We start from the raw sequence: 259,332 nt of genomic DNA on the forward strand, positions 1-259,332 counted from the left end.
AAATAACACACTACATTTTCATATTCTCAAACCAAATATGGTATTCAGTAAATGGTTACAGAGGATTGATATCTATGTTTTGACCCGCCTCCTTTGAGAAACATTACATGTAGTAAGAAACATTTTTCTTTTATAGAAAATTTGTCTCCAACGTGCTGTTGGGCCATAAGTTGTCTCTTTATTACATCCCAGAGGGAGGAAGTTGAGTGGAAAAGATTCTGCAGTTTAACTATGAGAGGACATTATACATGTCAGTGAAAGGAGAAAAATTCATCAAAAGCTAACTAGATATATTAAGGATTCCATAATAAGTCTAGGGATATAAGCTGTGCATTTGTTTGTTTTTTTAATTGCATTCAAGCTACTAAATCTGTATAGCAAGCTGAGGCAAGATTCATGCTTCAACCCAGTTTTACCCTTTCCATCTGAAGTCAGTGGTTTTAGTACAGCTCATCTTTTGAAGGCCTGAAAATGAGACAGAGCTGTCACAGACAGACAGAGGAGAGAAAACCCAGGTACAGTGACAGGCAGCTGCACTCCCCAAGAAAGTCTCGGGATACACAGTGTGGGAAGGCACTGAAGTCCTAAACAAGAAAACAAAGCAACCAAACAAAAACCCAGCATGGGGAAAAAAATGAAATGTCCTGGCCAGGTAGCTCAGTTGGTTAGATTGTCGTCCTGATACACCAAGGTGGCAGGCTCAATCTCCAGTCAGGGCATATACAAAAGTCAACCAATGAATGCAGAAACAGCAAATTGAGGTCTTTCTCTCTCCCCCTTCTCTCTAAAATGAATAAATTTTTTTTAAAAAAAGAAAAGGAAAAACAAAGTGCCACACTGAACACAGAGTATATACTGAGGCGTTTTTTATGTGGTGAGTGGTAGAGTTTTGTGGCTTGAACACATGGACAATTACATAGAATTTAGTAATAAAAAAGCCACTATTTATTGAGTGCTTCTTTATGCACCAGGGACCGTGCTAAATACTTTACAGAGATTGTTTTATTCAATCCTCACACCGTTAATATAACTGTTGGTTTGGGTCCCATTTTACAGATGAGGAAATTGAAGGTTAAAAAAATTAAGCATTTGCCCTGTAAATAGACTAGGAGTCTGACTCCAGAGTCTAGAACTCTCTCTGCCACCTTGTAGTACCAACGTATTGGCGATGGCTCTTGCTTGCAAGCAACAAAAACAAATGCTAAAGAAAAAATATATATTGGAGGAAGGGAGGCTCATAGATTCCAAAAGACTGAGAGAACAGTCATGGGACACAGACAGGAACCCAGGGCCTCAGGAGGCCAGGCCACACAAAGTTTCTAACCAAAATGCTACCATCTCTGCTTCTACTGTGCTACTCCTTCTAGAAACTACCACTGGATATCATACTGGCCCCACGATCTGCCCGAAATGCTCTTCCTTCATCTCAGGATGCACAGACCTGGGTGGGAGGGTTCGCTGCCAGGTGTTGGGCCCCTACTCCATCTTCCAAGGTGTGGGGAGAATGAAAATCAAACTGGTTTCCACAGTGGAAGGCAAGCTCTTATATTCCAAGATCACACTCAATAAAGAATTCCCCCCAATACAAGGACAGATGCAAGGATTTTGATAGGCAAAGGAACTTTACAGTGTCCTCCCAGACTACCCATGATAGCCACTTTGCAGCAAATTATTTCATGAGGAAAATAAATATAGGTCTTTTAAAACAATTTTGAAAGGTCAGGCAAGGTGGAATTGTGCAAACATTAAATTATTGCAAATCAGAACCTGACTGACCTAGAAATTCATCCTAATGATGGTATTTGCAATCTCTAAATGTAAACTTTGAAAAGACAAATTTGGTAACCCCCATATGCTAAACACCAATTAATTACAATGTTTAGGGAATAGAATGTTCTTGTTAACTTAAATTTTTAACTAAATGTGATTAAGCCTTTAAAAAGAACCACAGACCTTTATATTTCAGATCTTGTCACTAGAATTCTTAATAAGATATTTGGGTTGTGAAGGTTTTACAATGCCTCAGAATTATTAATGCCACCATTTGTCGTTATAAAGTACTAGGGGCCCGGTGCACGAAATTCGTGCACTGGGGGAGGCGGGGTATCCCTCAGCCCAACCTGCCCCCTCTCACAGACTGGGAGCCCTCAGGGGATGTCCTAGTGACAGCTTAGCCCTGCTCCCTGCTCCCCTTGGGGATAGGCCTAAGCCGCAGTCTGGCCTCCCTTTGTGGGAGGTGACCGGGCTGATCAGGGGAAGGCACCAGCCCCATCACCCTGCTGTTGCAACCACTGCCAGTCACTGCAGCCAGCAAGGTTTTTTCATCAACACGGACTCTAGTACCTTCACCATGAAAAAATGACAACTTTTTTTTTAATTAATTTTTATTTCTTGAAGTATTACAAAGAGTATTACATATGTCTCCATTTCCCCCCCTCCTTGACATTCCCCCGGCCCCTACCCCCTAGTGTCTTGTGTCCATTGGTTATTCTTATATGCATGCATATAAGTCCTTCGGTTGATCTCTTAGCCCCCCCCCAACCCCCCCCCCCCTCAGGCTTCCCACTGTAGTTTGATAGTCTGTTCAATGCTGCTCTGCCTCTGCATCTACCCCTGTTCATCAGTCTATACTGGTCCCCATTATCTGTCCCAACCTCACTGGAGCCATCCCAACCTCACCAGGGCTGTTTCAACCTCACCGGGGCTGTCTCGGCCTCACTGGGGCTGTTTCAACCTCACCGGGGCCGTCTCGACCTCCCCAGGGCCATTCCGAGTCCACCAGGGCCGTTTCGGCCTCACCGGGGCTGTCCCAGCCTCCTCACAGAGGCCGTTTCAACCTCACCGGGGCCATCTCGACCTCCCCAGGGCCATTCCGACTCCACCGGGGCCGTTTCAGCCTCACCAGGGCCGTCCCAGCCTCACCGGGGCTGTCCCAGCCTCACTAGGGCCGTCCCGACCTCACCGGGGCCATCCCAACCTCACCGGGGCCGTCCCGACCTCACAGGGGCCGTCCCAACCTCACCAGGGCCGTCCCGACCTCACCAGAGCTGTCCCGACCTCACCGGGGCCGTCACAACCTCACCGGGGCCATTCCAACCTCACCTGGGCCGTTTCGGCCTCACTGGGGCCGTCACAACCCCACGGGGGCCGTCCCAACCTCACTGGGGCCGTCCTGACCTCACCGGGGCCGTTCTGACCTCACCGGGGCAGTCTTGACCTCACCGGGGCCGTCTCGATCTTTCTGGGGGCATCCCGACCTCACCGGGGCCATCCCGGCCTCACTGGGGCCCTTTCGGCCTCACTGGGGCCGTCCTGACCTCACTAGGGCCGTCCTGATCTCACCGGGGCTGTATCAGCCTCACCAGGGCCGTCCCGACCTCACCAGGGCCATCCCAGCCTCACCAGGGAAACACGAAGTTTGGCACTCTGTCCCCTGCTGGGCGGCTCCCCACCAGACAAAATCTCCAGGCGTTCCTGGTGGCTGACCATCCAGCATGCCTGCTCTGACTTCGTCCTCCACCAAGTGCACAGACTGCCCGTCTGCCGTCCCCCAGAGTCCCACGCGAGACTAGAACCGGTGGGCGTGCTTGTGCACCTGCTGGTACAGCGGTTCCACATCGCCAGCCCAGCCGGGCCCAGCCCCGGCCTGCCCCGAACCGGACTCCGCCCCCCAAGTGCCTCCCTCCCGGATGCGAGGAGCCAAAATCTGCAGCCTGCTGGGTTAGGCTCTGTACTTGGTGCCTCTGCACATCCTACTCAGTCTCAATGCTCTTCTTTCTATGCGAGGAGTTGAAATCTGCAGTTTGTTGGGTTGGGCTCTGTACTTGGTGTCTCTGCACATCCTACTCAGTCTCATTGCTCTTCTTTCTTTCCTTCCAGTTGTAGAGCTTCCACTGGGCCAGCTTTCCCATGGTTCGGTACGATAGCTGTTTGTCCTATAGTTGGTAGTTTCGATGTTGTTGTGGGAGGCAGCATGCACAGGTCTCTTCCTTACGCTGCCATTTTGGTTCTCCTGGGTCTGCTTCTTGAGTGTGTCTCCCATGGCTGCGAGCAGTTGAAGTCTGCAATTTGTTGGGTTAGGCTGCAAAAGCTCAGGTGGGTCTTTTTGTGCACCTGGCACAGCTTGGATGGGGATGTAAATTGATTAGGGCTGGGTCTCAGGGAGTCACCATGATGGAGCAAATAGCAATGGCGGCGTCTCCGCGGCCCCTCGCCTCTTCGGGACACCGAGGCTTCGCGTCCCCCAGTGCCAGTGAGCAGCCGCATGTCAGAGCTTCCCTCGCTTTCCAACCGCTGCAAGGCCGTGCCGCCTCTCCCCGTGGGATCTGGGGCCTCAGAGACCTGCCCCGAGCAAGCCCAGAAGATTTGAGGGTTCATAACCGCTTCAGATTGAAAAAAAACCACACATCCAGTTGCAGCCCGCCTGTTGCGGGACTGTGTACCTCTGTTTTTGGCACCTCCTAGCTCCCACTCAGTCTCACTGCACTTCTTTCTTTCCTTCCAGTTGTAGATCTCCCACTGGGCCAACTTCCCTGTGGTTCTGAGTGGTGGTTGTTTGTCTTATAGTTGGTAGTTTCAATGATGTTGTGGGAGGCAGCACGCACAAGTCTACACCCTATGCCACCATCTTGGTTCCTCCAAGATGTGTCTTTCATATAATAATAATTTCTTTATTAATTTTTTTATCCTCACCTGAGGATATGTTTCCATTGATTTTTAGAGAATGTGTAAGAGAAAGGGAAAGACAGAGAGAAACATCAAAGTGAGAGGAACACTTTGATTGGTTGCCTCCTGCATGAGCCCTGAACTGGGCCCCGGCCAGAGGAGCCTGCAACCTAGGTATATGCCCTTGGTCAGAATTGAACTCAGACCCTGCCATCGGCAGGTCAAGGCATTATCCACTGAGCCAAACCGGCTAGGGCAGGATATGACATTTCTTAGCCCTCCAGCAGCAGACCTTCATTTTTTTCGCCAGGAGTGTGGTGAAAAACCCTAGATCACCTTTTTGGATTCTTATTACCCAAGTTACTAAGAATATTACCAGTGGCATACAGGGAGCTTAATCAATGAGCGGTCAGAAAAGGTGTTTCCTTTGTAGATCACACCAATCGCTGGCTTGGCCCCCACCCCCCGCCCCAGGCGTGACGCCTCTGGCCCAAGCTTCAGGCCTGGGCAGAGGACCCCCATCTCCCCCTGATCACCGGCTCCACCGTTGCCCAAGCCTGACACCTTGGCCAGAGGCGTCGACCCCCATCACCCTCCGATTGCCAGATCGGGCCCTTGCCCAGGCCTGACGCCTCCGCCAGAGGTGTCAGGCCTAGGCAGGGGATCCCCATCTCCCTCCCATCGCCAGATTGGCCCCTCACCCAGGCCTGATGCCTTGGCCAGAGGCGTCAACCCCCATCACCCTCCAATCGCAGGATCGGCCCCTTGCCCAGGCCTGACACCCTGCCTACAGTATGCAAATTAGCCGCCATCTTTGTTGGCAGTTAATTTGCATATCGTGCTGATTAGCCAATGGGAGGCGTAGCAAAGGTGCAGTCAATTACCATGTTTGTCTATTATTAGATAGGATAGTGGGTGTAGACTGTGTTAAATGTGTATAGATTTCTAAGGTATATGTTCCTTGTACATTTCATTAACCAAACTTCTGAGATGGGTTTGCCTTTTGTTTTCTCCATTGCATAAAAATTGGGTAAAGAGAAGGGAATAAATTCTGTGTGAATGTTTTATTTGGACCCCACTAAGGGCAAGCACACTACTAGGCACTGTGAACATAAACATAAATAAGAAAGGTGTTTTAAAAGTGAGACAGAGTTAAGAAAAGGGATGACTAATTCTGAGTGAGGGATAGAGGTGGCCATCATCTGAATTGGCCCTTAATGATGATGAGCAGGATATTGTCAGGTGAGGGCGAAAGAAAGAGGAGCATTCTGGACACAAATGGCAATAGAAGCAGAAAGTACAAGTAGAATGAAGGGAGGGGTGAATGAGTCAGTGTGCCTGGGATGAATGTGTTAAAGGGGCTATGAGGTTACTCTAAAAGTAGCATGGGACTGATTGTCAATGACCTCAAATACCACCCTAAAGGAGAGTGGACTTTCTCTGAGAGTTCTAGGAGGCCACTGAGGTGTGTGGGTTTTTTTTGTTATGGAGGTGATAAGATCATAAACGTGGGATAGGAATATTACTTTGACAGCAGGTGAAAAGCAGAAGAAGAGACCAGAGGTAACAAGTTACATGAGGTGTTTGCAATAGTCTAAGAGATAATAAATGATGGCTTAGACTAGTGCAGTATTCATTGGGAGGAATGTTTTCTCTCCATGAGTTAGTTACCTTAGAGACCGAATCCATAGCAATTAGTATTGATTGAATGTGGTGGTGGTTGGGGGGGGGGGGGGGGGGGGATTGCATGAAAAAATGACTGCTTGGATAATACAGCCCACTGCATAGTAACTATCTCTTTTTAAAGAAACAACAACATAACAATTACCTTCTAATTAATGCATTGAACAATTAGAGCAGTGGATTGTAGTTCTGAATGGTCACCTCCCCATCCTAACCTATTAAAGTAGATTGTCTGTAAGTGAAGACCAGCAGATTATAATTTTTAAGCTCTCTAAAGATTCTGGTAGCCAGTCAATTTGAAAAGCACTACAGTTGAAAATGTGAAAAGGAGTGACGCCTGGTAACATTGGATTTAGCAATATCTTATCAAGTCCTGTCTACTCTACCTCTGAAAGATTTCCTGAATCTCACCACTTCTCTCTAATTCCACCTCACCTATCTTAATCTTAGGCTCATTTATCAATTGCCAAAACTAAGTAATTGCCAGCTACTCAGGCTCCCTGATTCCAGTCTTGCCCTCATGCAAGTCATTCTCCACAAAGTAACCAAACCAATTCTTTAAAAATGTAAGACAGATCTTGCACTCTTGCTTCAAATGTTCCAGTGACTTCCTATCATACTCTTATGGTCTTACAATATGTCCATAAATTCTTTGATGCTTCTCCCTTGAAAAAACAAAGCCTGTTTTCTCTTCACTTGATTATGAGCTCTATATATACTTAGTGACTTGCATCTAAGAAATAGAATGTGCCCAAAGTGATGGTGTGTGATGTTCAAGATTTTTGAATATAAAAGGCATTGTGGTTTCTTCTTGCATAAATATATATATGTATATATATTTCCTTTGGAGAAAGCCTACTACTATGTCATGACAACTTTCAAGCAGCCCTATGGAGAGGTCTATATATGGCAAGGAATTGAAGCCCCCTGCCAATAACTGAGGCTTTTTTCCAATAGCCTTGTGAATGAGCCATCATGTAAGAAGATCCTCCAACCTCAGTTAAGTCTTCAGATGACTGTAACCCTCGTCAATGTCTCAACTCCAGTTACCTGAGAGACTGTAAGCCAGAACCACCCAGCTATGTGGCTCCCAAATTCTGACTCACAGAAACTGTGAGGTAATAAATGTTAGTTATAAGAATCTACATTTCAGGGAAAATCTATAAAGCAACAAATAGTTAATACACATGCTTACAGCATCATCCAAACTCCTTGTCATGGCCAGCAAGGCCCTACATACATAGGGTACTGCCTATATTACTAGCTTGATCTACCGCTCACTTTGTAAAAAGACTATTAGTTGTCCCCTCATAATGATTTGTCTCCTCTTTGTTTAGAAATAGAGTCACCGAAGTTTATCCAGTTACATAAATTCACGCTAATGACCACATTTCCTAGCCTCCCTCACAGCTAGAAATGGTCAGGTGGCAAATTCTGGCCAATGGGATGAGCGCAGAGTGATGTATGCAATCTCCAAGTTGTCCTTTAAATGAAAGAGATATGAGTCTGTTTCCCTTTCCCTCATTCTTGCTGACTGGAATACCAGTATGATGGTTAAAGGGTGAAAGCTGTACTGGCATTTTAAGCCACAGGATGGAAGTCGGAGAGTAAACATGGTAAAACAACAAGATGAAAAGGGCCTAGGTCCCCAATACCATCAAACCAGGGCTGTCTGTCTGGTTTTTTACATAAGCAAGACATAAATCTTTATCTTGTATTTAAGTTGTATTTTTGGTCTCTTTATTACAACAGCCCAACCGAAACCTTAACTGATACTCAGCAACTTGTTTACCACATCCTTTCCACATTGGTACTCTTTCTTCTCTTCTGCTACCCTGAGTTTGCACTTGCTATTCCCTCCCTCTGAAATGCTTCTCCCCAGGTCTCTCCATGGCTAACTCCTGCTATCATCTGTTCCATCTAAAATATCCGTCCCTCTGTTCTCCATTATATAATTATGTGTTCTTTTTTTAAAAATATATTTTATTGATTTTTTACAGAGAGGAAGGGAGAAAGATAGAGAGTCAGAAACATCGATGAGAGAGAAACATCGATCAGCTGCCTCCTGCACATCCCCCACCGGGGATGTGACCGCAACCCAGGTACATGCCCTTGACCAGAATCGAACCTGGGACCTTTTAGTCCGCAGGCCGACACTCTATCCACTGAGCCAAACCGGTTTCGGCTATAATTATGTGTTCTGTTCTTCATGGGACTCATCAGCATCTGAAATTTTCTCATCTATGTTTTACTATCTGTCATTCTCCACTGAAATACAATCTCCATCAAATCAAGAACCTTGTCTGCCTTATTTCCTGCTGAATCTCCAGTGCCAAGAAAGTGCTTGTATATGGTAGGTGCTCTATAAGTATCTCTTATGTGAATAAATAAACAAATGAATTAATAATAAGTGATTACAAGAACCTGGTCCTTTGGTCACTTTTCAAAGTTCAGCCTGCTTTACCCACTGAAATTAGGATAAGTTAGGTAACAATAATGACTTATGTCAGAATTAACAAAAGAATGCCACCTGTGGGAGGGGAGATTGGCTCCAGGTTGTGTGTGTGTTGGGTTCCATCTGCTCCATTTGACTCTCCTTATTCTGGGAAGAACAGCTACCTGGTACATGTTCTTCTCATGGTGAGGGTAGGAGTGCAGAAGGGCAAGTGAAAACACGTGATGCCAAGCTTGCAACTGGCTCAGTCACTTCAACCCACCTTCCATGACCAAGACCAACACAGATAGGGAGGAAAAATATTCTACCCCAAGGGAGATGGGACTGAATATTAACTTAACTATAATAAAATATATACTAAGGTATATAGGTATTTTACACCCATTTTACAGATGAATAAGACCAGATGAACAAAACACAGAAAGGTTAAGTGATTAGCCCAAAGACATACAGCAAAGACATATGAAGCCAATATTTGAATCCAGCCTATCTGATTTCAGAGCCTAGGATCTGAACTAATGCTCTATATGATTTTAGCACCAGACTCCAGATGGCATTACAAAAAAAAATGCAGAAGCAATGGTAATTTTACAGTAATAAATGGGACCTGAGGAAAAGAAGGAAGAAAGTAAAAGACTTTGACTATTTTGAGATCCTAATCAATCGAGAGGATTTCTCATTAGCTTTTATAGTTGCAGGAGGCCATATTGCAAGAATCCATAGAAGGATGTGGGTTTATTTATTTTTAGATTCCCCTCACACCATACAAATATGTTAACATTTTATCTTTAAGTACTACGTTTGTTACTCATTTCCTACCCACCTACTTTGAAAGGGAAATCTCATTTATTCTGATAATTATGAGTAACCTATAAAGGAAATTATGAGTAACACTATAAAGCATCTCCTTATAAATACACTTGAGAGCTTCAGTGGTAGTCATATTAAGTCTACATTAAGAACAATGAAGTCTAATAAAAACATTACATTCAAGCCTTAAGAGACATGAAAATAGTCCTGTAGAAAAAGAAAAAAAAAACTTTTGGTGCTGGAGTCCAACCCCAGCGGGTCCAGGGGTCCCCAAAGGTGTGGACGGAGTCAGCGAAGAAGGAATGACACGAAGACAGCCTTCAGTTGATCAGCAGCCTAGTCAGGACCTCTAGCCAGGATCTCCAGCCAAAGTTCTGGTCAGAGTTCTGGTTAGGAACTGATGAGGATCTGATGTTTATTGTCTTGTTACATCTGTATTTATACCAGTCAATTTTAATCCTGTCAATTTCTATTGCAAAGGTTAGGGCGTTTCTTATCTCCATTCCAGGGAGTAAAGATTATGTAGCTTAAGCGTGATTGTTTGTAGCTAAAGTGATTAACTACCCGCCTGGCACTTAGTTAAGGGGTTGTATCCCCTCCCTAACCTCAGGGAAAAATCCCCACCTGGGGAAACAACGTTTCTCGGAGAGGTGACCTTGGTTAAAACACATGGCGCTAAGGAGAGCAAACATATTAAGAACAATATGCTATATATGCCAGGTCCCTTGAAACATATGCTGTGCAGATGTTTCTTTCCTGCAGCGACTGTGTCAAGCAGCAAGGATGGACTGGCTTCTGGCATTTTGGGTTGTGGGCACACAGTGCAATATACAGATATTGTAGCATAGAAATCCACACCTGAAACCTATATGATCATATTAACCAATGTCACCCCAATAAATTGAATGAAGTGTGCAATTCAAAAATAAAATAAAATAAAAAATAAACCCTGAAACACGGCTGTAAATAGAAGAACCAAGTTTTAAATGTCACAAACAAATCCTTTGAAAATATTTTTGAGGAAGAGAAGAGAGGATCTGAGATAGACAAGAAGCAGGAGGGAGTTTTACACCCATGGGACTTCAGACAGAGACTTAGCTCATGCTGCTTCAGTGTCCTGGAATGGCCACAGAGGGGCTGTTTTTGAACTCCATATACTTCCTATAGCCTACGTACTTCAGAAAAATTATTTTTCTTCCTTCTACTGTAGCAAAAGAATCTAATGTCATGAAATAGACCCCTGGATCAGTATTACAAGTAAAGTCCAAACCTCCTGTGAGACTCCCATTTCTCACTCCAGCCTTCTCTCCTCTGTTATTATGAAGATTCCATTTTAGATCACAACCGTGAATATTCATTTCCCTTTAGAATAAGTATAAAGCTGAAACACCTTCCAAAATATAAAACCAAATAGTTACCATTTAAATTACCCGTTTCACCTTGTTTGGATCTTGATTTAAACAAATCAACTGAGTAAAGACATTTGGAAACAATTTGAATATTAGGCATGTTGGTAATTTTGTTAGGTGCAATTGTATTGTGGTTACTTTTTCAAAAACTAAGTATTTATTTCCTATAAATAAATTCTGAAATATTTACATGCAAAGTATTATGATAGGTGGAATTTGCTTCAAAATACTTTAGCATTGTTGGGAAGGGGAGTGCAAAATGTTGATAATTAATTGCCTAAACTGGATAATAACATCATGGTTCATTATCCTACTTTTTTTTTTTTTTACTTTTGTAAAAACTACAATAAAAAGGAAAACATTGGGGAAAAAAACACTGTAAGAGAAATCAAAAGATGTCTTGACCAGTGAATAGATTTCTCTCTAAAATAAAATAAGTCCTAAGCCATATAACTTGCAATATCCTTAAAACAACATCACCATCATATTCACAAGCAACACAGCATTTCAATTGCCTTTTGCGTGTGTGTGTGTGTGTGTGTGTGTGTGTACACACACACATTATGTGGATAAATTGTATGATTTGTCCTGGAATTAAAAATAGCTGTTCTGCCCTACCTGGTTTGGCTCAGTGGATAGAGCATTGGCCTGCAGACTGAAGGGTCCCTGGTTTGATTCTGGTCAAGGGCACATGCCTGGGTGGCGGGCTTGATCCCCACTAGGGGGCATTCAGGAGGCAGCCAATCAATGATTCTCTCTCATCATTGATGTTTCTATCTCTCTCTCTTCCTTCCTCTCTGAAATCAAAAAAAAGTATATATATATATATTTTAAAAACAGCTGTTCTCCTAAAAATGTAAGAAGCAAACACACTTTCTATCTATATTTTTTTTATTGATTTGAAATTAGGAAGAGCTAGGGTTGAATAGTGAAGAATGAAGGGGGGTTTGTATCGTAAGTTTACTATGTGCCAGGTACTGATCTAAGTACTTTATGTTTACGAACTCATGCTAATATTCAAAATTACCCAATGATATAAATATTGTTGTCCGTCCCATATTACAACAAAAAAAATCACAGTGCTGAGAATAAATGACATAATTTTCCCAATATTGCACTCTTGGTTCATTAATAGTAAAGCTGTATTCGAATGCAGGGCATCTGGCTTGTGTCTGACCCCTTAATCACCATGGAAAGAGTGTTTTGTAGAGTTGTTCTTTGTTTAGACCTTGGGGATCCTGTCTTTTTTATTCTTAGAAAAATAAAGCCACTCTTTGACATCAGAATATTTCTTTTATTTTGTCACGCACTTCAAAATTATTTCTCCAGACATAGTCATACGAGCCCTATAATGTTCAAACATATTTATTACAGATGTTTGTTTATAACATGATTTCAAAGAACAGAAACATCACAGTGAATTCTACTGATTGATTTAAACCAGCATAATTTTGAGAAATAGCTCTGACACTATAGTTGACAGTGACATCTCTCTTACGTGTGTCAGCTTCTGGGAAGTGACCTTACATGATTTTCCTTACCACCTGATGTTCTCAGATGGTCTTTTGCAAATTCTTTTCAGCAGCTATCACTGCTTCCATATTGCCAAAGTTAATAATCAAATCTCTTTCTCAAAAAAAAATCTCTCTCATTTTAGATACATTGTCTTTATGTGGGGGCAGGGTGCGGGTGTTGTTAAAGGTCTCCTAATCTATGGGCCACATCATAATAAAATTTGAATATAGTGATTTTAATTTGGGAGCCTTTTAATAGGTATTTTCATAAATGAACTAGTATGAGTCTACACAGGACTTCAAATTGACTAGTTTAATTGAATTGGTCCTTAAACTTATTAAAAGAATGGTTTGACTGAGGTTTTCTTTTCAGAGAATTTATAAAAAGTGACTTTTTAGAATTAACTAACCATATTGATTTGATTGTTCACCATAGATACATCCATTCCTGAATGAAACATTTTCTAATTTTAGAAGAAAACTGCACTTTAGTACAGAAAAAGTATTTTCACATAATTTAGGGGTTACATTTATTACTATAGTGCAGCAGTTACTGACAAGATGCCTGACATTCTATAATTTGAAGTGTCAAATAGCAATCTTTATACATATAATAAATACAGTATATCTTGACTCCCTTATAATTGATATTAGCTGTAGATACCTTCTATACAACAAAAGAAGTGTTTTCTGTATATAGAATTCTACCAGAATTATTCTAGAACCCTAGGGAATGGAGTTTGACCTAAATATTTATTTTTAAAAAATAAAAAAGAAACAAAGAAACGAATGAAAGAAGGGAAGAAGAAAGGGAGAGAGAGAACCAGCTAGAAATAACAAAAAAAAGACTAGATTATAATTTTTCTACCATAGTGATTCTCAACCCTGGCTTCCTATGATTGTGGTGACTTTTTTGTCATTGTGAGAAATGTTTAAATAACAATGGAGAACTAGCTAAGCTTGTAATGATGGACAAAATTCTCTACTTTGGGCTTTCTGATCTTATCATAAATAAAATACAATTCAAATGACTTTGAGTGGGATGGTGGAGTGAAAATGAGAATGGAGAATAAATACCTACTTCATTCATTCATTATTCAACTGACCAATATTTATAGGGTATCTATTTTTCAGTAGACACGTATTAAGAGTAGGGATGCAACAGCAAACAAAACAATAAAAAAACACACAATAGGGTCTGCTCTGAAATCTTCCTTGGGGCCTTCAAGTTTGAATCTATGTCAATGCCAACATCAATTAGTTTGGTTGGGTAAGAGACAAGAGAATCAAATGATCACAAAGACCAGGTTAGTCTACCAGTTAATTTCACTCATGGAATAAAAACATTTTGATATTTAACTGGACCCGAGAGATCATCTACTTTTGTTTTATAGATGAGTAATTTTAAACTCAGAAACATTAATGTCTAGCCTATGATCATACAGGACAGACCTGCATAACCCAGATTGCTGACCATTTTATAATGCTGTCTGTGTTCAAGTAAAAACCTTCCCAGCAGATTCTTTTTCCTGCATTCCAAGTTGCTGAAGGAAAATTGTCTCCTGGAAAGAGCCTTTGTAAAAGAAAAGGACCAACTTTTAATTGAGCTAATCCTGGTGTGAAATTAACTAGCAGCATTGCTAGTCAACTCCACTTTGCTGCCCTGTAGGGTGAGAAACTAGGAAAAAAGGAGTGTCCGTCTTGGTCCATTTCCTCCCTAACTACAGTTGTTTTAGGTCAAACACTGAGAACATTAGGAGATGGCAAGAAAGTAGTATTGTGAACGTGGGGAGTAAGGATATAAGAAGGGACGACCTAAAAATTAAACCCAAAAGAAAATTACAATGAAGAATTTTAGTCATATATGCTTTCTCACATCATCTTTGAAGACTGATCTGCAAAATGGGAAAGACATTTAGCAATCTTCCCAGTGATGAGAGAAATGCAGATCTATACTGTAATGAAATTCCATTTTACACCCATTTGCTGGAAATTTTAAGAAGTCTGACAATATCAAATGTTGAGAGGGTTTGGCCAACAAAATCTCTTGTAAATGGCTGGTGTAAGTGTAAAGCCACATTAGAAAGCTGTTTGGTATTATCCAATCAAGTTGAATATTCATATACCAGTAATCCCAGTGCTAGATATAAACTCTTGAGGTGAACTTGGGGGCATTTGTAAATGTGTTCATGGAAACATTGCTGCAATAGAAAAAAATCCGGAAGCAATCTAAATGTTCATTGACAGGAGAATGGATAAAGTGTGGTGTAGTCACCCAATGGATGTGATACAGCAGTCAAAACAAACAAGCTGCCATGATACACATCAATATGGGTGAATCTCAGCAAAATAACGCTGAGCAAGTAAAAAAGTAAAGAAAATTACAAGCAGCATGGATCCTCCTTTTAAGTTAAAAATAACAAACTAAATGATATACCTTTTAGAAATACATCTATTATTATTTTTCATGTTTTTGAAAAATCATGGCCAATGGTAAATATAAGAATCAGGATAAAGATAACTTTGGGTTAAGAAAATAAGAAGAATGGGATGAAGGAAGGCCACACAGAAGTAAGCTATTGTCAGTATTCTAGTTCTTGTGTTGTTGGTAGGTTTGCTGTATGTTTTATTTTATATAAAGATTAATAGATAATTGTATTAGTTATTTATTTCAGTATAACAAATCATCCTATAGCTTAGCAACTTAAAACTGTAATTATCTCAAAAAGTGTTTAGGGTCAGGAATCTGGGTGCATCTTAGCTGGGTGGCTTTTGCTCAGAGTCTCTTATGAAGTTACAGTCAAGCTGTGAGTCAGGGCTGCAGTCTCTAATGGAGCTGGAGGATGTGCTTTCAAGGTGGATCATTCACATGGTTGTTGGCGTGAGGCTCAGTTCTCGTCACATGGGCCTCTCCATAGGACTGCTCATGGCATGGCTTCTCTCAGATCAAATAATGAGAGAGAAAGAGAGAGAGAGAGAGAGAGAGAGAGAGAGAAATTAAAATTTAAAATTGAAGCTTCAGCATCTTTTATAAAACTAATATCTGAAAGTGACACACTTTAGTCTGCACTATTGATGGCACAGACCAACCTTGAGACAATGTGGAACCACACAGGGTGTGACTACCAGAAGGCAGGGGTCATTGGGTACCATGTTGGAGACTGCCTACAACCATAATAAGACAAAAAAGAACAATGCATGGACCAATTATGAAAGTGTGCCAGAAGCACTTATGTATGCCTGAGGCTGGAAAATAAGGCATTCAGTTCTGAAGACAATAAGATACAGGGGAAGGACTGAGATGAGTCTCAGCTTTAATTCTAGTACCACTTTCCAGGTTTATGACTTTGGGCAAGCCATTTGCAAAAAAATGGGGAGGGGATGAGGATATTTACTTCTTTAAAATGTTTTATTATGAAAATATTCAAACATATACAAAATAGTATAGTATAATAAATACCATATACTCATAATCCAGAATCAACAACTTTCTAGATTTTAGCACACTCGCTTCATTTAAGTTTTCCCTCCTAAGGTGTCTTAAAGCAACTCCCTGACATTGTATTATTTTATTCCTATATACTTTAGTCTGTAGTGCTTAAAAAATATGAATATTTTATAGACTTGCACACAAAATTAATGATTCCTTTGCAATATCTTATATATCAAAACTATAATTCAAATTTATTTATTTGTTTCAGAATTTACTTTTTACAGTTCAGTTTGTTAGAATCAGGATACAAACAAGATCCACATATTACACTTGGTCTGTTATGCCTCTCAAAACTTTTCAATCGTGAGAAGTTCTTCTACTCACTCCAATCTTATTCCCTTTTCTTGTTGAAGAAATCCAGTGAGTTGGCCTGTAGAATATCTAATATGCTGGACTGGCCTGTTTGCTTCTTTGTAAAGCTATTTCACTTGTTCTGTGCCCTCCAATGTCTCTCTAAAATTGGCTTTGGACAAGCCATTTGCTTCCATTTGTAAAAAAAAATGGGGAGCGGGAAAAAATGATGAGATTTAGATTCAGCTATTTTGGCAAAAAAAAAAAACACATGTCATTGGTGGTTCTGTGTACTTCGTAATGCACATCAGGAGGCACAACTGTGTGGGCTCCCCACTCCTAGTGATGCTGAGATTGGTTAGTGGCTGCAGGTGGTAAAGGCCAAAGGCCTCCCTTGCAGAGCTCCCCATCAGCCTCACCTATTGATCTTTGTTGCCTGAATCAACATAAGGAATTACAATATGGTGACTTCCTAATCTTATCTTTTTCCTCTCTTTGATTAAATGGCAGTTTATAAAGAAGAACTTTCCCTCATCAGCCTGGGATGTCTGGTTACTCCATCAGAAGAGACTCGTTTCCTATTTCACATCCTCTCAGCTGCCTCTTACCATGGCCATTGCTGAAGCAGCCTGCTTTCTGCAGGTGTAACCTAACAGCACCTCTTCTCACATGCACTGCACACACCTCACATTTTGCCCCTGAGTTCCTCTGACTCCATGGGGGTGGGATATCTACATGATAGCTTGGAAGTCTGAGGGGACTAAGGCCCCAAGTGGGAAATTTGGACCAATGGGAGCTGGGAGCTAATAAATAACTGTTTCTCTCTTGTATCAAGCTGGCAATTCTGAAGTATATTCTACAGGGCAAGTCAAAGAGTCCCAGAAGACTCCAGGTTTTATTGCCCACAGTGATGGCTAACTTGAGAACACCCTTGTATTAACTTACCCTGTTTCACTCTTGTCATTCACTGCTGTTTCCTGAAATGGCTGTCCAAAATAAACTACCTAAAAGTAAGCCCTTGTCTCAGGTTCAGCTTTCAAGGGTGTAAGCCAGGCTAAAACACCACTAAATATAATTTCTGCAGGAAAGGCAGGATAAATGCTCAATTCTTTCATTATATTACAAATACTCAGAGTTTTGCTCTAGTTACATCTAATACTAAACTGGAGTATTTATATGTCATCAGTGAATTTCAACCAGTTGTAGTTCTTATCCTTTTTTCATGTTCAGATTGACCCCCTTTCAGCTAGTGGAAACTTCCTTTTTAAAAAAAAAAATACTTTTATTGATTTCAGAGAGGAAGGGAGAGGGGGAAAGAGATAGAAACATCAATGATGAGAGAGAACCATTGATTGGCTGCCTCCTGCACACTCCACACTGGGGATTGAGCCTGCAACCCCAGCACGTGCTGCCCGACTGGGAATCGAACTGTGACCTCCTGGTTCCTAGGCTGACACTCAACCATTGAGCCATGCTGCTTGGGGAGTGCTTAACCTCTTGTTTGAATCATGGCCTTCTTGGATAATCCAAAGACAACTTAAGGGTAGACCCCTTCTCCAAGAAATAGAGATACACACGGAACTTTACAGATCATTTCATGGGTTCAGGTACTTTCTGAATTGAAATTTATTCATGGGCCTTTTGAATCCAGGTTTAGAGCCCTAAGTAAGGGTTATTGGACATGGGAGAATTCAGCTCCCCATCTACTCTTCTAAAAACGAGAGTCCTTCCCTTAAACTGGAGATGAAAGAGGGAAGGTTTTTGGCCTATGCAGCCTGGAATGGAGGTTCAGAAGAGGTAGAGGTGAGCTGTAAACCTGTCCCCAGGAGGGGCAATGAAAGCAGACAAGGGGTGATTATTCCACATAATTTTAAAGAGACGGCCCTCATTCTTTTTCAGAGTTGCACAGTGTGTTTCATCGTATGGCTCTACCCTAGTTATTTCAACTAGTTCCCTACTTGTGGTTATTTAGTTTGTTTCCAACCTTTTGCTATTACAAACAACACTTTGATGAATAACCTTGTGCATAAGTCATTTTGTATTTGGGGATTTTTAGGTCAAAGGGTAAATATACATGTAATTTTTTTAGGGATTATCAAATTCCTTTCCATAGGTGCTGTGTACCATTTTACATTCTCCTTGGCAATATGTGTTCTTCCTGTTCTCTACAGTCTGCCAACCCAGTAGGTGGTCAAACTTTTGGATTTTTGCTAATCTGATTACTTGCCTCCTTTTATCATTGGGCCTCAAGATATACCACAATGCTTTCATCTGCTTTTGGAAGAACTCGCTTGCATAAACAATAGGTGACTGTGTTAAGAGTGCTAGAAGGAGGATAGCTGCAGAGTCCCTATCTATTTCCACTCCCCTAATCTTGTAAATGCCAAAGCCCAAAGCATACACCATCCTTGTTAAGACCTTGTATTTCCAAAGGCTGGTTCAGGTTTCCAGCCAAAAAATAAAGGGGGGGGGGGGGGCACCAGGTCTGACCTTCCTTCTTCCTAAGGTCAGCAGAATGTAGAGAGAACAGTAGGTAAAGTCCACTGGTCCTCTACCAGCTTCAGGGTCCTGAGAAAGGTGTTAGCTTGCTGTCTCCACAGCAACTCAGTGCCCAGCAGAAGATGTCCCTGTGCATGGCTGTGGGTTTCTTTAATCCGCAGGGCTGCCCACACCCAGGACCTTTTCTTTGCTGCTTTGTAAAAGTCAATGCCATGGGTGGAAATTATTTTTTTCTTTAGCTTCTCCCATTTTCCTGTAGCCTCATGGGCAATTCTGCCCCCAAGGGATATTCTGGCAATGTCTTGAAACAAATCTAGTTGTCCTAAGTTGGACAGGGATACTGCTCGAAGTCAGTGAGTAAGAGGCCAGGATGTCACTAATCATCCTACCATGCACAGGATAGCCCAGTGGTCCGCAAACTGCGGCTCGGCAAACTGCGGCTCGGCAAACTGCGGCTCGAGAGCCATATGCGGCTCTTTGCTCCCTTGAGTGTGGCTCTTCCACAAAATACCGACTTCTGCGCATGGGCCACAAAGTTTCAATAGCACTATACGTGTGCGCCCGAAATTGGTATTTTGTGGAAGAGCCACACTCAAGGGGCCAAAGAGCCACATGTGGCTCGAGGGCCACGGTTTGCCGACCACTGGGATAGCCCTCCCCGCCACAACAAAGAATGATCTGGTCCCAAATGTCAATAAAGCCAAGGCTGAGAAACCCTGCTGTACTCTTTCTTTATGCACACACTCACAGACATCTTTGAAGTGACTGTAGGCAGTGTTAGTTCAGGAAAGGCAGAATCACAGACACTCCTCCCCGCTCCTCCGAAAGTCACCTGCAATTCAGAAATCTCTTTAGTCAAAGAGACTCTAAGGAGTTATATATTTATCTGGAAGATTAAAGAACAAATACCATTTTAACCTTCTAAAAACTGATTATCATTAGGTATAACGCAACCTTTTAACTGTAAGCATGAAGGAAAGTGCTGATTATTTAAAATAAATGGGACCAAGAGTCCCATGAATAATAAAAAACTTGGTTAATAGAGTATGACCAGAGAATAATGCACTTGGCTTCTGTGGAGAAATTAAAGTACATGTTGTGAATTGGTATTAAGCAAATTGCAGGAAAAGTTAGCCTTAAAGTACCGTGATCCTGAAGAAACAGCCTCAGGGGCACAATATATCACATTCAGCCTTTATCTGTCCTGTTTTGTTCATGACTTCTTTCACCTTGGATAACCCAGCTCAGGCCTTGGAACTTTTTGGAATGGTAAGGTATCGCACTCTCCACATTTACTTTCATCTAGAACAGACCTGAATTTTATTGCCAGGAGTTTATCTCTTGCAAATGAATTATTTTTGAACTTTTAGTTTGCCTTACTTATTTTGGGGGCACAGACTGTGTTTAATACTTCTGAGCATAACTCACTTTATCTAAAATGTATCCCTGAAGAGTTATGCCTAGACTGAATGTTTGGCAATAAAATCCAATTTTTAAATCATGAGGGAAATTTGCCATTCAAAGGGAGTCTGGGGCTAAACGTTTTTGCAAAGTGAATAATTATTCCTTAATTTTCCCCTTGTTAAGTCCGATTTTTAAACGGAGCCCAAGTCTAGTCCAGTGGTATGCATGATGCTAATTTAAAATATATCAATCATGAATTTGAAAGGATTTTGAAAGTTGAAGAGAGCTTTGCAAGCTATTTTTAAGAGTGTAAAACTGCACAATACATCCTTTTTTATTAATAAGGGTTTTAACACTTGTTTGGGATGACAAGAGAGGATGCTAGATATACTTGAAAAAAAGAATAGGTTGCATTATAGAAATGATAACCACACTGACGGCAATAAGGAAAAAAGAATGGTTGGTAACGTGTCATTTTGAGAGTCTCTAACGGAGTTAAGAGCGTGGATTTAGAAACCAGATTGCTTGGGTTCCCATCCCTGCTCAGCGTGGCCTTAGGCAATTTGCAGGACTTGGCTGTGCCTCAGTTTCTTCATATAAAACGTGGAGAATACTACCTACCTAATGGGGTTGCTTTGAGGATTCTGCGATCATACACGAGCCATACTAAAGTACTGGGTGGGGCCAGCGGTCCAGTTCTGAATCCTGGAAGGGGAGCTCTTCCAAAGAGATGACTCTCCGCACCCTTGAGGGAGGTACGGCTGCTTCTGCCCACGGGGGTTAAACCAGCCTCAGCGAGGAGGCCAGTGACTTGGATCAAGACAGAGGACATTCTTTGGGGAAAAAGAACCCTTTGGGCCGGGCCACGCCACTTTTCGTTTGGTTGGGAGCTGAGGGCACGAGATCAGACCCACGCGTGCGCTTTGCATCCCCACCACCCCCGAGCCACAGCTCCGCAGAGCCCGCAGCCGCAGAGGTCGCCACCACGCGGGCCCAGGACCACGGCCGGGGCGGACGATGAGAGCTACCAGCCCGGAGCTTTCCAGGGAGGGTGGCCGACGCCCTCCTTTCCGGGCGGGCTGGAGGCCGCAAAAAAAGACCCTCATTCATGACACAAATACTTGTGTGTGCCCACGCTGTGCTGGGCGCTGGGGATGCTCAGATGATCACACTCGGCTTAGACTCCAGACTCCAGCACTGAGCATCTGCCCCGCCATTCCCGCCACCCTCGGCCCCCACAAGCCAGAGCCAGGAGGTGGGAGGAGCTGAGGCCTCCACCTCCAGAGCCACGCCCCCTCTGGGCTTTCACGGCTGTGCCGTAAAGCAGGGAGCAGTCTTAGCTCCAGAATAGCCCGCCTCCGTCTTTACGACAGGCCGCATTCCCCGCCTCTAAAGATGGCGTCCCCCATTTAGGTATCCCCCGTGGTTTCTACCCCAGCTGGCCGGGGGCAGTGCTGAGCTAGGGCAATTATCCATCTAGGCTGGGCTGCAGACAGCTGCCCTTCGAGATCGCTTCTGGTTACAGCTTCTGGAACCCACGCACCTCTAAGGGTCAAGAGTCGCCGATTCCTTCTAATCCCTGCTAAGTCCCTCCTCTGCCCCTGGTTAGTTTCCCCGCGCCACCTCCGGGCACCCCGAAGCCCCCGACACTCCCAGACTCAAACTATGAGCCTTCCGCCACTGCTGTTTCGCTCGCCCCGCCATCTCCGGGCGCCGGGAAGCCCGCGCCGCCTGTGGTGGTCCCCGACCCTCGGCCCCGTCTCGGTGGGCTCCTGGCGGGGCCGGTCCTCCAAGGCCCCGGCCTACTGGAATCAGGTGGTGTCGGAGGCGGAGAAGATCGTGGGCTACCCCACGTCCTTCATGAGCCTCCGCTGCCTCCTGAGCGACGAGCTCAGCAACATCGCTATGCAGGTGCGGAAGCTGGTGGGGACTCAGCACCCGCTGCTCACCACCGCCAGGTGAGCTCCTCTCCCGCCGGCGCGCTCGCACCCCCTCGCGAGTCCTTCTTAATGGCTGGCACCCCGTTCGTGCTTCACTAAGACTGGCTGGCTCCCCGCCTCTCTCTCTTTACCTCCTCCTTTCCTCAGCCCTCCTAGACGTGGATGTTGTCTCTTCTCTAGTCCACTCACCTTGACATTCTTCCTCTCTTTGCTCAGTTGAGCGGATAAGAGGTTTTCTTTTGAGGAATACGTGTACACTTTTTGCGTTTTTCCTTAATGATTGAGAGTGAAGATGCCTCAGTGATTAGTGGAGGAACTGAGTGAGGGGTGTGAGTTTGAGTCACTTGCTAGAAATGGTCTTTTAAAAATGGGATGGATTCACTTTCGATTCTGCACTATTCAAGAGGTCACCTCTGGAAAGAATGGAAAGGGGAGATAGGCTGAAGGCAGACAGTTCTTTCCAAGAATGCCCCAGGCTTGACGTAGGGATTTATCCAGTCAGTAGTCATTATCCAGTCGGGATTTTTATCACTTATGCTGGAGTACCGTGAAACCTGCCATTAGGATTTTAAGGACCACAACTTTTGCTTCCACTTTAAAAAACACACACCAACTTTTTATTTGTAAATAATTTCAAAAATATTGAAAAGTTGCAAGAATAAAATAGTACAGTGAGCACACTTGTATATCCTTTAATCAGATTCATGTATGATATATCTATCTATACTAATAATAGACAAATATGTAAATTGGCCATCCCTCTGTGAGGCCCACAGCCAATCAGGAGAGAGTATGCAAATTAACCTGACAAAGATGGTGGGCCTGTGGGCAGCGTGCATGCGCCCAGCGTGCATGGACCCTCTTTAAATACAGTTCCTCATGTTGTGACCCAACCATAAAATTATTTTCGTTGCTACTTCATAACTGTAATGTTGCTACTGTTATGAATCGTAATGTAAATATCTGATATGCAGGATGGTTTTAGGCGACCCCTGTGAAAGGGTCCTTCGACTGCCAAAGGGGTCGTGACCCACAGGTTCAGAACCGCTGCACTAGAGCAAAGTGAGCCTGGAGCAAGTTACTCTTGCGGGTGGGGGATGGAGGGAAAGCAAAGGTGAGAGACTTAAATAAAGTCAGAGTGTCGAGGAAAAATTAAAAGGAAGATATCCTGCAACTTCTAGGAAATCTCCACCAATGGAGCAAAGAAAAAAAAGACCTATTATTCTGTGAGCACCAAACCAAACTGGGTTGGGGGCATCTCAGACAATTCGCTCATATGATGGCAAAAATAGACAGAAACTCCTGGATTGGAGAGGGCTCCCCTGAGGGCTCCCAGATTGGAGAGGGTGCAGGTCGGACTGAGGGATCCACCCCCACTCCTGTGCACGAATTTCATGCACCAGGCCTCTAGTATACAAATATTATTCACATGTATATATAAAATATATATACACACACAGATACACATATATATTTTTTTCTGAATCATTTGATGGTAGATTATATACATCACTAGAAGCCCAATGCACGAATTCGTGCATGGGTGGGATCCAGCCAGAGGGAGGGGCTGCAGGCAGTTGGCCGGCCAGCCCCGCCCCACCCTCAAACTCCCTGTGGAGGGGACAATTTGCATATTAGGCTTTTATTATATAGGATGGTCCTTTACTCCTAAATACTAAATTGTGCATTTCCTAAGTATAGGAATATTATTGACATAATTACATCACAGTAATCAATTTAGGCACATTTAATGTTGATACAATGCTTTTATTTAATTTATCATTGGTATTCCAGTTTTGTTAACTAACCTAATAATATCCTTCATAAAAGCATTCTTTCCTCTTCTAGTACAGGATCCAGTGTAAGATCAGATATTGCATTTAGTTGCCATGTCTCTTTAGTCTCCTTCAATCTTGAGGAACATTTCCACAGCTCTTCTTTGTTTTTATGACTAGAGCAGTGATTCTCTAATGCAGTGGTTCTCAACCTGTGGGTTGCGACCAAAGGGTCACCTAAGACCATTGGAAAACACATATATAATTACATATTGTTTTTGTGATTAATCACTATGCTTTAATTATGTTTAATTTGTAACAATGAAATTGGGGGTCAGCACAACATGAGGAACTGTATTAAAGGGTCGCGGCATTAGGAAGGTTGGGAACCACTGCTCTAATGGGACAGTTTTGCCCCCCTGGGGAACTTTTGGCAGTGTATGGAAATCTTGTCACAACTGGGATATGCTAGTGGCATTAATGGATGGAGGCCAGGGATGCTGTTAAACACCCGACAATGCCCAGGCCAGTCCCTAATAATGAAGAATTATGTGCCCCACAATGTCAGTAGTACCAAGGTGGAGAAACCCTGGATGAAAATGATCTCTTTTTATGTTTTCTTTTTTTAAATTAATCTTTTATTTTGAGATAATTGTAGATTCACTTGCAGTTGGAAGAAATAATACAGAGAGATCCAATGTATTGTTTAGCCAGATTTTCCCAGTGGTAACATCTTGCACAACTACAGTAAAATATCATAAGTGTAATACTGTTGTTGATACAGTCAAGATGCAGAACATTTCCATCACTATAAGGATCCCTCACTTGCTCTTTTATAGTCACCCCCACTTCCCTTGCCCACCCCCTTGCTTTAATTTTTTGAGACACCTGTAATTTCTTTGTTGCTACAAAAGTTACCAAATATCAATAGTGGAGTGATTTTATTTCTTGGCATCATTCCCAGTTACCAAGAATGTCATCTTATGAGTGGGCTAAACTTGTCCTATAGCTGGAATGTTAGTTCTCCAGAGATTCTATATGATAGACACTCAACACACAGACACACACATATTATAAAGCTTAATAATGGAACTAAAGAGTTTATCACTCAATCTAAGAACTATAACTTTACCAATCCTGTTGATGGTGAGTTACTCCCCTGTCCATCTGCCTGACCTTATGTATACTGGATTTTGTGTTTATTTTTCCTTTTTAAAATTGCATGAATGTTTCCATAACTAATAACATGTTTAATTTTTCTTCTTTTTGAAATTTATTAACATGGTAGTTTATTGAATATAATCTGTTATGACTTGCTCTTTTAATGCATCATTGTTTCTAAGATTCATCCAGGTTGTGTTTAACTGTACTTCATTAGTTTTTCACTGGTATTTAAAATCCTATTGTGTGAATATGCCACAGTATTTTTTTCAGTCAGCTTTTGGGTTGTTTGCATTTTTTGGTCGTATGAAAGTACTGCTGTGAATATTCTTGCACAAATCTCTTGGTGTACTTGTCAAGAGAACAGATACAGGAGTATATGCACATGTTCAGCTATAGTAGGTAATACCAAATTGTTTTCCAGAGTGGTTGTACCAGTTTACACTCTCATGAGCAATGTCTGAACTCAGGTTATTCCATGTTCTCACAACACTAGAACTATGAGGTTTCTTAATTTTTGCTAATCAAGTCGTGGGTTTCTGTGTGTGTGCGTGTGTGTGATGGGAGTGGTAGTGTTAGCGTTGGAAGTTGTAATCGTATATTACATTGTGCATATTGTAGTCTCTGTAATAAAGCATTGAAGTGAAAACAGTAGAGCTAAAAAGAGCCTTATTAATTTGTATATTCTGAGAGTTCCAGTTCATCTAGTTAATTGCCAGACTATCATATGGGGTCTTGGAGATGATCCCTTCTGAGGCCACCAGAAACACACTAGATGAAAGCCTATAAGATTGATGGCTTTGAAACTTTCCAGATTGTAGCCTACCCTGCATACCTAGTTACATTGTGCATATTGTAAAATAATTGGAGGGGGATAAAATAAATAAATTTCAGCAAAGTTGTTGGAGTAACATCTATGAATTGCTTTATTTTGTAAGAAAAGAAAGCTAATCTGCATGTAGTTTTATTACATTTACTTTGACAGTGTGTTGCAAATTATTTAAAGTCTACTCACTGGTAGCTGATGAGCAAAACACTTGTCAGAAGGTATATATACATGGTGGGGCAAAAATAGGTTTACAGTTGTTCCTGTGGAAAATAATACAGTAATTAATAAGTAGCAATACAGGAATAAATTGTGTTTTGTGTATTCACAACTGTAACCCTACTTTTCCCCATCCTGTATATCTGTTTTAGCGAAGGAGCAGGCATTTATTTGATCCATAGGGTAGGCAGATTGTGGTTTTGTAAATTATAGTTAAAAACATGGACAAGGCAGCTATGTTATTTCACATGTTATGCTCTTTGTTGAGATTTTGTCAGCAAAGCATTGATAATTAAGAAGATGCTCTCAGCATATTAGCAAAAGGTCACAAAAGACCCCTTGTATTGATATAGTTAGGAGCATAGGAAACCAGATTTGGTAATTCTTTTACAGTCCCATTTTATATTTGGAGTCTCCATTATTTACTTAAATCAATATTCTAACCCATCTGGTCATTTTACTTTTTGGATAAATCTACATAGTATGTTAGGGATGAATCAGGTCTGTTAGTCCTAAAATTTAGATGAACGGTGACATTTTTGGCAAACAGCAGGAGAAAAAAAGGAAACCACCATAATCTGTTATTTACTACCTTCTCTTTCTTTACCTAAGCCATCTCATCAAGAAAAGGGAAATATGGATGAATCTTGAGGACATTATGCTAAGTGAAATAAGCCAATCACGAAAGACAAATACTGTATCATTCTACTTATATGAGTTATTTAGAGTAGTCACATTCAGAGAAAGTAAAATGGTGGTTGCCAGGGGCTGGAAGGAAGGGGAAATGAGGAGTGTTGTATAATAAGTGTAGAGTTTCATTTTTACAAGATGAAAAAGTTCTGGAGATTGGCTGCGCAACATTGTGAATATACTTAAAAATGTACATTTAAAAATGATTAAGATGGTAAATTTTATGTGTATTTTACCACAATTAAAGAAAATGTCAATCTCAAAAGTTTGTATGCTGTATGATTCCATTTATACAGCATTCTCAAAATGTCAAAACTATAGAGATGGAGAACAAATGAGTGGTTGCCAGAGTCAGGGGCAGTGTGGGGGAGCAGGAGGGATTGTAAATACAAAGAGGTGATGGAACAGTTTGGTACCTTGATTGAGATGGCGGTTACATAAATCTGTACATGGGATAAAGTTGCATAGAATTGTATACACCTTCACATACAAATAAATGCAGTTTAACAAAATAGTGAAAATGGAATAAGCTTTGTAGTTTTGTTACCACTAATATACCTATGTTAATTTTTTGGTTTTAATATTGTACTACAGTATATACTGGTAGAAGCTGGATGATGGACACATAGGACTTTTTTATACTATTTTTGCAACTTTCTGTGAGCCTATAATTATTTCATTATTCTGGAAAGCTAAAAAAAATCACTTTGAATTGAAAAAGAAAACAATGAATGAACGAACGAACGAACGAACGAACAAGTAGTAAGTAAGCCTGGGAGACTGGAAACATGTATGTTTTAATTTCATCTCTGTCAGTAGGGAACAGTGTGACCCTAGGAAGTTATTCCATCTCACTGGAACTTAGTTCCTAAGTAAAAAAAAATAAGGAGATTGACTAAATGATTGCCAATTCTAGACTAGTGTAGAAGTTAGTGTCATAACTGAATATGGCAAGTAAGGAAGCCATTATCACTTCTCAAGGAGGAAGTGAGCAGACTGAATGCAATATGGTTATACAACTCTAGAGTCCTTTTCCTACTATTTAAAACTCCTAAAAGCTCAGAAGACAATGTTTTTTTCAGACTCATAAACCTGATCCAAACTGATGAAATTATTTATAGCCTTTCTTTATTCCACTTAATGTGGATATTCTTGCATTTTGCTGCAGAAATATTAATGTATTTGATTACAGGATACTGCCCCATATCCTGCTAGACTGCTGGGTTTAAATGCACCTTCCTAAAATAAAAAATGTTTAGCCTGGCCAGTGTGGGTCCGTGGTTGAGCGTCAACCCATGAACCAGGAGATCACGGTTTGAGTCCCGGTCAGGCACATGCTGGGGTTGTGGGCTTGATTCCCAGCAGGGGGTGTGCAGGAGGCAGCCTATCCATGATTCTCTTTCATCATTGATGTTTCTATCTCTCTCTTCCTCTCCCTCTCCTTCTCTCTGAAATAAATACAAATATATTTAATTCATTTTTTAAAATTTGGAAAGACATTTTTGTTTCAGGAACTTTGGGTGAGGGATTGTTGGCCTGTCCAGGTGGGACAGTGATATGTAGGATGCAGTAGAAGCCCAGCTATGTGATGTAAATTGATAGTGTGGGAGAAGCTAAAGAGAGTGACAGTGCATCAACCCCTGCTTCTTCCCAGTACAACTTACACCCTGTGGTTCATTACTCTCTTGCTAATTAAATGTACTTGTGCAAAATATTTTTTTTTATTCCTAATCACATAAATTTCTGTATAAATTTAGTTTTAAGTACTTTTAGCTTTTATAAATTCACTTCATATACTATCTACTGTTCAAGAACTTAATGCTTGCCTTGCCCAGTGTGGCTCAGTGGTTAGAGAGTTGGCCTGTGGACTGAAGGGTCGCTGGTTCAATTCCCAGTCAAGGGCACATACCTGGGTGCAGGTTAGATCCCCAGCTCCAGTCAGGGCATGTGTGGGAGGCAACCAATCGATGTGTCTCTCTCACATCAATGTTTCTCTCTTTTCTTCTCTCCCCTTCCCTTCCACACACTCTCTAAATATCAATAGAAAAAAATATCCCCAGGTGAGGATTTAAAAAAAAGAACTTACTGCTCTTAATAATTATATGGAGGCACTTAATTATTTTAAAGTTGATGACTAATACTTTTTATATAGAATTGGTTAAATATTTGTTGCTTCAACAGCTGATTTTATTGAACAGTATGGCTTTAATTGATTACTCTTGATAGAGTTGGCCCTTAGGATTAAATTTTTGTTTAAATACCGTCTTTTTACTTTTGCCTTCAAAACACTGATCTCTATTTCAGATTTAGATAGATGGGATTAATTTAGTATACATTTACTGGGGACAGATTATGACATTTAGTCTCTCTCTTAGAAGATATTGGTAAAGACTTCTTATTCCTGACTGAGTTTACTACATTTACTTGACTACCTAAAAAACCTTATTTGTCTTTTCTGCATGGTAAAATTCTTCAGAGCTCTTTGAATTTCTTATTAGAAATTTAATTTTAGCCTCCCATGTTTATGAAAGACCCTTTCTAGATTCAGTTCTGTAATTACTGATGGAAAACCTACGTTACTTATGAAGAACTTTTTCTTGGATGACCAAGAGAAAGTTATAAATTTTAATTCATTCCACAAATATTTGAGGTGCTCTGGGCACGGGGTGTACAAACAAGAATAAGACATAGTTGCTGCCTTTCAGGAATTCATGAAAGACAGTATAGTGAGCATGACTTCTGGAATAAGACTGTTTATATTCATATCCTGGTTGTACCACTACCAAGCTCTGATCTCTGGCAACTTACTTAATCTCTCTGTGTCTTAGTTTCCTCATTTATAAAATGAGGATAATGATAGTGAAGGGTTTTGTGAGGATTAAATGGGCAAATATAAGTAAGGTGCTTAGATAGTACCTGACATGTAGAACGTATCCAACTGTTATCAAACATCATTATAATTAGAAATTATTTTAGTGGGGAGGCATACAAATAGAATACGTTGAGTATGCATGCTGTGGTATGCATGAACAATATGCTGTAGAGACAGAGAGGAAGAGAGAAATCTCTCTTTAGAGAAAATTGAAGACTTTCAAAGATGAGGTGACATAAGAGTTGTGCCATGTTGGATGAGAAGGAAATGGCCCCGGCAGGAAAAGAATGTAAGATGTAAGGAATTGCTTAGTGCAGTATAGGAAAGTAGTCATTTTGTATGTGCTGAACATGGGATGGGATGGGATGGGATGGGTTAAAAAGTTAGGCTGGAAATGTCTGCTTATGCCAAGATACAGTATCTAATGCTATACTTGCCTTCCATTGTAAACAAATAGAAAACTGGATAAAATACATGATCTATATTCTTGGAGTACAGATAGCTTGAAATACAGGCAGCAAGTCTCAATGAAATGACTTCAGCTGAATATTGAACATTGAGTAGATGTTCTTGGCATAGGCAGTGGTGATGGAGATAAAGTGGAAATAAAGGATTCAAAGTACACTTTCAAAGAGTTGACAGGAGTTGGTAATTTTGAGACTAAGATAAGATAACATTTAAAATACACTGAGTATATATGGAGTACTATAATGAGATACTGTTAACTGATAGAGGGCATACAGGAAGAGAAGCATGTTTGGGTCCTGAGAGTAAGGGAAAATGTTGTAGATTTGTTGAACTTGAAGTGTTTGTAGCATATGGAGATGTCCAAAGAGCAGTTAGGAATGGGTCAAGTGCTCTAAGGGAGATAGACACCAGAGCTAGGGTTGGAAGATGAGAATTAAAGCCATAGGGGTTGATGATCTCTTTGGGATGGGGAATAGAATTATATCAGGGCTATTTGGTGGAAAACAAAGAAATCGACTTTGGATTACTTAAGCAAAAATAGGAAATTTATTGGAAGGTCACAGTAGATCACAGTTTCAAAGGGGGAATTAAAAAACTCAGGCTTTAAGAAGAATGGGAACTGGGGATGCTAACAGATACTAGTAGCAGGAATTTACAGACAATTCCACTACCATATAACACCATTGTCAGGAAATTTTGGCCTGAACCACCTTTCATTCTTATATGGCTCCTCCAGGCTCAAATTCCTGCTAGAGAGAATCTATTTGGCCTTTCTTTTGTCTTGTACCTAATGTAAATCAGTTCCTAGACTGGCAAATTGTGTGGTATGATTGGTTCTGCCTGAGTCATTGGCCACAAACACTTTCCTTGGGCACAAACACTCATTTTGCCATTGGGGAGTTCAATATAGACAGGGATTTCTGCCTATCACAACAAAGTCTGAGATGACCTAATACCCTCATACCATATCACCTTGCTGCCAGTTAGAATCACCATGGCCACTTTGCTTCTGGCAGTTAGCTGCTACCACCTGGACCTAGCCTCCCTGAGGCTTCTCCCATCACTTTCTGAGTTCGGAGAATCCATTTCATTTGTAGTCCCTTCCACCAGAATTCTGGTGGAAGAGCCAGGAAACAAGAGCCACTAACTAATATGATTAATAATAATTGTGGCATGCCCCTTACCGATCTATTTCTTGTGTCAAAAGTGAGGGGAGAATCTTCTGGGACCAGTCAGAAGACATGCTAATAGCAGTATGTTATGTGAATAAAAGTTTTATATAGTTTGTATAGAGGAAAGTGGAGTGAGAATAGCATCTTCACCATAGACTTCCCTTATTCCAAAGAATGTACCCAGACTGCCAGAACCACTTTCATTTTGGGAATTGAAATTTAGTTTCAGTCAAGTACCATCATCTATCATAGGAAATTAATGCCAATTTGAGTAACTTTTATATTCAGATTTTGTTTATTTTAGTTGTATGAGAACTCAAACCATTTTGCGTTTATAATTTTATATTTATACATATTTAAATACAATTTTAATAAAAATCATTTAAGGATGACTGAATTCTTACCCTTTAAAAATGTTCCATATATTACTCATGGTTGTGGAATACTGACTAATCTTAATTCTGGGCTCAGTTGTAAGGATAAATTGATCATAGATTTTTAAGAGCTAATTCTTTGTGATAGAGTCTAACAAATTAGGATTCAGATATCCACTTCTCTTCATATTGCTCATTACTATCATATTTCCAACTGCTTTTCATTGATACTGTATTCTATAATTGCCCTTTACTTCTTCTATAGGATTCAGAATTTGCACACGTGCGAGCGTGTGTGTGTGTGTGTGTGTGTGTGTGTGTGTGTGTGTTTTAAACACCTTATAGGCCTTTTATTTTACAAAAAATATTTATCTATGCTTCTGGTTTAAAGAGTTTAGTGGATGTTTTTTCAAAAATAGTTACCGCAAAGTAGGTTTTAAAAATGGGTACTAGATGTTAACCATTCAGATAGCTGTTTCTGGTTTAATACTTATTCAAAGTTCTAGATACACGTTTTCAGATTATAGAGTGCAGCTGGATTTGCTTTTCTCCCTATGACTTACCAAAGGATTCTCAAAGCCTTTCAGTTTTTCTGTTTTCATGTACTGAAACTTCACTTTAACAAATATCTAAAAATAGCCCTAAAAATTACCATTCTCTCAGAATCTTTTTGGAAGGTTATTTTATTTGCTCCAATGATATTTTTTAACAGACCAAATTGGTTTTATTTTCAGAATTGTGAGGCTAGAGATATGTACCAAAGGTAAAAATTTAGTTTTACTATTTTCCCACATGATCTAAGTAATGACTAAGGCAAAGGTAGGAAAGGGCAAGATCCTTTGGTTAGGAAAGGTTTTACTCCAATTCAATTCTGGGAGTACTTATTAAAGGCTTTCTGTATGTCAAGTATATGCTCAGCAATGAGAATATAAAGACAAAAATCATCTCTTTCAAAAAGTTTATAGTCTTAGAAATACTTATACCTAAGTCAGAGGTCCACCAAAGTGATTCTGTTTTTCTCAAGATTATGTTAAGGAAGATATTCTTGTCATTGTACTCTCTTACCCTTTTCTCCTGTTTGTCTTTCTCCTTACTATATTTATTGTAGAGTATACTCGTCAGTATGTTTTAATAAATTTTCTATTTTAAAAATATCTAAATATATACTTATTGCTCTTTATAATCTATATATATAAAAGGCTAATCCACCTGTCCGACCAGTTGCTATGACTCGAACTGACCACCAAGGGACAGACACTCAATGCAGGAACTGCTGAGCTGCAGTGACTTGGCAGCAGCGGTTCTCAGGTGACGCAACCAGAGAGAAGGGAGCCTGATTCTTCGCAGCGTGCGGTTCCACCTTTGGCCATGGGTTATGTTGTTGCTGGGACACTGTCGGCCCCAAATCTGGTTTACTGCACACTTGCGTTTGCATTCCACACCCTATACTACAGCAACTTTGCAGAGTGCCCTCTCGCACCCCTTGGGGGATGTTGGAAAGCCGGTTTTGGCCCTATCCCTGCAGGCCAGGCCGAGAGACCCCACCTGCCTGAGGGACCTCACTCACTCTGCAGACACCAGGGAGGGGCCACGGGAGGTTGGTTTCAGGGCGTGTCCAGCCCATCTTGCCCTGTTCTGCCCCACCAGCCACCTTTTAATTAATTTTCTTTCAATGTGCACGAATGCGTGCACTGGTTCACTGGTTAGATATAAATAGAGATGTAGAGATTATAAGCTTCATGATGAATGGGCACACACAGCCCTTGGCTTGCATGGATTGTTTTAAAGCAAATCTGGTTGAGTTCTGTTTGTTTTTAGACTAGAAATGAATGACATCTTTTCAGGAACCTGGAGGAAACACAGAGAAAAAGCAAATGTTGCTGTATCAGGCAGGGTAGTTTTATTTTTCCTGGGAAACTAAAAAAGCAAGTAGGGTTTTTATCACTATAATTTATAAAAATCTCTAATTGATAAGAGCCTTCTTTAATATATGTTATTTGATTTTTATTTGTTTGTTACTCCTTACTGGAGGATATTTTTTCCATTGATTTTTAGAGAAAAGTGGGAGGGAGGGGGGAGAGAGAAACATTGATGTGAGAGAGACATCAATTGGTTGCCTCCCAAACTCGCCCAAACCTGCAACCCAGGTATGTCCCCTTGACTGGAAATTGAACCCAAGACCCTTTGGTCTGTGGGCCAACTCTCTAAACACTGAGCAACTGGCTAGGGCTATAGCATAGTTTTAAGTCAAGGTTCATTATTTTTGGCCTATGGATATTCAGTTCTTTCAGCATAGTCTGTTAAAAAACACTCTCTTTCCTCCATTGAACTGATTTTGTACCGTTGTCAAAACTTAATTGGTGTATTTGTATTGATCCATTTCTGGGTTCTTGTTCCATTGATGTATATTTCTGTTCTGCCAGTACCACACTGTCTTGATTATGATGGCTAAATAGTAAGACCTAATGTCAGATAAAGTGATTCCTCCTACTTTTGCTGAATTGTTTTAGAATAACCTTGTCTGTGTCTGTCATACTTCTGGTAATGGTAACAGCAAGACCTGGCCTCTCTCCTGCTAGCTCTGACTGAGCCCAGGAGAAGATGGCATATTCTCTTTGGGTGAGCTTTTGAAAGTCAAACTGAGCACAGAGTAGAAGGGAGAATTTTTTAGGGAATAAGATGTTGGTCCTAATGTTAAACAGAGATAAGATATCATTTAAAATTATATTTGTAGAAAATATTCCTTTAGTGCAGTGGTTCTCAACCTTCTGGCCCTTTAAATACAGTTCCTCATGTTGTGGCCCAACCATAAAATTATTTTCGTTGCTACTTCATAACTGTAATGTTGCTACTGTTATGAATCGTAATGTAAATATCTGATATGCAGGATGGTCTTAGGCGACCCCTGTGAAAGGGTCGTTCGACCGCCAAAGGGGTCGTGACCCACAGGTTGAGAACCGCTGCTTTAGAGGTATCAATACAAAACTATTTATTACACAGTATTTAGAATGGCATTGTCCTGCTTGAAAGCAAAGGAATAGATGGCTAAGTAGTCAAGGACTCTTCTGTTGTTTTCATTTTATTCACTGTTGTGAGGGACTTGGGGTTAGATTTCTACAGCAACCACAGTCTGGACTACATAATACCAACACGTTGTGTGCATGTGGTATTAACTCTTATGCCTTATACACTATATGTGGCTGGCAGGGTTATGGTTGCTATGGAAATCAATCTTTGGATACACTTGGTTGATAATGATGTTTCTCATATGTGGATTTTGCTGCTGAAAGAATGTGAGGTGATGCTATGAGTTGACCAAGAGATGCATAAGACTTTGTCAGTAATTGCCCTAGCTGAGAATTTCACATTTGAAAACTTTAAGTTATACATTAACTCACAAACATACTAACATCTGTGTGTGTTTTGTTTTTAATGTATGAGCTTGATACCTGGAATATATGACTTTAAAGAATGAGTATCAGAGGACTTTGACAGAGGCCTTCTCTTGGCTAGTCTACACATTTCTAAAACATCCCGTAACAATTCAAAGACTAAAGATCTTGCATAGTTTTAGTAGTCTTATAATAAAGTCAGTTGTCAGCAGAAAAGTGAAGGAAGTGTACACGGTTCTTCTTGTGAATTATTCTAATTTAAATACAAGGACTTGGGGTAGCAGCTAATCAGAACCTTTTTCTTGGAGTACTGTACTGAGGAGTCCTTTGAACTTCACAGATGAGAAACACAGATGAAGTAGAGAAAGGGATTTTTTTTTTTTCTTTGACACTGTCAGTTAAATTAGGACACAGCTCCCAGTCCTAAAGTTAAGCTAAGACAAACCATTGCTGAGTATGTTTATTTGCAGAATTCTTGAAAGAAATGTATTTTTTAGGTTGACAGATATTCCTGCTTTGGGTTAGGGAGTCTTGTCAGTTATGAGTTGACATACTAGAGTAGTGATTCTCAACCTTGGCTGCACATTAGCATGTAGGGCCTTTAAAAAGTACTGATGCTTGAGCCTAGCATATTAAACCAGAATCTTTGGGAATGGGGAGAAAGCGTGGTATTGGTATTCTTTCTTTTTCTTAAAGCTGATTACTTGGTACTAATATGCAATCAGGGTTGAGAACCACTGCAGCAGAGTATGTTTTCATCTCGAAAATTAAATTTTAGCTAAATTTGTATATTAGAATGTATCATTAGAAGTAATACAAACATTACAGAAAGTTTAGAAAGGGCAGTCTTACCATTTATATTAGTTTCCTATTGCTGTTGTAACAAATTACTCAAACTTAGTGGCTTCAAACAGCACAAGTTTATCATCTTGCTTTTCTTGAGGTCAGAGTCTAAAATGGGGATAAAATTTAGGTGTTGGCAGAGCCGACTTCCTTCTGGAAGCTCTAGGGAGAATCTGTTCCTTGCCTTTTCCAACTTCCGAGGCTGCCACATCACTCCAGTCTCTGCTTCTGTTGTCACATCTCCTTTTCTGACCCTGACTCTTCTGACTTCCTTTTTAAAGGGGCCTTGTGATTATATTAGGCCCATCCGGGTAATGCAGGATAATCTCTCCATCTCAAGACCCTGAACTTACTGACATCTGCAGAGTTCCTTTTGCCAAGTAAAGTAATATCCACAGGTTCCAGGGAGATCTGGACATCTCTGGGAGGCAGCGGGGGACGGGGTACAATTGTATAGCCTACCATACCTGTTTAAAATAATTATCACTTTGCTATTTGCCTTCCTAATCTTCTATTTGTATATTTTTATTTTAATATGATCATCTTGCATACACAGTTTTCTTTCCTTTTCTACTTAGTTTTCATAACCATCATTTTAAATAGCCACATAATATTCCACTCATTATCATGCCATATTTCATGTTGTATTTACCCTATTGTCAGATTTTATGTTATTTCAGATTCTTATTGATAGATCAAGCTGTTACTAATATTTTTATTTATTAGATGGAGTCCATGAGTAAGAGTACTGAGCTAAACACTATGAACATTTTATAGTGTTTAATTAAAATTGCCAAACTGTATTTTTGGAACATTCTAATCAGTTTATTATAAGACAATCAGCAATGTATGAAAGTACTAGTATCACTATGTCTTTGCCAATATTGGTTGTTGTCATTTTAAAAAAGAATTTTTTACTAATTTTGTGAAAAAATGTTACTCTGATTTTAATTTAATTTACTTGAGAAAATTTGTATGTTTCTATTTATTAGTTTCTCTTTGTGTATTTGTTTATTTCTCATGATCTGAGTTCTTTGTTAATCCTTATGATATCTTTATATAATGAAGTTGAATTATATTCTACAGATGTTTTCTTTAAAACATGTGTTTTAAAATTTAAAATGTTTATATCTTTTTCCTGTGTGATTCTTCTATTTTCACTATGCTTAAGGTTTTCCACTTTACAGAGGTTTGCAGTAAATATTCAGTTCTGTTTTCTTTTATGATTTAGTCACTGCCCTTAGCAAATTGCTGACAAGCTGTTTGGGGTACAGACTTACTGTATGACTTACTGTACTGAAGCAAGTACTAAATTAATTTGGTTCTGTTTACATACTTTATCAAAATTGGAAACATTTCAAAAAGGACTAGAGAAGAAATCTAGCAATTTCAGTGCCTTCCTAAGATGTTTATTGCCCTTTGCTGGAAGGTTTCTTCACTGTGCTGTCATGCTGTGTGTTCGTCCAGATAATTGAGGATGATGGTCAGCTATCTTAGTCCATGATAAACAGACAGAATGCACTTTAATTGCATTCTAATTTATTGTCTGGTGAAAGTACCGTGCTAACAAATCAACCCGGATATGACTTATTGGATAGCCTTTGCACTTAGAGGAATAATCAGTTTGTAATCCTAAACAACATGAACCGTTCATCTTCTAGATTGCTCTCATATTTATTACCCTCAAATGCCTGTGCCGGGCTTCTTTCCTGTTTATTTCCCATTTCATGGCTCCTATGCCTCCACCCCGCCTGCTATAAGTTGGTGGAGTCCTATTCTTACTAATTCTATAAAAAATAAAAATTTTGCCCCCTAGAATATCCACTACATCCTTTAATGTCCTTTTACTTCCCACTGGTTCCCAAAAGGAGATATGCGAATTAAACTGAAACAACAGTCAGCCCCTGTTGCCTTTTTTTTTTTTTTTTTTTTTTTTTAACAACTTTGTGCAGAGAATTGCTTTCAGGGAGTAACTTTTGCCAACTAATGCAGTTCTCTGATGCAATACCTCCTTATAATTCTACCACTTAAGGCAATTTCAGTGTGAACAACCTATGGCACTAGTTCCACAGAATAATTTAGCATTACATTTCCTCAGTTGACCCCAATCTTTCTGAATATCACTATTTAAAGTGTGAGGGGTACCAAACAGGGTAGCATAACCTAAAGAAGTTTATACTACTTGATATAGTTATCATAAAGAGGTGATAACTGGCTCCTCTATTTCAGATACCTATCCTGCAACCAAAGAGGATAAGAATCCTTATCTGAGACTATCTTTTTTTATGAACAAGAATCTTACACCTAGAAGAAACCTCACTAGTGCTTTGGTATAATGCTGTCACAATGAATGTGCCTATATAATCATGGTATGATTTTTTATTTTCTTTCTTGATCTAAATTTGTGTTAAAATAGAAGAAAGATATTGGTCTGTGTATATTTCCTACATTGGAAATTGGTTTTGGCATGCAGATCAGCTTAGGTGAATTTAAAAGACTCACCTAATTTCTGTTCTGAAGAATTCAGCCCCAGTTTAGATATGCTCAAGGCATTGTTACATTTTATTGACTCATCCATTTTCAGACCCCTCGAAGCTAGATCCTGTACGATATCCTGTCTGAATGTTAGGAAAGAATTAGGAATAATTTAAGCCTTACTTTCCAACTAGGGAAGTCTGTATGCTTCTGTTGGCACTAACCTAAAAGAGAAACCACAATTAGGATTTTGGGATCAGGTTGAGGGAGGGAGAGAGTGGTTTCTTTGACAAGATGCAGATGGAAGTATTTCTGAGCAGCCAGGGCTTGTCTTGTGCATCCTATTTAGGCAGCCACCTATTTTATCTGGATCTCCGGCTGTGCTTGAGAATGTTGTTAGCAGGGGCTAACTCCAAGCCAAATCCTACTGTGAAGCTATAGCTTAGTTTGCTTTGGAGAAAATCTACTTCATGTTTGCCATCCCCTTTGCTCTATAGGTGTTATTTCCTACTTTGTTTCCTGATATTTCCTCCTATTGGCAGTATTTTCTGGATCTGTGCATTCTTTGCATGAATTATTCAAGAACTCCCTTCTAGGACTGTTTGAATTCCATTTTAGGAATAATAACTATACATTTGTAGTCTGAATTTAGTGGCATTTTTTACCTTCAGGGAGAGCCTTTTAGGATCAAATTAGAGCAAAATAGTTATAGTTGGCGATACTAGAATGTAAATCCTACCTTGGCTTCCAGCCTTATAATTCTCCCCCAAAATAGATCTAAAATTTCTAATGACTTCTGTATCACTGAATCTAATGGATTTATTTTAGTCTTTGTTCTAATTGTATTACTGACAGTTTCCTTTTTGTTGAAAAACACTGTTTACTTGATTTTCTCCTGACTTTATAGCCATTCTTCTTTGCTTCTGTGGCAGGCTTATCCAGGTGCTTGGTTATTGCTATGCCCTCTTACCACTCTACTCCCTCTCCAACTTATCCCTTTCAAATCTTTCAAATCCTTCAGTTACCAGAAACAATCTGCATGAGTCTAACCTTACCCACCTGGCCTCTTAGTCTACTTTCTATACTCTTAAGGAACATATTGAAAAACATACCATGATCTTGACTAGAAGTCTTAGCATCATAAAATGTCGATTCTCCCCTACTTAATATACAAATTGAAGTGATCCCAATTAAAATACTAGAAAATTTAATTATAAAGTGCACATTCAACCCTGAGTAACCTTAAAAAAGAAGAGCAATAGGGGGCAGGAATTGCCCTCCAGATATTAAAACATACCATAAAGCTTCAATTAAACAGTGTTACTAATATGAATTGATAGAGCAGAATTGAAAACTCAGAAATAGAATAGAAAATATAGCAGCTTAGGATATGGTAGAAGCATTACCTCATATCAGTGGGAGTAAGGATGGATCTAATAAATGGTATTGGTATGACTGTGTAGCCATCTGGAAAGAGAATGTTAGGACATACTTGACATTGTATACTTGGATAAACACCAGATTGGCCAGAGATTTAAATGTAAACCATGAAACCATGGTAGATTTTAATTATAACCGTAGAGTTATAAAGCCTTTCTAAAATTATGATTCAAAATTTTGAACTCAAAAAGATTGGTTAATTTGCCTCTTAAAAAAATCTGTGACCAAAACTCACTGTAAGCAAAGTCAGAAGAGAAATATAAGATTCATTATAACCCCTTTCAAAATTCCAGCGGCAGTTTTCACAGAAATAGAACAAAAATCTTAAAATTTATATGGAACCACAAGACCTCAAATGGCTAAGTAATCTTGAGAAAGAAAAACAAAGCTAGAAGTACTGCACTTTCTTATTTTAAACTATATTACTAAACTATAGTATCAAAATCATATGGTATTGACCTAAAAACAAACACATCTATTATTAGTACAGAATAGACAGCTTCGAAATAAACCCATGCATACATGGTCAATTAATTTATAAAAAGGAGCCAAGAATATACAGTGGTAAAGGACAGTCTCTTAAGTAAATAGTGATGTAAAAAAAATCGACAGTGACATGCAAAAGAATGAAACTGGACCATTATCTTATACCATACACAAAACTCAACTTAAAATGGATTAAAGGTTTGTACATAAAACCTGAAACCATAAAACTTCTAGAAGAAAATATAGAGGAAAAGCTCCTTGGCATAGATCTTGGCAGTGATTTTTTTGGGTTTGACATCAAAAGCAAAGGTAGCAAAGCAAAAATAAACAAGTAGGACTACATCACACTGAAAAGCTGTACAGCAAAGGAAACCATCAACAAAATGAAAAGGCAACCGTTTATTGAATGGGAGAAAATATTTGCAAATCATTTCTTATATAAAAGGCCCATGGCCGTAACGCTGTAACGACCAAATGTGCAGCGGCTCTTGGGGAGGGTAGGGTGGGGTGCGAGCTACTAGCAGTGGAGAGCTGCGAGTGGCGGAGGGCGGGGCAGCTAGCTATGAGCAGCAATGGGCAGGGTGGCCAGCTGAGGCAAGTGGAAGCGAGCTACTCCTGCACGATTTTGTGTGCGCTGGGCCTCTAGTGTATCTGATAAGAGGTTAATATGTAAAATATATAAAGAACTCATACAATTCGATAGGGGAAAAATAAATTAAAATTGGGCAGAGGATCTGATAGATATTTTCCCAAAGAAGACATACAAGTGGCGAACAGGTACATGAAAGGGTGCTCGGCATCACTAATCATCAGGGAAAAGGAAATAAAGACCACAATGAAATATTATTTCACACCTATAGGAAATAAGTGTTGACCAGGATGTGGAGAAAAGGGAACCCTTGTGTGCTGTGTGGGAATGTAAATTGGTGCATCCACTATAGAAAATAGTATATAGAGTACTCAAAAAAATTAGAAATAGAACTATAATATGATTCAGCAATCCCACTTCTGAGCATTTATCCAAAGGAAACAAAATCACTATCTGAAAAGATAACTGCACCCCGTGTTCACTGCAGCATTATTCACAATAACCAAGACATGGAAACAACCTATTTTCATTGATGGATGAATGGATAAAGAAAACATGGCATGCGCGCGCACACACACACACACACACACACACACAGACTGGGAAATTATTCAGCCATAAAAAAAGAAGGAAATCCTGTCATTTGTAACAACGTGGATACACCTTGAGAGCATTATGCTAAGTGAAATAAGTCAGTGAGAAACAAATGCCATGTGATATCACTTACATGTGGAATCTTAAAGCAAACAAAAAAAACAGAACAGATTGGTAGTTGTGGGGGGTGGGGAGGGTAATGGGAGAAGGTAGTCAAAAAGTACAAACTTCCAGTTATAAAATAAGTCCTGGGGATATAATGTATAGAGTGATGAGTATAGTTAACAATACTGTACTGTATATTTGAAAGTTGCTAAGAGAGTGGATCTTAAAAATTCTCATAGCAAGAAAAAACATTGATAAGTATGTGTGGTAATGGATGTTAACCAAACTTATTGTGATAATCGTTTTTACGATATAGAATCATTATGTTGTATACCTAAAAGTAATACATTGTTATATGTCAGTTATGTCTCAATTAAAATTTTTAATTTAAGAAAGAAATATAAATTGAGGGAAAGATTTTGCCACTAATCTTGCAGACAAGTATATATATTAAGAGCTCATAGGAACACAATAGAAAATTGGGCCCTAGCTGGTTTGGCTCAGTGGATAGAGCATCGGCCTGTGGACTGAAGAGTCCCAGGTTAGATTCCGATCAAGGGCAGGTACCTTGGTTGCAGGCTCCTCCCCAGCCTGGGCCCTGGTAGGGGGTGGGGGAGTGTGTGTGCAGGAGTCAACCAATCGATGTGTTTCTCTCACATCGATATTTCTCTCTGTCTTTCCCTCTCTCTTCGACTCTCTCTAAAACTCAATGGAAAAATATCCTCGGGTGAGGATTTAAAAAAAAGAAGAAGAAAGAAAAGAAAATTGAGCAAAGGACATGAATAGATAGTTGCAGAAAAGGAAGTATAGATGGCTCAACCTTACCTATAAAAGAGAAATAAGATATGTTTCTCACCTATTACATTGGTAAAAATCCAAATGTTGTGTAACTTGTCAGTTGTCCAAGAACTTTCATACATTGTTGGTAGAACTGCACAATGTAGCAGTATGTCAAAAATACAAATGCCTTTACCCTGTGACCCAGCAATCCTACTTGCAATATTGACTATAATAGCAAAATCCAATAGCATTTGCTGGCCTTTTTCTTCTTATCCACGGGGACTGTTTAAATAAACCACAGTACAGCCAAACAAAGGAATTCCATGAGTTTCAAAAAAAGAAAGAAAGAAAAAAGATAAGTAAAAAAAGTAACGTACAGAACAGTATGTTAGCGCATTATTTTTTGTGTAAGAAAAGAGAGAAGAGTATGTTTGTGTGTGTGTACTAATATCAGGATGTACTCAGTACCATACATAAGAAAGACTAAAACTGATTGCCTTATAGGGGTGGGGGAAATCAGGCAAATAGTGACAGGTTGGGAGTGTGACAGTATACCTTTTTATTTTATATTGTTTTGATTTAAAAATGCATAAAAACACCCACACATCCGTTAATCTTCTCTACCCCTTCTCCAAACTTTAGCAGGTTCTGTTGCTCTGAAGTTGGAGACTTCTAATGTGACTAGCAAGGCCCTGGATAGCCTGTTTCTTCAGCCTTACTGCACAGCATGCCTCCTCGTTCTCTCTGCTGTGGCCCCACTGACCTTTTTTCTCTCCTCATTGTGTTTCCTTCCATCATAGGGCCTTTACTCATGCTGTTCCCCCTACCTGGAGACTTTGCCTAGTTAAAATATGCTAATTTTTTTCTCTTAATAGCATGTTACTTCCACAGAGAAGACTCCTCTTATAAGATCCGATTTTCCTTTTCCATTGGTAATGCCCCTTCATCTCCTTTCTCAGGTCATATATGCAGTTGTACATTTTTTGTTGGGATTGTTTAATGCCTGTCACTCCCACTAGAAAGTAAGCCTCATGAATGCAGGGACCACGTCTGTTTTATTTAGAGATAAAAGTACCTATTTCAGAAAATAGTAAAGATTAAATGAGATGATAAATGTTATATACTTAGCATGGTGCCTAGCACATAAGCACGCAATGCCAATTAGATCCTGCTGTATTTTGTTTTGTTTTTACTTGAAGGAAATGATGTTGTTTGTGATTAAATTAACCAGGTTTAAAGAAGAATTCTGACTCTCCTTGACCAGAGAAAGGAGTACCTTTGGAGAGGAGTAGCTAGTCTTTTTGTAGAAAGAGAAAATAGCTTTTAATCCTCCAATAGTCTTGGCTCCTGTGTCTGAGTCAAACAACTAGAAAGATTTTTTTGACGAAATATATTTTTTCCCCTTTTCCAGATGCACTTCTTTTCTTTTCTTTTTTTAGTTCAATAGCAGGCTGTCCAAAAAGAAACACAAAGTAAAATTTTTCATTTGGAAATTGCAGAGCTATATTTATCATCGCAACTAAAGTGGTAAAAATGAAGTAGAGCCGAAACTGGTTTGGCTCAGTGGATAGGGCGTCAGCCTGCAGACTGAAAGGTCCCAGGTTCGATTCCGATCAAGGGCATGTACCTGGGTTGCGGGCACATCCCCAGTGGGAGATGTGCAGGAGGCTGATCGATGTTTCTCTCTCATCGATGTTTCTAACTCTCTATCTCTCTCCCTTCCTCTCTCTAAAAAATCAATAAAATATATTTTTAAAAAAAATGAAGTAGAATTCAAGGCAATGGGATCCAAAATAATACTATAGGTATTTCTTGTTCTGACACAGGGAACAGGTTTGTTGTGAATCACTGGGGTCATATTCCCTACAGTGGGGCCTTGACTTACGAGTTTAATTCGTTCTGAGACCGAGCTCGTTAAGGAGCTCGTTAACTCAAATTGCTCTATCAACTCAATGCAAAAAATCGGCCGAGAGACAGCTGGTATCTCAAAAAACTCGTTTGTCGGGACACTCGTAAGTCAAGGCCCCACTGTAGTTGATAGGACAAGTGTCCATATAGTTTTTTTGCACCAACATAAGTTTTCAGTTCACTTGGGTAAATACTCAGGAGCATGACTGTTAGGTTGTATGATGAATTTATGTCTAACTTTGTAAGAAACTGACAAACTGTCCTCTGAAGTGGTGGTTAACATTTTGCATTTCCATAAGCAATGAGAGTCCCTGTTGATCTGCATCCCCGCCTCATATAATTTTTAAGAGTATCCCCTTTTACTTTCAAGAGTATCCTGGCTTGGCTGAAGAACTGTGCTGTATTAAGTAAATCTATTGACATATTCTATCTATTCTATCTTCTCTTATGTCTTACTCTATTGATGAGGAAATTTAGTCCAGGTTTTTTGTTTGCTTGCTTGCTTGTTTGTTTTTTTGAGAGGTAAGAGTTTCCTCATTAGAAGCACAATTTTAGATTATCTGATTTTAATAATGGTGGATTAAGGGAATAAATCAGTCAAAGGAATCAGAGTAAAAGAATTAAATTGATTAAATTGGATTGATATCATGTGATGAGTGCCAAATTCTTTGTGAGCTTACTCATTTTTATACCACTCTTCTAGTTGTCTATTCACTTTCTCAGTGGCACCACAAGTAATTTTATACATTTTTTTTTACATTTAGTCTAGTACTCAACTGTAATTTGGATGTTTTTTAATACCTCAAGAGATAGAGAAAATGAAATCATTGCAACTTCTAATGTAGTTCTCTGTCAGACTTATAACTGACCCCTCTAGGAATGGTCAGTATGGCCAGAAAGCCATCTTTGTGGGACGACTCCTGTGAAATCACTGTGGGTACCTGTTATACTTCAGATCTTTATGTCTCCACTAGAAGCCTGTTGCACGAAGATTCGCAATAGGCCTTCCTTCCCCTACCTGTTGGCACCGGTTTTCCTCTGGCACCGGGGACCCAGGCCTTTCATTCGGCTACAGCAGAGAAGCCAAGCCTCTTCAGTCTTCAGTCTTCAGTCTTCACTCCGGCTGGAGCCTTCAGTCTTCGCCCCTGTGTATGCAAATTAGCCGCCATCTTTGTTGGGTTAATTTGCATAGTCACTCTGATTGGCTGGTGGGCGTAGTGCAGTGACACCAGTTTCCATGTTTCTCTTTTATTAGTGTAGATATTGCTTTAACTTTCCTGGTTAGACTTTGGATTCTGGGGTTAGCTCTCAGTTATATCTTTGGCATACTGCACATTAGCCTTGGGCAAGTGCCCTTTTTACTTCATCTTGAAGCTAGATAGAGCAAATAATGTTTTATTTCTTTAAAAATTTTCTTTCCTCCTATCTTTGTAATGACTTTTCCTTATTCATACAAAAATAATGGTGTCAGCAAAAATGAGAGTTAAAGGTTTGCTGACAAAATTTTTGAGCAGCTCATTCATGTTATCTACCCAGGGTCTCTAGAGACAGTTCATACATGAAAACTGCTGCTATTTCTAGAAATCCAGGCTGCTGCTTTACTCAGTCATGCAAGTAAGAACTCTGCTCACAGGTCAGAGGCCACAGGTGCATTGGCAAGCCTGTCATCTCACCTTCAGGAACAGCCAAGCAGTCTTTCTGGTCTTTTTTCACAGGTGGTGGGGAGAAGCTGGGGACAGTGCAGTTTCCAGATGTCAAGGTCTAAGTAGGTCCAGTCAGATCAAGTTCACATGGTCACAATACTCAAGTAGCGTGCAGTGGTTGGCAGAAAATTGACAAACCCATCATATTTATTTGAGGAGATGGTAGCTTGTGGATTAAATTGCTCTACCAGTGATTTTCTTTTCCTTACCTCGAATTCAGATGTACGGTTCTTGTACCTCTGCTATTATAGAAGAAGGCAGCCAGGGAGAACCCTAACTTTGGACTTCCCTGGTTTATTTTTTAAATTTTCATTGCTTTAGATCTTAGGGAAATATTTTAAAGATTTCCTTTATTACCAAAAAGGATTGCTAGTTAAGTTTCATGTGCTCTTTTATACTCAGAAAATTCACTTTATGATGAAAGAATAAAATTGATTAAGCCTTTGAAAAATATTTCTTCATGGTTTATATGATTCAGTTAGCCTTGATGTTAGAATATTACAGCTAGCACTATACTGTGCACTCATCTTGAGATCATGAGGCATTTTGGACAAATCTGTTAACTTCCTTTGACCCTGGTTGGTTCTTTTGTAAAATGAGCAGATTTGGACTAGTGAGCTCTTGGATACCTTCCAAGTCTGTGGTTTGATGACATGAATGGCCATGTTAGAGTTTAACCAAAAATGAATAATTACTAAATAATGTACATGATTGAAATGTAAGGGTAGTCCTGCCGTGAGCCTTCGTAGAACACAGAAGAGTGTTTACCGTGTTCAAAATGACATTTTAATAGAGGATCAGCTTGTCAGTTTTTATTTTAATTTTTAAAAAAATCTACATCTCCAATATAGTTATAACCTTTCTGCATGTATCTAATATGCATGAAGTTACTTTTTAATATCAGTAAGTCTTAAGTCTACTTAATATCAATTTTTAAGTCTACTATTCTTCATTGTACAAATAGCCTTTTGTAAATTGTTTTGATTCCTGTATATGGGAACCCAGAAAAGTGCATCACTGTTATATTAGTTACATTATTTGCTTTTTAATAAAAGGTTCTTTGGTATTTCTACATGGATAACCATGTCTTACAAATAGAAACATCTTTTTCCCCCCAGTCTGAATGTCTTCTTATCTCTTTTTCTTGTCTTATAGTATTTGCTAGAATATCTAGTGGACATTCATACTTGTTCCAAATTTTAGAGGAAATTTTTACTTTTTTACTATTAAATATGTTTGTTGAAGGGTTTTTGTAGATATTCTTTATGAGGCCGAGGAAGTTTCCTTCTTCCTTTTTACATATTGCTGGGTTTGATTAGTTAATATTTTTAAGGGTTATTGGATCTAATCTCATGAAGGATCTTTTTTTATAATTTTCTTATAATGTCCTTAGGAGTGTTTGGTGTGTTGTTGTTGTTGTTGTTATTACTATTATTATTATTGATTTTAGAATCAGAGGAAGGGAGAAGGAGAGAGAGAAAGAGAAACATTGATGTGAGAGAGAAACATCGATCAGTTGCCTTCTGTATGCTCCCTGACCAGGGATCAAATCCATAACCTGAGTATGCACCCTGAGTAGAATCAAACCCTCCACCTCTTGGAGTACCAGATGGCGTTCCAACCAACTGAGGCACACCAGCCAGGGCGTAATGTCTTTGGTTTTAATATCAAAGTTCTCTTTGTCTAATTTTAGTATCAGGGTAATGCTGACGCCATAAAATGAGTTGGGAAGTGTACCCTCCTATTCTGTTTTCTGAAAGAGCTGGTCCTTAATTGTTTAGTAGGGAGACATTGGGCCCAGAGTATTCCAGTTTTTTTATTTCTTTTGCATGAGCTCATAGTTTGTGCTTTTAAAAAGATTTGTTCACTTAACCTAATTTGTTGAATTTAACATTTTTTGTAATACTTCCTTATGTTCCTGAAATATGTGAGGTCTCTTTCATTATTGATATTTGTAATTTGTGTCTTCTCTAGTTCTTAGTCATTTTGGCTACAAATTTATCAATTTTATTTATCCTTTCAAGGAATTTGTTTCTGTTTTATTGATTTTACTCTTTTTCTATTATCTATTTCATTAATTTATGCAAGGGATGGAAACTTCCAGCCCATAGGCCTATAAGGAGAAATCATTTGGTCTGGCCCTGCCCAGGCATTAGGGGTAAGTTAATTAAATGTTTGCCCAAATATAGTAGGCTAATTTTTAAGTTGATAATTTTGTATGGCTTGCAAATGATGTCATAAATACCCAAATGTCCTTTGGCAGAAAAAAGAATCTCCACCCCTGGTTTATACTTTTATCATTTCCTTTGCTTGTTGTTTTGGGTTTATTTTGCTCTTCTCTTTCTGATTTCTTAACATGAAAAATGAGAGCATTGATTTGAGAACTTTCTTCTTTTCTAATAAGTATTTAGCACTATAAATTTCTAACTGCATTCCTGAAATTTGTTAATATATTTATATTGATTTCAGAGAGGAAGGAAGAGGGAAAGAGAGATAGAACCATCAATGATGAGAGAGAATCATTGGTTGGCTGCCTCCTGCATTCACTCTACTGGGGATAAAGCCCGCAACCCGGGCATGTGCTCTTGACTGGAATCCAACTCAGGACCCTTCAGACCGCAGGCCAAAGCTCTGCCCACTGAGCCAAACCAACTAGGGCCATTTCTGAATTTTTGATGTTATATTTTTATATTAATTCAACTCAAAATATTTTCTAATTTCCCTTGTGATAACTTCCTTGTCCTATAAATTACATGGAAATTTATTTTTAATTTTAAAATATTCAGTGATATTCCAGATATCTTTCTATTACTGATCTCTAGTTTAATTCTCCTATAGTTCTCTTATAGTCAGAGAACATTCTTTGTATGATTTCAGCTTGTTTAAATTTGCAGAGATTTGACTACGGCCTAGAATGTGGTCTATCTTGGAGAATGTTCATGTGCTCTTGAAAAGAATGTAAGTTCTGTTGTCAGGTGAATGTCCCTTACATTGAGTTTGTTGATGGTGTTGTTCACATCTTCAATATCCTTACTCATTTTTTATCTGCTTCCTCTGTTGATTACTGAGACAAGAGTGTTGAAATTCCTAACTGTAATTTTGGATTTGATATTTCTTCTTTCAGGTCTGTCATTCTTGCTTCATATATTTGAAGCAAATTAAGATTTAAAGTACATTTATGATTGTTATATTTTCTTGATTAGTTGACTTGTATTATTTAAAAGACATTTTAAAACACCCCTTTTCACTGATAACAATCCATAGGTGAAGTCTACTTTGATATTCATATAGCTGCTTTACCTTTCTTTTGATTAGTCTTTATATGCTTCCATTCTTTAATTTTAATCTGTCTATATATTCAAAGATAATTTTTTTTATAGACAACATTTGGTTGAGTCTTGCTTTTATATTTGCTCTGACAACTTTAGTCTCTTAGTTGTTATCTTTAGATAATTTACATTTAAAGTAATTATTGGCATAGCTGAATTCAAATCTACTATCTTGCTAGTAGTTTTTTATTTAATCAATCATAGTCTACCTTCAAATAAGTTTAAACTACTTTGCATATAGTGTAAGAAACAGACAACTGTATACTTCCAATCCTTTAGTCCATTGTTTGTAATACTGTTGTTATACATTTTACTTTAATGTATGTTACAAATATTGTTACCATTTTTTAGATTCATTTTACTCTTAGAACAGTTATAAATAAGAAAAAGGTGAACTTACCTTCATATTTAACATTTCCAGCAGTTTGAATTGGAGGTAGCCAAAGAAACTTATTTTTAGCTAGATAGATATAGATATATAAATATATTTGCACATATCTATTTCCTTCCTCTTTTTGCAGAGAGGACTTAGAAAGATGATACCCCAGTGGTAAAGTGTACATTTCACTACAAAGAATCAGGGCTTCCTGTGAGGCAGGAGGACTCTGGAACATCTTTTTGTTGTTGAAAGTAGGAAGTGCTGAAAAAAATGATGAGGACATGTCCAAAAGACACAGGAGCCAGATTGAATGAACTCCCAAAGACCAAATTTCAATGTGACCATAAACGAGTGAAAATAATGAATTCTTTGAACCAAAAAGAATGCATGAATTCATACAATTAAAAACAGATAAGAGAGAAGATAAATTTCTGTGTGAAAATATAATGCCAACTATAAAAGTAGAAGGAATAGCCCAGCCGGCATGGCTCAGTGGTTGAGTATCAACCTAGGAAACAGTAAGTCATGGTTCGATTCCTGGTCAGGGCATATGCCCAGGTTGGGGGTCCATCTCCAGTGTGGGGTGTGCAGGAAGCAGCCAATCAATGATTCTCTCTCATCACTGATGTTTCTATCTCTTCTTCTCTGAAATCAATAAAAAGATATTTTAAAAATAAAGTAGAAGGAATAATAGGAATAAAAAGTCACTATTTGGTATCTCTCATAGTAATAACTGTTTTAGGAAAAAATCACCAATAGTTATTAAAATTGGTGGGTGCAAGTTTGGTTAGTAACAGAATATTTTTATAGTTTCCAAGTATCCACCCATAATATTCTTATTAATTACAGAGGGAAAAATAGAAACTGGAGAAAACTAGCAGACACTACTTTAGCAAAGTTGCAAACCCAGCATCACCAATATTGAGACAAATTAATGTTTTGTGCTTCCTGGTATGACATACTGAAAAGAACATAACCTCGCTACCGTGGTATTCCTCCCCAAAATGCTTAACCTGAAATCTAATCATGAGGAAATTAAGAAAAGATCAAAATGGGGAGGGAGGACTTTCTACAAAATAACTAGCCTATACTCTTCAACAATTTTACTAGCAAAAAAAAAAAAAAAAAAAAAAAAAAGACTGAAGTACTGTTTCACATTAAAGGAAACTAAAGAGACATGACAACTGGCTGCAGTGTGTGATCTGGGATTTTCTTTTGTTGTGAGAGACATTATTGGGATAAAATGAGGTCTGTTGATTAGATAATAATATTGTATTACTGCTAATTTCCTGATATTTATATTTGTACTGTAGTTATGTAAGAGACTGTCCTTGTTTTTAGGAAATACATTATTTAGAAAGTAAATTATTTAGGGGTAAAAGGGCATTCATGTCAGCAAAAGTGAGTATATTGACAAAATAATAAAATTGTAAGCTGTTAGCATTTAGGGAATCTGGTAAAAGAGCACATGGAGATTCCTTATACTGGTCCTATACCTTTTCTGTAAGCCTAAAATTATGTGCAAATAAAAAGTTACAGTTTTCAATAAAAGAGGAGTTTTACTCTTAAGCACTTGGGAAATTATTAATATCTGTCCTCCCTGGATGACTTTATAAATCTCTCTTTTCCTTTATTGGGGAAGGGAAGGACAAGCGTTAAAATAAAAAGCAACACTCCTAGGTTATCATCTGATAAGCATACAGAGCTGCTTCTTTCTCCTTTCAGCTTTATATAAAAGTTATTGATGGTATTTTGAAGAAAAAAATAGATTAGGTCCAGCTTGAGAATTCCTGGTTATTCATGCGAGAATATAAGAACTGTGGAGAACAGATTAAGACTACAGGCTCTCTAAATTCAAAACAAATCCTAAAATGTGAATTGCTTCCTATTTATAGGTAATATTAATCATATAGTGTAAAATATTACAATAAATGAAGTAAAATTATTTCTTTGAGTTAAACTCATTTTCTTAAGTTTTAGTTCTTTAAACTTTTAACGGCCTATTATTTTCACTCTGCCTCATAGACTAAGAAATTACTCAACACTACTCAATATACTTATCAAATGGATTATTAGACTTATTAAGTGAAAAAGATAAAGTGCATAGGTTTAGTTTTGCAACCCTTTTACGGTTGCCTGTATATACTGGAAAACATGAAAAAGCAAGGCCTAGAATTTTAAGATAGTCACTTAAATTCTGCTTTAAACTTATTACTCATTTGATTGGAACTGAATAATTCAAATTTTTTCACTTGCAAATATAGAAGGATTATGGTTTGGCATGAATTATATGATATTGATGAAATATACTTTTGATCAAGGATGTAATTTTTGCCCCCTTTATACCCTGCTCCCATAACTAAATCCAATTGACATGAATTTTCCCTAAAATCAGCCTACCTAAAATTCTTAGAATAGTTATACTACCATTCTTTGTGACTCTACTCATTCTTATTGAAACCATGGTCTTTTAAAACACTAGTGTACAACAGAGAGAGGGAAACCAAGAGCCAGGATGAAAAAACAAAGCTTTGCCTGAGCATCTTGCCTTGACCACCTTCCCCACTGCCCAGTAGAATATAGGAAAGTCTATATCAGCAGGATATATTAATGGTTATTACTTTCTTTATAACTGAATCTTTTAAAAGAATAGAATCTTTCATAATTTTGCCCTTGTCCCACTGTAAGCAAGTTACTCAATTTATCTGAGTATCTGGTTCCTTCTGTATAGATCAGAAGAAAAAAAAAATGCCTGTCTGTCAGGGTTCTTATGACGATTACATGAGGTAATGCATATTTCTAGCATGTGCTTGCATCAGAATAGGAGCTCAACAGATAACAAATCCCTTCCCTTCTTGTTAGACTCTGACAAACTGTTTAACTTATAAATAATTCCTTAAGGAACTGGCATGTGTAGTATCATAGACCCTAACACACTTTAAGACCCAGCTGAATTTTTTGGTCCAGGAGTTGTCTGACTTTCTTCATGCTTACTAGTAGATATTACCATATTTATGTTCCACAGGAGTATTTTTACCCCAAAACAACCTAAATCAATTTGCCAGGGAGTGTTTTACATTTACTTTGAGAAAAGAGCTAGAATAATTCCTTAGTAGATTATACGAGAAACTGTCAGTTGAGTTAAATGAGAATATGAGAACATATAACCTGTAGATAATTTCTTTGCCACTTCCAACTGTCCTTGAGTTTGGCCATATTTGGTTTAATCTTAGATTGTTTGTTCCCCTTAATATGGGAATTAGAAAGAAATTCTAGATTTCTGGGAGAATCGAAGATGGCGGCATAGGTAAAACACCAGAGACTGCCACCGTGGACAACCACTTCAAAAATACAACTAAAAGTCGGAGCGGACATCAACCAGAACCACGGGAAGGCTGGCTGAGGAGAGTCTCTTCAACTAGAAGCAAGAACAACAGCATTCCGACGCTCAGCGGAGGCGCAGTGTGGAAAATTTAAAGGTACGGCGGTGCGGTGGTGAGGGTGCGCGCGCAAAGCGGGCTGGCGGCTGAGGGCGCGATTGTCGTTTTCAATCAGGAGCGAATCTCAGACTCTGGGCTACAGATCCGGGCGAGTCTCTAGGGACCCAGACTCAAACGGGAGAAGCGGGACTGTCTGGCTACGGCCCCTCCGAGGTTTGCAGCGATTGCTGGGACAGAGAGGCAGAGCCCCTGGGGACGGACTGAGAGCGGCCATAGCTGCTCCCTCCCCCCCGCCCTGTTGAGCCCGCCCCGCCCAAACCCTGCGCACAACCATTTGCCGACCGCCTCAGGCAAGGGCTGGACTAGCACCTCCCCTGAGGACTGAAGTTTTCCCACAGCTGATTTCCACCGCCAGTCGGCCTGATGGTCAAATCCCTCTAGTGTTAACTACAACAATTAAGGCTTCGCTAGAACAAGACTGCGCACAGAGACCACAAGGGGGTGCACCAAGAAAGCATAAAAGATGCGGAGACAAAAAAACATGACAGAAATGGAGGATATGGAGCTAAGAATCGCAATTTTGAGGGCTTGCCATAAATTTGTGCAGAGCCTCACGAAAACTAATGAGACCCTCGATGCTACGATAAAGAAATTAGAAAGTAAGCATACACGGACTGAAATAAAGAATATTATACCCAATAGCAGACCAGAGGAGTGCAAGAATCAAACCAAAGATTCGACAAAAAACACCCAATTGGAAAAGCATAATGAAAAAAGAATCCAAAAGTGTGAAGACAGCGTAAGGAGCCTCTGGGACAGCTTTAAGCGGACTAATATCAGAGTCATTGGAGTCCCAGAAGATGAGAGACAGCAAGATATTGAAAACCTATTTCAAGAAATAATGGCAGAAAACTTCCCCCACCTAGTGAAAGAAATGGACTTACAGGTCCAAGAAGCACAGAGAACCCCAAACAAAAGGAATCCAAAGAGGACCACACCAAGACACATCATCATTAAAATGCCAAGAGCAAAAGACAAAGAGAAAATCTTAAAAGCAGCAAGAGAAAGAGGCTCAATTACCTACAAGGGAATACCCATACGACTGTCAGCTGATTTCTCAACAGAAACTTTGCAGGCCAGAAGGGAATGGCAAGAAATATTCAAAGTGCTGAATACCAAGAACCTACAACCAAGATTACTTTATCCAGCAAAGCTATCATTCAGAATTGAAGGTCAGATAAAGAGCTTCACAGATAAGGAAAAGCTAAAGGAGTTCATCACCGCCAAACCAGTATTATATGAAATGCTGAAAGGTATCCTTTAAGAAGAGGAAGAAGAAAAAGGTAAAGATACAAATTATGAACAACAAATATGCATCTATCAACAAATGAATCTAAGAATCAAGTGAATAAATAACCTGATGTACAGAATGAACTGGTGACTATAATGAATCAGGGACATAGAAAGGGAATGGACTGACTATTCTTGGGGGGGAAAGGGGAATGGGAGATTCGGGAAGAGACTGGACAAAAATCATGCACCTATGGATGAACTCAGTGGGTGGGGAGTGAGGGTGGAGGGTGGGGTGGGAGCTGGAAGGAGGGGAGTTATGGGGGGAAAAAAGAGGAACAAATGTAATAATCTGAACAATAAAGATTTAAAAAAAAAAAAAGAAATTCTAAAATATTCTATTTCGTTTTCTATTATACCTGAATTTTGGGTATTCCAATCCTTTGGTAAAAAATAATTTGGTCCATTTATTCCAAGTTGAATAACTGTGCTAACTAATAAGTAGACCTTTCTTAATGATGTTTACAAGGAAACCTCATATTCAGTTTGCTTTTCTGTGGCTTCTGGTAGTTGACATTTTCTTAAAACATTCATTGCATCTGTATTTAAGAGGTAAAAGGAGTATTGCTTTGATTGTGACCTGGAAACTGGACGCTCAGAGGTGCCCAGATTTTCTTAGCATCATAAAGATCTTGCCTCTGCCTCTTGAGAAGAGGCGATAAAATACATTATCTGTCAGTCTAGAATTGATGTTCCTTAAATGAGAAAGAACAAACTTTATACTTGAATACCCTGCATTGTAACTGGAGGAGAAATTAAAATTTCATTATTTTTAAATATGCACTTCCTTATCTTTGAAATACACTCCAGCCATGCTTAGATGGCAGACTTAAAATTCAACACTGTAAACCACACCGTGCTATCTTTGGAGATTGGTTAATTTTGCAGATGTTATTGAGTACAAAGTTCCCAATGGAAAGTGCAGATCAGGAAGCTTTGTTTTGATGAAATTCTCAGTGGTAGTGTATTCGGATTTTTACATGGTCTTGTTTTGATCAAATTGAGGTCACTTTTAAAGGTGATTTTGTGCAAAGGTCCAGTGAAGAGTTGCTAATGCTTTCACTGAAACACATCCCACTAATCACTGGTTAATATTCTTTCAGTGACTCAAGACCTTATCAGCAATTTGTACTAAAAATACCTGGACCTCAGGATGATAATTCTGTAAGTTTTAGCAAAACCTGCTACAACTCTAGCATAATCCAGAGCTAACTATAATCACAGGATGTGAGGTGATTATTTCAAAGGTCTCTCTTGCTCTTTCATCACTCCACCTTTTCAGTGGTTCCACAACTCAGAAGTTCAAAGCTGTGGTTTATTTTTCAGAGATTATTTCTCATTGTTGAAGGTCTGTGGGGATTCTTTCTGTACTTTAAAATTGCTTATTAGTGACACTGAGTTCCTTAAATCACTTAATAAGATTTAAGTAATAAATTTTGTAGAAATATGTATATTGCCTCTTTTGTAATGGTTGCTTTTTTCAACAGCTAAAAATATCTACAAAAAATATTGTCAGCTTTATCATGGGTCAAAAATGGTTATGTGTTTTAGTTCTGTATTCTATTAATACCATATATTGCATTACTCGATTTTTGGATGGTAAACTTTGCATTCCTGAAATGAATCCTACTTGGTCATCATTATGAGCCTTTTTATATATTGCTGGATTTATTTGTTAATATTTTGTTGAAGAATTTTGTATTTGTATTCATGAGGGATATTGATCTATAGTTTATTGAATACAAGTTTACCAAAAACTTGTGATGTCTGTCTGGCTTTGTTGTTAGGGTGGTACTAGCTCTATAGAATGAGTTAGGAAGTTTCTCTCCTCTGTTTTTTTTGTGTGAGATGTTGTTTAGGATTGATATTTATTTTTTAAATATTTGATAGATTTTGCCAACAAAGCCATCTTGGCCTGGGATTCTCTTTGTGGGAAGGTTTTTAATTAAAGTTTCTTTACTTGTTATAGGCCTATTTGGAAATATTTCTCTCTTTTCCGTGTCCAGTGTGGCTAGAGAGCAGTCCAGTTCCTGAGTAGGGGTTTCTGAGGATTGAGAAAATGAAAGAAAAAGACAGTCACAGAGATAGAAGGAAAAAGCTGGGGCTGGGTGGGACAGCTGTCCTCTGATGGAGAGACAGTGACCCAGAGCCAATACAGAGCATTTATTTTTTACAGCAAAAACCAGGAAATTTTACTAAAGGTCAAGACAAAGGAGATTATGTGCACTCTTGGGTGGGCCCAAGTCGTATTCATTCCTGGTGCTTCGCTGGATTTAGATAATGAAACCCACCCCCTGGCACCTGGGCTGAAGGTCAGTCTTATAACACTCCTGCCTCTGGCAAGGTGTGTTTTCAGGACGTGGCTCTGCCAACGCCACTGGATTCAGCTGACAATAATTAAAGAAATGCCCATGTGTCTTCCCAGGCGCTCTCTACACCTATTTATTTTCTCCTTCTTGAGTCAGTTTGGAAATGTGTTTCTAAGAATTTGTCCATTTGTTCCAAGTTGTGTAACTTGTTGGTATAAACTTGTTCATAATATTTCCTGATGGTCCTTTTCATTTCTGTAGAGTCAGTGGTGAGGTCTCTTCCTTTATTCTGAATTAGATAATTAAGTGATTTGTTACCCAAGTGAAATAATACTTTGGAGAAGAGACATTTGTGTTATGCCCAGATTTCAGGATCCCCAAAAAACCACATCAGGGAGCCAGCCATGTCCGATGCAAAAGCATAAGAGTCTTTATTCGAGCTAGCTCGGCTCCCCCACCTTGCCGACACAGCAGCAGGAAGCAGAGAGAGATAACTCTGTGTGGAGATGGGTTATATAGGGGGAGTTGGAGTAAGGGGAGGAGAAAGGACTGTGCACTGCCGATTAGCCAGGCACAAGTTGGTGTCTTGTTCCTGGGTGTGGCTAGCAGAGGCTTAGACTTCTGGGAAGAAGCTCCTTGCCAAGCACGTGGCCAAGGTAAGATGGAGCCCTTACCCTGGGGCAAGGTGGAGGGCCTAGCCCTTACCCTTTCAATTTGTAGGATCAAGTAGAAAATGTCAAACCTAAAATTTTTCCTTAAAACACAAATTTTTAAGTGAAATGGGTCAGAGAACATTAATTATTTCAGAGCGCTTTCTACTTAATTTGTGGCAGCATGTTGCCTGTTATAACTAAAGAATCCTTTGTTAAATTAATCCTGTACCTGTGTAGAATGTCCACAATATGTACTTAAAATGCAGGTGCTCATTTATTTATTTTATCAATTTAGAAGTTTATTAGCATACTATTTTTGATGTTTACCTTTAATATTTAGAATTATTCAAAAAACAATTCTAAAGGAATCTGAAGTTATTAGTAATAGGAATCTGAAGTTATTAGCAATAAGATTCATATCATTTGTCAAATTGGTATGTTTACTTTTTCAATGAAAACATTCTTTAAAATTTGAAGCACCATTTTGTTAAAATTCTAATTTTTTTCACAAGTAAGGTTTTCCAAATAGGATTTGGGTATTTATCATATATCATGAATATTGTAATATATGTAAATTATAGCATTAAATGCAAAATAGTTTGGCATTGAAATTTTTTTGCAACTAAAAATAAGTTGTCTTTTATCTAACTCAGATTTCTCTGTATCTCTAACATTTGAAATTAAATTATCATGTACTATAAACTGCTACTTTCCAATTAGACTTTGTTAAGGGAAATACTGCCCAGTATGTAAATTCAGATTTAGCAAATTATATCCAAATTTCTAATGTTGAAGATATCACTATATACATAGAATCAAAACAAAACAGTATTAACAGAACTTTTCAGCCTGTAGGCATCACATTGCAAAAACACAGACCACTCTCTTCTTTCACAATGTTGAAGAAACAAGTTTGTTGAGTATGAGAAAGGGAGACCACTTGGTAACTTTTCAAGTGAAGGCAAAACCAAAATGAGCAACACTGTCCTCTTGATGATTATGATTCTCAAATTCATTCATTGTTCATACTTTTTAAAAAATGTATGTTCCTGTAGGTTCCTAGAAGCAGAGCGGACACTAATAGCAGGCCCATGCCTTAATTGGGCCTAATACTTTTAAAATCCGATCCTGAGCCAACTCCTGTTTGGTTGCTGATTCTAAAACATTCATATATATATATTTGATTTCAGAGAGGAAGAGAGAAGGAAACATCCATGCTGAAAGAGAATCATTGATTGGTTGCCTCAAGCCCACAACCCAGGCATGTGCCCTGACCAGGAATTGAACGAACCATGGCCTCGTGGTTCATAGGTCAATGCTCAATCACTGAGCCACGCCAGTTGGGCTGTTCCTCTCCATCTTTCTCTCTTAGTGGTCTTCTTGTAGAATACTTTCGTATGCCTTATGCCTCGGATTTTTAACACAGTGCCACCATTAGCAAGCAGTTGTTCAGAGTTTCACACTTCAGCAGGTGTGAAGGCTAGAGCAGAGAGCAAGAAGATGCATGAGGTAGAGATCAGTTCATTACTTTCATGTATTACAAAGACCTGACATTTGCCTACCACCTCAATTATTTGATTCTTTTTTGTTTTCTTTAACATTTTTATTGATTTCAGAGAGGAAGGGAGAGGGAGAGAGAGATAGAAACATCAATGATGTTATTTGATTCTTGATCTGACTTTTTAGAAATCTGCAGTATAATAAACCTTCAGTATTTTTGAGATCTTTGGAAAATGTGAAATTTGAGAATGGCTTTATAATGATTTTTCCCTGCAAAATTAATATACAGAGAACAAAACCACATTGTTTTAATGCTCATAGGTCATTAGATAGGTTATACATTAACTAAATGGCTTGCCCCTGAACACCAGCCTGGAATGGTACTTGATTGAAATTTGTGCCTTAGCAGAATGGCAGGTTATTATATTTTGGAAGAGTAGGAAACAAAGTGCTAAGGATTTCTTGGTGGGGGATGGTGGAGCTATTTATAATTTGAGACCTTAATATAATGAATAATAACCTCTCCTTCATTGGAAACATGAAACTATTCATATTTCTTTGGACTTTTTGGGCAGTTAGTATAAAAAAAACAATTAAGTCAAAACCCAAGCCACACCCTGATATTGAATTTGTGATTTTATTCTTCTACTCAATACCCTAATGCTTTATACCTCAGAGCCGAAACTATCTTTAAAAGAATACTATGCCCTGGATGGTTTTGCTCAGTAGTTACAACATCAGCCCACAAATCGAAGGGTCTGGGTTTGATTCCCAGTCAAGGGCATGTACCTAGGGTGCAGGTCTGATACTGGCCTGGGTTGGGGTGTGTGCAGGAGGCACTTTATCGGATGTGTCTCTCTCACATGGATGTTTCTCCTCCCCCCCTCCCCCCCCCCCCGCCCACTGTCTCTAAAAATCAATAGGGATAAAAATATCCTAAGATGGAGATTAACAACAACAACAAAATACTAAAGCTCTCTATTTGCTTTGCCTCTAGGTGATACTTGGTATGTACCATTAGCTTGAAAAGCAACTGTAAGATAGATATTTGTCTTATCCAGTGTTTCTCAACTAGGGATGACTTTGCTCCTAGGGACATTTGGCAGTGACATTTTGGTTATAACAGCTGGGGGATACTACTGGCATCTAGTGTAGAGGTTATGGATGCTACTAAAGAGCCTGCAATGCACAAACCCTTACAACAAATAATTATCCAGTTCAGAAATGTCAGTATTGCTGACGTTGGGAGTTATTAAAGTGTTTCCATTTAAATTATCATCATATTTTTAAGAATTATGATTCTATCCTTGGCTTGCTCATCAGTCTCTCAGATTTTTCACCATTTCATTTCTGCAGTGGCTTTTTATAGATACATGTGAATGTGGATCGTGCTATACCATCTTTATTCTCTATAGTGTGTGGCACAAAAAACTTAATACTTCTGGAATAAGTGGAAATAATACCAATATCAGAATATACATAAGTGAATAAACCAAATGATTTTTTTTGGAAACTAGATGCAAGTAAATGTAGCTGTTTGAAATAACCTCAAAACAATAATTAGCACATTGGATTTTCACATCTTTGGATGATATGTAAAACCAGTATAATAGTATTTTGAAAATTTATATGGTAAAATATTGCTATTATGTTTACCTTAGGCAAATTACTTAGCCTCACTCTACCTTTTGTTCTTATTCTGTAAAAAAAGGGTTTTGAAATAGAATATCCCTGCTGCAGTTCCAACTAACATTCTAAATATTTTAGTAAGATATACAGATGACTTTTCATAAATGTTCAAAATATTTAATTTATTATTCAGTAATTATAGATGTGACAGTAAAAATTATCAGAGGATAATCATTGCCACTCGTTTTTAAAATAAGTAGTATGAATTGTGGTGAAATGCACCGGAGGTAGGGCAGGAGGCTGGTGTGTGTGATTTCCCCCCCCCCCCCCCAGTCTTTAGAAGATGGATGTGCATATTTGTTGCATTGTGTTTAAGTTGAGTAAAAATTTAGTCCTTAGGAAACAAAACTTGTTTGGTCTTGTTAGGTGAAGACAAAAGGCCATTCTTCATTTTTTTTTACATCCAAATGAGGTTTAATATGAAGGTCTTTATTTTGGGACTTAGGAGATATTGTATATGAACTCCAGTATCCTCCGTGGTCCATAGAAACATACCTTTGTATTAAATCAGACTTTGGAAAGCTAGGCATTGCTTTCACATGCTAATAGATGAAATTTCAATTTGTATTTATTTTTAATCAGTTGCCTAGTACTAAAATAAATTTGGGTACCAGCAGCTCATAATAGTTAATAGCCCGTATAAATGGATCCCAAGACACCTGTTCCTTTATTGTTAATGAAGCCCTATTTTATGTGCAGGAAGACTAGAGTTCCTGTTGAGTCTCTGTCCTAGCACATCTCCCTGTCTCCTGTGTGCATATTTAAATAACATTAAGAAATGTTTCCTCTTGTTTTCTGTCATCTCTAGAATTCTGCCAGACACACTTACTCTCTTTAATAGGTTGTTTCTTCCCAAATGCATTAGGGTGATTTTTTTTCCTGTTTTTTGTGTGTTTTGAAATTTTTTAGAATTGAACCTCAATTATGTTATATTATGAGGATTTGATGTAAAATTATGATGAGTTAATAGCACCAGATACACAAATAGTCAAATAAAGTTTCACAGGGAAAGAATAAATGACTTGTGGAAATTTTAGTAGTCTGTGGAAATGTAAGAAAACAAACAAACAAAAATATATAAATCAATTCTAAGGCCCTGTGTTCTCATGGTTTATCCTTTAAAATTATTTAATTGTTCCTTCTTCTCCCTAATCTCTATTGCTGACAATTTAGAGAGTTTATAATTATTTATTTCTATTTGCTATTTAATATCAAGCAAAAAGTCCTTGGTCTTCATGTAAATAATTTGAAAGGAGAAAGCCATAAGAACTATTATCACAATCTACCAGATATTTGCATTTTTCTACATGGTGGAATTTTGCTATGGATAGATATGTGGCTCGAGATAACATTGTAATCTATGGCATTTATTTCTACTCTCTTTGGGGACAGTATATTGGCAGGTTTTTAAAAATTGTTTTTATATATGTGTTACAGAGGATGGATTGTGTCCTTTTTATCCTGCAGCTTTTCCTTCTTTAAATGCCCGAATTTTCACTACTGTTGGTGATAATTTAAGGGGCGTTCTAGAAAAGGAGACTATGGTATCTGGGAAGTAATAAGTGAGAATTATACTGCCGATCATTTAAGTCAGTTTTTCAGAATATCTGTTAAGTTTATTGGAAACTCAGAAAACATTTATTTTGGTAACCAACTCAAACACTAAGTACATACGAAGAGGATGAAAATAAGTTCACTATTCACAAATCTTCCTGATAGCAATAGTCTTTGTAAGAGACGAACATTACTATCTGGAATAGTTCACTAGGAAAGCTTTTTCACACCTCAGTCTTTTATTTTGTTGAACTCCTCTATAATAATTTTATTAACCAATGTCACCCCAGTAAATTCCATAACATTTTTTAAAGTTTAAAAATCTATATATATAAACCCTAATATGCAAATAGACCGAAAGGCGGAACAGTCAAACAACCAAACAACCAGTCTCTATGACATGTGCTGACCACCAGGGGGTGTGCACGGAACGTGGTGGGCATCAGCAGCAGGCAGCAGAGCGCTGAACATGGCAGGTGTCAGCCCCAGCGGGATGGTGGAGCAGGTGAGCGGGGGTGCCAGACCAAGGCGGGACGCCAGTCGCTGTCATTGGGGCAAGTCTCTGGTGGTTACTGAAAATTCTTTGCTCCTGGGCACTGAGGTCCCACCTGGCACTTGCACCTGCTGCCAGTGCCAGCCCTGCTCACACCTGCTGCTGGTGCCTGGCGCCAGCCCTGATCGCTGAGGGGCCATTGGGGCCAGCAGCCACCTCTCGCACCCGCTGCTAGCGACAGCCCCCTCACACCCGCTGCTGGTGCCGAAGCCGCTGCTCACACCCACTGCTGGCGCCAGCCCTGATTGCACCCACAGCCGGCACCAGAGCCGCCGCTCGCACCTGCTGCCAGCTCCCAGTGCCGGTCCCAATCATTTGGCACCGTCAGCAGGTGCAAGCAGTGGCTGCCAGCCCTGATCGCCCCTATGGGCTTCTCCACCTCCCCCTGCTCCTGAAGGGCAATCGGGGCAGCAGCCGCCATTCACACCCACTGGTGGCACTGGCCCCACTTGCACCAGCTGCTGGCGCCAGCCCCAGTTGCTCCACACCATCAGCGGGTGCGAGCAGTGCTGCTGGCAGAGAGGGGACGGGGGGCCACGGCAGGAGGGAACGGGGGGCCACGGAGGATGGGCTGAGACCTGCCCCTGTGCCCACTGCAGCCTCGAGGCCCACAGTTCCTTTCAAGGTGCACGAATTCGTGCACTGGGCCCCTAGTATAAAAATAAAACAATGCCTTTTCTTCAGTCATGTGCCTCTCTGTAATGAAAAGGAAACCTAACACTGAATAGTGTATCCTGAAAAGATGATGGTGATTTGAGACCTCTTTCTCACTGGGGATAAAGAAAACATGAATCACAGTCTTTCTTGTGGGTTTTTCTTTTTTTTAACACTGGCTATACATTAAAATTATACCTGAGGAGTATTTTTTAAATACTTGTGCCTAGACCCCAACCCTTGTGATTCTGCCTAAGTTGGCATATGCTAGGATGTGAGTATTGTTATATTTAAAGTCCTTCATGTGATTCTGTTGTCACCAGAGTTGAGAACCACTCTTAGAAGTTAAGCTAAATTAGGGGCTCTCATTGTTAGTTTCCTACACTACAAGTACTATAGAAGGCATACTGAAACCCTCCAAAAAGGGCTTCTGAGGGATCACTTGGTATTTTATAGCAGACTCTCCAGCCCCATATGAGTAAGGAGGCTCTTTCCTAGGTTCTCCTGGTTTAAATAATTCCCAAAAACTGTATTATGGCAAGAGTTTTTGGTAGACTGTGGAGTTCACTGTAGCTCATCCAAGATACATAATTTAAAAATTTTTCCCAGTTTTGAGTCAAATATAAATCTAGGACAGTCTCTACTAGTTTAAAAATGTTTTAACTGAAAATTTTTAAATTAAACATGATATACTTTACATCACCCAAATTCACTTCTTTCATAAATATGCATACCCCTTTTCTATATATCCCACCATGGATTGTTTTACACAATGAAATAACTCACTTCCAGTGAACTTACTTTGATATGGGAAGCATAGAAAGAATTTATAAAAGATAAAAATCAGCAAATTTAGGGCTAGATGCATGAGAGGGAGAATGTAGGACAGGAAACATTTACCAAATGTAGTCAAAATGGCATTTGTATAATTAAAAATAGTAAGTACTGTCTCAAGGTGTTTTTTTAAGGTAAACATTCCTCATCCAGCTTGGGAAATATGTCAAGGCCTCTACGATGGGCCTATTAAGAAGGATCGCCAATGCCCCTGCAGAGTCAACAGGCTCATAGACAGCCCCTTCTGACTGACTGCCTCCAGATACAGGGTCCTGCCTCAGATGTGTTGATCATACATGCAGGAATTGGCTGTTCAAACTTTTACTGCCACACTAATGGCATTTATAGTTTGTTGGCTTAATTTAGTTTCTTAGCAAATAGTACCTAGCAAGCTACCACAGTTAAACCAGGGGAATTCAGAGCACCTGCATTACTGAAAGCCACTATGAACATGGGATGGAATCTGACTTTTAAACAATAATTTGGCCATTTGCTTATAACCTATTGTTTATTGTAAAGAAACTCTTTGTGCTTCTTAATTTCTCCTTTGTTCTTTAAGAAAAGGTGGCCATGGAATATATATACAAATATGGTTCCACTTTATTTTAATCCATTATATTCTCCTTGTCAGAATCATATTTGTGGTGATATGCCCTGCATGGCAAGTGCTGAGAAAACATTTGTACAAAGTGTTGCCAAGGAAGACTGTTGACTCTATGGAGTATAGTGACTTCACTGTTCAAGATCTTCATGTGTTTATTAAAAAGAAAAAAAACCCATCCAGATACTAGTTAATTATATTTGTCTGTGTAAATTACCAAATTTTGTGGTTAGCATGTAAATTTATTAAATACTTCAAGTGTACTCAATACAGTGTTATAGCAGTTTTATTGATATACTGGCAAAGAAACAAACATGACCACTCTTTACCATCTGTTTATAATGCTATATAAAGAAGACCATGTTGGTTGCCATGGAAACTACATTTCCAAAACCACTGAGTGTTTGCTTAAATTCTCCAGCCTTTTAAAGTCATAAGCTTTTTCCCTGAGTAAAAGAATAAAAAATACATTTAAAATTTTCCAAAAGTCATTTTTCTGTAAAATTCCTTTAATGTATCTAGTTTGATATTTTTGCCTCCGGATTTTATGCATTCAATTGAGGGACTCTTAATTTGAGAATTTTGGCATTTTCAAGAACTGGGGAGAAAATGTTAACACTATCCTATTGAATGGTGCCACCTTATCTTTTTATAAGTAAAGGCTTTACTTCTTTAGAAACACTTTTTATTGGTATAAGAATAAAAAAGGAATCTGAAAAGATAACAAATATAATAATATGTTATCTGGGGAGGAAAGGCAGTTATAATATAACTAGAGGCTCAGTACACAAAATTCGTGCACAGGTAGTGTCCCTAGCAGCTGCCGGCTGCCGGCCAGGGCCTTCCTTTGTTCCATGCCACCCTCTGGTGGTCAGCACACGTCATAGTGAGTGATTGAACTCCCAAGGGGACACTTTGCATATTAGGCTTTTATATATATAGATTACAATATCTAACCATGTTTAGTTATTGCTGTCACATTAGCTAATGTCAGAAAAATTATAGCAGGGAAGTACTTGGCTGTAAATCGAATGGTTCTGACTTTAAAAGTTGTGGGTACTAAAAAAATATTTTGTTGTAATAACTGGAAAAAAATATTCAATTGATATTCCTGGGAATCCTGCTTAGGGAAGAAAGAATAAAAATACAGGGTGGGGCAAAAGTAGATTTACAGTTGTGAGTACATGAAACAGAGTTTAATCTTGTATTATTAATTATTTTCAATACAGACAACTATAAACCTACCTTTGTCCCATCCTGTATATATTTTACTGTTGTTCTTACTGTAAATAAAAATCTCAAAGTAATTTTTCTTAATCCCAAATGATAGTGTACATCCACATTTTGTTTATACAAACCTGATGTCTACATAAACACTCAAACTTTTTTGCTATATTCTTCAAAAACAGTCTTTCTTTCAATGTCTTAAAAGTTATTAATATTTGTACACTGGGGCCAGTAAAATAGGATTGCATCTGTTCCAGCTTTCCTTAAAGCCAAAATCATTGACTGTAGACAACAGTAGAAATACTGATAATAGTAATAACTAATGCATATTGAGCACATAGTATGTGTCAGGGTACTGTGTACATTGCTTTCCATGGTAAATGTTTATATTTAGGTTTCATAATAATCCTATGAGGTAAGTGTTATAAGTACACAGTACAGGCTCTAAATTAGGGCTTCTCAACCTTGCTACTACTGACATGTGGGGCTGATAGTTCTTTGTTGTGGGAGACTATCAGATATATATTGTAGGATGTTCAGCAGCAACCCTGGCCTCTACACTCTAAATGCCAATAGCATCGTCCCAAGTTGTGACAACCAATATCTCTAGATACTGCCAAAGTCTGCTGGGGGGTTACAATCACCCCAAATAGATGAATCAGTAGTTTAATTTTTTCTGGTAGAAATAGTTTGTAGAATGCATAAAATCCAGAGGCAAAATATCAAACTAGATATGATAAATGAATTTTACGGAAAAATTACTCCTTGCCCTTCCCATGCTATCCCCCCTTTCCCATGTCATTTCTAATACCAGCTATTCTCCAGTTTGGTTCAATTATCCTATATAATAAAACCTAATATGCTAAGTGTCCAGTCATTCGTACACCAATCAAAGCATAATATGCTAATGATATGCTAAGGCTGCTCAACCACTCACTATGACGTGCATTGACCACCAGGGGGCAGACAATTGACCAGTTGACCAGTTGCTATGATGTTCACTGACCACCAGGGGGCAGACGCTCTGACCTGTGGATTAGCTTGCTGCTGGGGTCCGGCCGATCAGGACTGAGCAAGACAGGTTGGGCATGCCCTGGAGCCCTCCCATGGTCCCTCCCCAGCTGGCCAACCTCTCGCATCCCTCCCTGGCCCCAGTCGTGCACCAGTGGGGTCCCTCAGCCTGGACTGTGCCCTCTCACAATCCAGGACCCCTAGGGGGATGTCGGAGAGCCGGTTTCAGCCTGATCCCGCAGGCCAGGCTGAGGGATCCCACTGGTGCACGAATTCGTGCACCGGGCCTCTAGTTGATCTGATAACTTAAGTGGAACCCAGGTATTATGATATCCCTCTTTACCCAGAATTTTGAAAACTTTTGTAGCATAATGAAACAAATGGGGTATTTAATGTAAGCTGCACTAAAATTACATATTCATAAAAGACTTTTTAATAATAGAATTTTGGAATCTTCTACTGAATTTTATATATTAAAAATGGGAGTAAATCCTTATTTCCATGTATTCAACTATAAATACCAAACTGAGTTTTTTTCTTTTTCTTTATTTTTCTTATTGTTGACTTGTATGGAATATTTAGTATAGTTAAGTTTGTGCGAATCTTTTTGGTGATACTGAAAAATAGAAGATGATCAATCGTGGCCCATTTATACAAAGTAAATAAGTCTTTTTGAGATAAACTCTTTAATACCAATACTAACTTGATAGAGCTATCAGCCCAACATATCAGTAGTAGCAAGGTTTTGGTTAACTTTCTGATCTTTTATAAACACACTAGAGGCCTGGTGCATTGGGGGGGGGGGGGGGGGGCGGACGTGTCCCTCAACCCAGCCTGCACCCTCTCAAATCTGGGACGCCTTGGGGGATGTCCGACTCACAATCCGGGACTGCTAGCTCCTAACCGCTTGCCTGCCTGATTGCCCCTAACCGCTTCTGCCTGCCAGCCTGATTGCCCCCTAACCACTCCCTTGCTGGCCTGTTCGCCCCCAACTGCCCTCCCCTGCTGGCCTGATGGCCCACAACTGCCCTCCCCTGCCAGCCTGTTCGCCCCCAACTGCCCTCCCCTGCCGGCCATCTTGTGGTGGACATCTTGTGACGATGTGAGGGCGGCCATCTCATGGTGGCCGTCTTGTGATGAGGTTGTGTGTGATGCCACCTAGGCTTTTATTATATAGGATAGGATGTTCCTAGAAATAAAAATAGAAAATGTATATAAATTATTTCTTTTAACTAAGTAGCCCTTTAATCAGCTGTTTTCGTGGAGAAATTCACATTCTGTCCAATTTCAAGGAAAGGACCCAAGGTTTTCAGTAAAGAATGATGAAAAATGTGATCTCTTTCTTCCATAAAAGTTACAATTTTGTGGACTAGAGGATCAACTATCACAGACTACCATAAGGGCACAGGGACATATGCCACAAGCTGGGCCTTAGAAGATCTCATTTCACTGTAGGACTCCTTGGCTGTTGTGTAGACCCTGGCTACTCCTGCAGTCTGAAGGTTTTTGTTGTTATTTTTTAGTTGTGGTTTTTAACCTGGACAGCACTTTCACTGCAGTGCAGACTTTTCTAAGCTTCTGTGTGAATGGGCTATTCAAGACTTCCCATGGCCCTGTGTTTAATGAACCGCAAATCCTCTGGCTCTGTGCTGCCTGTGAGGCTTGTTGAACTTGCCCATTAGGAGAAGGCTGCACCCAACTTCTTGTCCAGCTCTCAATATACCAGACCTATAATCAAGAGAAGTTTCAAGGTGCTTAGGAGAAATGAACTTTAAAACCTTTCACACTTCTTATCTGAAAGGTACTTTGTAAGCCTTAATTCTAAGCCATCATTCATTTTTACTCTGTGTTTTAATGCTGCTGTGATCATTCTCTCTCCAGGTTGGGTGAATACGGGCTCTGGAGGCAGACATCCGAATTAAACCCCAGGTCTCTCATTTATTGGCTATATAATTTTGGGCAGGTTACCTGGTTAATTCATTCAACAAATATTTATTTAATACCTATGTGTGCCAGACACTATTTAAGCACTGGAGATAACAACTGTTGACATGTAAATACAATATAACATGCTTACATTCTAGTCCAGGAAGAGAAATATAATAACCAAAATAAATGAATGGAAATATGTACTACCACTCAGAATGATTGTCAGGTTAGATGAGCTGGCACCGTGAAAGCTTGGGGGTATACTAGGGTAGATGAGACAGTTTGCCTCCAGGTGGCTTGCTGCAATTGGTAAATGAGGGATTTTTTTTCCCAGACCCTTTTGACCTGTTAGAGTGGAGAAGTGTTATTGTTTTCTGAGGATTAAATTGACTAGAATAACCTGTATGTAATTTATTGCAAGTGTCTCTCTCTTCACTCAGTTGATGCCATTCTATTAATACCAGATAAATGAAACTTCAAAAAAATAAAATGTTTTTCTGTGGCACACAATACTTGAGAGATGCCACTATTATGGAAATATTTTCCCTTTACTACCTTTGTTGGTGGCTACTTTAAATAACTATAAGGTCTTAATGTTGTATGGGAGGCAATATTTGTGATTTTGAAAGCTAGTAGGTTTGAACTTAGGCAGCCAATCATAGGATCTTTTCTCTGGTGGAAATATATTCTGTGGAAGATGAACATAAGTAGTTTGTGTCCTGCCACCTGTCACTTCTAATTATCCTCTGCTTTGGTCTCCTGCACCTTGATTTCAGTGTTGATTTTGGAAAAATAAATGAGATTTCCCTAAAAGTTTTACACTTGATTTCATCATGTTGCAATAATATAGCTTCAGGGTTTGATTGTTTTTCCATTCATTTTTCAAAAACTCATTTCTCCTTAAATCATGATGTATTTAACTTTGCTTCTCCCCAGCCCCACCCCAATTTGACCTTGAAGTACTATTGTTTCTCTATAAAGTGTTTCCAATTTGCTTGTTTTTACTGGCTTCCCTCATCTGCTATTGTATCTTTTATATTTGGCTTTAGTCTCTTGATAATATGTTATGTAAAAGCCAGATTTTCTTCTCCAACTTTTTCTAATGCAAATATTCTAATTTTTGCATAATCGAACCACCTTCATTAGATAATGGGGCTGATGCGTGAAAAACTAAATAAATATTTATTACTTATTGAGACATTCTTTTTGATAAAAACATGCTTTATGCTAGATGAATAAAACCATAGAAAATTATAGCAGATTAATCTGAGAGTAGTTCTCTAGTGTCTGAGTGGCTGTCTATTGAAATCAGAACTGCCAGTTGAGAAAAGCACTGAGCATTAAGGGAGCACTCGTTCACATTTGGATGATTTATTCCTGCGCAGACAGACTGTGGTAGTGGGCGGTGTAGTTTACAGTTCTTTAGCTCTTAGCCAGTGTCCCTTCTTGAGTGGTGGTGTGAGCCTCATGTGTCTGTGCAGTATAATGATGCCTGTATTCCAGCACTCCATTTTTCTGCTCCTTTGCTTCAACACTAAATTAATTTTTTAAATGTGAACAAAAGGGGTCTGTATGTAAAAATTATTATATGAGATTATTTTAACAGAGTTTTCAGTGTGACCAAAACATTATTTTTTAAATGGCCCTATTTTACTACATTAATATTTTAAAATAAATCTTCAGATACCATTTGAGCAGGGAAATCTTTGTGGATTTTTTTGTTTTTGTTTTTCTGATGGTATGTTTAATTCTAAGGTGGCCAGCCTACATCTTGCTGCAAATTTGCTCAGTTATGGCATTTTTTAATATGTTTAAAATTTCAATCATATTTCATTAAACTACTGGTGTTTGGTCGCCATTTCTGGAAAGCTCCTGCTTGATTTCCCCCTGCTCAACAATCCCTCTGCCCTGCTCCCATTCTACTTTCTCTTCTGTTACTTACTTTTTTTTCCAGCGCCTGCTTGTCTTCGGCCACATGCCCATCAAACCTAATTGCAGCTTTGGGAGGGCTCTGGTGAGGCAGCTCCTTGGCCCAGCTGTTCCTCAGGGATTTAATTCGGGTGAGCTGTACATGTGGCCCTCAAGCCATGTCAGTGCTGCCACAGCTCCCTGATTCTAAAGGCTGGTCACCTCAGGCCCTAACGTTGTTTCAAGTCTAGGGCAGTTTAGTCTCAGGATAGGTATGGCAGGAATAATACAATTTGGGTCATTTTGTCAATGGAAATTAACCTCGAGTTCTTCTGCTAATTTTATATAAAAACCTGTGACATGCTAACTATTTTTAGTCTCACTAAAATTACAGTGCTTTAAAAAACAACTTCCCTGAATATTATTTTTTTCTATTACAACTGAGTAATATCACTGTTTTTGATACGATTTTAACTTTCTATCAAACTAGAGGTTTATAAACTTTGAACTTGTGTCTAAATCTTAGAGAATTAAAGGTAAAATATGAGAACTCAAGAAGCACTCAACATAGTACTCTGGGGTTAAATTTTTTCTTTAAATGAGAAACTCAAGTATAATGTAGTAAGTCATTTGCCTTCTTAAAATTCTGTTATTTTAAAAATATGGTATTTTTTTTCTCCAGACTTACAAAGAAATCTGTGTTTCTGTACAATTTAGAAAATAAATCACTCTTAATCTAAAAACCCATTAACACTTGTTACCATGTGGGAGTATTTTCTTCATATCTTGTTTCTTTTCATTTTTTAAACAAAATATTTTAAATACATGGAAAAATACAAGGACATCTTGTATGTTGAACACCTATATAATGATACCAGATTTAAAATGTTAATGTTTTGCCATATTTTTTCTAGTTTTTGTCCTTGGCCTTGTTTATATTCATATATGTATGCATATATTGAAACATAATTGAGATCGTATTATATATACAGTTTATATTCTTTAGTCTTGTTTCAGTTAACATTTTAAATATTTCCTTATGTCATTAAAGAACTTGGATGCTTTGTTGCAACACTAAATTTGTCCTAATGTATGGACAGAGTTTCTGTTTTTAAGTAGTGATGATTCTATTTCTACATAATTAATTTGACTTAATTTATCACATGACTTTAAAATACCATTTTTCAAAAACTGCAAGTTGCAACCAATTAGTGGATCACAAAATCAATTTAGCAGGTTGCAGTCAGTGTTTTAAAAACGGTCAGAATATTTCTATTGTTCTTTGGAAAAAATTTCACACCGTAATCAATTCTTTGGTTCCAGTTATCTGAATTTAAATTTTAAACATTTTTAACTGGAGATTATAGTCACAAGTATTATTAGAATCTTAGCAATCAGCCCACTTCATGTATGTTAGACTTGACATCCATTTTTTTATGCTTACATTTTATAGATTGATTTATTGGAATTGGATATGTAAAAGTGGGGTAATAAAATAGTAAAACAAAACTCCATACCTCTTACAAGAGTTAGCAATGAGGGGAGTTCCTCCCCTCATGGGAGTCTGGCCAGTGCTGATTCTTTCCCATTCACTTATACTTTGAGGTGCTTTGAGCTGACTCAAAGGCGATGGTCTCTTGAAGGCAGTAAATTGTTTTCTTAATATTTGATTCACATTTACCAAAAGATGGTGGTTTGGATCACCAGCACAGATTAGAACTCTTGAGCATAAATCTCAAAAGTGTTCTCTCATGCCCCATTTCCGCCATCCTTCCTCAACTCCAGCTAGAACTACCCCTATTATCTGTTCAAAATGAGGGCGGCCCTCTCTCACAGGCACTGAATTCAGTCAGTTCTCCTAAACAAAGAAACAAAACACATAAACACTCCAGTTTTATATAGAGTTCTCTCTGTTTAAAGCTTAAGGAATAGGTCCTTTAATCTAGCATAATTCTTACATACAGTAACCTTTTGATATAGCATTAAAATAAATCTCAGTGTGCTTTTTAGAATGTATTGGGGCTTTTCTCCTGTCTGGCTGTCCCTTTTAAAGAATCCGCTGTGGCATATGGATAACAGGAGAGGTGAGGAAAGTGGAAATAGTGCATAGCAGGTCTGTTTGTGTGAGATATACAACATGGAGAGTCTGCTGCTCTACCTCTATTTATTCTCTTATTTGCATTTTTTGGAGACGTATTCTGGGTCAGTTACTCTGCTGGGTGCAGGACACCCAGAGATGACGAAGCCTGAGGGCCCTCAAGATTCTCACAGACTTGGGAGGGAGTACCTGTGAACAAATAATTAAATAGCACAGCTGAACATATAGTGAGTCTGGGCTTTGGAGTCCAGATTATGTCTAGATCTTGACATTTCCATTACTAGTTGACTTGTGTGACTAGTAATTACGTACCTCTTCTAAGCCTTCTCGCTAATTTTCCTCATTTGTAAAGAGATTTACCAGTTACCTTGTATGGTTTCTGAACATATGCATGTAAAACAGCACATGCCTGCCTGGCCTTATAGTATGTTGTTGTTGTTGTCTATATCACTGTTGTTATCATTTTTATTATTCATTGTTTTAAGTGCCAAATTAGATGTTTATAATGCGGACCATAAAAGCCCATGGAAGGCCCTAGCTGATTTGATTCAGTGGATAGAGCATCGGCCCTCGGACTGAAGGGTCCCAGGTTCGATTCTGGTCAAGAGCATGTACCTTGATTGCAGGCTCAGTCACCAAGTGTGGGAGGCAACCAGTTGATGTGTCTTTCTCACATCAATGTTTCTCATTCCTCCTCCTCCTCTCTTCCACTCTCTCTAAAAATGTCCTTGGGTGAGGATGAACACAAACAAAAAAAACTTATGGAAGGGTCAACTAACTACTGATGCTAGTTTCTGTTCACTGCACTGTTACAGTTCTCTGCCTCCATTGTGCGTGTATGTTCACACTTCTTTCTGGGTGTCTTTAAATGAGACAGCTCCTTGGCCCAGCTGTCCCTCAAGGATTTACTGGCATACTGTGTTCCTTCATCTTGATTACTCATCCTTCCTAAGTACAGGGATTCTCTTCCCTTCTTTTCTCTTTTTTTCTCTCTCCTCAAAAACTCATCTATCAATTCCTGCTGCTTCAGCCATCACCTCTGTGAAGATGCTTCCCAAATCTATACCCACAGCATTTCCAGCTGCCTGCTGGGCATCTCCATCTGGAAGTCCTTCTTGCATTCAAATGTAACATGTCCAAAACTGAACTCATTAATTCCCCATTACCTTTCCTTTTTTCCCAATCTCTGCTTATGCTAGCATCTTCACCTCCAGAATACATGTTTGAATCTTAAATTCAGCCCTTGCCTTTCCTTTGCTTCTTGATCCCTTCCCAGTGTCTCCCACATGCAGTCAGTTGATCAGACTGTCCAATTCCTCCTCCATTCTGTTGCCATTATTCAGCTTTTCTTTTCCCTCCCTGCTGCCACTACCCTAATTGAGGCCCTCATTATCTCTCACCAGGACTGTTGGAAGAAGCTACTCCTAACTAATCTTTTCTCTCCTTTTCACTGCACTCAACACACCACTGTCAGAATAACTGTTTTAGTCGTTAACTCTAATCACGCTACTCCTTTGCTGACAAACCATCCATGCCTTCAGATTGCCCACAGAATAAAGTCCCAACTCTAAACTTGCCTTTTAAGGTCCTTCACTCTTTACGCTTTTTCTGGGCTTGTTCACCTACACACATTGCCCAAATGGGTAGCCCTGCTTCCCATTCTTCCACCTTCTTGTCACTGTGTAACCAGTTTATTTCTCCAAAGATACCTTTCTTTCCATTCCAATAACCCCATCTTACTCCTACGTACTTCCATCCTCTGCTCAGGGAAATTTGGCCGTCTTTTAAGGCTCGGTCTGAATTCTACATCTACCGAGAGAGGCACCTCTAGCAAGAACACCAACTTTACCAATCTAGCTAGCATCCATTTTTTTTGTTTTTTTCAGCCATGCATGATTTTATCATCTTCTGGATTTGCTCTGGCTTATCACTGTCCCTCCTTAAAGAGGCACTGAGAATAAATCAGTGTTCCAGGTGAAGTGTGACCTGGACTACATGAAACATAGTACCTCTGTAGATTTAGATCCTTGTGGTAGGGGTTGGGAGGCAGGGTATCCTCAGGAGCAAATTTTCTTAATCTTTTGGTTCTCTGTGTGTGTTTTTTAAGGGTGTTAATGAAGTGAAATCAAAGAAGAGGTGTTTTGGAAACAATTATTAATTTACTCAAGCTGTTAATCTATTCTTCAGCTTGTTACCTACTGTCTTACATGAAAATCAGTGGTTAGAAGGTGTGCTTTTCTGACTGCTCTTTTGATTTCTGTTAACCAGTTCACCAGTTTCTTTTCCTGGCCTTTTCAGTAATGCATCTCAAAGTGGCAGGTGTTCTAATGATATATGATGTTTGGAATGAGGATAGGAAGAATTGCTTAACTTTTACTGTTCTGGGAGGTAGAAAGTGAAACAGTATTTATAGGAGTTATGTATGCTAGTACAGTGGGGAGGACTTTGAGAGATAGAAGGAGAAACAGAGTAGAAGAAAGAGAAAATATAAGTTGAGAAAAAAATAGATGGCAAAACAGTAATAAGGAAAGAGAATGTAATTTTGTGATCACTAGATCATCTGCCATGTTCTTCCATAGTGTTATATACATTACTCATGCTGTCTCTTCCATACATGACTATGGAAAGTAGACATCATTAACCTCATTTTATAGAAAAGGTCACTATCTCAGTCGCATAGCTACTGAATAGCAGGATTTTTTAAACCTGGTTCTAAAGAAGCACTGTTCTCATTTGACTTAGCTACAAGTTTTGTCCCTGAGATGAAGCAGATGGAGAGTCACTATAGAGCCAAGAGCCAGTTGGCATGGGTTCAAATCCTGGCTCCATCTACTAGGCTGTACCGCCTACAGGCTCAGGTACCCAGGCATGTTGCTTGATCTCTGTCTCCCTCATTTTCCTCATCTGTAAAATCATGATAAACAGGGTACCTTCCCTTAGGGTTGTTGTAAATTAGTTTTAGTTAATATATAGTAAAATGCTTAGAACAGTTCTGGCATATATAGAGTTTTTACTGTGTCATCATATCCTTCATCCCTAACTAGGCTTAATCCCCAAAATACACACACACACACACACACACAGCCTCACCTTCCTCTTTTCCCTTCTCTTTAATATTACACAGAAATGGAAGAATAAAGATTAACCTTAGGTAATAAATAAGTAAGGATAAGTAATATAAGTTAAAATTTGTAGTTTAAAGCAAAAACTTTTGAAATGGCTCCTATTCACTTTTCTTTTTCTAAAATAGGATGTTTCCTAGCCTCCCTGTGGTTCAGGTCTATAGGATTTAAGCAAATTGTTACAGGATAATAAAGAGCTTTGGACATTTCTGATGATTATTTCTATTGTGTTATAGCTTAATCACTTAATTAACTTTCTTTCCTAGGAAATTAGAACTTATTTTCTGTATTTTTATTTTTTAAATATGTTTTATTCATTTTAGAGAGAGGAAGGGAGAGGGAGAGAGAGATAGCAACATCAATGATGAGAGAGAATCATTGATCAGCTGCCTCCTGCACATCCCCTACTGGGGATCAAGCCCACAATCCTGGCATGTGCCCTGACCGGGAATGAAACAGGGAATTGAACCGTGACTTCCTGTTTCATGGGTAGATGTTCAACCACTGAGCAATGCCGGCTGGGTCCAATCCTATTTATTTTCAACACGTTCCTTTGTCTAATTTTGGAATTATGAGCATATTTGCAGCAATTTGCTAACATGATCTGACTGATCTTATGAAAGTATATTAATCTTATTCTTTTATTTATGTGTTGCAGGGGGCTTGTACAAGATAGCCGGAATAACCTCCAATTGAGGGGCTTGGTGGTGCTACTTATTTCTAAAGCAGCTGGGCCCAGCAGCATGAATGCTTCATGTCAGAACTATGACATGGTCAGTGGGATCTATTCATGGTAAGAAATTAGTCTTTTGACATTGCTCTCTAAATTATGTTTTCTTTTACTGAACAGTGGTAGTAGAAATGGCTATTTAGTTCTTTGTCATTCTGATTCAAAGATAAATTAAATTAACCCTTTTCGGTCATATTAAATTTGGATATGGGTGTCGTACTGGTCGGAATTAATTTCCATTGAAAGAGCAGTGATACATAACATGCAAGATTATGAAGGATAAACAAGATTTATTAATTCTTTTTTGGAACTACGTCACTACTAGTAGAATCACTACAAACGTTATCACTTTCTACATCAGAGTCAATATTCAAGGTGCCAAAATAAAACTCTTCATCGTTACTTTCAGATTCGCAGTACACTTCTTTCGGTAACTTTCTTTTTGCCATTTTGGAGTATTATTTTGAAATATCTTAACAAGCGAGAATGCCTAATTACAGTTAAACGTAATTTGTAAAGCTTTATTTGAAATTCTGCGAAGTATCTCCGAAGCTTGTCGATTTCTTCACTCTCAAAAGGCGACTGACTCGCCACGGTGTTTTGCATGGCGAGTGTGGAACGACCGTGTTTGTTTATATTGAGTTTCAATATCTCCGATTTGTCGGAGCAGTGTTTTGGTTCGTGACAAGGTCGCTTAGACACTTAAGAGCTTTCAGAGAAATTATGAACTGATACATGAATGAATAGAGTTAATATTCGTACGGTTCCTTGCTGTGGTGGCTGAGAGCAGACATACGACCGGAACGGTAAAAAAGCTTTTGTGGCTGAGAGTAGACAAACGACCGCAAAGGGTTAAAATATTTGTATGGTTTAAAATATGTATTTTTATTGTTAACAGATCTGATAGTCTTGGCTGCTCCATGCATAACTCTGGTAAATTTACCCATACATATGTGTCAAATACAGTGGGGCCTTGACTTACGAGTGTCCCAACTAACCAGTTTTTTGAGATACCAGCTGTCTCTCGGCCGATTTTTTGCATTGAGTTGATAGAGTAATTTGAGTTAACGAGGTCCTTAACGAGCTCCTTAACGAGCTCAGTCTCGGAATGAATTAAACTCGTAAGTTAAGGCCCCACTGTACTTGCTTTACTACCCTGAGCATTTAAAATTTTCTGTTCATGACTACCCATCCTCCCCATCATTGTATCATTATGTCTCTGTAGAGACCTCTTTGTCCCTTAGTCTAGGATTTTTTATTTTTTCAACCTACTCAAACTGATATGTAGTTGTAAAATATTGATGCAAGTACCATTTTAGCAGAAATAGTCTACTTCAGTGCTATATCATTTATTTTATTTTGCTTATTTTTATGGCGAAGCAATATTTACTAAAGTTACTGAAATTATAGATTTTTATATCTCACACATTTAGATTAAAAATTAATTACTAGCATGTATTAATCACATTGGTTGCATATAAAACAAACTTTAAATTTTTTGTTTTAAAAAAAATACTGCATTTTTTAGTAAGATATCAGCAATAACTTTATTTAATTTTAATAGAGTGCTTGGCACTGTGTTAAAAGCCTTTCTCTATAGAAGTAACAATCTGTAGGTGGACTTTGGCACGTGAAATTAAAACTACCCTAAAAACATGGGGAACAAGGAAATTTTTCTCCCAGAAAGAAGCATTTCTAGAAACTTTGACTTATGGCTGATATATCTTATTGACTTAATTTAAAAATCAATCCACATCTTAGATTTTTTTTATTTCTAGTGGTCTTATCCATAAATGTTTTATTCTTCTATAATATTTAGAAATGACTGTTGCTTGCCAGCTATGAAGTACAGTGATCCTTCATCATTAACAAGCAAGCAAAATTTATTACTGTTATTGCTACAAATGACCCCTCTTCAGCCAGGAAAATTTTTGCAGATCTTTTACTATTTATGCATATAAGTATCTTCACTAAAAGAGATACCTTGGGATCATTTTTAGTTTCTACTCACTCTGATATAATTTATATTTTTTAGTGCTTTGTAGGTTACTAATCATTTTTATGACAGTTATCCTTTTTTATTTTAATCCTCATCTGAGGATATTTTTTCCATTTATTCTTCTTAGTGTGGAGGGTGGGGAGTGGAGGGGAGATTGAGCCTGCAACCAAGGTATGTGCCCTTGCCTGGGAATCAAACCTGCAACCTTTCCTAAGGGCCGACACTCTAACCACTGAGAAAACCAGCCACGGCGACAGTTATCTGGTTTGTCCTTACAATAATTCTGTAGGTAAGAGTTGTCATGTTACTTTTTTAGGGTGGTGCAACTTCAATTGAGGAAAGTTGAGTCTCTAACTATAGTTTCCTTCTAAACCTCATGTATGTTTTTCTTGATTCCATTCTGATTTTCTAGTCTGATTCAAATAATTTATTTCACTTGCAGATTAGACTAACCATTAAATTATTATACCAAAAAGGTCTTCTTGTATTTCTTTGAAAAACTCCTGAATTGAAAGCAACTTGGCAAATCTTTAATACATCTATGTTCCTCCCCCAAACTTTTGAATTAGAGGTCAAAACTTTATCTTACAAAATGTGTAGAAAGCTCTTGACTGAGTTTAGTTGAAATAACTGGAGAAAACACATAAGGATCCATAATGAATACCAATAACCTGATAATCCCTGGAAAGCAAATAGACTTCACATCACCTTGTATCCCATGTATGTCTAGCTCCGGTTGGGAATTCCTTTGGGTTTTAGTCTGCTGATTTTGATCCTGTCTTATTAATAGTCTGCTCTTTCAATTGGGTAACCATACATACCTCCAGTGAACACCAGCCAAGTTTTGTTACCTCTGATTCTAAAATAATCAATGTAAAGTACTATTTGACACATAATAGGTGTTCAGTATATATTTGTTGCATTAGTGAATCATCCCCGTTTTACAGAAAAAGAAGTTAATACTGAGACTAAGATTTGTCTAAAATCCTTTAAGTAGTAAGTGATAGAGTTGGGAATTAAATCCTGGTTTTACTCTAAAGTATGTTACCTTTTCTATGCAGGTGCTCTTATCTATATGCACACAGTGCACTGTAATGTGAACATGTGTTTACCTAGTCTCTAAGAAACACCTACAATCTCCTTCTGAGCCTTCAAGGAACATATGCATTTGGTAGACGGTCATTGTAACACAGCAGTTGTAAAAGAACTTTGCAGAAGAGTAGGTGTGCATTATGAATATAAAAATTTTCCAAATAATATGAATGAATTTCATACCCAAGTATATAGAATCCATAATTACATTTAGGGAATAATCCTGGTTCTGGGCTATTTTCTGTAATTAAGCTTGATCCAGCATGTCAGTGGTGATGCTTGGGTGGTTGATACACTTGTTAATGTGAAAATGTAATTTGGCATAGTACTATGAGAAACCATTAATTTATTTCTCCATCCCTGAATTCATTTGTTTTGCTCCTGCTTTTCTTAATTGTTCAAGTGTAACGTTTGCTGGAGGCTTGTATCTATACTGCCACAGTGAATTATTTAACATCTGAGGAAAAGTACTGACTTGGGAGCTTTTTAAATTCACCTCCCAACTACTGGGGTTTGCATTGTTGGTGTTTTTTCTCTCATAAACTTGACTTTGATGTCAGATAGTGGGACCTGAGTAAATTACCTAAGGGACCAAAGTAAGTTAGGTGACCTCTTTTATTTAGCCTAAGGACATAACTGATGGATATAATTTGTGGATCTATTTAGTGAATTTATCATATGGCCAAGAGAGGCAGAATGTAGGTTAAAATGTAATAACTACATTTTGAAAAACAGGTAAGAGAGCCACATTGATAAAAATGCACTATAAGTATCTACCATAGCCTTTTGCCAAGAAGACTGTGGGGTTTACACTTATTCTACCAATCCTGAGTTTACATGACAGAGGGAGTATGGGGGCACTGGATGAAAGAAGGTGAAGAGATTAGTCAAAGAACAAAAATGCATAGCCCATGGACACAGACAATAGTTGGAGAAGGTGGAGGTGAGGGGGGTTGAGTGGGGGTGGGAAAAGGGGATGGGAATGGGGGACATCTGTTATAGTGTCAACAATATAAATACATACATTTATACATATTGGTTACAAAGGTAATCAGTCGAAAAAAATACTAAATTTAATGTAAAAGTATCTCTAGCCACTCGTGAGAAAATAAGTGTATAACTTCCTGTTCTATTAATAATAGGATACTCTTGTATACAAAAAAATAGATCATTACAATATATAAAACATAACATTTCAAAGTATAGATTTCTCTAATGTAGCATGATTACTAAGTTTAAAAATTTTTTATGAGTTTTTTAACTAATGGTTCACCTTTCTCAGTTGTTTTAGCAATAATTTACTCAGTTTTTTTTTCATCTAACTAGCAGTTATAATAGACCACATATTTTCACCTTACCTTCATTGCCTGCAATTTCCCAAAACCTCTTGTTAACTCTAGTAGAAGAGATTGAAACATGTTTGCCAAACACATTTTCTTTTCCTTCTCAGTATCCAGCTGGATTATATCTGCCAGCTTTGTACAACTGTGTATCTCGTCAGTGCCTTGGACATAGTATTCATTTAAATCTTTACATGTTACCGTAGTGTTCTAGACCAAAATAAACATTTGAATCACACATGTATAGTATGTGCCTTTTAAAGTAGTGTAACTGGACCACGTCTTCCTGTGACTGGGGCGTACTTTATTATGACCTTTGCAACCACTAATTCAGGATGTAAGCTGTAGCCCTGGCTGATTTGGCTCAGGGGATAGAGCGTCAGTCCACAGACTGAAGGGTGTGAGCTGTAATCAGACTCTAAGGCACTCTTCATGGGACAGTGTTAATTTTTTAACTTCGTTATTATGTAAAGCATAATGATGTTTAAAGAAAGAAAAGTATTAGTGGAATGTCACACAAAAAACATAATAAATAACTTAACAACAAAAATTGCAGAATAATTAGTATGTTTTTTAAATCCCAAGTTTTTTTCTTTCTTTTTTTTTTTAAATTAAATCTTTATTGTTCAGATTATTACAGTTGTTCCTCTTTTTCCCCCCCCCCGTAGCTCCCCTCCACCCGGTTCCCACCCCACCCTCTGCCCTTAACCCCGCCCCCCGCACTGTCCTCATCCATAGGTGTATGATTTTTGTCCAGTCTCTTCCCGAACCCCCACACCCTTTTCCCCTGAGAATTGTCAGTCCACTCCCTTTCTATGCCCCTGATTCTATTATATTCACCAGTTTATTCTGTTCATCAGATTTTTTATTCACTTGATTTTTAGATTCACTTGTTGATAGTTATGTATTTGTTGTCACTTTGTTGTTCATAATTTTTATCTTTACCTTTTTCTTCTTCTTCCTCTTCTTAAAGGATACCTTTCAGCATTTCATATAATACTGGTTTGGTGGTGATGAACTCCTTTAGCTTTTCCTTATCTGTGAAGCTCTTTATCTGACCTTCAATTCTAAATGATAGCTTTGCTGGGTAGAATAATTTTGGTTGTAGGTTCTTGCTGTTCATCACTTTGAATATTTCTTGCCACTCCCTTCTGGCCTGCATAGTTTCTGTTGAGAAATCAGCTGACAGTCATATGGGTACTCCCTTATAGGTAACTAACTGTTTTTCTCTTGCTGCTTTTAAGATTCTCTCTTTGTCTTTTGCCCTTGGCATTTTAATTATGATGTGTCTTGGTGTGGTCCTCTTTGGATTCCTTTTGTTTGGGGTTCTCTGTGCATCCTGGACTTGTGAGTCTATTTCTTTCACCAGGTAGGGGAAGTTTTCTGTCATTATTTCTTCAAATAGGTTTTCAATATCTTGCTCTCTCTCTTCTTCTGGCACCCCCATAATTTGGAAGTTGGTGCGCTTGAAGTTGTCCCAGAGGCTCCTTACACTGTCTTCATATTTTTGGATTCTTTTTGCTTTTTGCTTTTCCAGTTGGGTGTTTTTTGCTTCTTTTATTTCAAATCTTTGACTTTATTCTTGGGATCTTCTAATTTGCTATTGGATATCTGTATAATATTCTTTATTTCAGTCAGTGTATGCTTAATTTCTAGTTGGTCCTTTTTCATATCCTTGAGGGTCTCACTAAATTTACTGGTGGTTTCTAGAAGATTCTTGAGTAACCTTATAACCATGGTTTTGAACTCTATATCCAGTAGTAGTTTTCTTTCCTCCATTTCTGTCATCTGTGACTTGCTTCTTTGTCTCTGCATTTTGGCTGCTTCGCTGTGTTGATAGAGTGGCTTTGTGTGCTAGGTGTCCTATAGGGCCCAGTGGCTCAGCCTCCCCAATTACCTGAGGTGGACACTCTTGGTGCACCCCTTTGTGTGCTGTGTGCACAGTCTTGTTGTAGTTAAGCCTTGAATGCTATTGGTATCACTGGGTGGAATTGACCTCCAGGCCAATTGGCGGTGAGGACCAGCTGTGTCTACAATGGGAGAACTGCTGTGCTGGAAACACCCTTATGGGGCAGGGCTTGCTTCAGTTGGGCTTTGGTGCTCACTGAGTCTGCCCCCTGAGTGTGTCTCTTATGGATCTGAAGAGTTGTAATCTGGCATGGTGTCACTCTAACCACTGGGTAAACTGGCTCTTGGATCTCCAAGGAGCTGCAAAGTCAGCCACTGCCTGAGGCCACCCAGCAGGAGCTACAGAGAGATCTGCAGATTCCTCCTCTTTGTTTAGGGTTTGGAGGTGCCCAGATGAGGCGCAGCTAATGATGAGTCTTAGGCCTTCTTTTGGAAGCTCTGGGGTTCTTTGACCCAGCTGCCGTTTGTTAGGTTTTAGATTGCAAAAGGCCAGGCCATTCATATGCAAAAGCCTCTGCACACAGCTTGGGTGGGGTTGTAAATTGGGTGTGGCATGGTCTCAGGGAATCACGGGGCAGTGCAAACAGTAATGATTGCTTGTCAGCCCTGCCCCGGATAGGTCTCTGGGTCTCTGTGTCCCATGGCCCCATGCAGGAACAATGAACGCTGGGAGCACCTCTGAGAGAAAGCTCCCCTCATGTTCCGGCCCGTTGCCAGACAGTCTAGTTTCTCCCCATAGGAGTCTGGGTCCCCAGAGTCTCGCCCGGAACTGGAGTTCAGAGCAGTCGGGAGTTTGTATCTCCCTCCCGATTGAAAAAGACCACAGCGTACCCAGTTGCCAGCCTGTTTCACGCACCTCTGTACCTCTGCTTTTCCGCACCTCTGTACCTCCTACCAGTCTAGATGTGCTTTTCTCTTTCCCTGTAGTTGTTGAACTTCCACTCAGCCAGCCTTCCCAGGGTTCTGGATGATATCCATTTTGTCCTTTAGTTGTAGTTTTGATGTTGTTATGTGAGGCAGCAAGTTCAGTTGTTTACCTATGCTGCTACCTTGGTTCCCCAGACCCCAAGTTTTTTTTCTTTATGTTTTGACCCATTCCTTCTTTTTTTTTTTTAAGAGAAGGTGTGTGTGTGTGTGTGTGTGTGTGTGTGTGTGTGTGTTTTAATATATTTTTATTGATTTCAGAGAGGAAGGGAGAGGGAGAGAGAGGTAGAAACATCAGTGATGAGAGAGAATCATTGATCGGCCACCTCCTGCACGCCCCCTACTGGGAATTGAGCCCGCAACCCAGGCATGTACCCTTGACCGGAATCGAACCTGGGACCCTTCAGTCCAAAGGCTGACATCCTATCCACTGAGCCAAACCGGCTAGGGCCCATTCCTTCTTATAATACACTAGAGTCCTGATGCACAAAATTCATGCACTGGGAGGAGGGGTTCATCAGCCCAGCTTGTGTCCTCTCGCAGTCCGGGACCCCTCAGGGGATGTCTGCCTGCCGGCAGTCAGACATCCCTCTCGCAGTCTGGGACGCCTCTCTCCTTACTGCCCACCCGCAGTGGAGGCAGGAGAGGCTCCCACCACCGCACTATGCTTGCCAGACGTGAGCCCAGCTTCTGGCTGAGCGGTGCTTCCTCTGTGGGAGTGCACTGACCACCAGGGGGCAGCTCCTGCGTTGAGCTTCTGTCCTCTGGTGGTCAGTGCACATCATAGCGACTGGTCGTTCTGCCATTTGGACAATTTGCATATTAGGGTTTTATTATATAGGATTTTATTTATGTACCTCTATTATCTGCAGCTTCCATTCTATGGCTTGAAGTTTTACTGGCAGGTTTTAGACTTTTCTGAGTTTGGGTTGCCCTCTTCTCCATTTCCAGAAGGAGGAAAATGAGCTGCTGCTGGGAGACGAGTACAGTGACATTGTTCTTCTAGGTGATGAAAGACTAAAACCATGGACTAATCATTTCCATATTTATTTCTAAATATGAAGAAGACTGGTATGAGAAGACTGTATGCTCTGTGTGCTGTTAAAGTTCAGATTATCTATTTTCTCCATATCACCTCAGCATTTAGCATGTTCCTACCACATAGATGGCAGCCAGTGACTACTTGATCATGGCTGAAAAAAGAGTTATTTAGTTAGTTAGTTAGTTAGTTAGTTATTATTTAATCTTAAAGCAAGGAAGACTTTGCTAAAAGGTTCCAGAACTGATCCTGTAAAGAAAAAGATTAACACATTTGACTGCATAAAGGATAATTCTTCAGCCCGACTGGCATGGCTTGGTGGTTGAGTATCAACCTATAAACGAAGAGGTCATGGTTTGATTCCCGGTCAGGAACATGCCTGGGTTGCGGGCTCGATCCCCAGTGTGGAGGCGTGCAGGAGGCAGCCAATTGATACTCTCTCATCATTGATGTTTCTCTCTCTCTCTCTCTCTCTCTCTCTCTCTCTCTCTCTGTCTCTCTCTCTCTCTCTCTCCCTCCCTCCCTCCCTCTCCCTCCTTCCCTCTCTGAAATCAATAAAAATATATATTTTTTAAAATGATAATTCTTCAGTGGAATGAAATTCCCACAAAGTCAAAGATAATTGCCAAATTTACAAAAATATTTGCAGCATACCTACCGAAGGACCAATTTTAATAAACAAATCAGTTGAGGATCTTATAAATCAAGGAGAAGATAACGCAACACAATATGGACAAAAGATAGGAATAGGCTGTTCGGTGAAGAAGTATAGATGGCTAGTAAGCAGAGGGGAAAAAAGGCTGGACTTCATCCCAAGGAGCAATTAAAACAAAATCACAGCTTCTCCCTGTCATTGGCAAAGATTAAAAAGTTTGATACCCAGTGTTTGTATGTGAGGAAGTAGGCATTTGAATGCTTTGTTAGTAGGGACATTAATTGATACAGTTACTTAGAGAGCAATTTAGTAAAGTCTATAAATTTTATTTCAATCTAACTACCCTTTGATTTAGCAAAATTATATGCTGATGTATGAATGTATGTATAAGAATGTTCTTTGCCCTCCCTGCCCTCCAAAAAGGAAATAACCAGATGTCTACCAATAGGACACATGTTACTTTGATGCAAAGGAATATCAAGTGTTTGTCTAAAAGAACTAAGGAGATCTGTATGTGCAGATCTAGAAAGATTTCAAAGAATCATGTGAAAAAAGCAAGGTACAGAAACATATTATAGTTTGACCCCCTTGGGGTGGGCAGTGGATTTTTACATGCATGAGAAATGTTTCAAAGGAGAAACAAAGAGATGTTTATAGTGGTCACCTCTGGGGAGAGGCAGCTGGTTGGAGGAAATGGGATGAGAGACTTTAACTGTTCATTTTATGTCTTCTTTAGTCCACTCTATTCTTTTTAACCATATACATGTTTTATTAATTTACTAGTACACTCCTTAAAAACTGGTAAAAAAGAAACTTGCTGAACTGAGATAGTTAGCCTAGTCCTGTCATTAGAATGAAGGCTTCACAGTCCCTGAGCTGATCTGAACTTTTTAATCTTTTGCCCTCTTTGACAAGATCAAGTATCTTACGAACATGGATAAATTATAGGTTTTTTTTTTAAAATAAAAAAAGCACGAGTAAAGCAAAATGATGTCTTTAGATTAGCTCTCGTAAGTTTACCATCCATGTTAAAATGGATACCATCAGTTTCTTGGTAACTATGCCAATTCTTTTGCAACTCAGTGTATTTATTCAATTGATTAAGGTTAAATTAATGATATATATGCTAAGATAAGTGTTGAACTTCAAGAACTAATCACAAAAAAAGCATTATAAACATAACTGTACGTTAAATCTAGAAAACATCTTATATTTACTGATCTTAGCATTAGTTTCTCCTTTAAGGGAAAATTGGTCAAGCCTGGTGTGCTGTTACAGAAAAGTGGTAGAATCTGGAGATCTATATGAAATCTTAATTTAAGAATAGAAGTGGAGAATATAAAAAGCTGTGAATGAAGCAAGTTTGGGGATCTTAAAATAAGTCTTTAAATTTAGGGAATTGGTCCTGGTCTCAGCTCCAGATATTGTAGTTCATAATTTATCACTCTAATATGGTACTAATTAGCTCCTGATGACTTCTAATTATACTAACAATAGGCTGTGACTATCAGTTCTCACCTTCACACGTTAGGATTTTTCTGGCACTTAAAAGTGCCAAACAATTAACAAATTGCATTTCCCCTGGGATCTACCAAATCAAAAAACACCTTAAAATATGAGGCTTACGTAGGAACATGTTGATCATATTATTTATTTAGTACTCAATTATATTAATGTAAAATAATTAACATTGAAATATATAGCATTAAAAGAAAGTGTTTTGGGGGGTGTTGTTTTTTTTATGATGATGATGATGATGTGTAAATGTTAGAAAAGAATAGAAGAAACCTCATCTACCTAATAATAACAGTGATTGGAGGACATGGGGAAGAGGGATGTTTGGGAACAGGTAGGTATAGGGAAACAGTCAAAGAGAACTCTATTGGTAATATTTCGGGGTTTTAAATAAAGAGAATCTATTCACATTATTTTGTATAATTAAAATTAACGTCAAAATTAAAAGAAAGTTATGTTTCATGCTTAGAAAGCAATGAAAGTCTATTTTTAAAATGTATCTTTTTGTACTACAAGAACCTGGAACATGGGAAGTGTTTATTTAAACCGATTATGCTGAAGATTGGATTTAGAGTATGCTTTTGAAGGTAAAGATAGCTTAGATCCCACATACAAATCTAACAATATTACTAGTTCATTACAACTAGTACTTATTTTCTTCATTAACTTTTTATTGTTACTTTCAACTTACACAGCATGCACAAATGCAGCAATTATATGTTGAACAAGAAAGGGGAAGGTTCTTTATGTTCAACATACTGTACATCAGAAGTCATTACTTCCCAGAGCTGTTAGAAAAACATTAAATAAGAACAGCCTCTCACAAAACAAGCATAATTAACCACAAAAGTAGGTGGGCTTGGCTATTAATTCACCCAGCTGAGAGTTTAATGTATGTAAAATATCTTGCTATAGATTACCCTGCCTGACTACATCATAGCAAAAGAAAAGCTGTATTAATTGTTGTGTTAATGGTGAAGAAGTAAAAATATTTTTCTTAAAGAAGGCCTGTATGTTGACACAATCAAAGGCAAAGCCCAGTGTCTAATTCTGCATTTTAAACAGTTTAATCCTTGACATTCATCTTAGTAAAATGTTAGTTCTATGAAGAAGATGTGTAGTTACTTAAAATGATTAATGGCAATGTTTGCTTAATAGTTTCATGACTTAATGCTGATCCTTTGAACCCAAACTCAAGGCACCCCCAGTGGTAAACAGGGTGGTGTAATGGAGACATGGGTTAATGGCCAAAGACCTGGCTTCTTGTCTCATATCTGTAACTGATTAGTTATTTGACTTTACGCAAGCTGCTTAATCACTCTGTGTGATTACTCTTGTATAAAACAGGGATAATAATGGATTTCAAATCAAGGCCGAACAGAGCAAATATCCATCTAGGTTTGAGTAACATGTGGTCCAATATAGCACATTCTAACCAGTTCCTCTCTGCAAGGCACAGGGTTGAGAATTGAGTGAAATACAAATACTAATAAGAAGTAGTCTTTAATCTCAAGTGATAAGGTAAGAAAACAATTTATGCATCTAGCAGCTTTCTGACACTATTGATGCAATTTTTTTTCTAGAACTCTGTTTTTGGAACTTAACTTCTAGAACTATAATCATATTCACTATCGGGCTATTAATCCACCCATGTGCACTGGCAGCCCTTTGTTTAACTAAAGACAATAGTCCTTAATACCACTCACATAAGATGCTAGGAGAGAACTGGCATCTACAAGTGGCTTACTGCCTAAGGAACTCATTCCTCACTATGCCCTTGGACTTTTCTTCTCACTCTTGGACTGTGTAACTGGGTGGTGGTGATAACAGAGGCAAAGAGAGCAGATTCTCAGGTTGGTTATCTCTAACCATGGCATCCTTCCTCTCTCGTTACTGGCATCTTGAGTCACCATTTCTATTAAGATTCTCTCCTCTGTCTCTGCTGTTTGGACTTTGCACCACTTAGAACCAAAGGTCATTTGCTGTTCTGGGTTAGTGTAAAATACGATTCTAAGACTAATGTCCCAGTCCCTCCTTTTGGGGGTACTCATTTATTTACTTTAGAGATTATTTTTGTTTCTGTTTTGAAATGGGATAAGGTCTCTTCTTATATGCAAGATTTCATGTTGTTACAATCTACTCAGAAAAACAATTATGGGAAATAAACCTTCTAAACGCCCCCAAGTTTTTCTCCTAGAAGGGCCTGCGCTGCAAAAGTGCCCTTGGGCAGGGGCCACTCCCACTTTGTAAAGAAAAAAAATGAAGTCCTTGGTAACTTAAAACTTTGGAGTCCTGCTGGTTTAACTAGTAGAAATTATTCAATATCTAGGTATTTTGAAATAATGAATACTGAAATAGTCATTAATCTGAGTTTGCCTACTTTTGACCTTTTATTACAGAAAAGCTAGAAAATACACCTGAAACTGTTAGTGAATGTTTCTATTAGAATTATATCTCTCAAATGTGTAAATGTATTTGCCAATCTAAAGAATGCTAACTGCTTACTTTTTAGTGATCACCTAAAAATTAAGGTTTCTAAAAGTTAAGAATTCTAACCAATTGGAAAGTTTTGGTAATAGAAGGCATGAGGCATGGAGATGCATCTTGAAGGAAAAAAAGAAAGTGAGTTATAAAGCTTGTTATTTCTGAATGGGTAAGAAGGTTTGTGAAAGTTGGAGAAAGGTTTGTGGGAGTTATGGAAGGATTGTGAAGAGAAATCTTAAAAGGAAATTATAGGTAATCTGAATAATAAATTTAATTAGATAAATGAATTTAAAGTAAACTAATGCAGAATTTGTTTAGTCTTTTCTAGTCTGTTAAGAGGGAAAAAAGTCTTTTCTGTTTTTGCCCAGGAAGCAAAACTTCTATAAATTATTGAAATGGTTATATATTATATTATATTAATCAGGTACTTCATTACTTAAAAGGGCCACCTTCTTAATTGTGGGAACTGAAGTGTTGCTAGCCTATATTTGTATTTAATACCCTTTTGTCACTTTGAATGAATAATCTAATACTGTTTCATAATAATAATGATGATATATAATCTTTTGGTTAAATAAACTTGACAACCTTTCCAGGGTTTGAATTTTAAGAAACTTTTCTTAACCTAGATTTGACTTTAAGTCAGTCCAACCTAGATTTGACTTTAAGTCAGTCCAATCAGTCCTGAAATGCCTCAAGGATTTGTTTTCTCTCTTCATGAAGGAAAATTTTTTGCTTAAGATACATGGGAAGCTTTGTCAAATAAAGAAATAACTAATATATATATATATATGTGTGTGTGTGTGTGTGTGTGTGTGTGTGTGTGTATATATATATATACACACATATATATATATATATATATATATATATATATATATTATAAAAATACATGTAAAAATCTCCAGGAGTAATAGAGTTTATAGATTTATAGAAGTACTGGCAGGAAAAATCAGGAGATACAAAAATTGATTATGAGATTGAATGAACTGAAAATAATTACATAGTTTTTGTACCTTTCATTGAAGGTTTAATTTTTAATTTTTGTTTTTCAGATATAAGGAAAGTTGTTTCTTTTCTTAAAGCAATTTGGTAAATTGTCTATTTTTCTCCCTACCTGATCCCTCCAGAATTTGGCAGTTCTTAATAAGTGAGTCATAGCAATACATTTCTTTGCATTAATTCAGTAAGACCAGTTTCCAATTGTGGTTATATTAACCAAGACATTGATTGGAATGTCATGTCTGAGAGAAACATGCCTGGACTCTGGATGCCACCAGAAAGCTTTAAGGAATGAAAACTGACTTTGAAGCCAATGTGAGTGCCTTGGAGAAATAGCTTGGTACCTTGCTTGGTTACTTGGTTCATGGCAGTCTTTCCAAGTAAGGAACGAAGGTTGCTTTCCTGAGAGATGGCAAGGAAAGAACCCCACGACATTTTGGAAACCTCAAGAATGTGAGGAATTCACCCAAGTCTACAAGTATTGCAGAAGAACCTAATGGCAACTAAATGGCTCAGCTTCTTTGCCCTGAGAGGCTAATTAAAGCTCAATCATGAAATTATAGCAAAGCAGATTCAAAAAAGAACAAAAAACCGATATGATCAATTGCTGTTCTTGTGTTCATGCAAACGATCAGGTCAAATTGAAACTAGACTTAATACAGTAAATTAATTGGTCTTAAATTGACTCCTTAATAAAAACGAGGGTGATTTTAGGGGGGGAAATTGTGTTTCAGTAGACTCTGTAACACAAAGTTGTGAGTATTGGACTCAAAGCTTTATTTTTCACCTGTGAATTGACCTGGATTCTGAATTTATCTCTAGCTTTTACCCCAGTAATACAAAATTTTATAACACAATTTGTCTCTACCAGGTTACAAGCCATACTCATACTCAGGGAATACCACCTCTCGACACCATTGCCACCTCCTTCCATGCCCAGGCCTCATCATCCCTCTGACAGAGAGCAAGGATCTCTTGGCCCTGAAAATACTTTGTCCCTCCTTATCATGAAGCAGTTACAGAAGAAGACAGAACCTTAACCCCTTTTCTCTGAAAGAATTCAGAGCCAAGATCCTTGAGGGGCAAATGTGGTAGGCAGTTAGACAGACATGAGCAGAGCAAGGATGATGGGCCAACCAGAGGAGAAATGGACAGGACCCTGAGACGTGCTTCTTACCACTCCAACTGCTCTGAAACTGGCACTTGAGGAGCCCATGTAGAGTGAACCTTTACATCTGCCTAGTAGGAGTTGGGACACCTATTGCTAATATATAGCAATCATTTCCATTCATTTTGGAAAGTAAGTCACATATTGGGACCTTATATTTTGGGACCCACTGTTTGGGAAAAGGATGCAGAATGTTTTCTCTAAATGTTACTGCAGTAGTTACCTGTGGTGAATGTCTGGCTTTTACTAGGTGTGCTGTTGTCTTTCAGTATAAATTGTTCTGATAATTTCACCCTCCCTTATAATAATGGACATACTAAGCTGCTGGCTGGGTGGTTTCTGATATGTGGGGTAACTCTTTATTCATATATCCCTGCCAATAGCACCAGAGGGCCTTGTTCCTTAGGACAATTGACCATTTTTATGCTCCAGAAACATCACTGGGTCCGAAACAAAAGACACTTTCTCACAGCCATGGCACCAACTACAATGATGATCTCCACATGTGCAGCCCTACAGACCATATTGCTTTAACCATTTTTTTATGCTGGTAATGGTAGGCTCCCTTAATGTAGAAGTGACCCAGCTGGCTTGTAGCATGCTAAAAGCCCTGAATGCCACTTCCAGGGTGATGCAGGGGATAAATCAAGAGCTGAGTCAGGTCAGGGGGGCAGTTCTAGAGAATCGGGCAGCAATAGATTATTTGTTGATGCGGCATAGCCATGGTTGTGAGGAATTTAAAGGAATGTGCTGTTTTAATCTTTCTGACAATTCTCAATTGATAGAAAACAACATTCAACAAATTAGGAAAACCATCTCCTAAGATCCTGCATTCACTGTGTTCCATCCCTGGGAACTGCTTTCAAGGCAGAAGCAAATGCAGTCCAGCAGGATGAGATTTCCATGTAAAACTAATCTCATAGATATGAGATGATAGAAAAAGCAGTGGGGAATGTTAGGGGCAGAAATAGAATATTGAGGACCAGCTATAATTATAAGAAATATTAATCATACTCAGTTAACCATGATGGTTCTGTTCTGACTAGAGAAAGCACATTCTAACCTGGCTGGGAGTTGTACGCCCTAGGACATGGGAGCTAACATTGGGATGCAGTCCATCCTCCTGTCCCGAGAACTGCCTATCATTATGAAAAGATTTACAACCTCGTGGCTGAAACAATCTAGTCGGAGAGGTACCTGCTCTTTACAATCCCCAGCCCTATTGCCTGTAATCTGGCCCTGGAGTGCCCGGAGGTGCCCACCCTCTGCACGCCCCAGCCCGAATGACTTGTAACCTGTAATGGTTATACCGTGCCTACTTTCCCATGCCTGTAATTCTTTCTTTCCCACAAAACCTTTGTCCTTCTACCCAATATAAGCAGCTGGCTTATGGGGAGAGGCAGAGTGGATTTCTGTGGATGACCTGCTGCTCTCCCATACTGCCAGTGTTATTGGAATAAATGATCATATATGATTCAACCCTGTCTCTGCCTTATTGGCTGAAGTAATGACAGGCAGCCCAGACCCCTTGATTGTCAGGTTATACTATTCCGTGTGCTTTTTATATATTAGCTCCTTTAATCCTTACAACATTGATTAACAAAAAATTCACTTTTCTTGGGAAACAGGCTTAGAGGAATTTAATAACTTGATCAAATTTATGTGTAGGTAAATGGCAGAGTTGGAATTCAAACTCCATTTGACCATAAAATGTATGATCTCTCCATTACTGTAGACAGTCTATGGATTGGGGTGCCCTAAATATACTTTCTTACTCATCTTGACATCCTCATCAGAGAACACAAATATTTATGTTTGGTGGTATTGAATTGTGAAGAGGATAGAAATCAGGTTATAGAATTTTTCTTTGGCCTCCAAAACCCTAGCACTATGGTGGGCATATAAGTGTCTCCATGAATGTTTATTTATTGAGAAAATTTCCTTTTGTTTTATGATAATGCTCTATATAATTTTTTAAAAACTTTTATGTTTTCAGGCTACATATCTTTTACTGCCTGAAATATATAGGGATAGCGATACCAATATATTTTCTTTGATAAAGGAACCATTAAAAAAAAAAAAAAAGACTTGTACCCGAAGCAGATGTCTGTCTAATGGGCTTCCCCTATAGAAAAAAAACAATGTGTGTTTCATTTTTCATTAGTCCTGAAATGCTGGGTGCTACAAGTTTTGGTATTGAAAGACCATTACATTCATACTCATTGGAGACAGTTTCAAGGAAATACCTGGATAATTATGCACCTATAAGATTTGCTGCTGTCCATGGCTAATTTACATCCTGCAGTAATATGGAACTTCTATCACTCTATTATAATATTCATTGCAAATATTGATGTAATGAATTTCTAGAGACTGTACAAAAGAGAAACAACAAACTGAGGCACAAAACAGGTTTCTACTCCTTATTTCCAAAGCTGTAATTACTCACTTAAACGCTGTCCAATATAGTAGAAAGCTGGCAGACTTTCCTTTGCAGCAGGCTATGTAAAAGTGTTTATACTTTACAGCTTATTATGCCTTACCAGTGACTGTGTTCTCAGTAAATAAGAGTGAGAAAATATGGCGGTGAAGTTACTTAACTCCCCTTTGTTAGTTGTTTTCTGGCAACAGTGAAGGATACTTTGCACTTACAATGCATTTCTGTGTTTAACTTTATATCATTCAATTCAGAACTTTAAAAAGTAGGAATTTACTTTTTATCTCTCTTTGTAAATAGGCTAGAGCAGTGGTCGGCAAACTCATTAGTCAACAGAGTCAAATATCAACAGTACAACGATTGAAATTTCTTTTGAGAGCCAAATTTTTTAAACTTAAACTATATAGGTAGGTACATTGTTATTAACTTAATTAGGGTACTCCTAAGCTGGCCTTTGCTAAAAACATCCTCAATCTGATTGAGGTACGTTCGCTGTGGTCGACCCCTTCCAACTCTCCCATCCACACTCGTCTTGTATACTTGTTTTGTCTATCTCCTTTCGTTCATCCTCTCTATATGTCCAAACCATCTCAACATACCTTTCTCAATCCTCCACACTACATCTTCTTTCACTCCACAACGTTCCCTAAAATTAACTTAATAAACTTTACTTAAAGTTTTAAGTCAACTTTGCACTGTATGTGCGCGCCCGCACGTGGTATTTTGTGGAAGAGCCACACTCAAGGGGCCAAAGAGCCGCATGTGGCTTGCGAGCCGCAGTTTGCCGACCACTGGGCTAGAGCAATTTTAATTTAACAAAAACAAGCTGAAAACCAGAATTGTCAAGGAATTTAAATGGATTGTACTGAATTATTAGGGTTTAATTCCATTTATGGCTTCAATTTTGCAAAACCTGTTTTTCTTTTTGACATATCTGCAGTGCTTAACAGGCAACTCGTTATTTTCAAATGTACCTTATGCAAATTTTGTTTTAGCACTTTGGCTGCAAGTTAATCTTCGTCAGGAACAATTAGTGGTGTAGGCAAGGTTATTTGGACCTCTCCGTAATCTGTTGAATATATCCATCCATATAGGTCTTTCCTTAGCATTTTCTAATTTTATTGGTTCCCCTCTTAGATTCATAAAGCCCCTAAAGTCAGGTACCACATAATATTTTGGGGGTTACATTCTCTCTGTGCCTGATACACTACTTCAAGTTTATACTCAATAAATATGCCCCAGGCCATGGCCTTCGTTTTGGTGGGAAAGTAGCTCCTCTGTGAAGGACTAGCTAAGTCTGGCTTTTAGGTGCTGCACGTTATAGGTGGGCCTTCATCGAGGGAATTTCCTAAGATAACTAAGTAAAAACACAGGAACTGGTATTTAAAAGTCTACAGCATTTTTCCTTCTCATTTTTCAGCTCTGAATGGGAGCTGGCAATATGGGAGAGTGGGGGTAGGGGGGTGAGGGTAATGGTTGCTTTCTATTGAGTTTATACTTCCCTGAAGCTAAAATGAGAAATTTTTTGTGTTTAAACATTTAAAACATGTTTAATTTTTCTATTTTACTATTTGTTTTATAATTAATTTAGAAGGTGGGGTTTTTTAAATACTCAATCAATTTTTATTTATCATATACTGTGGTTTTTCCATAAATAGAAGTAATCAGATATTTAGTATGCTTAAATGGGAAGTATTCCTGTAATTCATGTTTTTTGAGAAATTATGGATAATTAGAGAAAATAGGATTGTATATCAATATCAAGGCATTATTATTTTTATTCTCACTGTCCTCTTCGGGGAACTTTTGCTGTAAAAACTTGTATTTTATAAACACACTGGATAATTTCTTTGTTTTCCACTATAAACCTTTTTTTTAAGGTAAACATTACAACAGCCTTAAAGCCATCCCTAATTGTTTTTAAAAATGAGTATAAAGATTTACTCTGTTTTCTTGGCTTCTTCCTTTTGGGTAGAGATTGAGATATGCAGGAGCCCAGCCCCTCTGGGTAGGACAGGGTGCCTGAAACTGCTCTCCACTGACCTCTTCTGGCCTCCTGTTAGATGTGTTGTTGAAGGGGATGACTGCTCTTGTGGAATGCCTCTGAATGAAAGGGGGAAAGTGGAGGGAAATTAGCCAGTGCAGACTTTGTCATGATAATCACCCAGCCTCTTTACTACCTGGGACTCCTTTTGCTAATCTCTTACCCTCCTGTAAAAAAGAGTCTGTTTACCAAACACACTTTACATGAGAAATAGTGATCACTTGATCTTCTATTTTTTTATTAGCTACTAAAGGCCCAGTGCATGGATTTGTGCACCGGTGGGGTCCCTCAGCGTGGCCTGCAGGAATTGGGCCAAAACCGGCAGTCCAATGCCGCCTGCTGCTCCTGCCTGCCACTCCCGCTCATCCTGGCCCTGCTGCACCTGCTGTGGGCTCACGCCCAGTCAGTCCCTATCGGGAGAGGCTCGTGCCACCATAGTGGCACTCACCAGCCATGAGCCCTGCATCTGGCATCCGTCGGTCAGCTGAGCGAGGCTCCTGCTATGGGAGAGCACTGACCATCAGGGGGCAACTCCTGCATTGAGCATCTGCCCCTTGGTGGGCAGTGCATGTCATAGCAACTGGTCAACTGATCATTCGGTGGTTTGGTCACTTAGGCTTTTAATATATAGATACTTGTAACTGACAATCTCAGCATCTGATGACCAGGAGATAACTGCTACTATCACATCTTATTCATGAGTACCAAACTAAAGAAAATTGACATTTTTATTAACAGGTGTACCTTTATCCGGGGATGAATGAATGGCTTTCCTTAGACAATTTGGAAGGGAGGAAATAACTAACTTCAGTGAAGAATTCTTTATTTACTGTGAAGAATCCAGACAGGGAATCACCGATTTAAGCAGTATCATCAAGCAATAAATGATTAAATTTTTTTGCTATAGAAATGGCGACCATTATTAATTCAGTGCCATTTTCAAACAGTAAAAAACTACCCCCTCTGTTATTGTTATAAATGATGATTATTATATCGGAAACTTCTACCCATGGAATAGGATTTGGAGATGTAACCCAAAGCCCTGATGGTCTCCAAGACAGAGTTTCCCTTCTTTCCTAAAACTTGAAGGTCAGGCAAGGTTTTATAACTTTGGAAAATGCATAATCATCAAACCTAAAACTCAGTTTTACATTTTAGGACAAAATAGCAGTTTCATCACACAGAGAAAAAGGCTGTATTTCCAGGTGCTCCATGAAAGTCTGTAATTCAGACTGTTAGCCAATGGCTCTTTGTTCCCCCCTCCCTTCCATTTTGTGCCTTTCTTTCTCAATTTACTATACTTTATCTCTTGTCCCATGTTTTCCCCACATCTACTGGTTGTGCTTGTTGTCTTTAATCGAACACCATCTAGGAATACCTACACCATCTTAAATTCTCTAGAATAAGGCAGAGGTGAGAGAAGATGAGTAAATCCATCCTAGAGTGGCGGGAAGAAAAGACACCCAGACAAAATAGTCTTCAGCAGTCTCATTCTTGTTCTGGTCCTCGAAATTCTTAATTACTCATGGTAATGAAATGAATTTACAGCGATAAATGACCAGTATGAAGCTCCATTGCTTTTTTCTTTTCTGCAGTTCAACTGTAGGACTTCTTGTGTTATGATTATTATCTCATGATATGATTATTATCTCATGATGCTCTGCACCTTTAGTGACTTCTGATGTTCTTTAGCTGGCACTTTTCCTGGAAGAAAAAAAAATTGAACCCAGCAAAATTCAAAGTCAGGAATGATGCTGCAACCATTTACATAAAGCTTTACTATAGTATTGCATAATATGTACATAGCTGTAGATGGAGTTTTTTAAATCTTTGGAATCTATAGTTATTTATTTAATAAATGAAAATTGTAGAAGGTCAAATACTGCTGAATTAAAACACTGTTGAGGAAAGGGAAATGGGGGTCATATAAAAAACTAAATCAGTGTAGATATGTAGGACCTAGTTTAGAAATATCACAATATCCACAAAGACAGGAAATCTGTTGTACTCTGAAAGAAATTCAGTTTTACTATCATAATGCCACAGTCCACTCAAGAATCTACTCTATCGCCAAAACCGGTTTGGCTCAGTGGATAGAGCATCGGCCTGCGGACTGAAGGGTCCCAGGTTCGATTCCAGTCAAGGGCATGTACCTGGGTTGCGGGCACATCCCCAGTGGGGAGTGTGCAGGAGGCAGCTGATCGATGTTTCTCTCTCATCGATGTTTCTAACTATCTCTCTCCCTTCCTCTCTGTAAAAAATCAATAAAACATTAAAAAAAAAAAAAAAAAGAATCTACTCTATCATAAACTATAGCTGTAGTTAGAGTCCCAGTGCACGAATTCATGTACCAGTGGGCTCCCTCAGCCTGGCCTGTGGGATTGCTCCAAAACCAGCTCTCCAACATCCCCCGAGGGGTCCCAGATTGCAGAGGGTACAGGCCAGGCCGAGGGACCCCACCGGTGCATGGTTGAGGCCAGGGGGGAATGCAGGAGGTTGGCCAGCTGGGGAGGAACCATGGGAGGGCTCCAGCCTGTCTCACTCAGTCCTGATCAGCCAGATCCCAGCAGCAAGCTAACCTACTGGTCGGAGTGTCTGCCCCCTGGTAGTCAGTGCACATCATAGCGAGTGGCTGAGCGGCCTTAGCATATCATTAGCATACTAAAGGCCCGGTGCACAAAAATTTGTGCACTCGGGGAGGGGGGGCCCCTCAGCCTGGCCTGTGCCCTCTCGCAGTCTGGGACCCCTCAGGGGATGACCACCTGTTGGCTTAGGCCCACTCCCCAGGGGATTGGGCCTAAGATGGCAATCAGACATCCCTCTGGCAGCCCGGCAGCCCTAGGGGGATGTCCACTTGCCAGCGGGGAGCAGGCCTAAACTGCAGTCGGACATCCTTAGCACTGCTGAGGAGGCAGGAGAGGCTCCCACCACCACCGCTGTACTGGCAGCCATCAGCCTGGCTTGTGGCTGAGCAGAGCTCCGCCCATGTGAGAGCGCCCTGACCACCAGAGGGCAGCTCCTGCATTGAACGTCTGCCCACTGGTGGTCAGTATGTGTCATAGTGACCAGTCATTCCCAGTCCTTGTGCTGTTAGGGTCAGTTTGCATATTACCCTTTTACTATATAGGATAGAGGCCTGGTGCACAGGTGGGGGCTGGCTGGTTTGCCCTAAAGGGTGTCCCGGATCAGGGTGGGGGTCCCACTTGGGTGCCTGGCCAGCCTGGATGAGGGGATGATGGCTGTTTGCAACAGGTCACACCCCCTTCAGGGTGGGGGTCCCCACTGGGGTGCCTGGCCAGTCTGGGTGAGGGGCTGAGGGTCATTTTCAGGCTGGCGGGTGACTGAAGCTCCCAACTCCTTTTTTTCTTTTCTTTTTTTATTCTGGGATTTATTTACCTTCTATGGCTGTAACTGGAGCTGAGAGCCGGCTTTAGCTCTGAGGCTCGGCTCCAGCTCTGAGACCTCGGCTGCTGAAAGCAGGTATCTGGGTTTGTTTGGCTTCTATAATTGAAACACTGTTGCAGCTCCAGCTCTGAGGCCTGGCTGGCTAAAAGCAGGTTTCTGGGGTTTGCTTAGCTTCTATAATTGCAACATTGTTTCTTAGAGTGCAGCTCAGAGGCCGGCAGCGGCAGGCGGGGAACCTTGGCTTCCTCCATCACTGGAGCAAGCAAGCCTCCTGTTCGCTTCAGCTGCCTGGCTGTCGGCCACCATCTTGGTTGACAGTTAATTTGCATATTGCCCTGATTAGCCAATGGGAAGCATAGCGGAGGTACGGTTAATTACCATGTTTGTCTATTATTAGATAGGATTACGCTTTGATTGGTTGAATGGATGACCAGATACTTAGCATATTAGGCTTTTATTATATAGAATATAGATCTGTAATAGGACATAATGACATTTTTAGAAAATATTTTTATTTTTGAGAGAAGAATGGGGAGAGCGAGAAAGAGAGAAACATTCATGTGAGAGAGAAACTTCAATTGGTTGCCTCCCATATGCACCTGATGGGGGACATGAACACACAATCTGGGCATGTGCCCTGACTGGGAAATCGAACCAGCAACTCTTTGGTGCACAGGATGATGCCCAACCAACTGAACCACACCAGCCAAAGCCATAATAACATTTTCATTTTTTTAAAAAAAAGGTTTTGTGTAGGTAAAATTAATCTATTTTCAGTCCTTTCAAAGTTTATCTATTACATCTGTTTTGAGAGTAGACACACATATGTTAGATATATAACATGTTAGATATATCACACTTTCATCATGTTTAAGGGGAAAGAGACAAGGATAATTATCATATTTGCAAGGATAAAGATCAAGTAGAATAGCCAATGAAATTCAAAATTTGACCATGACATGTTATTCAGTCAGAATTACAGTAAATATTAAATGGACAATAAATTTATCTACTCAGAAATTTGATCATAAAGTCCATCATTCCAACTTCAGGATATTTTCTCCCAGCTTGGGATCAGATATTAAAAGATATGCCCTTGCCCGGCTGGTGTGGCTCAATTTGTTGAGCATCGTCCCATGCACCAAGAGGTCACTGGTTCAATTCCCAGTCAGGAAATATGCCCAGGTTGTGGGCATGCAGGAGGCAGCCAATTGATGTTTCTATCTCTCCTTCTCCCTTCCTCTCTCTCTAAAATCAATAAAAACATATTTTAAAAGATATGTCTTAAAATTGTATATTCTGATTATCTGAAGTAAATGATTCCACTTCAGCCCACTGGCTCCTCACATCTCCTCCACATTCTCAGTGTATTTCTTCCCACAGTCCTCTACTAGGTAGAATTATCCTCTCGGTCCCCCTTTAGGTGTTACTTCCTTTGGGAATCCTCCTATTCCATCAAGATTTGGCTTAGGTCCCCTTCCTCTGGGCTCCCTTGGCTCCCTGTGTTTACTTCTGTGATAGCAATTATTACCAGGATTGAAAAGGTTTGGTTTCCTGCCTAGATCCCTCACTGATCTGGCCCTGAGCTTCTCAAGGGCAGAGCCATGCTTTTCTTCCCTTTTTTTGATGCATTCTCAGGGGCTACCACAGGGTTCAGACATGTGGCAGCCTCTCAATAAATGTTCATTAAATGAAAGCAGGGATCTTTGAATATTCACTATAATTGCAGTCTGTTAATAATAAAATATGGGGAAAGCATATTTGAAATATTATCTCCTTTGAATTTTAACATTATGTTAACAACCGGTCAGGACTTTACAAATCTCTTCAAAACATCTCTTTGCTACAACTGTTTACCCTGTCAGTAATTCAGATGCTATTAATCAGTTATCTGATGCTTTGACAGAATCCATTAAGCAGCTGTTATTTAGCAGTATCTATTTAATTCTTGTTACTTACTGTAAAGTCTGCCTTCCTGACCAGATTTTCTAGTTATAATAGTGATATCCAAAATTTCAATTTATTAAATATCAATAAATGTGGGCTTGCCGCAAAGATGAGAAACTAGCTTATCTTTTTACGAAAATAAGTATTTATAGCAATAAGTAAATTTATAATCGTATTGGGCGAAAATAAGTTGATGTAAACCAGGCATTTCAAAGTATAAGTTGATGCTTCATCAACCTTAATTTTTTTACTTTTGTCAGTTGATGTCACAACCTTAGTGTTATTTTAAAGTAGTTTTTTAGGGGTATTTAATTAAATAATGTGGTGCTTGCTTATTTCAAACAGTCTGTCTTTGTTCCTGTCAAAACCATGCTGGCAGGGCATTGCTTTTCTTTTCCCTTTTGTTAATATTCTGTGTTAGGTAATGGTTTTGCAAATAATAGATTCCAAGGACCTTTGATCCACCATTACTGTAAAATAAAATGCAACTTAATTTTTTTCTGGACATAATGGTTTTAACCTTGTGTACTAATCTGACTATGCTTGTGGGGGCAGATCCTTAAATGAGACGCAAATGAAGGAAAAATTGCTAATGCTGCCACTGTATATCTAATGAGCACTGTGTAATAAACCATAACCTCTTTGACATTTCTCTGGAAAGCAGCATGATTATTTTGGATGGCTAGCCCTTTGTGGATGGCTCATTACCATCTGGCATAATATGTATTGATAGAGACTGTAATTGTCAACTTCTATTTGACATGCTGCCTCTAATAAATATGACTTGCAGCACTGGAACCAAAAATGGTTATACGAGAAACTGTAATTAAAGAAAAAATATATTTTTAGGTTTAAAAAATAGTATGTATGTATATAAAATGTCTCTATAGAGGATTGGCTGCTTCCTTTTGCAGCTTCTTAGAGTATTTGAAACTTCCCCTGATGATTGCTGCTCTTTTATCAGTATAGGGCCAACATATGACAAGACGTGTGTGTATATGTATATAAGAGAGAAAGAGACAGAGAGACAGAGATATTTTCCTCCATACAGTAAAAGACCATCGCTGTTGGCAAAGAAGTGACAACATGAAAAACTCCTTCTTTGTATGTATAAGATCATAAAACTTATCCTCGTTGGTTTGGCTCAGTGAATAGAGCAATAGCCTGCAGATTCAAGGGTCCCGAGTTCAATTCTGGTCAAGGGCACATGCCCAGGGTTGCGGGCTCAATCCTGTTTCTATCTCTCCTCCCTTCCTCTCTATCTAAAATCAATAAAAACATATTTTAAAAGATATGCCTTAAAATTGTATATTCTGATTACCTGAAGTAAATGATTCTACTTCAGCCCACTGGCTCTTCATATCTCCACATTCTCAGTGTATTTCTTCCCACAGTCCTCTACTAGGTAGAATTATCCTCTCAGTCCCCCTTTAGGTGTTACTTCCTTTGGGAATCCTCCTATTCCGTCAAGATTTGGGTTAGGTCCCCTTCCTCTGGGCTCCCTTGAAAGCATAGAATTGGAGTTCTAAAAGAATAATACTTTTGTTCCCCTTGGTTTAATTGGGGTGTGTGCAGGAGGCAGCCGATCAATGATTCTCATCATTGATGTTTCTATCTCTCTCTACCACTCCCTTCCTCTCTGAAATCAATAAAAAATATACTTTTAAAAAATACAGCTATCTTAAAAAAAAAAAGATCCATAAGACTGTAGTTTATATTTCTGGTTTCAAACCAATTGAAACCAAATACATGGACAGCATGGCTCAGTGGTTGAGTGTTGACCTATGAACCAGGAGGTCACGGTTTGATTCCCAGTCAGGGCACATGCCCGGGTTGTGGGCTCGATCCCCAGTGTAGGATGTACAGGAAGCAACTGGTCAATTATTCTCTCTCATCATTGATGTTTCTCTCTCTTTCCCTCTCCTTTCCTCTCTGAAATCAATAAAAATATATTTTAAAATAAAAATGGGCAAAGGACCTGAATAGACAGTTCTCCAAAGAGGACATACAGATAGCCAATAGACATATGAAAAGATGTTCAGTGTCACTAATTATCAGAGAAATGTAAATTAAAACCACAATGAGATGTCACTTCACACCTATCAGAATTGCTGTCATCAATAAATCAACAAACAAATGTTGGTAACAATGTGGAGAAAGGGAACCCTCTTGCACTGTTGGTGTGAATGCAGACTGGCGCAGTTACTGTGGAAAGCAGTATGGAGTTTCTTCAAAATATTAAAAATGTAACTGCCTCATGACCCAGTGATTCTACTTTTGGAATATATCCAAAGAAACCGGAGACACTGATTCAAAAGAACGTATGCAATCCTGTTTTCATTGCAGCATTGTTTACAATAGCCAAAATCTGGAAGCAGCCCAAGTGTCCATCAGCAGACGAGTGGATAAAAAAGCTATGGTACATTTACACAATAGAATACTACTGGGTTGTAAAAAAGAAGGAAATCTTACCTTTTGTGACAGCGTGATGGACCTGCAGAATATTATGCTAAGTGAAATAAGCCAGTCAGAGAAAGACAAATACATGCCTGGGTTGAACAAAATAAACTAACAAACAAAATTTTAAAAAATTAATGTTTTAATAGGATAAAAGGATATCTAAGAAGCCAGATTGCTATGAAATATGAATCTTATGGACATTAAAGATCCATGGAATATCTTACACAGTATATAGGCTTGAAAAAATGTAAATTAGAGATTAGAACTGGGCTTATCTTGTGTTGTAAAACAAATGTAAGCATAGTCCATTTATGTCTGAAAGCATAGAATTGGAGTTCTAAAAGAATAATACTTTTGTTCCCCCTGGTTTAATTGTAATATGCTCTGAATTTCTGGGCTGTACTCTTGGCTTATATACTCTAGTTCATTATTTTTATGAAATGGAATCCTCAGCTAGCATATGAAATCTGAACTTGAACAATTATGTATATTTCCTGAAGTAAGCCTAGGCTATCATGTGAAAAATTAGGCAGCTCTCTGTTTTTTTCTAGCAATGTGAAGTGTGATATCATAATTTTTAAGCTAGGAAAAATGGAGGTCCGTTTTCACATTATGGTGAGAAGTAGCTGTTGGGGGAGCATGGCTCTGTATTCATCACCCTGGTTTTGAATTGTGGTTCTGTACACTTGACTAGGCAAATTTCCTGACCTTTTAGAGCCCCAATGTACTCATGAGTAAAAATAGAGCCAACACCACTTATCTAGCACAGCTGTTAAAAGGATCATTTGAAAAAATGTACGAAATAGTTAAGCAGTACTTTTGGCACCTGGTAGGTACTCAGTAAATAATATACCTTTTTTTTTTCTCTTTCCATTCTGCCTTCTGCCCTCCATAGATGACCATGTTTTTAATCGAGTGCATGCTCTGCTTCCTCAAGGATGTCCTGTCCATAAAACACAAAAATTTTAATTTTGTTAGATTATAATTGCTAATACTTATTAGCAACCAGACCCTGTTCTAATTTTCTTACATGCATCAACTCACTGAATCCTCACAACAACCCTAAGAGACTTATCATCATCCCCATTTAACAGCTGGAAAAACTGAAGCATACAGAGGTGAAACAAAGTGCCACAGTGACAGAGCCATGATCTGGATGCAGGCAGGCTGCTAGAGAGCCCGAACTCTTCACCACTGCGCCCCACTGCCTCTGCTAAGACAAAGGGAAAGAGCAGGTTCAGGGAGGGTTCTAGGGAGGCCTGGTCTACCTTCCTTTGTAGGCCTGAATTATCCTTAAAGGACAAGCAACTCAGCTGTCACGCATGGGGCGGGTATCTTTGGGAAGCCTGGATGGTAAAGCTTGTGGAGGGAGAAGCAGCCATGTTGTTGAATCCCAGGGAAAGAGGGAACTGAGCGATAACTGTTCTTGCACTAGACCTGCTACAAATACTGCACTGCAAATACTTGTGCCCTGCATGCACTGCTGTTTCCTCAGCTTGGAACACATGCCAACCTTTCTTCCTCTACCTAATCCTTACCCATTTCTTTTCTTTTTTTTATCTTTATTGTTCAGATTATTACAGTTGTTCCTTTTTTTTTCCCCCATAGCTCCCCTTCATCCGGTTCCCGCCCCCCGCACTGTCCTCATCCATAGGTGTATGATTTTTGTCCAGTCTCTTCCACACCCCCACACCCCTTTCCCCCTGAGAATTGTCAGTCCACTCCCTTTCTATGCCCCTGATTCTATTATATTCACCAGTTTATTCTGTTCATCAGATTTTTTTATTCACTTAATTTTTAGATTCACTTGATAGATATGTATTTGTTGTTCATAATTTTTATCTTTACCTTTTTCTTCTTCTTCCTCTTCTTAAAGGATACCTTTCAGCATTTCATATAATACTGGTTTGGTGGTGATGAACTCCTTTAGCTTTTCCTTATCTGCGAAGCTCTTTATCTGACCTTCAATTCTGAATGATAGCTTTGCTGGATAAAGTAATCTTGGTTGTAGGTTCTTGCTGTTCATCACTTTGAATATTTCTTGCCACTCCCTTCTGGCCTGCATAGTTTCTGTTGAGAAATCAGCTGACAATCGTATGGGTACAACCTTGTAGGTAACTAACTGTTTTTCTCTTGCTGCTTTTAAGATTCTCTCTTTGTCTTTTGCTCTTGGCATTTTAATTATGATGTGTCTTGGTGTGGTCCTCTTTGGATTCCTTTTGTTTGGGGTTCTCTGTGCTTCCTGCACTTGTAAGTCTATTTCTTTCACCAGGTAGGGGAAGTTTTCTGTCATTATTTCTTCAAATAGGTTTTCAATATCTTGCTCTCTCTCTTCTTCTGCCCCCCCCCCGTAATTCGGATGTTGGTGCACTTGGAGTTGTCCCAGAGGCTCCTTACACTATCTTCATATTTTTGGATTCTTTTTGCTTTTTGCTTTTCCGGTTGGGTATTTTTTATTTCTTCGTATTTCAAAACTTTGACTTGATTCTTGTGATCCTCTAGTCTGCTGTTGGATCTGTATAATATTCTTTATTTCAGTCAGTGTATGCTTAATTTCTAGTTGGTCCTTTTTCATGTCCTCGAGGGTCTCACTAGATTTATAGAGGGTCTCACTAAATTTATCGGTGGTTTCTAGAAAATTCTTGAGTAACCTTATAACCGTGGTTTTGAACTCTATATCCAGTAGTTTGCTTTCCTCCATTTCTGTCATTTGTGACCTGTTTCTTTGTCTCTGCATTTTGGCTGCTTCCCTGTGTTGATAGAGTGGCTTTCTATGCTAGGTGTCCTACAGGGCCCAGTGGCTCAGCCTCCCCAATTACCTGAGGTGGACACTCTTGGTGCACCCCTTTGTGTGCTGTGTGCACAGTCTTGTTGTAGTTAAGCCTTGATTGTAGTTGGTATCACTGGGAGGAATTGACCTCCAGGCCAATTGGCTGTAAGAATCAGCTGTGTCTATGGTGGGAGAACTTCTGTGCTGGAGACACCCTTATAGGGTAAGACTTGCTTCAGTGGGGCTTTAGTGCTCACTGAGTCTGCCCCCTGAGTGTGTCCCTTATGGATCTGCGGAGTTATAATCTAGATGGTCCTACTCTGTTCACTGGTTACACTGGCACTTGGATCTCTAAGGAGGTGCTAATTTAGCCTCTGCCTGAGGCTACCCAGCAGGAGGTACGGAGAGATCTGCAGATTCCTCTTCTTTGTTTGGGATTTGGAGGTGCCCAGATGAGGCCCAGCTGTGAAGCAGTGCAAGCTGCTGTGGGACCTTGGGCCTTCTTTTGGATGTTCTGGGTCTCTCTGACCCAACTGCAGTTTGTGAGGTAATTTTAGATTGCAAAGGGCCAGCCATTCATATGCAAAAGCCTCTGCGCACAGCTTGGGTGGGGTGGGGTCTCAGGGAATCAACAGGGCGGAGCAAACAGCTATGGCTGATCCTCAGTCCTGCCCTAAGAGACCCCGGGTCTCAGTGTCCCAAGGTAATCGCTGCAAGCACCTCAGAGAAAGCCGCCCTCGAGTTCCGCCCACTGCCAGACAGTCCAGTTTCTCCCCATATGAGTCTGGGTCCCCAGAGACTTGCCCGGAACTGGAGTTCAGAGCTATTGGGAGCTTGTGTCTCCTTCCCGATTGAAAAAGACAACCGCATCCTCAGTTGCCAGCCCTTTCCACGTGCGCCTCCGTACCTCTGCACTTTACTTCCGTACCTCCTCTGAGTCTCAGTGTGCTTTTCTCTTTCCTTCTAGTTGTAGAATTTCCACTCAGCCAGCCTTCCTGTGGTTCTAGATGATGTCCGTTTTGTCTTTTAGTTGTATTTTTGAAGTGGTTGTGAGAGGCAGCAATTTCAGGTGTTTACCTATGCCGCCATCTTGGTTTTTCTCCCCCTTACCCATTTCTTAAGGCACAGCTCAGCTCTCGGCTCTAGAAGACCTTCCCTGGCCCTCAGGCTGAGCCAATTACCCCTTTTCTAGGCTCCCACCGCACACTGTACATAAGTATATGCAAACATTAGTGGTGATGGCAGTAATAGCTACCATGTATTGAGCACAGACTATGTTCCGGGTGTTGTATTGAAAACTCTGCACAAGTTATCTCATTCATGGCTCACAACAATCCGGAAGAGTCAGTAGTGATATACTCTTTATGTAGATGAGGACAGTAAAGCTTGAAGGTGTTATATAATTGACCCAAGATCACATAGCCAGGAAGTGGCAGGTCTAGGATTTAAACCAGATCTTTCTTACTCCAAACTCATATTCTTAATAGCTGTAGTATATTTACCATGCATTGTTGACGTTATCTGCTTTTGTTTTTCTCCTAATCAGATTACAAACCCTCAAGAACTGTACTGTCTTGTTTTCTTCCTCCAGATCCTATCAAAATGGTGCTTTAGAGAAGAAAGAAACAAAATATAAAAACATGCTTATTTTTGTTAAATGTATTTGAATGTTAAATGTGTTTTGTTATGAGCAGGGCTTATTGTAATTTTTTTTTTTTACTTAATATATTATAAAACTGTAAAAACCATATACAGGTACTGCTGGGTAGGTTATTCTAGGTCTTTATGCTTTAGGATTTAAATCAAATATTATGTGAAGAAATGTTTGTAATTGGTAACTTAACATGATAAATATCAACAAATATCCATATGGTAATTTGAGACATGCCATTAATAATATCATTAGAATAATTAGAATGTTCTTAAAGACATACAGAGAAGTCAAACTGCTGGTGTTAGGCTTTCAGAATGACAGCCACCTACCTTTAGCTGCTCCCAGAGGAACAACCCAGCATCCCTCCCTTTCCCCAGTGCAGGCACAAGGTTTCACCAGCAATCCCTCCTCTCGGGACTCTGGCTCGGTTTTTTTTATAGAGGAAGTCTTATGGTAGGGTAAGACCTTACAGTGGTAGGCAGTTCACTGAGGAACTATTTAAATTATTACCTAAACTTAAGGCCTAGGGAGGCTGAACTGTGGGTACATTTTTATCTTTTAGGAGGGTTTGCTAAAAGAGCAAGCCAGGATGATCTCTGTGTCACCTCCCCTGATAGAAGTCTTCACTGCATTCTTTTCTTTAGAATTCAAATGAAGACAAAGGGCTAAATTAGCTTATTCGTTGTCCTGCTCTTTTCAGACTGAGCTAACTGCATCGCACCACTCTGATTAATATGTAGGCCTGTTTCAGATCCCAAGCAGGGCACTTGTGTCTAGATGAAAGTATGCTGGTAAAATTAGGTAGTATAATGATTTGACAGTCTGATCATTAGCTGGCAGTGAATATTTTACTATGTAGTATCTAAGATCCACATTTCTTTGGTTTAGGTAACCTTACTTAAATAAAATGTTATTTAATATTGTTTGTCTTGTGTAAAAATGACACTTTGGCGCCCTAGCTGGTTTGGCTCAGTGGATAGAGTGTCAGCTTGCGGACTGAAGGGTCCCAGGTTCAATTCCAGTCAGGGCACATGCCAGAGTTGCGGGCTTGATCCTCAGTAGGGGACCTGCAGGAGGCAGCCAATCAGTGATTCTCTCTCATCATTGATGTTTCTATCTCTCTTTCCCTCTCCCTTCCTCTCTGAAATCAATAAAGATATATTTTTAAGAAAGAAAAGAAAAGAAAAGGAAAGGAAAGAAAGAAAGAAAATGACTTTTTGGCAAATAGTAGCAATTCAGTCATTTTTGTTCTCCTTAGTTTATCCAAGTCATTTGGGACCCTGGCCAGAAGATGAAGGATGTCGGTGGACTTTTCTCCTCCTTTCTTGTATTGTTCTCCTCTCTTTTCTTTTCAGGCCCTGTCTAAGAGGAGACACCCAAGCCTTTGCCTTAAACCTGTGCTCCGCCCATAATCCTGTTTCTGTCTGCTGGCTGCAGCCATTCTCAACCATTCCAGGCCACTGTCTGGCAGGGCCGTGATTCCTGTTGGGACCAGCAGCAGCAAGCTGACTGGAGAGCCTCTCCCATTCCCACCCCTCAGCACTGCTGTGGCAGCCACACATGGGCCGGTGGTGGCCAGCAGCACCTTGCTCTCATTGGTGTAAGTGCTCCTCCCAAGGAAAACCCAGCACCCTGTTTCCTCTTCTCATTATTTCCCCCAAATCCTCAGTGATCATAACAGCAGTTACAGATTGTGGCATTCATTTTACACTTAATATATGCTGTATGGTTTTCTTGTTAAATCTTTTTTTTTAATTCTTTATTATTGAAAGTATTACACATGTATGCTTTAGTTGTTAAATCTTTTTATATCCTTGTACTGTTTCCCCAACTGAACTATAAGCCCTCAGGGCACAGACCATCTTACACTACTTTAAAGGAAAGAATACATAAACACTCACACTTGGATACGTACTCATAGAGAGAACAAAAACACTTCTTTTATACTTTCTATTTTTAGGATCTGACACATAGTAATATTCTGTTAATAATTTTATTGCTGATAATTAAACTTGGATTCTAGGTTAACAGTTGTTTTGATTTTCACCTGTTCTGAGTTACAAATAATCAAAATGTGTAATTTTGAAAGTGTCTCCCCCCCCCCCTCCCATAATTTAACTTAGGAGTGTGGTTGTGAAATATATATTAAAGTGAACATAGTTTACCTTGTTGTGATGAGACTATTTGTAATACAAACCTAGTGAGTGTTTATTAAATGACTCTTTTCTTATTACATTTCTGCTGATCTTTGACGTCCAAACTTGCTTATAAACCATTTGGTATCATCAACTATCAGAAAGGTTTGTATGTGTTTTTATTGTCAATATTAAGATGTCCCCCATTTTCCCTCTTTTTGCCCCCCTCCATCCAATCCCTGCCCCAGCCCAGGCCTTCCCCACCCTGTTGTCTGTATCCATGGGCTATGCATATATGTATATACGATTTATGGTTTATCTCTTCTTGGAAAAAAATTTTTAATAGAGGGATTTGGTGGCTTATACTCAGATATTTCAGCTTTATCTTATTTCTTACCAGACTTCTTACTTTTAAAGCTTATTTATAAATACATTCATTTGTAAAGAGAAGAGCCATCAATATTTTTAAAATAATTACTATAGGCTTTAAGTGATTGGACTTGATTAGAATAATGTCTAAGAATGTAGAGTGATGAAAGGAAGCCATAATGTGAACATAGAATTAACTGGATTCGTGCATAGGAAAGACAGTAATGGTAGCAAAGTGCCGAGATGATCAAATGTGGAAAGACATTGTTCAGTTTGGTCAGAAGAAGTTAGGCAGCTACATTCTCCAATGCCTGTTTACAAAAAAAAGTCTTATGGAGTACAAGTGTCGTTCTGTGAGTTGAAAGTATATTCAGTGAGCTTCAAGGATTTAATTCTTTAAATCCAGATTTTTTAAAGATGCTTCTTGGTATTTCAGCTGAAAGCATGAGTGAAATGTTTACTGACTTGAATGTGTAGTTTTATTCCTTTGCAAAGTAGAAGTATTTTCTGAGCTGAACAGGGGCATTTTCAGATGTCTGTTTCTGTGCATTGTTGTTTTTTTTGTTCTTGTGGGGCTTTAAGCTCCTTGAGAGCAGGACTCTGATTTGCTTACGTGTAAAAGCGGCAGCAAGCCTAGTACCCGGCAGGAGCTCACAAAGTACAGGATATGACAGAACCATGTGTACAGTTGGCCATCACTTTAAAGTACATTTTATTAGTTATTTGTTAAAAATGTATGTTCTTAATATGTATACATATTTTAATAAGCCATATTACCAGAAAGAGAGATGGGCACTGTGGATCCAGAAGTAGGGATGGAAGTCATGGTTAGATACAGAAAAAGAGAAAGACAACTGGGAGCAGGAGAAGGTGCAACCAAAAGTAATGTGTCAACTGGCTGGTGTGGCTCAGTAGTTGAACTTTGACTCAGGAACCAGGAGATGGCTGGTTTGATTCCCAGTCAGGGCACATGACTGGGTTTCAGGCTCAATCCCCAGTAGGGAGCATGCAGGGGGCAGCCGATCAGTGAGGTTCCTCTCTCATCGATATTCCTATCTCTCTCTCCCTCTCCCTTTCTCTCTCTCTAAAAATCAATTTTTAAAAATATACAAAAATAATGTGGTCTTGGAGGTCTCTGTAAATAAATAAGGTCTTTATGCTTATAACTGTTTGGGGCTTGCAGCCAAAATATGCAAACTTAGCATATTTTTTTATAAATTAACACATTTTCTGAGGTGAACAGAGGCCATTTTCAGATATCTCTATATTTGTTATGAAGAAAGAGACAGATTTCACAAATTGAATTACAAAATTCATCTCTATGATTATCTTTGATTATTTTAGTACCTTGTAATCAATGTGAATTGATTTGTAAGATTGCTTGTCAAATACTAGTTCAATTTTTTTTTAAGTTCTGTATAATGAGACTGACAAATCTCAAGAGGGGAAGGGGGTAGGAAGAGATTAACCAAAGAATTTATATGTATATATGCATAACCCATGGACACAGGCAATAGTGCAGTGAAGGCCTGGGGAGAGGAGGCAGGAGTGGGATGGAAAAGGTCAATGGGGAGAAAAATAAGGATATCTGCAATACTTTCAATAACAAAGATAACCTTTTTTTTTAAAGTTCTGTATAATGAAATATCTGCATGTCATATGCTTATCTAAAGGACCTCTAATAAATTATAATTTCTGAAAGATACGCATTCCAGCATTAAAAAAAAAGGATGACTATTCTCTCCCTGATGTGTGTGTGTGTGTGTGTGTGTGTGTGTGTGTGTGTGTGTTTTAATTCTTCATTGTTTAAAGTATTACATATGTTTCCTTTGTCCCCCATTGACCTCTCCCAGGCCATTCCCACCCGCCAGCACATGCCCTTATCCCCCTACTGTGTGTGTCCATTGGTTATGCTTATTTGCATGCATACAAGTCCCTGGTTTTATTTTGTCATTTTTTGAGAAGCTTCCATTTAGAAAATTTACACTAAACTATTTTGTCTGCTTCTTGGGGCAGCATAATATGTAGAAAAGATTAGGAGATGAAGATTATGATGGGGCAGAAATAGAATATTGGGGACCAACTATAATTGTAAGAAATATTAATCATGCTCTGTTAACCATGTTTAAAGAAGGCACAATCTAACCTGGCTGGGAGTTACGCATAGGACCTGAGAGCTCACCTGGAAATGTGGCCCGTCCTCCCCATCTGGGAGCCGCCTATTATCATGGGAAGATGAACAACCTTGTTGCAGAAACCATAGCCACTAGCCCTTTGCACATTGCCAGCCCTTTGAAGACCCCCAGCCTTTGCATACCCACAGGCCTTTGCATATCTCCAGCCTGCATTACCTGTAAACTGTCTGTTGGCATACCCTTTTGCCTACTTCCCATGTCATCTTTATCCTTCTACCCAATATAAGCAGCTGGCTTATGGTAGGGTGTAGAGCAGATTATTGTGGATGACTTGCTGCTCTCCTGTACTGCCGAACTATTGGAATAAACACTCATATATAATTCAACCCTGTCTCTGCTGAATTGACTCAAGTAGTGACTGGCAGCACAGACCCATTGATTGTCCAGTTACAATTATACTTCTAGCTATCTATATAGATAACTACCTGTATGGCCTTGAATAAAGTACTTACAATGTCTGAACTTTGATTTCTACATCTGTAACTGGAAGAGCAGGATTGCATGATGGGCATCCAAGGTCCTCGTTATTTTTCTGCTCTGAAAAAAAGAGTCCTAAATTTGGTGTCTAGCTTAGGAAGATCTAAGAATAACGTCAAACCTCTTCCCCACTACAAGTTGCTGGGGCCATGTTTTCATCTACTCTGCATTCCCAGTGCCCTGAGTAGTACCTGCCATGTAACAGGTACTTAATAGAGGATTCTTGAATGAATAAACAAAGCTAGATCTGCTTGGTAAAAAACAAGCAAAAGAAGACATTTGTTATCTATCTGCCTCTCTAAGCAATTGGTGTAATTGGGGAAAGGCCTTGTCTGCTCCCTAGCAAATAGTTGGTATTCCATAAATCTTTATTGCTTGCTCAATAAAATTTATTTCCTCCTTACAAAAAATCTGTGAAATACCTGTTAATTACCCCATTTTCAGTAGAGAGGAAACCAAAACAATTCGGGGGTGGGGGTAGCTTTTTAAGGTTCTGCAGATCTTAGGAAATGAAGCACGAATTAAAACCAGAGCATTCTCATAACAAAACTCACTGTTTAGATAAACTGAACTTTCCCTAAAGCATAAGTGACTCATGATTATCCCCAAAGATTCTGATGTGGGGAGGCAAGATACCTGAGGTGGATGATCAAGTGCTGTGAGGAGATAGGGAGTCAGAAATTAAACTTACCGCCTTCCTAGAATTATACCTGGTTGAACCATTGAGATTACTTGAAACATTTAGCAGTTTTCTTTTCAATAAGTTAAGGTATCAATATGAAAAACATTGTTTTTCTTAGCTCCTATAACACATTTACTGCCTGTAGAAGAAAAAGCACTGGATGGGAGTTAGGGCACCTGGATTTCAGTTCTAATATCTACAGCCCATGGGCTCTTAAGTAATTCAGTAGACATTTTGGTTCTGCTGGTTCCTCATCTGTACCATAGATGTATTTGTCTAGATCAGTTGATTTTTCACAGATTCATACAAGAACTTCAAGGGCTGATCAGGGATAGGGGGTGAGGATGGGACTAGAGGGGCAGAAAAGGATTGCCCATCACCAAGGGAGGTATCTGGAAGCCCACAGGACTCTGCTCTACACCAAGCCCAGGCAGCCCCCTGAAGAATGCCCGTGTAATGGGTAACTCCGTTTCCACAGGTTCAGGTCTTGCTGTTCTGTGGGTGACTCACTTCTGACGTGTCCTAACCAGATAGTTGGGATGTAAAGTTTTATTTAAGTAGAAAGGTGAATTGATTTAAAAGCAGTAATAGTTAACATTTATTGAGCACTTACTGTGTGGAGTTATATATACCCCATGAACTATATATTTTATGAACTGTTTATAAAGTCATTTAACCCCCCCCCCCCCAACAATGATGTATGTGCTGTTTATCTCCATTTCACAGATGAAAACACTGGGTACTGACAGTGGTTGAGTAAATTGTTCAAGACCACACAGCTAATAAGTGGCAGAGCTGGAATGTGAATCTAGGCAATCTGGCTCCAGAATCCATACTCTTAACTCTTTGCTATATAGTGTCTCTAGAAAAAAATCCTAAAAGAGGATTTAAAGATAATATCTAAAGAAAAACCTTAACTACATAAGAGTACATATGGTATGTACATAAGAGTACATATGGTATGCAGGTGACCCCCAAAAATGTATACACACTTTAAGTAATTATCTATTCCAATGGGTTAAATCAGGTATCTTGCCTCCCCACATCAGAATCTTTGGGGATACGTACTAAGTGAATAACTGAAGTTCATAAATGCTGCTTTGAAGCATTGCCTTGAGTAACTCCCAAATTACCCTGAGTTTCCGATTCCCTGGAAAAGGAGTCTGAGCACCCTAGATTAGGCCAGGTGCTCAGCTCTGGGTCACTCAGCCAGCGTAGGGGATGTCAAGGGCCACATAGAACAGATATAGCAGCTGCCACCCACATTACCATCTCAGTGGGGTTAGGGAAGCAGCATTTCCAGGGAAAAGGAAATCGATATCAGGGCAATCACCTTGAGGGTGCCCACCACAGTCATCAATTAGCTAAGACTAGGCTGACTTCAGGGCATAGGTTAGAATTCTTTTTTTTTCACTAAGAAATCCTTGATATGAAGTGTATGTTCTTATATCAGACTCATGGAGAAATTATAGACGGTCACAAACCAGATCATTTATCTTCTTGTTTTGAAAGTAGAGTAGCCCATTTAGCAATATCTAACACAGTTTTAAGTGACTTGTTCTTCAACCCTGTAATTTCGCTTCTAGGGGTTTATTCTACAGAAATACTCCCACATATGCACATAGATATATGTTCATTGCAGCATTGTGTATAATAATAGAAAATAGGAAGTGACCTAAATCTTTATTAATGGGGATGTAGAACATTATGGTACATCCATACTATGGATAAACATCCATCATTAAAAATAATTAGGTAGTCCCATATGTAGTGACAAGAAAATTCTTCAAACTACATTAAGTGACTAAATTAATATTGTGTAATATTTATAGTATGAACTTAAGTTACAGTGCAGTATATATAGTATGAACTCATTTTTATGGAAAAAATGCATAGTATTTGCTCTGTATTTATAAATGCATTGAATTTGTTATATTTTTATAAACTTGTTAAAAACATATAATTCTGAAAGAAAATATGCTAAAATGTAAAAGAGAGACATCTAGGGAAGAAGGTAGGATGGAGAGATGATAAACCTGGTGGGTCCCCATAGTAATATAATTTTAATTTGCTAAAAATGTAAAAGGAAACCAGCAAGTGAAATTAATGTTAATATATTTTATTTGAATTAATATATCTAAAATGCAGGTGACCCCCAAAAATGTATACACACTTTAAGTAATTATCTATTCCAATGGGTTAAATCTGAAAATAAAGAAATATCAATTGAGCTGTTAAAGCATGTATACATTTTTGGGGGACACCCTGTATCATCATTTCAGTGTCACTAGTATAAAGCACTTATTATTGAGATATTTAAAAAAATTTTATACTAAGTCTTTAACTCTTATAGCACATCTGATTTCAGACCAGCAACAGTTCAAGTGCTTAATAGCTACATGTGGTTAATGTCCACCATCTGAGTGGCTTAGCTGTGTATACTTATATATTGTTTTGATTTTTTTACAGTAAGTGTATGCTCTCATCTGACTCACATGACTTGTTTTTCTAAGTAGACCTTTTAAGAGTTGTGATGCTTTCTTAAAGGTGACTTTTAATCTCACCTTTTCATCTTCCTGTGCCGCTTTGCTATGAAAAAGAAAGTTGGATGGCACACTCGTTTCACTTGAAATCAGCAGTCATGGATTTTCATCTCAGTGAACACACATTAAGTCCATATTGGAATTAAATAAAGTGATGCAATTTGAAAGAATGAATGAAGATAGCTTTTAATAGAATTTAAACTGTGATTCACAGACTTTTTCATTACTCTGATGTATGTATAACTCCTTTTCTCCCAAGGCTGTGGCAGCCTTTTGAACATTTCTGTTGTTTCTGTAGTTGTAAACAAAAAACATACTAAAGAAATGTGAAACTTAACAGTTGCCTGGGGTATAAGGTGTGATTATAAAGTAACAAGGTTTATTTTTTTGGTGAATAAATAAATTATATATTTGCCTTTCAGAGTGATTTGCTTGAATGTTATATATAGATCTGCATCTGTCCTTTGAGATACTTTACAGTCAGTTTTTTTTAAAAACAAGCATTACTTCCAGACACCTACTCTGTCATTTATATTTGGCTTTCAAGAACATATATATTATGTGGACATTTTACTGTTTGCCACAGATTGTAATTTTTTTTCAGTAAAAGTATGTTAGCATTTCTATTTTATATTGCTACTGTTTATAGTAATTTTATTAAAAATTCCAAATACTTGAAGATTAAAATGAAAATCAAGACAGCCTAAATAAGGAAGGACTCTAAATGAACATAAGGTTTACTTTCTAGGGAGATGTTCTAAAATTAGATTGCACTGATAGTTGCACAACTCTACAAATATTAAAAATCATTGAGATGTACACTTAAAATGGCTGAATTTTATGATATGTAAATTATATCTCAATAAAGCTTTTTTTTAAAATAGCTTTCAGGGGTGCTATTAAGAATTTTTATAACCATGTCTGTAGTTTGAAATAATTTCATGCATAGTAACAAATGTATTTTGTAGATTCTGATTGTTTACAGAGGTATTTGGAAATGTCGCTTGATTTTAGATCTTCCTTCCATTTAATGTTCAGATTATTGTCTTACTTTCTGGATAATATTTCCTGAAAAGGCTCCCTAACATTATCCCCTGTGGAAATCCATTGCATCACCTATAAAACAGGGTTAATAACTAAATGTGATAAAGATTAAATGAGATATTATATTTTTTTAAAATTGTAATATCTGGATGTAGCGCCTGAATTGTACATTAACCTGTACATTGAGTACCTACTCATGGCTTTTATAGTCTACTAGAGGCCCGGCGCACAAAATTCGTGCATGGGTATGGTCCCTAGGCCTGGCCTGTGATCAGGGCCATCTTCCCAGCTGCCTGCAACCAGCCCCCGCCCCCCCCACCACCACCCACCCCTGGTTCCCTGTTTGCCATCGGGTGATTGGTGCCTGAGGGCTGGAGAAGGGACCAAGAGGTCAGCTGTTCCCACCTGCTCTCCAGCCCCGCCCCCACTGCAGATGGCCATCAGGCAATCTGAGCCTGCCAGCTGGGGAAAGGGACAAAGAGGTGGTCATTGCGCATCATAGTGACTGGTCCAGCGGTCGTTCCGCCATTAGGGTCAATTTGCATATTACTCTTTTATTATATAGGATAGGGGCCTCGTGCACGGGTGGGGGCTGGCTGGCCTGCCCTAAAGGGGACTGGCCAGGGTGAGGGGCCGCAGGTTTGCAGGCAGGCTCTGCCCCCAATCAGGGTGGGGGTCCCTGCTGGGGGCGGGGCCAGCCTGGGCAAGGGGCCACGGGCGGTTTGCAGGCCAGCCATGCTTCTGGCTTTGTCAGGAAGGACGTCCGGAATGACGTCCGGAAGACATCCAGTTTAATTAGCATATTACCCTTTTATTAGTATAGATGATTTAAACATGGTGGGGAACCACTCTGCTTTTACACATAAAAAGACCTGGTGAAATACTTGGAGGAACATTTAGGATTTGTTCTCATGTTTCTAGTTACGTAGGTTTACTAGATAGCAGTATAAGCAATCCTCTATAATAAAAGCATAATATGCAAATCGACTGAACAGCGGAACAACCAGTTGGCGGGGGGCGGGGGGGCGGACAGGTGACGCCAGGCCAGCCAAGGCACTTATCAGCAGGCAGAGGGAGGGGAAGGTGATGGGGGGGGGGGGGGGGAGTGGCAGCGACCAGCAGTGATGGGAGGCCAATGGCAGGGGGGGGAAGGGAGGGTGGGACAGGGACGGCCACTGGCTGGCCAACACTGTCCCCTGATCAGCCCGCCTGGTTGCAGAGGGAGGCCACGGGTGGTGGCAGCAGGGGGCGGGGCCAGCCAGCGCTGTTCCCCTGATTGGCCTGTCCAGTCGCCTCCCGCAGAGGGAGGCCAGACTGCGGCTGAGGCCCGCTCCCTGCCAGTCGGACATCCCCTGAGGGCTCCTGGACTGCAAGAGGGTGCAGGCCGGGCTGAGGGGCCTCTAGTCTCATATAAAACATATCACTGTATAGCTTATGCCCTGGCACTTTTTTCCTTAGGAGACATCTTTTCCCTGTTATGCTTCCCTTCCCTTCCCAGCCTTAAACATGGTCTAAATGAAGCCTGCCAAGGTTCTCTTTTCAGTGCATTGATGCCTCCTGGGATTAGTTGGAGAGGTCTTTGCAGAATTACATTTCTCTCCTGCAGTGCTTCCTGTGCCCTATTTAACATACAGCCTTCAGTTTTCTCCTAACCCCTACTTGCTTTCTCAAGGAGAGAAAACTCAGATCTTATGAAGCAATTCAGAACTTACAGAGCCTGGCAATAGGCATAGGCCCGGCACTCAGCTTCAGGAATGTTTCAGATTGCTCTCATTTTAAGCCACCTTCAAGATTCACAGGTACAAATCTGCTTGTCTTCTTCATTTGCCATCATGCATCCTTCCTTTTATCCCTCCTAAAACCAAAGTATGCATGCCAACTCCAATTCACCAAACATTTTTAGCTTTCTCATATTCTAATGTAGCTCAGAAGCATTTTCTAGTGGACTCTCTGGGTTGTCACTGGGCTGTCGTTTCTCCCAGTCTGGTTGTGCCTGGAGCAGTTTTCATAGCTAAATGATGAACCTTCAAAGAAAAAGGTACGTAATGAAAATGGAAACACCAGCATGCTCTTTGTAACCATTTCTTTAATTCTCCACCTGCCATAACGTGGAGATGGCTCCTAATTATCAGAGGGAAGAGCTGAACTCCTGTACTGCAGCAGAAAGAATGAGCACTATGGGAGGGCGAGTGACAGACTACTCTCCAGTGGGGAGGGGGACAGATATTTTGGGAAACTTTGACATGGAATCGGATGTATTTGTATAACCTTTTCATGTGGAACTGTGTTGCAGTCAGAGAGGGGGTTTTGGTTTTCTTCATTAAAAGCTTATTAAATAAAGAAATAGGACAGTCGTTTTGCTTCGGTAGATGGGGGTCAGAGAGGAGGGTCTGATCTCCTCAGGATATTAATGTCTGCCTTCAGCGGGGGAAATGAGCCATCACTTGAGTTAGAGGCAGCTTTATGTGCTCATTGCTAGGGATTCCCATATGTCCAGGGAGCAGCAACAGTAAAAAATGGCAGACCTCGGTGGTGGAGTGCAGAGGGCTCTCATTGGAATTCATGTCAGGAAGCTCAGCTCAGTCTGCCCAGAGCAAGTCTGTTTAATGTTGATCAGCTGTCCATCTGATAAACCGAATTGATACGGGCATTCCCTCCAAGGGCTGCCCTGACAGTGACAGCCGCAGCACCCAGATGTCTTGTTAGGCTTTTGGGTAGTCTCAAGTATTTTTAACCCCTTTTGTGATACCCAAACCAAAAAGTAATTTTAGAGACCTAGATAACAATGCCAGCTGGGCTTTCCCTTTGCTTCTCTGGCAGAAAACAGACCAGCTTAAACTGTTTCCAGAAACCAGATGCTACTAATTAGTTATCCCTCTCCCTCATCATAACCAGGACCTAGTTAACCTGCAGGATAATTGTGTGCTGACATCATCAAGTTTGTCTAGTTATTCAAAATAATGTTTCTGAAATATTTTTACTACAGTAAGTTACCTGGCTTGGTAATGCTTTATTAGTTTCATGGGTATATTAGTTGATCACTAAGCAGAACTTTATGCTCATGTGTAAAAAGAATATGAATTACAAATTTTATTTGGTTGGCTAATTTCTGATAATAACTATGGTGACTTCTTGCTGAGTCCAAACATCCTCTGCTTTCTCAAGGATGACTACCATCATGAGGGTAGCTCACCTCTTTGTCAGCAGGTATGGAGGAAACTAATTACAGAATATATCAATACTGAGCTTTCTTTAATAAAAACAAAAAACACACAACAATAGTAACTATGTGAGGAGATGGATATGGTAATTATCTTGACTATAGTAATCATTTCACTATGCGTTCATCAAAACTGCATTTTATATACCTTAAATATATAATTTTATTTTAAAAGTATAAAAAATACTGAGCTTTAATTTTTGGAAATAAATCAAGAGAGATAAGTCTTTGTATTAAGTTATTTTAAAATTCTATTTCTACAAAACTACCAGTAGTTCCAAATTACAGTACTAAATATGGGAGAAATTTTTATTTTTATTTTTTTTTTTTTTTAGTTTTTTACTGAATCACTTCTTAAGAATTTTTGAATTTTTTTCCCTTCACTTCCAGATCTTGTGTTTTCATAGCATGGCAAAACTCTAACATAGAGTAAAGTATCTGATCTCTTTGAACTTAGAATTTCAGATCACCTTTCCTAAAAAAAGACACAGAGCCCTCAGCACTTTCTATGATTGCCTAGTGTGGTGGTCGGCAAACTGCGACTCGCGAGCCACATGCGGCTCTTTGGCCCCTTGAGTGTGGCTCTTCCACAAAATACCAACTTCTGCGCATGGGCCACAAAGTTTCAATCGCACTGTTCATGCACACCCGCACGTGGTATTTTGTGGAAGAGCCACACTCAAGGGGCCAAAGAGCTGCATGTGGCTCGAGAGCTACAGTTTGCCAACCACTGGCCTAGTGCATATGATCAGAGCTGGAAGTAAGGCCTGGTCATTCTTTTCAGCCCCTGGACCTGTGACTCCATCTCTGTTTGGAGGTCACCATTACTACAGCCTACAGTTTTGGCATTTTGCTTTTAATGGTTGAGATTTTTGGTTTCAGTCACCTGTTTTTAAAATCAGAATTCTCATTTCCAAATACAGGAATGAAACAAGATTAGTTTTGAATGCTGTGATCATGGCAAACCCCAAATTCAAAGTTCCATTTTCACTTCGGTTATCAACATGAATAAATGGCAAAACAGGAAAATTGTTATGTTTCTGTAGTTATTGTAATGAACTGAATGAATTTCTTAGAATGTTGGATCTGGCCTACTTATAAAAACTTAATATTTAACACATAATTAGTTAAAGTTTATCACCATATAAGATTCTTTTACCTGGCATTAAGAGCATATTCTTTTCCTTTTTATTCTTATTCATATGCCTTGATATTTTTTAATGTTGGTATTTTTGAAGTATATCCTAATAACTCTTTTGCTCTTATCTGTTTCTTCCCCTCCCCCTCATTCTTTGTCCTTGTGGAGCTTTCTTCTATGGGGTTGTGAAGAGAGAAATAAAACACAAAACAGCTAGTGTGTCAGATGGCAATAAGTACTATGTATGGAAAAAGCAGGAAGCGGGGACTGGGAGTGCTGGCATGGATGGGAGGGTTGCAGTTGTAAATGGAGTAGTCAGAGAAGGGCTCACTGAGAAAGTGAACTTTGTAGGGATCTGAAGGAAGCAAGGACTAAGCCTTGCAGGTATGTAAGGGAAGATGAGGCCAGATAGGGGAAAGGGCACGGGCTCTGAGGCAAGAACAGGCTTGGCATGTTCCTTAGCTACCACAGAAGCTAATGTAGCTAGAGAAGAGTGATCCGAGAGGGAAGAGAGTAGCAAATGAAGTCAGAGAGGTAAGGGGGTAGAGGAGCTGGTCAGATTGCACTTGACCTTGGAGTCCATTGTAGAGACTTTGGCTTTTACCTTGAGTGAGATGGGGAGCCACTGGAGGGTTTTCATCAGGGAGCTAAGTGATGGGTTTAATGGTTTCTTCAACTTCCTGCTTACTTCATTTCTGATCTTTTCCATTTTTGTAAAGCTAATGGGCTAAAAATATTATCTCATTATTATTATTATTATACTATTTTTCCAAATTATTTGTGAGGTTGAGCATCATTTTATGTGGGTTTTATCCATTTATTTCTAGAATTACCTCTTCATATTCTTTCCCATTTTGCTCTTGGGCTGTTTATCTTTTTCTTATCAATTTCTTGTCCAATTTGGACAAGCTCCACACATTTTTAATATAATCTTCTGCTTATTGTATGTGTTTCAAATACTTTTCAAGTCTGTATTTGCTTTGGTCTTTTTTATAGTTTATATAAACATTTTTTGTATATTGTAACTACTCGAATTTATTCTTTTTATATAGCTTCCTGACTTTCTATTTTATTTTGCAAGGCTTTCTCACCCCAAGGTCATAAGAGTGTTTTCCTAAATTTTTTAAAAATAATGGTATTTTATATTCATCAAGATGAGCCACAGAGCTGTCGTTTCAAATAGGGTTTTAGTATTATATTGCCTTGTTTTCTTTTTTACCTTTTGACTTAAATTTGAACTTTTGTTTTTTCACATTTAGATCTTTATTCCAAAAAATACTTTTTCTATGGAGTAAGGTAAGGGTCTAATTTTATTATTATTTTCCTTAATTGATAGCCAGTTGCCCAACATCTTTTGTAAGAATAATCTGTCTTTTCCTTAACAATTTGAAATGTTACCTTTACCATAAGTAATTTATTTTCCATATATATTTGGATCTCTTTCTGGATTTTATTCCACTAATCTATTAGTTTGTTCTTGTGATAGTACAATAGTTTTTAAAATTGCAGTAGCTTCATAATAAGTTTTAAAATCTAGAATGTTAGTCCTTTTATTTTCCAGAATTTTCCTTGTAATTTTCAAATTTATCCTTTCTACATGAACATAAAAATCAGTTTTACAATTTTAAAAACCTTTTAAGATTCAAATAAAATTGTTTTTAAAAAATGACTCTTGCCTAGCTGGTGTGGCTCAGTGGTTGAGTATCAACCTATGAACCAGGAGATCATGGTTCAATTTCCTGTCAGGGCACATGCCTGGGTTGCGGGCTCGATCCCCAGTGTGGGGCATGCAGGAGGCAGCCGATGAATGATTCTCTCTCATCGTTGATGTTTCTATCTCTCTCCCTCTCCCTTCTCTCTGTAATCAATAAAAATATATATTTTTTAAAAATAACTCTTACCACCCTGGCCCATGTGATTCAGTTGTTGAGTGTCGTCCCATGCACCAAAGTGTTGTAGGTTCAATTCGCAGGGCACCTGCCCAGGTTGCAGCTTGATCCCTGGAAGTGGGTGTGCAGGAGGCAGCTGATTGATGTTTCCCTCTCACATTGGTGTTTCTCTCTCTCTCTCTCTCTCTCTCTCTCTCTCTCTCTCTCCCTCTCTCCCCCCTCCCCCTTCCTTTCTCTCTCTAAAAAATCATTTAAAAAATCTTTTTTTTTTAAATGACTCTTATCTACCTTTTAATGCTTTCAGAGACACCCTGAATTTTGTGCATTTTGTGTTTGGGATTCTTATTAGTTTTCTGTTGGTATGCAAAGAGCCTGGGCTTTAAAAATGGAGATCTCTGGGCTTGAATCCAGCTTTGCAGCTTACTAGCTATGTGAACTTGAGCAAGTTAGTTGGCCAGCCCACCTCCCTCTGTGCAGTAGAGATAATAATGCTTACCTCAGACAGCTGTTGTGAGTTTTACATTATTTTTTTTATTAATCAGTTGATTGAGTTGTTAAGCTTGCAAAATTATTTCGTATAAAATGTTCAGAATACAGTAATTCATTGGCTCAAAGTAATTAATTTAGATAGTGAAAGCCATAAACCAGTTAGGCATTTTAAAAGATTGGATATCTGAAATATTTGCTGATGAAATAGCATGATATCTGGCATTTGCTTCAAAATAATCTGGAAGGATAGTGAAAGGTGTAGCTGAAACAAGATTATGATCCACAGAGGTATTTTATGCTATATTTTCACTTTGGAATGTTTTAAATACCCAAATTATAAAGGGTTTTTTAAAGAATACATCTTTAAAAACTGTTTAAAATGACAAAGTATAAACATTTATTTGTAAGTGGAATATTATGTTTTATTATGTTATTCTCTGTACTTTTTTGTATTTTGTTAAACCTCTAAAAAGAAGGAAAACAAGGAGGAATGGAGGAAGAAAAGAAAAAAAGCTGAATAAAAAGAATAAAAAAGACAACTCCATTTTATTTAATCTTCCTTGCCTGTATATTGAAACACAGTTGACACTCCTACTAGTTTAACATCAACTTAAAGACATGAAACATTTAAAGAGATTTCAAGTTAATATAAGGAACAATTTCTAATAATTAAAACTATTCATCTGCAGACCTGGTTCCTATATAGTTTATCACTCATCCTGGAAGGAGTTAATTGAGGTTAATTGACTTCTGGGGTCACTTCCATCTCTGATTCTATAAATCTGACTTTTTAGTTTATCTCACTCTTTGTGAAACTAAGAATGATAACAATCCCTTATACCTTATACTATCGAGTGCCAACCTTTTTTATCTCATGGCACACATAAACTAATTACTAGAATTCTGTGGCACACCAAAATAATATATTTTTGCCCATCTGACCAAAAAATAGGTACAATAGTAGCCATCATTTACATCAGATGGCTACTATTGTGTTGGCTGTTGTCATTTTTTTATTTGACAATCTAAGGGAAAAGAGGTCAGTGCCCCTGACTAAATAGTCAGGTATTGCATGTTTTAAAATTCTTGTGACACACTAGTGTGCTGTGGCACATCAGTTGAAAATCACTTCTTTACACAACAAATATTATAGGCAGCCAAGAAGTAGGATAGTATAATTTAGAGTGTAGTAAGGGAGAGAAGTGGCAGGAAGATAGATGGGAAAGAAGTAATTACAATATAGTACAATAAATGAGCTATGTTCAGAGGCTTTCAAGCACAGAAGGAGTTAATCTGGGGAAGAGAGGGAAGACTTCACAGAAGTGACACATGGGCTGATTCTTAAAAATACTGTAAACAAATATAGGTTTATCATTCACCCTATAGCAGCAAAAGTTGCACAGCACATCCACACAATGAACCTCTGTAGAGATGGATGTTAAATAGAACAAGAAGATTCTCTATTTGTAAACAATGTGGAACTTCTCTATTTGTAAATACTATGTGGAACTATCTCCAAGAGATTATATTGGGTGAATAAAACCAGAGTACAGCAATACAAACATAAAACGTCTTCACCATTTTTGTGATATTTTAATGACTATCAAGAATTTACTTGGCTGCCCATAACAGGACTCGAAGTAGCTTAAAGGAATGCAATGTCTACTTAACTCAGATAACAAAATGTCTAGAGACGGGCACACCCAAGCTGACTTGAAGCCATCAAGGGCCCATGCTTCTCCTTTCCTCTTGCTCACTATTCTTCACTGGGAGCCCTCTCTAGGATCCTTAGGTCTTTGCTGTGCCTCCAGGCAGTTGGGCCCTATTCCCGACAGGAGGGGGTGAGCCCAAAATGCCAAAGGTGCACATCAACTGAATCCTGATACCAGGAACTCAGCAGATTTCTCAGAAACTTTACCTAGTGAACTTCTACCTACATTCACTGGCCAGACTGTGCTACATGATCACTTCTACCCTCAGGGGATCTTGGGGACACGAGTACATTTTTAAGTGAGTACATTGTCACTCCAAATATATTAAAAGGTGTGTTAGTAGTGAGGAAGGAACGAGTGAGTGGGTAACTAGCAGTGTCTGCCATCATTCTTTCTAAAGCTTAGAATGCTAAAGAACTTTGGAGAAATGTTGGAAGAAAATGGATCAAAACAGATGAAGTTGTTTAACATACAATGGAAAGAAAGTAATTTGGTGAAAATTCTTGTGAAAACATGAATTAATCCTCTGGGTTATGTGCAATGTGGTAATTACTTCCTTACTTACTCTGATTACTTAGCCTAAGTGGTATTCATTTGTGACTCTTTTCCAATCAAGAGTTAGCATAAAAATACCCAAGAGTGATAAAATATACGTGCATAAAATGGCATGAAGACCTTTATATAAGATAAATTTTTAAATCTAGTACATTGCAAGTTTATTAGATTGCTTTGGTGGCTAAAATAGGAATAAGATAATGAGAAGAAAATACTCCCAGCTTTCATACTGCTTCTCTGCTGCACACAAAATTAGACTCTTGCACAATGTGATCTGAGTTGTTTATTGGATGCCAAAATCCTAGAAGTTAAGAGCACAGTACTAGATAGTAATTACAGGACAGATTTCAAGATAACCAATCATTTTATTTCTATTTCCTATAGACCAATAATAGCAATAATTTGGTCTTTTTTTAAACTATTAACTGCCAGCCCAGGTAATATTTTAATCCCTCAAATCTTCTAATTTTAGAACTAAATATTAAATTTTAGACCTGAAATCCCTGAATCTTAGAACTGGCAGGGACTGTTTCTTTTTTTTCTTTTTTTTTTTAAATATTTTATTGATTTTTTACAGAGAGGAAGGGAGAGAGATAGAGAGTTAGAAACATCGATGAGAGAGAAACATCGATCAGCTGCCTCCTGCACATCTCCTACTGGGGATGTGCCCGCAACCCAGGTACATGCCCTTGACCGGAATCGAACCTGGGACTCTTCAGTCCGCAGGCCGATGCTCTATCCACTGAGCCAAACCGGTTTCGGCGGGACTGTTTCTTCAGTTCCCCTCTTTTCAGTGGTGAGACTATAGATCTGAGGGTTTAAGGAATTTCCCCACAGTCTAGTGTTGTAGGCAGAGTTAGAACTGTTATCTATAATCCTGATTAACCTAAATCCCTTCATTTGGTTCTGACCAAATGATTTGGAAACAATTTGATTACTTTCCCAGTTATTATAAACAAAATAGTCAAATCTGCTCATACTGTACTTTCTCCTAGCAAAATAGTCTTCTGTAGTGCTTGGAACTTAAGGATAAAAATTGGACATATTTGTGGTGGGCATATACTAGTGTTGGTAAAATGGTAACTTTGTCCCCCCCCCCCCCCCCCCATTTACTATTTCTCAGGCAAATACATATTTAAAATTACCATTGGTCACTATGACATGGTGACTCTGAGTTCCAGCCTTGTCCTTTATAAACAGAATGTTCTCGACCAATTATTTAACCTCTCCAGAACTGCTGTCATTAGAATCACAAGTAGATAATATAAATGAAAGTTATTTGTAATGATGGATACTGTACAAATGATGGGTTTTTCACTTTCATTACCACCATTGTTTTTGACCATGTGGCATTTAAAGATTGCTATTTAATGAATGCTGTTTTATGATTACAGATGTCTTTATTAAAAGCTCACAATAATTGATTTCCATCCTTAGGGTAATTCAAAACAACTGCAATTTCTTGCTTGCCTGGTTATTTTATAAACTGAACTATGTGAAAGATTTATCCAGTGCTTAACCTTTTTTGAGTTTTATACTTGCCCATAACCTCATTCAATTTTTGTGAAATGTAGTAATATGGATTTTTATTATGAATGGGTTTGCAAACTAGAAAACATTTGCAGGGTACTAATAAAATAAATTTTTATTCCTTTCTTTTAGTTGTTTTTTAAAGGATAATTTTAAATGTTAGTTCCTTTTTTAAAAATATTTTTGTTAATTCTCAGTAGTCCTATAAATCTCCATCTTGGTGATTTGGGGGGGGGGGGGGCATGTAATGAGATTTAAACCTAAACCATTAATTTATTCTTCTTTTGTACTTAGGATTAAATAAGATAATACATAAAAGTGCTTGGCCTAATGTCTGGCACAGATTACATTCCCACTTATATTGGCGTTCTGTTAGATACTGGTAAGGATTCTTAGAAGTCCTAAAATTGCAGATATGGGAAAGTTAGAGAACAAAGTAAACAACTGTGAAGGGTCACCCTCCACTGGCCAGCTTCTCTGGGAACCCTGTGACTCGTGGGATCTTGGGAACTAGTTGGGTAAAGAGTAGGGAATATTACAGAGAAGGTAGGTATCAAGATCTGCTTATATATAGATCCTAAACTACTCAATGGAAGAGCCTTCATGAAAGTCTTTTGCAAGGGTACTTACTCAGAGTTGCACCAAACCAGCAGCTATAGGTGCCACACTTCTGTCTTTAGCTTTACAGTGTTTCCCTCAGCCAAAAACGAACCGAGTTGGCTCTGAGTTCAAAGCATTCAGCAAACAACAGCAAAGCACAGCCACCAGAAATTCGTACCTGATTTCCATGGTATATAGCAGTGGTTCTCAACCTTCTGGCCCTTTAAATACAGTTCCTCATGTTGTGACCCAACCATAAAATTATTTTCGTTGCTACTTCATAACTGTAATGTTGCTACTGTTATGAATCGTAATGTAAATATCTGATATGCAGGATGGTCTTAGGCAACCCCTGTGAAAGGGTCGTTCGACTGCCAAAGGGGTCGTGACCCACAGGTTGAGAACCACTGGTATATAGGGTAATGCTGTATTAGCTAGTGGAGCCACTATATGGACATACACAGCAATACAGATTGGAATACAATGGAACCAGCCCCCTGTGGGCAGAGTTACCCCAAAGGAATGAAGAGATCAGTAATCATCCCAGCTGGTATAATGTGGTTTCAAAACCACTTCATAATTGATGTCACGTAAAAGCACTGTGTACCCATTAAAATATGGCATGATTGAAGAAATAGAGTGCATTTGAAACCTTCAAAACAAAAAAGCAACAAACTTCAAAATGCTAAGTGAAATAAGTCATACAGAGAAAGATAAATACTGTATATTCTCACTTATATTTGGAATCTAAAATCAAAACAACAGCCCGGCTGGTGTTGCTCAGTGGTTGAGTGATGACCTATGAGCCAGGTGATCCCAGCTCTATTCCTATTCGGGGCACATGACTGGGTTGTGGTCTCAATCCCCAGTAGGAGGTGTGCAGGAGGCAGCCAATCAATGATTCTCTCTCATCATTGATGTTTCTATCTCTCTCCCTTCCTCTCTGAAATCAATAAAAATATATTTAAGTAAATAAATGAATGAAACAAAAAACCTGAACTCATAGATACAGAGAACAGATTTGTGGTTATCAAAAGCAGAAGAAGAGGTAGGTAAAATGGGTGTAGGTGGTCAAAAGGTACAAACTCCCGGTTATAAAATAAATAAGTCATGGGAATAAATAATGTACTATATAGCATGGTGACTATCGTTAATAATGCTTCATTATATATTTAAAAGTTGCTAAGAGAGTAGATTTTAAAAGTTCTCCTTATACAAGAAAAATGTAAGTATGGATGTTAGCTAGACTTATTGGGGTGATTATTTTACAGTATATATAAATGTTGAATCATTATGCTGTACACCTGAAACTAATGTGTTATATGTCATTTATATCTCAATTTAAAACTTCATTAAAAAGAAACAACCTAAAAAAAAACCTAATCTGTAAATATTTTATTGTTGAAAACTGAAGTCTGGCATTGGTGATAAGAGTGTTCTTGACACTCAGACAAGTCTTACCTTTATGTTTTAGTCAAAGAAGTTTGGCAGAGATCACAGAACTTATCCATACTGCTCTCCTTGTACATCGTGGAATAGTAAATTTAAGTGAATTGCAATCTTCTGATGGGCCACTGAAAGACATGCATTTTGGAAATAAAATTGCTATCTTGAGTGGAGACTTTCTTCTAGCAAATGCCTGCAATGGACTAGCTCTGCTACAGAACACCAAGGTAAAACTGGGCAGGGTTTGCTTGTGTCTGAATGGCCTTTAGGTGGCTCTTGGTTGACTGCAGAAGCCACAGAGGTCTGTGCACCCTGCCGCCCCAGCTCCCCATATGTAGATACTCAGTAAAGTTGTGATGATGATGGTGGTGGTGGTGGCAGTGTCAACACCAGATAAAACTGGTAAATGCTAGGAAATTAATTTCTATTTTTTTCTGATTACAAATAAAATTATTTGTTAATTATATGATAGTGTTAAAAATTTCAATTCAGCCCTAGCTGGTTTGGCTCAGTGGATAGAGTGTCAGCCTACAGACTGAAGGGTCCCAGGTTCAATTGCAGTCAAGGGCACATGCCTGGGTTGCTGGCTCGATCCCCAGTAGGGGGCGTCAGGAGGCAGCTGATCAATGGTTCCCTCACATTGTTGATGTTTCTATCTATCTCTCCCTCTCCCTTCCTCTTTGAAATCAATAAAAATATATTTAATTTTTTTTTCAATTTAAAGAAGTTATAAATTACCTATAATCTCACTATACAGAGATAATCATTGTTAGTTAATATTTTGGTGTATCTTCTGTCATTTTTGTTTATTCATACTTTTATATATGTGGGCTTTTTAGTAATATAGATGAAAATGTGCATGTATTAGGGTTTTTTTAATCCTGCCTATTTTTCCCCCACTTCATATTATGATGTAGGCATTTTCACTTATTAACTTTTTCATAAACTTTTTAATGTTTTCAGTTATTTACTAGTAGATGTAATATTTATTTATCAGATTCCTCATTTTTGGACATTTAAACTGCTTCTAATTTTTTACTATCATAAATAGATCTTAAGTAAACATCTTTCCACATCAACTTTTCTCATTCCAGATTATTTCTTTAAGATAAATACCTAGAGCCGAAACCGGTTTGGCTCAGTGGATAGAGCGTCGACCTGCGGACTGAAAGGTCCAGGGTTCGATTCCGGTCAAGGGCATATACATTGGTTGCGGGCACACCCCCAGTAGGAGATGTGCAGGAGGCAGCTGGGCGATGTTTCTCTCTCATCGATGTTTCTAACTCTCTATCTCTCTCCCTTCCTCTCTGTAAAAATCAATAAAATATATTTAAAAAAAAAAAAAAGATAAATACCTAGAAGTAATTCAAAGGGTTTAAACATTTTTAGTATTCTTTTTGTTGTTGTTGTTGTTAATCCTCACCCGAGGCTATTTTTCCATAGATTTTCAGAGAGAGTGGAAGGGAGGGGGAGAGACTGAGAGAAACATCAATCGATGTGTGAGAGACACATCGATTGGTTGCCTCGTACATGACCAGGGCTGCGGATTGAGCCTGCAACTGAAGTATGTGCCCTTGACCGGAATCGAACCTGGGACTCTTCAGTCCTCAGACCAATGCTCTATCCACTGAGCCAAACCAGCTATAGCTTAGTATTCTTGATACACATTACCAAGCTGCTTTCTAGAAAAATGTACAGGTATTTCTTCTATATCAGTTAGGATTAGATGGGACTATAAAATAACAGTGGCTAAAACAAGATAGATTATCTGTTCTCATGTTAAAGCATCCATGAGTAGGTAGTCCAGGGTTGGCATCATGCTCTACAAAATCAGGAACTGAGGCTTCTTCTTACTGCTCTGCCATCCTTATCTTACTACTTAATGTTTCAAGATAATTGCCATTGTGTCCTCACTCCAGTTAGTAGGAAGGAGGAGAAGGAAGGGTAAATCTCCTTCCCTTGAAGGTCATGTAAGTATACACCCTGGTTTTACTAAGGTCAGTCTCAGTGTAAGTCTGCTGTCCTAGAATCCCATCTGACTTAGTATTTGTCCTGGATTTTTTATTTTTTAACAGAGAGTAATTGCTTATAGTTATATTAGAATAAGCCAGCATGGGTTTTATAGATCTCCGCCTTATACTTCCAACCTCTGCCTCAGTTTTTGTCTAGTGTAGGCTAAAGAGTATTGATAACCAGAACAGTGAGCAGATTATTTGCTTAAATCTCCCTCTCCCTCTCCCTCGCCCTCGCCCTCGAAGATTTAAGCAAAAGTGGGAAAAATTTATTACCAGCAGATTCAGACTCCCCGCAAGGGGAGGGGGGCCCAATAATGGGCTGCCCAGTGAAGCCTTGTACTCTAGGGGTATTTATTTGCTACAAGCCTGCTCTGTATCTACCTGTGTCACCACCTGATTGATTCCCTCATTGTTCTTGCCCAGCAACAGACCTGAACTTTCCCTGTTTCTATGTGTGCTTTCTCTGCTCCTATGCTGAACTTTCTCTGTTTCTCTGCATTAGTACACCTTGTTACAGGCCCTGCCTTGTTTTCCCATGCCTCCCACTTTGAGTCCAGAAAAATTTTATTATTTCTGCTTGGTTGGTTTCTGTGGTTAGGCTGCTCAAACTGCCATGTCTGCCCCTGCCTATGTTCCACCTGCCTTTTTCCCACTGGACCCCTGCCCTGTCTGCCTGCGTTTCAAGCTAAGTTCTCTCAATATATGAAACGCATGTACCCCAGATAGTTATGTTAAGGTATAATATTAAGTCTGAAAGGTAACAACAATAACTCATCTCTTTTCCAACCCTTTCAGACACCTCCAGTCAAGGACAGAATGCAAGGCAATTATTGATAGTAAATATATAGGGACAGTTAAATCCTTTGTCTCGGGCAGTAGAAATATTTGACACTGCTGCCCCACTGGCCACTTGGTGTATCATCCAATGTACTGTGGCCCATGCATGGTCTTCAGGAGTCACAAAGCCATCAGGTACCAGTCCAAAAACTCAATAGGAAACAAAGTAAGATAGAGGTTTGCTACCTATGAAATATGTATAGGAAATCAAGGCTGTATAGAGTGAGTAGAGAGTAGATTGAGCATGCTTGCTTGTATAATATAAAGCTATAATTGTTTTATTGTTTGGCAACACTTCGTTTTTACAGTAAACCTTTGGCAGCAATAAGCTCAAAAAATAAAAGTATGTGGGTTTTTTTAAAACCACTGGATTTTTGTTTCTCGAGAAAGTTGATAAGGAATGTGTAGCTTGCACAGAATGTTGACATTTACTACCACTGTGGTGGCCATAGCGGTATCACTGAACACATGAAAACAAGAGTCAAATCTTCTGAAAAAGTGTCAGGATCTACTTCCAAAATTAGTGGTTACTTTAAGGAGAATTCTGAAAATGATGATTAATACATGCAGCTGTAGAAGATATATATGCATACTACTCTGTGAAGCCTAACTTTGATAACTGTCTATTCTTCTAAATTAATTTCATTTCAACTCTAAGGTATTTTTTATGCACATAGGTAAAGGTATGCAATAGCTTCATTTTTTTTAAGCTTCATTGGCAGAAGAACTTTGCAAATAGTTAAATAATTCTTGTTTTAATTGAGTGTCATCAGGTACTTCAAGTAATTATATTATTTTAATTAGTTCTAAAAATATGTGGGGTTTTTTCATCCATTCATGAAATCAAGGTAAAGCTTTTGGAAGTGTATTCTATCAGAAGTAAGGCCATTTTGAGTAAAAATGGAAATTCAGTTTAAAACTTCAACATGGAAGATGAACATATTAGTTTTATGAAAGTACAAATTTTGTTGAAGTGCACACAGTGTTGTGGTAAAAACAATGTTCTTACTACATTCAGAAACCTATGCAGTACTTGAAACTGGTTGTGGAATACCCATAATTCATAATGGCACCCAAACAAGTGTTAGCATTCTCCAAATTGAAATGAAAGCTATTGTTATACAAATTTGCAAACATCCTTATAGTCAGAGTCTCTGGACTATAAGATTTGTGGGATGTCACTGATGTTGAGTACAAAAATATGCTCCCCACAGCAGCATGCATCTTCTCTCTTTGTTGGTCATCATCAGTCAGATTTCAGAAATCTTTATATCCAACAATGGTATTGAATTTTATTATAAACTAGAGGCCCGGTGCATGAATTCGTGCATGGGTGGGGTCCAGCTGGCCTGCCCCGGTGGGGGCCAATCGGGCGAGGAGGTCGGCCGGCCCCAACCCTGATCCGGAGAGGGGGGTTGCTGATTGTAAGCCAGGCCAGCCAGGGAGAGGAGCCACGGGAGGTTGTGGGAGGCCGATTGGGGTCCCAATCAGGCCAGTTGGCTGCCGCAGTGCGTGACATAGTGACCGGTCATTCCATCATTCTGGTCACTTGGCTTTTATATATACAGATGAGTTGTTAAGATTTTGGTGACATTTTATTCAAAATAAATTGGAAATATTCTTTTGAGTTCAAGGAATGGAACACCAAATTAGTGAATTACAATTAATGAAAAAGCTTCCATTGGGATTTTTCCCTACAAAAGCAAGAAAGGAACTGAACAAAATAAATAGTAAGAACTCAAATGCTACACAAGATTAAACTATGCAGTTCTATAATTGTGATTTGGAGTATCTTATGTTGCAGGAAAAATCTTTTGGTGAAGCTTCTATTTTGAATAAATTATACCTTACACAGGAATGAAATTAAATTGATACAGCCCTGAGTTTGCAGCATCTAATTTTGGCAAAACATTTAAATGAACCATGAGAGACTATTTGACAGGTTTTGTCTTATGAAAATATTTGTCAAAGAAAGGTACCGTTAAAGAAGCAAAAAGATAGTAGCTTGAAAATATTTGAGCTGGAATAGTTACACTTTTCAATATGAAAAGAAATTAGAATTAAGTATCTCCTCCATTTACAAATTAGCTCTGAGCTTACCAGGTAACTCAGAACCTATAGAAGAGCATTTTCTCAATTAAAAATATTGTGGTCTATCAATCAGAATCAATTGAAGGTATCAATTTCAAATTAATTAATCATAAAATGCAGCTATGAAGAATATTGCTGGAAGTTTTCTTTTAAAATACCACATTGTAAAAAATACATTTTTTTCAGAAAAATGCCAGTGACACAATAATAGAGAAAGATATGACTAAGAAATGAATAAAGTATGTGAATGTGTACCAAGAATAATTATTTTAATGGCTATTTTTTTACATTCAGATCATCAATACCAAGTTCTTTTTTATTTTGTTTTTATGTATATGAATATATTTACTTCTTTTGAAATTTTATTTTTGCAAGTAGTGTTTGAACGAAACTAGTTAACAGGTTCAATATAATAAGATTAATTATTAGTTAATAAATATACATTTCAAAAACTATAAAATTTTAATTATTTACCACACTCTTGAAATAGAAGCTATTGTTGTAAAAATGTCCTAGTTTGAATGCTAAATTATATAATGTCACCAACTTTAAAGACATTTCTGAAAAGATATTCGAGATCCTTCTGCTTACATCTTATTGGCCAGAATTTAATGATATGGCCACACCTAGTTCTGTGGGAGCCTAGGAAATGTAAACTTCAGTGTGAGTAGCCATTTGTCCAGCCAAAAATCTGCAAGGTAAAGAGAAAATAGATAATGGGAACAGAAAGTAGCTTTCTGTTCTACCTTCCCATCACATTTTTGGCTAGCACATATTTTTTCACCAGACAGACCTGCTGTGTTTTAGGGAGAAAATACAACAGTACCTATAATACATAGTTTATATTTACATGAAAAGGCAATTAACATAAGAAATTAATCACCATATAAATGGAATAATAGATCATCTCAAATCTCCCTCCAGAGGTTTATTACCACTTTGGCATTCCTTTTCTTTTTATTCACTCTCAAATTGCTCTATTTTCTATGTGTATAGTCTACTTTGATTGTTCTCACTATATTCTCTCCCTTACTGAAATTTACGTGTTAGCAGAAGGTTGAGTGAATTGTTGTCCCTAGTCTGCACTGTCCATCTTCCCTCTTTACCATCCATACCTGCTGTGGTGAAGTTTGAGTCTTGGAGAAGGAGGAGGTCCCAGAAAGTGCAGGTCTGGTATAGTTTCTGGGTGCCTTGAACTGCACTTGAATAGCTCAAGCCACAAACACTGGCCACTCATAAATTAGACCCACATACCTGAGAGGAAGAGATGTTCTGAACAGAGTAAGTAGGTTCACATTTTAGTAATTAGTCTTCAGCCTGGCCCCTGCCTTAAAGAAATCAAGGCTTACTTTAAGCTATGCTGACAAAATATTATATAAGGTTAAGATGGTGGTATTAAGTATAAATATAGTCATGCTATAGTGACACATACAAGTATTCACTTGCTTTAACCACTTCACTTTATGGGAATAACATTTAATGTATTCTTTTTCCTTAGCTGGCTTGTATCATTCACACATCATTCTTTCAGCGTGATTCAAGTTCAGAGAAAATGGAGACTTTACTCCCATCAAAATCAAATCAGATTCACAGCCTGTGAAATCCACTCTTGGTGTTTTGCATTCAGATGCATTGCTATAAAATGTTCCAGAATCTAAGACCTCCACCATCTGCTCCATTAGGCACTGGATTTCAGTAGCACTACTTGATTTACAAAAAAACACAACAACAAAAAACAAAAACTTATATATGCAAGTAACAGTTCAGCCTGAAGCTTCTCATTGAAATAAAAAGACCAGGCATTTCCTTTCCCTTCAGTGAGCTCTATATCTTCATGGTCTCTGCACAGGTTTACACTTTTAGATTTACATTTTATCAACCTTTGTCTGGTGAGGAATTTTTTTCCTTTTTAGGCCATGGTATTTTTTAAATTTGATAGTTGTGTGTTGACTTGAAGTTTTTATTCTATGCAACTCTCCTGTTCATCTAAACCATGGATCTTTTGCACCATTTTCTCCAAAAGGACATTGAAGGCTCTGTAAGGTCAATTTCAAAAGAAGCTTCCCTGGCTCATTTTTTTGTGAAAGACCTTGCATACCACGTCCCAGGAGAAGTACAGAGGTCTGTAATTGATCTTCTACAACTCTAGGCTTTTAGTAGCCTTCTTTTCATCATGATTTCCAAATCATTTGATCAGTATTTTAAATTGAGGATATTGTAAGGGGTAACTAAAATGCTTAGAAGTCAAGATTTTTCTTTGATTAAGCAAATCTCCCATATTCAAAACCAGTTCCTTTGATTTAAATACTTGGCAGTATCCCCATCAGAATATTTTTTTAAGAAAAGTGAAGTTATATCTCAAACGAGGACTGATTTTATTAAATGAGTTCCCAGAAGCTTAGTTGATTGACTATAATACTAATCATTAATAGGGTTTTTGGACGGGAAGGGAGTAGGTAGCTATAAATATTTCTTTGGAGCAATATTAAGTTTGCTTAAGTTCTCTACATATGGTTAATGTCTTGGTAAAGTTAGATTTCTATTTAATGATATTTTAATTTTCTTTTATAAGGAAGAATAATTCTCAGCAATAGCAATGTGAATAGAGAGCACAGCAATGAGTGAGCAGGCAGAACTTAATATAAAATTTCTGTATTTATAGAATGTCACTGTTTCTTTCGCAGTGACAGCCTGCTTTTTTTTTTTTTAAAGGATATCTATTTAACTTAGTAATTAAAGTTTTCATAGTTATAGCAACTTTAATTTTTTATGACTTCTACCAATTTTCCATTGGATTCTTGTCTGAATGCCTATATTATGTGTTTATCTCTGTACTTCTGGGATAGACCAGTAGATGAAGGGTTCTACAGTCATAAGAAATTCAGAGCTTTTTTATAATTGCCAAGGGTAAAATTAGCAAAGTCAATTATTCTTCCTATGGCTATTCCCTGAAGATATTAGGGGTCTTCAAGATAATTGCCTTAGGTAACAGATTTTTAAACATCTCTAAGTATAGAAATTGGTATATTAATCCTCTCGTAATTGTCTTCTTGCTATTATAACTGTAGTCACGTAAGTGTGAATTAACAAGATTTGGGATTCAAGAGTGAGTTTAAAAATTAATGCTTGGTTTTTCATTCATTTTCAATTATGGAACCTAAGGGCAACTTTCTATTTTAGTACTTCACTATATAAAGACCTTGGACTGAGAGACCTCAGAATGCCTCTTTTAAAGCCCTAAATTCCCTGATCATTGAAATAAGTTGCTCTATATTATGTGCCTGTAGAATATCACTGAACGCTGAAAGGATGGGGGCATGCCAGAATCTAAAATTTAATTGTTTGAGCGTCAAGCTATCAGTGAGACATGCTGAATAATTGGTGGGAAATCATGAAATGGAAAAGCACTATAATTTAGAAATCTGGCTGACCATTACTGGTTTTCCCTGGTCCCTGTGTTTATTTGTAGACTGGATTTGTATTTGAGGATTAAGCCACAGTGCAAATATGATTGTGGATTACTACTTGTCAGCTTTTTATTTTAAACACAATGTTTTATTTTATGTATCCTATCTAATAAAGCGGGAATATGCTTTTTGACCCTCACGCCGTCGCAAAGATGGCAGTGCCCACAGCCAGTAAGGAGGGAATATGCTAATTGACTGCCATGCCCTCAAAGGTGGCAGCGCCCACAGCCACAAGATGGCGGCACCCAGTCCCTTTAGCCCCCCAGCCACCCGGGGCCGGTCCAAGGCGCAGGCAAGCCTCAGATGGCAGCTTCCCAGCTGCCCAGGGCCACCCGAGGCTCAGGTAACCAGGGCCGGCCGAGGCTTACGCTGCCAGCAGTGGCAGCAGTAGAGGTGTGATGAGGCGTTGCCTTCCCCTGATTGCCGGGTCGCCTCCCGCCCCTGAGGGCTCCCGGATTGTGAGAGGGTGCAGGCCAGGCTGAGGGTTCTCCCCCCCTCCCCACTCCAGTGCATGAATTTTTATGCACCGGGCCTCTAGTATAGTGATAGCCCTAGTATTTAAATAATTGAATTCACAATGTTATTTTTCTTATATTTGTAGTCATCTTCATTTAATGGACCTATCATTATACATCAGATGAGGGACTGTGAGTGAGCCTGAATCTTGTCTAAACACCTAGAATGTTATCATGTCACTCCTGAGGGCTATTGTACTAAGCATTAGTGATTTATATTTCAAAGTAACCAGTGGCACAGATGTACTTCATATATAGCTGATGTATTTCCATATGTTAACTTTATTTTCCTAAAGGCATAAATATGTTATTTACAAGGAAGAATTTTGTTTGTATAAATATGCTCAATTTATACATATAAATCACCTCATTTTATACCATCTATATATTTTAATAAATAGCCTGCTATTGGTTATTTAATGTTGGTCTTATCTGTTATACTAATTTTATTTTTAAATTCATATTGAAAAGTGAAACCTAAAAACATGCTATGTCATATGAAATTTAAGTTTTTCTCTATCGTAGTCGTTTAAAATAGGCATTATTGTGATCTTGTGTGTTTATAATCTTGTTGGCACTATTTTACTTGTGGAAATTATTGAATTAATATCTTTCAGCTATCCTAGTTTCACACCCATGATTAATGTTCTTTTCTACATATAACCCACTCAAATGTAGGTTTTCATGACAAGAGTAAATGTGGTACAGAGGTTAAGTGGGTGTCATATATTGTAACAATAAAGGAAACCATCTTCATATAAATTAAATAGAAAAGTCAAAATGCATCATAAAGTTACAATTTCAAAATCCCCAAATTAATTTTCCCACAGTTCTTTCTTATCAATTGCTTATGTAACCACATATTAAACTGACACTATGTGTTCTGAGCTTGCTTCCTTGATCTTTAAAGTAAAAGTGATAAGCGATTAATGTTTGAGACGTATAAGAAGACAAAATATCATCTTTTAAAATTTATCTCATTAAAACCTTAAACTTTGCCCTTTTGGTGCCATAAAACAACGAAACAAAGTACCTTTTGGCATAGGCAGGTCAAATGCCGTCATGTAAATGGATATGGATACTTCTCTGAGTGTCTGTGTCAAACATAGATAACAAGGAAGAAGAGCAAGAAAAGCATTTCTTCCATGTGCCTGACATTCATAGAAGCTCTTTAAAAAAAAAAGTCTGTGTTCAACAAAAATAATTCCTCTGAAGATATTGGTGGAGTTGAACCCCACCCCACAGTTGGCCATGAGAGATAGAAATATATTGATTATAGCAATTTTATAGTACACTTAGCAACCTCAATTTTTCTAAATCCCTTTTTCTAGTTTCCAGAAACAAAATTAATTAAACCATTTTCCCCCCTTCATTTTCCTGACATAAATTCTATGTTTCCAAAGCCAAAAGTCTGTTTTCCAGCTTGAGTTATTTAGTACTCTTCTTTTGACTTTCTAATGATTTTACTCAAGGAATTTCCTGAGTTAGGAGTTTACAAAAGTACGGGGCAGATGAACAGCTCGTTCCTTCCTTTGCATCCTCAGCAACCTTACCTCATGTCTTCTACACCCATCCTTTCTTCACCCAGTAGACTTATACACAGTGCCCTTTCTTTGTCTCTTACAGTTCACAACTCAGTTGATTTCGGTTCTTTTCCTCCAGTTTTTCATTCCTTCTGTTACCTTTTTTTCAGAAAAATCACCATCCATCTTTTGCCTTCTCCTTTCAAGAGGAAAAATAAGCCAAGAAACTTCATGTGGAGTTTTAAAACATCAGAGTAAAGCTTGTTATACTCTTGTGTTCAGAAAAAGGAAAACCATACAATTAGAAATGCAATAGGCATAAGATAGAACCAGTTTCTCTACCTTGATCCTCTTATTAAACCAAATTTACCTGTAACTTATCAATATTTATTTTACAACAGTTCCTGTTTGGTTTTGGTTTTTTATTTTGCTTAACTGCAGGTATTAGATAATTATGGTTTTCTATTCTATTTTTAATTGCAAGTATATAGTATTCCTTATGTACAGACTAACCAAGCTTTTGTGGGCTGTCCTGGGAACATAACCACCATTTATAACCTCGTATATTGGAGAAATGTGGTATGAGCACCAAACATCGTAAGCAAAATAAAATTTAAGGGCATCCAAAAGGATCCATGTGACAACTTTTCATTAGTAGCCACATACTAGTATAGCTGAGTTGTATTGATATAATCCTGATTTTAGCATTTCCATCATTTTCTCAAATCCTCAGAGTTGTAAATCCTCAACAAAAACAAAAAAAAATCACTCTAAGCTAAAGTTGGCTTATGAGGCCTTAACCCAGGAGCAAATTTTATTTATTTAGCAATAGTGATTGGGGAAGAGCCCTTTTCTGGCAGCTAATGACCTACTGGAGGACTTATGTGCCCAAGGCAAAGCTGAAGGCCATTAGCCCAACAGGTCATTAACCGACAAATGCCTGACCCTGAGGTCATTTCTGATATTGTAAACTGTGAAAACATTAAAGTGAGTTTGTTGGAAAGTATAGCTCTGCCAAAGAAGTTTCATTTTAAGCCGTTTGGAAAATGCATTAAATTGTTTGTTATTATTCATGTGGCTTAATTGTCTTTAGTCAGTCAGACATCGGTAAACACCAAACCTATACTGTATGTCCAGCCTTTAGTTTTTTAAAGGACAATTTCCCTCTTTAGAATATCAGATTACCTATTTCACTACTAAGCAGCTTCAGCTACACTCTTGTGGATCACTTACGTTTTCTAATGTGTTGAGCTATATAGGCACTTACCTATTTTATACTCCTCAGAGATGCCATATAAAGCTACTAAGAGAAGTGGGAAGAGCCCTGAGGTAGAAGTCTGTGGACTTAATTCCTATCTCTGGCTTTTTTTTTTTTTAATTAGCCATTTAACATTGGTTACTCATTTTACCTCTCAGAATTCCAGGTTCAGATCTTTTTTCTTCCCAGTCTGTTTAATGTCTTAATTACCCCACTTATAAATGAAATTAGGAACCTCGTGATGTAGAATATTTAATATTAGAATTACTACTAAACATTTAAACATAATATTAACATATTTTTGAGTACTTATATAGTAGGCAGTGTTGTAATTGCTTTATATGTATAAATACATTTAATCCCTTCTGAAGTACAGGAAAGGGTTAAGTAATTTCTTCGCAGTGTTGCTGCTACTAAATGGTAGCACTGCTGTCTAAATCCAGGCCATTTGGCTCCAAAACCCTCATGCTTAACCAAAGTAGAAAAGTAACAAGCCAACAGCTTTTTGTCAGCAATGTTACAGTTCCTGATCCTGGAATTTATATTTTAAACAACTAGTAGTTTTTAGATATTGGAATATTTCAATACAAGCATCAGTAGGGTCTTTGGAAACATTTTAGAGAAATAATTATTAAGCAAAGGCAACTTATTTTCTTAGTTTTCTCATCTGTAAAATAAGGCAGCATTATCTTCATCCCCCTATGTTCTTGCTCCAATATTCTGTAATTCTGAGTATTGTAGGAAAGGGTCTAAATTTACAACATACTACCAGATCCTGAAAACAGCATGAAATATGAAGGATTAAAAGAATCAAGAAAAAATTGTTTATAAAATCAGAGATATAATAGAGAACCCAAAGTCTTTTATAAATGCCAGAGGTCTGCATATGTAGATGCATAATTCAGCAATCTAAAGCAATACCCTAAATTAAGAAACTCAGCTTGACGGCACATTTGTGATGAGGAACTTATACAGCTTCATTTGTTCAAGACTTTAAAAGCTATAAGGTGATATGCAAATGTAAATTTCTGAAAATAGTGATAAAACGAAATGATAACTGCAAATTTGTCTTTAAATAGTTCTGATTGATATAACTAATTTACATGTTAGAACAGTATTGGTAATTCAATAAAAATTTTTGTGTGCATTGTGCTAAGTAAGCATTGGAGGTACCAGTTTAAAAAGCTAATTGTGTATCTTTATAAACTGGGGAATTTCTAACCCAAGGGTATGCAATATCTGATTCCAGGGTACAGTGCAACCAGTCTCAAGTTTCTACTGCCTGAATTTTTGAAGGAAGGAAGAAAAGATTACCTGAATTTTTAGAATGTAGTACCAGTAGGGCCAAGTTATTTTTAGAATTCCATTGAAACACATTTTAGAGATCTGTGGAGGTGTTTGGAAGAAATACAATTACAATCTTAAACAAGATGCATGGGTTTTAATGCATATGATTCACGTTTTTATTTCTGTAGCTGCCTTTGAAACAAACCTTGGGATGTCTCTAAATTACAAACATCTGCCTTTTAGTGTGGCCAATTTAAAGGGAACTGGTCAAGCTGAAAAGAGACTTGTGTTACCCAAAACATTTTATATCCTTGGAATTTTCAAGACATATGTGTGAATCCCATAAAAATCCTGAAATTTTTAACTCTTTGTCCAAATGTAGTTTAAGCCGATTGTTTTTATAAATCTTGTAGGATCGAAGCTAAAAGTCTACATCAATGATATAAACCAACAAGATTGATATGATAATGTCAGAATTATTTTGTTTCATGACTAAGCATTCAGTTCTCAGCTATTTACACTTTTTGTAGTAATGCTACTTAGCCTAACCAACTTTTAACCTAGAAATCATCTTCTCCTTTATTTCTTATGAGAAGTTAATCTTTATTTAAGCATTTTAAATTATCTGCTACCTTTTCAGGGAACTAATCATTGTTTAAGTAAATAAATGATTATTTGTTATTGCTCAGTACAAACAGAAGGCCAGAAACCATGCACCTTCGTTCAAAAGGTGAACAAATTGTTGGACTAACATCCACATTTTTGGCTAATTAACTATTCCTCACAATCATTATGAATAAAAAAATGCATATACCTGCACATTTAATTATTTCTGATTATGAGTCTTACTGTTGATAAAGCAGACACCTCTTACCTAGACCAGCAAACTGAGGCCCATAGAATTCATTTGACTTGGCCAGAGGACATGCAGCTTACCTATGTATTAACCTTTTAAGTGATCAAACACAAATTAATGGGCTATATAAGGCTATAACTGCTTTCATTAGTATGGTACCAGGCACATAGTAGGCTATCAGCAAATGTTTCTTAAATGAGTACACTAGTGGTATTACATTTTAACACTTCAGATTCAAGCTGTTTTTCTGAACTTGTGGCCCATTTCTTGTAAGCTTTATCAGTTATGATTTTATACTTTTCTTTAGTTCACTAAATTTTCCTGAATGCTTTTTGACAAATGTTACTAGTAGTTAGAGTTTATAAACCAGTGTATCAGCTGTTCTAAATTAAAAATTAAGATTATCAATTTGCTTAGTTTTTGCTGCACCTGTCCCACTGGTAGTGCCATTTCTCTCTCTGCTCTTCCCCCTTAGCCAGAAAGAACTTCCAGCTCACTAGAACAGATTGCCATCCCTCCCACAAATAAGCCCGGCCTTACGCATTTGGCAGCATTGAAAAGGCTCCCTTCAAAAAGCCAAGTTAGAAGCTTCCTCCAGAACTCCTGTGAGTTAGTGGTATGTTTATTGCAACAGACCTTTCATCATTGTCTTCATTAAATCTAGTCTTTGTCTGATAGGAAGAAGTGGAGAAGCCATTCTTTCATAGACTTCATCAGTGGCTGTATTAAAGCCCCTCATTTATATTAATCAGCACTGCAGATTAGGGCTCATCTGGGTAGTGTGTGCCCAGGTGGTGGGTGAGTAGATTCACCCCTTATTTGGCCACTGCTCCTGCTCCCCGTGTTCTTTCAAGGTTGCTTCTCCATTGAGCCTGCCAGCGTGGTAGCTCTGGCTGCGCACTGAAGACTGAATCCATGTGGCTGAAAGTAGTTTGCTTAAACCCAATTTATAAATGATAAAGTGCTTTACAAATGTTAGAGGTTATTATTGGTCTCTTTATGGGTGAGCACTATTCCTTCGCCATTCCTTGTCTACCTTACCTTGGTAGTGTTGTCTTTCCCTCTTTAAATGCATCTCTCAAATACTTTGTGCCTCATTTGTATGAAGAGGAACTAAAGAGTGTTGCTAACTGCTCTGGTTACCATTAGCAGGCTATTCAGCATCCTTTATCTATAAATGTATTTTTCTGTAAGACTTCTTTAGTGACAATATAGGTTTTGTGTATTAAAAAAAAAAAAAAAAAAAACCTTAGCAATATTCCTTCAAGTGCCAAAGCTCTTTGAAAAGGACATGTTTACATTAAATTCCTCTTTTGTTCCTCCCAGGATGTATATGAGAAATAATTCTTCCCCAAGGGCACTTTCCTTTGCTACTGCTTTATGCACTATTTGTTCTGGGGGGGGGTGGGGAGTGCAATAAATTTGCGTGTAATTAATGCCATCAGCACTGCAGATGCGTGCACACACGACTGTTTCCTTTACTAGCAGCTGTAAAGAGTAGTAAAGGCTGAGGGCCATGTGTTCATTTGCCTCCTAAATAGAGTGATGGATCACATGTTGTCTTGTCATTCCACACTGGAGTAAAAACCATCATTAAAATTACCTTTCCAGCACAAGTTTTTGAAAGAAGATTATAAATCTGTAATAGCCTCCACAGTTTTTATATACCTACCAAGCATATTGCATATGTAGCAACCTTTTTTAAGTGAAGTAAAATACAATTCTACTGCCTTATTATATCAGCTCAGTTAGCTTATGCTGGCTAGCTTTGATTGGGCCACATTAGTTTATAGTTAACATTTTTTCTAAAAATTTAGCTGCATTTTACTTTTAACTTAGGATAGGTGTTCTGCTCAAACCAAAGTGTTCCAGTTTCCTAGTTACACATCTACAACTCTGGTGAGTTTATTCCATCTGTCAAATACTAACTGACATTATTCCCATTTATTGGGAAAGGAATAACTTGTCTACACAGAATGCTTACCAGCTTGCGGATCCTGTTCTTGCTAATCCAGGGACTGTTGATTGATATATTCCATAAATGAATTTGAACACAGCACAGCATGAAGCTTCTCTGAGACCAAAAGCAGGGTATTCTTCCCCATGTTCTCCCCTCCATGGAAGTAGGTTTATTGTTTTATCTGATTATTAAAGCAGTATAATAAAGAGGGAGGAAATGTAATGTTGTAAATTTAAGCAATTCAGAAAAGTTGAAGAAAAAAATTTTAATTAAAAGTCATCCTGAACTGCCGAAACCGGTTTGGCTCAGTGGATAGAGCGTCGGCCTGCGGACTGAAGGGTCCCAGGTTTGATTCCGGTCAAGGGCATGTACCTGGGTTGCGGGCACATCCCCAGTGGGAGATGTGCAGGACGCAGCTAATCGATGTTTCTCTCTCATCGATGTTTCTAACTTTCTATCTCTCTCCCTTCCTCTCTGTAAAAAATCAATAAAATATATTTAAAAAAAAAAAAAGTCATCCTGAATAGCCCTGGCTGTTGTGGCTCAGTTGGTTGAGCATTGCCCCATGTACCAAAAGGTCACCGGTTCAATTCCAGTCAGGGAACATGCCCAGGTTGCAGACTCAATCCCCAGTATGGGGAGTGCAAGAGGCAGCCAATCAATGCTTCTCTCTTTCTCCCTCTCCCTTCCTCTCTCTGTAAAGTCAGTATAAACATATTTTTAAAAAATCATCCAGAATCTTACCATTTACACATTGTCAATATTATTATCTTTCCTTTTACACTTTTTTCTCGACATGTTTAAACACATAAATTGGCCTCATTTTTGTTTTTAAAATACATATCATGCTATTCTTTTGTGTAACCAGCTTTTTACCCACCTTAAGAATATGTTACAGACAACTTTGCATGGCAGTATAAGTGAGGATATTTTTTGGTCACTGTTGTGTTCTTACTACTTCTCTCAATTTCTATTTTTTATAAAGAGAATTTTATTATAATTCAGGGCATAATCATCACAACACCTTTTATAAGGGTAGACATCACTTTAGTTTTTTGGTTAAAAAAATCATTGAATTGTAGTTACCCTTTTGCCAAAAGATATATTATATATTCCCCTAAAATTGGTGAAATTTGTCCTGTAAAATAACTGTTTATGAAATTTATTTCAAAGGTCAATTGTATCAGATATGTGTGCTAAGGTTTAGGTGCATATGAATATTACCTATTCCTTTCTTTTGGTGAGAGGGTAGGGAGTGAAATGAGAAAGATCGACAGTTGCTTAAGAATACCAGTTGGAAGGAAGAACACTGTTCACTTACTTTTCTGCATGACCTTCCTGGATGCCAAAAAATGAGGTGACAGGAGAAGCCAGCTCATAACAATGCCATTGTGAATGGTTACCACTTCTGGCTCACTGAAATCCAAGGTGTTAGAAGATTGGGGATAATGTGCAGCATTGCTATAGAGTCATATTTAAACATATGGCACAAATTGGAGAGAAAAGCATTTTTGCATTTGAATGTACAGGTAAGCAATTCTATTTTTACAACCTCCAGAAATGCACAAATGAAGAAAATAATATCCTTTTTGTTTACTCTCTATACTGCTAAAGTAATTTTATAACATTGATAGTGACCATCATATAATCTGAAATTATTTCAGGATGCAACAAATCAATATTACAGAGATCTCTGATTTGGTTAAAATAATCTTTTTGTGTGCTCTGTTGTTGAATTAAAACCCACTTTCTTCTAAAACTAGAGGCCCGGTGCACAAAAATTTGTGCACTGGGGGGGGGGGGGGTCCCTCAGTCTGGCCTGTGCCCTCTTGCAGTCTGGGACCCCTTGGGGGATGACCACCTGCTGGTTTAGGCCCGCTCCCTGGGGAATTGGGCCTAAGCTGGCAGTCAGACATCACTCTGGCAGCCCAGGAGCCCTCGGGGGATGTCCACTTGCCAGCAGGGAGCAGGCCTAAGCTGTAGTCGGACATCCTTAGCGCTGCTGAGGAGGCGGGAGAGGCTCCCACCACCACCGCTGTACTGGCAGCCATCAGCCTGGCTTGTGGCTGAGCAGAGCTCCCCCTGTGGGAGTGCACTGACCACCAGGGGGCAGCTCCTGCATTGAGTGTCTGCCCCCTGGTGGTCAGTGTGTGTCATAGTGACCAGCGATTCCCAGTCGCTCTGCTGTTAGGGTCAGTTTACATATTACCCTTTTATTATATAGGATAGAGGCCTGGTACATGGTTGGGGGCCGGCTGGTTTGCCCTGAAGGGTGTCCCAGATCAGGGTGGGGGTCCCGCTGAGATGCCTGGCCAGCCTGGGTGAGGGGCTGATGGGTGTTTGCAGGCTGGCCACACTCCCTTCAGGGTGGGGGTCCCCACTGGGATACCTGGCCAGCCTGGGTGAGGGGCTGATAGCTGTTTGCAGCTGGTCACACCCCCTTCAGGATGGGGGTCCCCACTGGGGTGCCTGGCCAGCCTGGGTGAGGGGCTGAGGGCCGTTTTCAGGCTGGCCAAGCCCTCCCCCACCCCCCCCACCCTGGCGACAGAAGCTCCCAGCCTCTCCTTTTTTTCTTTTTTCTTTTTTATTCTGGGATTTATTTACCTTCTATAATTGAAACTTTGTTGCCTTCAGTGGAGCTCAGAGCTGGCCGGGAAGCTTGGCTTCTTCCATCACTGGAGCAACCAAGCCTCCTGCTCGCTTCAGCTCCGTGGCTGCCGGCCGCCATCTTGGTTGGGTTAATTTGCATATAGTCGCTCTGATTGGCTGGTGGGCGTGGCTTAAAGCATAGTGAAGGTACGTCAATTTGCATGTTTGTCTTTTATTAGATTAGCTGTTTGGGCACATGACGTAAAAGACACTATAACAGCCGTGGGCAAACTATGGCCCGTTTGAAATGAATAAAACTAAAAAAAAAAAAAAGACCGTACCCTTTTATGTAATGATGTTTACTTTGAATTTATATTAGTTCACACAAACACTCCATCCATGCTTTTGTTCCAGCCCTCTGGTCCAGTTTAAGAACCCATTGTGGCCCTCGAGTCAAAAAGTTTGCCCACCCCTGCACTATAATCTTGGTTTCTAATCTGTGCCTTTCATCTATCCACGATTTATATTGAATATAGAGTAATAATATGGAAGTATAGGAGATTAATAAGTTAACACTCAATGAGATTTATTATGTTCAGATGCTTTTCTAAGTGCTCTAATATTTACTCACTAGAGAAGGAAATGAAGTGCACAACTAGTGCCATTGTTTGTTTGATGCAGTTTTACACTCAACCCTGATGTCATCTGAATCCAATAAGTGAGAATTACTCCCAAGCCTTAGAGCCCGCCAAAACCCAGATCTCAGCAATTGACTTAAGTAGGGCTTTTTTACTGCTGATGGGATGGGCTACCAGTCAGAATCGTTTTTAAAAAATGGAAATTGTTTCCTTTTGATTCTAGGTATTGGAGCCAAGATGGATTGGGTACAAAAAGTTTCACAAATGATCACTAGAGTTCAGACAGAAGAAAAGGTCTGTGAGAAAACGAAAGATTATCATAAAAGTAGTTTTTACATTTACATGTCTAATTATAAATACTAAGATTTACATTTCTAGAAGCTCAGAACCTTAGAACTGGAAGGGACTTTAAGGAATTATATTCTGCAACATTCCTTGTTTTATAGTTGAGGAAAGCCAAAGCTTAGAGAAATTCATTGATTTGCCCCAAATCTCACAATGAAATAAGTAGTAAGGACTGAAGCCTCTGGCTCCTCACCTGCTCTGTGTCATTCCAGTCTAATCTGTTGGGCTTCTGAGAGTGGCTAACATTCAGGCTCTTTCAGACTATCTTCTTTAGAAAGTGTTTGCTTGGCCCCTTGGACTTGAGAAACAAAAGTCCTTCAGTGTTTCTCAGGGTTGCTCTTATCTAAAGCACAAGAAGTCTGGGCCTTGGACTCAGCCTCAGGAGGTCCAGCATTTAGGCTTCTGGATTATCCTCTGGCTGCCATTGTCCTGGCTACCATTTTGGGTTGCTTGAACAGATTATTCCTCAAGAGTCTGAAGAAATATTATTATTAAGCAACTGCTTCCTTATGTTTTAGTATAATAGGTGTCTAAACAGGTGAATGCCGGAGGTGGTAAGCCATCTATAATAATAAAAGTGTAATATGCAAATCAGCCAAATAGCAGATCAACCATCCGGATGATGGATGACCATCTGGAAGACCACACTATGACACCCACTGGTGCCAGACCAGCCAAGGCAGGTGCAATGCGATTGGTTAGGGGCCTGGCCATTGCCCCATGATTGCCCTGCAGAGGGAGGCCCAGGCCATCGGCCTGCGAGGCAATCAATCGAGGGGCTTCACAATTGCCCCAAAGAAGGAGGCCCAGGCTACCGCGCAGTGGTGCTGCGCGGGTGGGCGGGGCCTCCCTCTGTGGCGGCGATCCATTGCGGAGCCCTAGCCAGGTGGGCAGGGCCTACTTCTTGGGGATGATGGATGGCGGAGCCCCATGATCGATTGCCCCAAAGAGGGAGGCCCACGCTACCCAGTGGGAGCACTGCAGTGGGTGGGCAGGGCCTCTCTCTGCTGGGGTGATCCATCACGGAGCCCCGACAGGGTAGGGGCTCCCTGAGGGTGAGAGGGCACAGGCCGGGCTGAGGGACACCTCCCTCCAGTGCATTAATTTTGTGCACCGGGCCTCTAGTATAATAAAGAAAATATTAGTTTTGTTAAAGTAGTGTAGCTGGTAGCCCTGCGGTCTTCCTGCAAATATTTGCAATTTTAAGGAGGATGATACTTAAACACATCTCTCTTTGGTGTAACTTTAAAAGTAAACATTTCAGCCCTAGCTGATTTGGCTCAGTGAATAGAGCCTTGGCCTGCAGACTGAAGAGTCCTGGGTTCAATGTTGGTCAAGGGCGCATGTCCAGGTTGCGGGCTTGATCCCCAGGGGGTCATGCAGGAGGCAGCTGATCAATGGGTCTCTCTCATCATTGATGTTTCTATCTCCCTCTCACTTTCTCTCTGAAATCAATAAAAATATATTTTTTAAAAAGTAAACTTTTTAGGCAATGGAAAGAGATTTATGTGTGCACTGAGTAAGTCACCTTGCCTGGGACACATTCAACTCCCGTAGGCTATTCCTGCTTTTCATAATTTCTTATCTTCCCGGACTTGTTAACCCACAATAGTCCAGTTTGTTCCATGATGAATGTCATTGGCTATGAAGGTATATTCTGTCCAAGTACATATGACCATTTGGAAGAATAGGTCATTTACAGATTATGAACTTGTAAATACAGGTCTGCCTGTATATGCTGATTGCATTAAGAGAAGACAAATCAGAGAATAAACTGTTTTTCTTGCTTCTGCCTGGTCTGGAATTTTATGAAAGTAAAGGAATACAGATCCATATTCTTTATTAAAAGTTCATACCGTCATTTTGACGTTTAGTGTCAGACTTTATCTTTGTAAATCCCTCTTCGCTTTACCAGTGCTGGTCTCAGAGCTCAAACTGTTTCAAAACCATAACATTTCTTAGTAAGTGATTGACCTGTATTATGTGTCCAGCCATCAGGAGGATCTTGGGATGTTGCTTGTATAAACTGTAATCCAATCTGATGCTGTGCATTTAGTTACAGTCTTTCATAGACCTATTGGCGATACTCAGTCCTCCTGGATTTGGGACTAGGGCTTATCTGATACCTTCAGGGGGGGAAGTCCATTCATTTTTCTCTTTTCCCCACTTAAATAACTCAACACATCTGGTAACACTGTAGGATCATTGTCCTTCCAGTTCCTCTGCAGCTCATATTGCTACAATATTTCTTAAGCATTTGGTTACCTAAAGGGCAATGCGATTAAAAAAAAAAAAAAGATTTTGTATAGGTCTTACAAATTAACCTATTTGAGGAGCTAGAAAAAGACATGCCTTTAATCAGCAAAATTTCCATATCAGCTGCCTTGTGTGTGTTATACAGTATATATGTAAATATAAATTTGGAGATAAGTGCTCATGTGTTAAAATTGTAAAGCAAACCTTTCTACAAATTAATATAATTTGCCTCTAAGAAAATGTCTATTAAATCCAGGGTACCTGAAATTGAAATATCTTGATGTTTGGGTCTGTATCCTTTGGCTTAATAACGTCTTCAATTACAAGAATGATAAAAGCTGAAACAAAATCCTTTAATTCAATCAAAACTGAGCTAAATTTTAGGAAACAAAGAGTGAGAATCAGATACAGAACTGCATAATATTGGAAGCTAAATATACAAGATAGTAAGACTTCATAAGAAGTGGATAGAGTTCCCTTGAGGAATTTTTGTTTGAAATGGCTGCTGTGATCATTATAATAAATAGCACTATTTTATCCTTTTGAATTAAGATGGTTAATGCAAACAACTCTAAATTGTACAGTAGTTCCAAAGAGACGATTTACTGTTTTCTGCTTGTTTTACATTCTGGAACAAGTTCAAAGCTTTTGATTTTGCTTGATTGTGTGTGTGGTTTTTTAAAATAGCCTGGACCTTGAAATTAATAAGTTTTAATGAATACGATTTCAATATAATGTTTCTGTAAAAATCTTCAGATTTGAAAATAAGGTATGTTTGACCCAGAGTCCCTACATTGAATATATCAATAGTGCATTTTAAATACAACAAAATGAACACATTGGAAAGGTTAACTACTAGTATTCTTTTGCATTTGCTTTTCTTTCTATATTAAGTATGAATATTAGCATTGTAATGGCTCCCAAAATGGGGATATTGAAAAAGTACCCACCTGACAGAAATAAACATACAGAAAATAAATTGGGTTAAAATTTCATTAGTTACATGAAATTTAATTTTATGTTCAAAATGGCTATTACTGGATTTTCATGTATATTAGTTAAATGCTGTGCTTACAAGATTTTTTTGCTTAACTTATGACTGAAAAAATTGGATCACAGCTCTTACTATCCAGGTGGGCAGTGCCACTTGCCAGAATCTTTGCACATAACCCTGTTTTTTTCTCTATCAAACACAAATACTGCCTTGCTCCTAAGCCTTCAGAGGCCTTCTGAGGTAAAAATGCAGATACATTTTTTAAATTGTTTCTTTTAATTTTTTATCTTGTTTTTAGGTTGTGGAACTTTTAGCAAGTGCCCTTAGGGACTTGGTACAAGGAGTATACCATGAAAATTCTATTTCAGCAAAGGTAAGGATTTGGTAGTCATTGTAAAATGTTAGTTTAAAAACCCTTGTGGCAAAACTAGAATTGATGAGTGAAAATGTCGTTTTTGTTTTCTGTTTTAATTGCACATGACATTTTTTTTAGATTAGTGTTTTGGCTACAAATTCATGGCCATACGCTTAGTACATCACAGATTTAGCCAATTAAAACAACCTCTTATCCTCTAGCTGGATTCACAGTCTGTTCAATCTGCAGCAGCCCAGTAGACACCAGGATGCTGCTGGCAGGTAGCACTGTCACAGATAGGCAGGCTGGAGGGACAGCTCGTGCTAAGGTGACTTGGGCCCAGCCTTGCCCCAGAGGAGGGGCCTTCCCAGTCCCAGAGGAGTAGGCATGATTTCAAGAAGATGACTGTTGAGGGCATGAAGGAGGAATGTCTTTTATATCCAAGATCCAGAATTTACTGCACTATTAATTATCAGTGATAAGAATCTCAATGGTTTCACAGTTGGGTTATTTTGATAAATTTTATAGATCTAGAATTAAGGTTTTTACTCACTTAGCAGGACATCTCAAGAAGAGGTAGGTTCTCTCTCTTTTTTTTTAATGTAGTTAATACATTTCACTAGGATATTGAATGTGAAGCAATTGCTTCATTGACCACCATCATCATTTAACATGGTATATACTATTATAAGGAGTTCCTATCATAGTGTTTCACTGTTATAGCTTCTGTATTAGCAGGATTTCACTCACTGCAAATGAGAAAAAGTATGCATGTATGCACATCTTAAGCTTTTTGACATTTCCATTTGAAAAAAGATAAATTTTATTGGAAGTGAAACATAGAGCATGAGCAATGTGGATAAGAAATTGGAAAGTATAACCCAGGGAGTCTGTATGGTTCAGAAAGTGGTTAGTGAAATGTGAAGAATTATACTTTTGGACGTCTGCTAATATTCAGGGCAGGGAACTACAGTTCCCAGTAAGCATATACAAGGTCACCCAAGCAGCATAGTGGCATGTGATGACCTGGTAGGATATATGACCACAGTGGTCCCCCTTTGCTGTGTTTGTCAAAAAGATACCATAATACACCATGGCTAAAGGTTAATAGCAGATTGTAAAATGGAGGACTCCTGGTTTAGTTCCACTCATAGTAAGTCATCCTGTAGATAGCCTGATGAAGATCGATAGCTAACCAGGCATCACTATGGTAAGTATTCACCTATGTTTTTACACTTAATCTTCACAGAAATCGTACTAGTCTATGCTACTGCATTTCTCTTTTAATGTATGTGAAAACTGAGATTTAGAAAAGATTAAGCAATTTGCCTACAGTCATACAACTTGTTAGTTGAGATTTAAACCCCTGAGCTCAGGCTCTTAACCTCTCATTCTACTGCCTCTATAACTAAATGAAACCTGCTTTGCTAGTATCTATCTACCATACCTGGGATTCACCTGTATATGATGAATACAGTGACCTCTTCTGGCAGTCAAGGCATTGTTTTCCCCTGGGATATTTTTAAGGTGTTCAACTTAGTTTTATGTAAAATATTAAATATCCATTAAGTTTGAAGTAAAAGTGTTATTGGTTTAAAGGTTCATGATTTAGCCACTATTGCCATTTGCCCACTATAATTAGCCCAGTTCATTAATAAGTTTGTGAAGGTTTGTTGAGTACTTTCTATATGTCAGGAAGATGTAGTAGAAACAGCAATAATAAATGCTTAGATAGCACTTTACAGTTTGCTTATACTTTTTTCTACACAATCACCTATGAAAAGGGGACATTTGTTGGTATACCCACTTCATAGAGGTAAAGCCTAAAATTCAGAAGTGACAAATGGCAGGAAAATATAGTGCCTGGAAATTGTTAATGCATATTTTGACAGGGACTGAACCCAGGTTTTTTTACTCCAAGTCACATATTATCTGTTTCTTCCTGGGAAGAAGAAAACATGAAGCAGCAAAAAAGTCTTTGAAGGACTGTTGATCATATATGACCTACCATGTAGCAAGCAGCAGTTGCTGACTTTGATTAGTGAGTAGGTTTTACTCAAAAGAAACTATAGTAATACTTTGTTCATCTGCCCTCTTTCCCCACCACCTCCCCAAACACAGTCCTTTAATGCACTAGAGACCTTTTTTAAGCAGTTACATTTCTGAATATAGCCAAACTATTTAAAATGCTTTTTAAAAATATATAATGGAGGACAACCAAGATGGCAGCATAGGTAAGCACCTGTACTTGCTGCCTCTCACAACCACATCAAAACTCCTACTAAAAGACAAAACAAATATCATCCAGAACCAGAACAGGAAAGCTGATTGAGTGGAAGTTATACAACTAGAAGGAAAGAAAAAAGCGCATTGAAGCTGGTAGGAGGTGTGAAAGTGCGGAGGTACGGAGGCGCGCGAAACGGGCTGGAAACTGGGTGCTCTGTGGAAGGAGATACAAGCTCCTGATTGCTCTGAACTCCAGTTCTGGGCAAGACTCGGGGGACCCAGACTCATACAGGGAGAAACTAGACTGTCTGGCATCTGGCTGGAATGCAAGGGCGGCTTTCTCTCAGAGGTGCTCGCAACGATCATCGTTCCTGCATGGGGCCACGGGACACAGAGACCCAGGGACATCTCCAGAGAAGGGTTGACTAGCAGCCATTGCTGTTTGCTCTACCCTGATAATTCCCTGAACCCGCCCCACCCAATTTACAACCCCACCCAAGCTGTGCGCAGCAACTTTTGCATATGAATGGCCTGTCATTTTGCAACCTTAAACCTAACAATCTGCAGCTGGATCAGAGAACTCCAAAGCTTCCAAAAGGCCTAAGACCCTGCAACAGCAGCTTGCATTGCTTCACAGCTGGGCCTCAAACCCCAAACAAAGAGGAGGAATCTGAAGATCTCTCTGTAGCTCCTGGTGGGTGGTCTCAGGCAGTGGCTGACTTTGCACCTCCTTGGGGATCCAAGAGACAGTGTACCCAGAGGTCAGTGTGAGATCATATAGACTACAGCTCTTCACATCCATAAGCGACACACTCAAGGGGCAGACTCAGTGAGCACCAAAGCCCCACTGAGACATCCAGCACAGCAGTTCTCCCATTGTAGACACAGCTGGCCCTCACAGCCAATTGGCCTGGAGGTCAGTTCCTCCCAGTGTTACCAACAGCAATCAAGGCTTAACTACAAGACTGTGCACACAGCACACAAAGGGGTGCACCAAGAGTGTCCACCTCAGGTAATTGGGGAGACTGAGCCACTGGGCCCTATAGGACACCTACCACACAAGGACACTCTCTCAACACAGGGAAGCAGCCAAAATGCGGAGACAAAGAAACATGTCACAAGAAAGAAATGGAGGAAATCAAACTACTACTGGATATAGAGTTCAAAACCACAGTTATAAGGTTACTCAAGAATCTTCTAGAAACCTCTGAGAAATTTAGTGAGACCCTCAAAGATATGAAAAAGGACCAATTAGAAATTAAGCATATACTGACTGAAATAAAGAATAATATACAGAAATCCAACAGCAGACTAGAGGATCCCAAGAATAAAGTCAAAAATTTGAAATACAAAGAAGCAAAAAACACGCAACCGGAAAAGCAAAAGGAAAAATGAATACAAAAATATGAAGATAGTGTAAGGAGCCTCTGGGACAACTTCAAGCGTACCAACATCCAAATTATGGGGGTGCCAGAAGAAGAGAGAGAGCAAGATATTGAAAACCTATTTGAAGAAATAATGACAGAAAACTTCCCCTACCTGGTCAAAGAAATAGACTTACAAGTCCTGGAAGCACAGAGAACCCCAAACAAGAGGAATCCAAAGAGGACCACACCAGGACACATCATAATTAAAATGCCAAGGGCAAAAAACAGAGAGAATATTAAAAGCAGCAAGGGAAAAACAGTTACGTACAAGGGAGTACCCATACAACTGTCAGTTGATTTCTCAACAGAAACTATGCAGGCCAGAAGGGAGTGGCAATAAATATTCAAAGTGATGAATAGCAAGAACCTACAACCAAGATTACTCTACCCAGCAAAGCATCATTTAGAATTGAAGGTCAGATAAAGAGCTTCACAGATAAGAACAAGCTAAAGGAGTTCATCACCACCAAACCAGTATTATATGAAATGCTGAAGGGTATTCTTTAAGAAGAGGAAGAAGAAGAAAAAGGTAAAGATAAAAATTATGAACAACAAAGTGACAACAAATACATACCTATCAACAAGTGAATCTAAAAATCAAGTGAATAAAAAATCTGATGAACAGAATAAACTGGTGAATATAATAGAATCAGGGGCATAGAAAAGGCGTGGACTGACAATTCTCGGGTGGAAAGGGGGGTGCGGGAAGAGACTGGACAAAAATCGAACACCTATGGACGAGGACCATGGAGGGTGCGGTAAGGGCATGGGGTGCAGTGGGAACTGGGTGGAGGGGAGCTATGGGGAGAAAAAAGGAACAACTGTAAATCTGAACAATAAAGATTTATTTTATATATATATATATATATATACATATATATATATATATATATATATATTAGAGGCCTGTTGCACGAAGAGGTTCGTGCAATAGGCCTTCCCTTCCCTTGGCTGCCGGCACTGGTTCTCCTCTGGCACCTGGGACCCAGGCCTTCACTCTGGCCGGAGCCTTCAGTCTTCGCGGCTCTGGCTGCTTCGCGCCTATGTATGCAAATTAACCGCCATCTTTGTTGGGTTGATTTGCATACTCTCCTGATTGGCTGGTGAGCGTAGTGGAGGGACAGTCAATTTACATGTTTTTCTATTATTAGGTAAGATATATATGGAGCAAAAAAATTGCATAGCTGAACTGAGGCAGTAGGTGTGGGGTTTTTGTTGTGTGTGTGTGTGGTTTTTTTAATAATATATTTTTTATTGATTTCAGAGATGAAGGGAGAGGGATAGAGAGAAACATCAATGATGAGAGAGAATCATTGATTGGCTGCCTCCTGCACACTTGCCCCACACTGGGGATCAAGCCTGCAACCTGGGCATGTTCCCGGACTTAGAATCGAACCCAGACCTCCTGGTTCACAGGTGAACGCTCAACCACTGTTTAGCGTGTCTTTTTGATCCTCCATTTGTGCCCCATGTTCAGTTTACGTTAACCACATTTCTCTACCTAACCGGAAAAGTTCTGGTCCCTGAACCCACCCCTTCTCTAAGTGTACTTGCCATTGAAATGACTTTTCAGAATTCGGTTTTTCTGACTTGGCCCAGGAGCCAATTCAGAGGCAAACAGAGCACTGCCCCACATAGAGTTCTTCAAGGTTTTCCTGTTCTGCCAGGACCTGGGAGCCACCACAAGTGGAGGTCACGTGGGAAGTGAGTTGCACAACCTCCCTAGCCTTGGGCCAATTCAGTCACAAAAGAATTGCTTTGTGATTTAAAATAAGCTGCAAGCCACTTCATCTGTCTAGGGAGAAGTGGATAAATAGTGGTCTGTTTTCTGTACAGCTGCTACTTGATGCGGTGCTGGAGAATCTATCTGGCAATACAAAAATAGCTTTCTGTGGAGCAGTGTCTGTGTAATGAGGGAGATGGGTTAAAGCACATGGAGGGGAATTGGAACTGAATACGTTTGAAATCACCTTCTCCAGAAGTTTGTAGTGTAATTATCTAACCCTTCTTAAAACTTCGAAAATGTGTGTGACTTATTTTAGTAATACAGATTGCAGATAAATTGTGATCATGTAAACATTCAAAGTAATTCAGGAAATTCATCCTTTGTTCTAGTTTTCAAAAAAAGCATTTTTATTTTTAGATTTGCTAGTTTGTGAACCATTTCTTCCTTAGAATAAAAATTAGTTAATGTACTTTCTTTAATGTTTATAAAATCTCCCCTCTCTACTGTTTTTTCAATGTTAGCTAATTGAAGAAAGAAGCATATTAAATAGAAAAAGTGCATTTTATTTTTTTTAAATATATTTTATTGATTTTTTACAAAGAGGAAGGGAGAGGGATAGAGAGTTAGAAACATCGATGAGAGAGAAACATCGATCAGCTGCCTCCTGCACACCCCTCACTGGGGATGTGCCCGCAACCAAGGTGCATGCCCTTGACCTTCCGGAATCGAACCTGGGACCCTTCCATTCCACAGGCCAATGCTCTATCCACTCAGCCAAACCGGTTAGGGCGAAAAAGTGCATTTTAAATGGTCGTTTGCCATTCTGAGAATCAAGCAGCTGTATACATTGTACTCATGTTACTCACTGTACACACTAAGTATTTAACACTTTAGCAAAAATCTTTGCTTTAAATCCACAGACCTTTATATCTAAAATCTTTTAAAACATAATTATCTTATTATTATAACTTATTTCCTAGTTAGAAAAGAATACATGTTCATTAAATAAAAATTGAAAGCATAGAAAAAGGTTAAGAAGGAAATAAAAATTATTTTCTATAAACCATCCTCCAGAAATGAGTCATGATTATATTCTAATGTATTTCCTTCTGGATTCATTCTGCATTTCTCCCATTTTGGAATATATAGATATAGATATATACTGATTTACTCCCTAGAATAATCATTTTTGTTCCTCAGAAATATAATTTTGCCTGGCCAGTGTGGCTCAGTGGTTCAGTGTCAACCTATGAACCAGGAGTTCACGGTTCAGTTCCTGGTCAGGGCATATGCCTGGGTTGAGGGCTAATCCCAGGTGCAGGGCATGCAGGAGGCAGCCAATCAGTGATTCTCTCCCATCATTGATGGTTCTATCTCTTTCTCCCAATCCCTTCCTCTCTGAAATCAATAAAAACATCTTTTAAAAAGAAATACAATTTTAATGGCTACTTAATTGCTTTATACTACTATATTATAATTTACTAAGCCATTGCACAATTTTTGCATACTTGTTTGCCTTTTTTTTTACTGATAGAAACAAAATCGTTATGAACATCCTGTATATAAAAAATTCTGAGCCCTAACCGGTTTGGCTTAGTGGAGAGAGCATCGGCCTGCGGACTCAAGGGTCCCAGGTTTGATTCTGGTCAAGGGCATGTACCTTGGTTGCGGGCACATCCCCAGTAGGGAGTGTGCAGGAGGCAGCTGATCGATGTTTCTAACTCTCTATCCCTCTCCCTTCCTCTCTGTAAAAAATCAATAAAATATATATTTTTTAAAAAATTCTGAAAGTGAGATTTTTTAATTAAAAAATAAGAATTTTTGCATGTGAAAATTTGCAACATATTCATATTGCACATCCTTGTGCAGAAAAGGATTTTACTATCCTTAGAAAAGCCTATTTGTAAGGTTGACCCTTGACTGGCATCTGGGAACCTAAATTTTAGGAGTGTTTTCACCATTCTCAGCAGTGTTTCTACACACAGTGTGGTTTATGCTCAACATCTACTTTACTTCTGGGAGACTGAGATTTTGGCACCTGCTAGGTAGAGGATACTTGCATGACCAACCCCAACAAAAAATCCTGAGCACTGAGTCTCCGATGAATTTCCCTGGCAGGTAACACATTTCATATGTGTTATCACATGTGTTCATTCACATGTGTTAATTCTGGGAGAAATTAAGCACATCCTGTGTGACTTCACTGGTAGAGGAAAGACTCTTAGAAACTTGCACCTGGTTTCCTCCAGACTTCATCTCATGTACCTTTTTCCTTGGCTAGTTTTGCTTTGTATCCTTTTGCTGTGATAAGCCATAGCTGTGAGTCCAACTATATCCTGAGTCCTGTGAATCCTCCTAATAAATCATCAAAGCTGAGGGTGGTCTTGGGGACCTCAACACACTCTTTTTCTGACTATTATTTATTTCCCACCCATTCCTGTTTCCTTTCTAGGAGTCTAATCAAGGTCCTCTGCAAGGGAAGTGTCTTCAACTCATTTTGGTGTTGAGATGGGGAACAGCACACCTCTTCCCTGTCTTCAAAAGTTCTGCTCATTAGGTTGGCCCCAGTCTTGGGAAAATGAGGTTTTAAAGAAAATCCAGTTCTCTTGGAAAAGAACTGGTTTTAACAGAATCACTAAAATTGTAAACATCCATTCTATTTTTTTTTCCAAGCACAGATTATGTTTTCAGTCAACTATGCTCTTATGAGGAATATTATTATGTTTTTGTGGGACAAAATAATTTCTGTCCATTTATTTGTTTTATCTTTATGCTTATCATCCTTTGGCTCTCAGGCAGCTTTCAAGTCCAATATAAAAGTAAAGAAATAGTGAAAAGAATGGAAAGGTAGATTCTATCACATGCATGAAGACTGTAATGCCAGATTGTAGCACTAACATCATATAGTAATTGAGATAAGAGAGGGATTGAAGACTTTTAGACACAGGAATAATATGATCAGATTAACCTTTGGGAAAGTTAATTCAGCAGTCATTTACAAGAGATTGAAGGGAAATGAGAACAGTCAGGCAACCAAAATAATGAATGCCAGAGGTGTTCTCCGTCTTCAACATGGTTGGCCCCTTCTTGATATTTTATCTCTACTTCAGTACTATCCTCCCAGAGAGAACACCCCACGCATCTGAAGTAGCCACCCTACTTAATTCTCTTTTTCTTAATCAAAGTTGTCATCATTTAGTGTTTTATTTATTCTTTTTAGTCTCCTCCTATAAGAATATAAGCTCTATAGGAAGAGGGATTTTATTTACCATTGTATTCCCAACCAGTGTCTAACACATTAGTAGTAGCCCAAAAATATTGGTTAAATTAATGGTATAGAAAGGTCTAGAATGCTTAGAATGGAAGATTTTTCTCTTTTTTGGGCGGGGCGGGGGGGACACCTTTATTGATGTGCAACAATCTGCAAATATTTAAAGTGCACAGTCTGGTGTGGTTTGATATATATGTGCACCAATGCAACTATCATCACAATCAAGATAATAAACATATCTATCACTCCCAAAGAGTAGGCTTGCTTACTAGCTTGCTAGAAAAGCAGTGGTTCCCCAAAACACAGTATTCTTTAGCTATAACACAAATCCACTGAAGGCATAGTATCCATCTGAGCCCTTTTCATTGCCCCTGCAGGACTTGGGGCCAAGAGTAACCAACACAAATATGTTGATATATATGCTTCTTGCTGTGCCACGAATAATAAAGTCCTTTGTGTATGACCCAGGAGACTTGTGTCTTCTGTTGGCATCTGCAAAACAGTAACAGGCTAACTCATTATTTTATATGGCACGGTAAAACCAAATCTCAAACCCAACAACTATACCCTCCAATACGATGTTGAAGTGGTGAGAATGAACATCCTTGCCTTGTTCCTGATGCTAGAAGGAAAACATTCAGTATTTTATCATTAAGTGAGATACACGTTTTTGTTTTTGTAGAGGTTCTTGATTAGTAAAGAAGCTCCGTTATATTTCTAATTTCCTGAGAGTTTTTATCAGGAATTAATGTTGGATTCTAACAGTTTTTTTCTGTTTTTACTGATCATAATTTTATTTTTTAGCCTTTTTCTTTTTTAGATTCTTTTCTAGTGTGTTAATATGGTGAATTAATGGGTTGATTTTCAAATGTTAAACCAACCTTGCATTTCTGAAATAAACCTCACTTGATTATGATGCAATTTTTTATATATACTAGAGGCCTGATGCACGAGATTTGTGCACTGGGGTCAGGGGGGTGGGGTCCCTCAGCCTGGCCTGTGCCCTCTTGCAGTCTGGGAGCCCTTAAGGGATGTTTGACAGCCGGCTTAGGCCCTCTCTCCACAGGCAGCAGTCGCCTAAGCCAGCAGTCGGACATCCTTAGCGCAGCCGCAGAGGTGGGAGAGGCTCCCGCCACCACCACTGCACTCTCCAGCCATGAACCCAGCTCAGGGCTTCTGGCGAGTGGCGCTGCCCCCTGTGGGAGCGCAGTGACCATCAGGGGGCAGCTCCTGCCTTGAGCGTCTGCCCCCTGGTGGTCACTGCGCATCATAGCGACCGGTCGTTCCTCCATTCAGTCGATTTGCATATTAACCTTTTATTATATAGGATTGTAGGATTTGATATGCTAAAATTGTGTTTATTTTTAAAAATTGTGTTTATTTCTGCATCTATATTCATGAGGAATATTGGCCTGTCATTTTTTAATTCTTTGTAATGTCTTTGATGTGAGTACCACAATAATGCCAGCCTCAAAATGAATTGGGAAGTATTTTCCTCTTTTTAATTTTTTAGAAGAGTTTGTGTAGAATTAGTGCTATTTCTTCCTTAAATGTTTAATAATGTTCACTAGTGAAGCCATCTGAACCTTTCTTTGTGGGGACTTTTTTTTTTACTACCAATTCAATTGCTTTAAAAACGATCAGGCTATTTAGGTTATTTATTTCTTCTTATCAATACCTGTAAGTGCCCTCAGATATTCTGAATGGTACATTAGTAGAGACCTAGGAAAGCATCACCAATGGCATTAACAATAGGCATCAGGGTAAGCTTGTCCTTCAGGGCCTCATGTCTCTCAGCCTGATGTTCTTCTGTCAAAATAAACGTCTTGCTCAGCAGTTTTTTCCAATAAATTTTAGTTTTGTCACAGCTAAAAACTTGCTTATACGAATAACTGTCTTCTGTAATTATTTTCTTAAGTTCTTCGGGAACTTCTCTGCAACTTCAGTAACAGCTGAACACTCTTTCCAGTAACCTTAGCTATGAAACTGCCCTCACTTCAGAAAACAATCAAACCACCCAGAACTACCTGTAAATTCCACTTTTACAACACTTTCATCATCATCCAGTGCTTTCTGTTTCAGCTTATAAAAAAGACTGACCAATTTCTCCTTAAGTATAAATAACTTACCAGAATACAATACTTTGTACAACCATCAGTTCACTCAGGCAGTAGACTTTCTCTTTTATCTATTACTGGATACTGACTAAAAGAGACCCTTTGCTACTGGCATAACCAGTAGTAACTTTGGTTGCATGCAAGAATCTCTCTGCATGTAAATAGAGCGAATGGTAGACACGGGCATGTTCAACTCATGCACAATGTCTTTATCGCATCTACCATCATTGAAATGCTTAATTACATCCAGTTTTGCACAAAATGTACATCCTTACAAGCTCTCTTAGGCTTTCTGATACTTCAGAGCACACATCTTGCTAATGGACAAACAGAATCAATTGAGATGAGGCTCAAATGCTCACAGACACAGTTCAAAGCTATGACGACTTGATGCTGAGATGCTGAGTGTAGTTCCCAGGGAAATAGCTTGGTGATGTCACACTTGCTGCTCGGGGTATGCACTACCTCTATAATGGCTCACTGAAAAACAAACACTAAACACTCTTTACACTTTTTGCCTTCTTCTGTAAAAGCAAAAATTCTCTTCGGATTTCTGTCAGTTAGCAAAAATAGGTACTAATGTAGGTCTTTCGCTGATACTTTTACTCATAACCTGTCCCTCACACTGTACCCAAGACATGTACTCACAAGCTAGTAAAATATGCCATGTCATGTTTATTGTTTGCTGGGCATCTATTCAAACTTATATCACTCACATATTCAAGACTTCGATAATAAATACCTATAATTTTACTAACAACTATTTTTTTCATAGTTGGCACAGTCTTAAGTCATTCATTACAAATAAAAATGTTGAATTTATTCAGGTTTAAAGGCAATTGAATGTGATTTAATTGTTTTAAAATGTATCAAACATAAATAAATATATGTACATATATATATATAGCTTAATAATAAAATAAAACATCTAGTGCCCACCACATTTAAGAAATAATACTGTATACATTTTTTAATTTAAAAATGTTTTTATTTAAAGGAAAAGCAGCAAATGTATTGTGAAGGGAACATATTAGAAATCAAATATAGGAGTATTAAGTTAGATATGCAAAAGTGGTAAAGTGAGGATAAATATAGATATGAGAAGGCAGAGAAACTATGGATGACTAAGCTTAGTACTTATAATGGCCCTTTTGATTAAGTAGACCCTCAAGTTTAGAGTGGGTCTGGTTGGTGAATGTTTTTATTTGTTAAATGCTAAATTGAATTTATATACCATTTAGAGGTACTCAAGGTCACTCATTGACTGCTATCACAGTAAAACATCTTAAAAGGCAGTTTATTTGCCAGAGAGATGAAACATCACTATTAAGCATGTAAATTGTTTAATAGAATGCCATTCTGATCCCCGGACAAGAATAGACAATTCAGAAAATGAAGCACAAGACTTCAATTACTGTCTGTGTATGCCAGTGAATCCCAATGTATATCTCCATCCGAGATTACTGAGATGTAGAGCCAAATATTTTGCTGCTTACTCAATATTTCCACTCAAGGGTATCACAAGCATCTCAGATTCAGTACATATTAAGACCAGATATATGCTCTTTCCCTTCAAACCCATTCCATTGTTCTCTGTCTTCTCAATGAGTACCATCATTCATCCAGGTTCTCAGGTAGGCAACCTAGAAGTCACCCTTAATAACTGCCCCTCTCCAGCCTTACCCCTGTAGTTGCCTTATTCCATCCACCTCCTATGTCGCCACCTTAGCCAGAGCATAATTGGGAAGGAGCAGAGAAAGTTGTCTCCTGAGTATTCTCTTCAAAAGTAGAGTGTGGTGATTTAAAAATAAGTCACTAATTTTTTAACTCTCCTCTCATCACCTCCCATCAAGTGAGGATTATGTCCCTTTTCCTTGAATCTCAGTGTGATATTGTGCATGCCTCAACCAACAAAGTGTGGTAGGAGTGATATTACCTGACTTCCCTGGCTGGGCCATAAAAGGGTGTCTTGGAGCACTCATTGTCATTAAACACTCCCTCTATCTGCTCTCTCTGAGAACTTAACCACTATGAGAAGCCAAGTGGGGAGGCCACGGGAAGGCGCGCCAATCATCAGTCCCAGGTGGATCTGATTGATGTGTGGGTGAATAAGCCATCTTATTGGAAGTGGATCTCTGGTAACTCAGTTGAGCAAGCTCCAGCCCTTTGAATCATTACCAACTTTTCAGGTCTCCCCAAATGAGGACCCAGCTACCACAAAACAGAGACAAGCCATTTTTTTCTGTTCCCTTTCTGAATTCCTGACCCACAGAATCTGTGAGCAGAATAACATGGTTGTTGTAATTATGCCACTAAAGTCTTGAGGTGGTTTGTTATCTAGAGATAGATAACCAGAACAAATTTTAAGGCAATATGTTAATATGATGGTTGTTAAGACCATGGCAAAAAGATGTTGCAAAGAAAATATAAATATACTTGCACAACATCATTCATTGAATCCTAAGATTTATAAGAAGGTAGTTATATTAGCCAGCTCAGGCTGCCATAACAAAACACCATAGTCTGTGTGGCTTAAACAACAGAAATTGATTTGTCATAGTTCTGGAGGCTGGAAATCCAAGATGAAGCTTCTGGTTAATTTAGTTTCTGGTGAGAGTGCTCTTCCTAGCTTGCAGATGGCCACCTTCTCACTATGTGCTGAAATGGTGGAGAGAGAGCAGAGCCAACTCTCTGGTGTTTCTTCTTAAAAGGACACTAATCCCATTGGATCAGAACCCCACCCTTATCACTTCATTTAACCTTAATCACACCCTTACTCTAAATATAGACACACTGGCAGTTCGGGCTTCAGCATATGAACTTTGCAGGGACATATCCTTTCAATGTATAGAAGTGATCAAGAGCAGTACCTTGTTTATGCCATCACTCCCCCACCATCAGGGGCATAAACTGCAGCCTGGTTTTACCCATGCCTACCCTTTTGCATGGTTCAAGATTCTGTCATCTCTTGGCTGAGCTACTCCAATAACTTCCTCCTTCGCCTCCCTTTATACAATCCTCCCATATTTTAGTCTTTTCTTCACACTACCAGGGATCTCAAAATGCTAATCTGATGCTGTTGTGCTACCACTTCAACCCCCAGAGACATCTCATACCTCTTGGGATAAAGACCAAAATCCTGGAAGTGACCCAAAAAACCCTCCATAGTCTGATGCCAGTCTGTCCCTCCAGACTTGTCTTGTATCATTCTCATCCTCACTGGCTGCATTATCAGCCCCAATAGCCTTCTCCGGTTCCTCAGATATGCCCTTCTCCTTAAAGCCTAGAACATACTTCTCCATCTTTATGACAAATCTCTTATTTAGCTCGAGTGTCCCTTCCTCAGGGAAACCATCCCCAAAAACCCGAGCCTCACTCAGGTTCATTTCCCCCATCGGAAGTATCTCAGTTTGTAGGTGTGTATCTGTTTGTGAGGGTATCTGATTGTCTGGTTTCCCTACCTAGACTGTAAGAACTATGAGTGTGAGGACTCTGGTTTTGCTCACTGGCATACACACCTAGAACAATGTCTTGTACATAGAAGATACTCAGTAATCTTTAACAAATGGAGGAAATACAAATGGCTAGTAAATGAAATGACTTCCCATATTTAAGTGAAATGCCACTTTTTACCTGTTAAATTCACAAGTAAAACAATAGTTCTGTTTAGTGGCAAGACAGTCTCTTGTGTATATCAGAAGAACCTTTCTATAAAACTACTTGCAGAATGTTTTAAGAGACTAAACTGTTCGGATCTATAGACTCAGTGCACTAATCTGTAGTAGCCAGCATCCAAAATGGCCCTCAATGAGCCCCACTGCCTAGTATTCCTTGTGTGGTCCCTTCCCACATTGTGCAGGCCAGTCTGTGTGATCAATAGCATACAGCAGAAATGATGGTGTGTCATTTCCAAGATCAGTTTATAAAAGCTTGTGAAGCCTCCTTTTGGAATATGCTTTCACTCTATTGGATCACTTGCCAGCTATCATGTCATGTGAGCAGCCCCAAAGTCATCCCCTACCTTATATTTCTGGCTAATTTCAGTTTATTATTCAGCTACCCACCCCATTCCCAGCCTTCTTAAACCTTTCCTTGGTAGAACTATTCACTCCCTTCTCTGTGCTGTAAGCAAAGCTCTTCTTTCACATACCAAACTACTTTCTAACTTTATTGTTTCTCCCCTTCTGAACTTCTATTAAAGGTCATGGAGTAATACCTAATTAATGCCTAATTATAAGATGTAATTAGGCATTGCTTCTAGACATATCCACAGTGCCTGTCATGTAGTATGCATACACACACACACACACACACACACGCACACACACGCACACGCACACAAAATCTATTGAACTGCATCTACTTTTACATAGTATGTCAAGCACCAGCATACACAGCATTTCAAAGCAAGCCAAGTTCCTTCTTGGTGCTGTTCAGTTTGTTCATCTCAAAGAATTAGTGTTCCCTCCTACTTCTGTGCAACCCATCTGAAGACTGTCTGCTGCCCTCTAGCTGTTAGAAGCTTCCCCCATCCCACGGATACCACTGCTGAAGGATTTATGCTGTAAAATAGTCTTCCATTCATCATGACCACTCTTCAGCATGGTTATTGCCACACATCTCAGCAAGAACTGCTGAGTGGGTAGGGCAGGAAGGGCGTGGCTGGCACTAGACCAAAGAATTCCTGATTTTTTTTATTTTTAAATATATTTTATTGATTTTTTACAGAGAGGAAGGGAGAGGGATAAAGAGTTAGAAGCATTGATGAGAGAGAAACATCAATTCAGCTGCCTCCTGCACACTCCCCACTGGGGATGTGCCCACAACCAAGGTACATGCCCTTGACCGGAATCGAACCTGGGACCCTTCAGTCTGCAGGCCGACACTTTATCCACTGAGCCAAACCGATTAGGGTGAAAATTTATTATATTTGACTTTCTTTTCTATTTCCTTTGCCATTGTTCTATTTATTTTTTATTGCTTAAAGTATTACAAAGAGTATTGCATATTTCTCCCTTTTTTTTCCCCGCCCTTGACAATCCCCTGGCCTCCCCTACCCCCCAGTGTCTTATGTCCATTGGTTATGCTTATATGCATGCATACAAGTCCTTCGGTTGATCTCTTACCACCCCCACTCCTGCCCCCCAACCCTCCCCGGTCTTCCCGCTGTAGTTTGACAGTCTTGTTCGAGAGAATTCCTGATTTTTAAATTCCTTGTAAACCCTTCTCTCTAATTTGTGAACAAACTTTTAGTAGCTGTATTTATTGTATAGAAACACTTTTAAAAACAGAACTTAGTTATGTAAATTTATCAAATCTTATCAGTTTCTTGCCCCTGATTTACATGGATGTGAAGTTTCCAGATACCTACTTTACTATCTCCAATGAGATTGAATTATAAATCAGAACAAATCACTTCATTCTTTTTTCCCTTCCTTAGGATTCCTAAAAAAAAATACTTATGATATCTGCCATTGTAATCTTGTTACTTATATACTCTAGACCAGGGGTCCTCAAACTATGGCCCGCGGGCCACATGCAAATACAAATATTGTATTTGTTCCCGTTTTGTTTTTTTACTTCAAAATAAATATGTGCAGTGTGCATAGGAATTTGTTCATAGTTTTTTTTTAAAACTATAGTCCGGCCCTCCAACAGTCTGAGGGACAGTGAACTGGCCCCGTGTTTAAAAAGTTTGAGGACCCCTGCTCTAGACTTTTGAATCTCTCTAAGGGATATTATTAAAGACTGGGTTTACAGGTTTAAAATACTTGTTGTGTTTTTTGTTTTTTTTTTCAAATATATCTGTATTGATTCAGAGAGGAAGGGAGAGGGAAAGAGAGAAACATCAATGATGAGAGAGAATCATTGATTGGCTGCTTCCTACACGTCCCCTACTGGAGATCAAGCCCGAAACCCAGGCATGTGCCCTTGACCGGAATTGAACCTGGGACCCTTCAGTCTGCAGGCTGATGCTCTATCCACTGAGCCAAACCAGCTAGGGCTAAAATACTTTTTTTAAACAAAGTATTTCAGAGCAAGAGGAAAGAAGAGGGAGAGAGATAGAAACATCCGTGAGAGACATCCATTGGCTGCCTCCTGTACTCCCCCTACTGGGACTTGAGCCTGAAACCCAGTTATGTGCCCTGATCGGGAATTGAGCCTGCGATCTTTTGGTGCATGGGTTGATGCTCAACCACTGAGCCACACCAGCAGGGCTAAAATGCTTTTGGATACATAGATGACACATATCATTACTCCTAAGTACAATCTTCTTTTCAAACTGTAAAAGATATTTTGCATGTATTTCTATTATGTGTTAAACAAAGCAGAATCCAGTTGCTATATATCTGAGACCCATCTCTGCCACTTACTAATGTCCAATCTTGGTCAAACTACAGTCTATAAATCTCCTTACTTATTAAATGGGAATAATAATAATTGAATTTTTTGAGAGCTAATATAATAATGAGTATGAAAGTACCATTACATAGTTAGCTCCCAGGAAATATTAGACTCTATTCTCCCCATTGCTTTCTTCTTATCCCTAAATTTACAAGGTCTTTATTGAAAATTTCTTGAACTTTACTTTTTTTTTTAACAAGGCTAATAAACTTTTATGGCATTTGTTTAGCTTCTCAAAATAGCTGAAAGGGGCAATTCAAATCAAACATTTAAAATGGTTTAATGTGCCCAGCCAGTGTGACTCAGTGGTTGAGCATCAGCCCATGAACTAGCCACATACGGTTCTTCCTTTTGAAAGCTTTTATCTACTCTCAAAGGGCGGGTATTTCAGAGGAGGATCTCAATGGAATATTCATAAGCTTTTCAGGACATGGTCTCCACTGATCGGTTGGCGCTAGGGCAGGTCATTAGTCATCTCAGCTGTGATCTCAGAAGGAGGTCACAGTTCTATTCCTGGCCAGGGCACATGTCCAGTTACAGACTCAATCCCCAGTGGGGGCCGTCCAGGAGGCAGCTGATCAATGACTCTCATCATGGATGTTTCTATTTCTCTCCCTTCTCTCTGAAATCAATTCCAAAAAAAATTTTTTTAATGGTTTAATGTGGCATTAAAGAGATCTAGTCTCTTATCAAACTCAAATTTTTGCTGTATTTATAAATATAGTGGCTCAAAGTATGAATCCAATGTAGGAAGCATGAGAACAGGAAATATTTGCATACTTTCTTTAAAGTACTTTTAATTCAACAGGTAGTTAGTGCCTTAGTTTTCTGAACTCTTCTTTTCTGAGAATGTGAAAGGTAGAAGTTTGGCTTGGCAGATTCTAATTGGGACTTTGACATTTTCCTGGGTCAATTCGTTTGCTTTTTTTAAAAATATATTTTTATTAGTGGCCCAGTGCACGGACTCGTGCACATTGAAAGGAAATTAATTAGAAGAAAGATTCATGCGGTAATTACGTTACTGCAAAAAATTACATGTCAAAATAATATAGTGTAATAAAATTAAAACACACATGCGATTGGTGCCAGCAAGAGCTTTATATGTATCATAAATGTGCAAATCAACAATTATTTTTAAATTGCCAGTGCCTGTCATATGTACCGGCCGGGTGGTTGGTCAGATGGATGGACGGTCGGTCACTTAGCCTTTTATATATATAGAAGATAGATTGATTTCAGAGAGGAAGGGAAAGGGAGAGATAGAAAGAAACATCAATGATGAGAGAGAATTATTGATTGACTGCCTCCTGCACGCCCCCTACTGAAGATCAAGCCCGAAACCCAGGCATGTGCCCTTGATCAGAGTCAAACCTGGGACCCTTCAGTCCACAGGCCGATGCTCTATCCACTGAGCCAAACCAGCTAGGGCTATTTTGCCTTTTTTTCTGTGACCATGAACTAGACCAGTGGTTCTCAACCTTCCTAATGCCGCGACCCTTTAATACAGTTCCTCATGTTGTGCTGACCCCCAACCATAAAATTATTTTCATTGCTACTTCATAACTGTAATTTTGCTACTGTTATGAATCGTAATGTAAATATCTGATATGCAGGGTGTATTCTCATTGTTACAAATTGAACATAATTAATGCATAGTGATTAATCACAAAACAATATGTAATTATATATGTGTTTTCCAATGGTCTTAGGCGACCCCTGTGAAAGGATCGTTCAACCCCCAAAGAGGTCGAGACCCACAGGTTGAGAACCGCTGAACTAGACCTTTAATCCCAAGCAGCCACTTTTATAAACACACTTTGTTGTCATGTAAATAGGTATGTACAAATGTACTACTACTGTTTAAAAAGCAACTCAAAGTACACATCCCCCAGACATCGCAGTAGCAGAACAGCATTTTATATGTGAGCAAAACCCCCAGTACCACTGTCTCCGGCAAACATTGTCTTGCAAGCTTCAGGTTTTTTTTCCTGTGTGGTTTTGAACTAGCTTTATTTGAGCAAAAAGATCATGTGACAGTGAATAAGAGACCTATATTTTTTAAATTAATGTACTTCTATCTGATAGTCATTTGATAGGTATGTTGGCATACATTTACCTTTCTGGAAAAAAAAAGAATTCCATCAAAAATAAATATTCACTGAATGTATCTTCCTTTAATAAATAATAAATCTTCAGTAAAAAGTGCACATATGTAAGTTGATGCTGTGAGTATATCTAAATCTCATTTACCCTGACTGCATTCATTCATTTCATACCAATTCTATATATCTTCTGTCTGAAAATACTGATTTGGATGTGGTTATCAAACCAGTTTCTCGGTATTTTACAATTGAAAATGAATGGAGGGACTGTTACATTTTTAACCAAGTTCATAATAAGTAATAATTTCATGTTCAGGGAATAAAATCTCTGATTAACTTAGAAACAGAATTATTGATTTATTGTCTGATTAACTTATGGTAGCAGATTTCAAGAGACTATAAACTAATTGTTTCTTTGTTATCTGGATTTTCTAAGTTTTCTTCAATGATCGTGTATTGCATAATTGAAAATGTAGAAATGATGAATAATAAAATGTCTTCATTATAATAAGAAAAATATAATGAACAAAACTAATCTTTGATCATTGGATATCCTGTAAGAATAATTCTGAAATAGAACTGTTGGCAGCAAAATGGCACCAGAATGTTACTGGAGATTGGAACTTGGTTCAGCAACTGCATTTGAGTTCTGGCTAAGAGAGAATTGAGAGCCAAGACTCAAACTATTAAAAAAAAAAAAAATAGTTTATTTAGAAAGTCACAGAGGTAGAAGAAGTGAGCCATAGGAAAAAAATGGGCTCAGGAAACAAGTTACAGAGGCAAAAGAAGGGCCCTTGGAGCTTAGGAGAAAGAGAGAGGCAAGGAAAAGGTTCTTAGGGGAAATGGTGATGAAAGGCATGTGTGTGTTCCATACTAGCCACATAGGGTTCTTCCTCTTAAAGGCTTTTATCTACTCAAAAGGCGAGTGTTTCAGGGGAAGATCTCAATGGACAATTCATCAGCTTTCCAGGACATGGTCTCCACTGATTGGTTGGCACTAGGACAGGTCATTAGTCAACTCAGCTGGTCCTTATGTCAGACATGGCATCGCTTGCCCTGTTTTGCTGCTTTTCTGGGCCTGGAGCTGAAATACAACTGAAACCTAGATATTATCCCTAGGGGTTAATGCTTCAGAGTGGTTGTGCTAGGGGCCCACATGAGAGTGGCATGAGGCCACTCTTCGGCCCCTTGTTCCTCCTCAAAGGGGGTCTGCCACAAGACTAGTGACATGCGGGGGCAGGGGGAGAGATCAGGGGCGGGTCCAAACTGCATGACCCACGATATGAAAGGTCAGGGGGTCTAGGTCTGAACCAAATGACCAGCAATATGTTAGGAAACAAAAGATGACCCTGGGGGCGTGGTCCTGGTTTTCCCATTTTTGCCTGTTGCTAGGCACCCGAGGCTTTCTGCCCTGGTGACCTTCTGTACCTGGCCCATTGTCCTTGCTCTGCTCATGCCTGTCTGCCTACCATGGAACTATATTGATTTATCAATATATTTATATCTGCATATATACAAAGGTATAGGGATATATACAAGCCATTTCTGAACTGTGAGCTTCTTGAGGACAGTCTATTTAAAATCGTCGTATCTATATTGCTTCACAGAGAACCCGACCTATAATAGAACCTAAATAAATGTTTGTTGTATGATTAAAGTTGGGTAGTATACAAACCACAAAAAGTTCATTAAGAGCTGCATAAATTTTTTAAATGTTAATTTAAACACTTGAAGCCAAAAAATGTAAAATTATACTCATTACCTTTTTTCTTTTTAAACAACTTTATTGAGATATATTTGACATCATAAAATTAACCCATTTTAACCATAAAATTTAATGATTTTTAGTTACTTTATTCAGTTGTATAATTATCAGTTTTAGGACATTGTCAAACATGCCCCCTAAGGTCCTTCATGGCCATTTTTAGTTCCCACCCCAGCCTAGGCAACCACTAACCTACAATTCAAATAAATGGAATGTACAATATGTGGTTTCCTGTGGCTGGCTCCTTTCACTTAGCTTAAATTTTTTATTAAATTTTTAATATATGTTTTTATTGATTTCAGAGAGGAAGGGAGAGGGAGAAAGAGATAGAAACATAAATGATGAGAAAGAGCCATCGATTGGCTGCCTCCTGTACAACCACTACTGGGGGGTCGAGCCCACAACCTGGGCATGTGCCCTGACCGGGAATCAAACCAAGGACCTCTTGGTTCATGGGTTGAGGCTCAATCACTGAGCCACGCTGGCTGGGCATTAATGGTTCCTTTTAAAGTTTATTCATTATTTTTTATTTTGTCCTCAAATAATGGTGAAAGGAGGATTATGGTATGGGTGGCCAGAAGTAAAATGTTTCAGTTAATTAATCCTTGTCCATTAATTCTAGTTAAAGGTTTCAAAGAAACACCATACAGTAAACATTGTTTTATATATTTACTTCACCATTCTTGTCCTCAGAGAGCTCACTGGGCAGAGCAGAGCTGTCCAATAGGCTACCAGGGGTGGGCAAACTTTTTGACTCGAGGGCCACAATGGGTTCTTAAACTGGACCGGAGGGCCGGAACAAAAGCATGGATGGAGTGTTTGTGTGAACTAATATAAATTCAAAGTAAACATCATTACATAAAAAGGTACGGTCTTTTTTTTTTTTTAGTTTTATTCATTTCAAACGGGCAGGATCCAGCCCGCGGGCTGTAGTTTGCCCACGGCTGGCTAGCCACTAGTTCCTCTACCTGTTAAGTACTTGAAATGTGGCTAGTGATGTGCTGTAAGTATAAAATACACACTAGTTTTGAAAACTTAGTATTAAAAATGTAATTATTTCATTTATAATTTTATATTGAGTATATATAGAAATAGTATTTTTGATATTGGGATAAATAAAATATGGGATTAAGATTAATTTCACCTCTTTTTTCACTTGTTTAATGTAGCTCCTAGCAAATTTTAAATTGCACATGTGGCTTACATTATATTTTTATTGGATATCACTGGTCTAGAGTCAGTAAGTGTTTGTATACTCACAGATACTGTAATGATTTTCATAATTTAAAAAGGATGAAATTAAACTGCAGTTATATCCTCTATTCTATTGTTTCTTCTTATGGAAATAAAGTGTGATGAATAATCTAATTATACTAGTAAATTATGATGGGTTGCCTCCTCTCTGATTTCTCTATTTAACTGTTTACAAAAGATTATAGTTTCTTCCTTATGCCTTTGACATTTTCATATAAGTTAAAGGAAATAGGATTCTTGTATTTTAGAATATTAGCACTTAAGAACTGATTTGAATATAGAAGGGAGTTAGAGGTCCAATTATCTAATTTTGCTTTATTCCAAAAATATATTTTAACAGAAGCCCCTTATCTAAAGATAAAATTTGCTTCATCATTTTTTTTTTCATTTCCCCCCTTACCCTAAAAAGGGCAGTTCTCATCCTAGTCAGTTTGGTTTCGTGGATAGAGCGTTGGAAGGGTCCTGGACTGCGGGCTCAATCCCCGGTGCGGGGCGTGCAGGAGGCAGCTGATCAGGGTTTCTCTCTCACCATTACTGTTTCTATCCCTCTTTCCCTCTCCCTTCCTCTCTGAAATCAGTTAAAAAATAAAAATAAAGAATATGGGCCCTTTATTTTTTAAAAAGGCAGTTCTCGCCCCCTTAGCTCTCTTTAGGTAGGTTCAGCATCTCTTAGTTCTGTCTTGTGGCACTAGCATGAGTATTTTGAATAGTTTACATCTTAACTTTTATTCTTTAAAAACTGAAACAATTCAGTTACTCCCAACACCTTTTTGTCTTGGTTTTTGTTGCATTTTTTAGGAAGATTCTATCACAAATGACATTGGAATATCGACTTGGAAGGAGCAGACTTTTCTCTCCCATGGTGCCTTATTAGCAAAGAGCTGCCAAGCTGCAATGGAATTAGCAAAGCATGATGCTGAGGTTCAGGATATGGCATTTCAGTATGGGAAGCACATGGCCATGAGTCATAAGGTATTTGCACACCCTTTCTCCTTCTCGGTGCTTAAAGAGCTAAAATGATACATCAGAACTTTTTGGCCATTTGGTAAGCTTTTTCTCAAAAAATGCTTATTGTGTGTTTAAAACCTATCAGTCATAGACAGTGATTGTTATATAAACAGTGTGATTGGTGAATACTGTGTAATTTTGACAGAAAGCTGCAGCTTACTTTAACCATATTTGTGATATTTGTCTTTTCTTACCATCTGAAAGGGTTCTTGAAAGAATTCTGGCAGTTATTAAATTACATGTAATGTTGCTATTTATAGAATAGAATATTTTCGTTTTTGTTACAGTTACCTTCTAGTTCCTTATGTAAAACAAATTATGGAAAATTAATGAAATTTGGAAATATACTGAATAAAATTAAAAGCTTTACTTCTAATAACTGATTCTTTTGAATAGGCATAGTAAAATATAAAATGTCCTAAGATTAGCTGTTGCATTGTTTCCTCTATGGATATATAATTGTAAAATTGTATTTAATATATTTATACCTTAAGTGTTACTTAAATAGCTTATAAGAAGGGGGAAATACCTATATATATAAAAGGCAATATGCTAAATGTCTGACCCTCCAATTGGTCGCTATGACATGCGCTGACCACCAGGAAGCAGACGCTCAACACAGGAGCTGCCCTGATGCGCACTGGCACCATGGACCTGGCGCCCACAAAGCAACACTTGGCTTCCCCCAAGCGGGACACAGGCCCTGCCACCACCCCGGAGCAACAGCCCACCAAATCGCAGCCAGCACTGCCGAGACCCCATGGTGCAAAATGTGGCCCACAGCCCAGCTACATCACATAGCAATGCCCGGCTTCCTCTCCCTAGCCACGACTAGCTTCCTTGCAGTTCTTCAGCCCAGGAACACGACTTGCTTTATAGCCAGGTGCAAACATTTCACACTTTAACCAAATGTCTGTGAAGCGTTTTCCCATGCCTCATCTCATTTGATCCTCACAGAAGTCCTGGAGCAGGTAGTTAGGAGACTCGATGGAATCGTATTTTCTTTTCATTAGCCAGAAAACAGAGATTTAGCAAGTCAAGAAACTTGACCCAACTGAAAAGAAGTAAGAAATGGTGGACCCTGAAAATGATTTCAGGTTTTGTCACTGCGCAGAATATAGTCAAGCACTGCTGCAGTTAAATATTTATCCTTTGTTCTCCCTGCGTGATCTACAATAATAATCTGCTTCATATTGATATTTACTCCTGTGTTGCTAACAATTACCTGAAAGAGAAGTTGGGGTGGTTCATTGGGCTGGAAAAAGTTTAGCTACATCAGAAAGCAGGTCTAATTAAGCAAGTTTATTATATATATACTAGTGGTCCGGTGCACGAAATTTGTGCACAGGGGGCGGGGTTGTCCCTCAGCCCGGCCTGCACCCTCTCCAATCTGGGACTCCCCGGGGGATGTCCACAGGGATTGGGCCTAAACCGGCAGTCGGACATCCCTCTCACAATCCGGGACCGCTGGCTCCTAACTGCTCACCTCCCTGCCTGCCTGATCACCCCTAACCACTCTGCGGCCTGCTCGCCCCCAACTGTGCCCCCCACTGGCCTTCTCATCCCCAACTTGCCCCCCTTTGCCACCCTGATCACCCCAACTGCACTGCCCCCCGCCGGCCTGCTCGCCCCCAACTGCTCCCTCTGCAGGCCTGATTGCCCTCGACTGCCGCTCCCTGCCAGCCTGCTCACCCCAACTGCGCCCCCCTGCCGGCCTGATCACCCCCAACTGCCCTCCCCTCCTGGCCTGATTGCCCTTAACCACCTCGGCCTCAGCCCCGCCACCATGGCTTTGTCCGGAAGGTCTCCTGGTCTAATTAGCATATTACCCTTTTATTAGTATATATATATATAAAAGACTAAGTTGACTCACGCATGTGCAATACATACAAAGCTCTCACTGGCGCCAATTCCATGCGTGTGTTTCGACCTGTCATTGTCGATCGTGAATTTGGTTGACACTTCTATTATAGAGAAAGGGCGAATAGTGACATTAAAATATTTCTTCTAATTAATTTCCTTTGCACCGGGCCACTAATATTAGTATAAATGTAATATGTCCAGATAATTTTTTACATATTTTATTAAATCTTAGGTTAGTTTATCAAGCAATTATATTTATTAAATGTTTTTGTAAATCCTGACCTTGAACTTAAAGTAAAATAAAGGTTTCTGCTACATAAAAAAAGGGATATGTTAAGGAAAAATTATTTTAAAGATTATTGTTAATCATATAAACTGGTTTTTGACTTATTAAAATACACCTAAAACCTGCATTTCTTAAACTTTATTTTTCACTATATTACCTAGTACTTTCTGTATATGACTAAGACATACCAGTGTATATGCATTTCACTCATTTAACTCTTTTCACTACTTCTAGATAAATTCTGATCTCCAGCCTTTTATTAAAGAAAAGACCAGTGACTCCACGACATTTAATCTGAACTCAGCTCCTGTAGTCTTACATCAGGAGATTCTTGGAAGAGATTTGTGGATTAAACAGATTGTTGAGGTAAATGAAAGTACTCCTATATTAGGTTCCAGTAGAATAAGCTGATTTTAGAACATAATTCATATTTTATGATCATCTAAGACAGTGGTTCTCAACCTTCCTAATGCCGCGACCCTTTAATATAGTTCCTCATGTTGTGGTGACCCCCAATTTCATTGTTACAAATTAAACATAATTAAAGCATAGTGATTAATCACAAAAACAATATGTAATTATATATGTGTTTTCCGATGGTCTTAGGCGACCCCTGTGAAAGGGTCGTTCGACCCCCCAAAGGGTCTCGACCCACAGGTTGAGAACCACTGATCTAAGACATCAGCCATATAGATCAGCCATATAAGAACTTATTCATATAACAGGTAAAATTCTTACTTTGTAATCTACATTTTAAGAGGTAAAATGTTACTTACAAGTTAGAAACTGCAATACTATGTTTGTTATTATCTGAGTTTTTAGAATACTGCAACATAAAACTAGTGTGTATGGTGAATACTAATTAACTCAGATGATTTTTTTTTTCCTAAAGGCTTTCAAAAATCGGGCTATGGTAATAGCACTACCCTTTAACTGACAGCAATTTTCCATCTGCAAACTCTAGCACAAGCTGCAGAATTCCAGGAGGTCCGTCTGTCAGCTCATTGGGTTATTTTAAAACAAACTTGGACCCTGAATATTCAAGTTCTCAGGCATTATCATAGTGGGGGGAAGCATGGTTAAGTGGGAAGGGTAAAGGGGCTTAAGCTGGCTAATTTTCCTACTTTGGGGGCGGGGAAGTTGTGGGTGACGAAAGGAAACTTTTTTGGTTTTTGTTTAATCCAGAAACCCTGGTTCAAAAGTTATTGCCCTTTTACCTAAAGCTTCATGGAATTTATGTAGCTTCATGGTTCTGATTGATTGGGTTAACCTGAGAATGACACAGGGAAGGAACCAGGCACAGCTGAGGGGGTAGCTACCATGCTTAAAGCAGAGAGTTCCTAAGTGATACCTGCATTCAGAAAGATAAGATGTTTGCTCTCCTCCCCCTCCTCCCCTATTGGCTCTCAAAATGCTATCAGCCATCTTAAAATCCCTTATTCACCAGGTAGGAAACAATAGGATTCCTTTCTGGGGAAACTGTCAAGCTCAGGCAATAAGACCTGCAGATGTGAATGATTGAGGCCCCCCAGTAAACACGCCATGTCCTTGCAGCCCTCCAACAGGGAGGCCCACCAGTTGACAAGCCCCAAAGTATCCAAGTGCAGCACCATAGGTACTAGAGGACCACTGGGCATTTGAGTAAAACCTCTGCCATAAAAGAATGAGGCAAGGCTCTTCCTTTCCAATCCGTCATTTGAGGTGGAATGGCAGATTTTCATGAACGTCCTTACAGGGAAGACCATCTCTCTCAAAGTTGAACCCTTGGATACAATAAAAAAATGTAAAGGCCTAGATCAGGGGTGGGCAACCTTTTTGTGAGTGCATGCCAAAGCCAGCAAAATCTCTGACTCAAAATTCTTCTGCGTGCCAACCCTAATTTTTTGAGAACATGTTACGCCTACTTGATATCTCTTAAGGTATACGTATGTGAAGAGCCTTGAAGAAATAATAAAATTCATTCGAGCAACAAAAACACAGTATATGATGATGAAAAATACATTTATTTTTTAATGTATACATGTACACTGGTAGTCAGACAGAAAACTTTATGACTCCGTTTGATATTATCAGTGGGACTTTTGCTGCTGCATCACTGATGACAGATTTTACATCAGGTTTATATTTCGTGACCTTCAGAGATATGCACGAGCTACTACTTTCATCCATCAGGCTACTCCTATTACGAGACTTAACAAAATTCATCACTGAGAACAAAGATTCACAAGCATATGTGGATGAAACCAAAACACTGGTCGGATCTAGGAAGGCAGGGAGAGTTAAGGCAGAGGCATAGAAATTGCTCTTCCCCTCTCTCATCAATCCATGTCTATGGTCTTTAAGATAACTTGTTATGTAAAATTATTTATTTATCTAAGATGCACCTATACTGAATTTATCTGAAAAATAAAAAAGTCGATATTAAGAAAATAATTGTAAATGGAAGATTATAAGAGAGGGTTTCGCGTGCCAGCAAAAGTTACTGGCGTGCCATGTTTGGCACGTGTGCCAGGGGTTTACCCACCGCTGGCCTAGATCCAGGATAAGGAAGGAATTCCTCCTGATCAGCAAAGATTGATCTTTGTTGGCAAGCAACTGGCAGATGGACATACTTTGTCTATGACTATGACGTTCAAAAGGAGTCCACTCTTCATCTTGTGTTGAGACTTCGTGGTGGTGCTAAGAAAAGGGAAAAGTCTTACACCACTCCCAAGAAGAATAAGCATAAGAGAAAGAAGGTTAAGCTGGCTGTCCAAAGTAGATGAGAATGGCAAAATCAGTCGCCCTCACAGGAATGGCCTTCAGATGAATGTGGTGCTGGAGTTTTTATGGCTAGTCACTTTGACAGATGGTATTGTGGCAAATGTTGTCTGATCTATTACTTCAACAAATCAGAAGACAAGTAATTGTATATGGGTTAATAAAAGACATGAACTAACATTAATAAAAGAAAAGAATGAATCAAAAACAAACTGATAAAAAGAGGGAACTTAGAAGAAAAGAGACTGTTAAAAAAATGACATTTTCAAAAGTACTGTAATCAGTATACTCAGGAGATATTAAATCCATAAAATAAGAGCAGGTTATATATTTTAAAAATGACAATCCAAGAATGAGAAATCAGAATTATAAAATAAAAAATATAAAGCAGAATATTTTTAAATAGAAAATATAAATGAGAAAAATCTCCCAGAAATTTGAATGAAAAGATAATAGAAAATAGAAAAGTTAAGAAAATTGGAGGACCAATTTAAAAGATTCTCTATGTATTATGAATCCCAAAAAGAGAATACTGAAAATGCAGACAAAAAAATTCATTAACAATGAATTTTTTAAAAGAAAAGAAAATTTCTAAAAATTGAAGGCCCTCAGTCTCCAAATTGAACTGGTGCCCTAAATAATGAATTTTAAAAGACCCATGCCAAATCATATCATTATCAGATTTTGAAACAATGGGGATAAAGAAGATATCCTAATACTTACAGAAAGAAAAAGAAAATCCTACCTGCAAAGGATCAAGAATCAGTTGGTTAGAGCATTGTTCCAATACACCAAGGTTATGAGTTTGATCCCCACTCAGGGCACTTTTTAAAAAATAATAATGGTAATCCAAATGGCCGTGGAGACACTGAAAGCTTCAAGACAATGGAGTTCACTTCAGTATTCAAAGAGAAAATTATTTCCAACTTAGAATTTTATGCCAGTCATGTTGCCAATGTGACATTAAATAAAGACAATTTAAAACAGATAAGCAAGATCTCAAAAAAACTTACCTTCCAAGCATCTTTTTTCAGGGAGTAGGTGAGGTATTTCTATCAAGGCAAGAAGTAACCAAGAAAAAGAAAGTCATGGACTTTAGGAAGTAGGGGATCAGACATAGGTGTGAGGCAGTGGGAAATCCTAGGACAAAATGAAGGAAAGAATAATAAGCCAACAGTGTTGCCAATAATAAGAGCACTTACCATGTGCCAAAAACTGTTCTAATGAGAAATCAGAGGCACAGAGGGATTAACTACCCTGTGCACAGTCACACAGGTAGCACATGGTGGAGCCAGGATTCAAGCCCATGTAGCCTAGCTCCAGGGCCCATGTCCTTAGAGTAACATGCTACACTGTTTCTAATCCAAGCAAGTCTTGGGCTGATGGCTATGCATCCAGTCTGCATTGGAACAAGAAGACAGAGACCTTCAGGAGAATTATCTCTAAGGGAAAAATGGGACTGATGATTGCCTAATGTCCTCAACCATATAGAGAATTTAGGGACAAATAATGATAGGCACAGAAAAGTAAGGGTTCCTGTTTCTTTTACTGCAAACACAAAATTTGCCCCCAAACCTAGCTACTTCAAATAATCATTTTATTGTGTTCATGGATTCTCTGGGTCAGGAATTTGGACAGTGCACTGAGGGGGTGACTGCTCTGTGATTTCTGGGGCCTCCGCTGGAAAGACCCAGTGGGTAGAAGTGACTCAGTAATGTTGGGGCCTGGGATTGTTTGGAGGCTCCACTCTCACCTGGCACCTGGGCTGGGCTGTCAAGAAACCAGGCTGCTGACCAACCAGAGTGCTCACACATGGCCCCTCCATATAGTTTGGCTTTCTCACAGCCTGGCAGCAGCAGAGTAGTCCAACTGTTTACCTGTCTGATGAGAACTCCAAATGCAAGTGTTCCAGCTGCACCATGTCTTAGAATTAGCCTCCCAAGTCCCAGTCACTTCCATGGTCTCCTGTCAATTCAAGGGGAAGGTTGTAGATCTCACCTATCAAATGGGAAGAGTTTCCAAGAATTTGGGGCCCACATTTTAAAAGAACCACACTAAACATGGATAAAATGATGTAGTTATTAGCTATAATAAAAAAAATTAATGTGTAAGAAAGGAAATGTAATAGTTCTCTACGTGGCCTAAAAAATATTTATATAGCATAAAATACAAATATCAAATATTGATTTAAAGCAAAAATGTCACCAATGCAAGGAAGTGAAGGAAAAATGTATTTTGGTCATGTAAGAAATGTAGGGGGTGGGGGCAGCTGGGGGGAAAAGGAGACTTATGTAATACTTTAAACAATAAAGAATTTTTTAAAAAGAGAGAGATAAGATCATTTTCCTTACAATTCAGGTACCCCCTACCTCTGTCTAAATTGTCCATGTAAATTACTTACAAAGTGGGATTGCTTTGAGCTTGGCTGGGAATTGTTTAAATAAAAGGTGGATTTCTCAAAAAGAAAAAAGAAAAGAAATGTGATTATTTTTTTCATGGTAGGATCAATAGATAATGTCTAAAATTTAATCAAGGAGGAACAATATTTGAAGATTAACAGCAAAAGAAACAAAGAGAGGGACACAGGACAGAGAGAATCTGGAGAATGCTAGGAGTTTTATTAGAAGTCTTATACTTTTTGACTTTTTAAATAATATACATATATTTGGTTTTATTTTAAAACTTTTATTTTAAAGTGTCATATACTTTATTACAGTGATTTTACTTCAGTCATCTATACCAGGAAAAAAATATCAGAGATTGGGCAAAGACTTACATATTAAAATATAGTAAAATACTAATTCTAAAAGGAAGAACATGAAAATTGATGCATTTCAATATAGAAAAATGTTAAATGAAGTATCATACAATTGGGATATCACATGGCTATTGAATATTGTATTACTAGGGTATATTTGTGTATTTTTTGACAGCTGAACTGAAAATATATATACAGATGGTGTTAGTAGCTCTAATTGAGTTACATTAGAATACAGTACAGATTTACATTTTGGTTGAAAAAATACAGCTAAATATGTTCAATGAAAGTTATCAACTCTCCCTACCAACTATTCATATATATACATATACATGTAAGAGTAGCATAGATATGAATTTTAAAGGAACTTCACTGAAAAGGAACATATTTAACTCTTAGTTTCTTTGTAAGCATGCTAAATTGTCAATGTAGACAACACGAGAGTCCAGGATTTCCTAAACAGCTGGTGAAATATTCCCAAACCAGTATCCCCAACTTGATTTAAATTCAAAGGGATATTCTTTCCAAATCATCTGTATGTAGCCACTGACTTCAGGCTCTTCTCCTTATATCTGCATGTCTGAGTCATGAACAGGGTCACTGATGAGAGAGGATGCATTCATCTGAAGCAAATAAATGTTAGTTTCTGTCATGCAAGTGGCAACAGTCTTCAGATTGAAGATGCCTAACAAGTTTATTTTAATCTTCTAAATTATATTTATATAAAGCTCTATAAGAGAATGATCTGGCACTGTGAATGAGTTAGGGAACACAATTTACATAACACTTGAGAGAGACATTCTATCCTAAATCTCAAGGAGGTTTCATATTAATTCTAAAACTAGCCCTTTCTAGTGCTCTTTTCCAATTTTTTCGTGAAATTTGCCTCCTCTGCATTTTTGCAGTCCTCTCCTCCCCCACGTTTTGAATTTTATTGAAGCATCCTTAAGGATAGTAGTGAATTAACCTTTGAATTATTCATAGTACCTGGCTTAGTGACTTACTTGGAGTAGTCATTCAATTAATATTTATCAAAAAGTATGTGTGGTGTGGTCTTCACAGGGTAAGCTATATTTGATGGCAGTCCGTTTTGTTAAATAGAGTCAAGTTGGTGTAGTGGAAATGGCCCATAGAGGACCAGGATTTAGAAGACCTGGGTTCTAGTTTGGGCTTTGCTAGCATCTGCAAAACCTTTATCACATCCTTTCACGTCTTTTTTATTATTTTCTGCAAAATGATGGCATTTGAACTAGATCATTTCTAAGATCCCTTTCAGCTCTTAAATAAATCTAAGAAATAGGTCTCATAGGCAAGAGATGCATCATAAGAAAAATATTTATCTTTATTAGAAGCTTAATACTTGTTTTGACATTGAGAAATAGAAAAGTCTTGCTCCTGAAGGTAGAAGTCACCTATGATTTCTTATTTTCACATATGAAATAACTTCCCTGCTCTTCTCAGATAGGTGTGTTCAACATCATTGTGAAGTCAGGATGAAGAGCACCTCTGGAATTTTTCATATTAAGCGCTGTTACCTCCTCTCCAACTCTCTCTTTCCCCCAAAAAGATCTTAAGATTAGCTAGCCCTCTCCCATCGCGCCCATAGGTGCACACATACACACACATACACACCATACTCATTCACAAGAGGCAATTTAGGGCACTAACCAGGCCTGAAACAGCTGAAAAATATTTGTTGGGCAATGTCTCCATATAAATTCTACAGATTTCTCCCTACCTTAATTTTAAATTTAAATTTGTAGCTGCTGGAAAATAATGATCAGGTAAAAATACTGATAGTGAATGGTGATTCGCCCTAGGGAGGTGAAGTCATTACTCAGTTATCATTTGATCCCTAATAAAAGAAGGTGGAATCTTCCCGGGAATCACAGAGCTCTGACACTCTTGGGGAGTCCAGGGGCTATTGCAGGTCAGCAGCTTTATTTTTAATGATCCTTCTCGTTTTCTGCTGCCATTACAAGTCACCTAGAGAAATGAGAATTATGATATTTTCTTGGTTATTTCTGAAAGTACCGAAATGTCACTTAGGCTTGTGGCATTCTGACAGTGTCATAACCAGCCATAAAATACCTTATGTGAACTGCATGTTACCAATGCTAGGCTGTAACTCACTTGTCCCTAGATATCCTACTATTCTTTTTTTTTTTTTTTTAAATCTTTATTGTTCAGATTATTACATTTGTTCCTCTTTTTTCCCCCCATAACTCCCCTCCTTCCAGCTCCCACCCCACCCTCCACCCTCACTCCCCACCCACTGTGTTCATCCATAGGTGCATGATTTTTGTCCAGTCACTTCCCGCATCTCCCACACCCCTTTTCCCCCCAAGAATAGTTAGTCCATTCCCTTTCTATGTCCCTGATTCTATTATAATCACCAGTTCATTCTGTACATCAGGTTATTTATTCACTTGATTCTTAGATTCATTTGTTGATAGGTGCATATTTGTTGTTCATAATTTGTATCTTTACCTTTTTCTTCTTCTTCCTCTTCTTAAAGGATACCTTTCAGCATTTCATATAATACTGGTTTGGCGGTGATGAACTCCTTTAGCTTTTCCTTATCTGTGAAGCTCTTTATCTGACCTTCAATTCTGAATGATAGCTTTGCTGGATAAAGTAATCTTGGTTGTAGGTTCTTGGTATTCAGCACTTTGAATATTTCTTGCCATTCCCTTCTGGCCTGCAAAGTTTCTGTTGAGAAATCAGCTGACAGTCGTATGGGTATTCCCTTGTAGGTAATTGAGCCTCTTTCTCTTGCTGCTTTTAAGATTTTCTCTTTGTCTTTTGCTCTTGGCATTTTAATGATGATGTGTCTTGGTGTGGTCCTCTTTGGATTCCTTTTGTTTGGGGTTCTCTGTGCTTCTTGAACCTGTAAGTCCATTTCTTTCTCCAGGTGGGGGAAGTTTTCTGCCATTATTTCTTGAAATAGGTTTTCAATATCTTGCTGTCTCTCATCTTCTGGCACTCCAATAATTCTGATATTAGACTGCTTAAAGCTGTCCCAGAGGCTCCTTACACTATCTTCACACTTTCGGATTCTTTTTTCATTTTGCTTTTCCAGTTGGGTGTTTTTTGTCGAATCTTTGGTTTGATTCTTGAGCTCCTCTGGTCTGCTATTGGGTATAATATTCTTTATTTCAGTCCGTGTATGCTTACTTTCTAATTTCTTTATTGTAGCATCGAGGGTCTCATTAGTTTTCGTGAGGCTCTGCACAAATTTATGGCAAGCCCTCAAAATTGCGATTCTTAGCTCCATATCCTCCATTTCTGTCATGTTTTTTTGTCTCCGCATCTTTTATGCTTTCTTGGTGCACCCCCTTGTGGTCTCTGTGCGCAGTCTTGTTCTAGCCAAGCCTTAATTGTTGTAGTTAACACTAGAGGGATTTGACCACCAGGCCGACTGGCTGTTGGAATCAGCTGTGCGGAAAACGTCTGTCTTCTGGGGAGGCGCTAATCCAGCCTTTGCCTGAGGCGATCGGCAAATGGCTGTGCGCAGAGCTTGGGCGGGCGGGATCAACAGGGCGGGGGGAGGGAGCCGCTATGGCCGCTCTCAGTCCGTCCCCAGGGGTTCTGCCTCTCTGTCCCAGCAACCGCTGCAAACCTCGGAGGGGCCGTAGCCAGACTGTCCCGCTTCTCCCGTTTGAGTCTGGGTCCCTAGAGACTCGCCCGGATCTGTAGCCCAGAGTCTGAGACTCACTCCTGATTGAAAACGACAACCGCGCCCTCAGCCGCCAGCCCGCTTTGCGCGCGCGCACCACCTCACCACCGCACCACCGTACCTTTAAATTTTCCACACTACACCTCCTCTGAGCGTCGGAATGCTGTTGTTTTTGCTTCTAGTTGAAGAGTCTCTCCTCAGCCAGCCTTCCTGTGGTTCTGGTTGATGTCCGTTCCGTCTTTTAGTTGTATTTTTGAAGTGGTTGTTTACGGCGGCAATCTCCGGTGTTTACCTATGCCGCCATCTTCGATCTCCCCCCCTAGATATCCTACTATTCTTATTCAAAAAGTTGAGACAAAGACGGTTAGGCAAAACTGGTATCTATGAACATAACACATGCATACTCGCAATCTAATACCTTTCCAGCTCTGTAACTGGAGAACCTGATTCTTCTACTAAATAAAAAAAACTCACTGGCTACTTCACCTGCTGGACTAGCAGATAGAGTAGATTTCTGATTTGTGACCTTTTTAATCCTCTCACACTATACCCAAACCATTCTTCTCTATTCCCTAACAAACCTCTTTTCTATGTATAAACTCTACCTCTTAATACCAATGCAAATGTACAGAGAGTTTATTTTCAGTAAGACCTGTTTTCTCTAAAGGAACCAATTATATTTCTGCCTATGCCAAGGCAAAATACCTTTAAAATGTCTTTCCTTTTGCAGCCACCGATATAATCTTTTAATCAAACAAGAAACCAAGTATTCACATGGACTCAAAGCACCCTGTCGATTACAAATTCAATACATCGAACAAACCTAGTTTCTCCAATAATGAGACAAACTGCTATTGTGTAATTCCTGATATAACAGAGAAGTATACAGCATCATCTGTATAGTTACCTTGCCAGAATGTTTAAGCTTTAATCATAAGAAAACAATCAGACAAATCCCAGGTAAGGGACATTCTGCAGAGCAACTGACCTGGACTAAATGCCAATATTGGACATAAAGCTGGCCGTCGGGGCCACAGACTTTCCATCCTAGGACCATGGCCCAATTTGTCCATAACCTTGCAGAGGAGGCCCCACTAGTAAATGCTACTGTGACTTATGGAAGCCTTGATTGACCACATTTTGGCACTATGCCAACCCCTGCTTAGATCCCTACAGATATTCAGAGCTGGAGAAATATAGTCATAGTGCTCAAACTGGTAGTTTCAGACAGCTCACAGTTAAGGAAGCTCTGCTGAATGGTTTGGTGAACACTGAAGTGTGGATGTGATTTTATGTCAGCAAGATCATAGGCAAGTGTGGCATCCTTGGCTATAATGTTTGAAGATCAATCTTTAACATCTGTTTCTTTTTGGTTTATTATTTGAAAGTTCTTGGAATATGAGTGATCAGAATGGTGTTTGAATTTTAAAAAGATATGTCAAAAATGTCAATATTATGAAAGAAAATGTAGTGGTGTGTGGACTGTTGTAGATGAGAAGATATTAAAAAGCCATGACATCCATTAGGAATATATGATTTTTAATTTGATCTTCGATTGGGACAAAAACAGCTCTGAAGGACACTGTTGGTTGACTTGGAAATTTTGAATATAGATTATATCTTAAATATTATAGTAAATGTTACACTTGTCAGGTGTGATCATGTCTTGGGTTATGTAGAACATCGTTTTGTTCTTTGGAAATAAATGCTAAAGGGATAAGGCATCATGATGTCTACATTTACTCTCATATACTCAGCAAATGATCATATATAGAGAAAGCAAATATGGCAAAATACTACCAATTGGTTAATCTAGGTGGAGGGCAAATGGGTGTTTATTATGTTCTTTCAACTAAACAGTTTGAGGGAAAAGTAGTTTTCATTGGAAGCTAAAGAAGAGAATCTTTAAAATAAATTTTTACAAAGACTATAGCGGATAGCATGGGGGAAGAATAAAATGGTAATAGAGATGATCAGTCTCAAGGATTTCTCCACTCCCTGCTGTGGAATATTAGTTTTCTGCTTTTAGAAAAAGGTTTCCCCATATCCAGCTTTCAAGTCCAGATAACAGTAGGTGGAAACTGGAAACAGTTCATTTATGTCATCTGATCCTTCTTTGTTACCTGACTTATAAAAAAGCATTTGCTTCTTAAAATAAAAGACCACATTGTACATCCATTACTTACCAACAGGGAATTTATCTGGCTCAGTCTACAGAGACTGGTATATAAACGTTTGGAATTAATCCCTCTGTGCATCCTCTCAGAGTGCTGGCTTTTTTTGCTTTTGTATAGAATATTGTTTTACAGTACTCACTGTAGCTGTCTGAGCAGGCCTCCAATGTCATGAGCACTGGCACACAATCTTGTCTACTTCATATCGTTTTGCGTGTGTTTTAATTTATTGGGGTGAATTGGTTAATAAAACTTATATAAGTTAAGGTGTATAATTCTGTAATATATCATCTGTATATTGTATTGTGAGTTCACCACCCCAAATAATTTATCCCCCCTGTACCCTCTTCTACCTCTCCCCACCCCACTTTCCCTCTGGTAATCACCATACTATTGTCTGTGTCTATGAGTTTTGGTTTTGGTTATGTTTTTTGCTTAATCCCGTCACCTTTTCCACCCAACCTCCCTCCCCAGTGACAGCTGTCAGTCTATTCTCTGTATCTATGAGTCTGTTTCTATTTTGATTGTTACTTTATTTTGTTCATTAGATTCCACATATAAGTGAAATCATATGGTACTTGTCTTTCTCTGACTGGCTTATTTCACTTAGCATAATGCTCTCCAGGTCCGTCAGTGCTATCACAAAAGGTAAGATTTCCTTCTTTTTTTACAGACAAGTAATATTCCATTGTGTGAAAGTACCACATCGGTTTTATCTACTCATCCACCAATGGACACTTGGGCTGCTTCCAAATCTTAGCTATTGTAAATAAGGCTGCAATGAACATAGGGATGTGTATATTCTTTCTGATTGGGGTTTCAGGATTCTTAGGTTATATTCCCAGAAGTGGGATCACTGAGTCAAATGGCAGCTCCATTTTTAATTTTGGGAGGTAGCTTTATACTACTTTCCACAATGGCTGCACCAATCTGCATTCCCACCAACAGGGCACAATGGTTCCCTTTTCTCCACATCCTCACCAGCACTTGTTTGTTGATGTATTGATGATAGCCATTCTGACACATGTGAGGTGATATCTCATTGTGGTTTGAATTTGCATTTCTCTGATGCTTAGTGATGGTGAGCATCTTTTCATGTGTCTATTGGACTTCTGTATGTTCTCTTTGGAGAAGTGTATATTCAGGTCCTTTGCCCATTTTTAATTGGATTGTTTGGATTTTTTTTGTATGTGTGTTGCATTTTATAAATTCTGGATATTAATCTCTTACTAGATGTATTATTGGCCAGTATGTTCTTCCACTCAGTGGGTTATCTTTTCATTTTGTTGATGATTTTCTTCGCTATGCAAAACCCTTTTACTTTGATGTAGTCCATTTTATTTGTGTTTCCTTTGCCCAAGGAGATATATCAGAAAAGATATTGCTATGAGAAATGTCTGAGATTTACTGCCTATATTTTCTTCCAGGACTTTTATGGTTTCAAGTCTAACATTTAAGTCTTTAACCTATTTTTAGTATATTCTTGTGCACAATGTAAGAAGGTGGTCTAGTTTCATTTTCTTGCACATATCTGTCCAATTTTCCCAACACCATTTATTGAATAAACTGTTTTTAAGCCATTATATGTTCTTGCCTCCTGTGTCAAATATTAATTGACTATAAAGGCATAACTTTATTTCTGGCTCTCTATTTCATTCCATTAATCTATATGTCTGTTTTTATGCCAGTACCATACTGTTTTGATTGCTATGGCCTTGTAGTTTGATATCAGTTTGATATAATAGTTTGCTTCCTCCAACTTTATCCTTTCTTCTTTCTCAGGATAGGTGAAGCTATTTGGAGTCTTTTGTGGTTCCATATAAATTTTTTGAATATTTGTTCAAGTTCTGTGAAATAGGCCATTGGTATCTGGATAGGAATGGTGTTGAATCTATAGATTGCTTTGGGTAGTATGGACATTTCAATAATGTTAAGCCTTCTTATCCATGAACACAATGTATGCTTTCACTTATTTGTATCTTCTTCAGTTTCTTTCTTCAGTGTCTTAAAATTTTCCAAGTATGTGTCTTTTACATCCTTGGTTAAATTTATTCCAAGGTATTTTATTATTTGAAAGCAATTGTGAATGGGGTTGTTTTCTTAGTTTCCCTTTCTTATAGTTCATTATTAGTGCATAAAAATGCAACTGATTACTGGATATTTATTTTGTATCCTGCTACTTTACTGAATTCATTTATCAGTTCTAGTAGTTTCTTGGTGGAATCTTTAGGTTCTCTCTATACAGTATCATGTCATCTTCAAATAATGACAGTTTTACTTCTTCCTTTCCAATTTGGCTGCCTTTTATTTCTTCTTGTCTGATTGCTGTGGCTAGGACTTCCAGTACAGTGTTGAATAAGAGTAGTGAAAGCAAGGCCTGGCCAGTGTGGCTTAGTTGGTTTAATGCCATACCGTGAACCAAAAGGTCTCTGGTTCAATTCTCAGTAGGGGCACATGCCCAGGTTGCAGGTTCAGTCCTGGTTGGGATGTGTACAGGAGGCAGCTGATCAATATTTCTCTCTCACATTGATGTTTCTCTCTCCCTCTCTTTTCCTCTCTCTCTAAAAAAATCAATAAAAACATATTTTTTAGAAAAGAGAGTGGTGGCCCTGGCCTGTTTGCTCAGTGGTTAGAGCGTCAGCCCATGCACCAAAGGGCCGTGGGTTCGATTCCCAGTCAAGGGCACATACCTGGGTTGCAGGTTCAATCCCAGGCCCCAGTGAGGCACATGTGGGAGGCAACCAATCAATGTCTCTCACATCGATATCTCTCTCTCTCCCCCTCCATCTCTCTAAAAATCAATGGAAAAAATATTCTTGGATGAGAATTAACAAAACAAAAAAGGAGAGTGGTGAAAGCCAACATCCCTCTCTTGTTCCTTATCTTAAGGGAAACACTTTTAATTTTTGCCCATTCATTATGATGTTGGCTGTGGGTTTGTCATACATGGCTTTTATTATGTTGAGGTATACTCCCTCTATTCCCACTTTGCTGAGATTTTCTTATGTATATTTTTATTGATTTCAGAAAGGAAGGGAGAAGGAGAGAGAGATAGAAACATCAATGATGAATGAGAATCATTGATCAGCTGCCTCCTGCACATCCCACACTGGGGATTGAGCCCACAACCTGGGGCCTGTGCCCTGACCAGGAATCGAACCTATTTTGCTTATATTTTGTTGAGGATTTTAGCATGTGTGTTCATCAGGGATATTGGCCTATAATTTTCTTTGTGGTGTCTTTATCTGGTTTTGGAATTAGGATAATGCTGTCCTCGTAAAATGAGCTTGGGAGCCTTCCCTCCTCTTAAATTTTTGATAATACTTTGAGAAGGATAGGTGTTAGTTCTTCTTTGAATGTTTGGTAAAATTTACCTGTGAAGCCATCCAGTCCAGGACTTCTGTTTATTAGAAGTGTTTTTATTAATGCTTCAATTTCATTAGTTGTAATCTGTCCCTGCTGATTTTTACAGACAGACAGAATGTGGGCACCTCTTCCCAGCTGTGGTGCTCTGGGTGGGGGAGTCCGGCTTGGGTTTGAGACCCTACTCTTCTCAGGGGGAAACTTTTGCAGCTGAGTTATCCCTCTTGAATCTCAACCACTGCCTGTGGGAGCAGGCCCAGCCCCTTTTGCCATGTGGCTTCTTCTGTAACTCCTTGGTTATAAGACTTCTGTTCAGCTAGTCTTCAGTTGGTTATTCAGGTTGGTTGCTCTATATTTTAGTTGTAATTCCAGTTTGGTTCTGGGAGGAGGTGAGTACAGCTTCCGCCTACTCTGCTGCCATTTCAGATCCCTCCCCTCACCTCCCATTTCACATGTTTTTAAGATAAAACAAGGTTCAAACCATACATTTTCTGTGAACTGCTAAAGATTAGGAAAAATTACTTTCTCTTCTCATGGCCTGGATTGACAAGAAGCACACCTACAGGAGGCAAAAAGAGGAGTGAATCTGTTTTACAGACCCTAGTAATGAAGCCCTTGGGGCATTGCCGTGTATGGTAGAATTTACTGGGGCTCCTGGCAGTGAGCAGGGTGGCAGGGAGAGGTTCAGCATTGCTTGCTGTTGAAATACAGTCTGCGTTTATTTTATATCAGCCTATTTTGGTCCCCAGTGAGAAAGTTATTTTAATAAAATCTTGCTCTGCTAGAAATATACACAAGTGGCAGGTGTCAGAAAAAGGGAAGTTATAGCACTCCATTTTCCTTGAGACTTTAAGAAGTTTATAAAGTTGTTTATTCTCTTTTAACCTTTATAAGTAAACACTGGTGCATCCAGAAGCCCAAGTCGAAAAGGACATTAAATGTAGGTTGGACCAGTGATCCTCAAATGGATCGGAATCTTAGGGCCAGGATTCAGAGGATCTGTATTTTTAACAAGCTGCCCAAGCGATTCTGCTACAGCCAGCCCAGTCTTTGTGAGAGCCCAGCATTTGGGAACATCTGGTCTGGTCCAGTCCAGAACTCTTATTTACAGATAAGAAAATAAAGGCCCACATAAAATTTTTTAAATTATCCAAGGTGTTAACATATTATGGACCATATGAACCATATTTCCTGTCTCCCAGCAAACCCATCCTCCCAGGTCACAGTGCCTCCTGGAGTGGTCACAGATAAGGTCTTAGGCCACTTGCTTTCCTCTGTAGACAAGACCTACTTAACACCAGAGGCTTTGTGATGTCATGTTGAAATCTGAGGGCGCCTGACTTCCATTCTTGGCTCTCTTCACTTTAACATACTGCCTTCAAGTTGAGTCACTTAATTACACTAAACCACTGCCTCTGTGAGAAGGCTGCGAGCTCATTCTTCTCTATTCTACACTTGATTTTCATGAATTCTTTATTTTCTATAGGTTCCCTTCCTTAGTCTACCTAGAAGCTGGGTACTGAAGTGAAAATGTGATAATGTTCAATATGGATAAAAAAGTATTTGTAAGACACATCCAGTGGCTCCACATTTGCTACATACTTACTGGCTCTGAACCTGAACACCCAGCTTTCCTAGAACTAAGAGTGAGTAAAGTGAACTTTGCTTTGTAAGTTTCCTGAATAGATAGTACATAACCAACACATATAAAGAAAAAGCATCCATCCATCTGTTCATTCATTCACCAGGTATTGTTGACCAGCTACTGTATGTTAGCACTGATCCAGACATGGCATACATAGTGAGCAGGGGAGGAACTTGCCTACTCATGGAGCATTGGTTCTAAGGGAAATTGTATGCGAAGCCTGTCAAAAGGCTGTGCAGCCCCCTGGAGTGTAAGCTCCAGGAGGCAGAGATCTTCATCTGTGCTGTTCATGGCTGTGCCTCTGGTGCCTAAGCCTAATAACTGCTCAATGGGTAATTATTTAGTGAATGAAATTACTGTATTCTGTTTCATCCATCAGGTGAAATAGAAACTATAGCCCCTCCCAAATCAACTATTTTACAAAAAGAAATGGAATAGACAATGCTTAATGAGAAATATTACTCATGGGTGTTTCTATCTCCCTCTATTTTCCTCTCTAAAATCAATAAAAATGTTTTGTTTTGTTATTTTAGAAAGGTCATTCGGGTGAGCTACCTATCAGTAGTTACAGTCTGCTCAGGTTGTAATGGCTGTGGTGATCATGCTGCCATTTCTATGTAGCCTTCTAATCTCTCAGCCTCCAAAACATTTAAGGGCTGATACTGAACACACATGGATTACATACATGGGGTTTCTCTGTCATCCTCACCAGCAAAGTGTATCTCTGGGTGAAAGGGTGGTGGCCACTCTAAGAACACAAATAAAATGAGAGTTTGAAAATAGCTTGGGATTAAGTAAGCACCAATACTTCCAGATAATAGAATTCTCTAAGATGATTAGTTTATAAGCAAAGTATGTGATGAAAAAGGTGGTTTTATAAGAATTTATAATAGGACTATTCTAGAGGTCCTGATTTATTAACAGCATTAGGTTCACTCTCACCACCTGAAGAAACACTGTTGATTTTCATTTTCATGAGACAAACTGGGAAATGGCTCAGTGCTCCCAGAAGGAAAAGTCCACCCTAAGTTGTCATAAATTATATAGTTTCTCCACACTTAGCCTGAAATCTCAAGACACAAAAAAGCTCCTCAACTTCTTAACTTTCAACACTTTTAACATGTCTTTTGTGTTAAAGACTGAAAGATGAGAATGTTGAAAGACCTAGAATGAAGAGGAGCTGTTACAACAGAAACAAAATTACAGTGGGGCCTTGACTTACGAGTTTAATTCGTTCCGTGATGGAGCTCGTAACTCAAATTACTCTGTCAAATCAATTTTCACCATTACAATGACATGTGATGCTGGGCTGATGTTGTGGCGTTCACTGTGACGTTCACTGTGCCAACTAGTGGTGGGGTATCTGAAGCTGGCTCGTAACCCGAATTTTAGCTCGCAACTCAAAGCAAAAAATCGCCCGAGAGACGGCTCGTATCTCAAAAAACTCGTTAGTCGGGACACGCGTAAGTCAAGGCCCCATTGTAAAAGTCGTGAGATGACAGATGTTTGCAGGAATGAGTTTGAGAGTAGGAATGATTCTGCATCATTTAATCTCTACCCGGTTTGGCTTAGTGGATAGAGCGTCAGCCTGTGGACCAAAGGGTCCTGGGTTCTATCCTGTTCAAGGGCATGAACCTCAGTTGCAGGCTCCTCCCCGGCCCAGGCCCCTGGCTGGGCTGTGCAGGAGGCAACCAGCTGATGTGTTTCTCTCACATTGATATTTCTCTCTGTCTTTCCCTCTCTCTTCCACTCTCTCTAAAAATCAATGGGAAAATATCCTCAGGTGAGGATTAACCAAAAAAAAAAAAAGTGCTGTGCCTGAGCAATTCATACTAATCAGCAAGAGATAAGGAGAAGGCCCAGGTGGTCTGGCTCAGTGGTTGAACATCAACCTATGAACTGGAAGGTCATGGTTCAATTCCTGGTCAGGGAGCACATGCCCAGGTTTCAGACTCGATCCCCAGTGGGAGCCGATCAGTGATTCTCTCTCATCATTGATGTTTCTATCTCCCTCTCCCTTTCTATCTGAAACCAATTTTTAAAAAATTTAAGAAAATGTTTTAGTCACAATTTTAAATTAAAGTGGTTTGTGATGGTGTTAACATTTAATACAGGCATATTGGATAAATTTTTAAAAGATTGTAAAGAAGCAAGAAGAGTCAGGACCAAGGTTATAAACCTCGTTCTCTCTCTGACACTGTGTGCCTCCTGAATTGATGCAATGTGAAGTACATAAAAGTCCGCATAAAGTGTTCTTGCCAAAAATGCTTAACCTAAACCTAAGCAAGCTTCCTACGGCCCAGCTTCCAGTTTTCAAGCAAATTGGGACAAGTTAAATGACACAATGTAGAATAATATGACAAATCCCAAAAGACATTTTTATAAGACAGCTGCCCTGGTCTCTTCAAAAAGTCAATGATTTTTATGAAAAAAGTTAATAGTTTTTATTTTCATGTCATGAAAAATGGAGAGGAACTTGTGTAGATTTAACCTAGACATTAAAACCAAATGCATGCAACAACAAAAAATAATAAATTTAACCAAGGAGGTAAAAGACCTATATTCAGAAAAACTATAGGACATTTAAAAAGGAAATAGAGGAAGAGACAAATAAGCAGAAGCATATACCATGTTCATGAATTGGAAGAATTAACATCATTAAAATGTCCATGCTACCCAAAGCAAAGATTCAACACAATTCCTATTAAAATCTCACTAGCATATCTCACAGACCTAGAACAAATATTCCAAAAATTTATATGCAACCAAGAAAGATCCTAGTAGCTTCAGCAATCCTAAGAAAGAAGAACAAAGTTGGAGGTGTCACAATACCTGATATCAAACTATATTACAAAGCCATCGAAATCAAAACAGCCTGGTACTGGCATCTATAATAATAAAAGTATAATATGCTAATTAGACCAGACGACCTTCCAGACAAAACCGGGGCTGTGAGGGAAGCCCGGGTCCCCGGGTGCCTGCCAGCAGCTGGAGGGAAGCCTGGGTCCTGGGTGCCAGAGGGAAGCCGGTGCTGGCAGCCAGGGGAAGGAAGGCATACTCTTGCATGAATTTCGTGCATCAGGCCTCTAGTACTAGTATAAGAATAGGCATATATATTAATGGGACAGAACAGAGAGCCCAAAAATCAACCCACATCTTTATAGTCAATTAATATTTGACAAAGGAGGCAAGAGCATGCAATAGAATAAAGACAGTTTCTTCAATAAATGGTGTTGGAAAAATTGGACAGATACATGCAAAAAAATGAAACTAGACCACCAACTTACATTATACACAAGAATAAACTCAAAATGGATTAAAGACTTAAATGTAATTGCAAAACCATAAAAATCCTAGAAGGAAACATATGCAGTAAAGTCCAGATATCCCTTGTAGCAATATTTTTGCTTATATATCTCCTAGAGCAAGAGAAACAAAGGAAAAGATAAACAAATGGGACTACATCAAACTAAAAAGCAGAACAGCAAAATAAACCATCAACGAAATGAAAAGGGAACCCACTGGATGGGAGAAAATATTTGCCAACAATACATCTAATAAGGGGTAAATTTCCAAAATACTAGTATACAAAGAACTCATATAGCTCAACACCAGGAAGACAATCCCATTAAAGAATGGGCAAAGGACCTCAGTAGATAATTCTCCAAAGTGGACATACAGATGGCTAATAAACATATGAAAAAACAAAAAATGCTCAATGTCACAAATCATAAAAGAGATGCAAATTAAAACCATAGTGAGATATCACCTCACGCCTGCCAGAATGGCTGTCATCAATAAATCAACAAACAAGTGCTGGTGAGGATGTGGAGAAAAGGGAATACTCATGCACTGTTGGTGGGCATGTAGACTGGTGCAGCCACAGTGGAAAACTATATGGAGCTTCTCAAATAATTAAAAATGAAACGGCCTTTTGACCAGTGATCCCACTTCTGGGAATGTATTCTAAGAATCTGAAACCCTAATCAGAAAGGGTGCACAAGAATACCACCTTGTGTTCATAGCAGTGTTATTTACAACAGCCACAATCTGGAAGCAGCACATGTGCCCATCAGTGGAGTGGATAGAAAAAGCTGTGGTACATTTACACATGGAATACTACACAGCCATAAAAAGGGAACTTTTTGCCTTAGCTGGTTTGGCTCAGTGGATAGAGCATCAGCCTGTGGACTGAAGGGTCCTGGGTTCGATTCCGGCCAAGCCCTGAGTTATGGGCTTGATTCCCAGTGCAGGGTGTGCAGAAGGCAGCTGATCAATGATTCTCTCTCATATTGATGTTTCTATCTCTCCCTTTCCCTTCCTCTTTGAAATCAATAAAAATATTTAAAAAATAAAAAATAATTTTTTAAAGGGAACTTTTACCTTTTGTGACAGCATGGATGGACTGCTGACTATTATGCTAAGTGAAATAAGTCCGTCAGAGAAAGACAAATACCATATGATCTCACTTGTATATGGAATCTAATAAACTGATGAACAAAATAAGACCAGAGGCATGGATATATGGAACAGACTGACAGAAGTTAGAGGAGAAAGGGGGTAGGAGGACTGGAGGAAAGAAGGTGAGAGATTAGCCAAAGAGCATATATGCATAATCCATAGACACAGGCAACAGAGTGAGGGACAGAGGGAAGGGGGCTGGGTGGAAATGGGCAAAGCGGCCGTGGGGGGTACAGGGGGGAGATAGGTTTACCTGTAATAGTGTCAAGAATAAAAATAAAGTTTTTTTAAAAATGCAATAATGCAATGTGTGAACCTTGACAAATTCTGGTTTAGGTTAAAAAAAAAAGCTATGAAAAGTATTCTAGGGTCAATTGGAGAAATTTGAATATGGAGTTGTATGTTAGATGGTATGTCATTATTGTTACTTTGAGAATGGACCTGTGGTTATGTATTAGTATGAGAGGTTTTATGCTTACAAGATGTGTGCTAAAGCAGGAAGGCGTGAAGAGTCTTGTCTGCTACTGTCAAATCCAGATAGAGCATATATGTGTGCTCATTGTGCTGTTCTCTCAAGTTTTCACTATGTTTGAATGTCTTATATGTAGACTACCTACTGAAGTATATACATATATACTAAATTTTTAAAGAATTGATGAGTTAATATTTCCCTTTTCTATTGTAGGCTCAAGAGAAAGGAAGATTAGACTATGCTAAGGTAGGTAAATTTTATTTATAGCACACAGTTTTATACATTTCAGTTTGGTGTTTGTTTTTCTGTTTATATTTGAAAGGTCAAAAGAACAATCACATTCAAAGCTGAGGGACATTCCCTGTTAAGTAACAGGCATTAGTAGGTAAAGCAAGATTCATCCAACAATAAGTTTATTTACTAAGCGCCTGCTTCATTCCAGACAACAGGGTAAGTGTGGGGAATACAACAGTGAATCAGGTCCAGTCTTTCCTTTCTGGACATTTACAATCTAGTGGGGGAGACAGATAACTAATGAAAAAAAACTAAATGGATACATAATATAATGCCAGATGGGTGTAAGTGCTTTGAAGAAAAAACTAAACAAGGTAAGTAAGACCAGGAAGCATTGCTGGAAAGATGCCTTTGGCCAGTGGACGGAAAAGAGCTTTTATGCCATCAGATCATACCTAGGAAGCACTAAACAGGGCAGACTTGGGCTCCTGAAGGCAGTATTTCTCACATCACCTGTGGAGTTCTTGAAAACACACATGCCTAGGTTACCATTGCATCACCCCCTCTTTCACCGAGATCAAAATCCCCTGGTGGGAAGAGCGGGGCAGGGGCAGGAGGAAGGGTTTGAGAGAAGGTGCTGCAGATAATTTGACACACATCCTTGGTTGAAAATTGCTTTGGGGAGTTCAGATTTCAGTTTACCAGTGAAGCCTAGGAACACACTTGGGTCGCATTCTGTTTTCCCTTCAGGGGCAAATGGAACATTTTAGCAGGTGTGTGGGATGCATGTAGCTGCTTGGCTAAAGGAACATGTTAACCATCTGGTTTATACAACAGCAGGAATATCCAGGGTGTGAGCACACCTGCACTCCAAAGACAGGGAGGGAGAAATACGACCTGGAAGGGTTCTGCTTACAGGGGAAACAGCTGAAACCCATAGCACTCTCAGGGCTGACCGGAACCTGCGCTCTCCTGGCCGCCCGAGGTTTACGCCTTTTCTCTAACTCCTTTCCTTGCCTGAAATGCGGTCCCTCCTTTTCTCTGTTTCTCAAGAAAATTAGATAATAGGAGCACCTCTAACTTGAGAACTTCCATATCTGTCACTTTGTCTTAGATGTTTGCTTGAGTCTTATCAGATACCCAAATGTGAGTTGTGGACATACCCTCTTGGGTCTCCCACAGGCAAAGGAGCTCAATGCTTAAATGGAACTCAGCGCCTTCCCTGACATCTCTGGTCTTTTTTTTTTTTTTTTAATAGATTTTATTTTTTAGAGCAGCTTTAGGTTCACAGCAAAATTGAGCAAAAAGTATAGAGTTCCCACCCATCCACACACAGGCACAGCCTCCCCACTATCAATATTCTCCAGAGTGGTACTAGTACATCTGTTACAATGAACTTACATTGACACATCATTATCACCCAAAGTCCATAGTGTCCATTAGGGTCCACTTTTAGTGTTATATCTCTGGTCCTTGTTACTTTTCTTTCTCCTGTTGTTGACACTCTCATCCCACCAGTCAACCATATGAGAAACTTAGAAGTCACCCTGAGTGCTTCTACTTCCTCACCCTATATTCCATGACCAAGTCATGCCAATTTTATGTCCTAAATTATCTTGAATCCAACCCATCTTGATCTTTCAGCCATTGCTCAATGTAAGTCCCTTCATCTGAACCACTGAAAAACCTACTAACTGTTCTCCCTGCCTCTCCCTTGTCCCCACAAATCCATTAGTACTCAGAATGTCAAAACCACAAATCCGACAATTTTGCACTCCAGCTTAAAACCCTTCGTTAGCTCCATGTTGTCTGTAAAGCAGTTTCAAAGCTTGGTAGATTGGCATATAAAACTCTGTGATCACACCCCCGAGAGGGACTCTCCGGCTTCTTCTCCTTCTACCCTGTGCTCCAGCGGCACCAAATTACATAAAACGTGCAGTTTCTGTTCTTCATACTGGCCCCTCTGCTCGGAATGCCTTTCCCCCTTTATCGGGCCCCTCCTGTCCTCCTGTATGGCTTAATTTAGGATCATGTGCTGCAGCAAGTCCTCCCTGGTTCCCCAGGCTGGAGTAGGTGCTTTCCTCCATTCTTCTGTACATTGTGGGTCTCAGTCACTGCACTTAACTGTTATCATGATCCACTTATGAGACAGATCATGGCCTGTGAGCTCTCGGAGGGCAGGGACAGTGTCTTATTTGTCTTTGTACACTTGGTGTGTGAGTGAGTGAGTGAGTGAGTGAGTGAGTGAGAAAATAGAAGGCACATGAAGTTAGTTCAGGAGAAAATCTGATATAGGGTTTTTTATCTTAGTGAAGAAAGGAAAGCTTTTGACACCTGTTGCAGGTATTAAGTAGATTGAGAAGGTTGCTGAAAAAGGTTGTAATAAATTAGTTGGGAGATAAAGGCTGGGATTTTACTGTGATAGTAAAAGAAAGCTAATTTATGAACCAAAAAGTAAAGCAATCGAGTAACTATTGATCATTGCTGCTTATTTATGACTCAAAGAACTCCTTTAAGGTTTCTTATTGCAGAAGCACATGACAATGGAAGAAGTTTGAAAAAAAATTAAAAAATAGGGTGCACAGATGAAACACCCCAGGACCGAGCTCTGCCACCAACTCATTGCAAAATCTGATATCAGCCCTAGCCAGTTTGGCTCAGTGGATAGAGTGTTGGCCTGCAGACTGAAGGGTCCCAGGTTCGATTCTGGCCAAGGGCATAGCTATCTAGGTAATTAATCCAGACCTCTCATTCTTACACTGACCTAAACCCAAGTACCACGGGGAAGATAGATTATATCCATCTCTACTAAGTATGGAGGAGATGTCAGTCGACAGGGTGCAGCTTGCATATTCTCTTATGCCATATACACATCATGACCTCAGTTCTACTCATCTCGTTCTGTGTGGTCACAGTGCTAATGCTGACTATTGCAGGCACCGTGCCTCATGACTTGGGGCTTCCCTGGTGGGTTTATCTGTAAAACTACATTGGAAACTCAGTGGCTATTTCTGGAGACCGTCATGAAATTTATCTGTAGCTGGAAATTTCTTTATTGCCAAGTTGTGAGTATTTACTCAAAAGCCAAATTTTATCTGAAAAATAAGATTTCAAGAGCCATAGGAAATTATTTTGTCCGGGTGCTCTGTGGCTGTAGATGCCACCTCAGATTTAGTCAGTCTCAGAATGGCGAGGCAGAAGGAAAAAGGGCAGAAGAGGCCATAGCTTCAGAATCAGCCTCAGCTGGATCTGTAGGATGTCTGTCACATTCAGCAAAACAGTGGTCTGTATTCAAATACTCAAATAAATTGAATTACTTTTTAATTGAGTTCCTGTTGCAGTAGAGTCTGGATATGAATGCTTTGCACGGCTGCAGTGCCTTTCATCTTAAGATATCAAAGCCCTCGACAACTATTAATTCATTAAGTCTCTCCTGCCTCGGTAAGGTGGTTAACACAAGCACAGGCGTCCTCTACCCACGACTGAAACTCGTCCCTCTGGGGGCTGGGCAGGGAAGGCAGCTGCTTAACTGTAAGGTGATTCTATCCAGTAGCTTCTAAAATGGAAAAACAAGAAACATCTTACTTACCTAGTTAAAACTGCAGGAGGAGTTTTATTAGACAGAATGTAATTACCAGGAGTGAATTGTGATCAAGAAGCTGGTGCTACCAGTTTTGCTCATATGCACAATGCCATGGGGACCTTAATTACAGTGATTGGTCTGCAGCCTGGTTGTGGAGGCTTCTGGCCCCAAGGTTAAGCTCTAGTGATTCAGTTCAGTGCTAGAGGGAAGAGTGCCACCTACGGAACTGCAGGAATTGTGGCCATGTGCTGGGACTGCTGCCTAAGCTCCTCGGACCACAGTTGCACTCAGTTTGCTATGGTAACTAACATATATGTCTGAAGGAAAGGGACTATGTTGCCTACTCTTGCTTAGAAAAACATCTACAAGCGTCTGTGTATTTCCCCCAGCTGGAGCCGAGCGTATGCCTGTAGTTTAGCCTACTGCTACGTGACATAAGCATGCTGCTAAAAGACTGGGCAGATGGTATTTTTACCACTTCAGGCAAAACATGGCACCTATGGTTTGGCTTTCTACAATTTTAATTTTTTAACACATTCAGAATGGCTTGCTTAAATATCTCCATCACAGAGATGCAGGCTTTTCCTAATTTCCTTTTTATAATTGCTGCAGATATGTGTAAATGTCACTTGGTCAGAGCCACAGCCTGTCAGCACTGAAGAGGCCTCCTGCTCGTCTTTCACAAGTGCCTAGGATGGAGCCGTAAATGGGCTTGAAACTTCATGCTAATTTTGACACAAAGAGTCTAAATTTACAGAAGCTTTCTTTATATTCATCTCCAGTCTTTGCTGTGCAGTTCACATAATTTTCCCCATGACTCAGTACAGAACAGAGAGTTGTTCTTTCTAATGTCTCCTTACTCGGTAAGTTCACTCTAAGCTTAGAGAATTGCTCAAGATTAAGCACTTGATAAAGAAAGATCTTGCAGGTGTTGATTCATTAGACATCCAGTCCTCAGTTAAATGTAAGGTAGGTTTTTTTAAATATTTTTTTTTATTGATTTTAGAGAGAGAAAGGGAGAGGGAGAAAGTAAAACATCGATTGGCTACCTCCTGCATGCCCTGCACTGGGGATCAAGCCTGCAATCCCGGCTTGTGCCCTGACCGGGAATCAAACAGGTGACCTCTTGGTGCATGGGAAGAGGCTCAACCAACTGAGCTTTTTGACTTACACTCTCTCCTAGAATTTATTCAGGATCCTAGTGCAGCACATTCTTCTCATCCTCCCGTGCCTCTCAGGCACAGTGTGCAGAAGGACTGCTCCCCTCCTCCCTCCCGCCCTCAGAAGGCCTCACACATTTTGTTTTGTTATAAAACGCATTTGCATAGGGTGCACATTAAAATTCTCTTCCAACCATCTAACAGTACTGTCCACAGACATTTGCATTTGTATTTGCATGATCACATATCATCACTTCCCTTTACGAAGAAAAAAGTGCCTTTCCTCACATATCCTGGTTCTCCTTTCCAAGGTTGCCCTTTTAGCTGGTTTTTCTTTTATTCTACACAGAGTGTGTCAAACACTTTGCTGCATATTGAGTCCAAAATTCTTTTTTTGAACCTTGAATATAAAATTTGCTATAATATTATTGTCCTTTCTTTACTGACAAAGCCAGCCTCTTTTTTTTTTTCTTTTCTTTTTTTGGCAATTTTTGCCTGCTCGTTCTATCCCAAGCCCTAGCTAACTGGCTCTGAGAATTTTTCACATTGGCACATTTAGAGACCAGATGTTGCTGTGTTTTCTCTTCCCTATACCCCTTTCTTGGGCAGATGCTGCATCTCCTACCCTGGGGCTTTACATTAGCTCCTTGGTAGAATATCCCATACAGCATCACTTATGCATGCAATCTCTCACTTCCTCTGACCTCTTGGAGTTGTCTGAACATTTAGGATTCCTGTTTTAGTGATAATTATAGAGATTATATAGAAGCATTGATATTCACCTCCCCCATTTTTTTCCATAAAGGACTTGTAGTCCAATTAGATCAGATGTTTATAACACGGGCAAAAGTAGGTTTACAGTTGTGAGTACAGGAAACACAGCTTATTCTTATATTATTATTTATTAATTATTGTATTATTTTCCATACAAACAACTGTAAATCTACACTTGCCCCACCCTGCAGAATTTCAAGAAAAATTATCCAAAAGAAAAAAAGATGAAACACCAAAAAAAAGAAGAAATTATGCAAATTCAAATGCCATTATGATATAAATGCAACTATGTAAAATGTTACATGCTTGATAAAGACTGGAAGACAACACATAAAAATGTAAATAAGGGCATTAAGGTGACCACATTTAAGCATGTTTAAAATAAGAAATACATTGTATTTTTTAAGGATTTCTGCTTTCAAAGTGTACTCTAATTTGAATTGAAATTTTTCAGATTATAACCTGGGCTATTGAGAATTGAAAAATGTGTTTTTACTGATATAATCAGAATTTAATTCTAGGCTCCTAAAGAATTGCTTGCTTCTATGGCGATAGGCAGAAAAGCACAAGTGGAGAATGTAAATTTTTTTACACTGTGAGGTTTTGTGCTAGGCCTCAGAGGGATTGAGGTGCTGGAGGACAGCTGCGGATGAGGGGAACCTAGCCCTAGGCAGGCATTGCAGGTGTTGGTCTAAATCCCCACTCCTTGTTTTCTTAAAAATCAGATAAAACCAGTTATTATTCTTTTTTGGCAGTCACATTTCAGAATTTCACATTACATTCATTACAGCAATAATGAATGGATTTTGCTTAATCTGTTTTCAGAACAATTGATCTACTAAAATCAGTTTTTGCAACTACTGCTCCGATTCCAAATCTCCGTCAATATATAATTATTAATGATGGAAAAATAATCATAGATCAGTTTTTGTTCACAATAAAGCTTAGAAACTTTGTAGATCAGTGAAAATTTTAATCCAAATAAATTCTAATCACACATGCAGTCATTAATGCCTTTAACCAGTGTGTGCCTTATCATGAGTCTTCAAGTCATTTTGCAAAACAATTGCCCTCTGGACATTTATTCCTTGCCCATCATCAAGCTAGTGTTTTCCCTCCTAAAGGCTTCTAGTATATTATTTTTGCATTGGTCCTCAGTGACTATCATCTTGCTTTGATGATCTATTCTTCTAATTTCTTAATGTTATTTTAAAATTGGATTCTTGTTCTCTGAGGTGTTAGCAATCCCACACACCTCAATGGCGTCAACAGATTTAATAACCATAATCTCTGTTCCCTTGTGCATCATGAATAAAATTATTAAATGATATCAATAACCCTCTGGATGACATCATAAAATGTGTCACCCTTTCAGTTGTTAACCTAATGCTGTTAATACTAATTTAATTCAATCCTCTAAGCAATTGTCTTTTTTATTTTTCTTCAGATCATATATTCCTACTTTGTGATCTTTGGTTTCTAACTTTATATATAAAATGTGAAATTACTTAGTTCATAACAATAATATTTAGTGGGGCAATCTCTCCCATTCTTAAATTAACCATTTTGAATTACTGGCACCTAAAAATTACATATTTATATAATAACTAACATTTATCAGGAAGCTTCGGCAGACTTAGATTTTTGATGACCAGTTCTTGTTTGTAAGCCTGGAATCATGTCTGGTTTTTCTCACCATTATATGTCCCCTGAGGGCCTAACACAGTACTAGATACCCAATCAATATTTATTGAATTACTGTTGAATGAATGAACGAATGAATGACCCATGGTATGCCAAATGTTTGTGCCTATATTCTGTACTTTTAATTCATAAGGTATATCTGACTCCACCTTTGCTCTTGTTATTTTCCCCCAAGTGCATTTTTAATCAAATTATTATATCCTCAAAGCCTTGAACTCCTGGTTTGAAATAAAGATGCAATTGGAGTAACCTTTTGAATCTAGAAAGCTAACTAAAAATGCCCTCCAGGCTGGTTCTGTGTGTGAATGCTCTGCACTGTGGGATAGCTGGATTCAATTAGTGCTCCTAGTTAGTGGTATCAGGAGCCACCTGTGCACAGGGAGGGCCTATGTGCCTTTATGTAGGGAGAGAGCCTTCTGTCTCCACAGAGGAGCCTGAAACTGTTCTGAGTAGAGCTGAAGGGAATATTGTCTGTTTCCTTGTCATTAAAAAAAAAAATACAAAGGAAAAACATGGGTTTTCCAAAATTACATTTTTTGAGAGAACGGAGAGGCACTTGTTTATAGATGCTGAATGTGGTTTTAGTAAGTTAGAAGTCTTTGTCATGCCCTGGATTGATATTTCCAAACTTAGCCACTACCCCTACGGCCTGATTTTGTACAGCAATAAGGATTTCGTGATGTTAAGATGTTTGATCTATCACAAACCTGTTAATTTGTTTCGTTGGTGCATATGAAGCCGTGTCCCCAAGCACTCCTCACCCCCACCACCCCCCCAACACACACACACTGTGGTGAGTAGATTCTGTCCCTTTCCCCCAAGTCCTTGACTTCCTGGCTTGATGAAAGGTCTTACCTATTCACCAGGACATAGTAAAGCCCACGATCAATCTCTGAAGATTGATTCCTGCGTAGCACAAGGGTGCCCCTTGTGGAAGGTCTCCCTGTTCTAGATCTCAGGAACTTCTAACCTTTATCTGCCATCCACTCTGACAAGATTTGTGGGCACCAGTTCGGAAAGGTTGTTAAGCCTTTGTACACACTCTGATCTCTCTACGGTGCCTGCCATCAGGCCACCACACGCATGTTTTTCAGTGTGTATGCTGTTCAAGACATACCTGATCAGATGTTTCTATCAAATTCTATCTCTGAAGTCCTTCATTTCATGGAGAAGAGATCAAATTACCTAAGAGTGTTCACACAGTTACTATCTCACAGTCATGATTCTGCCCAGGTCCACTGACTCTACAGTGTATTGCCACCATGCTGCTTCTCAAGATGCTTCAGCCCTAGCCCGTTTGGCTCAGTGGATTGAGCGTCGGCCTAGGGCAGTGATGGTGAACCTTTTGAGCTCGGTGTGTCAGCATTTTGAAAAACCCTAACTTAACTCTGGTGCCGTGTCCCATATAGAAATTTTTTGATATTTGCAACCATAGTAAAACAAAGATTTATATTTTTGATATTTATTTTATATATTTAAATGCCATTTAACAAAGAAAAATCAACCAAAAAAAATGAGTTCACGTGTCACCTCTGACAGGCGTGTCATGAGTTCGCCATCACTGGCCTAGGGACTGAAGGGTACCGGGTTCAATTCCAGTCAAGGGCACATGCCTGGGTTTCAGGCTTGATCCCCAGTCGGGGGCATGCAGGAGGCAGCTTATCAATGAGTCTCTCTCATCATTAATGTTTCTCTCTCTCTCTCTCTCTCTCTCTCTCTCTCTCTCCCCCTCCTTTCTGAAATAAATAGAAAATATATATATTTAAAAACAAACCAAAAAAAAAAAAAGATGCTTCAGACACACCACAGAAAGAAGTAAGGGAGAATGTGCAGGTTCTGATCTTGCAAACACCCAAAAAATCTATAATCTAGCATAGTCCTGGTCTCAGAAATAGTGACTATCTAGTAAAAGACTCTTAGGATTTATGTTTGCTGAACCAGTGCAATAATTATGATATTTTAAAATATATTTGTATTGATTTCAGAGAGGAAGGGAGAGGGAGAGTTAAAAACGTCAATGATGAAAGAGAATCATTGGTTGGCTGCCTCCTGCGCACCCCACACTGGGAATCAAGCCCACAACCTGGGCATGTGCCCTGACCAGGAATCGAACCATGACCTTCTAGTTCATAGGTCAACACTCAACCACTGAGACACACCAGCCAGGCTAATTATGATATTTTTTTAAACTGGTAAGCATTTTTCACTCTTTCAATAAAGTTTTATATAGTTCTTATCATCATTCTTTTGAAGGAGACAAGGATCTGTGTTTACAAATATACTAGTACCCTCTATAACACCATAACGTAGAGATCCCCTATGTCTGGAAGAGGTGTTAATCCTGCAAATGTGTATCAGGATCCATGTTAGGATGTTAGGAATGTAGGGTCCTGTGAATGATGGTGGTCGTGAAAGTAGCTTTGAGGGAAGTGATTCCCAAGTATCAGCATCCAAATACTAAAGCAGATGAAAATTGAGGCATGAGAAGGATTTAAGAAAGTCTAAGTCAGATACAGACTAAAGTACAGTAATAGAAACCAAATTCGCTCTTACATAGTTATGTGTTCCTCAGATAGCCCCCAGGACTATTTGATGCCCACATGATGTGAGTGCTCTCCTCCCACAGTGTTCTCTTTCATTAAATAACCAGCATCGTGTTTGTCATGAGATAACAGAGCTTACTCTTTATTGATTCACTCCTAAAAAAAGCTACAGGCAAGATTGGCTCCATGCTGCACTCCACAACCTATGCTATGTTTCGCTTTTGAATTTCTATTACAGAGTTTACTAAAAAGTTTCATGGTTCCAGGTTAATTTGTTAACATTTTTTTATTTATTTTTATTTATATTTTTAATCCTTACCTGAGGACGTCCTTTTTTATTGATTTTAGAGAAGGAGGGAGGGAAGGAAGGATGGAGAAAGGGGGGGAGGAGAGAGAGAGAGAGAGAGAGAGAGAGAGAGAGAGATGGGTGTAAGAGTGAAACATCCATTGGTTGCCTCCCGCACATGCCCTGACCGGAAATCGAACCCTTGACCTTTAGGTGAGCCACACTGGCCAAATTGATCCTAGTTTTGCTATTTGAATTTCAATGTGTAGAATTAAGTTCCTCTTTGGCATGTGATATCAAAATTAAAAATTAGCTTTGAATCAGAATATGGATAAAGCTGTGATTATTTATAAATGGTTAAGTTTTCCTTTGGAAAACATGAAGCACTGATTGCTTCTCAAGTTTCAGTTTAATATAATTCTTATTGTTTTGCATGTGAATTCATGTGATTGAGAAAATAACTAAGAATTCTCTTTTCTGTCTCCTGTCTTTGCCAAAGTAAGATATTTAGTTAAGATTAGTAGAATTTTTTCCTATTGATTCTTGCAAATAATTTGTTACTCTAAGTAAAAAGGAATGCTTTATTATGTTGTCTGCAATACATTTCACATTTTATCATGAGGAAGGTTTTATTGTCGCTTTTCCTGTTGCACCATCCTGCCATTCCGTTGAAGTGCTGGCATCTGAAATCTTGGGAGTTGTGATGGGACTTTGGAAGCAGCATTGTCCCACCTTCCACACCTGCTGAATTTCATTCATACTTTCTCTGACTTGGTCATCCAATCACTGTGGACTTCCATTAGTGAGGAGTTCACAACTTGTCAAAAATAATTATTCTGTTGTTAGACAGCTCTAGTCATTTGAAAGCTGTTTCTTATTTGTCATTGAAATCTGCTTCCCAGAACTTCACCTCGTCGCTTTGGCCTGTCCCCTAAAGCATATAGAACAGGACTGCTCCTTCTTCCATTTAATTAATTGCTTTAGCATTAATTAATTTTTGAGGATAGCGTTCATAATTTCCTTTAATCCTTTCCTCCAGGTTACATTTCCTTAGATGACATGTTGCAAAATGCTTCTTCATCCTCATACTGGTCCCAGTCTATCGTGACTGCCCCTCTCACACATGGCAGCGGCACCCAGAACTGAATACAGTTTTCTAAACTAGTTGACCATCAGAGTGTGCTGTGACCGTTCCTGCCTGTGTTTTGGAGATGTCACCTATTGATGCTGCCAAAGTTTGCATTTGCTTTTGTTAAGTCTACATTATAGCTCTGGCTAGTGTGACTCAGTTGGGTGTCATCCTGTGCACCCAAAAGTTGCCGGTTGGATTCCCGGAGGTCAAGGGCACATGCCTGGGTTGCAGGCTCAGTGGTCAGTGGGGGTGTGCAGGAGGCAGCACATCGATATTGCCCTCTCTCATTGATATTTCTCTCTCCCTCTATCTTCCTCTCTCTCTAAAAATCAATAAACTATTCTTTTTAAAAATCTACATTATAGTCTTAAATTATGTAAGGTATGTGGTTATCACAGATTTCAGCATTTTTTAATGAGTCACTGCCAAACTGAGCTTACACTTCGATTAATTTTTGAAACCTAAATGCACAACTATACAGTTATCCCTGTTATATTTCATCTGGCTAGTATCAGTCTGTTGTTCAGCATGTCAAAACCATTGACATTTTGATGCTCTCCACATGTTAGCTCTCTCTCTTGACTGTATGACATCTGAAAATTATAATGTAATATGCATTTCTTCTCCATCTTCATCCAAGCAATGCATAGAATTGATAAGAGAAAGAAACCAAATATTGAGTCTTATAGCACAACACTAGAGATCACTTTTCTTTTTAGTGGTTTAGAACAATAACATTTATCTCACAGTGTCTGGGGGAGGGGTCTGGCATGGCTTATCTGAATCCTCATGAGCTCAGGGCTCAGGTACTGTAGTTGTGTGGGCTGTGAGCAGCATTTCTCTAGAACTTGGAGTAGCAGAATTTAGTTCTTTTGGTTGTAGGACTGGTGTCCTAATTTCCCTTCTGGGGCCTCCTCCATGTTCAAAGCCAGCTGTGGAGAACCACTTTGCTGCTCACTACTAACCACTTTCTAGGAATAGTTGTTTTACATATTCAAATCCATAATACCAGACCCCATTTCTCTGTCTTATCCACGAAGGACTAAAGTTCCAAAATCTGCATATACTTGATCTCTACTGTTTCTCAAGCTAATAGCCAAGTGGTCATATCCAAAGGAAAATGAGAGTGTTTTGTCATGACTGACTTGTCCATTGTGACCTGTCTGGGATTGTGGTCACCACTGCCTTTTTTCTGGAACCCACAAACCATCTCTTTAATGACCTCTTCTGTGATCTTGCCATCATTGTTCATAAATTCACTGGTTTGTGTTCCAGAATGCACCTGTCTTCATCTTTCTTTTGTCCTATGTTGAAAGACATTTGCCTCTCCCCTCCTCTGTGAAGTTTCTCTTTCTTTCAGTTAGCTAGGAAGGACAATTCCTCAGTCTAAGCCTGCAAGAGCGGACAGAGATGGCTGGAAGCCTCTGAGAAGGTGTGCCAGCCTAGAAATCAGGTCTCCAGAGTGAGGAGGAGGACGGAGTGGGGAAGTGCCAGAAGATGAAAGCCAGACAGGGACATCAGACTGAATGAGTGAGAGATTTGCTGGTGGGGAGAGGAAGGGAGAGGAAGCAAGAGGGAGGGAGGATGGGAGGGGAGCTAGAGATAAATCAATGATGAGAATCATTGGCTGCCTCCTGCACGCTCCCTACTGGGGATCAAGCCCGCAACCCAGACATGTGCCCTTGACCAGGAATTGAATTGTGACCTCCTGGTTCATATGTCAATGCTCAACCACTGAGCCGCCACTGTGGCCTGACAGTCATTACAATTTTAACTCATTATTTAGTTGCTCTATTTCCTCTTTGTCTTCTCTTAATAATACATCTTTCACAAATATTTGAGCTTGTTTTTATTCAACCACTGCCTTTACATTTTGAAGCTCCTTATTATTCTTTCCCCATGAATCTGTTAGTCTTTTGCAGATTCTTACAAGGTTGGTTGTTTCTGAACATTTTTCTATGAGTAATGGAACTTTATTCTTTTTTTTTTTCCTATGAGTAATGGAACTTTAAAACCATCTGTGACAGTGTTCTGGTGACAATACAGACTTATGGATGGATTCCCACAAGTTTTTACAACTTTGTCCCTGTCCTTTGTCAGCTCCTTCAAATCAGGGATAGCGTCCTGTGTCCATAGGACTACCTTGTGCAGAGCGGGTGCTCAGCAGGCCAGCAGCAGAAGGGATGATTCACTCCTCTTCTCACGCCTGGGCCTTTTCAAGTCTGAGCCCTGAGAGAGCTTAGTCTGTGGCCATTTATTTCGGTTTTGTTCATAATTAATTATGACCATTGTTGGAATTTAGCTTGTCACCCTTCAACTAATCGGGATGGGGCAAAAGTAGGTTTACAGTTGTGAGTATGCAAAACACAGTTTATTCTTATATTATTATTTACTTATTATTTATTATTGTTGTATTATTTTTTATACAAATAACTGTAAACCTGTCTTTGTCCACCTTGTATTTCTACTGATGATCTCTTAGAATCATGATAATCTTTTCACTAGCTTTTTCAATGCACTTTTCTTTTGTTCTTATTGTTGTTGTTAATCCTCACCCAAGGATATTTTTCCATTGATTTTAGAGAGAGTGGAAGAGAGAGGGAAAGATAGAGAGAAACATCGATGTGAGAGAAACACATCGATTGGTTACCTCCTGCACGAGCCCCAGCCAGGGCCCGCCCCAGGGAGGAGTCTGCAACCAAGGTATGTGCCCTTTACCGGAATTGAACCCGAGACCACTGAACCAAACCGGTTAAGGCACAATGCACTTTTCTAATGTATAGTCTGGGTATCTAAAAACCATGCCTGATGGTCCTTTCTTAACCTGATTTTGATACCAAGATGGCATTCTCTCTTGTTTTTGTTTTTGTTTTTGCCAGATTCCTATCACCTTTACATCCGATTACTAATATGTTGACATAGTTAAGCAAGAAGTGCTTCTTCTGTCTTCTGATACATAAAATTATATCAGTCAGGCACACCAAGAATTTGTCAACTATGGAATGTGAGTTTTAGTAGATGTTTGAAGATTGAAGTCCCTTATCATTTCTGCATCTTATCTTTTTGCCAACTTCATAATCTCCACTAGGGAAGCGTGGTCCACTTCTACCCCTTGATTAACAAGTATATGGTCTCTTCACATTTCAACATGGTTCCATTGGTTTTCTTTTACTCTTATCCAGGTATTTGCAACCATTTAAAAAAAATTTTTAATGTGCCCTGGCGGGGTAGCTTAATTGGTTAGAGCATTGTCCCAGTATGCTAAGGTTGCAGGTTCAATCCCCGGTCAGGGCACATACAAGAATCAACCAATGAATGCACAAATAAGTGGAACAACAAATTACAGTTTCTCTCTCTCTCTCTCTCTCTCTCTCTCTCTCGTCAATCAATAAATTTTTTAAAAACTTTAATGTGTTGTTTTATATTCTCTTACTCTCTATTATCCAGTTTCTTCAGAACAAGGTCTATTTTGTGTTCCAGACAAGTTTTAGCATCCTAGTTTTCTCCAAGCATTCTGTTCAGTTGGGTGAAAGAAAACTTGGGATTATCTTCAAATCTTTTCCAGTGCTGTAGAGTGGAAGAGCTCCGGCTGTGAGAAATGAAACCCAGGCTATTTCACAAGTTCCCTGTGCAATGTCTCTCATCCCAGTATCTTCTGCAAAATGAAGTAAGATAGGATTGTGCGTGGGGTTTCTTCTAGGTCTTCAAGTCTTTCTCTGGTTTCATTGGAGAGAAGTGACTTCAGCCTCCACTTCTCCTAAAGCTACTTTACCGTGTTTTTCCATGTATAAGACGTCCCCATTTATAAGAAGCCCCCCACTCTTCCAACCCAAAATTAAGAAATCAATATTTCAAACATTTTGCTGGTTTTCCTCTTAAGGTCTTCTTCTTTTTTTGGCATCTTAAGGAGTTGTTCTCCCTGTTTTCTCCACTGTCTGATCATACACTCAGTGGGAGGAGGTCCTAATTGTCTCTCTGCAGCTCTATTTCCATGCTCTTTTACATAGCTGATTACATTCAGTTTGAATTTTGCAGAGTAAGACAATCACTTACCAGTATTTATCTTTTTATTTCTTGACACCTTTATGGGCTCAGAACACTCAGGTCCCTGTTGCATCTGTGCATTCTCCACCTCCAATTATGGCATCAGCTGATGTCAATAACAATAAGGCTCATGATTGGAGGAAGCCTATTTGACAAGATATGGGTAGCTACGCATTCACTCGCTCCCTTCTCTGCTGACTTCTGTGTATAAGACGCCCCTCAATTTTCATTCTAATGATTTTAGAAAAAAATAGCATCCTATACATAGAAAAATACAGTAGATCCCATGGCAGAGGCTTGTACTTTCGAACCAAATGGTTTTTAGAGACATACAATGATTTTCTCAAATGGGCCTCATAAAGCAACATTTATTGCTGAAAAGGTGTTTAGTAACACCTTTTAACAAATGTTAAGTAATAGTGCACTTAACTTTAAGTACTTCGCATCCTCTTGTCTGTATTAATACCTTTAATTGGATCCTCTAGCAGAGGATTGGACTTAATTTATTTCAGGTGATGCCACAATTATACAATTACTCAGTGGAATTAATTAGAGATTTAATTATATTAGTGCCCTAAAGTGCTATATCAAGGAAATAAAACACAGACTAATAATTTACCTTCAGTGTGTGTATGTGTGTGTGTGAGTTATTTTTCCTACAGCTAAAGTATTTTTCCAGTCACAAGGGCCAGTGTGGGCCCACTAGCTCTTCTAGCCACATCCTAATATGGAAAGTTCTGCCTCTGCATTGATTTGGGCTTTGCCCAGTCAAAATGTAGGTGAAGGCAAAAGTGGAAGGATCTTTTTTTCACTTGTGGTGTTTCTATTGTAGCTATTAGAATCAAGGTCATAGGTCCAGTCCCTCTGTGTTCTATTTAACCCTTTCAGGCCCTGTAGCTCTATAACAGCCCTTCTTACAGGCGGTCCTGGGAAGCTGGGTTTCTCTCTGTACCTCCAGCCCTACAGTATACATACCTAGGCTACATAGGTGCCCAACAAATGCTTATTGAATTGAATTTGATCATTGCAAAGACTGAAACAATATAAACACAATACAACTATTTTTAAAATAGAGTAACTCAAAATACATCCCCTCACTAGTGAGGTACTCGCAAATCTGGCTAATCATCGGAATGGCATAGGAAGCATTTTTTAAAGACCTTATTGACTCCCATCTCCAGGAACAGGGCCTAGGCATCTGCATTTTAAAATTCCCCGTGTGAATCTTATGGTCAACCAAGTCTTAACCCCAGCTTATGTGTTTTTTTGTCACATTTATATACATAGGACAAGACTGTCTTCTCAGGATAGACCCATTGTCTATTCAAATTTATAATATAAAATGAATCTCATTTATAGTCTGTGAATTACATCTAAAGGATTTCCTTTGAGCCAATAGTTTGTGTAGGTGGTAGAAGTGTTTACAGATAGTTGTAAGGAACAATACCTTCCCTGAAGGATTACATTACTGGTGAGTCATTATATGGGCATTTTATAACTGGACTATATCAGGTCCCTTGGTATATACAAAACACTATGCCCTAACCGGTTTGGCCCAGTGAATAGAGCGTTGGCCTGTGGACTGGAGGGTCCCAAGTTCGATTCCAGTCAAGGGCATGTACCTTGGTTGTGGGCACATCCCCAGTGGGAGGTGTGCAGGAGGCAGCTGATTGATGATTCTCTCTCATTAATGTTTCTAACTCTCTATCCTTCTCTCTTCCTCTCTGTAAAAAAATCAATAAAATATATTTTAAAAAATAAAAAATAAAAATAAATAAATAAATAAAAACACTATGAGCCCACCTCTGCGGACAGAACAGATTCAACTGTTAACTGGGGGTAAATCATCATTGGGTGAGAGAAATTCACTCTTTTAGGATTTGAGTAACTTTCAGTGATGTCCTCCTGGGTGCCGTCATGTCCTAATCTAAATTACCCTTCATTGTAGGGTTACATACCATATGAGCCACCTTTGAATATTCATTTGAGCCTAACCGAGTACTATATAGAGTACCAAATTAAATGAAACGATCAGAGAAATACAGAATGTGGAACATTATACAACACAGCCTAGTCCTTTCAAAATAGCAATGTCATAGGGAGAAAAGGATTAAAGTGTCATAGCCAACAAATGAAATGTGTAAACCAGGATTGATGAGGTTGGAATTTAAAAAGCTAAAAAAGACATTTTAGAGTCTGATGGGGAAATCTGCACCTGGACCAGGTATTAGATAGCATTAGAGAACTGTTGTGAGGTTTCCAGCTGTGATAATGGTATTCTGGCTTGTATCAGGGGGTGTTCTTAATTTAGGAGACACGTGTCCAAACAAGGGCTAAGCATCCTGTGTTCCGTGGTGTGTCCAGGGAAGGTCCTACCTGCTCAGAGCCTGTTGTTAAATATTCAAGAATTTTGTGATCCCACAACCCTCAGTAGCTTGAAACTCAATGATGGGAGTATTCATACCACAAAATTCTGCAAATGCTACAAATAAAGCTTTGTCCTCCCCTGGAGAGCTAATTTATCACTGCCCCCAGCTTATTTTCAAATGGTTCCAAACACACACACACACACACACACACACACAAAATAAAAATGGCAAAATATTAACTATTGTTGAATCTAAATAGAAGATAGTCATTGTTTTAGTCTAGGAACCAGCAGACTCTTTCTATCAAAGCCAAAGTGTAAATATTTGAGGATTTGCAGGCCGTACAGTCTCTGTGGCAGCTCCTCGACTCTGCACTTTGCCGTTGTAGCACAAAAGCAGCCAGAGGGCCCTGAAATGAATGGGCATGGTTACGTAACTACAAGCTTGATGAAAACGGGGGCAGTGGCTAAACGCTGAGGAGGAAGAAGAATGAAGTCCTTGTGAACATCTGTGGTGCTTCAGCACTGTCAAGCACTCTGCTGGTTCATGTAGTCCTCCCAACAGTCCTTCATGGGACTGATATTTTCTCCATTTAGAACTCAGGAAGTTAAATGGCTTCCCTAAACCCAGCTGGCATGGCTCAGTGGTTGAGCATCTACCTATGAACCAGGAGGTCATGGTTTGATTCCTGGTCGGGACATGTGCCCGGGTTATGGGCTCAATCCCCAGTGTGGGGCATGCAGGAGGCAGCCAAATAATGATTCTCTCTCATCATTGGTGTTTCTATCTCTCTCTCCCAATCCCTTCCTCTCTGAAATCAATAAAAACTATTTTTTAAAATAAATAAATAAATAAATACATGGTTTCCCTAAGATTACTACGCTAGAATGGAGTTTAAATCTGGCTGCCTCTGATACCCAGCACCATTTTAGTGTCTTCATGCATTTGGTGATTTGCAAGAGACCAGGGAACCCTAGGCTGCAAGAGTCCCCAAGTTCACATGCAGGTTTGAAATGTCCGTGGAGTGCTGAGAGTCTGGTGGAGCATAGTTTCAAGTGCTTTTGGACTGGGTGTTAGAAAAACCTGGCTTCTGGGCCCTGGCCAGGACCTCAGTTGGTTGGAGTGGCATCCTGATATGTCAAGGTTGCGGGTTCCATCCCCAGTCAAAACACATAAAAGAATCAGCCAATGAATACATAGATAGATGGAACAACAAATTGATGTTTCCTTCTCTCTCTCTCTTCCTCTCTCTCTCTTTCTCTCTCTCTCTCTCCCTCCCTCCTGGCTTTTCATCTCAGCTTTGCCACTATCCCATCTATAATTTGGGTGAGCCCCTAAGCTTCTCTGGACATATGTTCGTCTTATAATTAGAGGAATAAAACAGCTTATTTCTTTTATTCTTTTATATTTCGTGGATTATGCAGTAGCTTAATGTGTAATGAACAGATAGATGGATGAATGAAGAATTAAAATATAACACTGTATAATAATGCTGTACTGCAGTATGCAGAGTGGCACCTAGTCCCTTAGGGTGTCATCCTAGCTGAGTGCATTCCACCCAAGTGCAATTTGGGGAGCTTGATGGCAGAGATGAAGCTACAAGTAGTCTCCCTAAATACATGGTGAAAGTGGGAGACAAATGGAGTCCAGGGGGCGCAGAACTGGTGGTGGGTAGACTCAGTAGGAGATGAGGGATGATGGGAGCCTGAACTATCGTAGTGGCAATGGGAATAAAGAGCAGAGGATCAAGTTGAGAGCTTTAAAGGAGACAGAATAGCTAGGACTTAGTGGTGGTATCAGTCAAGATGGCTCCAGACACCCTCATAATCTCTGTAGCTTGAAACAACAAAGACATGTTTCTCACTGGTATGACATGTCCCTTTCAGGTTCGAGAGGCACTATGGTGGCTCACGGGGTCCCTCTGGGATCCAGGCTGAGGAAAGTCTCAGGGTGGCCATGGGTGTGCCAGAGGGAAAGCTCTGCAGGGACTCACATGGACAATTACAGGCTGCAGCCCAAAGTGACATGCATCATTCACATGGACTAGAACTTGTCACTTGGCCCCACCCACTCTCTGGGGGCCAGAAAGTGCAGTAGAGGGTAAACAACGCTGGTGCTGCCATGGTGCCTGGGATGTAAGGGATGAAGGAGGACCCCGGGTTTCTGGTTAGTGAGTTAGAGAGATGTGAGGCTGTCACTGAGAAAGAAAAGGTGGAATCGGGGTAAGGGGAAGGTGGACAGACCAAATCTTTCTCAGCCCTAAAGTGTAACCTTTTATTGGAAAGCAGTTCTATTTGTTGATGAGAGTTACTTTATTCTTTACAAAGGCTATTTTCAATTCATTCTTCCCAAATAAAGTATTTTAGTTTTTAAAATGTAGTTCATTTTTTTAAATGTAGCGTCTTTCTTGAATTTTCATATGGACAATTGTGTCAACATACAGTGAGAAAAAATATAATTTTTAACTAGGATGTTAATGAAGCCTTCCTCACATGACAATATTAGGCTGCTGAATTCAAAATGCCAGAAACGCAAATGTCCTCCACGTCACTCCCCCAGCCCCCAGCAGGGCACATTTCAAGATACCAGGGGGTGGGAGTCTGCGGAGGTGTAATTGGGCTCATTGGAGCCCATTGTGCTCCCCTGGAGGCAGACACTGAGCAGCCTTAGGATCTGAACATTAGTGCCTTGAAATCTGGGGGATGATGTCCTCTTTACCTCGAAAGAATGAGCTGGCACAAGGAATCTATACTGGTTGTCCCCTTCTTTGTCTTTCCCCTCCCCTCCCCAATTTAATTGTGGTACCTTAAAAACTGACTTTTATTGTGCGTTTGTTTCTTAACAGTTGCGAGAAGCAATCAAAGCTGGCAAAGGTGTGACTTCAGCTATTGACCTGTGTCGTTACCATGGAAACAAGGCCCTGGCGGCCCTGGAGAGCTTTCCTCCCTCCGAGGCCAGATCTGCTTTAGAAAACATTGTGTTTGCTGTGACCAGATTTTCGTGACACCAAATTAAAAAGACACTATTGTTCGTTAGCTGGAAAAACAGGGATGAGGTGAACCAGAGAGCTTTCATAATGAAATATCTCAATTTGCTAATGACTTTAAAAACATACACATGGTTTTTTCTTCTTTTTATCACATTGCTAAATGCATACTGCCATCTTTTTGGAGCTGCTACAAACAAAATTAGAAGAAAAAAGGTCAAGCCGTTTTCCTTTGTCACGCCAGAAGCACACTTGAGGCTGCAGTAGCAGAAATAATTAATGAGATTCGCTCCTGTGACCTCAGCAAATGGACAGGAAATAAGTCCTTATTGATTGGACCGAGCCAGGGATGGCGCCAGGGCGGTGGCCTGTGGTTTTCCTTCTAGAGAGGACAGAGCAAGCTGGGCGCTGCAGGTGTCAAGGGACACGCTGACAGTGCCAGCCCGGGGGACTGTTGCTTCAAAGACCAGTGACCAGAGGGCAGTTCAGTGATTAAGAAAAACTATGCTTTGTCTTCTGGCAGTTATGTCTCTGTATTTACAAACCCAGTGTGAATATACTTTGCACTTCATGGTTTTTGTAAGATTTGGGGAAAATTGTTGGGGGAAAAAAATGCCAAATAGTTGAATTAAGAGATTAAAACGTTATCAAAAGTTAACTTGGTTGTAGTAGGAATTGCCTGTTTTTCTTTCTTAAAGATCAATTTTCTTTTTAAACACATTTCAAAGAATAAAAGTTTTTTTAAAAACTGAACAAAATACTTTTTTTGAGTAAGATGCATTTATTTGTAATACTTTGGCATAAAGAATACCTTTAATTTTTACAAGTTTCGTGTGTGTGTGTGTGTGTGTGTGTGTGTGTGTGTGTGTTGCTCAGGGGAATTCATTGGCAATACTTTTTTAAAACCTCAGAATGTCAATGTTGGTTTTTGAACCACAGACATCAGTTTCAGAAGGAATGTAAGCCAGCTCACGGCCCTGCAACCAGACCTGTCTCTGCGACTCACAGGAGATAGCTCTGCGGTTCGCATGCAATGTGAGAGCACCGATGACAAGGAGGCTGAGTTCACAGAAATGACCGGGAGTGGGATTCAGCTGCCTTTCTTCCTTGTGGTGTAATTACAGCCCTGTCTGGAGACAGGGGCACAGCAAACAGCTTTTATTACCTTGTTCACTCCAACACTAAGCAAAGTTATTTTAGTTAAATCACCCCCAAAAAAGTCACAAAACCATTTTATCATGGCCTCGCATGAGGCCTGCAATGAGGAGAAAATCTAAAGCTAGAGGTTGATGCATTGTATTCTGAAATATTTTTAAGTATCCTTGAAATATTATAATTGTACAGTTTATGCCAACTACTATTTGAAGGCATATAGATTTAGCTTAAGAGAACACTTTTCTGTTTGAAATGTCTTTTCTCACAGAAATTTGCTTAATTAGTAACTGGTTAGATGCTTTAGAGCAGACCAGATTTTAATCATTAACTTCCACAGAGGAGCTGTTCGTGGTGTTGTGTGGGTGTGCAGGAAGTTAAGCGAGCTGTAGGTTCTATTGAGCAGATGGCCGGGTGCCGCAGGACACAAGGCAAGATTCTAGGGCTCTTCTGATTCTGGTTTAGCTGCTGGTTTGCTATGTCACCTTAAGCTAGTCACTTTCCTTTGATCCTTGATTTCCTCATCTGTAAAATAAGGTTAAACAACAGAATGTATGAACTCCCTTCCAGCTGTGTCTTACTTCCTAAAAGTTTGACATTTCTGACTGTCTAGATAACAAAGATACTGTGAGGCTCAAGGACAAGGTGAAACCCAAAGAGGGGCTCAGTGTTTGAGCATCAATCGACCTATGAACCAGAAGGTCACGCACGGTTCAATTCCTGGCCAGGGCATATGCCCAGGTTTCGGGCTTAATCCCCAGTAGGGGGCATGCAGGAGGCAGCTGACTGGTAATTCTCTCTCAGCATTTATGTCTCTTATCTCTCTCCCTCTCGCTTCCTCTCTGAAATCAATCAGTAAGTAAATATATATAGAGAGAGGGGGATCTGAAGGAATGCAGAAAAGCTTCTAGCGAAGCTGCCTCACAGGCATCCTAGTATTCCCAGCTCACCTCTGTATGATGTGTAATCCCAAACTCCTGTTTCAACACGACCTTTCTGCTTTCTTTGGGACCTTTCCTTACTGTTGAGTGACAGTGCTCTGCTCTGCCCACTGGGGCACCTTGCAGAGTTCTCACTTCCTCAGCATCTTCGCATGCTTTTGTTAAACCTAACACATTGGTTCATTCACTCTAAAGCAGGGGTCCTCAAACTTTTTAAACAGGGGGCCAGTTCACTGTCCCTCAGACCGTTGGAGGGCCGGACTATAGTTTAAAAAAAAAAACTATGAACAAATTCCTATGCACACTGCACATATCTTATTTTGAAGTAAAAAAACAAAACGGGAACAAATACAATATTTGTATTTGCATGTGGCCCGCGGGCCGTAGTTTGAGAACCCCTACTCTAAAGTATCCAATACTGCCCTAACCGGTTTGGCTCAGTGGATACAGCATCGGGCCTGCGGACTGAAGGGTCCAGGTTCGATTCCGGTCAAGGGCATGTACCTTGGTTGCAGGCACATCCCCAGTAGGGGGTGTGCAGGAAGCAGCTGATCAATGTTTCTCTCCCATCGATGATTCTAACTCTCTATCTCTCTCCCTTCCTCTCTGTAAAAGGTCAATAAAATATATTTTAAAAAACAAAAAATAAAATATTCAATACTGATAGCCTTTCTCCAGGCCCCTTCTTCAGGGATACTTATTTGTTAACTCATATTAAGTCCTTATAATTTCACACAATCTCTAGGGAGAAGTTTGGGGCACCAAGACATGCTTCATCACACTTCTTGAGGCCAAGGAATGGTAGAGTTGTGACTGAGGTTGTCTCCTCCTTCACCCCCTCTATGTCACACTATACCCATCTCCAGTTTTTTGCTAGAGGGAAGAAATCAGTCATTAACCATTATCATGCCTCCTCCCATCTGGCCCCCCCAGACCTGCCAGTTATCTCCTCCAAACCTCACCCACTTCAGGTCCCTGAACTTACCTGCACTCTGCTCCCTACCAGTTAGTATAATAAAGACTGCATTCGTGAGGGCTCCCTATTAAGGGCCTTCACTGTTCCATCTTGTTTGAATCCCATCACCAGTCCCTGGGAGTAAATATTAGCCCCATTCACAGAGGGACCATCTCTGGCTAGCTGGCCCTCATGTCCCACCTCCCCACCTGAGGGTCTTTCCAGATAGTACTCTTCCTCTCTCCCTTCACTGCTCTTTCCAAATAAGACTTCTTTCTCCTTTCCAAAAATCTTGAGCCTGTAGCCTCCTGTTTCCTCCATGTTCCTAGGCTTGAGTCTTCAGTGTCCCCTCTGCTGGCTGTGCATGTGTTCGGTTCGCCCTGTCCCTGGCATAATAGTCCTTCCTTGCCCAGTCCATCCTTCATCCCCCACTTTTTCCCTCCCAGCTTCACCAGCACTCCCAATTGGTCATTCACTCCCAGGTCCCTGTTACTGGGGAGATACAGGGAGATAAGAAAATGAGGAGTCCTCGGTGCTTGTCTTCTTGAGGGAAAGATCACACTCAAGAGACAAAGTGTAAAAAAATAAGAATTCATTTAATATGTGGTGACAGGAGAAGATTTGACTTTGGGTGGTGGGCACACGGTGCAATATACGGACCTTGTAACAGAGAAACCCACACCTGAAGCCTATATGTTCATGTTGACCAATGTCATCCCAATAAATTTAATTTTTAAAAGAGAATTTATTGGGCACAGCAAAAACATCCTTAGGACAGTGAAACAAGGAAGGACATAGAAGAAGCAACAGGAGAACCTAGGCTGGGCTGCTTTCACTCACTGAGAAGTTAGAGAAAAAGGGGGAAAGGGGGCCTTGGAAATTGGTTCAGGGGGTTAGCCCAGGACAAGCTGCTGCTGCCCATTGCTCCCCTGGTTGCAAGTCTCATGGGGTCCCTTAGAAGTTAGGGTACACCTGGAGGGGGAAGGGGGAGAAGGGAAAGGGAATGGCACTGGCATGCTTCTTGGAGAGAGGGCACTGGGACCTTCATTTTCAGGAGTTTTAAAGACTGGGCTTTAGGGGAGGTCTTAGGAACAGATCAATAGAATATTCATCAGCTTTATGCTGATGCACCAAAATGAGATTTATACTCTTAACCTATCTGTCCTTGGGCGTGGTTGGCAAATGTCACTTAATTGGATTTCTGTTATCTGTCTCCCTGAGTAGGAAGATTTAAACTATTTACCCTCTACTTAGGGAGAAGTGAAAACCATTTACTCTTGTGTCCTTGGTTTAGGGAAGATAGGATTTACTAAGTGGACACAAACTGCTGTTTAAGTATGTTTCCCCATTCTACTCACCCTGAAATTTTCCTAGCTCTTTACTATTCTATAACAGCCTCCATCATCTAGACCAATGGCAATGCTGCAGATACTCAAAGAGTACTTGTTGAACAACTCCGGTGTCTTGATGGGCAACTCCAGGAGGCACAGTCCACAGAGGATGTCCTTATCAATTAGATATTGATTAGATAGTGAGCTATTTGCCATTCAGGATTAGTTACTTGAAAGAAGATAAGGATTATGCTTATTAACTTAGTTTCACTTGATGATGACACTGAGTCCTCTTCATGTTTTCTTGCTCATATAAGGTGGCTAACTAGTCATCTGATTGCCAGTGACTTGTTTGCCTGGTCCAGGTCTCACTCCCCAATGTTTGAGACTTTATCTTATCTATGACTGTGTTATTGCTCTGGCTCAGGATGTGGGTGACACCTACACACTTGGGGTAAAAGACATACAAACCCATTGAACTCAGGTGACCAGAAAGTAATCTGAACAACCCGTGATTATATGATCGCCTTTCAAAACCTGACAGGTTGCTACAACATAGATCTCTTTGAGTAAGTGGGTTTTGGGGAAATAGTGTTTACTCAACGAAGTTGCAGCTAAAGGGTACTTTTTTGTTTTTAAGACTAGCTAATCAGCAAGTCCATCATGGATACGGAAAACCATGCTTTTCAGAAAACACTTTTCAACCTCCTTCCTAGAGTTCTTGGTCTCCAGAAGATCCTTTTCTGCCTCTTCATCTGTCTTCCCCCTGAAATCCTATCGTTAAGGTCACCTTTCTGGACAACAGAAGCTCCAGGATTTATCTGTACTAGTAGACTCTCTAATGACTTCAGCTCAGTCTAGAGAAGGCACTCAAAGCACAGAAAGGCAAAGATGGATGGGCTTGGTTTTCTAATCCATTTAACTGTGAGGACATGATTGTCATTCCACTATTATTAATAGTTTCCATTATTGTTAATCATGCTTTAGTAATAATCAAATTATTTGCACTTTCTTTAAAAACACAAAGCAATCTAACAAGCTAATCATTTATCTCTCTCTCTTTTCCTAACTTCAGTCTGGATCCCCTCTCAAATTAACTGTTTTATTCTTTCAGAATGGGTCCTACCTTTCCGTTAAGGAGATAACATACTTCTAACGGTAATTGAAAAAGGGGTGTCACCTGGGGAGTGGCAAGAGGACTCAAAACAATATGCTTTGTGTATCGTTTTTCAAAGGTAGTAGTTATAGTATAACTTCAACTTTGGGTCCTGCTATTTTCACATAACACGTCATGAACATTTTTCCATGGTGCTGTAGTCTTCATAACCATTATTACTAAGTAGCTTAAATTCTAAGCTGCCGGGAGCCAGTCCATCCTTGCTGCTTGACACAGTCGCTGCAGGGAAGAAACATCTGCACAGCATGTGTTTCAAGGGACCTGGCATATATAGCATACTGTTCTTAATGTGTTTGCTCCCCTTAGCACTATGTGTTTTGGCCAAGGTCACCTCTCCGAGAAAGGTTGTTTCCCCAGGTGGGGATTTTCCCCTGAAGTTAGGGAGGGAGTAAAACCCCTTAACTAAGTACCAGGTGGGTAGTTAATCACTTTAACTACAAACAATCACACTTAAGCTACATAATCTTTACTCCCTGGAATGGAGATAAGAAACGCCCTAACCTTTGAAATAGAGATTGATAGGATTGGAATCAACTGGTATAAATACAGATGTCACAAGACAACAGGACACAGAACCTAGAGACAGAACCTAGCGAGAGAACATGGCAAAAGATCCTGGACAGAACCTGGCTACAGATCTTGGCTGGAGAACCTAGACAGAACATGGTGACCAAACCTGACGGGGGAACCTGGATAGAACCTGGCTGGAGAACCTGGCTAGACTACCCTACACAGAACCTGGCTGAAGATCCTAGACAGAACCTGGCTAGAGAACCTGTCTACAGAACCTGGTTATGATGATCAACTGAAGCCTGCCTCCATGTCATTCCTTCTTCGCCAACTCCGTCCACACCTTTGGGGATCCCTGGACCCGTTGGGGTTGGACCCCAACACTAAGCAAGCATCTGAATTCTTGTTCCTGGTAGGTTTCTCTGTTGTAAATGGATTTTTGGTAAATACTTCATAAATCAACTTCCCAACCTGCTACGAAGAAAGTGTTTGACTTGGGAAGATAGTGCCCCTGCAGGTTCTCCACAGCAGCCCATTGAAACAGGAATAATTCCCTTAAAACTCTTCAATTTGGTCGGGGGGGGGGGGGGGGGGGGGGGGAGACATATGTGATACTCTTTGTAATACCTTAAGCAATAAAACAAAATTAAAAAAATAAATTTAAAAAAGTATTTTTTTTAAAAAACTCTTCAATTCGAATGATCATCTTTTCAGCTGGTGGCTCCCATTCCTGCAAGATGCACTCAGGGTGGACTCACACCCTACGTATTTTCCCTTTGCTTCCGTGTAAGTCCTCAGCCAGCCACACTTCGGTTTGATCACTTCTTTTTTGCCACTGAAGTTCACAGTCTCCTAGGACAGGAAAGGGTCCTAGTCGGTTCTCAGACCTGCTTTTGGCCAAGACCCCAGGGCACCATCTTAGAAGAGAAGCTATCTTTGCTTCTTCAAAAACTTGGGAGAAGGTGAACAAAATAATTTTTATCTGACTTAAATCTTTCATGCTATAATAATATGAGCTTTATTGTGTTATATTATTGTCTTGATATATTGGGGTCTTTTTTTAAGCTTTCAAATGAACTAGAAAACAACATCATGCTCAAACGAATTAAGCTACGCTTGCAGCCGTTCCTGCCTTAATTTAATCATTGTGACTCTCCTATTTGCATTACTTCTTCCTTTCTAGGCCTTTTAATGATGTCCCCTTGCCTGCCCTCCCTGTGTGTTATGAATTGCACAGTAACTTAAGCTTTCTGGTTCACATGGAACATGATCAATTTATTTTGAGCTTCCTAATTGCTGCCTAGTTATGAAGTTCTATACCTTGCTTCTCCTTCCTTTAATCCTTTTTTTCTTCCTTCTTTTTTTGAAGATTAGAATTGCTTAAATTGCCTTCTTTTTTAAAAGCAGCTTTACCGAAGTCTAATTTACATACCATTAAATTCACCTAGTTTAAGTGTAAAGTTCAACGGTTTTTAGTAAAGTTACAAAACTGCAAGCATCACAACAATTCCGTTTTAAACATCCCTCGGGCCCATTGAGTCAACCCTTTTTCCCACCCTTGCTCCTAGGCAGCCACTAATCCACTCTCGGCCTCTAAATTTGCCTTCTCTGGACATTTTATATCAGTTGAATTTTACAATATTTAGACTTTTGCATCTGGTTTCTATCAGCATAATGTTTTTGAGGTTTATCCATGTTGTAGTATTAATCATTATTTCATTCCTTTTTATTGCTAAATACTGGTAGTATTCCATTGTAGGGATATACCACATTTGTTTATCCATTTACCAGTTGATTGGCATTTGGGTTGTTTCTACTTTTTACCTATTACGAAAAAATGCTGCTACTGAATATTGAAGTACAAATCTTTGGATGTGTTTTCATTTCTCTTGAGGAGATCCCCAGAAGTAAAATTGCTTAGTCATATGATAAATTTATGGTTAACTTTTTAGAAATTGCCAAACTATTGTCCAAAGCAGCTGTATCATTTTACATTTTCACCAGCAACACGTGTGGGTTCCAATTTCTTCACATCCTTGCCAACCCCTTGTATTCCCTTATTATAGCTATTCTAGTAGGTATGAGATAGTATCTCATTGCATTTCCCTGATGAGTAATGATGTTCAGCATCTTCTCATGAGCATGTTAACCATTTATATATCCCCTTTGGTAAAGTGTCTGTTGAAATCTTTTACCTGTTTCTTAATTGGGTTGTTTTGTTGCTGGACAGGGAGCCTCCTCAGGCCGGCCTGTCATATGTGGGTTTCATGCAGGAAGGATTTCACAACACATGTCCAGGTGACTTTGAGAGTGCATTTATTAAAGCTGGGGACAGTGACACAAGGAAGGCCTAAGGTAGAAGCCCTTCTCAAAAACATTATAAGAAAGTGAGCCAAGGCAGGGCTGCTGTCAGCTCACTGGAGAGTCAGAAGGGGGACTTGGGGACAGGTCCAGGGAGTTAGCCCGGGACAAGCTCCCTTTGCCCATTGCTCCCGTAGTTGCAAGTCTTGTGGGGCCCCTTACAGTTTAGGAGATGCACGCATGTGGGAGAAGAGGAGGGAGAAGGGAAAGGCACTGGCGTGCTCCCGAGAGGGAGAGTGTGTGCTGGGTCCTTTGTTTTGAGGGTTTTTTAAAGACTGGGCATTTAGGGATGGATCCAATAGAATATTCATCAGCTTTATGCTGATGAGCGAACATGAGACTTATTCACTTAACTTCATCTGTCTTTGGGTGTGGTTGGCAAATGGCACTAATTGGATTTCTGCTATCTGTCTCTTTAAGTAGGATGGTTTAATTAAGCTATTTACCCTCTGGTTGAGGAGAAGTGTAAACCATTTACATATATATATATATATGTTTTTATTTCAGAAAGAGGAAGGGAGAGGGAGAGAGAGAGAAACATCAATGATGAGAGAGAATCATGGATCGGCTGCCTCCTGCACACCCCCTACTGGAGATCAAGCCCGAAAACTGGGAATTGAACTGTGACCTCCAAGTTCAAAGGTCGACGTTCAACCACTGAGCCACACCAGCTGGGCTAAACCATTTATTCTTAAGTGTCCTTGGTTAGAGAAGATAGGACTTGGGGATTTACTAGATGGCTGTAAGCTGCTTGACCATTTAACTATCTGTCTCGGTTTCCCTATTCCACTTGTCCTGGCTTAGTAACCTGTCTGGGTTTTTCTTATTGCATCGTAATCATTCTTTGTGTGTTCTGGACACAAGTCCTTTATATATATATATATTTTTAAATATATTTTATTGATTTTTTACAGAGAGGAAGGGAGAGGAATAGAGAGTTAGAAACATCGATGAAAGAGGCACATCGATCAGCTGCCTCTTGCACACCCCCTATTGGGGATGTGCCCGCAACCAAGGTACATGCCCTTGACCGGAATCGAACCCGGGACCTTTCAGTCCGCAGGCCGACGCTCTATCCACTGAGCCAAACCGGTTTCGGCCTTTATATTTTATAAGATGTACGGTATGCAAACATTTGCTTCCAATCTGGTGTTTAACTTCGTTTTCATAATGGTGTTTTGAAATGTAAAAGTCTTTAATTTTGATGAAGTCCTATTGAATCAATTTTTTTCCCTCATAGATCATGCTTTTAGTGTTCTAGCTAAGGAATCTTTGCCTAACCCAAAGTTACAGAAAATTTTTCCAATGTTCTTTTCTTTTCTAAAAGTTTTCTAGTCTTAGCTCTGACATTTAAGTCTGTTATTTTGAGTTACTTTTTGTGTATGGTGTTTTAAATCAGGGTTTCTTGTCCTCAACCCGATTGACACATTGGGCTTCATCGTGCTGTGCTGGGGAGTCCTTGTGCATCCTTAGAGGTTTAGCAGCATACCCAGCTCAGCCTCCTCAAGGCCAGTAGTACCCCAAGCCTCAGTTGCAATAACCAAACCTGTCTCCAGACAAATGTTCCCTGGGAGGCCAAAATCACCACCAGGGAAAACCACTGGACTAACGAAATATTTTATATAAGTGAATATCCAATTGTTCCAGACTCATTTGTTGAAAAACTACTTTTTCCCTCTTTGAATTGCCTTGGCAACTTTGTAGAAAATCAGTTTGTGGTAGGCAGTTAGACAGACGTGAGCAGAGCAGGGACCATGGGCCGGGCACAGAAGGTCACCAGGGTGGAACAAGCCCCGGGTGCCTAGCAATGGACAATTGCAGGGTGGGACCTCACCCCCAGGGTGATCTTTCCTCCCCTAGCATATCTCTGGTCATACGGTTTGGACCCCTGACCTTTCCTCCCTAAAGATAACATTTAGGCCTCAGCTGTATTTCAGCTCCAGGTCCAGAAAAGCAGCAAAACCAGACCAATGACCCATGGCTGACCTCAGGACCAGCTGCCTTGGATAATGACCCCCAGCCCTGGCACCAACCAATCGATCAGTAGAGACCACAACCCTGAAAGGACCCACCTGGAAAGCTGCTGAATATTCTATGAACATCTTTCCCTGAGACCCTCCCTAAAATCTCCACCAGTAAAACCCTTAGAAAGAGGCTCTCCCTGCCCACGCCTGTGCCTTTCTCTTTCTCTTCCCCCACCCCCTCCCTGCCCCAGGCACAGTACCATTAGCTTATTCACTCCCAAGCTCCTAGGGCCTGTCCTTTACCTTTGTGGACCAAAGGGGCCACATGCTGACCTGTCAAGCTCAGGGAAGGCCTGCATGGCGGTCTTGCAAACTCAGACCTAAAGTAACCACAAAGGATGGGCTGAAATTAAACTTTAACTAAAAGCAGTTATGGTGGGTAGTTATGTCCTAGGCTGGTATCTTCACTGACAAGGTCAACCTTTACCTTAACTGAGCCTAGGTGTCTTTTTGCATCTAAAATAACATACCCTTGAAATGTCTGGGTAAGTTGTAACTTCCCTTTTTCTGGACCCCTTGGGGCACAACCTAATTTGCAAATTCCTTCATTGTTATGTTAATTGTTCCTGCACCCACCTAAGTATGTGTCTATCATTTTACTTTTTATTCAATCCCAGGGGTTTCCCCTCCCCCGGCCCTCCGCCCCTTTGCTTTCTCCGCTTCTCTGGTCTATCACCAATGGATTTCATGTAACCCACCTCAGTCCCTTTCCTTTGATTGCAATGTATAAATACAGATGAGCATTATCTCAATTCGCTAACGTTCTGCTTCCCGGCATATGTTGACAGTTTGCCTCAATTAAACTCACAAAAATTCTTTACAGGTTTCAATGTTTTTTTATGTTAACGCCTTTAACTTGTTTCCCAAGCCCATTTCTTCTAGGAATTACTTCTTCCACCTCTCTGATTTTCTAAATAAATGTTCTCTTACTGTTTGGGTCTTGGCTCTGAATTCTTTCCTAGCCAGAACTCAAGTACCAAGGTTTCTGAACCCAGGTCCTGTCTGAACCCACTGGTCAGGCACCTGGTGCCATTCCTGCCCCTGCAACAAATTGGCCATAAAAAAAAAGATTTGTTTCTAGACTCTCCATTCTTTTCCATCAATCGATATGACTGTCCTTATGCCAGTACCACACTGTCTTTTTTTTTTTAATCTTTATTGTTGAAAGTATTACAAATGTCCCCTTTGTGTGTTTTTTTCCCCATTGACCCCCTCCACCCCGCACCCGCCCCTCCAAGGCCTTCATCACACTATTGTATATGCTTCTATGCATATAAATTCCCTGTTTAATCTCTCTCCACTCACCCACCCCACTCTTACCCCTACCTCCGCCTTCCCTCTGAAATTCCAGACTGTTCCATGATTCTATGTCTCTGGATTTACTTTGATCATCAGTTTATTTTGTTCATTAGATTCCACATATGAATGAGTTGCTGGGGTCCAATCCCAGCAGGTCCAGGGGTCCCCAAAGGTGTGGACGGAGTCGGCGAACAAGGAATAACACGAAGACAGCCTTCAGTTGATCAGCAGCCTAGTCAGGACCTCTAGCCAGGATCTCCAGCCAAAGTTCTGGTCGGAGTTCTGGTTAGGAACTGATGAGGATCTGATGAGTATCTGATGTTTACTGTCTTGTTAACCTTTCTCGGAGAGGTGACCTTGGTTAAAACACATGGCGCTAAAGGGAACAAACATATTAAGAACAGTATGCTATATATGCCAGGTCCATTGAAACATATGCTGTGCAGATGTTTCTTTCCTGCAGCGACTGTGTCAAGCAGCAAGGATGGACTGGCTTCCGGCAAATGAGATCATGTGATACTTATCTTTCTCTGACTGGCTTATTTCACTTAGCATAATGCTCTCCAAGTCCATCCATGCTGTTGCAAATGGTAAGAATTCCTTCTTTTTTACAGCAGCATAGTATTCCATTGTGTGAATGTTTCACATCGTTTTTATCCACTCATCTGCTGATAGGCACTGGGCTGTTTCCAAATCTTAGATATTGTAAATTGCACTGCTATGAACATAGGAGTAAATATATTCTGATTGGTGTTTCTGGTTTCTTAGTATATATTTCTAGAAGTGGGATTACTGGGTCAAATGGGAGTTCCATCTTTTGTTTTTTGGAAGCTCCATACTGTTCTTCACAGTGACTGCACCAGTCTGCATTCCCACCAGCAGTGCATGAGGGTTCCCTTCTCTCCACATCCTCCACAACAGCAGTCACCAATCGGTGGTCCGCGGACCACTGGTGGTTCGTGAGGTCTGAAAGGTTGGTGACCACTGCTCCACAACACTGGTTTGTTGATGGCAGCCATTCCGGCAGGTGTGAGTTGATACCATTATCATTTTAATTTTCATCTCTTGGGTGATTAGTGACTTTCAGCATTATTACATATGTCTCTTGGCCTTCTGTATGTCCACTTTGGAGAAGTGTCTATTTAGGTCCTTTGCCCATTTTTTTTTATTATTGTATTGTCTTCCTTTTGTTGAGTTGAATGAGTTCCTTATATATTTTTGAAATCAACCCCTTATCACATGTATCACTGGCAAATATGTTCTCCCATGCAGTAGGCTCCCTTTTCATTTTGTCGATGGTTTCTTTTGCTGTGCAGAAGCTTTTTATTTTGATATAGTCCTATTTGTTTATTTTCTCCTTAGTTCCCTCTGCCCTAGGAGATGTATCCGTAAACATATTGCTATGACAGATGTTTGAGATTTTGCTGCCTATGGTTTCTTCTATATTTTTATGGTTTCACGATTTACATTTAAGTCTTTTATTCATTTTGTCTTTTTTTATTTTTTTTTAATCCATTTTGAGTTTATTCTTGTGTATGGTGTAAGTTGCATGTACCTGTCCAATTTTTCCAGCACCATTTATTGAAGAGACTATCTTCACCCCATTGTATTAAAAGACTTTATTACCATCAAACCAGCACTGCAAGAAATGCTAAAGGGACTGTTGTAAGAAGAAATAGAGAAAAAGAGAACACAGACATAAAGAATAAGAATGGCAACAAATAAATACCTATCATTAATAAACTTAAATGTAAATGGCTTAAATGCTCCAATCAAAAGACATGTAGTAACTGAATGGATAAGAAAACTGAAACTCACCTCAGAACAGAAGACTCATACAGAATGAAAGTGAAGGGATGGAAAATTTTTTTCCAGGTAAATGGAAACCACACTGTCTTGATTAATATAGCCTTGTGTTAAGTTTTAAATTCAGAAAGTGTAAGTTCTCCAACTTAATCCTTTTTTTTTTTCATTAAACTTTTTATTTTGAGATCATTTTAGATTCACAATTAGTTGTAAGAAATAATACAGAGAGGGCCCTGGCTGGGTAGCTTAGTTGGTTAGAGCATCATCCCTATACGCCAAAGTTGTGGGTTCAATTCCTGGTCAGGGCACATACAAGAATCAACCAATGAATGCATAAATAAATGGAACGACAAATCTATGCTCCTCTCTCTCTAAAATCAATAAATAATTTTTTAAAATCATAAATAAATAAAATAGAAATAATACATGATTCCATGTGCCTTTCACAGTCCCCCACTAGTAACATCTTATTTTTAAAAATTTTTCCTCAATAGTAACATCATATCCTATATAATAAAAGCATAATATGCTAAGTGTCCTACTGATTGGTTGACCATTTGGTCGACCCCTCGACCTGTCGCTATGATGTGCACTCACCACCAGGGGGCAGACGCTTCGACCAGTAGGTTAGCTTGTTGCTGGGGTCCAGCTGATTGGGACTGGGTGAGAGGGCCGGACACACTCTGGAGCCCTCCCGTGGTCCCTCCCTGCAGGCCAGCCAACCTCCCCTGGTCCCTCCCTGTCCCCTGTTGGGACTGGGTGAGATGGCCCTGATCACCAGCCAGACTGAGGGACCCCATCCGTGCACCGGGCCTCTAGTCAAACTATAATACAATATCACAACCAGGATATTGACATTGATATAATCCATCAATCTGATTCAGATTTCCCCATCTATACTAGTTCTTTTTCAAAAAAATTTTTTTTCACAAGCAAAAGTTTATTTAGAAAGTCACAGAGGTAGAAGTGAGCCAGCTAAACTGCGTGGACCCAGGAAACAAATTACAGAGGCAAAAGAAGAGCCCTTGGAGCTTAGGAGAAAGAGAGGGGCAAGGAAAACACAGGCAAGGGGTGGGGAAAGGCACCAGTGGGCGTGCTCTGTAGAAGGAGCCACTCAAAATTTGCTTTGGCCAGCTCTTCCTCCCTGGAAGCATACCCCATGCCTTTCCTCTTCACCCTCCCCACCCCCCCATCCCTGCCCCAGGCACATTACCATTACCTTCCTCACTCCCAAGCTCCAAGGGCCCTTCCTTTACCACTATAACTTTAAAAAAAATTGCTTTGGCCACTCTAGGTCCTTTGAATTTCCATAAAAATTTTTGGATCAGTTTGTCAATTTCTACAAAAGAGTCTGCTGGGATTTTGACTGGAATTGAATTGAATATATAAATCAAGTTTTGGATAATTGCCATCTTAATATTAATCTTCCAGTCTATGAATCATGATTTTCTTTTCTTTTTTTTTTTCTTTTTTTTTAATATATTTTATTGATTTTTCACAGAGAGGAAGAGAGAGGGATAGAGAGTTAGAAACATCGATGAGAGAGAAACATCGATCGGCTGCCTCTTGCACACCTCCTACTGGGGATGTGCCCGCAACCAAGGTACATGCCCTTGGCCGGAATCGAACCTGGGACCTTTCAGTTCGCAGGCTGATGCTCTATCCACTGAGCTAAACTGGTCAGGGCGATTTTCTTTTTATTTATTGTGGATATATATATATATACTAGAGGCCCAGTGCACAAAATTTGTGCATTCGTGGGAGGTGGGGGGTCCCTCAGCCCAGCCTGCACCCTCTTGCAGTTTGAGAGCCCTCAGGGGATGTCCAACTCCTGTGGAGGCAGGACAGGCTCCCACCATCACCACTGAGCTCGCCAGCAATGAGCCTGGCTTCTGGCTAAGCGGCACTCCCCCTGTGGGAGAGCACTGACCACCAGGGGGAAGCTCCTGCATTGAGCGTCTGCCCCCTAGTGGTCAGTGTGTGTCATAGTGACCGGTTGTTACACTGTTCGATTTGCATATTAGCCTTTTATTATCTAGGACATATATATTTATATATCGCATAATATATGCCATTTTAGTAATTTACAATTTAATGACATTAATTACTTTCACATTGTTGTGTAACCATCACCACTATCTCCACAACTTTTGCACCACCCCAAAGAGAAACCATGTGTTGTTGTTTTTTAACAGCAATACTGAAATTGCCAACTTATTACTTATGGTCTTTTGTGGCCTCCAAAGTCTTTTCTCAGATCAGTAATTTAGCATTAACCTCTGAAATCCAGGGAATCCTGGTACTTGTCTTTGGGGTAATTGTACAGTAGTTGTCCCCCCTTATCCATGGGAAATACGTTCCATAACTCCCAGTGGATGCTTGAAACTGAGAATAGTATCAAACACTATATATATTATTTTTTTTCCTATTTGTACAAACCTTTTCAATTAAAGTAAGAAGTTTACATCTTCTTTTTGGCGTATCTGAATTACCAGCATCACTATTCTTGCACTTTGGGGCCATTATTAAGTAAAATAATGGTTACTGTTATATCATGACAGTTGATCTGATACCTAGACGGCCACTAAGTGACTGAGGGGAGGGTAACGTGTACAGCCAGTGCTGGACAAAGGCATGATTCACACCCCGGGCGAGATGGAGGGGGACAGTGTGAGATTTCATCACATGACTCAGAATGGCACACAAGTAAAACCATGAATTGTTTGTTTTTGAAATTTTCCATTTCATATTTCTAACTGTAGGTAATTGAAATCGCTTAATGCAAAACCACCGATGAGGGGGGACCACTGTAGACAGTCTTTTTAAAGAAATTAGGATTTAGGATCTTCCGATAGCAGCTCTGCCATTGACAAGCAAGTTACTTAACTTCTCTAAAGCTTACATAATTGTGCACAAATGTAAACATTTTTATTTCTGTCAATCTTCTAGGTGTGGGCTTCAGAGACTAAATGAGGTCCAGAGACTCCCTGGCAGCTGCCAGGTGCTGTGGGAATCCACAGAATGTGAACGTATACATTGACCGTTAACAATTTTCCCCCACAGAGTTAAAGTTAGGTAATATAACTACAAATGATTTTTAAAATAAAAATTTTAGGGCATTCCAAGAATATATATTATGGAATTAAATGTAAGACTTGAAATAAATTTAGAGTTTGTAGTTGGGTGCTTTGGGCTAGCTGTCCTTCCCTCCCATACCCCTGCTCCCATCCCACTTAACAAGTCTTTTACCCTCTAGTCTCCCTCCCAGCCCTAACAGGCATTTGCTCATCATTCACAGCCCCTTTTCTTTTTTTTCTTTTTTTTTTTCTTTTTTATATATTTTATTGATTTTTTTTTTTTACAGAAAGGAAGGGAGAGGGATAGAGAGTTAGAATATCAATGAGAGAGAAACATTGATCAGCTGCCTCCTGCACACCCCCTACTGGGGATGTGCCCGCAACCAAGGTACATGCCCTTGACTGGAATCGAACCTGGGACCCTTCAGTCCGCAGGCCGATGCTCTATCCACTGAGCCAAACCAGTTAGGGCCACAGCCCCTTTTCTATAAAACCTCAGAATCCTCCTCAACACAGCACTGCTGGCAGCCACTAATATATCAGAGCTATCACACCAGCCAAAGTCTATTTGCTAACTCTGTTCAACCAGCTAATTATTTGCTTTACCCTTTATTTTACCATTTTGGAGTATTTAAAATAAAATCAATGGTCCTGAAAATCAAGGTGATTTTATTTATTCCTGGCTTTCCAAAAGTTATGCTCTTCCTCTCAGATTATTTTACTTTATCTGCTTTACATATAAATTATCACAATAAGGTAATGCAAGGCATACTATGGAGTGTTGACTAGAAATGGCAGTACCCATCATATCATCCAAATCTGCCAGGCCAGAGGTATTTATATTTCCTGTAACTGTGTCCTCCTAATAGCTGTCAACAGAAATCAAATGCCCATTAGTATGAAAAAAAAAAATCCTTTAGGAATGTCTTTCCATGCATCATTGAGATCTAGGTCCTATTTAAGAAAGGTTTAAATTTTATCTCATCACATAATACTGGGGTTTATTTGGGATTTTTTTTTTAATATTCTCATCTCTTTATAAAGACATATATACATGATGGACTAGAAGAAAGAGTAAGTCTCTTTTTGATTAAGCATCTACTCATCTATGTTTTTCTTTCCAGTGTCCAACCTATCAACTTTGTATGATCAATGGCTGGCACGACAGATTACCTTAATTTGTATCTAGCTGTTGCTAAGCTAGGCACTCAGGCAAATATAGATGCCTAAAAACAAGTGCGTAGGAAGAAAACTTTGTCCCTAGCTCCCTCACCTTTAGTGTCATCTGGATGAGTAGTTCAGCATTAAAATTCTGTCTTGTAGTTGCTTTTCAGCCATAACAACAACAAAAGCCAAACTTAGAGGAACAAATGTAATCTGAACAATAAAGATTTAATTTAAAAAAAAAAGCCAAACTTTTGAAAACCAAATTATTACAGCTGATAAAAATATATTTACAAATGTTATATTTGTCGTTTACAAAAGTCTTCCCTCGTCTTTATACCTACACCTTGTAATGACAAAAACAGATTGCATAGTAACATTTATTGAATGATTGCCATCTAACAATATAAAACACCAGCAAAAATACTGCCCTAATAACTATAATTTTTATGGTCAAGCAATCAAAATGAATAGCATATTTTGTTTGGTCTCAATAGTTAAATTTTTTCAAATGGTTTTTACATTTTCAAATTTTGAGGGAGGATTTCAGCAAAATGACCTGGTGCGGTGAGCTTTGTCTTCAAGAGTGGTATAAATATGAACCGCACTTTCCAATTTTATATCCTGCTACTTCCTTTGCATGTCCACATATGTACAGTAAGAGGATATTTAATCCAAAGGGAACAGCTCAATTTTCTTAGAAGTGCCCCTCTGCACTATAAGATATGTTTGTAGACTGGGTATATCACTTGTTTACCTAAATAGTAGCATAAGTAGCTGTTTTTAGAAAGCTTTCTATATGATTGGATTCTTAAGCAAGGCTATGATTAGGAAATAAACCACCTTCCCCCATGGCTAGTACTAATGAAAGCTTTTCCAACTTAAACATTGTGTTTGAACACTTCTTCCATTCAGAGCATATGCCCATCAAAAAGTGCTTTCTGTTTGTGGTGTGTCAGCTGTACTATTTATAACCTGGTTAAGAATGCCAACTAGAGCCAAAACCGGTTTGGCTCAGTGGATAGAGCATCGGCCTGCGGACTGAAGGGTCCCGGGTTCGATTCTGGTCAAGGGCATGTGCCTGGGTTGCGGGCACATCCCCGGTAGGAGATGTGCGGGAGGCAGCTGATCGATGTTTCTCTTTCATCAATGTTTCTAACTCTCTATCTCTCTCCCTTCCTCTCTGTAAAAAATCAATAAAATATATTTAAAAAAAAAAAAAAAAGAATGCCAACTAGAGACAGTAAAAGGTGTGCATTTCAAGAGTGCAAGATGGAAGTAGCCCTAGCTTATAATGGACATTTTCACATAATGGGGCTTTTGATGACTTTTTGATGGTGGCTGTTCTGAGAAGGAAGCTCGCTGTGTAACTCAGGTTCTTTCTAATTTCTCTTCAATTTGTGTTTCCCAAGCAGTCCTCTTAGCATCTTTTTTAGTTTACCAGATTGTGACTCCCCTGACTTGAAAGTCACCAATAGAGAAAGAAGTAAAAACAAACAAAAACAGGATAAATTCATGCTTTCTTCTCACTGACATTTATTGGGTTACTATGTGCAAAGCACTCTTGGATACAAAGATGACTGTAGACTGCGATTATCTGTGTCTTCCCCACTATTATATGTGGGCTTCTTAGGATCCCATTCTTTTTGAAAGTAGGAGATATAACCGAAACCGGTTTGGCTCAGTGGATAGAGCATCGGCCTGCGGACTGAAAGGTCCCAGGTTTGATTCCGGTCAAGGGCATGTACCTGGGTTGCAGGCACATCCCCAGTGGGAGATGTGCAGGAGGCGGCTGATCGATGTTTCTCTCTCATCGATGTTTCTCTCTATCTCTCTCCCTTCCTCTCTGTAAAAAATCAATAATATACATATATATATATATATATATATATGAAAGAAAGAAGGAGATATAACAAATAGAGTAGACAAATCTGGGTTCAAATCCTAAATTCTCCACTGAATGAGATATAAGGCAAGTTCCCCAATCTTCTGCTTGCTTTCTTGTGGAAATGGAGATAGCCTTGCTTACCCAGGGAAATGGTTGCTGAGTGCCCGAAAGCACCTGTTTCAGAGGCTGACAACCAGTGAAGGAAGTGCATTTTTATAATGGATGAAGCAAACAAGTGCAATAGAGTGCTAGTAAAGGAACAATGGGTTGCAAACTCTAATCAGGAGAATATAGGCTGTGAAAGTAGCTCCGGAGACTGCTTTTAACATAGAGGACAGTATAAGGTGAGAAAGGGTCCAGAAAGGAGCTGATTGGAGCCCACCCAGGCATGCAGATTGAAAGGGCAAAGAGCAAGTGTAAAGTTTACCATCTGGAAAGTGTGGGGCTGGATGGGAACAGTATTTGCATAGTGTGGTTGGGGAACCACCTGCATCCAAATTAGGGGCTTGTGTTGTAATCAGGATTTATCCAGACCTACTAAGCCAGAATCTCTGAAAGTGAGATCTAGAAATAAACATTTCACATAAGCTTCCAAGAAATTCTCACGCACACTCCAGTTTTAGATCCACTGTGGTAAATGACAAATTTCTAGGGTTTCATTGACATCTAATCTTGGTGATGTGCAACAGACAGAACATGAACTCTGAACTAACAGATTCCAGGCAGATGGAAATGCTTAACATTTATACCAGGGCAAAAAAATCTATCCAATAGAAAGCAGAAAGAGGAAGAGAAGAATATGTAGTAAAAAAAATATAGAGTAAAATGGCAGAAATAAGTGCATAATGAATGATAATAAATATAAATTAATTAAATTAACCAATTAAAAAAGCAATCTCAGGTTGAGTTAAAAAGCAAGATCCAGCCCTAGCTGGTTTGGCTCAGTGGATAGAGCATCGGCCTGCGGACTGAAGAGTCCCGGGTTTGATTCCGGTCAAGGGCACGTACCTCGGTTGCAGGCTCCTGGCCCTGGTCTGGGGCATGCCAGAGGCAACTAATCGATGTGTCTCTCTTACATCAGTGTGTCTCTCTGTCTCTCCCTCTCCCTTCTACTCTCTCTAAAAATCAATGGAAAAATATCCTCTGGTGAGGATTAAAAAAAAACAAAAACAAAAAAAAGCATGATCCAATAATAACTTGTCTAAAAGAAGAACTTAAATTTTAAAAAAAAAAAAAAACCACAGAAATTTTGAAAATAAAAGATGAAAAAAAATATGAACCAAAAGAAAAATGGGAAGTATCTTAATATCTGGCAATATAGAATATAAGGGAAAAAAAGGGGTGGGGCAAAGAAATGTGTTACATTCTGATAAAAGAAACAATAGAGCAAGAAGATATAACCATCAAAAACATGTATGTGCCTAATAATAGGAACTCAAAATATATATACAAAGGAACAACTGAAAAAAAAATGCAGGAAGAAATAAATCAAGTTATAGTTAAAAAATTTTAACCACATCTTTCAGAAATTGATAGATGAAGCAGTCATAGGTGCACATGTTGAAATTTTGAATAATACAATTAATGAGCTCAAGCTGTGACATGTATAGAATTTAGCACCCAAGGAATAGTTTAATGATAACGATTAGCCTGAACTATGTGAAAATGTCAATAGCTGACCATTTTTGACCTATAAAAATGATAGTTTCATATTATTCAACCTATACGTCATAGGTTGTTGAAGGAATTAAATTAGCTTCTTATATAAACAAATAGCACAATGTCTAATTTAATCTCTTTTGGTCTTTACTAAGAGAGCACTTGTCCTATTGGTTTTCATAAAGTAATACAGTAAAACCCTACTGTACTTGGATAAGAATTCAGTCATGTGAAATGTAAGGTCCCAATTTTTTGTAAGATTAACAACAAAATGACCAGTGTGGGTCTGTGGAGTTAGCTGCTGAGGAATTCTGGGAATCCAGCTACCCTATCTAAATTCATGCTAAGACTCAGCTGTGATTTGGTGCCACCTGGTGGTGGGGGGTTGGCTCCGATTTAAATATTGTTGGGAACAATTCTCAGTCCAGAGGCAGCAGGATAGCATCAAGTGATTCCAGAAACATCCCAATTAGTTGGCCAGATTCAACGATTCAGCTCAGAGAATACTGAAGATCAGAAACTCACCCTTCACCTTTTCTCTTTCTAAAATAAGTTTGCATGCCTTTCTCTTACCTTCACGGCCTTGGCCTCCACTCCAAGACCCCTATCCACACCCCTAGTATAGAACTTTAATCCCCACCCCAATCCCTGTTCCTTTCTTGTTCTCAAATAGGGACTAGACAAGGAATGGGAGCGAGTTGCCAATTCTGCATTATATCTAAAATCTCTATATATAAAAGCCTAAGCGATTGGCTGACTGGTAGCTATGATGCACACTGACCACCAGTGGGCAGATGTTCAACACAAGAGCTGCCAAGCTGCAGTGATTTGGCAGCTGCAGTTCTTAGGCGACGCACCTGGAACAAGACAGGAGGGAGACCGATTCTGGGGTGCGTCACCCAAGAACTGCCCTCTCGAAATCCAGGATGTCTTGGGGGATGTCGGAGAGCTGGTTTTGGCCCAATCCCCACAGGCCAGGCCGAGGGACCCCACCAGTGCACGAATCCATGCACTGGGCCTCTAGTTATATGTATATGAGTTTATTTGAACCAGGCTGATGACATATGTCAGGGCTCTAAAATTATATTTTTTATGATTGCATTATCATGGGGTTTTACTGTGCTTATCAAGGATCCCGTGAATGCTTACAGCATAGTAGCACTATATTTTTTTATTTTAAAGCCTTCGATTACTGTAAGTGTTTCTGGTTGGCTATAAAAAGCCTTTATTAGGTTGCGGCTAATTGAAATTCAAGCAGGAAAAAAATGGAAGAAATGTGAAGGTGGAAAATTCCACCCAGGGAATATTAACCCTATTGCATAAAGGCCATGAAATTTCAAATTTACAGTTGCCTTTGTGGATGACCTCTTGTTACCCAGCAGGCTCAGAAATTCTTCATTTGGTTATTTCTTTGTTAAATTTCTTGATGTGTTGGGGCAACTTTTCCTTTCTTGTATAAATAGGCGACCCTAATGTACGTCCCCAAACACACAGGGCTCTTTGGAAGCTGCATGAAGGTGCAAGGCTGTAGAGGGGCAGTGCTCATTTGTTGGCTATGTTCTGTCCCATCCTTCTTGCTGGCATCCTCCCATTCTGAGTGACGGCTGAGTCACTAACAGAGTCAGAGGTAGGAGGTAGGCAGTCTGAGAGACCAGCACGGCAGAGAGCAGCAGAGCTGGCGATTTGGGATCAAGGTCTTCTTGGCTTGTGGCTGCCGGAGGTCACATTTATCTTCAATGAAATTGTCAAGCACCAAGCTGAGTGTTTTGGAAGATCTGTGGCACAGACCAGAGGAAGGCCTTAATCTGCCCACCACCCATCGCTCTGACCGTACCTGCTCCTCCTGCCTGCCCTCTAACTTCAAGGCTCTCTGTGTTTTACTTAAAGGGGTTATTTATAGTTTTCCAATATTGGCCTGAAGTTTTCTGCCTTAGCTTCTGCCTAGAATTTTTGCTACTGAGAATATTAACCCTATTGCCCCACACCAGCCTTCATGGGTCAGAATCCCGCTCAGCCTCCTGCAGGCTCCCAGGAAGCTCCCTCTATGGAACCTTCCTGATCTCCACCGGCTCCTCACTTACCCTGACACTGGTGCCGCCTTCTGCTTTACACCATAGTTTCCAGGGCTCACAATTGATTCTTAGGGTAGGCTGAAAGCTCTGTGAGGACAGGGACCTTCCTAATCCATTCCTTAATTCCCCAAAGAATCAACACTTTGCAGTCATAGGTGTTCAATAAATATTTGGTTAATTTTGAAAGCTCTTGTCACATTAAAGCTGGTCAGACCATCTTCCAAAGTGGTCTCTCCTTCCTTCTCCTGCCAGTTGCATGGGTGCTCAGTCCTCGATTTAGGTACCAAATGGCCTCCCCCACCTCTCTCTGCAATTGATATGAGCCAGATTCTGTCACTGCAAACGTTCTCTGGCAATGCAGGCACTGGGAAACACATTCATTACTCCGGCCTAGAGACCCCTTTGGCACAGAAATAATTTACTTACTAATGTCCAGGCTGAATACTTGCAGTTTCCACGAGTACAGAGTTTACTTACTGAGCGCTAGGATTGCAACCAGCATCTCAGAAAGGATCCACACGGCTCCAGAAGTGGTCCTTTAAACCAGTAATGGCTCAGTAGTAATGTTGTTCCTTCGAACCAATGGTGGCAACTAGTATCATGTGTTTACTAATTAACCCAGTGGATAAACCTTCAAGGTCTTACACATTGTTTCAAAAACCTTATTATTGAATTCAGAAATTGCCCATGGAAGAATCGAGAAAACAGGGCACTATACTAAGAAAAGTAAATGTTACAAAATAATATATTATTATGCATATTTTACTGAGAAAAAAATGGAATTTGATTAATTGGCTGAATTGGAAATTCCTTCTTCAAAGATGTTCCTAGTGCTTCCTTAGAATCCACAGCATAAAGACATTCCGAAAAGGTTTTATAAATAACTTCAGATCAAATATGTTTAGTCCATATGTGTGGCAAGATAAAATTTTTGAGATATTAATCTATATTCTTTTCTCCTGGTATTTCCCCCTTTCCCTTCTTTGCCTCCAAGCATATTCTCATTGGGGTTTACTGTCTTGGTGAAAGGGATGAGACGGACCGGAAAGCTGATATTTGCCCTCAAGCTTTTGTTTCTAAAAGCTTATGCACCTGCAGGGAGATGTGAGCCGTGGGAAGAATGTCGTGGGCAGAAGCGGGAGGACCCTGGACAGGGCCGTGGGACCAGGAGGCTGCAGGATGGGCTCCCGGAGATTAACTGTGGGCTGTGACCCCAAACTAGAGGCCTGTGGGCTAGATCTGACTTTGTGTGACCATAGAAATTCCAGTCATTCAGCATTAAAAATCTAGGCCATGTCACACAAAGTCCAGGTTTGGGCTTTTCTTGAATAACTGGCAGATTTGGCCATACTGGGTTCTGTCTGTCACAGCCCCCGATGGGTAAGGAATGAACATTTTCATTTGCCCAGGTCCCCACCAGTCCCTGCTATCCCTCCCCTGATAGTTGCCACTCATCATGACACTCGCCCTGCTGTGCTCCAGACAGTAGAGGATGTCTCTCTCTCTCTCTCTCTCTCTCTCTCTCTCTCTCTCTCTCTCTCTCTATCTAATTCCAGAGAGGAAGGGAGAGGTAGAGAGAGATAGAAACATCAATGATAAGAGATAAGCATTGATTGGCTGCCTCTTGCACGCCCCTTACTGGGGATTGAGCCCGCAACCCGCGCATGTGCCCTTGACCAAAATTGAACCTGGGACCCTTCAGTCCTCAGGCCAATGCTCTATCCACAGAGCCAAACCTGCTAGGGCGAGATGTTTCTCTTTACCCCAATTTTTTCATCCGTGGGAAACAAAAGATAGACTGGAGATGGCTCATGTTGAAAGAAACAGGGAGCTAGTACATTTCTTTATAGAAGCAAAGAACGTTCTTGTGTGTTTTAATAGGCACACCTGCTTCACTTGGACTCTCCTTGCCTGCTCCCTGTAGGCATTTGCCTCGAGCATCCCTGTCCTAGGCAGCCTTGCAGAGAGATGACCCTGTCCCTGGTTGGGCATGACAGAGCGGCTGCCTGCGGGAATGGTGGGCAGAATGAACCCGTGTGGGCAGCTGCCTGGGGGGGCAGAGGCCCCTGGAAGCCCCTGGTGTGGGGAGAACTCCACGAGAATGGGGCTGAAAATATAAAGTAAATGATAAAAACAGTCATTTTGTTCCTCCCAAAGTATGAACTGAGGTTGCACGAAGGCCTAGGCCTCCTCATGGGCTGGGTATTTCATTCAGGGTGCCAGTGGCACCCATGTGCGCCCGTGACGGAGGCTCCAGACCGTGCCCTGGAGGAAGGCAGGACGTGCTCTTCCTTCCTTATGGGGAAGGTGAGAAGGATGAGCCCGGGAATTGTGGTTCAGGGACCATCACATGCTTTGAAATGTGTGGCGGTATCTTTCTCCTTCCCGGGTGGAGTCTGAATTTAAAGCGGTGTCCGATGGTGTCTTCCAGGCAGCCTTCAGGCTGGCCAGGCGAACCTTGTGCTTTTGCTGCTGAACTAGAAATGTTCAAAACCCTGTTATGTGCCTGGGCTAGTTATTCCAACAGTTTGCTCACCTCATGTATGACCAACAAAAAGTAACAGCTATCCTTTAACGAACTAATCTAATGCCAGCCACTGTACCAGTGCTATGCATAGCTGCCTCATTTATAACCACCCTGTAGGGTGCGGTTGCCCCATGCTGTGAATAAGGAAATGGAAGTAAAAGCTTAACCAGCTTCCTAACGTTCAACTTAGTTCATGCCTGAGCCTGGATTCAAATCCAGGCCTGTCGAACTCCGTAAGGCCTGCACTCTGCAGTTAGCAAGTGCTACCGCGTGGATCACCACTTGCCGTCTCCATCGACAGGCAGGAGGGAGGGAAATCGGAGTGCAAATGGTCCAGTCCCCAAAGAGCAGCAAAATTAAATCAGGCACATTCTTTATTTTTTATTTACTTTTTCTTCTTTAAAAGAATTATCTTTGTATTTTTATTGGTTTTAGAGAGAGGAAGGGAGAGAGAGAAATCGACCTGCTGTTTCACCCAGTCACCCACTCACTGGTTGACTCCTACATGTTCTCTGACCCTGACCGGGGATCGAACCTGCAACCTTGGTGCATCAGAATGATGCCCCAACCAACTGAGCCAACTGGCCAGGACTAGGCACATTCTGTAGATCAGGGGTGGAACGTCTGGCCTGTGGGATATATAAGGCCGGAGAAATCATTTGGTCTGGCCCTGCCAAAGCACTAGGGGTGAGTTAATTAAATGTTTGACCAAATATAGCAGGCTAATTTTTAAGTTGATAATTTTGTATGGCTGAAAATCCTATATAATAAAAGGCTAATATGCAAATTGACCAAACAGCGGAATGACCAGTCACTATGATGAGCACTGACCACCAGGGGGCAGACACTGAACACAGTAGCTGCCCCCTGGTGGTCAGTGTGCTCCCATAGGGGGAGCACCGCTCAGCCAGAAGCTGGGCTCACAGCTGGCAAGTGCAGTGGCAGTGGCGAGAGCCTCTCCTGCCTCCGCAGCAGCTCTTATGATGTTTGACTGACGGCTTAGGCCCCATTCCCCAAGGGCTCCCAGACTGTAAGAGAGCACAGGCTGGGCTGAGGGACCCTCCCCTCCATGCACAAATTTTGTGCACTGGGCCTCTAGTGATGTTGTAAATGTCTAAATGGCCCTTGGCAGACCAAAGGTTCCCCACCCCTGCATTAGATAAAAAGGTAAGGCAGATTCCTGCAGTGAGAGAGGTTTTTGCAAGAATCCTTGGAGCTATTCTGTAGCACAAGAAGCCACCCTGTCAGTTAAACATCACTCTGGGACCCAGTGTTCCTGGGATATTAGGGCTGAGTCCAAGGGAGCATGCTGCTCTTTCCCCAACTATTATGACTTGAATTGTGTCCCCAAAAACATATTGAAGCCTTCACCCCAGTCCCTGTGCATGTGACGTTATATGGAAATAGATTCTTTGAGGGTAATCACATTAAGATGAGGTCATCAGAGTGGACCCTAATCCAACATGACTGGTGTCCTTAGAAAACAAAGAACATGACACAGAGACAGACATGCACAGAGGGAAGATGATGGGAAGTCACAGGGAGAATGCCATCTACGAGCCAATGAACACAAGAGGCCACCAGAAGGTAGGAAAACAGCCTGGGACAGATCCTCCCACACAGCCTCCTGAAGGAACCACCCCCACCAATACCTTGATCTCCAGAATTGTGAGGCAATAAATTTCTGATGTTCTAAGCCACCCAGTTTGTGACACTTTGTTAGGGAAACCCTAGGAAAACACCACTCAACATGTATACTTTTTAAAGAAGATTTGGTTGTATGCGTTTGTCAGCATCCACTTCAGAGTCCTCCACTGAGCAGGCTGGCACCAAGGCACCCCACAAGGACTGGCATCACCCACATGCAGATGGGATTGACTATCCACATGTCCACCTCAGCCCAGTGTAGTCAGCTCGAGTGTCCAGTGCATGTGTCGCAGGCACAGCAAGGAGGGATAATGTGTTCTGAGGCTGTGTGGAGTCTAGTACAAGAGCATCTTGGGCCCTGGCAGGTGTGGCCTAGTTGGTTGGAGTGTTGTTCGATTCTCAGTCAGAGCATATACCAGGTTGCAGGAAACAGCCAATTGATGTTTCTCTCTCACATCGATGTTTCTCTCTCACATCGATGTTTCTCTCTCTCTCTCTCTCTCTCTCTCTCTCTCTCTCTCTCTCTCCCTCTCCTTGCCCTTCTATAAAATCAATGAAAAACATATCTTTGGCTGAGGATTTTTAAAATCACTTAAAAAGTAATAAAAATAAAGAGCATCTTGGAAGACACAAATAAACAGTACAACCAAGTAATACCAGTTAGGCTGAGATAAGGGCTCTCTGTAATAAAGATGTAAGTAGAGCACTGTGGGAACATAGGCCTGGTGCTATGACCTCTGGGGGGAAGGGGAATGGTGAAAAGCTCCCAATGGAGACTGGGTTTTGAAGGATGAATAGGAGTTGACAAGAGGACTGTAGCAGCATCATGAGCAAAGGCAGAGAAGGTAGAAGTGCTGAGCCTGAGCAGGAAGGAGTGTGTAAGCAGGCCTGTGTTTTGGAGTAGAGTTGAATTTTCTGAAAGGAAATGATTACACTTCATTCTGGTCAGCACTACTGATGTTTTGAACAATTAAACTGGGAAATAACTAGACTTCATTAAAAGACAGCGAAAGAATTCATACTTGGATGTAATGTAGGTCATGGCAATTGCCAGTCATGTAGTATCTAGAGCCTGGCACATGTTTGCCCTGCAGTAATCATTTGCTAAATGAAGGGATGAATTACAAACCATGTAGTGTTTCTGGACATTTTTTCTCACCAGTTTAAAAATGGGTTGGATTGGTGTGGGGAGGTGCTATACCTGTTCCACCTCTCTCAGACCTGTGATCAAGGATAACACTATTGTTATGGACTAAATGTTTATGTCCTGCCCAATTCATATGTTGAAGCCATAACCCACGATGTGATGGTATTTGGAGATGGGACCTTTGGAAGGTCCTGAGGGTGGGACCCTCATAGTGGATTAGTGCTCTTATAAGAAGAGAGACGCTCTCTATCCACCCTGTGAGGACACAGCAAGAAGGTGGCAAGCCAGGAAGACAGCTGTCACTAGAACCCAACTATTGGCACCCTGATCTTGGACTTCCAACCTCCAGAAATTTGAGAAAATAACTTTGTTACTGATGCCACACAATCTATGGTATCTTGTTATGGCCTGAGCAGACCAAGACAACTATGGAAAGAACTTGATAGCTGGATGATATTATTTCAGAGTTGGTGTGCTGTGGTGGATGGACCCCTAGATTGGAAGGGGTGGGGGGAGGGGTTCTGGCCTGTGGCTCAGATTCTGCCATGCGTTAGCTGTCTTTGGGATATGCCCTCATACTAGCATAGGTGTGGCACGGTACCAACACAGGAGGTACCTTTCCTATAGGCTAGGGACAGTCTTGTGCATAACCCTTTGTTTCTTCATCTATACAATGGAAAGGGAATGGAACATAGATATCTAACAATGATTCGTTTATTCTCTCACCAAATATTTGTTGAGAATTGGCTATGTCTCAGGTATTTAGCGATAGAGTTGTCAAAACTGGTCTTGCCCTCCATGAGACATTTTAGTTGGGGAGACAGACAAATAAAAAGGCAATTACAGCTCTGTGCGAGCAGAGTCTCTGTATTTTTTTTTTTTTTTTTAGTATAGCAAAGGTGGAGATTTACTGAAGAACAAGTACAGACTCCCAAGTGGGGAGGGGAAAAGGGTCCCTCTGAGTTCCTTTTCCCTATGGCTTATAAAGGCTGCAGTGCCTGGTGCCTCGATATCCCCTCTGATTGGTCACTGTTCCCTTAGACTGGTTACTATAGTGAATCCTGAGGCCCCCCCCCTCCCTCATTGTCCTCTGATGCCTTCTGGGCTTTCTTCCTCCTTCTTTATTTTGTAAATATAGACCTTTCTTGGCTACTTCCAGTTCCCTTGTCTTATGAAAATGTAACTGCATCTGGCTTCCTTGTGTTATGGAAACGTACCTTCTCCCAGTCTGTAGCCCTGTGTTTTTCCATGGACCCCAATTCTAAAAATTCCCTAAGCCTGCCTATATTCCCCTAAAGTTCCTGTTTCAAAAGAGTCTAATTAGGGTGGTTTGTGCTTCAATATGGGGGTGCTTCCTTAGGAATCCTAACCAAAGAACCCTCAGTCTATGAGAACTCCAAGGTCATACATTGACATAACCCAAGTTCCCTCCCAAGGAAATCAAAATGATCACCTTCAGCTCTAGCTCAGTGGATAGAGTGTTGGCCTGCGGACTGAAGGGTCCTGGGTTTTATTCCAGTCAATGGCACATGCCCAGGTTGCAGGCTTGACCCCCAGTAGGGGGTGTGCAGGAAGCAGCCTATTGATGATTCTCTCTCATCATTGATGTTTCTATCTCTCTTTCCCCTCTCCCTTCCTCTCTAAAAGCAATAAAAATATATTTTAAAAAAAACAAGAATGATCACCTTCAATTATCAATTCACCTTGACTAATGACATGATTTGTTCAAATTACTTTTAGAATCAAACCAGCAATTTGGTCCAGAGCTTACCCATCCTGAGTCAAAGGTGTACTAAGTTCCCCAGGTTTTAAGATATGTGAGAAATCAAAATAAAAGGTTTTCTGTAATTATTTAGCCTAATCCTCCCTTTTCAATATCATCAAAAATTCATGTCACAAAACTAAGTTGAAGAATTTAAAACATTCTGTTACGATTTCACTCTTGGAAGGTCCCACTCCCTTGAGATGGAAACACCGAGGACCCTTTCTTTGAGATTTTGGTACTAGACAAAGCTTTGCCTCACCTGAGAGGTAAGTATGAAAGGGCGAGGGCTAGGCCCTCCACCTTCCCCCAGGGTAAGGGCTATGCCCTCCATCTTCCCTGTATCCTCCATGTTGGGGCCACCAGAGTCTCTGTATTAACCAGCTCCGATGCCATAACAAAATACTTCAGACTGGGGGGCCTAAACAACACACCTTTTCATTTTCTTTCCTCATAGTTCTGGAGGTGGTGAGTCCAAGATCAAGGTGCCAGCAGGGCTGGTTTCTCTGAGGCCTCTCTCCTTGGCTTGCAGACCACTACCTTCTCCATGTGTCCTTTTCTCTGTGCTTGCACATCCCTCAAGTCTTTCCCTTTTCTGATAAGGACACCAATCATATTGGACTGAAGCCCACCATATGCTTTCATTTAACCTTAATTACGTCTTTAAAGGCCCTATCTCCAAATACTGTCACCCTCCGAGGTGTACCGGGGCACAGAACTTTAACACACGAATCTTTGGGGGCTGCAATTCAGTCCACAACAGTCTCCGTGACAGAGAAAGAACAAGGTGCCGTGGAAATGCCCAGCAGGGGCCTCTAACCCAGACGTGGTACATAGGAGGCCTCTTTAGAAAGAGATGGAAGTTGCTTAGGACTAAAAGACAAGGCTGGAGTCAGGAGCTGATAATTTAAATGAACACAACTCTCTGAGGCATACACTGTGTATATTTTATTCTTTGGTGGAATCTGATCTTTTTATTTTGTAATGTTTGGCCTTTGGTAGAAATAACATAGAAAGAAGGACCCAAAAACACTGTTCCAGAGGCTAGTGTGCCTTGGGCAAGCCACCTTTCCTTTTTGCCTCGGTTTCCTTATTGGTAGAATCAGGCAGTTGGCATCTATTACCTCTCAGGCCCTAATGTGTCATGATTCTAGGGAAATCCTCAGAATTACTCACAGGAACAGCTCTCAAATACTGTGCTGACATTTCAGAAGCTTTGGGAAAGGGAGCCATGGTTCTGTAGCCAAATGCCATGTTTACTTTTGGAACATTATTACTAACGTTGAGTCTCTTCTTTCCTTCCTTTCTTCTTTTTCTGTTAAAGCCATAGAATATGTAGAAAAAGGAGAGACTGGTGAGGGGAGTGCATTGTAGGCTCTCACACCAGGCTGTCTGCTCCTGAGGCCATGGTGACCACTCTGTTTTTAGTCTGTGGGAACAGGAAAGGCTACAAAGTAATAGATGCTCACTGTGGAGGGGAAAAATAAATAAAACATTACACAAAAGTATAACCTGAAAAAATAAAAGTCCCTTTCCTCTCTACCATCCTATGCCTCAGAATTATCCACTGTTAGCATTATGTTTCCCATACCTTTTCTATTCACACCCAGATATATGTACATACATTTCTTTCCAAAATGGGATTACACTATATATAGGTCTGTAATATTCTTTTTTCTTTCTTTCTTTTTATTTTTATTGATTTCAGAGAGGAAGGGAAGGAGAGATTCTCTCAACATCAATGATGAGAGAGAATCACCAATCGGCTGCCTCCTGCACACCCCACAGTGGGGACCAAGTCTGCAACCCGGGCATGTGCCCTGACCTGGAATTGAACCGTGACCTCCTGGTTCATAGATCAATACTTAACCACTGAGCCACGGGCTAGCTGTAATATTCTTTTACTCAATGCATCATAGCCATTTTTCTTTTCTTTTCTTTTTATTGCTTCAAGTATTACAAAGGGTATTACATATGTGTCCTTTTTTCCCCCCGCCCCTGACAATCCCCTGGCCTCCCCTACCCCCCAGTGTCTTATGTCCATTGGTTATGCTTATAATAGCCATTTTTCTGAATCCTAAAAAAAAAGAGTACCTTTCTTTTTTTCTAAAGCCTACATAGTGTACCATATTTCCCAAGGTCTCTCCAATTTTTTTGCTATCATGAACGATCCTGCAGAGAGCATCTCTGTAGATGTAGCCTTAGCTATTACTTAGGGATAGAGTCCTAGAAGTGGAATTACTGGATCTCAAGTTTATGTCTACGAAGTGTTTCATTTTACAGAAAAGATTTTAGGCAAGTCAAATAAGACTACATATATATATCCCATTTCATTTACAGTCAATCACAGCATGAAATGACTTTTTTTTTTTAAATCAGACAATTACTAGAGCAGTATGTGTGTCTTTTTCTTCTTTTTTAAAAATATATATTTTTATTGATTTCAAAGCGGAAGGGAGAGGAAAAGAGAGATAGAAACACCAATGATGAGAGAGAATCATTAATTGGCTGCCTCCTGCACGCCCCCTACTGAGGATCGAGCACGCAACCAGGGCATGTGCCCTTGACTGGAATCGAGCCTGGGACTTTTCAGTCAGCGGGCGGATGCTCTATCCACTGAGCCAAACCAGCCAGGGCTTCTTCTTTTTTAATGGGGTCTGACTGGAGAGAACCAGCCTCCCCACCTCCCTGCTTCCTGCCTGTCGCTGCAGCTTTGTGATCAGTGTGGACTCCTGACTGCAGGCCCTTGGGCACCCCTCCGGCGAGGGGCCCCTGGTGGCTGCAGCGCCTCCAGCCAGCACTCAGGCTCACAGTGAACTACAGTTCAGTTTGGCGTTTTCTCAGGGGCTTGACATTGAGAGTGGGATTGCAGCAGTTTTTCACTCTTCCTAGTATCTATTTGAGAATCCTATTGTGCAAGCCAGGTATTCAACTAAAACCAGGTCCTAATGGCTGCGTTGGGTACTTCACATCGCAAGCTATTATAAATTATTAAATAGTTCTACACATAAGGAAAACTGCCCAGCACAAATTCTCTTCAGGGTTTGATTCAAAACCTCATCTCCCCTCTGCCCTGCACTGCCGCATTGTGTCATGTTGTGTCATTTACCTGCTCCTGATTCCACTAAGGTTAGTTGGTTCCCCCACCCCCCACCCTCAGCACACAACGTGTTAAATTCAACTCCTTGGGCCCAACTTCCCAAACAAAAATCAGTTTTGCAAGTTATTTAGCAAGGTGTGTCTTTCTGTAACTTCTATTTAATAAAGTTAATAGTGCTCCTCTGTCCTCCTCTTGTTCCCTCTTACCTTTCTGTTTTGAGTATTCACAGAATCTGGACCCGCCAGTTACTTGTTTGAAGTTGAAGTCTTGGCAAAATTATGCATCCAGCAGGCAAAAAATAAAGGGGCAATGTCTCACAGGTAATAGCTAAATCTGTTGCGTTGTTTTAAGACTAAACTAATGAAAAAAAAAATCCCTACTAAATATTGTCTTGGCAACTATAAACATATTTTAGCAATGATAAAACCTTTAGAGTAATAGTTAACAGATACCTGAAACCTAATGTGTCTGTCCACTGTTGGGGTCCTGCCCCAGCAGGTCCAGGGGTCCCCAAAGGTGTGGACGGAGTCGGCGAAGAAGGAATGACATGGAGACTGGGTTCAGTTCATCAGCATAGCGAGGTTCTCCCTCCAGGATCTCCAGCCAAGTTCTGTGTACAGGTTCTCTTGCTAGGTTCTCTAGCCAGTCTCTGTCCAGGTTCTCTTGCTATGTTCTGTCTAGGTTCTTCAGCAAAGTTCTGCCTCCGTGTCATTCCTTCTTCGCTGACTCCGTTCACACCTTTGGGGATCCCTGGACCCACTGGGGTTGGACCCCAGCAGTCCACCACCCTTAATTATAGATTTTTGACTATATATATATATATATATATATCCCATTCTTCATTCACTGTCACATAATTTTCCATTTGAGATTTTACAGTGTTTTATACAAGTCCTTTATATGGCCAAGTATCCAATTCCCGCCACCCCACCCTGCTGCATTTTACTCATAAAATTGGAAATGAGAGCCCTGACTGGTTTGGCTCAGTGGATAGAGCGTCACCCTGCGGACTGAAAAGTCCCAGGTTCGATTCCGGTCAAGGGCATGTACCTTGGTTTCAGGCACATCCCCAGTAGGGGGTGTGCAGGAGGCAGCTGATCAATGTTTCTCTCTCATTGATATTTCTAACTCTCTATCCCTTTCCCCCCCTCTCTGTAAAAAATCAATAAAATATATTTTTAAAAAATTGGAAATGAGTTCATTATATCAATTGCAGCAACTCTAATTTGAAATCTTGAAAAATGCATTTCTAATTAAGAAATTTCTAACCAAACAGACCCTCTGAAACTCAGGTTATTTTTTTCAGGTCTTTATGCACATCCTTATGAATCACGAAGTCACTCCTACTGACTTCTTTGGGTTGGATTGGGCAGCAATTGTGTCTTTCTTTTCTTCTTCTTTTTAAAATATTTTATTATTATTTTTTTAAAGGGAGAGGGAGAGAGATAGAAACATCCATTTGCTGCCTCCTGCACCCCCCCCACTGGGGATCGAGCCCGGAAACCCCGGCACGTGGCCTGACCTGGAATCAAACCAGCGACCTCTTGGTGCATGGGACGATGTTCGATCCAGAGCCACACCGGCCAGGCGCAATTGTGTTTTTCATACCTCACTTCTCTCCTCATCTTATTCCATGTTTAATCATATTTTTGATAAGGCATTGCTTTTATCCAATAGCATTTCCAGAACTACTATTTTAAAAAATATTTTATTGATTTTTTTTTTTTTTATAGAGAAGAAGGGAGAGGAATAGAGAGTTAGAAACATCGATGAGAGAGATCGATCAGCTGCCTTCTGCACACCCCCTACTGGGGATGTGCCCGCCTTGACCGGAATCGAACCTGGGACCCTTCAGTCCCCAGGCTGACGCTCTATCCACTGAGCCAAACCGGTTCGGCAGAACTACTATTTTTTAAAGGCTCCAGAATACAACTGGAATACAACTACCCTGATGCAGTTGGTTTCACCTTTATGTATTATTTTCCCTTCCTCCTGTTAAAGAGAAAACCACAGGCCCAATATGGTGTCACTTGTGCTAAAAGCCCATGATATCGAACCTAGATTTAATACCTGATCTAATTACAGTTTCAACCTCTCCCAGAAATGTAATCTTAAACAACTATTTTGAAAATTTCTGGTCAAGCACCAGTCACATGGTGCTTGTCACATGGGCTCTCTCTATGCCCTCCTCCCCCAGAAGAAAGAAGAGGCAATCTGCATGATAAAAACCCTTGCCGCGAGCTACTTCCCTGAGGAGGGTGTCCTGGCCTAAACATAATCCTTTCTTTTCTTCCAACGCCTCCCTTACCCCACCCTCCTTTAGGTGGGATGCTGCCTGATTCATGAATTCCTTGGTAAAGCCAATTAGATCTTCGATTTTACTTGGTGGAATTTTTTTTAAACATTGCTTATTTAAAAAAAACAAACTCATATGAACTTACAAAACCATTTGAAGGTAGATGTTTCCTTTCCTAAATAGCAATGATTTCCATTTCTGTTAATAACTTATTTGGAATAAACAGCTCACTTTGTTAAGTAGATTGATCCAGTTATGTAAATTATTTACAAAAACTCAACCTCACTGTGTAGTTTAAGAGCTAATGAAAAAGTCAACTGTCAGTTAAGCATGCTTATTGCCTTAGATCAGTGGCTCTCAACCTTGGCTGCACATTAGAATCACCTGGGAATCTTTTTAAAATCCTGATTTCTGGGCCTCATCCTCTGGAAATTCTGTTTCTTTGTTATGGGGAGGGGCCACAACATTAGTAACAAAGAAACAGCATTTCCGGAGGATGAGGCCCAGAAATCAGGATTTTAAAAAGATTCCCAGGTGATTCTAATGTGCAGCAAAGGTTGAGAACCACTGCCTTAGATGCTATTTTTTAGTAAAATCATTCTATTTGATAACATCTTTGGTTTCAAACAATATGAACAAAGACGTGTTAATTTCTATTATTTTATTTCTATTGTCTTGTTTTAACTTATCCTTAAATACCCCGAGTTGACATAGTGAGCGACTGATTAAAGATATATAAATGAAAGATACATCCTTCAAAACACACATTTCATCTAGCCCCCTTTGCAAAAAGTTACGTCATTTTACATTTTAAAATAATTTTGCATTTTTAAACAACGAGTGGTTTAAACGCTAGTCTCAACTCTTCCTAACTCTCCTACGGAGAAATCCTAGAAAACAGAACTAATGAAATACAACTTGTACTTTAAAAATTCTAATTATGACATTAAATTGAAGGTGAGACTGAAACTGCTGCATCTGCTAACTCAGTCAAGCGGCATAATATATCCTCTATGTTATTTAATGTGCGAGTGTAAAAGTCAAGTCCCCGGCAGAAATCGGCGTGCCTCCATTCTGTCTTCTTTGAACGTATAAATTAACCACTCTCGCCCAGCGGTCCTCCGCCCTTCCTCCTCCGCCCTATTTTAAATGTAGATAGGGCGACTCGAGCCTTTTGAATTTGAAGGGCTGCTATCTGGGCTCCATTCTTTTCATCATCCTGTTTTGAATGACACTGAGCACGTATGGATTCTTTTATAAAAACCACCCCCTGGATGCAGGGCTCCGTTCTCCAGGCAGTTTGCTGCTTTTGCATAGCAATCAGTACTGACTTCTCCAAGCGGGCTATCCAGATACTGTTTGAGGATGCCCCACGTGGTTCCTCAGAGATCTGGGGTAACCTTGTGCTTTTTTTATTTCACGCCCGAAGAGGAGGAGCTTGCATAATTACTAAATTCCCAATTGGAGTGGTCTAGAGGAAGATACAGTAGTCCAAAACTCGACGTTAATTCAAACCTTCCCCGCGACTGGCCGGGAAGGAGCCAGCATATGCCTTATTTTAAAATCCATTTTATCTATTCACTGACCGCGCAGGGCTGGGCCACATGGTCCTCTCTCGCAGCCGGTCCAGCTGTGAGCAGCAGATGGGATCATTTGCATTTTCCTTATATTTTCTTCGGCAGGCAAATTAAAGGATTTTTTTTTTCTTTCCAAAATACATTCTCGCTGTTTGCCTAAAATAGGTGGTTTAATTGTTGGATTGGGCTTCCCTGACCCTCACCAACCACACCCCTTCAAGTCACTGAGAAATACCCGAGGGGCAGTTTTATCAAGTTGAAACCTCCAGGTCGGGAATTAATCAAAAAATCCACCTTATTCAGAGGGTGACTCGTGTTTCTCTATTTTAAGCGCTGGGCGCAGCTATCCTGTGGGTTTGTCTGTGGAGCGCGCGCACTTCTGAATCTCTGGCTTTGCAGCCTCAAAACTTCGGGTAACAAGTAGGAGGCAGATTTGTAGTCTTCGGCTCACAACAGAGGGCGGCCACTCACCGGGGGAGTGGCCAGACCCAGCGTTTCCCAGCGCTGCGGCCGCTCTCCGGCAGC

General features: G+C 39.6%; 1 protein-coding gene and 1 pseudogene across 3 annotated transcripts; both read left to right on the forward strand.

The window, feature by feature from the left end:
- Positions 1-21,621: 21,621 nt before the first annotated feature.
- PDSS2 (decaprenyl diphosphate synthase subunit 2) lies at positions 21,622-222,095 on the forward strand. 3 transcript variants are annotated; one of them, XM_070419293.1, is made up of 8 exons: positions 21,622-22,181; positions 76,834-76,968; positions 130,801-130,999; positions 153,702-153,776; positions 176,850-177,023; positions 179,443-179,574; positions 200,734-200,766; positions 221,195-222,095. In XM_070419293.1, exons 1-8 carry the CDS (start codon positions 21,889-21,891, stop codon positions 221,351-221,353), a joined length of 1,200 nt encoding a protein of 399 aa, XP_070275394.1. In that variant the 5' UTR covers positions 21,622-21,888; the 3' UTR covers positions 221,354-222,095. The 3 variants fall into 3 exon arrangements, with proteins under 3 accessions (XP_070275394.1, XP_070275397.1, XP_070275395.1); XM_070419296.1 differs by lacking the exon at positions 176,850-177,023; XM_070419294.1 differs by lacking the exon at positions 153,702-153,776.
- LOC139013096 (ATP synthase subunit g, mitochondrial pseudogene) lies at positions 189,461-189,747 on the forward strand (annotated as a pseudogene).
- Positions 222,096-259,332: the final 37,237 nt, after the last annotated feature.

Source organism: Myotis yumanensis, unplaced genomic scaffold (genome assembly GCF_028538775.1).
Source record: "Myotis yumanensis isolate MYYU_CA2020_CCGP unplaced genomic scaffold, mMyoYum1.0.hap1 SCAF_6, whole genome shotgun sequence".
Classification (NCBI taxonomy): domain Eukaryota; kingdom Metazoa; phylum Chordata; class Mammalia; order Chiroptera; family Vespertilionidae; genus Myotis; species Myotis yumanensis.

Bases quoted from the DNA above. Each gene is read 5' to 3' on its own strand.
- PDSS2 (XM_070419293.1), top strand. From the start codon at position 21,889: ATGAGCCTTCCGCCACTGCTGTTTCGCTCGCCCCGCCATCTCCGGGCG. The intron at 22,182-76,833 runs GTGAGCTCCTCT...TATGTGTTGCAG, and splicing joins CCGCTGCTCACCACCGCCAG to GGGGCTTGTACAAGATAGCC. The intron at 131,000-153,701 runs GTAAAACTGGGC...TCTTGTTTTTAG, and splicing joins CTCTGCTACAGAACACCAAG to GTTGTGGAACTTTTAGCAAG.